The 255,001-nt window shown below is 39.7% G+C and overlaps 2 protein-coding genes and 1 long non-coding RNA gene across 29 annotated transcripts; 1 reads left to right on the top strand and 2 right to left on the bottom strand.

Annotated features, from left to right (window-relative positions):
- Positions 1-20,338: 20,338 nt before the first annotated feature.
- LOC116452454 lies at positions 20,339-34,325 on the bottom strand. 7 transcript variants are annotated; one of them, XR_004243497.1, is made up of 7 exons: positions 33,436-34,325; positions 31,030-31,201; positions 29,094-29,678; positions 26,145-27,718; positions 25,835-26,057; positions 22,221-22,482; positions 20,339-21,170 (listed from the first exon to the last, which is right to left on the bottom strand). It is a non-coding gene; the product is annotated as an uncharacterized LOC116452454 (long non-coding RNA). The 7 variants fall into 7 exon arrangements; XR_004243498.1 differs by lacking the exon at positions 33,436-34,325 and adding an exon at positions 32,083-32,498; XR_004243492.1 differs by lacking the exons at positions 29,094-29,678; positions 31,030-31,201; positions 33,436-34,325 and having other exon boundaries at positions 26,145-29,087.
- A 197-nt stretch (positions 34,326-34,522) lies between these two features.
- On the top strand, positions 34,523-97,444 carry NCOA3 (nuclear receptor coactivator 3). Of its 21 annotated transcripts, XM_032126972.1 has the most exons (27): positions 34,523-34,684; positions 34,999-35,340; positions 48,021-48,060; positions 54,294-54,465; positions 60,715-60,796; positions 67,723-67,796; positions 74,218-74,325; positions 76,080-76,252; positions 77,738-77,838; positions 78,815-78,989; positions 79,536-79,724; positions 79,935-80,036; positions 80,826-80,966; positions 81,575-81,722; positions 82,610-82,998; positions 83,252-84,129; positions 85,725-85,860; positions 86,443-86,505; positions 86,975-87,163; positions 87,653-87,892; positions 89,285-89,411; positions 90,118-90,289; positions 91,042-91,338; positions 92,857-92,961; positions 93,350-93,572; positions 93,799-93,973; positions 94,533-97,444. In XM_032126972.1, the coding sequence occupies exons 7-27, from the start codon at positions 74,228-74,230 to the stop codon at positions 94,711-94,713; spliced, it is 4,302 nt and encodes a 1,433-aa protein (XP_031982863.1). In that variant the 5' UTR covers positions 34,523-34,684; positions 34,999-35,340; positions 48,021-48,060; positions 54,294-54,465; positions 60,715-60,796; positions 67,723-67,796; positions 74,218-74,227; the 3' UTR covers positions 94,714-97,444. The 21 variants fall into 21 exon arrangements, with proteins under 21 accessions (XP_031982863.1, XP_031982873.1, XP_031982868.1 ...); XM_032126982.1 differs by lacking the exons at positions 34,999-35,340; positions 54,294-54,465 and having other exon boundaries at positions 94,533-94,674; positions 95,672-97,444; XM_032126977.1 differs by lacking the exons at positions 34,999-35,340; positions 54,294-54,465 and adding an exon at positions 71,636-71,761.
- SULF2 (sulfatase 2) lies at positions 96,843-223,212 on the bottom strand. Its single transcript, XM_032126987.1, is given in 22 exon segments — positions 96,843-101,225; positions 102,260-102,316; positions 102,614-102,644; positions 103,107-103,230; positions 103,455-103,597; positions 104,071-104,240; positions 104,673-104,732; positions 108,859-108,953; positions 109,579-109,675; positions 111,518-111,761; positions 118,276-118,483; positions 128,965-129,094; positions 129,790-129,846; positions 130,792-130,920; positions 134,857-135,032; positions 137,010-137,160; positions 139,977-140,146; positions 143,469-143,620; positions 153,353-153,541; positions 153,544-153,591; positions 159,701-159,947; positions 222,889-223,212. Coding segments are annotated over 22 exon segments (3,024 nt in total). The 5' UTR covers positions 223,204-223,212; the 3' UTR covers positions 96,843-101,194.
- Positions 223,213-255,001: the final 31,789 nt, after the last annotated feature.

The raw sequence follows: 255,001 nt of genomic DNA, 5'->3' as shown, positions 1-255,001 counted from the left end.
GCCCTGTCATTCCTCGCGGTCGCCGCCCCGCACGGCGCCCACTCCTCTTCACCGCTCTGGCCCCGCTCACGCACGGCCGTGTCCCTCGGCGCTCCGAACCGCCCTTCGCCCCTCCCCTCCGCTGACAGACCCAGCCCCGCTCGCTCCCGCTCCTTGCCCTTGCCACGCTCGGCAGCCACCGAGGCCGCCGCCCTCTCGCCTCAGCCGGCACCGGGCGGCAGCAGCGCCGCCCAGCTCAGCCCGGGGGCAGGGACAGCAGAGGGAAAAGCCGGCTCTGGGCGCTCTGCAGCTCCTGCAGCCCGAGCGTCTCGGCTCCTGGGGCCAGGCACTTGCTTCCTTCCTTCCTACAGAAAAACGCCGGCTCGTTATTCTCAAAACTTGCTGATCTCTATTCCCAGCTTCTTATATTCCTGTATGCGACAGAGTAGAGAGAGAGGGCTGGCGCATTTCAAAATGAATTTACATCTAAATCAGTAGCATTTGCCTAGAGATGTAAAAATGAAGAACTTAACAGGTTTTAGTATTCTGCACACGTCCCTCGCTGGGAGGAATGGAAAAAGTTAAAAACAAATGAAACTTAAAAAGTAGAAAGTTAGAAACAAAGTTACAACGGCAGAAATTTAGAAACAAACAAAGAGGTAAAATACAAGAAACAAACAAATTTCTATAGGTAGAAAGTTAAAAACAAACCAAGTTAGAAACCAAAAAAAAATTAGAAACAAACAAAATTAGAAAGGTAGAAATTTAGAAACAAAGTCAGAAAGGCAAGTGTTGAGCCTTTGACAGGGTACCACCCTTCCTTCTCGGACCAGGGTGAAAGAGCAGAGGAGGCTGCTGCTCTGCTAAGTTCTTTATTTCACGGTCTCACAGCTGTCTTGAAGGCAGAGTTCGAATGGGGTTACATGATAAAGCCAAGCAGCAGCAGCAGGCAAAACCAGCTTCTTCTATATGCTCCATACACTGTACTTTTTCTTACAGAAGTGTGGATTCTATTTGTTAATTGACCAGTAAGATTAACACACCATTCTAGTTTTCTTTTTCTTAACCCATCCTGGTCTAATTCTAACAGTCGTAAGCCTCACACAAGTGTCATCTGCCCTTGTTCCATAAGGAATCCCTCTACAGACAGGGAGTTGTCAGCGGCCCCGTGCTCATGGGCTGCAGGGGACACCCGCACTGAGGAGGAAATGGAAATGGGAAAGAGGGAAATGCAACCGGATGGGACGCACCTCTGGCACCACACCTCCTCTTGTTCCTGCTGTCCTGGAAAGGCCCAAGTAAATCCAGTCCCTCAGACCTTGCCTCCCTGAACGCCAGGAGAGCCGGTGTTTTACCCAGATCCCAGTGCCCTGCACGGCTGCGCTGACACGAGCGCAGGCCGATCGCTCCGCCCAGCACCATCCCTCATTTGCCTCCCACGGCTCCCCAGGCGGCCCCAAACCACCCCAGCGTGTCTGTGCCGGGGCCAGGGCCTGCCCCGAGCCCGACCAGAGGCTGTCACCCAGCCCTGCACCAGCTCCCACCCCCGGGTGAGCCGGGAATGCACTGAGAGCTCGGCTCCCCGGGCTCCCCAGCACCCAAACCGGTCCTCACACACACAGAAATGCCCAACCTGCCCCTCTGGGCACAGCCAAACACCACAATTCCATCATCCCCAAGGAACTCTGGCACTTGCCTCTTCACCTCTGCCCATTTCCAGTAGCCGGGGCTAGGACCGGCCTGTCAGAAAGAGCATTCCCTAGGCAGTTCATCCCAGCCCAGAGGAGAAGAGGAGCCTGTCCCTGACCCACACCATGGGCAGGACAAGGGGGGCCCTAGCTGGCTTTGCCTACTCCAACACCAAAGCTCTTGGTCCCAAAGATGGGGCGAGTTCAGTGGTTTTTCCTGTCCTGAAAGAGAGCAGAAAAGGGAAGTTAATCCCACTGTGGAATCCAAGACTCCTGCATTTCATAGTTCTGCTCTGATTGCTCACCGTGCAGTTTTATCCATGGGAAAAAAAAGGAGAATGACACCATATCAAATAAAAAGTTGATTAATCCACGTAGGGGCTGTGGAGAGAAGGATACAAAGGAACTTTTCCATGATTTTGGGGCTTGAAGAGGGAGTGAATTTCCCTCCAAGCTGGGAAGGGCCTGAGGATGATAAAGCAAAGGAGCAGCTTCATCTCTCCCTGGCAGAGAGCTCTGGGCTCCATTATGGATACAAATCAATCCCAGCAGGATTTCAAAGGGTTTCTTTAGGATGTCAGGTCCCTCTTTATCAGATCCCTGCTGGGATTCAGGGCCTGCCTGGTCACGGGGTGCTTTGATAAGGGCTGGATTTAAATCCCAGATCTGAGAGCAGACATGAAAGTTCCCTGGGTTTCTAAGGGTTGAAAAGCTCGAGCTGGCTTCGCTGCAGAGCTGAAAAGTCAGGATAAGAGAGAGCAAGGAGTGGCCAGCAGGCTCAGGCTCCTGATCACGCCCCTGGGACCCATGGGATCCATAGGATCCGTGGCCTCTGGCACGCTGCTCCAGCACCCTGCAGGGTGACTGACAGCCGGGCAGGGGAAGGAGCCACCAGCAGCTCTGCGATGTGCACCATCATTCACCTTGCACGTGGCCTAAACAGCCACCAAGCACCGATGGACTGACTGAGCCGAAAATATCGGAGAGATCTCAGTTTGCACTCCAAATTCCCTGCAGCCTGTTCCCTTCCTGATCCATCCCTTGAAGCAGCAAGAGTGGAATTCCTCCCGTGGTTGCTCTTTCCCTCCTGTTTTCCACGCAACAAGAAAAAGCGGCCACGTGAACAGGAGTAAAAGCCCCAAACCCACAAAAAAGCACACATTCTCAGCATCACTAATCCCTGCCAAATTGCCAGGAACCTTCCAAAACTACATCCAAGCTTGGAAACAGGGAGCCAGTTGTTTGTTTAAGCAGCTATTGATCCAGTCTCTTCCAGCTAATTAAACTATTCACTATTTAAACTCATTAAACTGCTCATCCTGCTCCTGGCAGCCAGAGGCAAAGAAGAAATCGTGTCTAGATTAAATGGTGATGGTGAATGTGCCCATGCCAGTCCTTGGAGAGGTTGGAATTGCATCCCTGTTCCTCTGCTCTCTTTTCCTTCCTTTTTCCTGCAGTGATTCCCACCCGGATTCCTCAGCTCCAGCTCTCTGAGCAGCCTCACGGGGAGCATTTCATCCCCTTGGAGCCAACTCCATTTGTTGCATCCTTCATGCCTCAACCACCCCTAAAAGCAGGGAAGTGCTGATGGGCAGTGCAGCTGCTTCCACTCGGGAATGTTTCCAGTGGAACAGGGAGGGAATTCTGAGAAGCTTCCACCCACTGCACGTTATTGCTGGATAAAAGGTGAGGCAGCAAAGGATCAACAAAGGGAGATTTCAGCAAGACAAAGTCCAGACAGAGAGGCTGCAAGTGTTGCTGGGGCTGCTAAGCTGGGAAAACTGCAAGGTCAGGCTGTGGCAACATGGATTATACTGAGGTCTGGAACCGGTGTTGGGAAGAGAGGGAGAAGGAGAAGGAGAAGGAGGAGAAGGAGAAGGAGAAGGAGAAGGAGAAGGAGAAGGAGAAGGAGAAGGAGAAGGAGGAGAAAGGGCCCAAAGTAACTGCACAGCGAATTTCCTTACCATGAGCCAGGCTCATTCCCTGAGCTGACCGATATCTCTGAGCTCCCCTTCATGGCACAGCCCTGCCAGTAAAGAACAGAAGTTCCTGCCGCTCCCACTGGAATTCTGTAGCGTGCCTGGCATTCCATACGTTCTGCTGCCTGAGAATTCCTGCAGCCGTCCTTGGGAAGAGCAGTTCACTGCCACAGGAGGAACAAGAGGAAAGCAGTTGCCACTCTCGGGTTCTGTGCTCTGTAAAAAGTAAAACCAGATCAAGATCAAAGCTCCATAAAGCTGGAACCATCTCCAACCTCGGGACAGCCCTTCTGTGGGAAAAGCGTGGATGGGCAATTAGGAAGGAGATCATCATGCACATGGGCAAGGGGGGGAATTAAATTCTGCTGCTTTCTGATTGAGGCCTGCTTCAATTTGCAGCCTTTATAATATCAGTTTAATGGGACTTTTTGTGCTTTAAAGAGGTTTTTATTAGCTGGGGGTTGTCCCTGCCTGGACTGAGGCACAGCACAATGAGTCTCCTGCCTCCTGAAGCCGTGTCGTTATCCCAGCATCTGAAATTAAAAACCAGCACTCTGGGAAACCTCTCTACTCTGAGGAGAAGTGTGTTTGGGTCTGTGGAGAGCCTGGAACAGCTCTGAGAGACACCAAACATCCTGTGGATCCCAATGAACAGCAAAACATTCCAGCAGCTCCTTCCAACACCGCCCTTGTAAGGAACTCTGTCACCCCAGTGGGTATTTGTGGGAGTAAGGAAGAAATCCCACTGATGACCTCAGTGTGATCACCTCTGGTTCGTCTGGGGATAAATCTCCTTTATCCTTCTGGGAGAATAAAGGAATCCAATGCTGCCTTAATCCCCTGCTCCTCGGAGTCTGGATTTCCAGAATCCATCTCCTGGCCCAGCATGGGAAGGGTTGTCCAGCGCTGGAACAGCTGCCCAGGGCAGTGGTGGAGTCACCAACCCTGGAAGTGCTCATAAAATACATGGATATGGCACTTGAGTGTTCATAAAATACATGGGGAAATACATGCAGAAATATAGGGATAAATACAGGGGGAAATACGTGGATAAATATATGGATAAATGTATATGGATAAACATATATGGATAATCCATGGATAAACATACGGATAAATATAGGGATAAATATGTATGGATAAATATGTATGGATAAATACAGACCTTGCCTCCCTGAACACCAGGAGAGCCGGTGTTTTACCCAGATCCCAGTGCCCTGCACGGCTGCGCTGACACGAGCGCAGGCCGATCGCTCCGCCCAGCACCATCCCTCATTTGCCTCCCACGGCTCCCCAGGCGGCCCCAAACCACCCCAGCGTGTCTGTGCCGGGGCCAGGGCCTGCCCCGAGCCCGACCAGAGGCTGTCACCCAGCCCTGCACCAGCTCCCACCCCCGGGTGAGCTGGGAATGCACTGAGAGCTCGGCTCCCCGGGCTCCCCAGCACCCAAACCGGTCCTCACACACACAGAAATGCCCAACCTGCCCCTCTGGGCACAGCCAAACACCACAATTCCATCATCCCCAAGGAACTCTGGCACTTGCCTCTTCACCTCTGCCCATTTCCAGTAGCCGGGGCTAGGACCGGCCTGTCAGAAAGAGCATTCCCTAGGCAGTTCATCCCAGCCCAGAGGAGAAGAGGAGCCTGTCCCTGACCCACACCATGGGCAGGACAAGGGGGGCCCTAGCTGGCTTTGCCTACTCCAACACCAAAGCTCTTGGTCCCAAAGATGGGGCGAGTTCAGTGGTTTTTCCTGTCCTGAAAGAGAGCAGAAAAGGGAAGTTAATCCCACTGTGGAATCCAAGACTCCTGCATTTCATAGTTCTGCTCTGATTGCTCACCGTGCAGTTTTATCCATGGGAAAAAAAAGGAGAATGACACCATATCAAATAAAAAGTTGATTAATCCACGTAGGGGCTGTGGAGAGAAGGATACAAAGGAACTTTTCCATGATTTTGGGGCTTGAAGAGGGAGTGAATTTCCCTCCAAGCTGGGAAGGGCCTGACGATGATAAAGCAAAGGAGCAGCTTCATCTCTCCCTGGCAGAGAGCTCTGGGCTCCATTATGGATACAAATCAATCCCAGCAGGATTTCAAAGGGTTTCTTTAGGATGTCAGGTCCCTCTTTATCAGATCCCTGCTGGGATTCAGGGCCTGCCTGGTCACGGGGTGCTTTGATAAGGGCTGGATTTAAATCCCAGATCTGAGAGCAGACATGAAAGTTCCCTGGGTTTCTAAGGGTTGAAAAGCTCGAGCTGGCTTCGCTGCAGAGCTGAAAAGTCAGGATAAGAGAGAGCAAGGAGTGGCCAGCAGGCTCAGGCTCCTGATCACGCCCCTGGGACCCATGGGATCCATAGGATCCGTGGCCTCTGGCACGCTGCTCCAGCACCCTGCAGGGTGACTGACAGCCGGGCAGGGGAAGGAGCCACCAGCAGCTCTGCGATGTGCACCATCATTCACCTTGCACGTGGCCTAAACAGCCACCAAGCACCGATGGACTGACTGAGCCGAAAATATCGGAGAGATCTCAGTTTGCACTCCAAATTCCCTGCAGCCTGTTCCCTTCCTGATCCATCCCTTGAAGCAGCAAGAGTGGAATTCCTCCCGTGGTTGCTCTTTCCCTCCTGTTTTCCACGCAACAAGAAAAAGCGGCCACGTGAACAGGAGTAAAAGCCCCAAACCCACAAAAAAGCACACATTCTCAGCATCACTAATCCCTGCCAAATTGCCAGGAACCTTCCAAAACTACATCCAAGCTTGGAAACAGGGAGCCAGTTGTTTGTTTAAGCAGCTATTGATCCAGTCTCTTCCAGCTAATTAAACTATTCACTATTTAAACTCATTAAACTGCTCATCCTGCTCCTGGCAGCCAGAGGCAAAGAAGAAATCGTGTCTAGATTAAATGGTGATGGTGAATGTGCCCATGCCAGTCCTTGGAGAGGCTGGAATTGCATCCCTGTTCCTCTGCTCTCTTTTCCTTCCTTTTTCCTGCAGTGATTCCCACCCGGATTCCTCAGCTCCAGCTCTCTGAGCAGCCTCACGGGGAGCATTTCATCCCCTTGGAGCCAACTCCATTTGTTGCATCCTTCATGCCTCAACCACCCCTAAAAGCAGGGAAGTGCTGATGGGCAGTGCAGCTGCTTCCACTCGGGAATGTTTCCAGTGGAACAGGGAGGGAATTCTGAGAAGCTTCCACCCACTGCACGTTATTGCTGGATAAAAGGTGAGGCAGCAAAGGATCAACAAAGGGAGATTTCAGCAAGACAAAGTCCAGACAGAGAGGCTGCAAGTGTTGCTGGGGCTGCTAAGCTGGGAAAACTGCAAGGTCAGGCTGTGGCAACATGGATTATACTGAGGTCTGGAACCGGTGTTGGGAAGAGAGGGAGAAGGAGAAGGAGAAGGAGGAGAAGGAGAAGGAGAAGGAGAAGGAGAAGGAGAAGGAGAAGGAGAAGGAGAAGGAGAAGGAGAAGGAGAAGGAGAAGGAGAAGGAGGAGAAAGGGCCCAAAGTAACTGCACAGCGAATTTCCTTACCATGAGCCAGGCTCATTCCCTGAGCTGACCGATATCTCTGAGCTCCCCTTCATGGCACAGCCCTGCCAGTAAAGAACAGAAGTTCCTGCCGCTCCCACTGGAATTCTGTAGCGTGCCTGGCATTCCATACGTTCTGCTGCCTGAGAATTCCTGCAGCCGTCCTTGGGAAGAGCAGTTCACTGCCACAGGAGGAACAAGAGGAAAGCAGTTGCCACTCTCGGGTTCTGTGCTCTGTAAAAAGTAAAACCAGATCAAGATCAAAGCTCCATAAAGCTGGAACCATCTCCAACCTCGGGACAGCCCTTCTGTGGGAAAAGCGTGGATGGGCAATTAGGAAGGAGATCATCATGCACATGGGCAAGGGGGGGAATTAAATTCTGCTGCTTTCTGATTGAGGCCTGCTTCAATTTGCAGCCTTTATAATATCAGTTTAATGGGACTTTTTGTGCTTTAAAGAGGTTTTTATTAGCTGGGGGTTGTCCCTGCCTGGACTGAGGCACAGCACAATGAGTCTCCTGCCTCCTGAAGCCGTGTCGTTATCCCAGCATCTGAAATTAAAAACCAACACTCTGGGAAACCTCTCTACTCTGAGGAGAAGTGTGAGGAGTGTTTGGGTCTGTGGAGAGCCTGGAACAGCTCTGAGAGACACCAAACATCCTGTGGATCCCAATGAACAGCAAAACATTCCAGCAGCTCCTTCCAACACCGCCCTTGTAAGGAACTCTGTCACCCCAGTGGGTATTTGTGGGAGTAAGGAAGAAATCCCACTGATGACCTCAGTGTGATCACCTCTGGTTCGTCTGGGGATAAATCTCCTTTATCCTTCTGGGAGAATAAAGGAATCCAATGCTGCCTTAATCCCCTGCTCCTCGGAGTCTGGATTTCCAGAATCCATCTCCTGGCCCAGCATGGGAAGGGTTGTCCAGCGCTGGAACAGCTGCCCAGGGCAGTGGTGGAGTCACCAACCCTGGAAGTGCTCATAAAATACATGGATATGGCACTTGAGTGTTCATAAAATACATGGGGAAATACATGCAGAAATATAGGGATAAATACAGGGGGAAATACGTGGATAAATATATGGATAAATGTATATGGATAAACATATATGGATAATCCATGGATAAACATACGGATAAATATAGGGATAAATATGTATGGATAAATATGTATGGATAAATACAGACCTTGCCTCCCTGAACGCCAGGAGAGCCGGTGTTTTACCCAGATCCCAGTGCCCTGCACGGCTGCGCTGACACGAGCGCAGGCCGATCGCTCCGCCCAGCACCATCCCTCATTTGCCTCCCACGGCTCCCCAGGCGGCCCCAAACCACCCCAGCGTGTCTGTGCCGGGGCCAGGGCCTGCCCCGAGCCCGACCAGAGGCTGTCACCCAGCCCTGCACCAGCTCCCACCCCCGGGTGAGCCGGGAATGCACTGAGAGCTCGGCTCCCCGGGCTCCCCAGCACCCAAACCGGTCCTCACACACACAGAAATGCCCAACCTGCCCCTCTGGGCACAGCCAAACACCACAATTCCATCATCCCCAAGGAACTCTGGCACTTGCCTCTTCACCTCTGCCCATTTCCAGTAGCCGGGGCTAGGACCGGCCTGTCAGAAAGAGCATTCCCTAGGCAGTTCATCCCAGCCCAGAGGAGAAGAGGAGCCTGTCCCTGACCCACACCATGGGCAGGACAAGGGGGGCCCTAGCTGGCTTTGCCTACTCCAACACCAAAGCTCTTGGTCCCAAAGATGGGGCGAGTTCAGTGGTTTTTCCTGTCCTGAAAGAGAGCAGAAAAGGGAAGTTAATCCCACTGTGGAATCCAAGACTCCTGCATTTCATAGTTCTGCTCTGATTGCTCACCGTGCAGTTTTATCCATGGGAAAAAAAAAGGAGAATGACACCATATCAAATAAAAAGTGCCCTTTTCCAGCATTTTTATTCCAGGCATTAAAAGGATGCTCATTTCTCTTCTAGCATTGTTTCCCTCATTTTAGGAGAACCGTTTTCATCCCAGACCCCACTCGTCAGTTGTTCAATCCTCTGGCACTGGATTTGGACAAAGGAAGGGACGCACCCGGATCGCAGGAAATCACTGAGAGAAAACCCTTCCAAAACCTGACAGAGAAAAAACAACAGGACATGCAGGAAGACACATCCCTCATTTGCACGTCCGGAGTGCTTTTCTAAAGACTTCTCTGCATCTGGATGCTCTTTGCTCTTGGCTTTCTTCACAAGAATGCATTTGCTGCTAAACACGTCTCAGACCCTTATTTGATCGGGATAAGGTGGGATGGAGATGAAGACTCACACAGGGAATAGCCAGGGAGATGCAGGGCCTGGGAACATCAAGGACGGAGAAGAGATGGAACAGGGATTGTTTTTCTTGTTTAGAGCCAGCAGTGCTGTGAGCTTGGAGAACACACGGCACCGCAGGGATCCAGGGCAGGAGCGGGATAACTCCGGGATAAGGGGAATCTGCTCCCACTCCAGGGCTGTGCCAGTGAAGGAGGGGAATTTTTTAGTGCCTTCATTGCACACAAAAACCAAACCCAGCACCACCGAGCTGGACTTCCATGAGCTGCAACACAAAGCGGCCCCTGGCCTTTGGGGGAACACAACCTCCCCGAGTCACGGAGCCAGGGGATGACACTTGGGAATGATCCTTGCTGCCTGCAGGCAAATCAGATGAGGGAGCCACAGGAGCTCTGGGGTTTCCTGCTCTTCCTGCAACGCCATCGGTCCAGACCAGGAGACCTTTCCTGGAACAGATCTTCCCTGTAAAGGGAGCTGCACCAAAGCTCAAGCCCTCATTTAGAGACCCTTGGAAAAGCAAAGGTGAGAGGGGATTACCTGGAGCCCCAGGGGACCGAGGTGAAGGCGATGAAGAAGCACACAGCAAAGTGCTTCCACTGCTTCTCACTCCAGCAAGGGGAACATCCCTGGAATTTCATGTCCAGCGTCGCTCCCAAGCCCCACCGGTGAACCCACACGTACTCCAAGGCTGATCTCCTTCAAACTTCCAGCAGCACAGACCCACCGGGAGGAACTGCAATCCAAGGACACACATCAGCAACCGTCTTCCCGCTTGCCGCTCTCTCCACATTTTCCCTTTCCAGTGGGATGCAGGTGCCACCCCCCAGAGGCAGGAGAACTGCCTTGCAATCCGCTACAAAACCTGCCTGGAAAGCCCAGGATGCCCGCAGCCAGCAGCCGTTTCTCCTGGAGCGCCTGCTGACAGGCATTTGAAGCCTGCTGTGCCTCACAGCTGCTTTTCTGCCAAGGGCATTCCCATCTTTTCTTTTTTAGCCCAAATAAAGCTTTGCAAAGCTGACTTTTGTGAGAAGTGCTTCATATTTGGATTATTCTTAACTTGGAGTTTCCCTCGGCACCAAAATCAGGGGGTAAACCCAACATGGCCTCAAAGGGCCATAAGATCCCAGATATGCAATCCCCAGTTCCCTCAGGATTGGTTCATTAAAGCTTTTCAGGGGTAATTTGGCAAACTTCAGGGTTTGGTGATTTCACCATCAAAGCCACATGAAACCTGTGCAAAAGGAACTTAACTAAAGCTGGCTAAAAGTGGTCCCTGCTGATGACTCATTAAAACACCCCCTTAAAAAGGAGCCAGGATTGATTCCACACTCACAAACCCCCCTTGCCACGATCGGCGCTCTCTGCCCGCCAAGGACACGGCACCGGGCAGGGACATTTCTCCCACTCCCCGGCAGAGACCTCCTCCTGCCACATCCAGGGAACCGCAGCCGCTCAGGGAACACCAACTTTGTCCTGGGCTGGGAACAGGACAGGGACAAGGAACACTTTGAAGTCATTCCCACCTCGGTGCTGTCCAGACCTGGCAGAAAGCGCTTCCCACACCTCTCCTGGAATTCTCTTCCCCGGCCCTTCCAGCTTCGGAAGGCTTCCGGGGGAGCCTCAACTTTCGGTGCAGCTCAGAAGCTGCACGCGCCTAAAGCATCCCCACGGGAACACGAAGCTTCCCTCGGGCATTTCGTTTCTTTATCCCAAATATTCTCCCCACTCAGCCACAATCTAGAAAGAACAAAAGGGAAAAGAAGGAAGACCAATTAATTCTGACGTAAGGAGTCTTGACTATCCCGACACACTGCCACGTGAAAAAACATCCCTGCCCCTCTAACAAATCCCTCTGATACTGGCTCCATTCAGGATCAATTATTTAAACGCTGTATTAAGGAGCGTAAGGACACAACGCTTGGAATTCTCAAAAACGGCTCAGCTCTCGGCTACTCCAAGCACTTTCCCACCCGGGGAGCTGAGCTGTCCCAGATTTAAACGCCACGTTTGATCCAAATCCGACAGAAATCTGATCTTGTTTGGCTACTGAGCTTTCCCAAAAGCTGTGCAGTCAAGCCTGGAAATCCTCACTGAAGCTTTGCCATGTCACATCGGGATTTACCCTTGGGAAAACCCCACTCTGAGCACTTGGGTTTCAAAAGGTTGCACCCGATGTTACAGACACAGAATTCCTGTGGGGTTTGGCATTTCCTGCACCTCCAAACACGTGAAAAGAATGAAGTGCAGAGTCCCAAGGCTCCATTATTGCCGTTCTCCTCACATCCCTCTCCTCAGCTGCACGTGGCTTTGTGCCTCCTCTGAAGGGCTGGAAAGGAATTTGGGAACCCCCCCCTCAGCTCCTTCGGTTTTCAGCCTTTTCTCTGAGGCGGCCCAAAAGGCAAACAGGAAAAAAAAACCCCAGAAGTGCACAAAATCCCAGCCCCTCCCAAGATGCAGCTCCTCACACCAAACCTTGGGAGAATCCCTGGTGCTTCCAACACCGCTGCAATCCCACCTGGAGCTGAGCCTACAGGGTGCTCTGCCTAATCCACATGCAAGCCTGGATAGCCCAAAGCCTGCAAGAAAAGAGGAGGCAAAGTGAAGGGGAGAGGGGGGGAAAAACGGAGTTTTGGGTTTTCCCCGTGTTTGCAACAGGATTGAAGGGCAGGATGGAGAGGTTTTGTGGAAAAGAAGTACCAAAGGCTGCTTCATTGCCAGCAATTAATTAGCGCTGCTCAGGTTGAATCCAAGAGGACAAATGCACCAGGATCAAACAGGAGCGGCCGACAGGATGGGTTATGACACAGATCTGTGAAGCTGGAGCCTTCTTTCTTCTCCCGGGCTCTCCCAGAAATTCTCCATGGCCGGACGTGCTCCCGCTCTCCCCGCTGGGGAGGATGGACTTGGATAGCCCGGCTGACTGGTGAGCCTGAAACAAGAAAGTGATGCAGTGATCCAAGTGTTTTTCCAAGGAAATGACATATTCTCTGGACCTGGGATAACCCATATCCCATGGCCTTCTCCAGGAAGGGTCCCAGCTGGATATGGTCTCCCAGAAAGGATTCCATAGGGGCTCACCTTTTGCCTGGAGCTCGGCTGAAGTCCTCAGCAATGCCAGGGAATGTGGCCATTGGAGGCTTTGGGCAGATTTGGCTCATTTGCCTTTTTAGGCTTTGCTTCCTTCTCTCAGCCTTCCCACTGGATTGTGGCCTCCGAGGAATACGTAAAATCCCTTTCCATTCCTATTCTTTCGGACAATTTTTTGTACCGTTCCTGTACAAAACGAGGCCCCCTGTTCGATGCTTTTCCCCACCGTTCCCCGGCAGTTTTATCTGCCACTGCATTCCCTGCGTTGCTTGGGCTCTTCCCAGGTCTCTGAGCTCCTTCACAAGGCAGGAGATCGATTTGGCCCAGGAACTAAACCCTCCCGAGGAATTGTCTGATGCCATCTCCGCATTTGACAGCTGATCCTTGTGCTCAAAGGATCCCTCTTTCTTCCCTTCAGCCAATTCCAAGGCTCGCTGCCCCCAGCTGGGATCAGTCCCCAGTCTGATCCCTGCACTCTTCCCTGCCGGGATCCTGCTCAGGAATCCATGGGCTACGAATGTAAGAATTAATTCTTCCCACCCCTGCCCAGTTCCAAAGGATTTGGTGTCTGCCTTACCCGGCTGGAGCCTGCTTCCAACTCTGTTCTTGCTGCTTCTGCTGCTTTCCATTTCCCAGGAATTCCACCGACGGAGCGACAGCGATTTCCAGCTCCGCCAGGATTCCCTCTGTTGCGTTTGGGTGCTGGAAGGATATCAAAACCAGGGTCTCTGGGGCTTTACTATCAGGAAATTACATCCCTGGATTTGCTCATTTCCAAATATTATCTCTTCCCAACAAAGCACTGGGCATCCAAGGAATACAGAAAGTGATGGGCTGACCACTGCTTACTCCTCTGCAATGTCAGAGCTTGGAAAAAAAGGGCAGTTGAGGCTTCTCCTGGTGCTGCCCGTGAGGTGTATTTTACTTAAGAGCCCCTTCCCGTGTCTTTCCCTGTATCCACCAAAAAATCCACCCGTTCATTCCCCAGCTGCTTGCTTCCTCCCTCTTTTCCTGTATCCAACAGAATTTTAACAGGTGAATATTCCCCTCTGGAAGAGCACCTTTCATTCCAAACCTAAGAACAAATGAATCACTTCCCTTTGACCGTCCTCAGTAGGATTACACTGAGAGCAGTGGATGGAAAATGATCCTCTCCTGGTCCCTGCTGGATTCCCGGAGCAGGGATTCTTTCCCTCTTTCACCCCCCCCACGGTGCCCTATTCAGGCTTTGTTCCACAGCTTTTGCCTCCAGACCTCAGATCCTTTCGTTCTACAGGAGCTCCCAGCAGCTCTACAGCCTTTCCTCTCCCATCCTGATCATTTCTCCAAGAATGGAGCTCCACATTTCAATTGCCTTCTCTTTTCTCTGACAATTCCCACCAATCCAGACCTAAAACTGACACAAGGAACACTCGGTGCCCACAAATCCAAACCCAGACCCGGCCATCCCTAAACCAGCAACTCCCGGACAATTTGCGTTCATTCCAACCTAACACTGAGGACTCACCCAATCCTTCAAAATTCCCAAGAAATATCCTGTTGCCTTCACAGCTCCCAGGGGATTCTGCTTTGTGCTCACACGGATTTGGGACTTCCCTGAAAAAACCCGTGCAGGGCACGCTGGAATCCCCGATCCCGTGAATCCGGGGAGCGTTAGAAGCTCGGTCCAGCCTGGGCCCCCAGAAATTTTTGCCAAATATCCCCCAAGTCCTCGGGATAACAGAACTCTCTGGTACTGCATTTTTGGCGTTGGAAAGCCTGGAATTACTCTATTCCTAGTGCTGGGCTCTGCATATGGCCGAGAAAATCCCGGCCTCCACACAGACCCAGATTCCAAACTTTTTGATACATTTCAGCAAACCGAGAAATTCACCTTCCCTGCTTCTTCTTAAGGGCATCCTTCTCTTCCCTTACCCGGCGGGCTCTCTCCCACTGGGGGTGGGTTTTTCCCTTCCCATGCTAATTAGTCCCTACTTCTAGGAGGTTTAGGCACCTTTCTTCCCTGGGAGGGATTTCTTAACACAGCTACCGAGGCTTTGGGAGTCTTCTTTATCTTCTACTTTCAGGAAAAACACCCTGTGATCCATAAATGCCACAATCCAGACGCCCAACTTCAACAAGACATCCTTTTTACCTAAAAACACTCACTCTCAACTCTTAGATCTTTGGAAGTTTTACCCCCGCAAAATTCCCCTATCTTTCCACCACTGAATTCCTCAGTCCTGCTTCCAAGGATTTCTTGAATACCACGGGGCTTTTCTCAACATTTACCCCCACGACCTTCCCTACGTGCCCACTGCTCATCACCTCATTTTTCCCTCAATGTCTTCGTTCTCCACCCCAGAGAGTTTGTCAAGTGTTGCCTCCAAAATGTTCCCCATCTGTCCACTACTCAGTTCCCCATTTTGCCTCCAAAATATTCCTTCTGTCCCCTCCAGATTGCATCCACTTTTACCCCCAACATTTTACTTCCTCTACAATATTGATCAAACCTTTTCCACCCCAAAAATGTGCATTCTCTCCCTTAAACAGCACCTCAGCTTTTCCCTCAAAAATGCCCCAGAGGGAAACTCAGATTCAGCCCCCAAACTCCCATTTTCCTACACAAACAGTTCTTGTGGCCCCTCTCAATTCCCCCAGGCTTTCAGCTAAAGGAAGAACTGGAAGCCTATTCCCTCATCTCCGCCCCTGTTTTGCTTTCCCGGAAAACCTTGCGATCCCACGCTTTCTCCAAGAGATCTGCTGGGAGTACTGCAAGGTTTGCTCTGTCAGAGAGCCTGGGGGGTTTACAGCACTTGTTCCTCTGCATCTTTACCCTTTCATCAGCTTTCCCCTGGAACGGTGTTGTGGGAGAAGCTTGGAATTACCAGAAATGGATCAGGTTCACATTTTTGCCCCACCAGTTTTTATCTGGTTTGAAATTCCTGGAATTACCCTCAAATGTGCCCTAGAACACTGCTGTGAAAGGATCAATCAGAAGAACAGCCTGAAAGCAGAAAACCACCTCCAGCAGCAGCCAGAATGATCCCATTTCTCTTCTTACCTGGTCCTGCCAGAGCTCCCAACTGCCATTCCCATTCCAAAACAAGAGCTGTGGAAGACATTCCTGCTGTCCGTGAGGGTGAGGTGGCAGTTCTGGATGGTCTTTGCTGTGGAACCAGACAACAAACAGAGTGTAAATGATCTTGGTGGTCCCTTCCAAGCCAAACCACCCCGTGATTCCATGCGTGGATCAGCACCTGTCCCAGCTCCATTCCAGAAACCTCCTCCCACTAACCCAGAACTTTCCTTTTGCTGCTCAACATCAGGGATTTGCTGCCGAGTGCCCCGAGCAGGGGACGCCTCAGCCTTCCCTGGGACCGCAGCATTCCCTGGGACCGCAGCATTCCCTGCGCTGCCTCAGCACTCCCCCTGCGCTGCTGTTCCACGCCGATCCCGTGGTCCAGCGCCTGTGCGGGCTGCAGTGCCGGGCTCTCCCCACAAGGCGGCAGCACCGGGAGCGAGCAGCCCCGGCCGGTCCCGCTGGCTCGGGGCAGCTGCGCCTTGAACCCGCCCTGAGCCGGCGGGGCCGTGAACACAGCGGGCACAAACCCCACCGGTGCCCTTTATTTCACCCTCAGAGGCACAGGATCGCAGCATTTCCTGGGCTGGAAGGGACCCGCAGGGAGCATCGAGTCCAAATCCTGGCCCTGCACCCCAAGAATCCCACCCTGTGCCCGAGAGCCTTGTCCAGACCCAAACTCTTCCCCCAAGATCCTGAAAACACAGAGGGGCTGGGAGAAGGATGACAATGGAGGATTTTTTATATAGATCTCCTTGTATGATCGTTATATAATATTATTAGATAGTCCAGGAACCCATCCCTGTGCCTGGACACCCATCCCTGGGCCGGGACACCCATCCCTGGGCCGGAATACCGATCCCCCGCGGCCCCCACCGTCCGCTCGGGGCTGTCCCCGTTCCCCGCTCACCTCCGAGCCCGGAGCACCCGCGCCGGTGCCCCCGGCCCGGCCGCGCTGCTCGCCGGGCTCTCCGCCATTGCCGCTCCCGGCGAAGAAGGGCGGAAGTCACCGGGACCGCACCAATGTGGCGATTGCGTCAGTGGCTATTCGACCTTCTCAAGATGGCGGCCGGAAGGACCCCGCTCCGTCTATTCGACTGCCTGAATGCTCCCGCCTGCCCCAGGCGCCGCTGACCCCACAGTCGGTGTCCGCATAGCGGGAAACGCCTCAGAAATCTGCGTGCAAGCGCTGGGCTGGCGTCGGCGTCGGCGTTGCGTTCAGGCAGCCGAATAGACGCAGCTTGGGGGGGGGGGGCCTTCCCTGCCGCCATATTGAGAAGGTCAGAAAACAACGTAAACGACCGCCATCTTTAGTGTGGCGGTGACGCGACTTCCGCCCTTCGCCGCCATCTTGGGTGCTGGCAGAAGCCACTTCCGGTCGAGCCGCCATCTTTAGTGTGGTACACTTAAGGGCCCCCGCCGCCCCTCACAAGGGCGTCTATTCGGCTGCCTGAATCCGGCCCGGACTCCGACGCCGGCCCCGCGCTTTCCGCGCGATTTTCCGCGGTGCTTCCCGGCGCGAGGACACGGCTGGTGGGGTCAGCGGCGCCGGAGGCGGGCGACTGCTCCGCGACCGGCGGCAGGCATCGGCAGGGACACCTCTCAAAGGGGGCCTAGTGCGTCCGCCATCTTGAGTGTGGCGGAAGTGTAAACCACCCTCTGCAAGGTCCTGGCAGGTTCTAATAAAAACGTCACTTAACGCCGTCCCGAGAGCGCGGAACTGCGCCTTCCTTTCCGAGCCGCCTCCTTGAGAGCGACACGCGGGCGGCTCGATTCCGACCGTGCCCGCCCGGTGCCCCCCGCCCGGGTCGCGCTGCGACCGCGCCTCTGCTGCCCGGCAAAACCGGCCCCGCCCCCCCGCGCTGTCATTCCTCGCGGTCACCGCGCCGCACGGCGCCCACTCCTTTCCATAGCTGTGGCCCCACTCATGCACGGCCGTGTCCCTCGGCGCTCCGAACCGCCCTTCGCCCCTCCCCTCCGCTGACAGACCCAGCCCCGCTCGCTCCCGCTCCTTGCCCTTGCCACGGCTCGGCAGCCACCGAGGCCGCCGCCCGCCCTCTCGGCTCAGCCGGCACCGGGCGGCAGCAGCGCCGGGGCGCCGTGTCGGGGGCGGCAGTGCCGCGCTCTCGCCACCAGGCGGCAGCAGCGCCGCCCAGCTCAGCCCGGGGGCAGGGACAGAGCAGAGGGAAAAGCCGGCTCTGGGCGCTCTGCAGCTCCTGCAGCCCGAGCGTCTCGGCTCCTGGGGCCAGGCACTTGCTTCCTTCCTTCCTACAGAAAAACGCCGGCTCGTTATTCTCAAAACTTGCTGATCTCTATTCCCAGCTTCTTATATTCCTGTATGCGACAGAGTAGAGAGAGAGGGCTGGCGCATTTCAAAATGAATTTACATCTAAATCAGTAGCATTTGCCTAGAGATGTAAAAATGAAGAACTTAACAGGTTTTAGGATTCTGCACACATCCCTCGCTGGGAGGAATGGTAAAAAGTTAAAAACAAATGAAACTTTAGAAAGTTAGAAACAAAGTTACAACGGCAGAAATTTAGAAACAAACAAAGAGGTAAAATACAAGAAACAAACAAATTTCTAAAGGTAGAAAGTTAAAAACAAACAAAGTTAGAAACAAAAAAAAAAATTAGAAACAAAATTAGAAAGGTAGAAATTTAGAAACAAAGTCAGAAAGGCAAGTGTTGAGCCTTTGACAGGGTCCCCTTCCTTCTCGGACCAGGGTGAAAGAGCAGAGGAGGCTGCTGTTCTGCTGAGTTCTTTATTTCACGGTCTCACAGCTGTCTTGAAGGCAGAGTTCGAATGGGGTTACATGATAAAGCCAAGCAGCAGCAGCAGGCAAAACCAGCTTCTTCTATATGCTCCATAGACTATATTTTTTCTTACAGAAGTGTGGATTCTATTTGTTAATTGACCAGTAAGATTAACACACCATTCTAGTTTTCTTTTTCTTAACCCAGCCTGGTCTAATTCTAACACTTGTAAGCCTCACACAAGTGTCACATCTGTATTACACAGATTTGCACATACAGTTCCTATCAGCTCTTATTGTTTATGTGAACACTCCATCTAAAACATGTGAACAGTCTAATTCGATCGAGATTTTGTCTAAAGTAAAGAATTCTGTGAAAAGGTAACACTGCTGCAGCAAGAGCTGTGTTTAAGATCTCTGCTACAGCTTTTTCATGTTTAAGGCACTTAGCATCTATTTCTACTAAAAGTTAAAAATCTGTCCAAAGGTTTGAATTCAAACCTAGTGCTTTGGCTTCCCTCTGGGCCTGAGGCCAGAGGAGCCTTCACTCTAACAAGAAGGTTAGAAACAAAGTTAGAAAGGTAAAAGTTAGAAAGTAAAAAACAAATTTAGAAAGGCACAAAGTTAGAAATGTAGAGTGTTAGAAACAAAGTTAGAAAGGTAAAAATGGGGAGAAAAACAAAGGTATAAAGTTTCAAAGTTCCACACAAACAAAGGCAGAAAGGGACAAATCTAGAAAGGTAGAAACAAACAAAGAGAAAAAGTCAGATGTAGAAAGTTAGAAACTAACAAAGGTATTAATGAACAAAGGTAAAAAGAGAGAAAACTTAGGTGGTACAAAGTCATAGAAGTAGAAACAAAAAAGGTAGAAAGGCAGAAGGTCAGAAGGGTAGAAATGAACAAATGCAGAAAGGTAGAAACATAGAAATGAACAAAGGTAGAAACGTAGAAAGTTAGAAATGAAGAAAGATGGAAAGATAGAAAGTTCGAATGGTAGAAACAAACAAACGTATCAAGTCAGAAATTGAGAAAGGTAGAAAGCAACAAAGGTAGAAAAATAGAAAGGTAGAGAGTCAGAACCAAACAAAGGTAGAAAGTTAAAAAGGTAGAAATGAACAAAGGGAGGAAGTTGGAGAGGCAGAAAGTGCAGAGGCTGGCAGCAGCCATTCCAGCCTTAACGAGAGCCCTGAGTGGGAGAGCAACTTGTTCCATTGATCTTCACTTTGCTAAGCGCCTTCTGCTCTCTTGGCAAAGATGCAGAGCAGGCAAATGGCTACAGGTAGAAGCACCAGGTGTGACTGTTCTTCCTTCACCTCCCAGAAAGCTGGGGGGTTTCATGTCTGAGTCAGTGGCCTAGAAGGGGCAGAAAGTCTGCCCTGACAAGTGTGTGGGCATGGATCTGTTTTGTCTTTCCCTGTGCCCATTGCCAAAACTCTCTTAAAACTTTCCCAAAATAGAAACACAAAGCCTGGGGCAGATCGTGCCTGAAGAAAGAGTGGTCTCTTGTTTTTTTTCAAGCTGCTACAGAAACAACCTGAGGTAGAAAGGTAAAAATGAACAAAGGAGGGAAGGTGAGAAAGATAGTTCAAAAGTCAAAGTCAGAAAGAAAAAAAGAAAGTCAAAGTCAGAGTCAGAGAGAAAGAAAGAAAGTCAGAGAGAAAGAAAGAAAAAGAAAAATAGAGAGAAAAAGGAATAGAGAAACAGAAGAAGAGGGTTTGAGAGAAAAAGAAATCGAGTTTAAAAGAGAATTAGTGTTGAAGAGAAAAAGAGAAACTGAGAAATAGAGTGACAGAGACATCCAGAAACAGTTAAACAGCAAGAAAAAGATAAAGAGTTAGAAAAAGTCAAGTGAGGAATAGACTGAAAAGTAAAGCAAAGCAGAGCAGCAAAGCAAGAAATACGACAAAAAAATTACTAAACCACACCAAAGGAAGAGAGCAACCACAAGGGGGGAGGGGGGGTATCTTTATTAGGGTTTATTCAACTTGATTGAACGAGGGTTTTTTATTTACACTTCAGCAAAGCAAGTGGAAACAACAATGTACACAAGCACAAGTACAATCCATATGCACACTGGTCAAAGTCCAACTGACATACAGAGCAATATGTGCAAGTGCAGCAGCAAACACGAACACAGAGCAACACAAGCCAACCCCCTATCAGTACAATGTAACAATTGTTCTATTTCTGGAAAATTTAGGACATTTTATTGTTCCAGGAAACCCAAAACAACAGCAGCACCTGGAGAAGAAAACACTCATCCACCACACACCTCCTTCAGCTGACACACAAACCCACCCTCGCTCTCGTCTCGAGAGCACCCCATGGGAACGCGGTTCCCGGGAGCCCCAAAATCATCCCGCCTGACAAATCCCCGGCACGGTCGGCACCCAAACCCTGGCGATGAACGGCACCTCACAGACCGGCCGGGTCCCACATAAAAAAAGTCCAGTGAGGAGGGAAAAAATCCCCAGCCAGCGCAGCTGGGTTGTTTTTACTCTAAGTTTAAAAAGTAGCTGAAAGGCAAAACTCCCACACACAAGGTCAGAACCATTCCACACCCGCACTCTTCTCGCAGGCAGACAGACACAGTCACACACACACACACAGTCACACACCCTTCAGCTTACACCCTGACTGCAGCCCTTACTCAAAACATTCCAGCCAGGAAGATGCTCCGACACAGCTTCTGGATGCCGCTCCTCGACGTCGAACGGCGCGCGCCGGGAAAATCGGCAGCGTCGGTGACCGCGGAGATCCGAAGCCGCCTCGGGGACCTGCGAGACAACGGGAGGCGGTCAACGAGACGCCGAGGGCTGGGAGCTATTCCCACACCGGGCCCGTAAGTCTTCTGCCCAAAAACCCACAGAAAAGAGGTGAACCACTAAGTTTGATAACTCTTCCACTTAACCGTGACCCTACGTGCCGGGGCAGGGCAGCTCCGACCCTAAGCGGCACACGAACAAGGTGGTGCGCCCAATATAAACAAAGATGATGCAAGGGCTTGAAATAAATCTCCGGAAGATTAATTCTCGAGCCCAACACGCTTTGAGGCAGCGGAACCTACAGAACCACCGCAGTCACGTGAGAAGAGTCTAATACTCTCCAAAGAGAAGTCCAAGGGAATGGAACGTGAAAAGAAGGTGCTTATCAAAAGCGAGAAGGAAGATGGATGAGAATATCTTGTGTACTTCTTGTGGTCTCAAAAAGCAAAAATGTAAAGATGCCAGACTAAGCCCGATCTGAGAAAGTACGCGAGCAGAGACCCCCGCTGCCGATGTGGCCCAGAACGAGGCCGATAAAGCACCGAGACATAACAAAGCCCTGTGACACACAAGACGATGGACACAAACTACATAACACAGACACAAACTAAATGACACAGAGAGAGAAGTTGAAACTTCTGGGGAAGTAAACATTTCTGAAACATCTACCAACAATCCGTCCATATATATTTCCATTCCACGGGACTCTTGGTTTGATATATGCGTGTTAACAGTAATCCCCGCTGTAGCAATCACCACTATGCATAATTCATTAATTCTTTGGAGTTGCTGAGTATCATCTTATCAGTCTTGTTTTTTTCCTTGGCTCTGGTTTCGGGCTTTTTTTTTTTCTTCTGATAGGATTTTCCAGGAATGTGAAGACCCCCCGCATCCTTCCCAAACTGACCACCCAAACTACAGACATTCTATAGCATTACATTACACAACCTAGGCAAAGTTTTTCTAACATTAAGGAACATGAAAAAAGCCAACATCACAATACATTCATAACAATTATGGAACATGCGAAAAGCCAATACCACAGTACATTTATAACAATACCTCCCTTTTCCTTTCTTTAGAGATCATTTGGCTTGACCGCCGCCTCCTCGCCCGCCACCGCTGAGTTCTGCCATGCCGGAGTCACGGAGCCAGTCCCCCGCGGCCCCACCGCCTCCTCGCCCGCCGCCACGGAGATCGGCTGCGCCACTCCCGAGCTCTGCCGCGCCATCGCCGCCCCCGCCGGGGTCCCCCGGCACCGTGCAGCCGTATCCCTCCGCCGCCCAGCAACATCCCTCCGCGCAGCGCAGCCCCGCCTCACAAGCTGCAAGAAGCGAAGGGAACGATGCAGCTCCAGTGGCAGGGGAGACAGGGAGCCGCTCTGCCGGAGCTGATCCTCCGTGCCTGAGGCGGCGCGGCCGGGCCGGTGCGGGAGCGGCGCTGCACACGGGAGCGGGCGCAGCGCGTGCGTGACTAGCGGCTCCTGGCGCCCCCTGGTGGCCGCGGTCGGTGCCCGTCAGGCGTGGGGCGGGAGCGGCCCCGGGACCTCGCGGGCCCCTCACATCCCCTGAGGGATCGCTGGGCTGGAGAAGCGCTTCGGGACCATCGAACCCAGCCTGTGCCCCATCCCCACCCTGTCCCCAGCCCAGAGCGCTGAGTGCCACGGCCAGGCCTTCCTGGGACACCTCCAGCGATGGGCACTCCAAACCTCCCTGAGCACTTCCAAGGCCTGAGCGCCCTTTCCATGGGGAAATTCCTGCTGACGTCCACCCTGAGCCTCCCCTGGCCCAGCCTGAGGCCGTTCCCTCTCCTCCTGTCCCTGTTCCCTGGGAGCAGAGCCCGACCCCCCCGGCTGCCCCCTCCTGTCAGGGACTTGTGCAGAGCCACAAGGTCCCCCCTGAGCCTCCTTTGCTCCAGCCTGAGCCCCTTTCCCAGCCCCCTCAGGAACTCTCCAGCCCCTTCCCAGATCCCTCAGGAACTCTCCAGCCCATTCCCAGCTCCCTCAGGAACTCTCCAGCCCCTTCCCAGCTCCGTTCCCTTCCCTGGACTCGCTCCAGCCCCTCCGTGTCCCTCTTGTCCCAGAGCTGCCCCCAGCACTGCAGGTGCCCCAGCAGTGCCAGCACAGGGACGGGCACTGCCCTGGCCCTGCTGTCACCCCAAGCTGGCACAGCCTAGGTGCCCTTGGCTTTGCCCACCTGGGCACACCCAGCTCGTGTCCAGCTGCTGTCCCCAGCACCCCCAGGGCCTTTCCCAGTTTTCCAGCCCCTCTTCCCCCAGCCTGGAGTGTTCCACGGTGAGCCAAGGGAAGCACCAGGCACTTGGCCTTGTTGACCCTCACACTGCTGGTCTCACCCCATGGATCCAGCCTGTCCCGATCCCTCTGCAGAGCCTCCCTGCCCTCCAGCAGATCCACATCCCACCTGACTCGATGCCATCTGTGAATTTACCGAGGGTGCCCTCAATCCCCTAATCCAGATCATCAATAAAGATATTGAACAGGACTGGGCCCAGCGCTGATCCCTGGGGGACACCAGGCTGCTCCCAACTGGGTACGGCACCATTCCCACCCCTCCCTGGGCTGGCCATCAGCCAGTTTCCAACCCTGCCCAAGTGACCCTGTCCACGGGCTGCAGCTTTTCCAGCACAGCAGCACCCTGGGAGTGCTGGACTGAGGCACGGAGGCAAAATTCCATCCCAGAGAATAGCCTGAAAAAAGGAAAAGCATCGGGAAAAGCCACAGAGGATGCTCAGAAGAAACAACGCAGCTCCTGGGCCTGGCGCAGGGACAGGGAAATGTGTAACTCCAGCCCAGAGAACACGTGCTGCTAGAAATAGCAACATCAGAACAGAAAACTGGATCCACAGAGAGAATTAACTCCCCGCACATGTGAAACAGAATATTTGGGAGAGGTAAGAAAGCTCAGGCGAATCCCTGCCGTGTCCAAATGCTCTGCTAGAGCAGGCTGCACCTCGGCAGCACGGCTGTCAGCACAGGGATCAGCAATGAGCGCTTGGATGCATCCATCCGTGCCGGGAAGAGCAGGAATCCGCTGAGCGGCAGCCAGGGCTCCCCTGCTGCAGGCACTGCTGAGTGGGACAAGGACATTTTTGTGACTGCCGAGCAGTGAACGGCAAAAATGGACAATTTCCGCTCCTGTCTCCAGGAAAAGCAGCAGGGATCAGGCCGGGGAGGAGGTTGCTGGCTCCGGGAAGGGATTTTTCCAAGCCGGGAATGAGCGCAGGCAGCAGAAGGAAGAAGCTCTGCAGGAGCTGCCCTGCACAGCTGGCCACAGCTGGCCTACGGGTGGCACAGCACCTCAGCAAAAGAGGCATTTAGTGTTTTTTAGTGAAAAAACCCCTTTTTCAGTGAGTCCCCAGGTGCTGCAGGGTTGGTTGTGTCCAATCCCACAGCCCAGAGCAGAGCAGTGGGACAGAGCTGAGGCAGGAACGCCACAGGGCTTATTTAGTCAGGATTTTTTCCTCCTGGAGGAGTTTCTGGGGGTATCAAGGGTTCCCTAAACTGCCTCCCTGCTCCATTATTTTATCCAGTTCATATGGGACCACTCAGAAAATCCTGTTCCCCTCATGTCACCTGGCACCATTTGTTATCCTTGGTTCCATCTCTAGAGCAAACAGAAACTTCTAATTTAATTTAAATGAGATTCTATAACATTCAAGCATCAATTTTTACCACCTGCTCTTCCCTTTTCCTCTTCCTCACTTTTTTCTTTCCCTTTTCCTTTTCTCTTTCTCTTTTTATTTTCATTTTTCTTTCTTCTTCTTTCTGTTTTTCTTGCTGTCTCTTTTTCTGGTTTTATATCTATTTTTGGGTTTAATTTTATTTTTATGTCTAATTTTTCCTTTCCTTTCCCTTCCCATTCCCTTTCTCTTTCCCACCTCTTTCTTTCCCTTTCCTTTCCCTTTCTCTTTCCCACCTCTTTCTTTCCCTTTCCCTTTCTCTCTCTTCTTTTTCCTTTTTCCATTTATTTTTCCTTTACTTAAGGAAATATCTCAGCACACCAATTGCCGTTTAATGCACAACTCAAAACTTTTTGGAAGCAGTAAATTCCGTGTTTAAGCTTTGATTCTTGGACAGGGAAATCAGGAACATCCAGGCTAGAAAGAAACTTAATGCACACATGCTGGAAGCCCTTCCCAGGCATGAACCACCTGGAATTCGTTCATGTCTTTGGGGAAGGTTTTGGATTCAGGTAAATTTAAGTTAATTGCTTCCTTGGGCAGTTTGTTTCTCTCACTAAGTCCAGATTATTAAAGATCTGGGATGAAATTTAAGATGCAGCTGTTGTGGACAGCTCAGGATGGGAAAACAAGGAACACAAGCAAGTTTGAAGGCTGGGAAGAGCAGGTGCCTTTTTACTGAAATATTAATTGCGATTACCAAACACACACAATGGCCAGGGCAGCCCAGAATTCTGCTCGAGAAGGGGCAGCACAGCAGAACCCCCCTGCAATGCAATAAAACACCTGGAAAAACATCTGGAGCAGTCCCAGAGGCTGCAGGGATCCTGCAGGGCTGTGTTGGGGTCTCCCCGTGCAGTAATTCTCGTGCCACCACCTATCCCCGTCACTTTAGGATTCGATCGGTAGGATGCATTCTTTAGGGGTTGAACCTTGGAATTCTTGGGGAGCAAAAGGTGCTGGGAGATGCTGCTTACCTGTGACGCATCCCCGGGCGCTGTGGGCTCTGTGCCAGAGGGCTCCAGGTGGGATTCCAGCTGGGATCATCCATGAAGCTCTTTCACAGCAGCAGGTGCCAGAATGCTGCAGCTGGACCCTGGAGAGGGTTGGAAAGCACTGGAGCACACCGGAGTGCTGGAGTCCCAATCCCTGGAAGTCTTCAAAAAACCCGTGGGTGTGGCACTTGGGGACGTAGCGGTGCTGGTTGAGGGTTGGACTTGATGACCTTTAAGTGCTTTTCCAACCTTAAAAATTCCAGGATTTTGGGATTTTTTTTTTCCTTCTTACCTGTACCTGGGTGCTGCCTGGCCAGGCATGGGCCACTCCAACATCACACCTGGATTTTCCAGAGGGAGGTTTCTCCCCTGCAGGTCCACAGGCTGTTCCACACTCTCCCAACAGCTGCTGCAGGGAAAACAGACACTTCCCATCCATACAGGGAGAATACTGGAAAATCCTTGGCTTGGTTAGTGCTGGGATTATCAAGAAATAACTCAGGTTTCTCTTCTGGGATGGAGATCATGGATCCACCATCCTCCTTTTTATGCCCTCATCATATCCCTCACCCTAAAAACATCTTATGGGGCTGGGCATCAACACATTAAAACACCAATTAAAGAATTAGTTAAAGCATTAAAGCTGCTGTCACCCAGCCCTTTGCAAAGCCCCTCCCTGCAGGCACAAATTCCCTCTCTCTGCTTCTTCTTTTTCTGGGGCTGCATTTTGGAGCAACCCAAGCTCAGGGATCAATCAGGGAATAAAGAGGATTTTTTCCCTTCACCTCTGCTTCCCCAATCTCCTGTGGCCAGGGACATTTAACAGCCCCAATTTAAAGAGCTCTGACCTGCAGACAGCAGGAAAAAGCTGCTTTTTCCTCTGCTGATCCTCAGACGTGTTTTCAGTCCCTGCTAGGCGGCTCCCTAATTCCAGCCCTGTAACAAAAGGCCCATTTTAAACCCAATATTCCTATTTCAGGCAGACCTGGGGGGATTTTTGCTGCATTTGAAGTTCCTGGAAGCCTTTGGCGCTTTCAGTGATCCTGGATCCAGCCCAGCAAGAGCTGCCCCAGATCTGGGGCAAGGTGGAAAGAAGGGAGCAGATTAAGACCCTAATCTTGATTCCATCACGGATTTTTTCATCACCAGTCCTGGTGAATCACTTTCACTTTTATTATTCTTCCAGTCCCATTCTCCATCTGGGAGATAAGATCTTCTTCCCTGGGCTTTTTTTTTAATTTAAGGTAGATTGCACTGACACCTTCTGAAGGAGGATGGATTGACAGCTGAATGGATTTTAGTAGAGGAAACAGCTTTAAAAAGCCAGAAAAAATCTGTTTATGGCCCCATGAAAAAGAAAGTTGCTTTGAGCTGAAAACCTAAGGAGGCTTTAGGCTCTGTACAGTCCTGAATTAATGAGAGTTTCTGTTCTATTCCTAATTTTTAAAGCTTTTGCTTTTAAAGACAAAGTCCGTATTAATGTTTTGTTCCAGCCATTACCTGGCCTCGAAATCTGGGACCTCAGCCGTGCTGTTCCCTAATCCCAGAGATTACCCAGCCCTTCTTTCCCTTGCATCCTAAATACCACACAAAAAAACGGCTGAAGGGCTCATTTCAATTTTATCTGCAGTGGTTTTATCTCAAAACTTCGAGTGTTTCTCCATTTCTCTTTGAATCCGGGGGCGAGGGGAGCAGCTCCTTTGGAGCTGTGATTTTCCCAGATTTCCCAGGCTTTACAGGAAGGGGAGGAACCCAAGGTCGTTTCCCTCAGTCAGGAATTTTGCTGTGGGAATTCAGCTGCTCTCCAGGCAGTTCTTCTGTCAAACCATTAATCAGCTCGGAAAAGTTGATTAATCCACGTAGGGGCTGTGGAGAGAAGGATACAAAGGAACTTTTCCATGATTTTGGGGCTTGAAGAGGGAGTGAATTTCCCTCGAAGCTGGGAAGGGCCTGAGTGGGAGCAGGTTGGGAAGCAAATGTCCAAAAGGGGAAAGATGGATTTGTTTCACATATATTGTTGGGAATAAAGTCTCAAGCTTAGTAAAAGAACAACTAGTAAATAAAGAGGCAAAGCCAGCACAACAATCTAACTCTGTATTGACCCCAGTTCAAGACATGTATATGAAACTCAAACAACAATTTCATCCCCATCTCTGGTCTACCCTGAATTTCAGTGAATATCGATATAGTTTATAAATACTCCCTTTGCCTGCTACTCAGTCTTTCCCTGTCCATCCAGGGAGCAGATTACTCCATCCTTTGCTCCCGACTGCAGCTCTCCTGCCCAAATGCTGGTTCTCACAGACACTAACTAAGCAGAAAAGTACTACAATTGTTCACTTTTAAAGTAAAATTCTTATTACATCTGGCTAAATAATCAAAATAAATACAAGTATTGATGGTCACGAGGGGAAAGCTTTTTTGGAAGAGAAAATATCCATTTTGGTAGCACAGATCCCATTTTGACAGTAATGCACTCTTTTGGGTTTGGGAATCTTGCACATCTAAGACAGCTGAAAATTGGTATTTTGGAAGCTGATACTTGAAATTGGGCCATTTTGATATTTTTGGAACTTAATATTCTGATATTTTGAAATGGAATTCTTTTGGTATTTTGGAACCTGGTATTCTGGTATTTTGAAACTAGGTTACTTTGCTATTTTGAAACTTGGTTTTCTGGTATTATAAAACTGGACTACTTTGGTAATTTGGGATTTGATATTCTACTATTTTGAAAATGAGTTACTTTGCTATTTCTGAACTTTGTATATTGAAACTAGGGTACTTTTGTGTTTTCGAACTTGGTTTTCTGGTATTTTGAAACCTGGTTTTCTGATATTTTTTAACTTGGTTTTCTATTATTTTGGAACTAGGTTATTCTGGTATCTTGGAATCTGATTTTTTTTTTTTTTGGTAGGCTGTTTTATTTGGTATTTCTGTAGGCGGGGGGAGGGTGGTATTTTGTGACATGGGCTTTCAGTTTAGTATTTTTGTAACCTGGGGGGTTGGTATTTTGTAACCCGTGCTCGGCACGAGCCTGTGGCATCCTAGTCCAGGCTCTTGGCTTCATTTGCCTTCTTCCAGTGCAATTATCCTCTCATGGGAACTGTTAAATCCCAGACTGCACAATGAGACACGCTTCTCAAAACAGAAGTAAATTCCAGCTATGCAAAACATCACTGCCACATTTAGAAGCACTTCAGCAAAGACCTCGGAAAAAGCAAAGGTGACGTGTGATTACCCGGGGCCCCAGGAAACTGAGGTAAGGGTGGGGAACAAACACATAGCAAACAGCTTCCACTGCTTCTTGCTCCAGCCACTACTGCAAGTGCAGCTTCCCTGGAATTTCACGTCCAGTATGTGTCTTCCAAGCTCAGCAGGTGAACAAACAGGTACTCCAGGATTTACTTCGTTGGTACTTCAGGCAGCACAGACCCTCCACGAGGAACTGGAATCCAAGGGCAGGTCTAAAACTGGTCCTTCCTCCCACTTGCTGCTCCACACTTTCTCCTTCTGGTAGGATGCAGGTGCCTTGCAGAGGCAAGAACACTGCTTTTCAATTCAGTAGAAAACCTGCCTGAAAAAAACAGGACACCAGGAGCCAGCAGCAATTCCTTAGTGTTTCTGTTCAGTGCTGTTCTCCTGCTGCCTTTCTTCATGGGGCCTTTTCTGCCAAGGTCATTCCTGTATGATTTTATCTTGACAAATGCTTTAGAAAGTTGAGTTTCTTGAGAATTGTTTCATCCTGACGTTTTCAGTGCTGCGCTTGCCACGATCCTTTGCATGCCCTAACTCCGCATCCAATTCAGGGAACATCAACTTAGCCCTGGGCTGGGAAATAAAAGACAACAAACATTTTTAAATCGTCCCTGCCTTGAGGGTGTTCAGGCCCGGGAGAAAGCCCTTCCCACCACCCTCTTGGACTCTTCCCAGTCCGTGTAACTCTGGAAATGTGCATCTGAACCTGAATTACACAGATCGGGGTGTGTTCTGCACACCAAAGACCACAGCCCCAAGCACCGGGAGCCTGAAGATGCTCTGGATTACAATTCACAGCCTCGGTGAACCCTGCAGAGTAAAGCCAAGCGGTTTCTCCTTCTCCTAGGGAGGAAAATGCATGACAGGGAGGGCTGTCCCAGCTGACCTGGCCCTCATGGGCAGCTGCGTCACTGAACAGGATAATCCGCTGGGTCTTGCTCTGGTGCTGTAAAATACTACGTACCCTGTGGCTCTGGGGTTCAAAAGCTACTCTTAGGTCAGCAAAAAGGTCTCTGGCTGAGACAATCCACTGAATTCAATGGCAGATCCCAAAATCTGTTTCCAAGTGCATAAAAACCTACACGTACAAAAAGGTGCCAAGCACAGTGGAGTTAAAGGTGCTTTGGGCACTGGCTCCTTGAACTGCAGGGAAATGATCTCAAGTCTGGCTTTGGGCTGCTCCCCCCTGCAGCCTGTGTTCTCCACACCAGCCATCGTGCCTGGGAAGGCCAGGGGTTTTGGAACCCCTCTGGGAACCCCCAGCCCCCCTGCCAGTGAGAAATGACACTGTCAGTGCCTGCAGCCCTCACCCCAATTTGTGTCGGTGGGTGGTTCCTGATGCGGCACTTGGGAACATGGCTAAGGGGTGGCCCTGACAGTGCTGGGGCAGCAGTCAGACCTGATGGTCTCAAAAGGCTTTTCCCGCCTCAGGGATTCTACGGGACATCCGGTGACTGACCCAGCTGCACAGACAGGCATGGGAAGCTGTTACACACAGATTATATTGCCATGAGCCAGAGCACCTCAGGGCATCCTTGAGCGAGTGCAGAGAGCAGGAAAAAAACACACTGTTGCACCATTTATCCTGCTCTGTGGTTTGCAAGTGGGGCATGAACACCATTTTGTTCTGTTATTTTCCTTGATCACTCCAAGGAAAATAACTATTGAGCTGGCAATGAAGATTCCACTTTCCTGATACTCCTGGCCCAGAACCATGGCCCAGCAGGCTTCTGTGGCAATCTGAATTATTTGTGCAGTTCAGAAGCTGCACATCCCTAAACTAATCCCTTGGGAGCATGAAGTTTCCCACAGGCATTTTGTACTTCAACGTGTACTTTCAGCACACTGGGACAATTTAAATAGGAATGAGGTCACTTTGTGATAGCACAGCATTAGATCAGAGATATCAAGAGACTCACCGGACAACATTCACTATGGACTCTCCATTCCCATTGTTCTGGCTGCAGCATCCTCATTTCTCACAGGTCTGTTTCAAGGACTCCCCTCAGAAAATGGATCGCTGGTCCCAGTAGCAAATCCCCAAGGGCATTTTTACTCCCTGCAAACCGCAGGAATGACCAAGGATAGGTTCTATCATAGGAAACGCAGAGGATTGTGATGATTACACAGCTTTCCCTGTGAGGGCTTCAGTTTCTACCTGCAGTCCCTGAGCAGCTCTGCCTTGGCTCCACCCGCCTGCTCCGAAATGCCTCCGTGGGGTTTAACTCCAGCTCTTTGGATCTGCCCATCCCCACCGACAGGCAGCACCGACAGCACAGCAAGGGAGCATCAGAACAGGTACAGCCAGGGGCACACCAAGGCCATCAGGTCCTGCAGCACAGCTTCTTGTGCTTCCTGTCTTCCAGTTTTTGGTACAGATTCACTGGAATTTAACCTTGTAAAAATCATGTGGCAACACTTAATGTTAACTCAGAAATTCCAGTGCATCCCTGCACCACTGGGATTCCGGCTACTGTACAAGCTGTGAGAGGCAGTGAACAAAGCAGGACCTTACCGGTAAATCAGGTGCCGATCTGTTCAGCCAACAGCAGCTGCAAGAAAGGTACTGAGCCAGCACCCCACCAATACTACACTAAAAGAAATGCCAACACCTTGAGAATCGCTTCAGTTTTGAATTCCTTAAGCAAAACCAAAAGTGATTTTCAGATGTTTAGCCAAAGTCCATCTCATTTTAACCAATTTCTGGGACTTGTTCCCAGCCTCCTGATGTTAATTTCCCAGTTCACACGTGGCTGCCAGCATTAGAGCTGGTTCTACACGCAGACACGCGAGGCTGCTGCGACTTGTCATTTCAGCAGTTCCTGGGAACGTGAATACAACCCACATCTCCCACCTGCTCAGCACGGAGTCCATCCGGCACTCACAGAGCTGCTACGAGCTGAAATTCTCCCTGCTCCCCCTCTCTGGGAAACCTTGCCTCAAGCTCTGCCGCCCCCCCCCCCAGCTCTCACCTCCAGGGAAAGAGGAGCTGCATCCTTGCTGTGTGCTCCCGTCTCTGCACAGCTCCTGCCCTTTGGGGGAGCAGGGGGATGGCAAAGGCAGCTTTAGTGACTGTTTGGTATTTTCTGACCATTTTGAGTTTTCATGCATTTCCCGGGGGTGGGGTGTGGCCAGGAGCCCGGTCCGGCACCGCGTGGCGTCGCGGGGTCCTCGTCACGCGCGGCGCGGCACGACCGGGACAGAGACGTCCTCGCCGCTGCCTGCCGCCGCACGCTCGGCTCCTGCCTACCCCCGAGACCCCACACCGAGAGACTCCACGGAAAATCACGCTGAAAGCGCCGGGTCGGCATCGAAATAGGGGTCGGGTTCAGGCAGCTGAAAAGACGCCTTTCGGAGAAGTGGGGAACCTTGTGGCACCATATTTGGTCCTTACCCAAAAAGCGCATGCGCACGGTGCCTCACCGGCGCACGGTGCCGCCAAAAATCGGCGTGCTGGCATGCTATCGTTGGTGTGGCATCACGTGACTTCCGCCAATCCTCGCCATCTTGGGATCTGGCAGAAGCCGCTTCCGGCGGGGCCGCCATCTTTTGTGTGGTACGGAAAAAGGGTCCCGCTCCTCAGAAAAGCTTTTTTTTCCGTCGCCTGAACCCAACCCCGACTCCGACGTCGACTCTGCTCTTGCACCATCCGCGTCCGCACACCGCAAAGCGCCGCGCAGGATCGGGCTGCAAGCGCGGGGTCGGGGTCGGGCTCAGGCAGGCGGGAGGACGCCTTTGTGAAGAGAAAGCTCCTGCCGTTGAGCAATTTTTCCCTTCCACGAAGCGCATGTGTGACCGCCCCCCATCTTGGGAAGGACGGCGTTACCCGTGCCCAAGCCGCCATCTTGAGTGTGGCACAGGCTCACCGAGCGGCTGCAGTTCGTCAGTACGTGCAGTTCTTATCACCAGGTGGCAGCAGCGATTTAAGTGCCAGCCACAATCTCAGGCTGTTAGACGGAGAGAAAAAAACTGAATACACTAAGCTATTTCTATTGCCTTCATAGGTACCATATTTTCTTCCATTTCAAGCCTTTTCTTGTTTAATTTATATATATAAAAGTTCTATTTGCATTTTTAAACCTTATATATCCATATTTAGGACTTCTTACCCTCGAAGATCCTGTATATAATACACTAGATACGGGGTTGTATTTTGAAATCCATTCTAATATAAATTATTAATTTTATATATATATAAAGGTAAGGAAAGCTACAGTTTTTAATATTTTCTGCACAAACACGCCCTCTAAACTTCCAGGCATTTTTGGGCTGTAACCTCCCTTTTTTAGAAGGACCACGCCTAAGCCCTCTCATACCCTACTCACCTTCTCCTCCAATGCATCTTCACTCTCCAAGTGACACTGGGGTGCCCGAAATGACATCATCATCCCGCGGATTCCAATTCCCTCCCTTTTTACTCGTCCCCAAAGAAGGCAAAAACGAAATCACACTAGCCCGGACAGCAGCATGTTTCTTTAATAAAGCCATTTACATTTGTGTACACCCCCCCCTCCCCGCAAAAGGAGCATCTTCCAGAAAAATAAAGGGAGGGCAGCCCCCCAAATGGTCGAAGTCCCTCCCCAGCTCCCGCCTCACAGGCTGGCGGCGGCCCCACAGCAAAGGCGCAATGTGTCCGAGGATGGTGTCTCGTCTCCCTCTCAGGCTGTTCTCTGCCTTGTTCCTCCTCTGTTCCCGCGCTCCAGGCAGTGCCAGATGTCTCATCCCTTCCCTGTGACGCTCCTGCGGGGATATCACCCTGCGCGGCTGGAGAAAACGGCTGTACGATGGTCGGAATCTGTGCTCACAGACCCGCCACGACAGCTCCAGCCCTCGCGATGGTGCCGCACGTCTCACTGGCAGGGCCAATGAAGCCCAATGTAAACTGTGAAAATTTTAAGAGTAACATGAAAATCGATTTTTTTGTTTTGTTTTGTTATCCTGCTCTCTCACGGCTGCGGCCACAGGGAGAGCAGCTCCAACATGTACAAACACACACTGCACACAAACAAAACAAGAACCAAAACTCCCTGAGAAACCCGAGTACAGGATCAAGGATACAATCAGGACCCACAGCTGGAGGTCAGCAGAAACAAGGGGGGAAATCGCACGACCCAGGGCTGGTACCGCACTCTATTTTGAACTCTAGTGCGCAGTAAAACGCTCCTTATCATACAGATACGGCATCGCGTGACCTCTAGCCGCATTGTGCAAGTGCCGCCGGAACGTGCCTGGGGTTGCGCGGCATAGGCACCTTCCCCTGGGACCGCTTCCTCCTCCCCGTTTCAGCACGCCCTACCGCGGAGAACGCCGCGATGCAGAAGCGGCACCGGAGCGCTGCCTGACGGCTCCGGCACCGGGCCTGGCGCGGACTACAAGTACCATGAGCTCCCACGGGAAGAGGGAGTGGGTCCCGTGAACGCCCGCGCGGAGCCGCACTACAGCTCCCACAATGCCTCACACCGTCTGGTGTCTCCACTCCGGTCCCGATTTAAATCCAGGCAGTGAGGAAAATGGCGGTGCGCGGCTGAGTGTGGGGGAGACGGAGATGTACCTGAGATTTGGCGCATTTCCTAGGTGAGTGGGGTTTGGAGGGAGGGAGTGAGTAATGAGTGGAGGGAGGAGAGTTCTAGTTCGCGTTCCTCTGCTTCTAGTGCTGGGGTGGGACGGGGATGGCGGAGGGAGTGCTGCCCCTTGCCAGGGAAGGGCGAAGCTTGGGGGTGGCCCTGAGGGGCGGCTCTTTTCTGTCTCTCGCCCCCCTCCTCAATATGAACGTGGTTGCCTGAGGGGAGGAGGAAGGGGAGCGTAGATGGGTTGTGTGAGGAGTATTCCTAGGGCTGGGGATGAGGGGGTTCCCCGAGCAACGTGTGGCTGCCTTTACCTCTTTCTAGCTATTGTAACTTTACTGGCGACTGAGTTTGAAGGAGCATTCCTGAGGCAGTGGCGGGGAATTGATGTGTGGAGTGAAGGCTTCTCGTATCGCTGTGTGATGCATATCTAAGTACGGTGATTTTGGGTGGAGGTTCCTCGTAGAATACAAAGAGATCTGAGATCGCTGTGGACTTGGCTTTAGAATCGTCTGACCCACGGTTTCTCAGCCTGAGCAGAAGCGGGGTGTGGGTGAAACGCCTCGGTTAGAATGGCCCCGTCTGCCATTCATTTGGGTTTATCTGGTACTGAGGCGGTTCCAAACACCTTCATAGCTGCATTCTCCTGGTCATCCTGTAGCCTCGGTAAGTTTCAGAGCTGACTTCTCTTGCCTCCTTATCTCTGGTAATAAGAGAAGGGATGAAAAATACTGCAAATGAAAGGTTCATTTCCATTCCTCTTACCTCTTTCTGCCTCGTAGCTGTAATGAAACTATGTTTTTGAGGGCTGGAGATGATGCGTTCTCCCTCCCCACCCCCCGCCCCGAGGTCGCATGCCACTTTAGTTGTTAGTGTTTCTGGGATATAAATAGGGTGATTATGAGTTAGAATGTAGCGTGAGGTTGAGATAATTCCCACAATTCTCTTTCTTTGGTTCTAAAGTTGGTTTTGTTTGTGGTTTCTGCTCCCGCTCCTAAGCACAGTCAAGTTTTCCTTTCAAAGCGAAGCTTCTGAATTTGTCAGCTCATCTTCAGACTCATTTGAATCCTCAGTATTTCCTTCCTCTTTTAGATAGAAGTTAACAGAAAACAGTATGTTGGATTCTAACTGGAATAACAAGACAAAACAAAAGGAAATCTGAAAGTGTGAGGTATGGTAATACCTAGCTATATGGTATCTGTAACACAGTTAAAATGGACTCTTACAATAAGCTTAAAATTCTGTCATTGCTGTTGTAAAAATAAATATTTTCTCATGGAACATTTTCATCTTAAAATGTGCTGCTTCACATGAAACAAAGTTGTATGTTCTGCATATAAAGTATAGCTTCATAGAAACAAATAGTATATGAGTGAAAACCAGGGAATAAAAGCTTGGGTAGAGGAAACAGACAAAACTGGGTAGTTTTGGGGGGTTTTGGGCTTTTTGTTTTGTTTCGGTTTTGTTACTTTTGTTTTTTAAACAAGATTGTGCGTTATAGCATGCAGTCATTATATTTACTCTTAATTGCTGTTACAGTGGGCTGTTCAATTGACTGTTGTAAAGAATTTCTTTCAACTCTGTTACTACTACTGTGGGGTTTTTTTTTTAACTAATACCAGTGGATTTGATGGATTCTCTGCTGTGATGTGAGGATAGAGGCTGTGGGATACGGGAAGTGATAGAATAAACCCAGCATTCAGCCTCACTTCAAGTACTTCTCCTGATTACAATGTGTTGTTTCCAGTCTGATTTTATTTGGAATATGACTTGCGTGCATTTTGGGCTTGCCTGTGGCTTTGTGTTTCTTTTAACTGTTCATTTGAAGGCCTTCTTCATCCTGGCTTTGAATTTATTAACTTGGAAGTTTTGCATTGCCTAGTTATCTTTTTTTTTTTTTTTTCTTTTTTTGCATTGTATCAGTGACGTGTACCCTAACGTATAGCTGAGACAAAATGCAGATTAGGAAGGAGAAGCAAATCTGTTTTACAATGGAACCTTATCTTTTGATCATGGTGGGTTTTTTTCCTTAATAATGGACAAGAAATCACAAAATCTTCAGGATTAATCTCTGTGGTACAGTTTCATAGCAAAGGGGGTGTGTGCTTTTAATTTTGAAAAACTGTGGGAAAGAAAAGGTGTCTCGATGATATTTGCCTGCATAATTAAAGCATTTGTAGCATGTGAAAAGGTATTGGACACTACAGTCTGACACTGGAGGTTGCTTCAGTTCCTGCATTTAAATTAGTCTCTCTCGAAAAGGTGATCTTAAATGACTGCATTTCACGTTCAAGCATTTTGAGTATTTAGAAACATCTTAGATATTCTTCTGACTTGCTTTAATTAAAAAAAAAAATGGAGGAGAGGGGGAGGGGAGGAATAGTATCCTTTATGACAAGGGTATGAAAGGGTGGTGAAGAATATCTAACCCGAATGCTGGGGCAGCCTGCCTATGTAGTTTTTTTCATTTGTTTTTCTCCCCTTCCCCTCTGGCTAGATCTATTGATGTTTCTAGATGTAGCGTATTAGGAAAGAGGCAATTACAAAAGAATTTAACTGCTACTAATTTAAATCTGCTATGGAATTGTATTTCTACTTACTCTGATTTTTGTATGCTGCGTTTAGTTGAGCGAAGGTACATCAAATTATTTTTTGCACCATATAAAAGCGAGGTATATTTCAGATGGATCCTGTTACTTTAATAATACTTAACTGGTGACTTTTAAAATTTACAGTTATCAATAAGCTGATTTTTGAAAAGTCAAACAAAATTACCTTGCCTTCAATCTCATAAAGGATTTTTAATCTTTTGTGTGCAGTGTGTCTAATAACAGCATGCCCTGCCTCACTGCAACCTCCCAAGGTGAAAGGTAATGGGACAGCGACTGGGTTTGGCGACTTCTGTTGCCGTATCTTTTAATGGAAGGGTTAAGTAAAAGACAATTTACTTGAAAAAAAAAAAATAGAAATACATGTTCTCTCCAATATTTTGGGGAAACTATTGTTCAGAACAGTCAGTCAGGAGAAGAGTTCTCTGTTGGTTTTGTGTGAGTCTGAAGAACTAAATAAATCTAAATCAAAGGTAGCATTCTTCTGGTTTTGCTTTGTGCACTCAATTTGTAATTCTAACACTTTGCAGATTGCCCTGTAGAGTATATTAACATCTCACCATTGCTGTGTTTTATCATCACATTCTCTGGAGGCTAGTAAGTCACAGAAAAAGGCAAACTGCTACTTGCTTTTTCCTGCTATGTGTGCCTGAGGAGGTAGCTAATATGGTCTATGTGGATAAACTTTTTCTAAAACCTTTTAGACAGCCATCAGGAGCATACACGTGCGTGCGTCCACACGTAGTCAATCAGTATATGGAAATGCTATATTGGCTTTTTTGAATCTTATGGAAGAAGCAGTAAAGCTTCAAAAATTATTTTATTGTATCAACAATGACAACTCTAAAACGGTTTTTCATTTTTGGCAGCTTACATCTTAAGGAGATGATTTCAAACAAAAACTTGCAGTTTCTTTGCCAGTGATAGGGATAGGCTTTTCAGGCATCTTCCCCTATAATAATTTTTCTTTCCCCATAAAGACTAGGCTAGAGAGGTTAGGTGGAAATAAGGAATTATGACTTGGTTTGCAGTTCTTTTTGTGCTTGGTCCATCTTTGCTGCTGCAATGAACTAAAGCAGACATAGCAGCATCTTTTGTTGTAGTACCCTCCTGGTTTTATATTCTATGGCAGCCTTTTTGATATTCAGAGTAGAGATTTCTGGCTCAATGGGCAGAGGTCAGTCAGCATATTGCTTAACGTTCTTAGGTAGTAATTGAAAGAATCCTCTCCTAATCAGTATTTCAAGTATTTATCTAGTCATCAATTCAAAGATAGCGCTAATGGCAACAAAAGCAAGAGTACTTTATCTGCAAACTGTTCACTTGATTAAAATAGAACAAAACCGACATAATCTGTTAACCTAGAAAGTACATTTGATCCCCCCTTTAGAAGGAAGGCAGTTTCTCTAATCAGTGCACAGAAAACTGGAAAAAGAAAACATCTTCACTGGCCGAAGTAGCTTTCAAAGACTTTTGTATTACAGCTGTAGGTCTTCTGTTGAACCTCCTAATCTTTGGTGATATATTTTCAAGGCCAGTGAATAAGATTGGTAGAGGTGAGGTGTAGAACTGGTACTAGCAAACTTGCCAGTCTTAAGAGAAACAATAAGCAGGTAGTAGGGATGATGAGTGGGATTCAGGACAATGGAAAACGAGTGCAAATTTGAGAAAGTTGAAGGAGTGCCATCACTTGATAGGAACAGAATAGCTTACGTTGTCATCCACCGTGATTTCTGTTCAAATGTACAGCTACGAGGCAGCTTTATCAAGTGCTTTGTCTTCTCTTGCCCATCTGTCTGTCTGTAGCTGAACGTCAAGTGACCTCTATCAAGATTAATACACAGTATGATAATATTTCAGATTGGCCAAGCAATGCTTTTGGTATTTGAGCAAAATTTTTTCCTTCCCTCTCATCTTAGCCCTGCTTTACAGCAATGAAACTTTAAATGAAAGAGTCTGTCTAGGCAGAAGTGGAAGGTTGTTTGAGCAGTATATTTGAGAGAGCTTTTTAAAAATCTTTAAAAGCAGTGGAAATTTCCAGGCTTCACGAAAGAAGAAAAAAAAAAAAAAAAAAGCTTTTAGGGTCTGGTTTAATAACTGCTTTGCAAGAAGAGAAATATGAAAAGGAACCGCAGACATTCTGGATGTCAGCCTGAGAAATTTTCCACTGTTTCCTTTAATAACATGCAGGCATGCTTTTATTGCTGGAATTTCAGTTAGGCATCCCTTCCTGACTGAAACTTCAAGCTATTTGGTGAGCAAGTGCTTGCTGAAAATCAGTTGTCAAGAAATAAATTCTCACATGCAAGACTGCGCATAAACTACTCTCATGGTGGGTATCAACTACTGATTACGTTAATCTTCAGTTTCTCGTTTTACAGTGTGTTAACTGTTCCTATTACTACGTGATCGCTGCTAGGTGACAATACATCTTTTCTTGCTTCCGGTAATTCTAGATTAGCATTTCCAGTAAGGCCTGTCTGCTGCTAAAATAGAAATCTTAATTATCCTATCTTTAATATACAAAGGAAGAAAGACATTAGAAAACATATCTTTTGTCAAAGAGTTAACCTTAAAGATTATTTAATGGTTATTTTAAAAATTATTGTAGTTTCAGATACAGTGGTGAAAATCAAACTGAAGGGATCTACAGGTTCAATCTCATTTGTCTACCTTAAAGCTCTTTTCTGTGTAAGTTGTTCTTGTTCACTAAAAGCTGCCTGACCTTTCTCCAAGATGTAGAGGACTCTGTACTTGGAATGTGTCTTGTCTTTCTGTCACTACAGATATTTATCGTTGACTTATGCTGTTTTAGGTTAGGGCCTAAAGAATCCTTCATCTATTGGGTTGAGGTTTGTCTTTTTTCTTAAATGCTGGGGTGGGAGCTAAGCTCTCACTTTACTGTACTGTGTAAAAAGTAAGCAACATCACAACAAACTCTTGTCTTTCTAGTATTAATTGAAAATTTAAAACCAGAACCCTTTAAATGCATGTTAATGGAATGTTGTCTTTTTAAGACAGCATAGTACACTTCCACAGCTCTCAAGCCAAGTCAGGGCTATTGTGCTTCCTTTTCTGTTACCTCTCTTTCCCTTGCTCTGGGGCTGAGTCTCTTGTCATCAGCAAACAGATTTTAACTCAAAATTGCCCATTCCCTCCTTCCTGCCAACAATAAAAGTTAAACCCCAAAACAGACTTAACCATCCAGGCAACTCCTGGCTACCGTCTTACCCCTAGTTGCCCAAACGCCAGTACAGTGCAAGGGGATGGGTGGGATGGGACTATAGTAGCCACAGTCGTGTCAAAATGTAAACTAGAAGGAGTTCCTCTAAGAGTCTGCTTCTGAAACAAATGTGATAGAGAAGAGAGACTCAAGTGGTGCCTGAGCATAGACTGAATTCAGCACCCTCTATAAACCCAGGGGCTGCAACGGGGAAGAGTTGGATGAGATACTGATTGTGTTGTTGCTGGTAGTTCTTTACCTACTGTATCTGCATTAGAAAACTAATTTCACTTAAGTCAATAAGGATTGAGTAGATATATTGAATGCTGTCCTGACAACTGATGTTGAGTGACCTGCTGCATTTAATGTGTATTTTTTACTAGTGTAGAGCATACACATATTGCTAAGCAGACTAACTGACTGAAGGGGATAAATACTAGAATAATGTTTATTTTGGAGTAGAATTAATGTCTTTAATCTGTTGAATGGACCACATCTGTAAGGGCTCGGAAGGTCACCAATCCCATGCTGTTTGGTTTAGGATTGAAGGATTTTTAACGGGACTCTAGAATTAGAATATACTAGGTTTTGTTAGGAGAAACTACTTCTTTTGCTTTTTTCCTATACTGTTGTAATCAGTGGTGCTTCATAGGTGGTAAGGGAATTCGTGGTTGCTAGGCTGAGGTTTAAGGACTGAGAATGGGACTAAGATCTTTAATAGCTGCTGGTTTGTGCGTCTAAATGAACCTGCAGAGTAGACTGACACACTTGCCAGCATTTACAGGATTTGGGCTTAATGCTCTAGTTTTCACTTCCATGAAATCAAGGTTCATATTTTTGTCCAAGGATCTTTTTATGTGGGAAAAAAACAAAAGGGGAGGGGAGAAGAATAGAGAACGTCTTTTGTGTACGGTATACCAAGAGTGCCTTTTGTGTCTAGGTCTAGATAGTTTTCAAATTAACCTGTGCAGCTAGGCTAAAGTGAACAACTACATGCAAAGCTGAAGACAAATTATTGTACTCTCATAAAAGTTTGTTTATTGTAGGAAGCTACTACTAAGTAGAAATATATTCTATGTTTATATGAACACTTGTTCAGAAAGAAGCTATCAATGCCTGTAACACAGATTTATAGGACACAGGTCAATTTCAAATATATCCACCTTACCTGCAACTTCATGGAAGTGATGAAAGTGGGAAGAGTGGCACATAAGAGTAATTGACTTTTTTTTAAGCTCACGTGACAGTGTTTCTCAACCTCCAAAAGCAGCACAGCTGAACCCTCTTACTGTAACACACAGCTGCAGAAGTTATTGTTATTATTAATTTTTTTTTTTAGGGCCCTGTTTGATGTCTGCTTAATATTGTCTGTGAGCTTTTTTCCTGTTTTCTGTCTACCTTTATGTTACACTTATGCATGCAGGAGATCCTCAGTCAGTTTTCAGGGCAGATACTTTATTGAGTTAAGTAGGGATCAGACTTTTTTAAGAGTGGAGTGTCCAAAAGTCTTATTTCAAGTGTGTGACTTGTATCTGGAATTACCTTTTAGCTGACATGCAGGTTTCACTGCTATGGAAGTTTAGCAAATGTTTCTCTAATTTATGATAACGCAAACCTATGACATGAGCTGACTTTATCAGAGGCAGAACAGTCCTAATACTTGTTTCTGATTAGAATCCACAAATGTTTTACCTGGAATAGGATCTCTTGAACATTAACAATCTATGAAGCGTCTGTGACTGGCCTTTCCTGTTGATTTGAGTTTAAGGAAAAAAATAGTGTCTTGAAAATGCAGTTTAGCTATAAAGTAAACTTTAATGTCTGAGTAATAGTTTGCTATAATTAACTAATAATCTGTTCATTAATCCTCTGTCTTTAAACAGAACTGGTTGTCCTTAATGTTTCTGTTTACTAGCACTCTTCAAGTTTACGTGTTTCATTGTTGACGTTTCAGTAATGAGTCACCTTTTTCATCCTCTTTCAGAGCTCACAAGAACTAGTAGCACACTGTATAGAGAGAAACCCTTTGGGGCAACACTATTCCTTAGTGCAAAGTTGGCTTGAAAGCTTTTTCAAAGTGATGAGGTTGCACATGTGAGACTTGGAGTATTCTGGCATGCAGCAGTAATTCATTGTGCTTGCATTTTGCATTAAGTTTGATATAGCAGGGTTCCATTAACTTTATCTGTTTTAGAGAATCTGGAAAAAGATGTCAAACTTACTTTCTAGGTTACATGCTATTGCAAGGTTTCTTCAGTAGACTCATTTCCTTGACCAAGAACTGCTATCTGGATTAACACAGTGAGTGAAGTACCTGTAACTTTCAGTAATACATTATTTAACACTATGTGGACTTGTGCATGTATAGCCTTAGCCACTTGATTTCATACCTAGTATACAGGGTCTACCACAGCACAAGTTTTTTTAAATAATTCTAAAAAAAACCCGATACAGTAGTTTCTTCCTTAAATATTGAGACACTAGTAGAGGATAGATGTATTTACGATGGATCTGTTTCACCAGAGTGGTGGTGCCAGCTGAGGATGTACCTCAGTTGTGGTGGTGTTACTATAGCAACTGCCTTCTAAGAGCAGTCTCAAGGTCACTGATCGGTTGTACCATGGAGTGCTTCTTGCTTAAGCAAAATATCTACACCAGACAATTCCAGAAATGATAATTCTGCTTTAAAAAAGCAACAACAGGGATGCAAAGTAGTATTTTATTTTTGGGTCAAGGGAAAGGAGATTGTCTTCCGTTACACTGTAGATTCATCCATTACATAGTTGAAGAGTATTATGAACATTGAGAGGCAGATTTTAATTCGAATGTGAGTCATAAATAATTTAATATCAATGACTGAAAAATGTCACATTTAAAAGCAAAACAAAACAAAAAGTAGAACCTGTAGAAGTTGAAGAATTCGAATAGAAATTGGTGACCAAGCCTGAAGTTTCTCGTACAAAAATGACTGCTTATACCAGTGAAAATTTAGACAAGATGGTGAAAACTTACACTGAACTGGGAATTCAGAGCTTCTCATACTTAAGAGCTTTTTAAATGAGACGTTCAGATGCATGCTCTTACCTAAATCCTTGTGTACGTAGTCAGAGGATGTCAAATACATTTGAGAGCATTTTTAGTCTAAGGTGCAGTGATTCACAGGTAAGGCTAAAGAAGGGGGTGGTTCGTGAAGTTGAACTTGTGTCTGAAGTTACAATAGATTCTACTATACTGCACGCATAAGATTGAATTGACTAGGCTAAAACACTCAACATGGTTTTCTGAAAGTGAATGGGTAGACTTGTGGGTCAGGCTTATGTCTGTATTTTTCATGGCATTTTGCAGTAGTTACGTCTATTTAAGAACTGTCCAAGAGTTCATGAGAGAAAGACACTGATATTCCACAGCTGTTACAGATTTATTGAGGATTCAGCTATTTGATATCTTCAAAAGCAGGTCAGCTAAGATCCTAGGCAGTAGGAATGTTTTATTCCAATATATGTACAGGCTATAGCCAAAAGTTTCAAGTTTAGGCACATTACTTGCCTTGGCAACCTCAAAAGCTTTTTTAAGTTCTTTGCAGTCCCACAGCTGATTCAGCTTTCTAATGTAGTATTTTGAACAAAAGGTTGGATACTTTCCTATAGTCAGACGCGCTGCCCTGAAAGCTTTTCTAATATGGAGCCTTGATATTTAGTAATTCTAATCTGGTCTAGGCTTTTTGTTTTTCTGGAATAATAAACTTGCAAAACTTTCAGACTTTTCTTCCTCCCCAAATACAGCTAGCAAGGAGTTTCACCACAGACTGATTCATTTAGAAAAGATTTTCATGTGCTGTTATGGTTAAAAACAAGCAAGGAAAAAAACCCCAAACAACTCAAAAAACTGTACATGAAATAGAATGTTTTTCTTCTAGAGTTACGCTGGCTCCGTAGCATCAACAGTGGAAAAAAAAAGTAACTGACAGTCCTGGACGGACTTTAGCTGTATCATTGTTTCAAATGATACAGCTAGAGCTATTGGTTAGTGTAAAACAAAACCAAAGCCACACCCACAAAAGAATACAGCTGAAAAGTGGCTTGTTCTAACTTGCCTAGTATATACTAAGACAGCATTTTTAGCATATTTGTGCTAAATTAAAGGCCCTGAGCCAACGATTTCAGAAACTGGTCTGACTTTTCTCTGTATGCTTGCATTTCAATATTATTCTAAAGAATCTGAGGAGACATGGAACAGAATTAAGCAGCTGCTTAAGGTCTAACTCGAGATTGGCCACCGTCACAGAATCACAGAATGGATAAGGTCGGAAGGGACCGTCACAGTGGGTCGTCTGGTCCAACCTCCCTGCTCAAGACATCCTAGAGCAAGCACATTGCACAAAATTGTGTCCAGACAGTTTTTGGATATCTCTTCTGTGAGGGAAATAGTCAGTTAGTTTGTAAGTGGTGTGTCATAGCTGGTGGAATTTACATTAAGATTTGTTACATAAGACAATATGGTAGACACGTTTTGCAGAACAGATGAAGCGGCTTTTATTTTACATTGAAACTTTCTTAACTCTCATGAGAGGATACAGCTTGTTAAATACAGCTTGGTCAAAACAACTAGTTTTCCAGGAAAGTTGTGTCACTTTTTTGAAGTAAGTCTGGAATAAGCCTAAGATATAGAGCTGTTCACCCACATTTCTAATCAACTTAAATTTCTTCACTGGCAGCTATCTTAGTAGTTCTTTCCTCATTCTAGGTGAAAGAGAAACTTCATGACAAAGGCTGCTAGAATTTGGCATTACCTTGAATCTGCTTTACTCCATGCAGTCCTACATTGTCTCTGTTTGTCAAAAGCTAAAGAAACAGAAGGGCAAAGCACAGATCAAGCATCAGATAAAAAAAAAAATTTAAAATGCTTTAATAGTTTTAAATAAGCAGAAGTTACAGCTTCTAGAATGAAGCTGTTTCGGTGGTTTTCCATTTGGGATTATTTGTTCACCTTGGGTTTGATGCCATATATCCAGATGTGACTGACCTGTCTCGAGGCAAAGTTTACTACAGCACTTTTCTATTGTTCAAGCTTAAAAAGCTATTACTGTCATCTTGTAAATATTAAGTTCTGTATTAGTTACAATTTACTGTGACAAGGCAGAATTTACTGATGTCAGAATTGGCAGAAATTAGTTTAATCCTCTCAGAGAAATTAAGTTATTGCTTACATGCAGTAAAATAACATGAAGATGGTCCCTAATTCACTGTTTTCCTAGCAGTCATCTGAAGCAGTTTCAGTATCTTCCATATGTATGTAAATACATCACGGTATCTGCTGCTTCTAAATCTCTACAAAAAACCAGATAGTTCATATAGCCTATAATTCTTCAAAGAGTTCTGGCCTTCAGTCAAGGCTACCTTGCAGTGTTGGGGCTCAGACATACAGGAGCACTCAAAACCAGTTTGTTACCTCTTAAAGGCTAGCAGATGCTCATGCCTCTTCCCTATTTGTTAGCCTTCTTGAAGTGCAGTTGTATCAGGACATTTTCAAAGGGATTGTCATTCAGTTCACTATTATGTCAACTCCTAGTAAGTCTGTTGTGAGTTTGGCTGGGTTGCTTTGATCTCGTGAAATGCTTTAAGAAGTATCTTGAGTAGCTCTTACAGCAGTATCCTAAATTTCACTTTTAAAAAGGCTTTCTAAAGAAATTGTTGTATTAGTGTCAAACTACATGGATGTGAGGATTGTTACTCTGTGACCTAGAGCAAAATGGGAGTCCAGATTTTTTTTTTTTTTTTTTTTTTTTTTTATTTTGGAATGAAACATGCTTATGAAGTACACCATGATAAAGAAAAAATAATAATAGCAAGCAATTAATTGCTAATTTATAAAGCCTTAATTTGGTATACTGGGACAATGGGGGATTGCATTAGTTGACTAGGTCCAAGTAATTTTTATGGAATCACTTGTTGGGCTACTTTTTTTTTTTTTTAAAGTAATTATATAAAAATTTCAACATCTGACTTTCTGACTGCTTATAATCCTTTCTCACGTATTAAGTTACTGCTAATGAGAATGTAATGACTAAGTTAAAATAGAGCATGTTGAACTTTACATGAACCTTAATATCTTTTCCAGCTTATGTAAGGATTGTATTGTGAATTGTGTATTGTTTAATTGGTTTCTCACTGATTAAAAGTACTAAAATTACTGCCACTGCTTTGTATATTTGCTTTACAAATTTGCTTTACAAATTTGATGCAAAGTTCAAGCTTGAGATGGGATTTCTAAGTCTTAGTGAGACTTTCTCTTCCTGAAGGCAAAATGTATTGCTGAAGACATAAGACAACTGAAATGTGTTTATTGTCAAAGCCTAAAACAAATTTACTTTGTTTATCTGGGCTTTGGATAAAGCTAGCGTGGCAGATGAGATATTTCACTATAGTGTTAGATGCTGAGGCCTTGCAGAAGTTTCCAGTGTTCTTTGAGCTTGGTTTTACATGTATCTTTATTCTGCTTATTGCAAACTCATTTATTGACTTAACTGGTAAGTTTGCTAAATACGTTATAGAAATAAGGTTGACCTTGACTGAAGCAATTCTGCTCTGAGCAGAAGCGTAATGCATGAAGATTTGGTCAACTTCAAGAAAAAAACTCAAATCCTTCTTGTTCTGGTAGTAGATTCTAGTGTGGCTTGGTTACCTCTGATATTTTATTCTTGTCTTCTATAAATGAGATCTGGTAACCACAAGTAATAATTGCAGTCAGAGTGGTCATTGAAGACGAAGCTGTGGTGATTTAAGAGAACTTACTTTTCAGGATGACTGACTGGATGTATCGCCAGCACTTGGGTTAGGAGACTTGTCCTTACTCCAGTGATGCCTTTGTCTTTATGCGTAGTGTTTTACTGAGGGAAGAAGAGGGCATGCTATAATCAATAAATATTTGTTCAATTTTCCTCCACTCAATAGAATAAAAAATAAATCTGAATTAATTCTTCTGTCAAAACGACAGACCAGTGCGAAGTAGTGCTCCAAGAGTTGAGTGTTGTCAGTAAAGAAAAAGGTTAGAAAATTGAAAATACTACATCATTATACAGTCATATTATGTCTTCCTCTTGAATATAAGTATTTCTGGTATATGCAGTATCAAAAAGAATATAATGGACTATGTTTCTCTGTATTTTTAATGAGAAACAGAATTTCCAGCATTTCTCTCCCTTTTTTTTTTATTTTATTTTGTTGGCCTAACAGTACAGGGCAGATCTATACAAAACCGCAAGTGTAATGGAAAAGCGACAGGATGAAAGCATTTTCTTCTTCACTCATTTCACTTACTCTCCTTATTATCAGATGGCAGGGCTAAAAATAAAAAAAAACCACTTTCAGATAGTGTAGAGCTTAACTACAGAACTGACTGCCACAGAATATCCAGCAGCTAGGAGACTTAGTCCTTTTGAACCAGGAAATTCCTGAACACTAGACTGTAAAGTTTGAGAGTACGCTAGAACACATTCATATGCTTTTTCTTTCTAGGTATTGCTACTGGCTTCTGTTGGAGAGAACACTGTGCTAGGTAAGTTTTCTGTCATAAGTACTTTGTTTTCTCTGCATCAATTCTCATAAACAATTGATATTTAGGGAGTTAAAAAAGGGAGAAACTTTCAATTCCCTTAGAAAAATAAAGGGTTTTTTTTATGTTCTGTATTAATATCAAATATAGTTTGCTGTCTTCCACCTCACTTAAACTTGAGGAAGTTCATGGTGTGACCTGGCCTTGGTATGTATCGCAGTATCTAATGCTATCAGGCTTTTTGGGGAACACTTGGACCATTAAAGCATGCTCCTCTTCAGCTGTGGGATGGAGTGCTAGCATCCTTGTGTGTATATATCTGTGTTCCGGTTTGGCCAAATTCAAAAATACATCCTCTGAGAGAAGGCAGGTCACAACCACCCCACCCCCACCAGGTTCGGGAAAAAATAAATTTTCCTCGAAGGAAAGTGAAAGAGATAAAAACTATTTGTTTAACAAACACATAGGAAAAAAAGATAATGATGCTAAATAATACAACCTCTTGATCTGCTGAGAGAAACCTGGGAAAATTTCAGAGTCCTTCTGTAGATGTCTCTCTCCCCCTCCTTGGAGCTGGGACGGGATGGTGGGCCCACCTCCAGGGCCACGGCCTCAGTAGAAACTCCTCCCAATGTATTCTGATGTTGAAACAGTCCAGCAGAGAGAAAAGGAAAAAAAAAAACGAAGTCCCAGGAAAACAAAAGTTCAGCTCTCCAAAGGAAAAGGAGCTGAGGAAAAAAAACTGCTGAAAGCCAACTGGAAAGAAAAGCAAGCCCGGGTGCTTCCCTTCCCTCTCGCTCTCCTGCCGCAGCTGAAAAAAAAAAAATTGCTATCTCTGTGTGACCTTGAACAAGCTGCAAACTGCTTTGAAAAAGTTTTGCTCAGTTTTTCCTTCCTCCTCTCAGGCTCAGTTTAAAGGCATAGAAAGGCACAAGAATTAATTTTTGGGCATAGGGCAGCGATATGGGATACACATCATAAAGTCACCCCAAGACATTCTGCCTTTGGTTTTTAATTCTCTCTATCACCAGTACTAGAGTTTTCTTCTTCCTGAAGTAACCAATAATTGTTCTGAGCAAAGTATTCACGTTATTTTGAAAGACTGGTTATGAAATAGGATTTCTTAGCTAAATCTGTTCTAGGCTCAGTGCAGATACAATGCTAATTGCTGCTGGGTATTGTTTGTTTGAGGTTTGATCATAGCTCCTAGGGTAAGCAATTTAGCCTTCAATACTCCATTAGATTAATATGTCAGCCTCTATATCTGTTGCTGGAGAGTAGTGAAACTGAAAACTTGTCTGGACATTCTGTTCAGTGGGATTTTGGTCTCAAGAAAGGAAGCACCTCCTTTGGAATAATCTCTTGTCATAAGTTCAGCCTCTATGCTCTGCAGTTTAGCAGGTGCCCTGGAATAGAATTCAGGTGAGCTGGCTTGGTTAGAATGAGGTAAGGTTAAAGCAAAATGAAGAAAATGAAAGGAGACAGTTGAAAGCAAACCTTTGGAGAATAATCTCTTCAAAGGACAGAAGAGTTTGTGGTTTTTTACAGATAGCTGTGCTCATCAAAACATTACAGTTCCTAAGCCATGTTTTGTAGACAGGTGACACACTGAGGTAAATAGTACGAGGTGGAGAGAAGTGATAAATAACATTTGCTCTTGACTGGATGCAGGCACTGGTCTGAGCATATTGTCTGTCATAAATCTACTTTCAATAAAAAAAAGTCACATCAATTTTATTCTTTAAGAGGATTAATGATACCAGACTTAAGTTTTGTATGCTCTTTTCTTGTGTTCCCTCCATGGTATGCTGTGATTATCCTGTTATTGTTTGCACAGTGTTACTTAGAGGCTTCATCTATATGAGATTCTAGCAAGCTTTCGTACTGATGAAAGCTCAGGGGTAGGTAAGGCTTTGTAGGTTTTTGAACTTTCAGTGGACTGTTGGGTACACTAAAAAATACTTACTGGACTTTGAAAAGAGAAGCTATTCTATGCCTAGAGACAATTACTAGTAACTTTTCTCCTAATAACTTTGACGGGGCCCAAGAATATAAACTTCTGACTGCAGTGTACCTAAACATAACTTCCCACGCTGTGTGGGATGTACTGTAGCAGAAGCTCATTCACTGGATGAATGCAGTGTGGCATATACTGATAAGAAAACTCACGCCATCAATCATGCTGCATAGCCGATCTTCTCCGCTTGTATGGCCTAAATGCATGATCACGTGCTACTCAGTTAGCTACTATGTTTTATTTGCTTATCAGATGCTAATATGGCAACGTTGCAGTGCAGTGATGTGGCTGAATACTTCCTTTAAAGATCAAGCAATGGCTCTCCAGCTCAGGGTTTACTGATTGTTAGATACAATTCAGTCAGTCTACGTATATGGGAACGAAAGAAAAAATGCATGTAAGAAAAAAGTAATAATAAAAAAATCTACAGCTCTGTCCTGGCATTTCCATCAGTGCACTATCTAAGAATACGTAAAATTTGCTTCCTGATGATGTGAAACTGCACAACTGCTTAGCTATTTATCTATAAACAAGGAAGGAACTGGATCTGAAGACATCATAAATGCTTTTGTTGAAGAGGAAGGATATCATCCCATCTGGTTTTGGTAGTCATTGACCTCTTGTACTAACTTCCAGAATGGCTGCTAATCTTCTTAAAATTACTTGGCATTTCTATGCTAATGGTGCTCCTGTCATTTTGGAGAGTTCTGCAGATAAGCATTAGTGTTTGAGAAGTGCCATTTGTATAAAAACTTTCATGAGTAAGACTGATTTTCTGCCTGTTTGAGGAATCTTAGGGAGCTTAATGTGAAATTTGTTGGAAAATGGCTTTTTAATGAAAGTGAAGATACCGCTTCTTTAATAGAACATTAGAAAAACTAGGAGCATAAGGTTTTTATGCAATGGAAATTTCTCGTAAAGAATAGAAAGGTTTGGACCACAAAAAAAATCCAGAGGGCACTGAGAGCCTTATTCAAAAGCATGCCGTTTTTTCTCATAAATGGGAGGGGAAAAAAGATCCTTGTGGTAGGAATGAATGTTGTGGTCAGGATTACATACTTTGTGTCCAGTAAAGATGGGACTGTTGATGTATGTATAAAAAATCTAAAGCGTACATGATATTAATAAAACATACCTCTTAACTCAGAACCAAAAAGAATGTGGTAATATATCTTAAGATTAAACAAAGTAGGATCAATTGTAATGTTACTTTCCTGTCTTAGTGGCCTATTGTTATAATGGTAGGAGTTTATCTCTGGGCTATAGTACATAATTCCCTGATGATAATGTTTTACTGAAACTCATAGCATAACTATGCTAGCATCAATTCAAATACCATGAGCAAAGTTAGTGCTGGTTGGTCAAGGTTTTTTTCCGTCAAGTATTAAAAGTCTCTCAGGACAGGGATTCTGTAGGCTGTCTGAAAGTGGTTCCTGTGTTCAATAACTATTTAAAAACTGAAATTTAACTTGTTGCAGGTAATAAAGCTTGCCTATTGCCCTTTTCTTGTAGTTCTCAGAGGAGACTCTGGGACTCTCCAGTCTCTAATACCTCTCTAGGTGGTACTTCTCTGTTTTATGTAGCACTGAACAAAGATACCAACCTTGGGACTTTTTCCTTTTTATTACTTCACTATGCTTAATTTTTAAATAATTGAGCCCTTAAATCTTAAGATTTCATTTGACCAGAGATGTACACAATACCGCTGCACCTTTGTTTTGAGCAGTAAATTGTAGTGGATGCTCTGTGTTACAAACATTGGTACACAGTGGGTAGGTAACATCTGAAATATAACAAGATAACCTGACTGTATTGTGGAAAGATTAATTAACCTGATTTGGGGGTGATTCTGTTCTGCCTTTATTTTTCAATATAACTGAAGGTACTCTACTAAGCTCTGTTCACTGTGAATGAAGCATGGTAAGGTGTATGAAAAAGAAATAGAGAAAAGGGGATCCTAATTATTGGAATTCTGAAATCTGTTGGTATAATATAGGTAGACAGCTGATCTTGCTTCAAATTTTGAATGGTAAGCATTTTTGTTGAACTAAGTGAATAACCTCTTGCAGCCAAACAAAATGTACCTGCATATACTCAAACTTAATCAGATTTTAATGACAGCATTGAGCTTGAAACATTTCCATATTTCAAGGACAAATTGGTGTTTAGAAATGTCACCTTTGTATTAAGTAGCTGTACATATTCCTTTCAATTAAATAAATCATATATAAGCACTGATGCTATGCATGGAAAACTTGAACTATTTTGATTTCCTTTCTTCAGCAGCTTACTTTGGCTTTAGTAGTTTTTGATCTCCTACTCTCAAATCTGAGAGTCTAGTTATGTCAAAAACTCATTAACAGGCCTTTAATTACTATTAGATCAGCGGATACCAAGATCTGATCTTAAAAACAGAGGATGTGTGTTTTTCAATAAATTTAAAAAATACTCTATTTTAGCAGCACGATGGAAACAGATACAAAGTAGGATTCTCAAAAGCACTCTTAAGACACCAGGCACTTAACTGCTCTTAAAGCCAGTTTGTGTGAGTCTGAGTAGACTCATGCAATTTGAAACCCTGTAATGGATAGATGCCTTCCCCCCTACCCTCTCCCCACAGCACTCAAACACTTTTTCAGAATATGAATCTACGTTTTCTAAACTGTAACGTTTCCAGTGTAAAATAATATCTTTGCTTTACATTAATTCTGTAACTTAATTCTTGTGCAAGCACATGGATAAATGTTCATAAGTACTGCATCTGCCAACTAGCAAAATGTGCCTAAGGCAAGGCAATGGGATTTATGGAGTATATTTCTTTCATGCTCATGGGCCCACACATATTGATGGGTCTAAATATATTCCAACAGTTAAATCAGTGATTAAATGCCAGTTTAAAGTCTCCTCTAAAAGGATGTTCTTAATCAGAAGTTGGGATCTGTCATAATCAAGACAGTATGTATCCATGTTGTTTACTCTTCATTAGAAAAAAACTGTGTGTCCTAATTTGAATGTCATTGGAACTCCCTAAGTACCCATGCTGGGCAAAGGCCAAGTTAAGATACAGGTCCTCGACAGACTTCAGATCTCCATTTATGAGATAATTATCTATTACTGTGTGGTAGATTGGAAGTCATTGCTGTGTAACTGCTTATGAGACTCTCTGTGGGATTGGCCCCCATCAGTTCACAGAAAAGACTACTGTAGTCTTATTCGTCTGTTGTGTCATCTGTGCAGTGCACTATTTCAGCAATCTGCTTAAAGTAAGAATGTGTGGAAAGGGTTAAAGAAGTGTTGAGAGGTGGAGCTGACAATACTTTTTGAAGTTTTTTGAATGAGCTCACATCCTTAGTATTTTCAGTGTAAGGTTCTGTATGTCTTTAAAAAGCTTATGGAAAAGAAGTATAATTTGCCATAAGGAAATTTCTACTCTGTTTGCCAGTGAGGTAGTCATCGAGCAGGATGCCACCCTGGTCACTGAACTGAGTGCGCCTTCTACAGGGGTTACTCACTGGAGGGGCAGGAAAGTGGGGTTTTAGTGCTGTTGGCTGAGACCTCCAGCTACCATTTCAAATGAAATCTTGGAGGGAAGTGTGGCCTTTGCTAAGCCCTTGATCCTGCTGCTGCCTCATGCTTTGTGGATGCTGTGTATGGGTGTGGCAGTATAACCTAGAAAAATGTCCCTGTTCATTAACTACTGTGCAGCCAGGGACTTTTAACTGCTTTGTAGCTGGCAGGTTTATAGAGAAGTTGCTCTTGGTTTTGGTAATGTAGTGATAAAGCATGTTCTGTCTTGTTATCATGGAGGAGCTGTGCAGCAACAAAGCAAACTTGGTTAGATGAAATACTTGAGGATCTTGGCAACTGGTTTAAACCAAAACTAAGCATGTTCAAGTACTTCAAATATGGCACTTACCAGCTATACAGAGATCTTCACTGGAGCAACAAGATGAAGTTCAGTTTGCTTAGACATTCGATCAGTTTCTCTTCCAAAGCTTTAACTTCTTGGCTTAAATAAAAGGTTACGCTTTGTTCAACAGAATTCTCCACTCATTTTTTAAATGTCTGAACCAAAAAGTAGTTCTGAGGCGCATGTCAGAGACAGGCATTAAAGAATTAGAACAGGCTGCTGTGATGGAAAATGTTAGGCATCCTTAACCACAGATGTAGTCGTGCCTGCACAGGCACCGATATGCTGTAGTTTATTTTTCTATTTTAGGCAAAGATGCCCACCCAAAACCAGCAAGGCTCCTTTCTTTTTGCTGCACCAATTTGTCAAAATTAACTTTCATTCAGGAGATCATCCTAATTTCAGCCTGGTATGAAACATCTGTTGCAATGATGGGTGTATCAAGGCTGTTTTATTAAAGATGAAGTATATTAAATTAAAGGTGAGTGTGTGTATGTCTGTGTGTCCCCTGATGTCCTTGTGGAAATGTCTGTTGATCTATGGTTTTAAATGTTTTTCAGTAATAGATTCCTTTCACCCTGCTGCCAATGTGGTACTCCAAATTGTAGAAAGAGCAAAAGTAATACTATTTCTGTTTGGTAGGGTCTCATTTTCATGACCTGTTGTGTTAACAGGGAAGGGAAAACTACATCTGATTGGCCTCATGCATAATGCAAATGTAGCACATTTTAAAAACAACTTACTTTAAAATACCCTTACAGGGCTAAAAATATCTTTACACATAACAGGTGAACACAGCTTATTTCTAATTGTTTTCGTGAGCTAGGTACAGTCTTCAGAAACTGGAAAAATGCATGCTGTAGACATCTGTAAAGAACTTGCATGCTTTCCCAAAATGTGTTTTTCCTAAATGACTTCAGAATAGGACACTGGATTGGGTGGAGTCTCACAGTCTCAGTAGGACTGAGACATGCTGTTAATTCAAGGGCAGTCAGTCTCTGATCAGCTTCATGAACTGCATGATAAAACATAGATAGTATTAAAAAAAAAAAAAAAAGTACATTTTTGAGTAAATTGCATACAGTTTAGTAAAGGGTCCTCAGAATTAGCCATTTTTTTGCAGGCTAGCTGGTGCATCATTGTGAATCTTGTTTGCTTGGAACAGTAATTATACAGACTCAGACTTCAGTTATTAGGTTACTTATGTAGTGATGAAGTAAAAAATTCCAAATTTTACTCAAGTTTTGTAACTGGTATATTTTTGGAGACAGTGCTAGCAATTGCCGGTATTGCCTTCCCATCCCCCAGCTTTTTGAGTCTAGTTTGCTTGCAGCTGCAGTAGTAGGCATCTTTCTTTCAGGAAGTGACCTTGGCTTGTATTAATCAAATTCAGAAAACACAGAAAAGCTTCTTGGTAACATGCTGACTTGATATAAAATTTTATAGTATCCATTTTCTTTTAAAAGGAGGCCCTCTTACAAAAAGGGAATTCATGTATGATATCTTACTTTAAAAGAATTTCTCTAAAATGACACGGTATTTAGAGAAGGCAAAACAACAAAACCAAACTGCACTTTTTACTGAGAGGAATGTACCAAGAGCTTTTTAGAAAAGTAATTAAGTCTTAAATTGGTATTGGCAAAACTGTATTTTAACCTAGCTAAGCTGTGAATATACAGCATTATTTGATAGCATTTTCTTTGGTGTCTTTCCATTTTTGAACTACAGTAGAAAAGCTTGGTAGTAGGGCATTAACTCAGTCAGCTAAGATTATGATGTCTTCAACTTTCTGACTTTATGTTTTAATCACTTCCTGCATCTTTTGTTAGCAGATCTCAAGGCACTAAACTTAACCTCATAGTATCTGCATTAAGCTGCCGCTGTGCCTATTTGCATAGATTAAGAAAGGAATCTACCTATGTCGGCTCAAGAAATCACTGTTTGACCTTGCCCACCAGGTGGAAATTGTTTTTCTTTGGCTGCTCTGAAATGGAGTGGCTGACTATTCCTGAGGCAGGTTTTAAGGAGGTTTTGCATTATTATCTTATTGCCTAAAACTATTTTGTGAAGTGAGTTGCAGAAGTATGATTTGCAAAAGAATGATTTACAAAAGTTTGATTGGCAGTGTTTTCAGCTGGCACAGATGTTTTGTAAGAGTCTTTATCCTTTTTCTGGACCTGTATAGAGGTCTGAGACCAGAGTATCTTTCACCATTGCAAAGTGCACTGAAAGCCTTTAAGGTTCTAGATAATTTACTGATTTTGAAACTGTGTCTCGATGGCAAATTAGTAATAGCTGCCAACTGAAAAACAGTGGTTTTTTCCCCCCCTTACGTTGTCACGTGCATTATCTTGAACAATCTACCTTGGCTTCAGGGTTTGGAAAACTGAGTTGTATTTTCACCGGCATCCTTACCATGAACCTTTTCTGCATGTGGATGGCATATTTACTCATTTTACCTCTTCACAGTATGTTCAGATTCTTGTCATCCTTTCTGCACTGTGTTAGAGATCAGACTACGCCAACATACATGCCTCCAAGTGTTTCCTGATTTGACTGCCTCCTGCTTTGGAATGGTTAGTTCCATGTGTCTTACTCTGCAAATGTATGCAATGACTTGCCATTCTACTTGGTATCAAATCAGAGCTGCTAAGATCTCTAAGTAAGCCTACCCCTTTCTGCTGTGTTGAATCATACTCTTAGGTTACAATGATACAGATTTTGCCTGAACTACATGCTTTATATACTTCCGTTCATGATGTATTATATTGTCCATTGCTACACTGAACTGAGAACTCTCTCCGCATCTTCACACGTCCTTTAGCCCTCTTTTCCTTGTAGTCTGCAAGACCAATAAAGGGGTGATAAATCTGTTGCTCTCCTTGCTTAAGTGTAGTTGGACATTGACTTTTTTCAAGTTCAAACGGATGCCAAAACAGAATCGTAGATGGTGCCGTTCAGATTTGCTGTCATCAACTTTTTCACCAGTCTCCCAGAGAAAAATCTGGTGGCAGCACAGATTCTGAGGTACCCCACCATGGACTGATTCACTGAGTCTGTAGTTCCTGAGGTGAAAACTGCATTGTTAGTGATGACACAGTGGACCAAGAAGCCTGTTCTGTGTTCATGCTCTAGTTCTGTAATAACATGAGTGGAGTAAAAGTGCATCTTGTCTTTTTCAGTGCTAAACCAAGCCAATCTATTATAAATCTCATGTCCAGACCATTTTTTACTTTTGTGGCTATGCATTACTTGTTTTCCTTTGCAAGACACTGAAAACCTGAGGATTTTTGTGCCAGGAGCCATGAATTCTATTTCCATCCTTCATGGAGTAGAAGATGTCCTGTTTTCTAGTCAACATCTAGAAGCAGGCTATTATTACTGGTACTCTAGGGACTGGGCAGCAGTACTTCCTGGGCTGCCCGGCCTTAAGCCACAGCACCGTGGATTCCTCCTTTTGAGGTGAAACAAAGTAAATTACTGCAGCTCTGGACTGCGCATTCAGAATCTTTTCTGAGAGTTTTGTGCTGGTGCTCTCCCTCCCCTTTCTCAAGGTCAGACTTTCTTGTTTGCCAGCACAAACAGGCAGCTCATAGCTGTAACATCTCCAGAGTTGTGATGCTTTGATAATGCCTCGTATCAGTTCTACCCCTTCGGTTACTGCCATGGTTTTCAGCTACAGCGGGGGAAAGGGGCCCTACTTGTGCAGGTCTTAACTTCTGCCTCGCTGCCATACTGCTAACGACGGCTCCCCTTTCCTTTTATTTCCATGCTGAAAGCAATGCTCGGTCCGGAGGAGGCTGCTGGGCGTTCTGCTGCTCGTTCGAAGAGAGGGGAAAGGGAGGAGAGAGGCCCTTCTCCCTCGCTGTCCGCTCCCTGGCGGGGGCGGGCCGGACCGCAAGGAGTTAAGGGCCGCTGCCGCCCGCGGTTCTGTCTGGAGCCGCCGCGCGCTCATTGGTTGCAAAAAGGTGAAATTGAAACCACGGTAAACTTTTGACCCTGTAGCAGTTCTTGTGGAACGCCTTCCCCTTGCCAAGAGCAGAGGGTTGGGTTCCCCCCCTTCCTGTATTTTTTCTCTGTGATCGTGCTGTGCTGCATGCAGCTTCTTCGAGGGAGGAGGAGGACGAGAACAAGTGCTTGTGTGCTGCTAACGGCAAAGCTGGAATATGCCTTTAACAGCTAGTACCAGCTATCTTCTAAAACTCATATCGCTAAACAAGTACGAGGCCGTTTTTCAGTTTCCGACATGTTTCTGTATGGTTGAAGAAAAAACAACCCAACAAAAAGCAACCTGCAAATTGATGCTGACGATCGGGGCTAAGTAGAAAGTGGTGAAGGGAGGATGAGTCACCCCGTACGCTGGTTTCAGCGAGCTCAGTTGCTTAATACACGTGTTGAGCTTTTTAAAAGATTGAAGTGGTGTCTTCTTACTGAAATCCAACGTAGAAATGTCTCAGTATTACTACTTAGTTCATACGTCCGTGAATTAAACACATATTTACCTAACTAACTACTTTTCTGCATCTTCCGTAAACAAGAAAACCTTAAACACCTCAGTCTGGGAGACAAGTAGTGCCAGCTGAACTTCACTGCCAGCTTGCAAAGTGTCAGGGGCCCAGAGAAGCCAATGTTACGAATTTTTATTTAGGGTGTGCGACTCTAGCAAATTCTGGACCTAATTAGTGTGTGCCATTTTCACACTATGCAGATTTTATCACAAACCTGCAATATCTGTGGCCGAGAAAATTTGTCTTCCCTGTGTAGCTTTGCCAAAGCAGTCAAATTATAGCAGCATTACATTTTCAGTGAAATACGAACACGACATTTCATTATTCCACGTTTCTTTCTCCTTAAATGTGTCTTTTCACTGACAAAAGAATAGCTAACTTGATTACTTTACTACATCAGCTTCCATTTCCTCCCTCACTAGCTCGTAGGCACAGATATCAGCCTCCTGTTCTTGCTGTAACATTAAATTTACTGAATGTTAAGTGCCACTTAATCAAGCAGTCACTCAGCACCTTACCTAGAGATACCATTCAAAACTCTTCCTCAACAAAGAAACCTGATGCCTGACTACTTCAGTCTGTGGTTTTCATATCTCTCGTGTCTTGTTCTTGCAAATAGTTTCATCAGATTTATATAGCATGTTCATTTTCCTAATTAGAGATTTAGCTGGGGAGGAACCCACAACTGCTGTGATTTGGACTTTTAAAAAATTCAGTCTGTAAACAGTTTAGTGGTTAAGACGTGTTTACAGCAGCATTAATACAGTAGGACAAAATTGTGGCTGTTAGGTGTGGGCGGTTCTTGTAGTGTTGCTGTTCTTGATGCAGCTTTTTCTGGGAATTGAGGGAGTCTCCAGAAGCATTGCCAGCAACATCGAGGGAACAATGAATATTAAATGATTAATAGCAGATCCTCTGCAGCCTCTTGTGTGCAATTCTCCTTGCAACTGCAAAAGAAACATGCACTTGTAATGATAGTTTGTGGCCTCCCTGTTTGTTCCAGCTGGTGTTCCTAAGCAGCAGCTATTATATGGTGTCTTTTTCCCTACTCCCTGTGATTCTTTGTTCTGTCCTCCCTGTGCCTGTGTACGTCCTGTCTGCTTCTCATTGTCTGTTTCGTGGCAGTTCATCTGCCTTCACAGTGGAACTGCAGTGAAGCTGCACATCGTGTTGCCTGTCACAGTAAAATGGAATAAGTGCTCTTCTAAAGGAGAGTAACAACTGTCAGAAATTAGGAATCACTTCTGAACTCTTATTTCTGAAGCATCATTTAATGTGTCTCTCTTGAACAGTTGCATGATTGCATTGTGGTAACACTGTGTGTACATGCCTTTTAGTGGCAGAAATCCATAAACTCTAAAATTGTTGCTGCACATGCCAGCAGGAGGGTGGGAAACTGGCAAAAAAATGAACACTGACACTGAAGCTACAGAAGCACAAGTTTCATTAGTTTTGTAAATCCTTTAACTTCGAAGGACCCCACTGGGGGGAGTGTTTGTAAAGACTGTTATTGAGAGCTAACTGCTGATAATGAAATGTCACTAGTGTAACCATTTCCTGTAATGAATGTGGCTGGAAAGAAGGTTATCACAGATACTGCGGAGACATTTTGTAACCAAAAAGCATTAAATGAGCACTCACAAACTGAAAATCAGTGTTGGCCTTCTATACTGTTTTATTCTGTGTGTTTATTGAGAGTAAATCTTGGTGTTGGTGTCCTCTCCCCGTATGCCACAGTGGAGTCTTGCTAGCTACTTTGTAGCTGCCATTTTAAAATTTTCTTCCCCCACCAAGGTTTCTGCACAAGTGAACAAGAACATTTACAGTGAACAAGAAATTTAAAGAGAAGTTCATGCCGTGGTGTTTTCATCTATATTTTTCTCTATCTAGAGTAAGCAGTTTTCTATCTAGAAAGCAGTTTTTTATCTGCTTTCTTCTAAGCAGAAGGATGGAAAGGTGATTTAGAGGAAATTCTAGAGCACAGCCTCTCAGTTTGGAAAACTACTGTATGTTTCAAAGCTCGTCAGGACAACTATTGCATGCTTCAAACTTCTGCTGGTTTATTAAGGCTTGGCACTTCCCCCTAGATCAGCTCCTCACTCTCATGCTGGCATAAATGATGCTGAAAAAGAGTAGACAGGTAGTAGTTGGACTCCAGATTTTTGTTTGGTTTTGAAACATTACCATTGTATCTGTCTTTTCTGCTTTTATATCTGTTTCAGTTGGTGGTGAAACTTACTGCCTGCAGTGCGATGGTTTCATCGTGGGATGCAATAAGTGGCTTTTTCTTGGCTTCTTCCTCAGGTTTGTCTCAAAACTGTCCTGTCCACATCCTTGGTGCAGCTTTTCAGTGATGAGTGAACTCTTGGTCTTCTGCAGCAATAATGGCTTGGGTTTCTGGATTTTAAATGCCTTTTTGAAGAGCATGTTTATAGCAACAACTTACTGAAAGACAGTTTAAAATAAAATCAATCTATTCATTTTTTACCTCCTCTGCTAGTATAATAATTTTGTAAGTTCTCTTGCAATACCATCAGGATGCACCATGAATAGACACAAAAAATTTTAAGCTGTAGACATGTGAATTCCTTTAAGGATATGTGTACATACACACAGTCTTGTTTTTCAGGAATCAGTATCTGAGAAATTTTTTTTCTCTTTTAATGTACAAACCAGTATGTAGAAAGAATAGTGTTCTTCTGACACAAAAGTGGTGTGATCTTGGTGAAGCAGACCTCCTGCTGCAAGTTGCATTTCACCTCCTGCACTTCCTTGAAAAACGTGATAAATACGAGGATTGGGTGCTATAGCTGAAAGGACTTTATGCATTTATAATCTCTGTAGGTTGCATTATCTGTGTAAATGTTTGTAGGTTAGGGTGGGTTGATATGCCTGGATAATCAGGTTATTTCTAGCTTCTGTTACAGGCTCAGGTTTCTTAATCTCTCAGGCCACAGGGACAGTAAACAGTGGCTTTCCTTACTGATTTCTGCTGAAGTAGAAACAAATAGCTTTGTACTAGCTTTGAATTTGTGTTGATTCTACTACTTGGTCTTTTTAGTGTGTCACTGCATTTTCCTATTAAAAAAAAATCATGTTAAAAATGAGCTTAAGCTTTGAAAGGCCTGTTTGAACTTACAGTAGAGGTATTCAAAGCCAATCAATTTTATTCTGACTAGTAGTCTTGTTGGTCTTATAAAGATCCCTAAATACTATGCCGAATTTTGAATGAATTTAGAAAGTCTACATCTGGTGAGTTATAGTAAGAATTTGATATTTTTTTGTTTTCTGCTGCCTTTATTCCAGTACTTTTATAAGGGTCTTATCTACCTTTTCTGATGTCCCGGCAATAAGGTTTTTTGCAGTCCATAGAAATGCTAGGCATTATTTGTTCCATGGATTTGCCCTTTTTTTGATTGTTTTTATAAAATGTCTCCATCATACACATCTGGTTCCTTTTTCTTCTCCTCCTGCAAAGACTCATGTTTTCTTTTCTTGTTTCTGTGTTTGAGTTTGTTTCATGACTGCTGTCTGATTCATCTAAAAATTGAATTCAGCAGAGAAATCCAGCAAGAAATAGACTAATTTAGTTATGGCACATAAGGCTTCCTAACTGCATTTTGCAAAATTATTCACATCTTCGTGTTACAAACAAAAAAGGCTTGCAAGCCATCCTCCCCCACACCCTCCATTATAGCTGTATAAGGCTCCTATTGTCTCTATTCATATTGAGATGTCACAGATGTGTACACTCTTCTGGGTTCTTCTCTCACATGAAACTGTAATGACCGGTCCTCCTTTGATTCCTTTCTCAGGCAAATTGGCATATGCTCTACAAAACGAAATTTAGGTCACAAATAATTTTTAAATTATTCTGCTTGAGTGAATGGAAGATTTAGCTGGCAGTATTTGTATATACTGGAAATCTGTGGCAAAACATGGCAGAAGATGGTTGACTTAAAAATACCACCAAAGGATTGTGCAGTTTTACTGTGAAATGTAGGTGTGCAATTGAGTTTTAAAGCTATATTTATGCTATCCTGAAGATTAAAGGCAGGTGTGTGCGCCTGTGCTGTTAAAACAACTAGGAGTATTAGAAATAACTAATTCTAAATAAATACTTTTAATTTTATGAATATAAATATGAATAGAGACATTTTTACTCTGAGATTAGCTACCCTCAATACCATATTCCCTGTCTGTCAGAAGAGTGAATTTAGATTTTAGTTCTTAGGATAGATGTAGATTTCTTTGAAGTATGTGGAGCACCGCATGTGTTTCGTCTCTTGATTCCGTACATTGAGGTGTCATGGTAGACAATTTGTATTTGCTTGTGGACCATATTATTTGCACAGATACACAAATGGTTTAGTTGAGCAAGCAGTAGCAGTGGTCTTCCATTCATTAAAAATTATTTTACTGTAAGCAAATAGATTTCTCTTTTACATGGTCTTGAGATAGGTTATTTATGTACGGAAAAAGCAAGCTTTTACAGGAACAGGAAACTATTCTGTTTCACACTACATGTCTGAACTGTCTTGTACCGACATCCTTCTATGTGTGGCTACTTTCTTCCCATCACTCAAAAGGTAAAAAAATCTGTTGATGCAGCATAGTTTCTAGTTGTTTTATAGGATGGTGAGATTAAATTAAACATTTAGCTAAATTATTTAAGGTGCTTCTCATTATTGTTTGTCATGTTGAATTCTGTTCCATCAAATACATGTGCCCTTGAAAGTATTGTGTATTTCAGCTGGGTGCAAATTCATGACTGCATGCTGCCCAGTTTCTGGCACTTTTTTTTTCAGGGGGTGATCAATGCTTCTGTCCAGTACTTGAGGCTTGGTAGCATGGAATGCTATATTTTTTAGAACTGCCTTCCAGTATTTAGGAAGAGGGACTGAAATTATTGTGAGCATGTTTTTACAGAATATAGTAGTAGGCTGTTGTTTCCTACCAGTTACGTAGTTAGAAGTCCCACTATTGTAACCCAGACATCACATCCTGTTTCTTTCTTTCTGATATTTGAGCTAGAGATTTTTCTGTTTCTATATATGTATATATTCAGTAAATTTTAAGTTGGTTTTTTTTAAAATAACTATTTACTACCTTCTTTTAGATACCAGTCTTTAATGACTTACCTATGTTAAAAATACTCTAAATGTATTCTAAAGCCGCTCAACTGAAGCCATCAGCTATAATGAAAGCCCTAATTACCTCTTCCAGCACAGTAGCTTGGAAATTAGTCAAGATTGAAGACCACCTTCAATATCTTTCTGGCCTGCTGTGTTTGAGCCTACGAATTCTCACTGCGGGGATCGTGCAAATAAGTGGCATGGCTGCATCATGCCCAACTGCCTCTTCCTTACGAAAGCTATATCCTGAGCAAACACCTCTAGACAGATAAGCTACTACCTGTTCACAGCTGGCTTCTGAGAACCGCAGCTGTTCTGAGGCTAGAATGTGGCTCACATGTCTTTGGAGCTGTGATGAGATGCAGTGACCACTTCACCACAGTGCTGTGTTTGGAAGCGGACAAGTGACAAATTCTTATAAGCGTTTGGCAGTGTGCGGTGAAGGCATAAGGGTAAAAAATAGTTCTTTTTATAAATGTGTTCACCGGGGCCCTGCTTTTCTCTTTCATACATTTTGTTTGCTGTAAACGTGGTCCTTTATGTGTTGCCCTGACTAGCAAACAGGGATGTGTAGGAAACAAATTAACAAGTAATGACATTCCAAAAATAGATCACATGCGTTATTTATCGGAGGAACGGGAGACAAGCGCCAAGCATCTTCCACCTTTGACCATACCTTAACTAAAAGTGTTCTGTCATATTAATATATGCAAAGTGAAAAAAGGCTCAAGTTAATTGTCATGTCTGAAAAATAGCCCAGGAGTGCATGGTGTTTACTGCACATAAACACTGCAGGGGAGTTGGTATTAAACCTGACAAGGTCTGAAAAATTAGTCTCCCTAAGATGGAATGTATAATATAAAACGAATGTACGTGGAGTTAAGAATAATTAACATGTTGCAACCAAGGTGTGCTTCACTGGCATTATAGATGGCACTTTTTTTTTTCAACTGAAAGTCCCTGATTCAGTGACTTCTCTGAGTCATTTATTACCTAGTAAATCACTTTTTTTGTCTGTGGGAGGAATGTGGGAGGGAGAAAGAGTAGAGAATGATCAAATGCCTATGTTTTGGGAATAGTATTTTATTAGTTACTGTACTGATGGAGGGAAGTGCTGGATTAGCACAGTGGTGTATCAATACAATTAATATAATTTCCTGTTTGCTTCATAATATAAGTATAGGTGCTTTCATCTTAAAAGGTAATGAAAGACTTCTTAGTATAAACTACTTACAGTACACAAAAACCTCTTTATTTACTCAGTGTACATGAGTATCTGTTTCAATAGTTTGTTACATTGCAGTCTCAGATTCGCAAAGCTGTAGAAAGGTTCAGTGGCATTTTTTGTCTGCTGTGTTTTGCCCCTCCCTCAGAGGTTTAAAAATACATTGGTCTTATGCACTGTAATCTTTAAAGTGTGGTTGTATTTGGGTTCTTTTTTAAAGAGGCACATTCATTATCTCTGAAACATTTAAGGAAGATTGTAAATGCTACCCTTTTTAAGTCTTCTTTTAAAAAGTAACCATTGTGTTTACCATATCTGGCACATTGTATATATATATGTATATTTTTAACCTGAACACAGTGTAGGTTTAGGTGTCTGTCATCTTGTTGTTGTCTGTGCCACAGGTAACAATATGGTTTGTCACTTAGCCACCTCATCCAGACTGTAATGTAATGGTCTTTCTTTATGCGTTTTAAAAATGGGATCAAAAAACGTACCACATGTAAACTTAGATTTGGTAGCCAGGCTGTGTTGGATGCTAAGTTTCTGTATGATGTGAATTGATTATCTTTGTAGCTCATCCAGAGGGTGAGGAAATCGGTCGAAGGTCAATATGTTGAGCTCATTGAGATCAAAACATGCTGAATATGATGTTTTTGTTTGCGCACTCTTGGGTTTTGGTTGAACAGGCTTTAGGCAGGAAATTGTATGCTCACGTGTTGAAAATTGTACTGGTGTGGTACGATCTGATAGGGAAGCTGACTGCATGGCCCCAAATGCCAAGCGTGTAGTGCATGGCTGTGCTTTGATACAAGCACCCTAATAACTTAAACTATTTCATGTGAAGCAAAACAGAGCACAATGTTAAAATATGTTTTGAAATTAAGATGTTAAGCAGTTGACTGATACCTCTGTATTTAGAAGAGGAGCATGTGGGTTTAGAGTAGGGACAATAGAGTCGAATGGTCAGCTTTGAATATCTAAGAGTTTGGACTGTCATTAGCAAAAAAAAAAAGACCAAGTATTATTGAAAAAGACGGACGTATTTCGTTTTTTCATTTAAATGTCATAGATCATAGAATCATAGAATGTGCTGAATTGAAAGGGACCCATCAAGATCATTGAGTCCTATGCCTGGCCCTGCACACCTCAAGAATCACAATGTAATGACTTTGTGGATTATAGAATTTATATATCCTGTTTTATTTGTAGTGGTAGTAACTTGAAGTCTGATTTACTGTGGACATATGACATAATTTTGCTGTAGCATATTTGGTGTAGTGTTTTCGCTCACCGGGAAGGGTTTTTTTTTCATCCCTAATTCAGGCTGTTTTAGTATCATTTGGGTCTGTAAAACAGAACCAAGAATATGTGTCTAGGTTGCCCTGCCAGTTGAGAGTTCTCTTAGAATGGTCCTCTGCAGTGTTTGGCCAGACCAAATGAGTGCAAATGCTGCTCTAGTCTCCCAGATTCAAATTATTCATAAGGTTATTTTTAAATTATTTTACTGCAATACTACTTTGTAGAGTTCATATTCTGGAGTTGTATTCCATCTTATGTTTTTCAAATTTGAGGAAAAAACCTGCACATGTGGACTGAACTGTGACTGTAATTTATGCTACATTTTGTTTTATAATTCTGTCCAGCAGAGACATCAGAAAATAGCCCTTGTTGGGTATATAAGACTACCCCAGGGAAGCTAGATATCAAGCTAACACTGAGCAGTATATGTCTTGTATAACATTTTTTACAGAAATGAAAAGCTGAAGGATTTATTTTACTTGACATACAAATGTTTCTGATACTGCATTTTAAGATTTCTTAGGTTTTTCTTCTGTGTGTGTGTGTGTGTGTGCTTTTGGCCGAGTTTTCATGATTAGCAGAGGTAGATGTAGCATAAACGTGGTGTTATTGAAGTCTTTAATTAGGAGAAAATTTACTCTTGATGCTTACTCTTATTTGACCATATTGTCAATCAACCTTCTAATTGATAATTCAAGTTTGTATAAATAAAGCTACAATCCGTATTGTCAAAGGGATGGTTAAAAAGCAGACGAAGGCATATGTAACGTGTTGGTATGAAAAGCTTCAGTTTAATTTCTTAAGAAATGAGCTACTTAAATAAAACTCCTTCACCTGCCTGCTAGTGATTACCTATTAAATAGTCTGCATGTAGGTATCAGTTTTAAACTCTTTCTTTGGGTAGGACTATGGTGTGCTTACATGTGAATGTCTCATAAATACTTCCCAAATGCAATTTATTAGCTGAGCAAGTTCTGCCTTACATAGCACTTTAAAGCAGTTTTCAAAAGATCAATTGCACAGCTGTTGTTTAAAACTTTGCCCAAGTTACTGTAATTCTCCATAGAGACCTGGAATCTCACTAGTTAGTACATTTAATCATACTTTGTATAAAATGAATGATAATATGGATTAACCATTTGTAGAATTCCACAGAAGGAGAGCGATCCAGAAACCTGAGTGTTCATAGCGCTGAAAACAATTTGTTACTCTCATGTATTAGTTATTTAGCAAGCAGTATGTACAGACCAATGTAGAGTGGCTGCACATTTAATTTTACTTGCTGGTCATATCTTCACTAAATAATTACTTTGATAGTGTGGCTTTTCATATTAAGATTTAAAAGTTACTAAGATCAAACATCTATACTAGTTTCACTGTTTCTTAAAAAAAAAAAAAAGAGAGGAACCCTACATTTAAAATAAATACTTTTAGTTGTTATGTGAAAGAAAATCTGCCTTACTGGATGGCACTTGTGATGTTAAGATTCAGAATTCTGAGCTGTTCAATGTATAGCAGAGATGACAGTTACTTGAAGTTACATATTATATATTATTTTTGTTTTTCAGGATGTGACTTAATGACTTCTTATTCTGAAGGCCCACTGAAAAATATGCAGTGCTTGAATGTTTGCTAAAGACTAGTAAGTGACTGATCTCATATTTGGACTATATATACCTGAACATTTTTAAAGCTACAGTTTAGTATATGAGAAGCATGTACTTTAAAAAAACGGGGGGGGAGGGAAGAAAGAAGGAAAAAACCCAACTCAAGCCAAAAACCTTACTGCACTACTGCCAGAAAGTGAAATTGCTGCTTATGTTCTTGTGGATTTCTATCTATGTAAGTGGAAACATCAGTTGTTTCTGTGGTCAGTCTTAGAGCAAAAGAATCTCTGCATAATACCAATAATATTTTGAATCAGAAGTTTCACTGGAAAGCTTTGATACTTTTTTAATGTGTATTTGAGGGAGATACAGGTTTGAAGTAACAAATTTCCACTAAGAATACAGAGTTGCAGAATGGAATATCCTCTAGATTTATTTATTATCAAATAAAATTTAAATACTACAATATGCATCTTGCAAAAATGTGTGACTTACATCTTGATTTTTAGGAGGGAGAATTATATTTAATATTTTAACATTGTATACAATTTTAAAAGTTCCAGGGCATCCTCATGATTCATTGAAATGAACTTGTTTGATTTAACGCTTTGTAATTGGCTTATTCTAAGTAATGCTAAGTTCTGCTTAGCCAATTTTTTCAAACAAGAAATCAGCTCAGATAGAAGAGCTCCAAGGATGCAAGATACCACAAGTACACATACTAATATAGGAAAAACTTGGTTGGTTTCATGGGACCAACAAAGTATTAAAAATGTTTTCATGCAAAAAATATTATTAAAAAAAAATGGGATATGTTTTAAATTAGTATTGTATAGTTATGCATTTGGAGGGTAGTCAACTGTTTCAGAGAAACAGATATAAAATCTAAACCGAAGCATCTAATTGTTGTATTTTTAGAGGCCCCTGCTAGGACAAAAATCTTCTCGCTTGCCATGTCCTGTTTGGTGAATAGGTCTTCCATCTACCAGCTACTGAGAATTTGGGCATAAAGGGAATGAATCATGCTTGAGCTGGAGAAGGAAACGAGTGCATTGAAAGACAAGCTAGCAGAAAGCAATCTAAGGGATATTAAGTTAGTAGCTTTCCAAATTCTGGGGGATGAGTTGAGTAAGACCAGGGAAGAAATAGTTTGCATCAAATTGAAAACTTTCTGCTTACTGTGCCTAGTAATTTTGACATCATTTTGGCTTGAATGCTCTATAGGAAATGGCCTAAGGAACTTCCCCCCATTTCAAACATACTGTATTGTTTGGCATGTGCATTGTTTTCTTGTTACTCCAGGGCAGTATGTTAGAAGACACTGGGTTTTTAACCTGTCAAAATACTGAAACCCATGGCACGTTGGAAACTGCTACTACCGTGAACGCTCATGATTTCTTTAAATTCTATGGTTTTGTTTGGAAGGCTGTACATACGCTGTTGCAATGGATGGATTAGTAATTACTGGAATTTATTTACCTGCCATGTGCAGAACCCAGTACCTTTTTAACAGTCATTTATGCTTTCACTGAGAAATGATATGGCAAAGGATGTAGGCCTTTTAAGCATTTTAGCATTAAATGCCTTTTTAGCATTTTAATAATAATGACTGGTGTTTTTTTCAGCACAGTTAATGCTGAACAAGAATATCTTCATTCGTTTTTGTTTTCTTGAATGAGAGAAGAATGTTGGAAAACTTAGGATTATACCTGAAAAGATGTTGCACATAGTCATGAAAGTTTGGAACTTTTGCTCAGAATATTGCTGCCTTTGGTTCCACTTCCACTGGTGGGGTTAGGAGCATCACGATGTAGTGGTCATTGTTGCTACAACCAAGGAATTAAGCAGTGCGTTGCTTTGAAGACTTTGAACCTTTCTTATGTCACCTTTGTTTCTCTGAAAGTATAAACTTGGAGGGCTCTGGACATCTTTATTCCTTTCAACTTTAACATTCTGTTTTTATACAAACACATACCTATCTAAATTATTTGGAAAGAGCTAGGGCTTTTTTTCTCCAAATACGCTTTAGAAATAATCACACTGGACAGAAGAATGTATGGGTTTGTGTCATCTGTTTTCAATGGCTAAATGTGCAGTGTGGCATAAAATGCATTTAATTTCTACAATGTTCAATGAAATGACAAAGTATTCCAATACAGTGGAGTAACATGGGCAGTTTAATTTAGAAATTCAAATTAGTTGCAGGTGCTGATGACATCAGACTGGCAAACATTTAAGTACTGTTCTATATGTAGAAGTTATTGTTCATTAAATACCTGGCTTTAAAATGTAGAAATCCCAAGAAATTATGAATTATATTAGTAGGAACAGATAAATTTTAGAAAAACATCATGTCTTGTCCCTGCATAGAATTTATATTCAGCATTTCTTCATCCTTACATATAATGAATTTGCTGTAGCTTCTTGCATTTTAAGCAAATACTCGCATACAAATTTCATTGAAAAGTACATAATAGTATGTATTGTAGCCCTAAGTTCATATACAGTCCCACTGCTGGTTGTCCTTCTATGCAGTAGTTTGCTGTCTATATTTGAGCGTCTGCATGCAACTTCCAAAGAAAGCAGAACAATTGTCAGATTTTTCATGGAAGTTGTTGCTGCCATGTCTGCATTTCCATTATATGAGTAAGAATCATATTTCTAGGACAGAAGATTATCATTCCTGTGTTTGGGTAATTTATACTGATCTAAAATTAACAGAATTTCTTGTATTTGCCCAGTTTTAGTGTGTTAACTTGAGCTATTTAGTCAAATTAAAGCTAGCCTTTTAGATTTATTTTAGTCATTGCAAATAATAGAAAGAATTTCACTCTGTAATTATTTTCTTTAAAAACGTGCTTCATTTAGGTAGGTAATATTGTGCGCTATAACTAGCAGAGAAGCCTTTCTAGCCAGCAGTAGTGGTTCATAAGCAGAAAATAATGTTGTCGCCTCTCGCTCAGAAAGTAAGTTTACAAAGATGCCACTGTTAATTTTTTTTTTTGCTTTTAGCAGTAAACATGCAGAGAAGTTTCAGAGCTTCAATAATTTACTTCAGGAAAACTCTTCCCAAACCCCAAAATAGCTTTCCTTTTGGAAAAGCTTTTAGCCCATTAGAAATTACAGGCCTCATCTCCAATGAATAAATATACGCCCGGTACTTTTAGAACTGGTGATTCTTTTCATTATTAACTGACCGAGAGTAGCTTCTTTTGCAAATACTTCCTGTAGCTGGGAAATTAGTTTGACCGTTAACAATTTGTACTGTAAATCCATCTGTATTGGGAAGCAGCTTCTGTAACTTCCTTAGCTAAACAGTTACAGAGTTGTTCTAGGATGACCTGCCTGTGCGGCTTGTTTGTATATTTCTTAGGAAAGAAAAAATACATGTGCAGCAGCTCTGCAGCTTCAGACCTGCATAAACTACCACCGGCTATCCTGGGTGTAAGAGTACGTAACGTCCTATGCAAATTACTGATTTTTCCTTCCTTGTCCAAACTCCTATATTAGGCACTGAAAAGTGCTTTTTTAAAATAGAAGAAGGGTTTTATTCTCTGATATTTATCATGTTTCTGAGACAAAATGTAATAATTTTTGGTTTTCTATTTAATCATGTTGTTATTTCTCAGCACAAGTAGATGTTAAATCAAAAATGACATTTCTATTCTAAATAATTTAATGCAACCATGTAACCTTCAAAATTATGTTAGAGTGAAATATCTGTCCTAGCTCAAATTTTCAACTGCTTAATGTGTTTCAAATGCTTCCTCCTCTTAAACAGAATTTACTCTTGGCTTCAGAAATACTTGCTTTGTCCACATCCTTCCTGAGCTAGCCTTACATTTTACGCTCTTCCTTTCTCTTTCCACATTAGCTCTTAAACCTGCAGTTCTGTCTATACTCAGCCTGCAAGTGTAGTTACAGGAAGGGAAGCGGCAGTCCTGGAAATGTGCGCATGTGTCACTGCCAGCATAACTGAAGGTTCAGCCTTAGCTGTGAGGTCTGTAGACATAAGACCTTGAGTCATATGTAATGCTGAGTATCAGCTTCAGATAATCAACTGCTTTTTGCATGATCATAAGCTGTTTTTATAATCTCTTTTTGGCAACTGCTTACTCTTTCAGAAGAGTAGTTTTTTATTTAGCCATTTAAATGAAGGAAATAAGATCCCTGCAGTTCTCCAGTTCTGTACTGTCATCTAGTGGCCTAGCAGTGTATTTTTCTTGAACTTTACATAACGTAGGCCGCTACATGCGTATTTGGGAGTTTTTTGCCCTGGAGGAATATATGAATGGATAAAGGTCTTCAGACTTGCTCTTCCATGTCTCTGTTGATTTTGTCTTATTCATCCTGGTTTTTTAATCAAATATTTATATGTAATACCAAGTTCTTACCTGTACAGTTCATGCCCATAATACAGAGTTAGGCATCTTTTGTAATTGTTTATTTCAAATGGAAGATTATGTTTGATTGTTGAGTTTAATTCTGTTATCATTTTAAAAACATGTTATCCTTCCTTTTGTAATTCATATCGATTGACATGAGGACTGGTTATGATACAGTTTTATGTTAAGCATTGTAACATTTTCTTAGCTGCAAAGAGAATTTGTACTTTAAAAAGATGACATTTTTATTTCTGGGCTTTTTACACATGCTAGAGTAATCCAGTCCTCTGTCTTGTTTAACTTTCAAGGTTTTGTACTGCTGTAAGAAGAATGTTCTTTTAAATTCTCCACCTGGAGAATTTCAAACCCCCATACTGCTTCATGTAAATCTGTTCTTGTGTGTCCTTTCAGTTTAGACTTTAGAAAAAACTAAAGCAGATTTTTTTTTTTTTCCCCCACAAGAAGCCAATAAACAAAAATTCAGTCAGTCAAGGTTAGTAACCTTGAAAGTTACTACTTTTGAGCAGTAAAACACACTTTTTTTTTTTTTTCCTTTTTTTTTTTTCCTCTCTCCTCAGATGTCTTGTCCTGGAAGCAGTTAGTTAGTTTATTAGGTGCCTTTTCTGAGGGGTTGGTTGTCTTTGCTGTAAGGATACACTGCTGACTTGTGTTTCACTAACTTCTTGTTCAATGGGGTGCCCATATTCTGTTCTGCAGAGCTGCTTGAGTCCGTTGGCTACCAGCCTCTGATACCTTAACATAAACTTCATTTAATTCTGTCGGTTCCTTGTCCTTGTGTTATGTGATCACTGACTCCTAGGAATTTGGTCATCCTAGGCCAGTTTCTTTTAACGAATGTCATAATGGTGGTTTTTGCTCGTGGAGATAAAGAACTTTTTCTATGAAAGATCTCTGTCACAATCTCTTAGTGCCTGGGTTATGTTATGGAAAAGTTTCTCTCTAACTGACAAGTCTAGCTCTATTAACTAAATACTTAGCACCATTTATTGCCACTGCTGTATAGGGTAAAGAACTGCAGTCTGAACTAGAATGCAGTAAAATAAATTTACACATAATTTGGAAATTTCTGTAAAAAGGATAAATTAATGCTGAAATTCTAACTGCCCAGATCTGTTTTGTTTCATTGTAGTACAAAAGACCAAAACCAATTTTTTAGATCATTTTATAGTTCTACTTATGTTCTAAAATACTCCAACTACATACATAGCATAGATCCATTAAATTTTTTTTCTTCCCTCAGCATGTTGTTGATTATAGCGTAGCAGGACCTGACACAGCTTTCTTCTCTCCTTTGTGCCTGTGCTCCTTTTTTTTTCCTGGGAGTGAGGGGAGATGAGTGTCATATATATCTAATCCGCCAGGTTTGTTTAATGTAACTAGACTTAAACAAAATTACCTGGTATCTTATTGGGTTATGGCCCAGTCTTTGCTGCAGAAGCAATAGAAACGAAAGATGCTTGAAGTCGTTGCTTGCCTTGGCCTCAAAGTTTTAGAAAACTATTCATTTTAGAAGGTTTAGCAAGAGATACAAAAATGATAGTAACCTGTGACGATGGTAATAGTAATCTGTTGGCTTTATACAGAGACAGGTGTGAAACTCTTGTAAGCCCCTTGATTTACTCCTAAGGATGAAAATTATTTGTTTCTGCAGTTGTATTTTGGTACAACATTAATTTATCACTTTCTTTTCAGGTTATTGAAATATATATTTAAATACTGAGAATTTTTTTTAAGACGAATTGAAGCTATGCAGTGGTCCCCGTACAATGGTGGAAATTTTAAATATCTCTGAAACAAATTAAATGCATTTTTAACCTTTACTTTTGCTTACAATGATACAAAGCTTTATAAACCTGTGTTTTGGCTAAATATGGGGTAGATTTTAAAGAAAGGTATCCAAACATTATTTTTTAGTAGCAAAAAAGTTTATGGATTTGCAGTAAGAAAATTCACTTGTAAATCTGATAAATTGCTTATCTGGATAAGTTCTCTGTATTTTGAATTAGTATTTTGAGCATTTTATTCACAATTATTGTTTCATTGGTTTTAGTTGCTGATGCATGGTCAAGATGAGTGGATTAGGAGAAAACTCGTTGGATAGTTTGACTAATGAGTCAAGGAAGCGCAAGCCACTGCCCTGTGATACACCAGGAGCAAGGTAGGTTTATATAGAACTTTTCTGGTTTTTAATGAGTTTTGAAAAATATTTCTCAAATTTGCATTGCAATTTAGAGTAAGTTCTAACTAAGGAATTTGTTTAGTTGAAAAATTCTCTAGGTCAGCTTCTGTTGTGAAGATAGGTAACTTTACTAATAGGTGTAGATATGCCAAAGTTGATGAACTGTGCTTTATAATTTAGACTCTTGTGGAAATTTTAATACAGTGAACATATAGAATGGATTGAGTTGGACTGGACCTTAAAGATCATCTAGTTCCTGTTCCCCTGTCATGGGCAGGGATACCTTCCACTAGATAAGGAATGACTTTTGAAGTTGTGATTGCAAGGCAAAAGAAGAAAAACCTCTTGCTTCACAGTAATTTTTAAGGTGACATCTTGTAGCTGGTAATTGATTTGACAGGCCTCATTTCAGGCAGTTACATTTAGCAAAGAATACTGCAAGAGGTTGAGCTTTTTGCTAATTTGTTTGTACTTCTTTAGACTATTTCTTTGCAAGTGCATCTTAAATTTTGGCAATCTATACTACCTGCCTGCCTGCCCCTCACCCAACTCTGTCAGGTAACTGTTGTCTGAGGGACTCAGTTTTCTGTTCCCCACAAGTTTCATTGCTCTCCATCATGTGAAGTGTTCTCTTTTATCTTCTTCTTCCTACAGAGTATTAACTTTTATTAAATTCATCTTCAGGCGTTCTGTGTGCTAATATTTGTCCCTTTTATATATATATCCCCAGTGCCCCATGCCAATTGCCTTCATCATTCAACAGATTGTGTATGAGATCCTTAAATGCTTCTACTGTATCCGAGTGTCTTTTTATGAGTGTCCTCCATTCCATTTTCTCTTTCTGCAGTGTCTGTCTGTCCATTCAGGAATTCTTTTTCAGATTGTCACCCTTCAATAGCTTTCTTTATCTTTCAAGCTCCTGCTTTGTAATGTATTTATTTTCTCCAGTGTTGGTCCATCCATAGTTTCCTAACTCTTCCGCTTGGTTTCTTCTCAAAGAATGATTATTCTCTTTCAGTTACCTTGATGTGTCCATTCTTGCCCCTGCCCTGAGTCCTTCTTTTCCTATTCTTGCCATACTGTGTATGACATTTCTCCCTGTTGATTTAGTCTGTAGACAGTATATTTACTCAACATATTAACCTGGGTAGGAAAAGGAATTTCAAAGAGACACTGTATCTAGCAACATTAGGTTGTCTGGGATTGCATGTTGAGATGGCATGTAGATCCTGGCCTAGAAATTTCTGAGGTATCACCTCTTATAGTCATCTCTTTACAAGCAAACTGAAGGGAGTTAATAGAATGTTAAAATTCAGTTTCGTCTAATAAATTTTAAGCAACTGTAAAGCAACTTTTAAGGTTAAAATATACTTTCTGTAGGAGTGCTACAATTTTATGACAAAAGCAGTTGCTCTTTTCGTGAAATCTGTCAATAAAGTAATAGAGTAAAAACAGGAGGATTTTTTTTTTATTAATAGCTTTCTTCTATCCTCTTGATATAAATTTGTATTTGAAATTCTTAAAAAAATGCAAACCAAACATAAACCCCAAACCAAACACCAGTGTAACAAAACACACATATTCGCCCTTCAGATTCATGTTCGCTGGAAGAATAACTACTGCCTAGGTTTAATGGGAGGGTGTTAAGTGAAGTACATTATAGTGCACAGAGTGAGCACAGGTTTTGTATAGGATGGTATGTAAGTATATGAAACAATGTTTTTGATTCCTAGTCTGGTCTGCAGCGGTGAGAAGCGTCGACGTGAGCAGGAAAGCAAATACATTGAAGAACTGGCTGAGCTGATATCTGCTAATCTGAGTGACATTGACAATTTCAATGTCAAACCAGACAAATGTGCTATTTTAAAAGAAACCGTGAGACAGATTCGACAAATAAAAGAGCAAGGTACAGTTCCCTGCTAAGTCAAAATGAATAGTTTAATTTCATTGTGATTCTTTTTTTGAAGCAATAGTTACCTGGGAAATTGAGTAGTGGTTTTCGCAATACCGTGTAACTGAGCAGGTCTTTGGGCTTTGTCTTGATTCAAACCTTAAATGCACCCTAAGTAATTTTCTGTTTAAAAGTAAACAGGTATTTATCAACACTTTTTATTGGGAATCAGGATTTTAAAACTTTGTATGATCTTTCTTACCAGTTTTGTACCACAGGCAAAGTCAAAAAAAGGAGATGGTACTCTACCATCAGCTTGTACAATACACCGAATACTCATCGGTGTGCAGAATACATGCTGTTGCCTTTCAGTTCTAGGAAATTCATCCTTTTCTTATGGGCAAGCCTCCAATCACAGACAGTGATTTTTAATGCTATGTCAGTGTGATTGAATGTACTCAGAATACAGCCAAGTCAACAAAGGAGAAAGAAACAATGCATCCTATCTTGGTAATTTCTGTCAGATAGGGTAAACCTAAGTGATGTAATACTTTTTTTTTAACAAACAGGTGGGTGCAAACCCCATGTTTTAAAATACAGAGTGAGAGGTATATATAATTTGTTTTTTTAAAACACCACCCCGCCCCCATCTCCTCCTCTCAATGACTAGCCTCCCAAGCTTATGTGTGTCATTTGGGCAGTAAAGCATTAGAAAACCGGAATATGCTGTGGTGTATATCTTACCTGTTGTGGTAAATTGCCACATCTTATGAAGACATGCTAGAACTATTTTTAAGAATCATCTTCTGCTTTTAGGGTTTTTTGTAGTGCCATCCAGTGTGTTCTAATGTTTAATGTTGGAGTTGAGATGATGTACTCCTCTTGTGGTCTGCTTAACCAGCCAGCAAGTACCACAAAATAAAGTTTACAATTTTTTTTTTTCTGTAATTCTGCTGCATGGCATGGATTCCCATTCCACCTTCCTGTGCAATCAATTAATTTAGGATATTTTGATTTTAAAATATAGTTTTATTATATGCATGCTCACACACACACACATGCATATATACACATACAGACACAAGACTGTCAACATGAATCAAGGCCTTTTTGTAGAACAGTGGTGATGGCATCTGAAGACTGTGACCAGTGATAATGAGATGATCAAAATAAAAGCACGACAAAGAGATATATATTATGAGTGTGTTTAATGGCTATTGAAAGACTCATCAGACGGTATCTGAAAAACAAGAAATGTTCACAAAGCAAGTTCATCTTGTCAACTTCAACTGCCAAGTCAATTTATGTGAGCGAAGAGTTTGGCATTATGCGGCCATGACATTTTTCTAGTCTTAGCAACTAACAGTATATGAGCCTTCCTCTCTCAGTTGTGCTTCTTATTGCCTTTATTCACAAGCTTCCTAGAATCTGGCTTGTTATATTAAAATGTGGTCTTCACGTGAAATGTCACTTTCAGGAAATGTATCTTTTGGCTTTCAGGAAAAGCAGTTTCTAATGATGATGATGTTCAGAAAGCTGATGTATCTTCCACGGGTCAAGGAGTTATTGACAAGGATTCATTGGGACCTCTTTTATTACAGGCAAGTACAAATTAGGCCCTAGTAAATTCCTATGGAACAAAATACTTAAGGCAGGTGAAAATTTTCCAATAAAGTATGCAATCCTGTAGTAATAAAACAGCATGCAAGAACCATGCAGAAGTATGTTTGAAAGGGTCAGGAACAAAATCTACCTTGTGTCCTTCATTTTGCTGAAATTCTCCGTAGAAGGAAATAGAATAGCCTTTGGCTTTTTCTAATATTCCTATGCTTTATTTACTCCAGCAGTCATTAGCAAAATTCTACTGAAGCAATGCTTATTCGTACAAGGAATATTTTATTTCTTATAGGGGATAGACATTAAATGGAGGAGTTTTTGTAAGGAGAGGTTTGTTATGTGTGTTTGCATTTGTGTTACTGAATTATGAAGCATTTTGAATGGATGTTGCCATCAAGCAAAGTAACCCTAGAATAATAGTAAACAAAGGTACATAGCAGATAGCCTTTCTTTATGCCTAGAAGACCAATCTGATATTTACAAGTTAATTAAAGCATTTTTGAAGCCTAATTTTGTAACATAGATATTGAATTTTTCTTTCAATTAAGAACATACAGTATTTGGCTAGATCCTACTATCTCATCACTTGCTAGTGGAAATGTATTCATATTCATGACATACTACTTGTTTCTATTGAACTTCTTGTTTCAATTTGGTAGCTATTGAATTAATGTTACAAATTCATGATCTAGTGTTCATATGGATTAAGAATGAAACAAGAAGGCTGGTTATCAGTGTGAAAGCTGAATGGAATATCAAATGAACATATTAGTTATTATTTAAATAATTCTCTACCAGACACACTTTTCCTCAAAGAAGAATTTAAAACTTCATCTCTATCCTTGAAAATAAATTAATGTATTGTGACTTGACATTTATCACCCACACAGTTTTCAAACTAAATTCTGTTCAAAATTAGTCAGTATGTCTTATATGATATGTTGTTGTGTTAATATTTAGGCATTGGACGGCTTCCTCTTTGTTGTAAATCGAGATGGGAACATAGTATTTGTATCAGAAAATGTCACACAGTATCTGCAGTATAAACAAGAAGATTTGGTTAATACAAGTGTCTATGGTATCTTGCATGAAGAGGACCGGAAGGACTTTCTTAAAAACTTACCTAAATCTTCAGGTAGTAAAGGTTGATTTACTACACTTACTAGGCTATTTGAAAGCAATCAGAGAAGAAAAAAAGACCTTGCAATGCATAACCTTTCAAAAGAGATTACTTCTATAAAGAATTTTTGTCTATTTATCTTGATAAATATTACTGTGTTTTTACAACAGCACACCATCAGAAATAAATGTGCTGGAAATTCCCACTTTACTTTAGCCTTTGCAATTTGTTTACCTGTAACTTTCAAACAGCGACGCTAAGGAACACCTTTCCTAATACCACAAGGCTAGCTGAAGGAGCTGCTTGTTTTTAAAATATATGAATGACTTTCCAGCACTTCTTCAAGTGACTGAGAGTGTCATGCAAAAGAAAGAGTGTGTTTTACTTGGTTCTCAATACTCCTATTTTATACTGACCTTATATTGATGGTATATTGAGAAGGCATCTTAAAATAGTCTTTATTATCTGTAATCTAGGAACAGGGTATCTAAATTAAGAAGAATCAGTTATTAATTGATTGTATCTGAAAATCTATATGAATTCTCACTGTGTTCTTTTAAGTTAATGGAGTTGCTTGGACTAATGAAACACCTCGACAGAAGAGCCATACATTCAATTGCCGGATGATGGTGAAAAGCTCTCATGATCTCTTGGAAGATGTAGATGGCTACCAGGATATACGTCAAAGATATGAAACTATGCAGTGCTTTGCTTTATCGCAGCCAAGAGCTATGATGGAAGAGGGGGAAGGTAGGAATTTTTGTGGAATTATCCTGCATAGAAATTTCTGGGAAAAGCTCTTTGGTGTTTTGCAATCCATTTTTAAGAACACAGCAACTTTAATCCTTACTGTCTGTACTTCCACTGTAACAACGAAAGACGCTTCAGCTATTTCATTAGATTCTTCAGTAGAGTAAAACAGGAGAAGATGAAAGAAGAAACATTCTTTTTTAAATACAGATTTGCAGTCCTGCATGATTTGTGTGGCGCGCCGTATCGCAACTGCAGAAAGGGCATTTCCAACAAATCCAGAGAGCTTTGTTACAAGACATGATCTTTCAGGTAGGAAGCATACCCAGGAGGAAGGTATGAAGGAGTCTTCTTTGTCCACGTGCTCTTGTTTTAAAGAAATGGAGTATATGTTGTGTATCTGTAGTGACTAATGGAATTCATACTGAGAATTCCCAACTGCTTTTTACAGTATACCATTGTTGGCAGTGAGGTGTAATAAAAACTGTGGGAGGCATTTTCTTCTCTATGTTACTGTTTGGTAGCTTGGTAAAAAGCATTACTTGTGTTTTAACTAGCATTTCAAATGGTTGTCATTCTGCTTTCCTTTACGCATAAGAAATATTTTAGGTCATAACTGAAGCGAATGGAAGTCCTTCAGAATGTTTGTATTTTTATACGATACATGAGCTAGTGTTTAAAATGGTTTATGCTGTTTAAATCGAAAGAGTTGTTTAATCTAAATGGGACTTTTTCAGGTGCCAGTTTGTGTTTATGATGTTCATTCTGTGTAGTTGGTCAGTATTTTTTAAAATTTTACTCTGTGCATCCCTTAGGTGCCTGTAACCAGAGACTAAAGTTACTGTTTTCTAAAGCTCTGACATTGACCTGTGGGTGATTAACTTCCTCTTACTCAATTATATAAATCCCTTTGAATAGTGATGCTTCAACAAGCAACATCATATTCTCATATGGCAGATAATTCATAAATGTAACTTCTGCATGCTCAGAATTCGGTGATTAAAAGGGTGGTGTTGGAGCCTTATGAAATGTACCATATTTATACAAAAAGAATTGTCATAGTCATAAAGAGTTTAACTTGTGAATTTTTTTTCATGTTAGGCAAACTTGTCAACATTGATACAAACTCATTACGATCTTTTATGAGACCTGGCTTTGAAGATACAATTCGTCGGTGTATCCAGAGATTCTTATGCCATAATGATGGGCAGTCGTGGTCAAATAAACGCCACTATCATGAAGGTAAAAATCACTTTACAATGTTTGGGTCATATTGCTTCTTCTAGGGGCTGCATTTTTTTCTGAAAAACAAAAATGCTAAATTCTGCCTATGTTCCTTTTTTTCATGTTTTTTGCTAATTACCGTGATTCATTTACAAACTGAAGGAGGATGATCTCTTGAGAACGAGGAATTCTGCTGGAAGTTGTTTTGTTTTTCAGTGTGTTTGTTTTGGAAATTTTCATGGAAAATGTCAGATACATGATCTGGGGACCTCAAGGAAGCTGTTTTTCCATAGATGGATACAGCAGTTACAAGAGACAGTTATATTTCTGTGGTGATATGTCATCTTTAATTATCATTAGCTTGTTATTTTTGGTTAATGTTAGTTTGACTTTGTTTTAATTCACCCTTTCCTTTGTTAAAGAACCACTCTGAAAGTGGTAACGGTTGTGTTGATGCCTTTTCCTTATTTTATTTATTCATTTATTTATTTTTAAAGTTTTATGGCTTTTTGGGGTTTTTTTAATCTTTAGCAAATGAAGGGCATTGTGTCAAAAATATCTTATGATTCATATTAATAATTCTTGGGATTTTAAATATTAACTATATTTGTATATTCCCTTTACAGCTTATACACAAGGTCATGCTGAAACCCCATTGTATCGGTTTTCTTTAGCGGATGGTACGATAGTGACAGCACAAACAAAGAGTAAACTGTTTCGAAATCCTATAACTAATGACCGCCATGGATTTGTCTCTACCCACTTCCTTCAAAGGTGAAATTAGTAGTATCTGTTTATAATTTAAGTGTTACAGTTTTTAAACATGCATCTGACCTTGAAGATAACCTGAGAAAAATAGCATAGTAAAATATTTTACCTGATTAAAACTCAGATGGGGAATAACTTGGGGAACAGAGCTGCATAGCACACAAATAGATGTGTAAACATAGCAGAGTCCCCTTTAACTATGTGGCAGAAGGACAATCACAGTCAAAAGAGATTTTTTTTTCTCAGTACCTGCACAAAGCCTGTGCTATGTTTTTATTAGTCTTTTGTGGTAACATTGATGAAACACTGAAAATAGAAATGCTCAGTCACATGCTTTTGCAGACCGATTAAAAATACAGCAAAACCCTCTCAGATACATAATCCATGACTGAAATGTACCTTAAGTAGCATTTCCTATGACCTGTTCTTGTTCTTTGCAAGAATAATTGAAATGTCACTTTGGAGGGAATCTGTCTCCCTCTGGCATTAGAGTGCCTCCAGATGCTGAAAAATTAGTAACTTGAGATTTTTCAGGGTTACATATCATTAATGTGCACAGTAGAATGGTGTCAGACATTAACTCAGGAAGGTGGTAAAAAAAGGAGGATCTTTAAATTGGTAAATCTGATTAATAATCTGACCATTGATTAAAGCCTTTTGAGGCAGTGATCCAGTATGTGCTTCTGACTCAAAGCCCCCAAAGGATCAAGCATTTCTGTAATGAATAAATGAGTGTCATGGCTTAGTTCTGCTTTTGTGGAAGCTTGATTCTCACTGCTCTTTTTTGCAAAAAATATTTGGGCAATTATTTAATAATGTATTTGTAGCACATGATTCCAAATAAGGTTTTAATTTATTTTCTTGCATTTATGGGGATGATGTTGAATTTGCAGGGAACAAAGCGGATATCAGCCAAATCCTAATTCTGTTGGGCAAAACATCAGAACACCTGTGACTGGAAACACAAATTCTGTTGGTGGTCTTCTGAACATGTCACCTGGTCAAGCCATGCCAATGCAGAACAGGAGCTATGGGATGGGAGATGCGAATGCAGTGGGTCAGCTCACCAGCACACGATATGGAGGCCCTGGGAATATGGGGCCAGTGAACTCTGGACCTGGAGTGCAGTCCTCTGCTTATCAGAATAACAGTTATGGGTTAAATATAAATAGCCCACCACATGGTAGTTCTGGCTTAACTTCCAACCAACAGAATATAATGGTATCTCCTAGGAATCGAGGGAGTCCAAAAATAAGTTCACACCAGTATTCTCCAGTTACAGGTATTTAATTTTTGCTATAAACTCTTTTTTTTTTTCCAAGCTATCTTTTCTCACTTTTACCTGAATCCCATCTTTCATCCATTTTAACCGTTCTATATGACTCTATATGTGTTACTTGAATGTAGTATGACTTCATGGTAAATATGTATTTTAAAATTATTAACTCAGTGTGGCAGTCATACATAATCCAAAGGAAGAGTAGATACAGGCAGTACTGTAATCTAATAAGTTTGATCTCTGTCGCATGATACAGGTATGCACTCGCCAATGGGATCTGCCAGCAACACTAGCAACAACACTTTCTCTAGCAGTTCTCTTAGTGCTCTGCAAGCCATTAGTGAGGGTGTTGGAAATTCCCTTTTATCAACACTTTCTTCACCGGGTCCAAAACTGGATAATTCCCCAAACATTAGCATAACTCAGCAAAGTAAAACAAGTACCCAGGACTCCAAAAGCCCTTCTGGTTTGTATTGTGAACAAAACCAAGTGGAAAGTTCCATCTGCCAGTCAAACAGCAGGGATCTCCTTAGTGAAAAAGATAGTAAAGAGGGTAATCTGGAAGCATCTGAAAGTCAGAGAGGACCATCTGAGAGCAAAGGGCATAAAAAACTCCTTCAGCTACTCACATGCTCCTCAGATGAAAGAGGACATTCTACACCATCAAACTCACCTTTAGACACAAATAGTAAAGAATCTTCTGCCAGCGTTACCAGTCCTTCAGGAGTTTCCTCATCAACATCTGGAGGGGTATCTTCCTCCTCAAACATGCATGGGTCGCTCCTGCAAGAGAAGCACAGGATTTTACATAAATTGTTGCAGAATGGTAATTCTCCAGCAGAGGTGGCCAAGATCACAGCTGAAGCTACTGGTAAAGACACGTATCATGATGCTAGTAACACAGGATGTGGAGAAGGCACTGTCAAACAGGAACAACTGAGCCCAAAGAAGAAAGAAAACAATGCTTTGCTCAGATATCTGCTAGATAAAGATGATGTTAAGGATCCGCTTTCCAAAGAGTTGAAGCCTAAAGTAGAAGGTGTGGATAATAAGATGGGACAATGCACGAGTTCTACAATTCCTACTTCAAGTCAAGAAAAAGAGATGAAAATAAAAATGGAGCCAGCAGAGGAGGTACGTGTAATGTAAAATGATGGCAGTGAGCAAACCAATCTTTTATTATTACATGAATGTAAATATATACATATCATGTATATATTACATGAATGACTAAATATAGAACACTCTACAGTATGCATGTGTAAACATTTCTTTAAAAGTTTTGTGCAAATGATGTCAAACAAAAAACGCAGGTTTAATTGTGAATGAAAAGGCACAAACAAAAAGAATTACAGGATATGTATATAACCAAGTCTGAAGTCCTGAAGTCCTGGACTAATGTTTTTAAGTTATGGTACAATTAAAGTACTATTTACAAATTATTCCTTAAAATCAGATCTTAGCACATGTTTGGTTTTATGGCTTACTAGGAAATGGGGCTGTAACTGCCTCTGTAACTAGTTGGCAATACAAGAGCAAAACGTAGAACATGATTTCGTTTTGAAAATATAAACAGTACACAAAAATGTGTAATACTTGAAATAGCCATAATTTGGTTTAGTTCATTCATTGGTTTTAGTGGTCTTTTTCTTTCCTTAAATGGGGGAATATGTTCTTCCAAATACTTATATTTGTATTCAGCATTCAAATAAGTACCTATTAAAATGTATAAATGTATACATAATTTGAATAAATAAATACAAATAAATAAGTTCTAGAGCTGGAATTCCAAGAAATGTCATGATACAGAAAACTAGCACCATGGAACAACTATTCTGAAACCAGTAGTACACTATTTAGGAACAGCTGTTCTTAAAATTATAATCTATATATAACATTTTTGTATTTAAGTCCTAAGATTTGGAGCTTCGAAGTAAACAGTACTGGTCAGTATGACAGAGTTTACTGAAGATATGTCAATTTCTTAGACCTTGAATTTCCCAAATCAGTAATAACTGTGTATATAAAAAAAATTATGCACAATTTTTTTATATTAGCTAAGGGGTGACTATAAATGAAACACCTTATAACATTGTTAGAATACCACTTACCGGAAAAGTCACTAACAACTCTGTAATAGTACACAACATGTAGTTTCAATACTTGCTCCTGAGATGTAATTAAGGTATTCAGAGAAGCACTTTTTTGTGAAGATAGGGATCCACTATATATGAATTATTTTTCTATTGAAACTGTATCTGATTTGAAAACAAGCTTTTACAGAAAGCTAGGGCTCCAGCTGACCAGAAAAACCTTGTGGGTAATTTTCATGTCTTACAGTGTTCACTAGTAGCTTTTTGTGTATGATAGATACATTGTTTATCACTTAAGGGTACACATTCTTGATGTCGTTCACTATCATATGTGTATATGTCTTTGTAATTTGGGATTATTTAAATGTTTATATTCAGAAATACTTTTCATTTTAGTTATGTGTACCTCCAGTTTCTGCTAATTCTCAGAACTACCCAAGCAAAATACTCTAAAAAAATGTATCTAAATGATACTTGAAGTTCTTTGGAAGTTAAAAGATAGCTCAAGATAGTGTCAGTGAATTAAATCATTTGTCTCCCAGTTATATATTTTAAAATTAGCAAGGAGCTAAGTAAAAAGTGAAGTATAGCCATATGAGAGTAAATAACCTTGGTATTTTACTGCATCATTTTCAGAAGAATGGAGACTTGGAGAATTTGGATGCAATTCTAGGTGATCTTACTAGTTCAGAGTTTTACAATAATGCTATGTCTGCAAATGGAAATAACCTTGGAACAAAGCAAGCATTATTTCAAGGAAATGCCCTACTGGGTAAGGAATTAAATCTACCACTTGGGTTTTAAAGTTAGGGTTTTCTTCTTACCCGATGTTAACATAATGCATTCTCAAACCCTTAGAGAATACTTTCTTCATCTCCTATTTCTTCAAGGGCAAATGTAATGCAAAATGGCTAATTATATATGGCTTTCATAGGCTATTATATACACTATTGGCTGTCTTGAGAGCACTCACCTTCTAGATACACGAGTAACATTCAGTTCCTTGTTTTGTGGTTTATTCTGGGTTCATCTTATATGGGTTCGTAGATTTCTCAGAGACAAGTCATCGGGAAAGATGTTTGGTGAATTGTAAATTAAAACTGAGAATTTTTATCCTTTACTGATGACTAAGGATGTAATGTGGAATTGGTGACAAGCTTTTAATTTCTTTCTTATTCTATGTGAAAACATCCTGTGGCCAGTAAATTCTAATCGTTACTCCTCCTTGACATCAGAAGGAATTCCCTTCCTTAGCAGGAAGCTGAGTAGGAGGGGAGGATAACCTAGCTAATAGACCAGCATCATGGCAGTTGTTGCTTCCCTTCATGACACTGGTCATCTCTTGATTATATAGGGCAATGGATTGCTGAGATAACCGAAGGAGGTGAAACATGGATAATGAAAAATATAAAACCAGGTACAAGAACACGTAAGGCCACTGACACTATTGGCTGTGAAGCACAGTGATTTGTGGGTTAATTGTCCATGTAGGACACTGTGCTCAGAACACCATGTCTGGATTCCAGCTGTTCCAAACAGAACCGTTTGTTTCTACCTCCATGTGAGAGTTAACCAAAGTCTGGACAGTCCACTTAGATATATCAAGAAGTCTGTTTTACTAAGTTCATTACAGAACTGAAATTAAAATGAACTGGTTTTTTGTCTAGGGCCAAAGGGAACGGCCTTTGACTTTTTCTGCAAAAGGTCTTAACTATGTGTTCAAAATGGGAATTTTTGTAGTGAGAACATAAGCAACATAACTATTCCTGGCTTGCTTAAGATCAAGTATATGAGCTCATAAATAGATGAGACTAATTTATTTAAGTCATTAATAGCATATTTTATTTAAAATGTACAGTTGCATGCATCTTTTAATTCTTTAACAGGTGTGAAGAATCCCCAGTCTGTGCAGACTACTCGCCCACCTTTTAACAGAGCCTTGTCTTTAGACAGCCCTGTGGGCTCAGGTGCTTCAGTGAGGAATGTCAATGCGTTCTCCATGTTACAAAAACAAAACCTGATGGGTGGAAGTCCAAGAATGATTGAAAACCAAGAAAATTTTGGAGCAAATCTGGGTTTGTTGGTTGTGTACAAACAGCTCTCATTGTAAAGGAAAAAGCTTTTATGTACAAAAAATTGCAAGATTAAAATACAAATTTCTGTTAGAAGAAATTTTAACATTAATGACTTATAATTTTACCATCATTAACACTTGTGAATTATTATCTTAGCTAAAATTATAAGAACATAGCTGTTTACTATCTGTGTGTCATTACCAGTACTTAACTTTAAGTAGTTAAATTATTTTTTACTATTTTGATACATAGAAGCAAGAACAGTTCACAGTGGCAGCCGGTCATTATGAACTTTACATACATTTAGACTCATATAGTTTTTGTATGATTTAGAACTTGGCATGGTGAGCTCTAGTTGCTTTTGTAGGACTTCAGTGAATTGCTCTGACATTAGCAGGTGCACTTGGTGAAATAGCAAAAAATTCTAAAAGCAAAACATATCATGTACTCCAGGTAATGAATTGTTGTGTTTTCTGCTCTTCATTACAGCAAGCACTCCCAACAGAAATGTGATGAATCAGCATCAGTCAGGAGACTGGGGTTTGCCAAACTCCAAGGTGAACAGATTGGAATCTGCAAGTTCTGCTTCCATGTTGAGACCAGGACCTGAATTTAGTACAGCCCTTCCCAGGCCCCCAGAGGGTGGCTCTATGTCTGGGTTGCCTGTTCGCTCTAACAGCATACCTGGTACTAGGCCAATGCTGCAACAGCAAATGATTCACCACATGAGTAAGTTCTTAACTTCTTATTGTCCTACATAGCACTATCTCATTGGTTTCTTGGTAAGCATCCATCATAAGAATCTTTGCAGTTTTGGTAAAATGCTAGATTTTCGTTGAAGGGCTTTTTGAGGTAGAGACTCTCGTATTGTTCCCTGACTATGACATTTTATGACTTTTTGGTGGTGTCCTTGTTTTCTTCTGGTGCTGTATGTCTCATATGCAGATAATTAGTTCTGGATCCCGAGATTTGGGGGGAGTAATTTCTGTGTATTTATTTAGTGCAGTACTTCTTTGCTAAATTCCAGGAGCTAAATAGCATCTATGATTCCATATGTGAAGATACTAGTATTGTGATTAATTTAATTCATCCTACTTGATATAGATGCCTTTTTTTTTTTTTTTCTGTTAACTTCTTGGTAATCAGTGTCTTTTGAAATTTTTCTCTCAAGCATTTCAAAATTCTTTTCACATGGAATAGCCAAATTTCATATAAAACCACGTTGCAAATACTGTTTCTCTTCAAAGTATTCATGTGTGCATGAGAGAAAATAAGCTGTATGCCTAAAATATGAACAGTCTTAAAGCCTGTGGGGTTTTCCTGTTCTATATCTTTAACAAAGGTTTAGTCTAGAGCTGAAATTGTCCAGTCTACTATGCCAGTACCAGTATGCCCCAAACCAGCTTAATTAGACAGCATTCCTTTCTTATCATGGAAAGCTACCAGGACTGTTACCAGTTCTCTTAAACAGACTTACTATTTCAATGCAACAAATGGGTATAAGTTTAAATGTGGAAGAAATTTGTGCAGTCCTGACTGAGTCAGAATTTTTCAGCTTAGCTTCCTAGAAATTATTGTTGCTAGGTGATTCACACAGATACTGGGAAATAATGGGATGACATAAACTCTCCTTTGTATTGCTGTATGTCCCTGGACAGGTAGAGGGAAGAAAGTACTCCCAAAGACCAAAATGTTATGTAGTGTGTGTTTCTTTTGATTTCCACTCTGTATTGGAATTTAAAATGACAAATTTTGATGTCACTATGACAGTGTATATTTGCTGGTACCCAGATATCATTGTCCAGAATTTTTGTTGAGTTTTTTTTTCATGTAAAGTGCTATGTCTATCGTGCTCCTATTTAGAGGCTAAAGGAATAGAAATAGCAATTCTGCTGTAACAGCGTAGCAGGTCTAGATCACGGTCTGCCATATTTAAATCTGTTGTCTGTTATACTTGTGAAATTATCTTAATTGTGAGTTTTTGTGTATACACTGTAAAACATGATAATGGAAAGCTCAAGAAGCTGCTTGACAATTTGTGTGGTCATCCTAATGTGAACACTAGGAGAGCAAGCGGAGACCTTCAGTTTTTAAAAAATACACAAATGTTTTACCTTGCAGGGCCAAATGAGATAAACATTGACATGGGAGGGAATCCATATGGACAGCCTGGACCTTCTAACCAACCTGGATTGTGGCCTGACAATATGATGTCCATGGAGCAAGCATCACGGGGTTCACAAAGCAGGTAGAATTGGGGAAGGTTTTAAGGTAATTCTAAATACAACTGTTTGCTGTCTGTCAGAAGAATTTAAGACCTGGAAATAAAACTGTGTAGCATACACAGTGGGGATAACAAATTGGAGTCAGAATTCCATTTCTGGAATGTTTCAGAAATGTTTCCATTTCTGCTGCTGATCCAACACTGGATATCTTTTAACCCAGCTCCATAAAAGGCATTGTTAACAAAATCTATCAATCCTTGAGTTGGAAGGCACAGAAAAAAGAGATGGGAAACTCTGAAATCGTATCTCTGTGGCACATGGCAGAAGCTAGGAGAAAACAGAATTTATGTATGTTCACGGGTGCATGGAAGGTGACTGGACATTTTAGGACATAAATTTGGGACTTAAGTTGTTAAGTCTTACTTCAGTCATCGGGGTGGTGATAGTACTTAATCATACCCAGCTCAATATACTATATAAAAACTGTGTTTTTTATTGTAATGGTTGTAATGAATTTCTTCACTGAAAGAGTGGTCAGGCATTGGAATGGGCTGCCCAGGGAGGTGGTGGAGACACCATTCCTAAAGTGTTCAAGAAACGACTATATGTTGCACTTAGTGCTATAGTGTAGTTGGCAAGGTGGTATTCGGTCAAAGGCTGGTCTCAGTGTTCTTGGAGGTCTTTTCTAACCTTATAGATTCTATGATTTTAATCTTTTTTTATTTATAGACAATTAGTTAGAAGCTCTTTGGATGACCTCTTATGTTCGGCACCAAATATGGAAGGTCAGAATGATGAAAGGGCGCTTCTGGATCAGCTGCACACACTACTGAGTAATACAGATGTCACAGGTCTGGAAGAAATTGACAGAGCATTAGGAATTCCTGATCTTGTAAACCAAGTAAGTAAACAGATATTTTGGCCATTTATTTTCCAAAGACCAATATTGTTTTGTTACTTGAAAAGAAAGTGAAGAGGGCCTCCTCATTTACTTCATCTCCTCACATCCTCATCTTCATTTTCATACATTTGCTTTTGGAAACCTCTACATTGACTAGTGATTTTCAATGGAGAAGCTCAGTATGGATTAAATTTCTTGTGCATTACAAGAAATATAAAATGGCATATTCTTACGGAAGTTTATTATATCATGCCTTGGTATATAAAGGTGGGGTTTTGGGTGTAATTCATTATAAATCTATAAGCTGAGAATTGTGTTGGGTTTCTTTAGTAGCCTGTTGTCAGCTGAGCTTAGGTTGTGAATTATTTGACTGGCAGTGATGTGTATCTCCTTCGGTTGCAGCTTGAATTTGCATGGCTAGCAAATATGAAAAAGAATTTCTGTGAGTAATTTGGAACTTGCTAAGAACCACAAAATGACACTATCATTTGTACAAATAGCATCATAAAGTGCAGAGGGGCTTGAATAGTGACACTGGTCTGCCTGTGTATGCAGTGTGCAGCAAAATTGATTTTAAAAAGAATTAATGACTTTTACTATTTCATTAGTCTGGAGACAGAACTAACAGCAGCTGTCCATGTTATGTTCTATCCAAAAAATTGCTGACTGGTGTATTATGCTGTGTTAATTTTATTGCTTCTTTAGGAGTTCTATATATACTGCTAATGAAAGCACTTTTGTATCTGTTGAAGGGACAAACTTTGGAACCCAAACAAGATTCATTTCAAGGTCAGGAATCTTCAGTTATGATTGACCAGAAGCCTTTGTTATATGGTCAACCCTACCAAGGGCAAGGGGCAGCAATGCCAGGAAGTTTCAGTAATGTCCAGGGACAGCAGCCGTCTTTTAATTCAGTGATGAATCAGATGAGCCAACCGAGCAATTTTCCTATGCAAAGTATGCATCCCCGAGCAAATGTGATGAGACCTCGAACCAACACACCAAAGCAGCTACGCATGCAGCTCCAGCAGAGGCTCCAGGGACAGCAGGTAATTTTTTGCTCCTACATTTACATTTCCTCCATGTTTCAGAATTGAATCACTTGCACACGGAATTGTGTTGCTTCACATATATAACAATGGAGATCACAACAGGTGATTGAGAGGGTGGATCTTTCATTTCGACAGTGCTTCTCATTGAATGCCTGATGGCTGTAGGAGTGGAAGAACATTTATTAAGACAAGTGTTTCTCCTTTATCAGCTACAGGTAGATTGGTTCCTGCAGCACACAAAACGATTGCTAGTTAAAACAGTGCTTTTGTACAATGTAACTCTTTATCCATTTTAAGATTAGTATGTTCTCGGAACCTCACAGATAGCATTAAATGAGAGCTGTATTTCTTCTGTAAATCAGGTGTTACTTCTTTCTTGCTGTATTTTCTAACTAATCATTTGGGTTTATCGATATATGGGTTTGCTTTCCATTTCATGATTTGATGTGACTTTAGGTACTTTCTTTGGATGAAAGGTGAGAGAACAGATACAGCCACATTGATCTTAACACTAGAGATGTGTTAAGAAGCTGCTTAAAAAATTGGTGCATGATTTCAGCATTGAGTTCCTCACGTGAAAATGCAGGCTTGGTATTAAATACAGCGTACAAATAAAACTTGGAAAACTGAACTACTGCTGTATGACATGGTGTGTGAACAGAATACATGCAGGTAACACCAAGACAACAACAACACACAGCTGAAGTGCAAAGAGTAGGTTTATTCCATCATCTTGGATTCCAAAAACACAGATACACATAAACTGCTAAGCTCATTTTAGCAGGGGCAAAAAGCACCCAGGCTTGAGCCCTGCATTACATATCAAAAGGGCCTGGAGCATGCACAGTCCTTTGCCAGGCTATAGTTTTACATCTCCAAACCCTCTTATCTCCCTTCCGCCACCTTTACAAAGAGGCCCAAGTCTATGGGAAAGGCTTTTAAAAGTCTTTACAACGTCCTGCTATCTTTTGTGAGAAAATTCCATTTCTTTTCCTTAGACAGACAACATCTCAGAGTAAACATAAGCGTGAATTTTCTCAGCCAGAGTATTTTCTAACATCCCCCAAGTGCATCATTGGTCTTTGAGAGAAAATGATTCTAAAAACAGCTTTTCTCTCTCCTCGACAATCTTCCATTTTTCAACCCTTTCCTCTCCACACGTGGAATGGCAATGTTAGGAAATACTGTGTTCTCTCTCGGTTTTCTGTGACACAACTGTTTGAAACAGATAGTCTGCTCTTTATTCTTGAAGAATGCTAATTTCAAGGGAAATAAAAAACCAAGGCCAGTTAATGCTGCACTGTTTGAAGGAGGGGGGGTGGGGTGGGGTTTGTGTGTGTTTGAGCTGCTTAAACAAATAGTTTGGTTCTTCAGGTACATTAGACAAGGCAAAAATTAGCCATTGCACTTTATGGGTTCAAGAGGTCTGTAAAGAGTGGTTTTGCAGGAGTTGCCATTACTTGGTTCAGATGCTGTTATTTTCAAGCTAATAGTACTAAAATGTCTTTTTCCAAGTTTATGAATCAGACCCGTCAAACGCTTGAAATAAAAATGGAAAATCCAGTAAGTGGTACTAACTCAGTGATGAGACCAGTTATGCAGCCACAGGTGGGATCCCAGGTAAATAATTATTACAGTAGCCATTATTTAGAATTCCAACCTTCTTTCATCGTTTTATAGCATTCCTCTTTGGTTTTGTTCCTCTGCATAATTTAAAAAAAGGGGTTTTTTTTACCTCCCTTATTCCTGAGATTGCAGGGGGATTTGTTCATTAGGTTATACTGTCAATTCAGTATGCCAATAGTTTTTCCATGTAAAATATCATTATCATTTGTTTAGCATTAATGACAATTTAATGAAAACTTTTGTCTTAATATTTTGATGATTTCTTTTGTACTGGCTGGGGTTTTTCCTTAACTTGCTGGGTCTTAGAAATGAGTTTGACTGTGACATGATTTTATTTGTAAAAACATCTTCTAATATGATTTTTCTTCTCTTTGGGGGATAGCAAGGTTTTCTTAATGCTCAAATGGTGGCTCAGCGTAACAGGGAGCTAATAAGTCACCATTTTAGACAACAGAGGATGGCAATGATGATGCAGCAGCAACAGCAACCTCAGGCCTTCAGTCCACCACCAAATGTGACTGCCTCAGGAAGCATGGATAGTGCTTTGACAGGCCCTCCAATGGCTCAAGTTCCTTCACAGCAATTCCCCTATCCACCTAATTATGGTACTAGTACTAACATGGTTGGTTTCTTTTTTATTTGTCTGGTTTTCTTTTCCATTTTTTAATTAATCCAAACTACCTAAATACCAGTCATTCTGAGAAATTGAAAATACTGCTGCAAAAAAGGATGACTTTTCCCCTTCCAATCACTGCAAGAAGATAAACTAGAAGTACTAGGTGATGCTAACTGAAGTATGTTGTATCTGTCTCCTTTTTGTTTTATTTTAAGGAATAAGCCAACAACCTGATCCTGCATTTAGTAGAGTATCAAGCCCTCCCAATCCAATGATATCATCAAGAATTGGACCCTCCCAGAACCCTATGTTGCAGCATCCTCAGTCAGCAACAATGTACCAGTCCTCAGAGATGAAGGGCTGGCCCTCAGGAAGCATGCCCAGAAACAGGTGAACTTCACAATTACAACCTGTTTCTCAAAAAGTCTTTCATTTCGCTGGAAGTAGAAACTATGTTCAATAGCATGTAGTAGGAAAAGGATTTACAAGAGGAAAAAATAACCACCTCTCTAGTGTCTGTATTGTCCTTCATCCTGCTCTGGTTTGGGAAATAGAGTGATTAAGTGTATTTTATGCTTAGCTCCAATGATTCATACTGGACCTCTACAATCTTTGTAGCCAGATGGAACATTCAGTCTTTAAATATTGAAAAAATAACTTGGAGGAGGGGGTGGGGAAATACAAAAGTTCACATAGTATTACAGTGGATGATACAGCCCTAATACTAGCCTCAAAAAGGTTACATTAGGCATACACATGCAACTGTGCATTTCTAAAGACTCAAATTCCTTTTGGGAGGGAAGTTTCCATGTTAAACAGATACTAGGTAAAAACAGGTAAATGTAAAAATAGTTTTATCTTTCATGTGTTGACAGCTGGTGCAGGGAAGGCAATACATCAGTGTGTAAACTTCTTGGAAGGTAATTTTATTTGTCCTTTTGTACTTCAGTTCTTTTCCCCAGCAGCAGTTCAGCCATCAAGGTAATCCAGCAGCGTACAGTATGATGCACATGAATGGCAGCAGTGGCCACATTGGACAGATGAGTATTAATACCATGCCTATGTCAGGAATGCCTATGGGTCCAGACCAGGTAAGTTGTACATCAAGACTGATGAAAAAGATTTGCTGACTCTTTTTCCATTGAGTACAGTCTGATTACATCCATTCCTCTGGCACAATCCTGCTCTCAGTTATCCTGTTTATATTTGCATCTGTGGGCCTATTAATTTTATGTCCAAAGAGATACTTTATTTTTGAGGATATGTAACCAAATTCACAATGAACCCAAGCTGTATGGCGTGATTAGCTGTTGACTTTGAAGTATCATGGGTAGGATCAAGCCTTAAACTGCACAAAGGATTGAAATACTTCTGAACCTGGAGAAACCCCAGGAAAAAACCCCATGGGCATTGAGAAATGCATCTTCAGCAGATCTTGAAAATTATACATAACAGCTCTTACAAGTCAGGCTAAGAATCCTGATAGTGTGGTATCCTGGCAGATGCAGATGATACTTGCCCTTACAATACCTTAGAATAACTTGTGTATGCATAGCCAGAAACTATGGAAAATTTAGACCCCTCATTTAAGGTGAAAGTGTGCTTATAACAGGCACTGAAAAGAAAGCTGAAATATAAAATACACTTTTGCTACAATTTTTCCACAAAATACCTAGGCATGAGCAACATAATACTGACATAAGCTAAGTCTATTCAAGTAAAAAGTATCTCATGAAATTTTGTCCAGCATACCTGAGGAAGCAGTCAGAATAATCTGAGGACTTCTGGGCGTTAGTAAAGTTTTGGAGGACTCTGATACAACAAATGCCTTTTATAAAGAGGAGAATATAAAGGTGAAATGTCAGATTTTCCAAATCTACATGACATAAAGATACCCAAATAGTATGTTTATGAAATCCAAGGACAGCATTTGTTTTCTAGAAATTAGTTACAAAGTGGAGCACTAAAAAGCTATTCTTCTGCTTCTAGGCATTGACTGTCAGTAGTTTCCTCTTCCAAATGCAGTACATGGACCACTTTTTTTCAGCAAACATGTCTTCTCTGATGAAAGTATCTTTTCTTTAACAGAAATACTGCTGACATCTAGAACCACATCTTCAAACAAGAATGGCTAAATGCACTAGTGTTAGAAAGGAAAGTGACACATTCTTCATGGCAACTCATACTGGGCTTACAGAAACCAGTGATAAATTTTCTCATCCAGAGGAAAACAAACCAAAAAACCCTACCGAACAAAAATACACTTTAGAAGAAGCAGTCTCTGTATTACTGTATAATGTGGGGCACAAAAAAAGCTTAGTATTTTTGGTGCTCTTCCTCTAGATATGTGAATTTGGTAATGGCATTTTAATAGAGTTGATGGGTAGACTCCTGGTATACCTTACCTGTTTACTGTAGCTATCCAAAGCCCTTTAACTACAGGCAGACAAAAGTGCCTGGAGAAGTCACAGTGGTAAGAATTTCCTGATTTCTCTAATAACAATATCTGACAGAGAATGTAGTTCTTAGCCTTGACTCTTTTATATGAATTCCTGAATATAAATGCTGCTTTTAGTCTCTTACCCCAAGAGTCAGGGATTTCCCAAGCAAAGTAGCACTGCAAAATTAATTGGCACATGCTAGTCCAAAATCCTGTCCATTGAAGCCAAGGGTTAAAAAGAGAGGATAAACGATTTAAATTATTTAAACACAATTGTGACTAATATTTACATATTGCTGTGCAGCTGAGTGCACTTTATAGAAGACTGTATAATGGATTAATGCAATATCTTTGATAAGGACTTAATATGAAGGTGGGGTGTACTCATGTTCCTTCTCAAACACAATCTCAAGAATTATTTGAAAAGACTGCATAATGTAATGCTTTCTGTGTATGGAAATCAGAGCAATAATCTTTCACCTTTTTTTTAAAAATAACTTAAGAAAACTCAAGGCAAGACACTGCAGTCAGAATCAGAATTTTGCAGTCTTTTTTGTGAATAAATTTTGTAAATATGATCTTTAAAATAATGTATTATATATATGACTTTTGTAGGTCACTAACTCATTTTTGCAGAGTTTGTGAAGCTAAATATTTAACAAAATTGATTTCTGGAAACTCGCTGTAGTTGAGGTCCAAACAGAATTTTTAATTAAATTTAAGGACTTTGAATCTGGGTGATTTTACCCACATATTTCTCTTCTTTGGTCTTCAACACTTCATTTATTTTTACATCTTTAACGTACAGCTTTTTATAAAATAAAAGACCGGTTGTTAAATACTTTCTCCACCTGTGAGCACTTCTGTTACATTTCTTTTTACTTAAGGCAATATGACACAAAGGCTCTGCATTGTAGGATCTTACAACTTGTCAGAATGCTCATGTCTGTCTATAATAGGTTGCCTTTTCAGTTGATGAAGCTGGATTGTGTCTTCTTGGTCAATTTTAATGAACTCTTAATGTTCTTCAAAAATGTTTGTCTGTTGAAAAATAGTTGTTGTTATGTCACATCCAGAAATCTTTAAGGATATTAAGCCACACTTTAACCAAATGTCTACACCTCATTGGATTGTTCTAATAGTAACGAATGTATTTTCTAAGCAGATTTCTCTCATATCAGTATTTAAGTCTGGTTACATATTATTTGCTGATAGCATGGGGGTTTTTTTCCCCCTCCATTTTGGGTGCTTGAAATGAAGATCCCTTTGCACTTTTTGCAGTTACAAGGACTTAAACCGTGAAACCTTCATAAGGGATGATCCAGAAATGTTTAAGATGTGTGGTGCTTCTGTTCTGTTGTTCATTGTGTAATGGAAAACTGATTTCTCCCAAGTGAGTAAAAGATACCAAAAAAACCTGATCTGTGTTCTTTTTTGCTTATTCTTGGTACTGTTAGCAAGAGGGGTTTTGTTGTTCAAAATATTCAGTGATCTTCCATTTTAATACAAGTAAGTTTCAATAGAAATAGTCTCAAAAAATTAATCCTTAGCACCTGCCCACCTGTGTTTCAAAGGGAATGTAGAGTCAATTGATCTACTTCATGCAACCCTGTCTCCTCCCTTAGTTCTGAGTATATAGATTATCACAGCATTTATTTGAAATTTTCAGTCCCATTAATGTGTGTTTATAAATGCAAAGCTTTTAAAAGCCTAAGGAACTTTTATCTTTTCATTTCTTGGAACATATCTATTTGTTAAGTGCTGCTTTTACTGAAGGTGAAAGGCAACAATCCCTTGCTTTTTATATCAAATCAGAGTAGAACAATATTTATATTTTGTAGTTCATTATATTGATGGAAACTACAAACACTGATTGCTTTCATTAGGTGAGCTCTAGACTATACACTGCTATATACATCTTGCAGTGCAATTTTTTAAAAAGTTAGTAATTCTGTTTATACATCTCTGTATAATTGGTACCTACCTGACGCTATAAAGGCTCATCCTTTTCTCATCTGTTTAGAATGCTGGAGCTTTCCAGTACCTACTTTTTTTTCTGAATTAAAAGATTTTTAGTTTAAACTTGATGAAGGGGCAGGGGGCACTTTTAAAATGCATTTTAAAATGGCATCTTTCATGGCAGCACTAAATAGTACATCTAGTTTGAAATCTGTTGACATTTAGTTACCACCATCAATTTTGCTTTGGTCCTATAGCAGTAGATTTTTCTGAATTTTTTAAAAATAAAACCCATGTAACATTTTTCAACAGTAAGAGATGAATTAACTAGTACAGCAACTTCTGATCACTGCTGCATAAACGAGTTTTGTTTTGCTACGGCTCTGTTACTTTTTTGATCACAGACACCATGCATTTAATAAACCCGTAGGTAGTTGTACTTTTTCTATTGGCCTAAAATACTGCTTTCAAAGTGAGAAATTCAGACCACGTTTCTGTCACAAGACAAAACTTATTTAAATGTTGCACCAATTAGCACACCTTTTATTTTAGAATTTATGTGCAGACTACCAGATGACAGAATGACACAGCAAGTGTGAAATCATGTAATTCTGAGAGCAATATTTCAAAAAATTCTCAGGAGAAGGCATACAGTATTGAGAATTGCATATAAGTTTAGTTTACATTATAAGTATTGCTTGAAATATCTGTATCTTTATTTTGCAAAACAGAAAAATCATGAGGACTGATTTATAAAAGTTGGTTGTAAGGTATTACTGCCCTTCTGGTTTTTGTTTTGGATGTTAATAATAATGTAAATAAAGATTTCTATTTAAAAATCAGAACTTGGTGACACTGTATGAGCTAATACTTTAAGGCTGATTATTCTGTAAAGGTCAGAGAAAATTCCCTGCTATCACTGATGAAAACTGTGTGGAAAGAATGATTTACATTTTTTTGAAGTTGGCTGTAAAAGCTGAGGGAATAACAACTGAGACCTTTCACTTACGAGACACACATTTAGCACTGACACTGACTAGAATTCACATCTTTTTCAACTTAAATAGCAGGCTCTAGAAGAGCTGAAAGGATGAGAGGTGGTGTCTTTCCCCAAACTTGGCACAACATACCTTTCATTATATACCAGCTGCTTCTTGTGTCACATACAAGTCTCACAGCTCAGTATTTTCTGTAAAGGGACAAGATAACTTTTCAAGCTTTTGACTGAAAAGTAACAGGTGCAGTAACACTGGTCCTGCAGGATTTTGACAGTCACCACCTCACCTTGCCAGAGACTATAGGCTAAACATACAAGTGCATGCAAATTTTTTAAAAATCTAACCTCATACTCTTTCTGCATGCACACGGGGAATGGCAGATACCTAAAACTCTTCTCTGGAAAGCACCAAAAATGTGGGATTTCTTGGGAACTTAAGTATTTTTTAACTTACTTGTATGTGTCTGGGACCTCACCATCTAGTAGATTTTTCTGATAATCCATGAAATTTGTAACAAGTTATAAAGAAAATACATGGCTAGATTAAGACAGACATTCAGATTTTACTTCCATAATCAAAAAAAGCTTGCAAGAAAGCTTTGGGTAGTGTATTTGACTTACCACATATGATACAAATACTCAAGCCCTATCTTACCATATACAGACTGCACTTCTGCTTTCTGAGCAAGGATTTTTTCTCACTTCCTAAATTGAAGTACATTTTTTTGAGTATGGGGTTGTGATACCAGGGATCTATATGCCTGGATATAATTCCACTTGATTTTCCTAATTGGAAAACCAGGAAGGGCTTCAAAATAATTTCCATGCTGTATTTTTACACTGCATTTCTACAAGGGCAAGTTTGCATTTTGAAAAAAATACGTCTTTGTTAGGAGTGAAGGCCACAGGTGGTTGAGTCTGTCCCATGAGCGCCCTCAGGCATTTGCCTTTAAACACAGGTAGCAACGTAACATGAAACAAATTAAAAATGCAAATCTCACTACTAGTGCCTGTACTACAACGTATTTAATAATGTCCTTATGAAACTACTCAAATAATTCTGTACACTGTGCTTAGTAAAATTATAGGGTTTTTTCCCCTGTGAAAACCTTTGAACAGTAACTGTCATTCAGAACATTTATTTTTTTGCAGACTAAAGCAGAACTAGATTATTCTTTATTGACTACAAGTATTGAACTCTCAGAGCTGCCTTTTTTAAAAAATAAATGTAAAAGTTACACTGCTAAGCAAACACTGCTTTCTCAAAGGAACTGTTTTGGTTTTGAACATACAGTATAATATTACCACATAAAAAAAGTCATACAAATCAGATTTTGTTAAAATTTAAGAAGTATGTTTACTGAGATTTTTCAGTACCTTTAAAAATGAGTAAATTCTGACGTACTATGCAACAGTAAGTAGCATTTTGAGAAATGGTGGGTGGGTGTTATACTCTTTTTTATTAACAAATTTCTTCACAACCTGAAGGAATTTATTTTCAAACAGTATACTGATCAATATTTACACAACCCCTCCAAAAATGTGGCATCCTGTTAGACAAGATTTTCTCTAATATTCATAGAGGTGACAATACGATGAACAAGTAGATGTGGAACTAAAATGTATCCTCAGAGGAAATTGAAGAAATTCCATGGTATTGAGAACACTCAGTGCTGCTGACTTCAGTTCCTGAATCTTTTCAAAGTTCTTTTCGACCATTACCTTTACCCCAGTGATAAGAAAAAGCTTGTTTTCTAAATCTTGCTTTAGAGTTGTACTTGGCTTTGAAGTTTTTCTCATGACAACTAAAGATACAAGTGAACTGGAAATTGTTTTAAGGTCCCTTCAACTGTCTGTGTAAACACTGCCGCTGCAGTGGCAGTCCTCTTTGGGATGTGGCTAGGTTTCCTCCTGTATCAATTCCTGAATCAGCGTCAGTTGTGTCTTGAAGTAAAATGCCTTGTGAAGCTGATGAGGTATAATCCAAAGCAAAAAAGCCAGTACAACAGTGGATTTCAGAGACCTGTATTTCTGACAGCATTTCCCATAATTTCACTGCTTCTATTCAACTCACTCACCAGTGCAAACATTCTATCTATTTCAGCCTCAAAGTTTATCCAGTTCTTCAGGCAAATGTTACAATTCTTTGAGTCTGTACATGGATTCAAGTCCTGGCCAGGTTGTATCCTCATGGAGGTGCAGCACATGGGGGAGATTAGCCCTCCCAGCCTTCCCACAGTTGTCCTCTTTAAAATAAAACAAATGCAGTTTAGTGTATAGCATTCTTGTAGAAAGTAGTTAGAAAGGTATTTTTAATAGTTCCATGCGGTAAAAAACAATGGAAACACCATGAACCACCTATAAAAGCATAGCAGTTGAATGACAGAAATAATCCAACTGTGTTTGAAACTTCAGCCTGTACACAGCTTGTTAATTCAGCCTTCATTTTGGTTCTAAAGCCAGTCTTAGATCTCTTCAATTGGAAATAAAAACACTGCATTATAGGAGCAACTCCTCTTGGGCAAGAAGACCAGACTGTGCCTAGAAAGGGACTTGTACCTGGTTTTCCCACTGTACAGTTTGAGAACACTTTATGATTTTTAATGAAGTCTCTGCCTTCTTTTTAAGGGGAGATTCAGAGACAGTAACAGGCAACAGTAACTTTTTAATATACATAAATTTGTACCTCACCTTGGAGCTCTGGCAGTTTGAGAAACTGCCAGATCATCATCAAGTTTTAAATGCCAGCTGAGTAAGAAAAAAGCAGTTTTAGATACAAATCTGTCTTGTAGTCTACTTTCTGTTTTAAATTCCTTTTTCTGCTCACAGCACAAGGCTGTAGTTGGATAAAGAGCAAGAAAATACATGATGCTGCCTCACAACTCATGAGAAATCAGTCGGTTTTGTTCTTTCTGGACTGTGTGAAAAACCACTAGGTAGCTGCTACTAGTTTAAATCCAGACAAAACCAATATATTGGACTTTAATTTTTACTGGCAGTTGACCATAACTGGTTTCTTCAACTGAGCATCTAACTTGTTTGAAATTGCCTTGACCTTAATGCTCCTAGATTCCCAAAAAAAATGTACCAAGAGGTTTTGTGCAGCAATAGTAGTCAGTAAAGATATGGCAGTATCGTATTTCTTGCATAATTTAGAGGACTTTCCTCCTAAGCATTCCATGAGAATAGATGATAATGGTAAAAAAGGTGGTGCATGCAAAAAGAGAAGGGAAAAAGCTAAGTAAAAGCTAATGCTTTTGGTGAATTGCTCCCAACTCACAGTGACTTGGCAGATGATGGTCTCTTCACATCTGGCCATTTTCGACGCTGAAATTGCCTAATTTTCAAGCAGCAAAAGGAGAAAAAAAGTTAACCATCACCAAGAAAGCAACCAGCACCACACAGTGTGAAAGAGGAGGAAGAAGAATTCAGCCAGAATTTTGACTACTAGGATCAGAACATACTGTAACATTGAAACAAATAGCTCCAGTGTTTCAAAGCAACTGGGGTGGAAAGGTCTTTCAAATGCTCTTTTAGGCCAGGGCTTTCCACGTGGTTCCCAATCCCACACTTGCTCTTTCAGCATGAAGGTAGTACTTAAGAATAATAACATAACTTTTTTTTTTAAATGTACCTGTACTGCTCGTAGCTTCCATCTTTAAGTCCTATATGAAGAAAATTAACAATGTTACTAACAATTGCCTGTATGAGGTAAATCACAAGTTAAAACAAATACTCAAGAATTTAACAAATTTCCTGATGCCTTGAGTAAGCTGGTATGCCCTCATACCTGACCCTGCACTGAGCAGAAGTTTGGAGCAGAACTCCAGAAGTCCCTTCCAACTTGAACTGACCTGTGACCACCTAACAGTGGCTATTACGGTATTCTCTCCCTCTTTCACCAGTACTGTTCCTTCCTCATCTTCTCCTGCATCTCAGCAATATTTATCACTATGCTAAGGGTCATTCTTCATCTTAAAAACATGACATAACACAAACTGAACACGTACAAAAATCTGAGAACGCAGTCAGCCTCAGCAGGACATTACTAGTATAAGTAAATCATAAGTTTCATAATAGTAAGGGTCTTTTGGGGAGTTTGTGAGTGCAATAGGAGAGGCACTTACCTAGATCCATGTTCCTAGTTCTTGGATTGCATTGCTTATACCCTCTGCAACTTCTGAGTTCCATGAGCTGGACATGCAACTGATTAAGAACATCTCTGTCGAGCGTATTCACTGCATTAATTAGCTGCAATAAACAGGTGGTTCTTGTTAGTAACTATTGCTCTGTAATTTGGTAACTTTTGGAATATAGGTTGTTTATTTGTAACAGGAAAGAGCCACATTATACTAGTTTAAATGATACAGGCCTTAACTACATCCTGCAGCAATACTGCACAATTTCAATTTATTGTTGATAAGTAACAATGATGTGTTTCTTGAGCTGTGATCTCAAGGTCTATGATCAGATACCTGATATGGATCGGTATTGAGATCAAAATACTCCAAAAATCCAGTAGCAAATTCACAGAACAGGAAGTTGTGGGTCTCGTTGATTGTCCTCAAACACCAGTACGTGTTGTTGTTGGCACTGGTACAGGCACAGAAAGGGCCCACTGCAAATTGAAGAGTTATAAAGACATAAGCTGTCTTTAGCCCTGTTAATTACTTTCTGTTTATGGTATTACTTTATTCACAGACAGTTACTCTCACTCCTGAGCTCTAAAGCAAAGAATGCCTTCCAGCATCAGCTTCTTGTTCTGTGCATACCTAACCCACATAACATGACTAAAGTAACCTCTTGTCTAGTTGCTTTCTCTGGCTGGAAAACATTCCAGATGGTGAGATACCATGCAGGTCATTGTACAGTATTCAGTATCTGTTGGTTATTTGCAGTTGGTTTTACATCCTTGCCTTTTGTGCAAGAATAACTACAACACTGAAACAGAGATTATTTACTATGGAGAAGACTGCATGGCTTTGGTTACAGAGTAGCTGTAAACCAAAACCAGTAGCTGCCAGCAACCCAACATCCTGGCCCAGTCTAGCCAAAATTTGCCCCCCATTCCTTAGTTTACAGTATTCTTACGTGTCCACAGGGGAGCAGTTTGCCAGTGCTGGTTGTCATGGGTGAAGCAGGTCAGACCAGGCATGCTGCATGTGTCATTATTTTTAATTCTCTTAAGCAATTTACGCAGTTTCTTCTTCCGTCTCTGCTCTCGCAGCAGCCACAGCCTGTCTTTCTCCTGTAGGGCTTTCCTGCACACATGAAACATTAGGGTCATGCAAACTCTGTTAAACTTGAACACACCTAAAAAAACCTGAACCAGCTAATAAAATAAGCTGCTCAGAGGGAAAGAATCTGCATTTTTTAATTAAATGGTGTTCCATACAAATGGAGATGACTCTGCAATTCAATAGCACTGGGAAAAAAAAAAAAAGCAGCCAAAGGGGCTTGTAGGCCTGAGGTTTGCAATGTGGTATTTTCCAAAGCAGAGACTTTATCTTAGAATTTACAAGCATTTTGATATGGGCTTAGTTCCTTGCCCAGGTGTCCCTGTATTTATGCTTTTTAATACAGGATAAATTAAATACTACTACTTTTGCCTAGTGTGTAACTGGTGTGTACAGACCAAATGTTAATATTAACATTTTGAACATCATCTTTCAAAGGAACAGGCCTTCACTTACTTGAAAGGATGAAGACTGGATCCTTTGTGTCTCAGTTTGCTCTTGTGTTTTGAATGATAACTGGAAAATAAAAACAACATTGCTGGTGAACAACAGCAAGACAACTGCCCCTGCTCTTACCACATTATCTGACTGGATTTGAAACAGATTTAATCCAGTGTCACTTCTCTCTTCAATTTATTAGTGTATGTGATGAATAAAGGCAATCTCGCTCGACTGGATCAGGCACTTCCCAGCCTCACTGTGCCTCTTTCCTCCGCTCCTTTGTCCACAGTGACGGCCGGTGTGCGAACACTGCACTGCAGTGTACAGCCATGTCCAGCTACAATTGACTCTTATTTTAAACTGGTTGTTTCCCTACACGAGGCACATAGAATAAATAGATTTGTAATTAAATTACATTTCTGCAACTGAATATTCCCTAAATTCCCTAATGACAAGTTTATACAACGTTCCTGTTATTTTCCTTCTGAATACAAGCATTTCAACACCAGCTGTACTTTGTAGGGTTGGGAGGCAGGGGATGTGGGTGTCCTCCATTATTACTAGCTGGAAGTTCCAGGAAAACTTTAACAAGATGGATTGAACTGTCCCAGCAAGAGCAGTGTCTAATATAGTCAGAGATAGACAGAGTGTAAGCAGACATATATTCTTGCTGAGTTACTACTGCTTTGCCTCCGTCTCCAGGAACTCCTAACAATTTTTCAGAAATTTCCTTTTCTGTGGCACTACCAAAGTTAAAAAAAAGAACAGCCTCAGTCAATGGCAATATTTTCTCATTGATAAAGTTACTACCTACGCAAATCAGCAAACTCAAACTTGGTTTAATAAATGTTTTCTAAACAGTATATCTGAATTCAGTTAGTTGTCGTATTAAAATTCCCTTCAAAACAAATCTTTTAAGTTCTTAATGCTGTTGGGAGCTTTCTTAAGTTTAATCTGCATAACAAATTAATAAAGTAAGTTTATTAAAGAACTATCTTCTTCAGTCAATTTTTTTATCTTGCACAGATGCTGGGCATTTCATCAACTAATTATAAATGCTAAATCAATGCAATTGAAATGCAAACACTTGACCATATATAACTCAGATGATTAACTTCATTGATTTCAGTGGGATTAGTTATCTTAATAATGCCATGCACGAATATAAGTGTACTCTATATCAGTCTGAAAAATAAAATTATTTTACATTTTCTAGAAAACACTCACCAAAAATAAATTCATCTTTACAGTACATATTAAATAAGCTCAGTTTATATAAACTCAGTTAATCAGTTTTGAAAGCAGTGGATTATAAACCAAGATAAACTTTCTGTCTATTTACCATCTAGAGTGATACATCTTAAGCAGTTTTTGACATGGGCTCCCATAACCCAAGAAATGGATGTTTTCCATATTTTAGTGATCTGGTGCTGAAACGACGTTGCCCACATGGGCCACATCCACAATAATTATATACCTCGTATCTGTAGAGTATGTTGCACCTCCAAGGTTTTAAGCATTAAGTTCAAAAAGGCATTCTGTGACACCAGTGAGAAAGAGAAGTTTTATCCACACCCTCTCACAGAGCCTACTTGGTAAGAGGTGCTTTAGCCACAGCTAACAGCACAGCTGCCTTGCGGTTTTGATTCCATTCAGATACAGCTTTTTTTTTGTGTGTGTTCATCATAACCATTCTGCCACTGTGGCTACAGTACACCCAGTGATACCTGGCTCTCAGCAGCCTCAGAGCTGGCTCTGTGATCACCATGAGCAGGAGAAGGTGCTCCTGGTCTCTTTCTGAACAGCTTTTCTCAGGGGCAAATTCTGTTCAATTTTGGAAGATTTTCTGTTGTGCTTATTTTCAGAGCAAGAGCTCGATTGCCCCTGGGTTTCAGGTGTGCTTGAATCTGGATCAGGATCAGGTTTGAGATCACCTAAGGAACCGGAATGTGCACAAGTCCATGGGACCTGATAAGATTTTTCCATGGGTCCCGAGGGATCTTGCATGGAAAGTTGCTAAGCCACTATCCACCATTTTTGAAAAATTGTGGCAGTCAAGTCCCTGATGACTAGAAAAAGGGAAATATAATGCCCATTTTTAAAAAGGGGAAAGCAGAAGATCCAGGACACCACAGATCAGTCAGTCTCGTTTCTATGCCCGGCAAGATCATGGATCAGATTCTTCTGGAAGCTATGCTAAGGGCACATGGAAATTGAAGAGGTGATGGGTAACAGCCAACATGGCTTTACAAAGGGGAAATTGCGCCTGACAAATTTGGTAGCCTTTTGTGACTGGGCTACAGTGTTGGTGGAGGAAGCAGAGCAACTGACACTGTCTACCTGAACTTATGTAAAGCATTTGACACTGTCCTGCATGCTATCCTTGTCTTTTAAATTGTAGAGACATGGATTTGATGGATAGATCACTCAGTGGAGGAAGAACTGGCTGGATGGTCGCACGCAAAGAATTGCGTTCAAGGGCCCATTGTCCATGTGGAGACCTGTGATGAGTGAGGTCCCTCGGGGGTCGATACTGGGGCTGATAATGCTCAAATGTTTTTGTTGTCAACACACAGTGGGATCAAGGGCACACTCAGCAAGTTTGTGGATCACACCAAGCTATGTGGTGCAGTCACACACTCTAGAGAGAAGAGATGCCATACAGAGGGACCTTGACAGGCTTGAGAGATGGGGCCAATGCAAACCTCATGAAGTTCAACAAAGGGAAGTGCAAGGTCCTGCACCTGGATTATGGCAATCTCTGACAAACCTACAGTTTGGGTAGAGAAGTTATTGTGAGCAGCTCTGTGGAGAGAAATGTGGGGGTGATGGTTGATGAAGCACCCAAGCCCACAGTGAGCGCATGCAGCCCAGAAGGCCACATGTATCCTGGGCTTCACCCAAAGGAGTGTGGCCAGCAGGTCCAGGAAGGGGATTCTACCCCTCTAGTCTGCTCTTGTGAGACCCCAACTGTGTACAGTCCCCAACATAAGAATGACATGGAACTGCTGGAGCAAGTCCAGAGGAGGCCACAAAGTTGATAAGAGGACTGGAGCACATACCCTGCAAAGACAGGCTGAGAAAGTTGGGGCTCTTCAGCCTGGAGAAGAGAAGGTTGTGTGGAGACCTCATAGCAGCCATGCAGTATCTGAAAGGGCCTACAGGGAAGCTGTAGAGAGACTCTGTCTGGAACTGTAGTGATAGGACAAGGGGCAATAGGTACAAATTGTAAAGGGGAAAATTAGGTTAGGTATTAGAAACCAATTTTTTACTGTGAGGGTGGTGAGACACTGGTACAGGTTGCCCAGGGAGGCTGTAGATTCCTCAACCCTTGCAGTGTTCAAAGCCAGGCTGTATAAGGCCATGAGCAACCTGGTCTAGTGGGAGGTGTTCCTGCCCATGGCAGTGGGGTTGCAACTGGATGATCTTTAAGTCCCTTCTGAACCTTAACATTCTATGATTCTATGGACCTTCTTTCCACATAATCAATGGGCTAATTGTATGGCCGTTCTGCAAATATTTGGCTGTGTAAGAACCAACTATGCAGAGACCTTAACGCATAATCACTATTCAAGTGCCTACTGCACTTCATTCACAAATAATTTGTAGTATGAAAAAAAGAGATCTGGTGCACTGAGTCAGTAGTAGTTACAAATACAGGTACTCTCCACCAGCTGTTAAATTCCTGCCTCTCCCACCTGCTAAATAGTGCAGTGATTTCATCCTAGGAGATAATACCTCCAGCCTTGAAAAAAAAACTGGATGGGAAAAAATTCTCTCATCTCCCCATTCATATACATCATGTACTGTTATTTGTAAAACAGATTTGTGTATCACTCCACCATAATAACGATTTGCCCTTGTGAAAGTTTTCAGAAAAAAACGTGCAGCTTAAAATAATAATCTCCAATATCTAATAGCAGCATCTTCAGTACAAGAGCATAACTAACTGGTTTACAAGCCATGCCACATGACCTGTTACATCATCACCACTTGATGCGGTGCAGAGGCAATTAAACTCCTGCCTGGCAGACAGTGGGCCTTGTACTTGTGCAGCAGCTCAGCTTCCCCTGAATGTGTACACAGGAGTACAGTAAGCAGGCAACCACTGAAAAAAACAGATCCTGATCTCTCCTGTGAGGACATAAATCAGTTACAGTTGCACACTAAAAATAATTTTTCTGAAGTACACAAAAAATACCTTAGCTTGTTACAATCACACTCTTCAGGTCGCTTCTTCTTTAGATGACCTCTCACCTCCCTCAGGTTTTTTATTTTATTTTGCAAAGTTTCAATCTTTAAAAAAAAAAAACAACAAAAAGGCACAAAGACAGAGGTTGAAAAAAACCAGCATGATTTAGTCTTATTCTAACCTTCTCAAACCCATCCTACTGTCACCAAGAGCTTCCTCTTCACTATCTTCCATGGCTCCCACTCTCACCACTAACAAGCATGTTCAAATTATCTAGCACTAACAAGTGAAAGAAATTAATTCTAGAAGCACCAAAACTAATGAACTAAACTAAACTCACTTTTCCTTGGGCTTATATATTTGATACTGAAGGACTGTGTTTTCAGAGGTACACTGGGGAACACAGCTACTAAGATGTTAAAAAGATCCAGATTAATTTTTTCCCAGGATGGGGACAGCTTTAAGTCTTGTTTGTCTCATAAGCCATATGACATTTCTCAGCTGTACCTTCAGTTGCAATTCTCTCCTCCACTCGGCATCTTGTCTTCACAAACTTGTAATAATTTAATTATTTCTGAAATGTCCATTCTGAAATCAGCCAGCAAGTTCAAAAGGTTCCAGGGAGGGACAAAGACACCCAGAGGCAAACAGACACACAGACAGACAGGTTGATCCTATCAGCCCACAGAAAGCAACACTAAATAAACACACACTGAAAACATCACTGACCTCATGGTCAATATGTAGTTTATGGTCCTTCCAAGCTTGCAGTGACCTGTACAGATCTGTGTCACACTGAACGGTATCATTCTCCAGGATATAGCACCTTGGCATGGAAAAGCAAACAGTGTTTATTACAGTGGCTACACATACACACTCAGAGCAATGCAAACAGCTGCTCTTAATAACACAGCTCCAGGACAAATGAGACCATGGATTGGAAATGACATGCAGAATTCAAAAACCAACGTTCATTCAAGAAAATACAAGCGTGTTCTGAGCCAGGAAAGAAGTCTGGGTTTGAGTTGCCATGGAAATTTTTAAGTAGAAAAATTCAACGAGAATATTTCTATCAAGCAGAACCTGTTGACTGCTTCATTTCTATACGTAAATGGTGCTGCACAGAATTCTTGTTTTTTCATTAGACTTCCTACATAAATAATCATTACTAACTAGCAAGAATTGAAAGCATTACTCAGAGGCAATTTCCCAATGCATAATTAAGTGATGCAGGAGTAGGAGCAAGGATAAAGTACTTCCTTATAAGATGTATACCATCTTATACACCATACATCTTGTACACCATAAAGAAAAGAGAGGAAACCCAAAACCAGAAACCAGAAGCAAAGAAATTTTGATGTTTTCTACAAAAGTGATTAAAATTTTTCAAGGGTATCTCCCTGACTTTGAAAGCAAAACACCCTCTGACAATATAAAATCCTGATGTTTCACTAACTTCTAGTGAAATCCATTTTTTAAAATTAATAAAGAAGAAAGCAAAAATCACCACTTGACAGATTTACCTGGAAAGTTTATTAGGGGTTGAATACCATGCAGTCATTTCTGAATGCTTGTTTAAATCAAAACTGAATATTTGCAATACTGCTTTATTTTCTTTAAACCACCTCATGTATTTTGTCCCATAGCCTTCTTTTCTGCTAAGGACAGCTCATGAATAATGCACAACCTTCCTGACAGTTCATTGTACGAATCTTGGATTCACCCAGTAAGGCAGCAAAAGTCAATTCAATTTGTTCCAGAAGGAAAAAACAAACAGTGATTCATGGGTCCTAAACATTCATGAGAGCTGGGGTAAGAGGGCACAATTCTCTGATGCCTACATTTCCTCATATTGGTGAGTTTCTAATTCACTTCTGCGAACAGAAGTCAAATGGAAAACACAGATATCAACAGCAGCTACCTGGCTCCTGCATGTTTACATGAGCTAGTCATGAAACAATTTAATGCATGTAATCAATGATGATTGGTGGATTTTCTGATAATTCACAGGTGGAAATGGGGACTAAATGAATTAAAGTACAGCTGAAGAGACATCATCAGTCCCTAGATTCAACATTGAGGAAATTATTTTAGCTTATTACTAGTCCAAGTGATCAGACAATTGCCTTCCTTCTCTCTCAATATGTTTCATTTCCCAATGCTCCTGGCCCATCCAACTTCAGTCACAGTATAGATTTTCCTCTCCTAGCACTGGTTACAGAAAACTCTGTACAAAGCAACCAGTGACACAAAACCAGTTCGTGCTCCAGTCAAGGCCTTTGGTCTCCAGCTAGGCCAGGTTATCCACTACACACTGATTTCCAGGTGTAAGGCCTCTTTTGGTTTCACACAGGTTTAACACCACTGTTGCAAACAGTTTTACTTGTCCTCACTAGAAACATATACACTGATGAGTGGTTACTGTCTCTACCCAATGCAGAAGACACAAATGCACTGCTGCAACTCTTCAGGAGCTTCATGCCCCTCTGCAATGACGAAACTAAAATAAAACTGAACACTATTGTACACATGGGAATAAGAATTTTAGTGAAGCTAGACTGGGTATCCGAGAGGGACACGACATGCTCAGCACATTTCAACCCACCCATTTATGTAAAGCAGTCACTTAAGGAGCAAAAGCTTTTCAAAATCTACCATGTGCACTTACCTGTGGGTTACTTTGATCAGGTTAGGGGCTGTGTACTCGGCAATGCTACCAGTGCCACTGTATTCCCCCATGTCTCTATCTTCCTCCTCCTGGAAAACAGCCCTCTGCACCTTGTGCCGCTTGGTGATGTTCCTTGGTAAGATGGGCTGGTAACCATCCTCTAAACCCAGGTTATAGTCAGCTCCATCCAGCTCAACAGATACAGAACGGGCAGAGCGATTCCGGACATAGCTTGGTTTGAATTCTGCATGGAAAAAGTGCAAGCGGGGCAGAAACAGCATGTTACAATTTGCTCCTCTTTGTGGTTCTTGGAAGGAAAAAACCCAGCCCATACTGTGCTGTTTGGAATTAACTGGATGACAGTGTTTGTTGCAGTTGTTCTGTGAGCTGCTGCTTCCCCAACTTTGGCATGGATGGGTGGATGGATGGATACTTCAGGGCATGAGAGGGGAGGTACAATGCAAATACAAAAGAATGGCAAAGGGGAAAGAAAAGGCTCTAGTCCAGCACCAGTGAGAACAAATAGCTCATTCAAATGGATGCTTGCTCTTCCCCCACGATCACCAGATGGCAGTCACACCTTAAGCACTAACTACGACAGTTGTCACAGCTGTTACGGGGTCACCCTCAGGGACCAGTTCTCTGTGCTTTTCTGCTATCCACCATACAATCCTTCACCGCTAGGATTCCTGCAACACTTTCTGGAAGTTGTCCCAGTATTCCTAGTGCTCAGCCTGAGCCTTTTCCCAGTCCTACGTTCATTCTTCAAGGCTAGATCCTTGATTTTTTTGGAAGGGATTAATATCCGAATCTTTACTTTTATCCACATGCAATTCTTTTCTTTGCAATTGTCTTCCTGATGTGCAGTCCAGACAGTCAGTTTCTCCATGAAGCACCACCCTCCAGTGCTCTGTACTCCCTCAAACTTTGCTTCTGCGTTTGCAGCTCAAAAGCAAAATGAAACATTTGTTATGAATTGCCAGTGTGCAATATGAGATTCTCATGGATCTTTGCCCAAATCCCCCGAACTCCTCTCTTCTGTTTGGTCTGGAATGGCACAAGGAGAATGTAGTTATGAAATCTAAATCTATATCTAAACTTCCCTGCTGTGTGATGGAGTCCATCTCTGACTGTATTTCCTGCTCACCACCAGCAACTGCTGAGAGTCACTCATTAGGCACAATCATATCATTCCTTGAGAAAAAAGTACAACCTAGGTACCACAGACTCTCTTGTGCTCCCTGCCCTAGGGGAGTGTATTGGTTTGGCATGGCCTGGTTTTAGGTAGCAGGAGGGCCACAAAGATGGCTCCTGTGAGGAAGCTGCTAGAAGCTTCCACCATGTCTGACAGGGCCAATGGTTGATAGCTCTGAAGATGGACATGCTGCTGGCCAAAACTGGGCCAGTTAGAGAGGTTGGTAATGCCTCTGCAATGACATATTTAAGAAGAAAATCAAAAAGTCACAAGATTTTGGATTCTAGTCAGAGAAAAGGAGGAGGTGAGAACACGTGAGGGAAAACAACATGGCAACACCAAGGTCAGTGAAGAAGGAGGGGGAGGAGGTGCTCCAGGCGCTGGAGCCGCGATGCCTCTGCAGGCCGTGGTGAGACCATGGTGAATCAGGTTGTCCCCCTGCAGCCCCTGGGAATCCACAGGGGATGCAAAGATCCACCCACGGCCCGTGGGAGAGGTGCCCACGCCGGAGTGGGTGGATGCCTGGAGGAGGCTGTGATCCAGAGGAGACCCAGTGGAGAGAGAGGGCCCTGCTTCCAGGCTGGAGCAGCCTGGCCTTGGAGGACTGCAGCCCGTGGAAAGAGACACCCATGGCGCAGCAGTTCTGGGAGGAGTACTTGCCAGTGGGAGGACTCACACTGCAGCAGGTGCAGTGTGGCTGCTGCTCGTGAGAGTGGACCCACGCTGGGGAAGTTCACGGAGAACTGTCTCCCGTGGGAGGGACCCCACGGCCTCACAGGGGAACAAGTCCTCTCCTGGACCAGCGGAAGGAAATCTCAGTGATGAACTGACCAAACCCCCATGCCCTGTCTCCCTGTGCTGTCGGTGGGAAGGAGGGAGGGGCTGGGGGGTGGAAGGTGTTCTAAGGGCTTATTTTACTTCTCATTAGCCTCCTCTGATTCTGTTAGTAATAAATTCACTTTGCAACTTAGGTTGAGCCTGTTTTGCCCTTGAAGTGTTTTATGGTCCTTATCTCACTCATGAAGCATTCGTTAATTTTTTTTTCTTTCCTTTTCCCTCCTCTGCCCAGCTGTGGCAGGGAAGGGTGAGCGAGTGGCTCTCGAGGGTGCCTGGTGTTGGACCAGTGTCAAACCACAAGAGAGAGCCTGAGGCTTTGCTCAGTATATGAGGCTTGGAGTTACCACAGACATTACTAGAAACAACTAAGTCCCTTGGGTCCTTTGGTCACCTCTCATTTAAAGAGACTGAAACACACAGCACACCTCATGAGATGGGACTTCCTTCTGCAATCTGATAAAGGGAAAATTCAACCAATGTGCCAAATGAGAAGATCGATCCTTGCAATCCCAAGCTCCACAGAAAGACCATCTTCCTCAATGGGATAATCTCCCCAGCAAAATAAGCGGAGGGAAAAGAAAATATGGAACAACCAAAACTGACAGAAAAGTACCTTCCTTAACTGTCATGCTCTGCCATTAATGCGGAGTGACTTTTTTCAATAAGCCTTACATTCATTTCAGATAGATTGCACAGTCTCAAAAGCCGTTTTGCAGACTGTGGCAAGCGGAATAAACATCTCCTCCCACCTGAAACTGGGCCAAGCATGATATTTTTGTCAGTGCCACACATAGAAAGTAGAATACCAGCTGGATTGTCTGGCTTTGCACATTTTCACCTGTGGTTCCAAGTTTATTGCTGATATTAACCCAGGTGAGTTACTGCTGAAGGGATAAAAAAAGCCACAAAAGACCTATTTCAGGCACCCAGTCAGGAAATGTTTGAATAAATGAGAAGGAAACTCCCATCTTTTCCAAAGTAGGAGGAAGTTCCAAAAAGCTACACCCTACCAATTGGATTCAAAGTATAAACTCACATTTATTTAATCATTCCTTCATTTTATCTTGTTCAGCTCAGCCAACTAACAATTAATCTTCCGTCCAAGTCTAATACACCAATCAAGCATGCTGGACCTCAGCAGATAGTCCCAGGGAACCATCAAGTACATGTGTCCCTGAACAACTAGGAGCCAGGTTACTCCTCCCTTTGCAGCCAAATTAACGCAGCCTTAGAGCTAACTAATTGGTATGGAGTGAGGCAGCTCATAAAGGACTGCTTGTATTGCTTTATCCTAACGTGCTAGCCACAGTGCTGACTCAGTGCTGTGATTAGTATCAAACTCTGAAGTGGTTAAAATATTTAATAAGATCAATATTCATTTGTGCTGTGTGCTCCCATCTGCAAAGTGCACTGCAGGCATAAATACTAATGTTTAATTACTTATTAGTCAATACTCCCCCAGGTTTTATTCTCCAATCAATTTACCTCTGTACACAGCCTACAAACAGTTGATCCAGGGCTGTTAAGTATTTGCCCAAAGACATCTATGCTCCCTTCTTCAGATTACCAAAGCTTGGCTTTGGTAAGCTCTCTGAATCCCAATGCCTCTCTTCCTCAACTACTACAGAGACCAGCTGTCTTACTGCTAAGAAGGTACTGCTAAGAAGTTACAACCTCAAAATTGAGTCGCAAAATGGAGTCCAGAAGAATTTAGGCCAAGAAAGCCAACTGCTTTCAGAGACCCACTCATCCACCTGGTCTTGCACCACTTGACCAGCATGTTTGTCTTCATTGGAACCTGAAAGGAACAAAGTTTTCTCCTAATGTCTATACATTTTGCACTTGGTAGACAGAAGAGCATTTTTTTTTTGATAACACAAAGTAAAACTGGGCACTTTAAAGACATTCTTTTAAAAAATCTCTAGTGTCTAGAAATATGGATAAAGTTTAGAGGTACTATCTTGTATCCCATTTTTCACAACTGCCATTAAAAATCATACTTCTAATGCATTATCTGTAAAGTAATGGATTTTTTTTTTCCCCCCAGTAACAATGAATGTTACTAAAACTGTCATTTTGATCCAGCACTGAGACTACCTCAAAAGAAAATTGAATGTCAGGAAAATTTCAATAAAAATGCAGTAGCCCCTTTGTACACACCTTCTGTTTCTTTACTAGTCAGTGTGGCCTATCATCATTTCTCTACATGCAGCTTAAGAATTCCTTTAATCACGCACACTCGTTCATCACAGGAAGAAGAGATCAAATCCACAGCAAGAAAAACATAATAGGCCACAAGACAGCCAAAGATTTTAAGAGCTCACTATTTAAATTTCTACCTACTGCAAAGCTCTGTTTGATCTTTCTTATAAAAGTAAGAGCATACTAAAGAAATAAAGAGGACAAAAATGAAAACATTCTGGACACCTAAATCCAGGCATACCAAATATTAATGTTTATAGGTTTCTGGCACTTAAGAGCTTTGCAGTCAAGTTATGTATTCTTACATTGTCCAAATGGCACATATATGACATGACCCTGTTTTAAAACTGACCTTACTCTTTTTAGAAAATACCGTTCCCTGCTAAATGCACTGGTGCACCTGAAAATGAGTTCTAGACCATGCCCACACTAGAAAATAATTATTTTATCAAAACATCTCGTGCTCCAGCCCCTCTACCAGAAATTTAGTCTGGTCTTTTAGACCATAGGTTCTCACAATATGTAACTGGTTTCAATCTTTCTGAAAGACCCATCCTTATACACTACTAGGGTTTACAACATGCTTGATGCACCCTAGATGCAGGGCATCCATCCCAGTTTTATGCAAATGACTGAAGATTGGAATCCAACAAAATGACCTTTTGCAAATCTATCTCTGTTGTGCGCAACAGAAAGGAGAGATCAGGGCATTTCCTTCGAAACTCCACTACTGCTTGGAACTACTGCATTAATGTGAACATGACCCTTAGTTCAGTTAGAAACCTCTATTTTCTATTTAGCAATGATTCAAACTAATGAATATTATTTAATGGCATTCAAGTAGGGCTGCAATGTAATCTCATGCACTCATCAAATTGTGTGTAGCAGACCCCAAAGGTGCCCTAAGATTTATGCAACCCAGCGCAGACCACACTTTATCCCAAATAAAGTGGAACAGGTCATAAAAACCCAAATACACATCATGAGTATCCAGGTCACCCTCTTAACTATCCACAGTCCAGTGAGACAGCTTTCCACAAAATTTGTTTAGAAAAACCTTGGTATGTTACCTTGACTTGTACTGCTTTGTGCTCATTTGCATTTGGTGTGTGATTTATTAGATAAGTGCATGTAAAAGAACAGCCAACACCAAATGAAAAGGTCTCTGTAAATAGGTCCAAGCTAACCTCTTCCCTGTATAGCACATCCCAGATGTGGGCAGAGGGAAAAACAAAGCATCTGTGGAGCCAAATACTTTACTTAAGACACAAACAATGGCAATGTGATTGTCAAGATCCTATTTTATGTTGCTGAAGTTTGTGCCTTAAGGTTCACTAAGGCTAATGAGCTGAAGGGTATAGTGTAAACTGTCTCTTCTGAGCTGAACACAGGGAGAAAACACCATTCTGATCCCTCTGTGAGAGGAAGCAACTTTCACTTTTTTTACCTCAATTTCCTACATACATAAATTAAAGGTAATTATACACATAACCACCTCCTTAGGATGTTGTGAAAATTAGTTAATGTTTAGAAAGCAACAATGAAAAGTACTTAAGTGTTAAGTATTATCAGATAGCATTATATTGCCCTCACTTAAATTGTTTTCCTGTCCTCATTAAGTGCCTTCCAACTACTGCTGTTCACTCCCCATGACTTGACTTCCTTCTCTGTGACTTAAAAAAAAGTAGCTCTTTAAAGATTATCTGCTGTGCCACATATTTGAACATCAAGTATAGTTGATGGAACCAGTAATTTTTTTTCAACTAAAAATTAGCTTAGTAACTATTAATCAGCTTGCAAGACAAATATAGTGGGAGAAAATAAATTAAAACTCTGTGTTTCAAGTTTGTGCCAGGTCATTATATAAAAAGACTAATCTGCTAAATAATTAAGGCTCTGTATTTGTGAAGTGAGATGAAAGAAACATTACAAGTAACTAATAATTCTGTGTTGCCTCTAATCTATAACTAGGCTATATACTTCAAATATAGATGTTAGTCTGACTAAGGTTTAACAGAGTCAGTAAAATCGGTTTTCTGAAAAAGCACTAATCTGTGTCAAGGAAACAAGAAACAGTCATCCCCTTTGGTCATTATCTCTGATTAAAAGTCAGCCTTGTCTCTGCTGACTGAGCAGAAGGAAAAGGATGTTAGAAGCAAGCAGCTTCTGTAACAAAGTACACACATCCCTATTAAAAACGAATTACTGAAGTAACAGCTCCAAGCATTGCAGTAGCTATTGAAAACTGAAATATTTGCTGTAGAACACTGTTCATGTTCCATGGCCTATGTAACCATGTGCAATCTGCCTCTTCAGCATGGCCACTGCATGTTCCAGAACCAAACATTCTTCCTACAGATATTTTCAAATCTGATTGTCCAATATGAGACACGCTGTTTCATAGTTAAGATACACAGGAAATATGCTAACACAATTCAATGCTTACAAAACTCAAGATGATTATGTAAGTTAGCAAACAACGGCTTTCTAAGGCAGAGACAGAAGATGCAGTGGGTTTGCTTACTTCTCTTGGAGAAGAGTTTCTTTCTCTGTCCGATGTGGCTCAGCTTGTATTCATTCTCTTCACAATTGCAATCTTCACTATTCCTGTTGTAATACTTGGGCAAAATATTGGAGGCGCCTCTGCCATTGCCTGCAGCTGCCAAGTTTCCCATTCCCTTGCACTTGTGCAGCTTGAGCTTTCCAGTGGCATCTTCCACACACTGCCATTTCTGGAAGAAAAATTTGGTCATTAAAAATGTGTCCCAACTGTGCTCTGTCTAATGGCCAACTCCAGCAATTTATCAGATACTCCTTGTAGTAAAACAGGGCTCATCTATCACCTATTATCAAACCAGATTTTTGTAATCTTCCATTTTCACACAAAACAGCAACTCTTTGGAACACCCTTGCATTTGTTTCTGATTTTGCTTCTTGGAGGCAGAACAATTGAAATTTCTTTAAAAAAATCAATACTGCAGCTAAAAACATGGAGGTGGCAAGTGACAGCTTTCAGAAATATAACTGTGGCATAAACCAAGGACATTCAAGCCGTATCCTAATCCTGATAGTCTTACTATATTTATAACCCTCAGAGCAGTGGGACCAAAACCTTCCAGTTTTATGGAAGCTCTCCAGGTAGAATCATATATTGGTTTGGGTTGGAAGGGACCTTAAAGACCATCTCGTTCCAACCACCCTGCCATACGCAGGGACACCTTTCACTAGATCAGGTTCTTCAGAGCGCCATCCAACCTGTCCTTGAACACCTCCAGGATTGCTCTGCAAAAGCACCTGTTTCTCTTCAATGACCTTTAAAAGGGTCAGATCAGCTGTGGAATTCCTTAGCTGCACGAATTTATCTCCATCTTGAGTGGTTCTCATAATAGCTTTTTCCATTCAACACCCTTGGGCTTTGACTTGTAATGGCGAGCTGCACTGGATGTCTCTGAAGTGAGAAACCCCTCTCTCTTGCACTCAAACTAGAGAAAATACTGTCCCTGATCACCAATTCACTCTGTTACTCAAAACCTGAAGTAACTCGCTCACAGTGCCCTTTGTGCTGCTGTCAGAGCTGTACCAAGGGCAAGGGAGTTTAGCTGCCTTCAAACTGGCACAGAAGTTCCACCCACTTCCCAGGTACCTCACAAAATTATTTCACCTACTCCTTAATTTATCAACACTTTACTAGCTACAGAGACTTTAAGACACATAAAAAACCCCTTAGAGTAGCAGTTGCTACCGCTTTATTTAAAGTTTCTCAGAAACACTCAGCTTCTTGTTGAGTCTTGAGAAGAGTTCCTCTTCTTCTCTATTACAAAATCCTATAAGCTTGTGCCTCCAGGAATCACTGGAATATTGAGAATTTTCCAAATAAAAGGACGTAAGTAAAAACAGCAGCATCTTCCAAGATGATATTTTACAGCAGCCTGCAGCTCTACGAGGGAGACTCAGCCACTTCAGTTTCCACAGCAAGGTGTGCAAAGGCTGGGACAAAAAAGCCTACATTTTCCATTGAAATTCACTCCATTGTTTGCAGGACAGAAAAGTAAGAAAACAAGATCACTGTGCTTTTATTATCATACTTTAAAAGGAGTCAAAAGTGAATTGGCCAGCTACAGTACATTTACCTATCTCTGTGGCACCACCTCTCATGTAAAATAATCAGTTTTATGGTGTGCCCACTGATTTCTTTGGACACCTGGATGCCAAGTCTCCTGAGAGGTATCTATGTTCAACCTCCTGTACAGCCCAAGCCTTGCTCTGATGCAGACAAACCCAGCTTAACTTTCAGCACAACAAATCACAGAAAATCAAGGAGAGATATGACAATAAGACCTTTGCATGACTATCTTCATCTGTAAAGCAGTACTCATTTATCTAGATGTGGTAAAGAATTAACATCTGAAGAATAAATTGCTCTCTTACTTTTCTAAATGCCTAACACTGATTGCTGTACAGACTGAGGTTTGAACTAAAAGTTATTTTACTAGAATAACCAATGCTTTCTTTCACAACTAAAAGAGATGTAAAAATGGTTTTTGCTGTTTCCCATTTCCTCTGAACATTATTTTTGAAAATATATAAACAAACTGCATTTTCTGCTCAGTAGAGCTCTATGCTCTAGGTACATTTTAATACATGAAAAATGAAGTTTCAACAGAGGGCCAGTTCAATGCCATGATGAGAATTACTGCAAGTACTCTGATGTGTGGCCAAAAATATTTTTTCTCTCTTTCATCTCTTGTCAAGAGAGTGATGCTCATTTTTCCCCTCCAGGTGAACTGGAAAAAATCCTTTAATTTTTGGTGCAGCTGTATGCTACAGTGAAAACATCTCAAAGACTTCGCTGAAGGGCACATTGTATGAATTAACAGGCCCTACTGCTGAGTGACTGCAGTGCAGAGCTACATAAATTACATTAGAAGCAAACATTGAACACATGGGGGGGGCAGGGAGCAGGGGGAAGGAAAGTCTCAAGTTTCTTCTTTTTTTTCCACAAAACAGATATGGGCATGTGTGTGAATATGTCTGGGATTCAACAGCTTACTCTTGGTCTGCTTGTAGGTCCAAATGCAAATTCTCTAGGTTGATATCATGCCTCTATCAGCTGCAGTCATTTCCACAGGATGCCTTCAAACTTAGGGGAAAAGGGCAGGAATTGCAAGAAAAATGAAAACCTCTGCTTAACAGTTAAGAAGCTTTAAACACTGTTAATTCTGGCATTTTAAATTGCTTTCTAGTGTGCAGCATACCATCTGCTCTGTGGAGAAGGACTGGGGGGTCCTGGTGGACAATAAGTTGTCCATTATGTCTTGGGGGCCAAGAGTGCCAACAGTGTCCTGGACTGCATTGTCAGCAGGTCAGGGAGCTGATCCTGCCCCTCTACTCAGCCCTAGTGAGGCACATCTGGAGTGCTGTGTCCAGTTCTGGGCTACTCAGAGCAAGAGAAACATGAAGCTCCTGAAGTGGTCCATCAGAGGCTGTGGAGATGAAGGGACTGGAGCACCTCCCTGCCGAGGAAAGGCTGAGGGAGCTGGGCCTGTTCAGGCTGGAGAAGAGGGGACCTCACCCATGTCTGTCTGTGTATGCAGGGAGGTGTCAGAGGATGGACCAGGCTCTGGTCAGTGCTGCCAGTAGGATGAGAGGCAATGGGTAGAAACTGATGCACAGGAAGTTCCACTTGAATATGAGGACGAACTTCTTTACAATGCAGATGACTGAACACTGGAACATGCTGGCCAGAGAGGGTGTAGAGAATATCCCTGGAGATATTCCAGAAACATCTGGACACAGTCCTGTGCCATGTGCTCTAAGATGACCCTGCCTAAGCAGGGAGGTTGGAAGAGATGACCCATGTGGTCCTTTCCAATCTTTCCCATTATGCAATTCTATGATCATGCATATACCTGTGGAAAACCCTGGAAGCAATTAAAATATTTTTTAAGAGATAATCACTTAAATAAATAAATCTCTATATGAAGAACTTCAGAGTGTCCCAGAGATACTTTGATTCATAGGTAGACGCGATAACCATCCAGCAGCAAACATAATTATTTATAAACAGTGGATTAATTCGACTGTCAAGAAAACTAAAAGCCCTTAGTTCACCAAAATTTTCAGATATTTTCTTCATTAGGGCAAATGATACGTTCCTAAATCAAGACCTATAGCTTGTTACACCTCAAAAGCAGAAAGTCCTGAAAGAGGGGGGAGTTTAACAGCAACCAAAACTCAGTGGAAAACCCAGACTGCTCCACAATCTTCATCCCAGCTCATATCAAAATTCCCAAGGAAGAACCTTCCTTTCCTCCTGCAAAGCCTGGCAGAACAGCTACTCAAGCCACCACATAAATGGCTTTTGCAATATAGCCTGAAGTCCATCAAGCTCACATTGTGCAAAACTTTCCAGACACCTCCTTTTAACATTAAAGCTGTTCCAGCTGGAGATTTCCCACCACCCTCAGGCCAAGTTAGCTGCTGTGCTCATGCTTTCTGTCACCAGTTGTGCTAAGCTTGTTCTGATGCTTCTACTTCATCCCCTATCCCACTTCCCATTGCACAACTCATGCTACCCAGCTATTTGCTTGCAAAGCAGAAAAGTCTAGGCTTTATTAGTTTAATAGTAATTACTGGCAGTGAACAGAAATCTTGTTCAAATGTACACTGCAAAGGGAAGAAAAAAAACCAAACCACAGTTTGTTAACACGTTCTCTTGAGCCCAAACTATCTGATATATGTATCCAAGACTAAATTAGGACTTCAATATCTATGAAACATGAATCTTAATGGCAGCAATTGTAGACTGAACCTTGTTCCCTTCCAGTAACACTATTTACCTTGAACATGCAAGTGACCCAGTACCAGAAAGACATATTGCATTTTTCTGTGTGTTAAAAACCTATTATTTCCTTCACAGCCCTTATCACCATGAAGTGGGTTTTGCACTGTTGTGCATCAATGTCTTCTTACCATTACAGCAATCACAGATGTTAATTCAAAGTCATTATTTAAGGCCCCAATCAGAAATAAATAGCCATGAATTTCCCTGTAGGATTTTTTTCTACAATTCATTCAACTCATTTCCCTCAGTGAGTGTCTCTCAACTGACACTGCTTTCTTTGGGGGAAAACAGCCAATCATATAAGCCTTGCTAAGAAAATATTCCGTTGAAACACACGTCTTTCAGAGCTCAGCCCTAATTCATCATTCTGTGTCTCAGCAACTGTTTGTTTGGGTTTTTTTATTAAGCCAAAGAGATTCCATCCTTTTTACAGAAAAGTAAAAAGTGAAACAGTTTGATCCCTGACCAGCCAGCGGCTCCCTAACAGCTCTAGGAATCCAAGTTTCTACAGGATAATAAAGTCCTCTGTCTTTGCCAACAATCTGAGAAAAACACATCAGTAATATATGTTGTCTTTAATTTACGCAGATGCGTTCTGAACCCAATGTTGCTGCCACATTAGATGGTGAGCTATAAACAAACTGCTTTAATAGCTAGAAATATTCTAACTTCCAGTCTAATTGATTCATGAGTAGTCAGGATACATTTTTTTTTCCTTTTATGAAACAGTACAGTTACAGTTTAGTTAGCTCTTCTCTGCTGTGGTTTGCTCCTTGTGTTATTTTCCATTGGGCTAATGAGGACAAACCGACAAAATCCAGAGAGACACACACAGGACCCTACTCTACAAGAGATCGTTCTTCTGATTTTGCTGGCAGCTTATCCTACTGCTCAGATGGTACGAGGTTCAGGGAACAGACAACTTGAATTTGCCATTGTTTGTCTCATACACATTACTACTTCTCTCTTCTAGATGACTTAAAATAATCAATTCATGTCTTCTTCACAACATCTCTAAGATTCAGGCAGTCAGACCTCTCTCTTCTCAGCTATTTTTTTAACTGATTGTGCCCAGTTCCTTAGTTCTTCCCATCAGGTATCACTTCCTTAACATTTTAACATTTTTGTTGGGTTCACCCCTTCTCCTGGTACCTTCTTCCCACTCATCTACTTGCAAAAGATAAAGTCTGGTTTCCTCTACTTCATGTTATCAGTATATAAATGAAGAATACTGTCTGGTTTTCATTCCAGGGCAACATAATTTCATTACACTGACTCATGATTTTTGGAGATTCAGACCTCTGAACTCTCAGCTCAATTTCAGTTGTCACACACTACATACCACTCAAATCTTGAAATGATAAGATAGATGGCAGAATATTTTGAGGGCTCTTTAATGCCACAAATTGTAGTTGACATGAGACAGGTGGGACCATCACAACTAGCACAAAAAAATGAAGAATCAGGTATTCAGCTAATTTTAAGATTACAATTATATAATTCATTTATTATTAATATAATAATTGGATTGTGGTATCAAATGGTCCCAGCTGCTGCGCTAGGCATTGCACAAGCTAAGGACTGAGTGCAGTCTTAGCAGAAATTACATTAGCTGTGAAGGAAAAAACCAGCAGCACCAAAAGGGGAATTGATTTGTCTGAGGTGCCACACTGAGCCTGTAACAGCACTTAGACTGAAGCCAGTTTCCTGACCTCCAGTAGTCTTTTAGCTAAAGTACACCACTACTCATATCAGGATATTTTTAAAAGCTGTGGTATTATTAAATGTTGGTGTCGATTTTAGCAAGCTACTTACAATAGCCAATACTGTAATGACAGTGAGTTAAAAAATCTCTTATCCAGAAATGCAAATTTCTTCGAGTTTGTGAAGCAACAAGCAAAAAGATCCCATAAGTAAAACAGCCTCTGAAAATTATTATAGGCTATTTCTAGCTTAAGAAGGAAAAGTCTTGTTAATTAGAGTTCCTCATAAGGAATACAATCCTCAGATTCCATCTGATTTATCCTTTAAATCCTCAGATTTATTCAGCCTTAATAAACCATCATGATTTTAATTTTCATGGTTTGTTGCCTGCTAATTTTATCAGTTCCAGGGCTGATAAAACTTTTAATGTATGAAGTTATCAGCAAGTCATTTCTTGCTGCAATTACAGATTATGAATTCAATCCTGAAAGCTGATCATGTGCAACTTGTTCTGAAATTCAGGAACTCCAAAGATCTGGCAAAAGGGCTGTTGAAGTTATCTGGACTCTAGCTGGCTTAATATACGTCACTTATCAACAGAACTTAAATCCTTTCATAACCTCAGTATATCTCTGCCAGCTACAAAAGTACCAATAAACCATAAAAGATAGACAGATCCAAAGCTTTCTTCCCAATTAAAAAAAAATTCCTTCCAAAACATGACACTGTTTCCTAGGTCCGGTTGATACAACCTCAAGCTACAGTGGCGTCAGACAAAGGAGAAAATATAAGCAATTTTTTTTCTATTGCTCCTCCCTTGGCACTAAACAATGGCTAATAATGATTGTGGTGAAATCAGCAATATGATGTAGAGGTGCCATTTATGAACTGCTAAGGAAGGCACACACTGATCAGAATAGTTTTCATCACTGGTATGCCATGTTATATGAGGGAACTGGGGGCACCAAGCAAGTAAGCAACGTGCTTTTACTTATGGTATCTTCAGGCCAGTTACAAAAGAGAATATCCCTTCATGATCAAAGGGATATTGAGCAATACAAAGCAATTGGAGGGAAGACTATGTCAAACCTTTCATTTGTAGAACACCTGGAAGAAACAATGTGCTAACGTTGGCATTTTGAATGTTCTCCTGTGAAAACTGCCATATAAAATGATACTTTGAATGCTATTTAAAGGCAATTTCTACTGTATCAGATTTGCATGTAAATAAAGCTCTGAAAATAAAATGTATTTGAAAAGGAAATAATGTGAAATCAGGCAATTATTTCTCTTCATGATTTAGCAGTATTATTGTATTATGCTTCTAAAGAAAAAATTAGGTCCTGCTAAAGAAAAAAATTACTATCTTTTAATCTGTGGAGTTTTCACATGTACAGCATAGATTCCCTCTAGCAATCAGCACTGCTGCAGGTATTGCATGTTTATCAAATGTGCGCAAAATTGGCAACTTACTTAGACGGAGATTTTGTGCAGCTGATGTTATGATACTGTGGGGTAGGAATACTCTACAGAGCAATGCTGGTATCATAATTGGCTTCCACAAAAGCACATTAATGCAGGCTACCAGATAAAAGTGGGTCAGCTTCCACTCACCAGGCAGTTTCGAATGAAAGGCCAAACTATACTGAAAAGAAAAAATGCGTGTGGAAGCCATTAGGTACTAGGATAAATGTTTTTATATTTCATGTGCGAAGAGCTCATCTCTTTTAAATCCTTGAATATGAATGCTGAACTGCTCTTTCATCTGATTCTACAGTCACCCTTTGTTGGACGCAAATAACTAACACAGACCAAACCCTAATAACTGAAAAAGAAAACATGGCAACACACAGATTCCCACTGCTCTCAGAAGAATTTACATATATCAGTGGTGCCAAAAAAATTCCACATGATGGACTGTGAAACAAGGTTTTAGACACCATGAATAGCCTCATCTCCATGATCTTGGTATTCTCTTATCAAAACAATTATAGGTTAAGGAGGGTGACAGATTTTCAAAGATCATTTTGTGGCAATAGACCTGTATTCACAAACTTGCATGCTCACAAAGCAGAATTTCAAATTCTCCATCATACATTCAAAGCTTTATTTACTTCTCCTTTCTTTACCTCTTCTTTAAGTTCTGTCCTTGTCTCTTGTCCTTCACTCCCTTCTGAGTCTTTGTCCTCCATTTGTGCTTCCTGTCTCCTGCTCACACTTCAGATTCCCTTGGACTGCTCAGATTTCTCTGTGCATGGAATAGCGGGTCCCCAAAACTTGTTTAAGTCAAAAGAAAGAGTCCCAATGACTTCAGCAAGCTTTCAACTAATTCTGACCTGGATGTGTCTCTATCTTTGCATTGGGATATGAAAACGCACTTTTTGCACTGAATACTCCAGGTACTGTTAAATAGAGTGTCCTGCAGCATCAGAAGACATCTGCTAAATAACCATTGCATCTGCATAACATCAACTCCCCAAGGCAGTGGTATGTTATTAATTTGGGCTCATTCTACTTACTATGTAGAGCTGTGAACAGCACCAGCAAACAGACAACACCCATTTGTCATTTGAGAAGTTAGTCTTGCTTCACTCTGAAGAGATTTTTGGGGGCACCCATATTTAGACACAATTTATCCTCAAATAAGCAAGTTTATCTCCCACTAGTCCTATTGTCTAGACAGACTACTAAGACATATTTTCTAGAGTAGAGGTTAGATGGATTGAGACTCCTTTGAGAGCCCTTCACAGACTTTAATTGACTTGACTGTTTGGCAATTTTTCCTGATGTCCAGCGTAAATTCCTTTTTTTGCTCAATTTCATCCTATCACTTCCAATTATGCCTGACCAAACTGCTCAAAACAATTCTCCTCTCTGTCTCCTGACAATAAGGATGCAGCACAAGCATCTCTTATTAGCACATCTATCCTTCAGAATTTATTGGCAGTTTTGACTATGGAGTTGACATTTCATACCTGCTTCTTAAAGAGGTCAAAGATATTTTATCATCCGTGGAAGGAAACATAAGCCTGTGAATGTGTGTAGACATTACACGACCTTCCCCCTTTCTTCCACAATTGAAACGTGGTAGTTAGAGTAAGAAAGCCTGAATGTAGCTAAGTTACCTTATGCAAAGACAAAGACTCAGTGACAACATGGACTTGGAAAGTCTCTCTTCCCTCTGTTCTTACAGTAATGTTCAAAATAATTGGGTGGACAAAGACAGAAAGTTGAAACATCTCTTGAAGAGAAAATAGTGATGGAAAAGAAAAGCTGTATTTCCCCATACTACTTACTGGATGATGTAGTAGTAGAAACAGTGACTTTTCCTCCAGTTCCTCAAATAACATTGCAAATTCATAAAACAACAGATTTCTCCCATTCAGCTAAAATTTCAGCTCAAGACTTCTGGTGACAATAAGCTACTGCATATAGTATTCCTTTAAGTTTAGTATTTTTACGAAGAACAGGATGTTAAAATCACTCTGTATACTAAGTCTGACATAGAAGCCACAGGAAGAAAAGAACATCTGGAAAATTCTTATACATATAAACTGGATCCAAACACCTAAGGAACAATGGATTTATTTCACAGGTGCACTGAACTACATGATCAGTAGAGCCAGAAGTATGGAGTCTGGCCTTTGACAGTAAAAAATGAACTACTGCAGCCTAAGGAACCCCTTACTGACTATAGCCTTGGTAAGTCATATCCTGTCTGCAAGAATAGCTCTATTCCACAGACTAACTTCCCTTGACAGCCCTCTGGGCTGCCGGGATATGAGGTAATGCCAGTGTAATAACAGACACATTAGCATGTGGACCCAGTTACCCTCACCCCTTTGTCCACAGAATGTGTTACAGTCCTTGGAAAGGAGTTCTCTGACCCATACCTGGATGAGAGAGCAATAACACAGAGTCAATTTTGCCAAGAGTGGTGAATTCTCTGGAGATAGCTATGCTATGCCTTTGCACTGCTCTGGTAAATTTGCAAGATCCTCTCCTGTGCGTGTCAAGATCATGTATTGATACTACCCTATTTTTTTTTTCCCCCCATTAATTTCTTCTATGTAACTTGTATCTAAATTGTCATATCTGCCCAGAACAGTTATGCAACAAGGGAAATGACATACAATCAATTAGCTTTATGCCCATATACACACAGACTGCCTCCAGTCATAATTGCACGTGTGGTTTCCAAGTGTGTTTTTGTTAAGAGGAGGTATATATATTGAGTTAACAGAATGTTAGTTTCCCATTACTATATGTAATTCTAAATAACAACAACAAAATGAATTAAAAAGAGAATTCAAAGCAAAGCAAGCTGTATGTATTTGAAGAAGGCCAGTCTGTTAGGTACAGTGTAGCTTCTCATTGCTAATGAATCCCAAATCACATTCTCTTTGGGGAATAAAACATTAAAACAGCCTAGGTGGTTTTCTTAACAGTAGTCAGGAATCAATGCAGAACACTTGAATCAGCAATTTCCTGACTGGCAGTCAATCTCGTAAATGCTGTAACAAAGCTTTGAGCAAAGGCCACAGAATGAGCCATTTGATTTATATGCTGGCATTGATGATGAGGTGAAGGACATTGACACAGTGAAGGTGTTGAGCTTAGCCCAATTATAACTGCTTACTTGCAGTCAGTGGTAACAATGCCTACCTGGCCAAGCTGTTCACAAGCTGTTTGATACTCAGCTCGCTGACAGAGATCTTTCACGCGCTGGTATTTGGGCAGAAAGTTTTCTTCTTGGGCATCTACCTTCTCATTCTCCCTTTTATGCAGCAGTTTACTGGAAAAGAAAAAAAAATATTTTTACATTAATATTAACTCCAAGATAAAAATACAGTTTGCTGAAAAGACTCAGAGGAGTAGTTATTTTTCCAAGTCCATACCATCTCTAGTAGCCAAAACTTAGCAGTCCAGTAGAAACTAGCATTTAGCCTGTCCAATAACACACAAGTTACTCATGTCATGCTCTCAGGGAGCATACAAAAACACATAAAATCAAGACAGTGTGTTACATGCCTGAGTGACAGGCAGTGACAACAGTCAATATAGAGAGACCACATCTCATTCTACAGGGCTGCACTTTGCAAACCCCTCACGCTCCCATTTATGTATTAAGGCAGAGGTGCAGAGGGAATGGCCAGCAGATGAAGATGCAGAGAGGAAAGGTTGTTCATAATCCCATGATACAAGCAGGAGGGTGGGGGGCAGCAGCTGAAAGCAAATTGGGATGCCTTCCCATCTCTCAATCTAAGTAAACTCCCCTTCCCCCACCACAGCAGCGTGTTCATGCAGGTTGTAGGCAAAGGCCATGCATTCCGTCCAATCACACAATCACTGCCACTAGGCATACTGCAGCCATGTCCCTGCTGACACAGCTAAATGGCTTTACACTGTGGTGGAGTGTTGCTTTGGCTTTAGCTATTCAATATCCTTCTATTTAAAAAGATTGGGCTTTGTGATTAACACTTTCCTTACCCTCTTTCCACTAGGAATGAGTCTCTCCACACCTTCATCTTTTTCTTTAAATGAAACCTAGGAGGAAACAAGGAGAGGAAGAAGCAATTCCCACAAAACCAGTAACCAAGTTATGCCCCAGTTTTCTCTCCCACCCCTAATTCCAACAAGAAACGTGCCACATAACTGCACAAGAGGACATTCAGCTCTATGAAGCAGGGACATACGTCTCTCCACTGAAAACAATAGGATATATTTTTCTCACAGGGACAAAATCCACAACAGGTTTATGCAGTACAACTTCTTCAACATAAGCATGTTTAAGGCATGAGGCATTAACTGAATTGTCCTTGTTCACAAAGGATCACAAATTAAATCGGTCTTCCTGACTCAAATTTGGGCTCTTAACCTGCATCTACCCACAAAGTATCCTATTCTAAAGCAGCTGCTCCTTTCCCGCTTTCCCTCCACCCAACTACTTGTAAAGCAAATAGTTCTCCTTCCCTGATTTTCTCTTGCAAGCATTCTCTAGCCAGTCTAATTCTCTTCCTCAGTCTTTTTCCAATGAAAGTATGGATGGAAAGTCTTAAATAATAATTGCAGTTTTTACTGCGAGTCTGTCTTTATATTATAGTCTGACACACAATCAACGCCGCCAATTATTTTACTATTTATTCCATATGAAATGCTTTGCTACAAATGATGCCACAGAGATATTTAAAATCTGTAACTCACATAGTTGAAGACTTTAATGTGTAGCCCTCTTACTTCTACACAGACTACATTTAGTATATACAGATGCCACATATGCCATACATCTAGAATATGAATGTGCCAAAATGAAAATAAATGACTGAAGTGAGTTGTATATGCCAAATAGTCTTCAGACTTTCCAGTGAATGTTGTACTCAGACAGATGGTGGTTTTCTTATATTTTCCTTTAAATTTTCTGCATGCTGCTGAACACCTGTTCAGTCTTGCAAAAACACATGCATGTTTCCATGCAACATTTCCATTTCTTACCTATTGACTGGTCTCTCAGAATCCAGCAGCTTTAGAATGGATTTACCATCCATATCAGATGGAATATCCAATCCAGCAATATCTAGAATTGTGGGTGCAAGATCAATATTCAACACAATGTGAGGATTCCTGAAAAAAACATAGGAGAACACAGTTTAAAGTCTATACAATAATACCAAGCAACTCCAGCTTCCACAGAGTCCAAGGATCTGAAAAGTCTTATTTTGTGACACCTGCAAATAAAAGAAGACACAATCTGATTCCTTTCCATGATGGAAATTAACATATAATACATAGATAAGTTGCATAACCTCAAGGGGACTAATACAAATATTTTAAACTTTAGCATAGAGCATTTTTGAGAAAGAAAAGTAGTTCATAAGGCAAAGTTAGTTAATTTTTGCAAAAGACAGTTTAAAAAGCATTGGAAAAACTGTTTGGGTGTCTTACAGAATCAAAATGACTGCCAAATATATTAATGACTTTCTTAAAAAGTAGATTTGGCAGATAGCACATGCTTTACCTGTTTCGAAATCTGGTATAGAAATGAGTACCTCAGTTCCTATCACAGTAGGCATGTTCTGAAGAGAACATGAGAAATGTATTGCTAGGCACTAGTGAAAACTAAAAGTGACTGCTAATTTACAGTGTGAGACAGAAAAAGGAAAGGGATGAAAAAAAAAGCAGCACGGAGGAAACAGTTATGAAGAAAAAAAGAGAAAAAAATAACAGCTTTAATTAAAATGATCTTTCAAAGGGCACACATTTGCACATTCTGCAAAAATTTATGAACAGCCACCCTCCGGTACTTTGCAGAGTGCGGCACATGCTCCTCAGCCACCGCAGTTAACAGTACGTCTGAATTCAAACTGACTTCAGATTTGGTTAAAACACTAGCATTAACTCCCAAGTAGTATGTTAGCTTCTATCCCCAAACCCACTGAACTGTCACAGCTAAATATGAGTTAATATATCAGAGCATCTGGCTCTGACAGATGAACTCATATCCATCCAGCCCAGAATTCAGTAGCTAAATGAATACCCAAAATTTTTAATCATGTGATTTGGTTTTACTGTACGTCTGCTTTTGCAGAAGTGTTTTCTGTTTATGTTCACAGAGTATCCTGAGCTGGAAAGGACCTGCAAGGATCTCTGAGTCCAACTTGTGGCCCTGCACAGGACAGCCACAAGAATCCCAACACGTGCCTGAAAGCATTGTCCAAAATGCTTCTTCAGCTCCGGCAGGTTCAGTGCCAAGACTGCTTCCCCCAGCAGCCTGTCCCAGTGCCTGAACATCCTCTGCAAGAAGAGCATTTTCCCAATATCCAACCTAAACCTCCCCTGCCAGAACTTCATGCTGTTCCCTTGAGTCCTGTCACTAGTCACCAGAGAGAAGGTGTTGGTGCCTATCCCTTTGTTTCTCCTTATGAGGAAGTTGTATACTCCTATGGGGTCTCCCCTCCCCTCAGTCTCCTCCAGTCTGAAAAAGCCAAGTGACCTCAGCTGCACCTCACAAGGCTCCAGGCCTATCACCATCTTCATAGCCTCCTTTGGATGCTCTCTAAATAGCTTTATATCCTTCTAATATTGTAGTGCCCCAAACTGCCCCCAGAACTCAAGCTGAGGCTGCCCCAGCGCAGAGCAGAGCAGGACAATCCCCTCCCTTGCCAGGCCAGCAATGCTGGGCCTGGTGCTCCCCAGGACACGGTTGGCCCTCCTGGCTTCCAGGGCAGTGCTGACTCTCATTCGACTTTCTGTCGACCAGGATCCCCCAGTCCCTTTCCAAAGCTGGTCTCCAGCCTCTCTCTCCCCAGAGTCTGTCTGTATCTCCAGGGTTGCCCTATTGCAGGTGAAGATTCCAAAACTTGCCCTTGTTAAACTTCAGAGAGCTGATGATTGCCCACCTCTCTAATTTGTCAGTGTGTCTCTGCAGGGCCTCTCTGCCTTTGCGAGGGTCGACAGCTCTTCCCAATTTAGTATCATCAGCAAATTTACTTCATATTCCTTCATGTCCTGCACCCCAGTTGTTCATTACATTGAATCTTAAAAACTCATTTCAACCATGTCTATGATAGTGTTGAAGTTGAGTGCGCAATTACTCACAATATTACATATATAAATACTGTTTATCAGCCGTGTGCTATTGCTTTTCCTTACTTCTTTGGAAAACAAGGATTAAAAAATCACAACAGACCCTCCATTTCTTGAAAGTGGGGAAAAATAATAACATGAGCATACTGCTACACAAACAGTGTTCTACAGCACTGAGCATAAAGAATCACCATGTTATGACCAGCAGGCACAAAGGAAGGATGGGACCAAATGGACTGCAATACATGTCAGTGCAGAATTCCAGCTCAGAATACAGGACAGAAGAAAGCTGCTAAATTCACACTATTTAATGAGATACTATTTTAAAATTACTACATCTTTCAGTGAGCAAGCAAACAGGCACTGACAAGAGCATAGGTGATGAATTAAATTGATGTATGCGATTTGATTTTAATTACTGATAATTATGATGTAGCATATTTAGTAACAGAAATGAGAGGTTAGTAATCAATCACTTGCTACAGTGATTGATATTAAAATTTCCCTGGTATCCAAAGGGAGTCATGACAATTATTCTGCAGGAAAAACATAAGGTTCACACAAAACACAGATGACAGAAGTTCTACCATTAAAGAAAATCAGGCTGAGAGGGAAGATCAATTAATTATCTGATGTATTCCCTCTCCAAGGTGTTTTACCCTGTTCTTCCTATTTGCTCTACTGTGACAAGCTCTGTTCTGTTAAGACTCTGTCAGGCTGACTATTCCAATTCTAACAGAAAGATGTTTTCATCTTTGGAAGTCTGAAAAATAAAATTCAGTGGGAAGGCTTCAGAGCTTTTGTGGATATCTGTGTGTAAGGATCCTTGAACTACCACAGACACAATGTGGCTGGTCTCTAGCACTATGTTGCAGAAGCACTAGCTCAGTCACTTGGGCCATGTTAGCACTGACTCTCCAGGAAGGCCAAGAACTGCAGACAAAGGGAAAGAGAGCAGGTTTGTAGAAGGCTATTCCAGCTCATTTGAAATTCTGGGCTGCTGCAGACAAAACTCTTTCAGTGCCAAGGTAGTATGTTTAATCCCAACTGAGGAATCTCTCCCTGCTCTTTAAAGAATATTATTTTTTTCACATGCACAACTGCTGAAAATAAATTAGAAACACAGTGTAATAGCTACAGAATTTAACATTTTTCTGCCTGCAGATAACGTGAATCAGTGAATTTAACCAGCATACAGAATGAGATTTTTTTTATAACTATTTGTTATCATATTACACATTAGATGCATTCCTCTGCAGTAAAGAAAAAATTGTGTGTGGAAGACTGTGTGTGTTAATTATGCTAAAACATGCACACTGATACAACTATTAGGCAGCAATTTATGGCACTCTGTCCAACATCATTACTTAAGTGCAAATATTTGCTATCCAAAATAATTGCTTAGAAAGTGTATTTGCTTAATTTTTTAGCTGATCAAAGCTACCATTTCAATTAACAGTCATACTCTGCATGCTTGTGTGCATCTGACAAACAGGCCTAACCACATAGTCCCAAAGAACGAGCCAGAAAGAATACTTTGTGGATGATAGTATATGAACTGATCATTATAAATTGAAACAAGTGACTCCAATGTTCACCAATAATTATCTACTATGGCATTATACAGTATATTTTTTAACTTTAAAATGACAGTTACGTGTATAATTTGCACTCCTTAAAAGAATGCAAGTAAGTGTTTCCTAGACTGGACATCATTCAAAGTGATTTTTCCACTAGATCCACTAAAGTGCAGTGGCTTGTGCTGCACACCCACGCAAGCAAAAAGGCAATGGCCTTGAGTTTGTTACACCAGCCTGTGCAATCAGTTCTGGTTTTTGAGTAGACATATTTTTCTGCCAAAGATAACCAGGATGGGCAATACTTTGTGCCTCCATTTGGCTGCCAGGTCAATACAACTAGAGATGTGAACATGAAATTTTCAGGTCACAACACACACAATAGCAAAGAACTTACAAAGACCCAGCCTCCACATTTGGTCCTCGGACATAGAATGGAACTCTGATATCAAACTCATATGGCATAGACTTCCCTTTCACCAGCCCAAACTGCCCAATATGATAACCATGGTCGGCCATGTATATTATATACGTATTTTCCAGTTCTCCTGTTTCAGCCAACATATTGTAAATCTGAAAAAGAGCAAAACAAAATATGAAATTAATTCCACTGAGTAGCTCTACATGTGGAACACTGGATATCGCTTTCTGCCTATGTGCAACATACAAATAACAACAGCTAAGGATGGCACTGAGTTATCACAATGAACCACTCTGAATAATACATAATCACATCTTAATTTTACTAACTGAATATTGTGGCTATTACAAGGCAAAACTCTGTTTCAAGGTAAAACACAGCATGCCATTTCAAAAATGTTTGGGTTCAGTATTTTGCGTGAGAGCTGTCAAGATAGTACTAAATACATACAGTAACACAAGGTGTCATTTCAAAATTTTCTCTCCAGTTTTATCTTTTTCTTGCAGCAAGCAATATTAATAAAATGACAGCCTTTTGAATCTCACATATATTCAGGCAGCACTCAACAACTTCAGCTTCAAACAAATAAGTCTCCATTATGCAGAATATTTGCAAAATATCTTCCAGATAAATATCGCTCCATCATAGTACTCTCACTATGGAGAACTACGAGGAGATTTAAATGTGGATGCTTCTACAGATTTACATAAGAAACTATGCGAAATGTGCCAACTTTAGCATCAAGGATTGATTTTCATGTGACATTTTGGCTTGAGAAAGGTAAGAAGGTGGTGGAATACCACCAAAGTGGTGCCTCACACAGGTGCAAAACACATCAGCACAGGACAAAACTCTGTTGTGTTGGTTTGGGAGTTTATTTTTGGTTCTTTTTCAGGTTGTTTTGTTTGTGGGTTTGGCTTTTTTTGGCTTTTGTTTTGGTTTTGGAGGGGTTGTGCAGGGTTTTTGTTTTTTTGGCGGTTTTTTGTTTTGGTTTGTTTGTTTGTTTTGGGTTTTGGGTTTTTTTTGAGTGTGTGAGGTTTTTTGTTGTTTTTTCTTTTTAATTTTGAAAGACTATTAACACATATAAATCAGTAGAAAAAGATCAGCCTAACTTTGTAATTAGAACTAAAAAAGAACCTAACTGACTTGCCTGCAGTAAATCACCTGGAGTGAAAACGTTTTACTAAACAGAAAATCCTAATAGTGTAGTAAAATCACCAATTTCCCCTAATGCTGGTATCTGATCCATCTAAACAGCTTCATTAACAGGAAGCAGAGGTCATATTTGCCTGAATCAGTAATTATAAGATATTAGTAATTATATTAGTAACAAGCTTACGCAATGCCATCCAGATAATCTCCTTTTTGCCTTAGAGGACTCCTCTAAGTCTAATTTAGACTCCTCTAATCCTCTAATTTATGTTCTAGCTTCTTTTGACTAAGAATGCCAAGAGATAAGCAGTAATTGCAACACTTTTAAATCTGCATAACCATTCTTTTTCAGTATAGCTTTTAGTGAATCCAGATCTTTCTGTGGGAGACATATAGTTTGTATTAAGAAATCTCATTGTTAGATGATGCAGATAATTTTAAAATACCAATCTATGTATTTATTTACTTCCAATATTTAACCTCCTGGGCTGGGTTTACTGTGGGATCATTCCAGTTAGGACTCCTGTATCATCACTTTTTGCTGCTGTTGTTTTCTTCTCTCACAAACTCAGTGTCACAAGATTAAAATAGACACACATTTAGGTAGTTATTTCCAACAGGCTATATGATGACTTTCTTTATCAAAGGTACATTTTTAGGCTTTATGATGCATAGATTTTCAGGCAATCCCTTTCTCCTCCCCTTTATCAGCAGTAGTTCTGTGGCATCAAGTCAGCTTGTTCACACCACCCAACTCAGGGTACCTGTCTTTAGGAGATGAGGAACCTTACACATTGAATAAAGAGACAAAACGATCAGAGGTGAGAGGATTACACACTATTAAAAAACTGATGCGGTCCTTCTCCACCTTCTTTCTCCCTTATCTTCATATGCAGGACTATGTGGAGCTTAACTCAAGAAACAAGCACCTGTTTAGCCAAAAAACAAAACAAAACAAAAGCGACTATTAATCTTACCATCTCCATAGAGTCATCCACAGACATGAGTGTTTGAAGGCGCTTTCTCTGTAGCATGTTAGTGAACTCCATATGTATGGGTTTCATGGGACCGGTATACCTCATTATCCAGTGCTTGTCTGGGTTTGGAGCATAGTTATAACTGGGAGTACTAAGGAAATGAGAGAAAACCACAATGTTTTAGCCAAGTAGAAAAAAGTGACAGTAATGAATATTAATTTCTATTTGATCAACACTATAGGAAGTACTATCTGAGGTGCACAAGAAAATATTAAGATTATTTTCGAAATGTCTTCTAGTTTCATGTTATGAAACACGGGAAAATGAAAACAACTTGGGGGGGGAAATAAAATCTATGAAAACATTAAACATACCTTATCTTTCGAGTGATTTCAGACTAACAAGTGTACATTTCAAGGCCAAGGGACTTGGCCTCAGAAGTCTTAACTCCACAAGTATGATCAGGATGAAGCACGTATTACAGAGCTCCTACTCATGTAATTGCTTTGCTTTCACTCCACTCACATTAGCACCAAATACTACATCTTGTGCAAGCTGTTTAAAAATAACTATACAACTTGCTGTAGAGGTTCTACTATGTTCTTTAACAGCTTTTTGGAATTCAGCATGACTGGCTACTTGAATACTTTCACACTTATGCAACAGAGGAGCACAGGCACTCTGTCTACTGGTATCCAATTGCATGTGAGCAGCAGAAGTGGATACACAGCCGGATTTTAAAGACCTGCAAAGAAAAGTGGGATGAGGAAGATAGGGCTGTATTTTGAAGACTCATTCCAGCCACCAACTCCTTTACTTGAAGTCCCTGCAAAATCCCAATAACTGGGTTCAACATCCACCTGGAATCTCACTGTCCCTCAAAGTTCTCACGATCCTGGGACGTCATTAAAGCGATGAGGAAAAATATTGTCCACAGTTTCACATGGTTGGGAGTCCCAGCAATCACTTTTCTATGCATAATTATATTACTTCAGGTTAGCTGAACCTAAATAAAAGATTTATATTACCACCATGATGTCAACTCTCCACATCACCAACTCATTAAAAGATATTATTATAGCTTACATTTGCAAGAAATACTATTCTTACATACTATATTTATTCCTTATTACTTATGGTTGAAGACCGCCTTTTACAATTTCTTCACATCATGGCTCAAAGACATCATGCACAGAGTCTAAAGTGTTAAAAATTACTTTTCCTAGGTAATTTGGTTAGACTTCCTTTTTTCATTCAAAGCAGTAAACTTGGTCTGTGCCAATCTGCAAGCCAAGAGAGTAACACAGTAACACAGGAAAAAATAGCAAATACTCATTTACTTTCCTCTTACCAACACAGAATTTCCTGATAAGCTCCTATTTGGGAAATTTCTACTGTTGGTTTTGTGTAGGCAAGAGAGCAGCAAGGTAAGTTATTAAGCTAAAAAATAACATCAGCTGAAACTTCTCATCAAAATACTGCGTATCTAATGTATCTCTGAATATGACCGTCAGAAGACATTTAATATAAATATTAAACTAATAATCTGACAGTGAAATGTTTTATGCTGAAAGCCTCTGTTAGATGCTATCTGAAAAACTTTTTTAGGTGGCAAGTGGAGGCTTCTTCATACAGGGAGGAAAGTGCTGCTGTCTATTCTCTCTGTATTGTTAATAGTCTCTTGAATTTCAGAATGTTATTGTGGTTGAAATAATGACATTGCTTCTCTGAAAATGCTGACCATTACGGAAACTGTTGCTATGTGATGCTCAGAATGAATCAAAAATGCTTCGCTAACTCCTTTTCAGCTTACTTTGTAATTTCCTGGCTGATTTGAAACCTCCCACTAGTTAGACCAACTAAAGCCCACGATTTTCTTTGATTACTACAAATGTAACTCTCTAATCCTTAACAGATTTGTCTGTCTTATGGGAAAAATACAAAAAAGTAACATTCCTAGAAGCTAGCTGAAACAACTTCTTCGAATGTATCCAGAAGGGAAGCCCCAGACAGACTGAATTTGACCTTGAAAAAGATGGATGGTAAAATGTACCCTCTATTGAAGTGAATTCTGATCACCGCTAAAACTGCCCAGCTGCCACATTCTCTACAGCTCACAATACAGGCAGCAATAAAGGAAAACCATGCAGCTGAGGGATTTTCTCTGTGAATAATTTTCAAACAAGACAAGACTGAAGATGCTCACAGAGAGGAGCTCTACAGAATGAGATGGAGAGAGTCTGCAGTATAGGGCAGAATGGTCATACCAGCCAGAATATGGTAGAGAATCAAGAGAACAGCAGCAGAAATTAGCCACAGAAGTACATACCAGAGCTCCAAGGCAAAGCAGCACCCTGACTAAAACCCATACCACTGGCTTTTAGCTATTACTAGCAACGCCACATGATGTAGTGTGTACATCAACCAATGTCAAGCACTACCATCCCACTTTCACTTGGCTTTTCTTTTCCACAGAATCCACTTACAGTCTTCGCCACTGCTGCCACAAGGAAAGGTGTGGAGTCATACCACACAGTGTACTGCCTTCTGGTTTGGGGACTAGGCAAAGACTTTGTTCAGGGTATCGCTTATTGCTTTAGGGCAATTTGTAAGTGTTCCACTTGCATTCTGATCCTTCCTTACAATATCCACATGACAACCAAACAGTAAGAACTGCCTGCAACCCTTTATCATTGAGAGATTTATCTGTCACTGAGATTCCCTGGAATTTGGGAACAAGGGGAAAAATGGAAAGTAGAGAACTAATTTGTATCATTCCTTCACTGTATGTACACATTCTGCATTTTTACATTTACTCTTAAACCTAGGCCACTGAAAACTCCTCTTAAATATTTGTGACAAGTTATGCCAAGAGTACTATAAAGAAAACATTGTTCACCCAGAGGTACCCAGAACTTCCATACTCCAGAACCTGAAAATCAATCAAAGGTTTTGTTTTTTCCTTACATGTGTTGTGAGGCATTAGGAAAGAGCTGTGAGTACTGAGGGGCTGAATCTTCAGGGCCATGAGGAGCAGCATGGCTTATAACCATCAGTACTGGCCTGTGAGGATACATCTTCTTTGATATTCTAAAGAAGGTAATACTGTCATTGGTAATCAGATCAGTCAGATAATCCTGCAAGTAGAAGCAAACGTATAATGAGACACTTGAAAAGGAATTTCAAACTGGGAGGTAATAGGAAGGAGAGGTCTGAGGTACCATAAGAAATAGGAAAAAAAAAGCTACTTCACTAAGAAAGGTAGGAGGAAGAAGTAAGTTACAGATGTTAAAATCTCAAAAAACTAAAATCAAGTAATTCTTTCTTCAGTGCCTAGAAAAACAAAAACCAACAGCTTCTAGCTTTTTCTCAGAAATGAATGACACTAAAGAAGATCAAATAGTACTCTTTCTTCCTAAAGTGGGTAACTACATTATGAAAAACACAATGCTAAATACAATGACCAGGTATGAATGAAAAAAAATTATCAGTGTCGGTATCTTCTAAGGTGTATAGTCCAACCTTACATCACAAAAATACTTTGAAAAACCAAATGGCTCAATATTCTTTTTTCTTAACCTTCTTCTGAACCAGAAGTCACTAACATGAGAAGATTGTGGGCTAATTGAACGAAAGACTTCATTCAAAAATACAGTGACAATCTGATAGAGATCTAGCTCTATTGCACATATTGTTGAGAATTTAGAAATCTTCCTGTAGAAGAGTTGGACTATCTCTATACTTTCTAAGAAGTGTCATTATCATTCTTATGATATCTGCAAGAGCTATAGGGATTGAAGACAGGATTTTTAATGACAAGCCATGCTCTCCCTTAGGTGCTTCACAGGAACACTACAAGTATAAATATCCATCAAACATTAGTAGGATATGAAACTACACCTTAAAAAAACCCAAAATAACTGTCATGTCACAGCAGAATGTAAAATCAGATGTAACATATGGTCAAGCCAACAAGTACAAGGTGTGGTATAGACTGGATTGCATCTCCTTTTGAGTACAGCTTTCTGCCCATGGTTAAGACACTTGCTCCTCTTCACCTCTGTCAGCATCCTTGGTCTGAAAGTCAGCTTGTCATTCAAAGGAAGCCTTTTCCACAGACTATATTTACTTCCCCCAAGTTGTTTCTTGTCTATCCCAGAACAAGGCTGGCAAAGTCTCCATTTATAATTTTACACACTGGTCCCAACACAAGGCATGACTGTTACTAAACTGCCATAATTATGACTGTTCCTGGGATGGTATTTTCACTCTAAATAGGCATTAAATGAAGGACTTCCACTCATAAAAGTAGGCAGGGGAAGGCAAAATGTACCAAAGCAAAACTGACTTCTGAACATGCTTTCAATGCCTGAGATGATATTCATAGCTGAGAGAGAATACTGAAGTGCTCTCAAAAATGCACTGCTGTTTATCTTCATTGTGCTGCTTCTTTAAGCCGGTCAATCACTTTAAGCCTGTAACTCCTCTTTGATTTAGCCATTAGAAGAGCAGAGTTTTCCAATTTCATTTTAAAGAGACAGGTTTCCACATGGTCAAAAGTGAAAATCACTACAAACCCAGCATCTACCAGGCCAAAAGACCAAACAGAAACATTTCACTGAACTGATTTCTTTTGGTTTTTTTTTAAAGGTCCACATTATAGAGGTTGTAGTTGTACGAAATTAAAATTCATCTAAAAGATGTCGGCAGAAACTGAAAAAGAAAAATCAAAGTAGAATGTATTTTGTAAGAAAATCTGAAAGAATTTAATTTTCAGAGAAGCTTAGCAGTTACTTTAGAGGACAAAATGAACTGTTGTTTTGGTTTTTTTTCCTAGTTTTCCACTGGCACATAATTAACATCAGCTGGTTAAACAGATAGGACTAAAAAATAGTTTGATTATATTGCTCATTGCTGGAAAATCACATTTTCAGCAACAAGAATGGCAGGAAAGAAAGAGAAACAGTCTTCCAATTCGGCTTCTGTTTGCTCATTTGAACTCCAGTGTTAACATCAACCAGTGCTGTTGCTCTGCACGCTATCATCTGTTTATTACTGTAGCTGTTTATTATGCAAGAATATGAAGATTATAAAAAGTCTGTCTTTTCATCAGCCTTATTTTTTGATTTATTTATTACCAAAATCAGTAAGAAAAACTAAAACAAGTGAAAACCTTAACATTTTCAAGTCTGGCATACACAAACAGTTGAATATATTGGAACATAAAGCTCCCTGTTGGCTCCTTGGTACAATGGAGATGGAGAACAGTGCCTATGAAATCACTTGACTGACACTGTTCCACAGAAGATATATTTCCATCACAACATTTTAGTACATGGCTGTAAAGATTAGCTCTGTCATTCTTCATAGATCAGAAGGAAAACAGAAGACAAATAATTCTGTACACTAGTTTGCACCTTCCCTTTAGCAGCTGATGATGGAAAAGGCAGCCCTAGAAGACTGTGAAGTTTTATCTCTCAGCACAAAGTACATTCAATTATAAAAGGCAAATAGGGCAAAGGAAAATGGAAATCACAGAGAGGAAACCACAGACACCAACCTTTTAAAGGAAAAACTGGCTGTGAACACTATGCTAATCAAACACAAATAGGAAGGCAGGATTTGCCATCAATAAGAGAAAGCGAACAAAACATCTGTTAAACAAATATACATTACAAATCACTTCAGAATGAGTCAACTTCCTTAGTGATACACTAAAACTAGAGCAGTTTATGGATAGATTTAGTTACCATCCTACTTCAGAGTCACTTCTGCCCACTTTAGGACTTCACTGAAGCTGGTTCCTTTGGAAAGGAACACTTTTAGCTGAAATAAACACATGCCTGACTGCAAGCAGGTATTGAGCTGTAACATGTTAGATGAGGAAAAAAATAATACTGTGTTTGACAATGACTATCAAGTATTTTTGTAAGTTTGGTCAGGATATAACATCCTTGAAAGGATATTAAGAAACATACGCATCTGTATGCACAGAAATACAAACATAATATTTAAATTCTCCATTCATTCAGAATTATCATAAATTGTACCAAGATTCTGTGAACACTCCATAATATTGTGGCTGTGAAACAAGTTGCTTATACTAAAAGGATTGGTCTAGCTGGAGGGAAACGGATTCTTATCTCATTAATGCTTGTGTAACTCCGCTGACACAATAATTACATACAAAGCACAGAAATAGCTAACACACAGCATCTTCAGCTTGTAGTATCTAATACAGTCTCAGAATATTTTACTTGTTTCCACTGCTGGTAGTAATGTTTTCAGTAACGTGACACTCCCAGAATGGAAGGTAACCATGCCCAAACACTACTGTTACCAGTTGTAGATAATGTTACACGCACTGGCTTTCAAGTATAAAAAGAGACTGAAACCATAAAGTACAGCTTTCTTATGGTCATGTCTAAATGTAAATAGAAATAAATCAACAGGACCTACCCTGGAGTAGTCATATCCATGCTTCTCCTTCACTCCGTTTCTACAGAGTGTGTAGTTGTAAAATCGAGAATTTTTAAGTAATCCAACCCATTCTTTCCAACCAGGAGGCACATAGGAGCCATTGTATTCATTAAGGTACTTTCCAAAGAAAGCTAGGGGTAGAAAACAGAAGTGTAGTAAGAAGGCATAACAGAAACACCATAGTTAAAGAGATTCTTTCCTTTCTATTTTTTCTTAAAATAATTTTGTCCTCTCCATTACAATAGATTTAAGGTAAGTTCTGAGTTTTAAGCTTGCATCTATTTTTTTAATTTGTATCTCTATAATGTAGATATTTTGATTTACAACCTATGTATATGAGAAACTGGACCACGATTACCATTATATTTTCTTTTTCAGTGCCTGATATACTTGGAATCAGACCACACGTTCTTCCTCCTAGACTCTTCATATCCTTCACGCTGCTGAGCTGCATCCATCCACCTATTAGTGCCCCATGAAATTGAACTTCCCACTAAGAGTGTGAAATTAAAACTCATGTTTTAAGATATTAACACTCTACATTTAAACATGAATGCTGTGCATAAAGTACTTAAAAAATTTATTTAGAACATTGTTTTTCTGAGCTATTTCAACAGACAATTTTCCAGATATTAACTTGGGTTTTGAGCATGAGTATTAATTACTCCTAAAGATTTGTTTATCTCTTTAAAATCTTTTACTTCTGTATCTGGTATCAGTTTTCCCCAGCTCAAAGTTGAACAATGAGCTACAATTGCCCAATCCCTTAGTATAGGGATGGAGTGGGGGGAGCGAGGGAACACTTCTGTCCTTTTTTCTGAGGTATATCTAGCAAAAATTACTTTCAGTATTTTTGTCCCGAGAGACAATCAGAGGAAAGCAGATGAGAAAGTACTCTTGGCATTGCATGGAACAACCAGTTAGCCCAAAGGTCAACTACATTTTGCCTTCACATCATGGCCAAATATACTCTTAGACTGACAATATACAGTGGAATAAACCTCGTGAAATTAATGGGTTTACTGCAGAAATAAGGGAGTTCCAAGATAAAATCCTGTAATTCAGTATTAAATTTGGTTCCATGGGTAAGATGTTTTCAAGAGATACCGGTTCTTTTTAGGTATCAAAATAACTGACCAAGCTTTCCAAAAATCAGTAACTCCTAAGTGCTGAAGCCACCTTCAAAATAGTCAACAAAATGGTCCCAGTCAGCAACTTTCGTGACAACTGAAAATATGACACTACTGTAAGGGTTAGAAGATGTGGCATTAGTATTATTACCTTAGTAACTGCAGGAAATCTAATGAGTTGCATAAAACATACAGTGAGTCCCTCAATCTTAGAGTATTTTCAAGGATGCAAAGAGGGGCTTAAGACTACATTTTGTTATCAGATCCCTTTAGTAACATCAGTTTCAAGATGCTAAGGAAGACTGGGTTCTGAGTACCTTTTACTGTTTCTTGTCTCTTGTATGTCTGCAACAGTCCTTGAAATGATGAATCCATTGAAGTACTTCACCAGGTAGATTAAGAGGAGAAACACAGGTGTGTATTCACACACACATTTTAGTCTACTGTGCACTGATGGCCAATTTTTCTCTACCTTGCAGCACACTGATAGTGCAGTGTGCTATCACATGCTCCATCCACTATCTCGCAGGGGACTAGTCTGATATCTAGCAGGACAAAGGCAAAGCACAGTAATCTTTGTGGCACCTTTGTTCTTCTTCCTGAATTTGCATTGCACATTCCTCAGTGGTTGCAAAGGATCAGTGCCAAGATCTATTTACAGGGGAATTGGTGGGAGGGGAGCAGATGAAGCCAAATAAAACAAAAGTACTCAAACTAAATACCTTGAAATGGTCAACAAGGAATCAAACCAAAGAATGCTGATGGTGAGCCAAGTGTTGCTTGTCCTTCTCAGATAAGCAAATTTCCAATGGAATTGGGACCAAAGGTCCTTTTCACTGATGCCTAGGACAGCTTACAAAAGTTTAAACCCAACTAGAACCGTAAGGCACAAATATCTTTCTGAACATCCCTCTCGGGCACCCTTTGAAAGTTAAAAGGAAAAAAAATGTAGAAATGGTAATCTTTATGTCACCAATCTTTATTACAATTCAGGACATGATGCCTTGGTGTATCATAACAGCATGATTTCCTACACCGGGCAGCAGAAGGGGCAGTGGGAGTGCTTGCTGGTGCCGCGGCTGAGAACGCTCCTTTACGACACACCTCACTAGCACTCCTCAGTCTGCTCATACACCTTGGCAGCCAATCCTGACAATTCAGATTTTCCATAAAACGTTTCCTAATGTCAAAACCACAATAGCGAGACATTTTAATAAAAATTTACCATGGGCATCACGCCCCCCCTTTTATACACCATGAGCACAGAAGAATCTTAACATTTAGATTTATCCTCCTCTTTCCACATGCAAGATTTCTTCCTCTTCCACATGTAAAACTCAAAAACCTCCTCAATAGTAGATTGTCAGACTTTTTAAAATAACTTTTAAAATGCTTTTTTACTCTAAGCAAAAGTTTACCCAGCTTAATGCTGAATCTTTACTAAAATACCAAAGTCTGCATTATGCTGTTTGGGCAACCCCTGAAAGAATTTCATTATAGCCATTTTGTTCATAGGATCTGAAGAAAACCTGGTTGCCAAGTTTCAGGGAGCTATTAGGATATTCCGCACAAGAATAATTATTTGCTGTATTTTAACAAAGTTGGGTGTTTTCCCATCTACCAATAAACCAGGAAGAAACCTACTAAAAGCATTAGTTCATGAATAAAAATAATAAAGTCTTACTGAATCCAATTAGGTGAAAAGTCCAACCACAGTTCAGTATAATCACAGACTTCCTTTCAACAAGATATACACTGAATAAAAAGTCATCTAGATTTTGCAGTCGTTTATTGTCTGTACATTTACCTTTTACTTTTGACAAAAAAATATATTTGACACTTTTTTTGTAATCAACCAATAACCTCTTACAGTTCTGAAATGCCTCCATCTCAAAAATGTACCTAGTCCTCCCACACATAACACACAGGCAGAGATGCAAAGTGCTATTGTCTCTAACTTGGAAGACAAGACAAAGGTCTCAGGGCACTACTTTTGCTACCAAAACATACAAAAAGACACAAGCTTGCTTAAATTCAAAGAAATAGAAATTCAACTTTCAGAAACTGGAATTAGAATCTATCTGCAAATTTTATGCTGTAGGCACTGGCAAGTCTCTGGAAACATTACTGTTCTCCTATGCACTTCATTAAGGCATACAGCTTATTTGAACTCCCATATCACTAAATTCTTCCAGTGCCAACTCCATTGTGTATCACTGCTGTGGAGGACAGGTATAGAACCATGTGGGCGATACAGAACACTCACACCTTAAACATACAGGAAAAACAACTTAGGAAAAATTGTCCTGAGTACATTACACTAGTAAAATAAGCTTGATGATTTTGAAAGACCATCTTACTAACTCACCACCATGAACCAAGCCTATCAGAAGAAGTAGTAAGATGGACTGAGTCAGTAGATCTGGGCTATACATGAGGACTCATCGTAGATCCTTGGTTTCCTTTTGCAATAACAGCTATCATGATATAGACACTCTGCAGAATCTTTCTTTCACATCAATTTCAAGCCCGATAGTCTCAAACTATCTAATGGACGACAGGCCTTGCTAAGACAGTAACATTTCTATACAGAGAGCAGAGGACCTATGGAAACTAATTTACCTTCTAGATAAATAATTTAGAAACCTGCTACCCAGTTTTGTAAGTTACCAAAATGTCCTGGAGGTATCCAACACTTCAGTTCCTAGTCGAGCAAATCACTTCTAAAAATTAAGTCTGACTTTTAAATCACTTGGTTATTATTTTTAACAACGGCCTGCAGTCCTTCATCAACTGCAAAAGCCATCTGTTCTGCAAATAGGTTGTTACTCTGATCTGGATAATCTGTTTTCATTATATGCAGATAACATGACAGAGTGCAGTATGGCATAGTGGCTAGGGCACTGGAGGGTGGATGAAAACTTGCATCTCTTCTTTGTGTTGGTTTTCATCTGCATGGGACCTTGTAGAAAGCACTTCACAATTCTGTTTCTACTTCTGTCTATGCTTTGAGTTTTTAGGTCACTCGTTATTCCTCATCAAGCTATTATACACAAAGATCAACTTAAGTTTTTAAGTATTTCTGTAAGAAAAAATAGCAAGCAGCAACTATTGCATAGAGCAAATTCTACAGCAAGGAACAGTTAATCTAAGAGTCTTATTCCTGACCTGTATCTAGATATTAAAAACTGGTCACATGTTTATTAAAGGAGGAATGAACCTCAAAGGCTATTCACCAATAGCCTTTCTTCTCCTTCTTACAATTTCATGTTAAAATCACTTTAAAATAGCAAAAGCTCAGACAGTGAAGTACAAAATAATTACTTGAATGGAGTCAGCCACTGTATCTTCTTACTCTAATATTAATGGAAGGAAATGGAAAGCTGTCACTGAATTTTAATTAATTCATTAGTTGATTATTGTAAAGCCCCATGAAAACGCTAAGAATGATTATTACTTTTATTCCAAATAAATATTTCATAATGGCAGAGTTGGACCTCCCAAACCCACTTTTCTCTAGGTTCAAAATACACGATTGGTTCAAAATGGCATTTTATTAATTCTTTGTATAATTCAAGTACAGACTTACCACCACAAAGAGATACCCACACATCACCATAGAAGCAGCAGCTTTTGCCTTTGTTAATACGTTCATTTAACTGAAAAGGGGTAGCTGTACTATAGGGTACTGCTCAACAGGAACAAGGAAGGTAAGTTAGTCAAAATGTGTACTGCATTTGGTGCATACTGAGCCACATTCAGCCCTAACATAAATTAACACAACTCTCTCAGAAGAATCACTGAAGCAAAAGTGTCCTTCTGCCAGGCTGCAATTGACCTACCATCCCTAGTTCTTTTGAATTTCTTAAGATAAAACATGTCTTTTCATTTCCTGACTGCAGAGAAGGCTGACAAAATACCTTAGAATCAGTCATCAATTTAAGACCTCATCATTCAGCCAGCTGGACAAGCGGAAAAGAGAAGCTTTTCTCATTCAGTAATGTCAAAAAAAAGTTTAAACCTGTATTTCAATATAACATCTTGGTATTTGTTGCTGCAGGACCCAAGTATACAACAATGCATTGTGCATTTTAAAACCCTTCTCAGAGAAAGAGATGCATATGTTCATAGAAAACAGATCCTTTTTTCTATAAAAATTTACCAGGAACACTTGGCAGAGAACTGCCATTCAGAAATGCTTGTCACAGGATCTCTTTGTTTCTTTTCCATTCTAGTAATGTCCTACTCTAAGCTGAAGTACCAGCATCCACTATTTTAAGTTAGTCATGATTCAGATGTAGCTTAGTGACTTTCTAAAGATTGATTCATCAACTGAATTGGTTTACTTACATAAACTGTCCTCCTTGCCCAATTTCCCACTTTATGCTATAGGAGAATATACGGAGATTGGGAACTCATGTTGTGGGAAGGTGTAGTGGCTACATAACAAGAACACGTGTTGCTATTCAGGACACTGGCAGTTTTTAAACTGTGAGACAGGTTAATGCAGAACACAACATACTTGTAATGCCTATTGCCTCAATGGCTTCCCTTGTAGAAGGAAAACCCACCCTCTGTATTCCCATGTGTCATAGGTTAGCAAGCATAGTCCCGGAAGGGATGTCCTTGCTAAGGGGTGCTTACAGTTTCCTCTGGGAACCGATAGAACCTATCAGCTGGCCAGTTTGAATATGGACAATTCTCTAAGCCACTTAAAGTTGTGATCACCTCTGTGATCCACATTTAAGAATAGGCAAACTCCCCCTCCAAGCTCTCTCTCGTTTCCGGTGCTGGGACAGGTGGCTGCGGGCCCCGTGTGGGGGCCAGCGGGCCCGGCCAGGCCCTGCTTGGGCCAGGCCGGGCCGGGCCACGGCCATCCTGAAGCCATGGACCTGTTCCAGCCGTGGAACCCCCCCCACTGCCTTGCCGTGGGCAGCCGGAGCAGCTCGGCTCTCCCCCCTCTCCACTGCGATAAGAAAAATTCAACATTCCAGCTGCAAAGCTGCAAGGCCGAGGTGAGAGTAACCCTTTTACTGCTGTGAAGAGCTGAAAACCTGAGGGAAGAGAGAGAGGAGATGCTTAAAGCTGAAATTCTGTTGTGAAGCTATGATATATCAGAGTATCCCGTTGTAATTCCATGAAGATCTGGGGGGTGGAGTGTTCAACTCGTGAGCAAAAGCACCTGCGCTGAGATAGGCAGATGCTGACGCCGCTGTAATTTCATGAGAAGTTTGGACAGGGAGAGATGGACCAGATGAGGACTTTTGCTCCAAATGGGAAAGGAGAAACCTCAGTCCCTAGAGATGAACCAGATGAGGACTTTTGCTCCAAATGGGAAAGGAGGAAACCTCAGTTCCTAGAGATGAACCAGATGAGGACTTTTGCTCCAAATGGGAAAGGAGGAAACCTCAGTTCCTAGAGATGAACCAGATGAGGACTTTTGCTCCAAATGGGAAAGGAGGAAACCTCAGTCCCTAGAGATGAACCAGATGAGGACTTTTGCTCCAAACGGGAAAGGAGAAAACCTCAGTTCCTAGAGATGCTCCCAGAGATAGTCCTAACAATGAAGATGAGGAAGACCCTTTGCTCCCAGGGAAGGAGAAGGGCCTCTGTTTTTGTTTCTGAACGGCTCAACCTTAAAATGGTACCCCAAAACACTTCAAGAGTGGACCCTCGAACGCGGGAAAACCAATTGCTATCTGTGTGTGACCTTGAACAAGCTGCAAGTCGGGGGAAAGGACTCACACGCAGGCAGAGAGACTCCTCTTCCTAAATGGACTGAACAATATTTGGAAGTGGGCGGCTGTCTCGTTGTGATGATGTTTTCATAGCATGAGCAAGAAGAGACTTCTCTTTCTAAATGGACTGAACAAGGTTATTATGGCAGTGGTAAACAGACTGAACATCTCAAGGGTTGTCTTTTTACATTATCAGTGGGAGAAGGGAGGAAGGTGGGGGGAGGAGAAGAGTTCTGAAGGTGGTATAATTTTTTTTTTTCCCTTCTTTTAGGTCTGTTAACAAACTTCTTTATATTCTTTCAAGTTTGATGCCTGCTTTGCATTTCTCCTAATTCTTATCTCACAGAAGATAAACAGTAATGAGTATTTTAGACCAAACCACTACACCATGATATTTAATTGATGGACATAAAGTGACAGCAAGCCTATGCATGACAGTCAAAATCCTGGCTGTTACAGCCAAAGACTGAACTTCCCTTGAGCTCAGCCCCTCTATTCTTTCAAGTACAGTGCCTAACAAAGTTGGTCAAGGTTTTTAACGTGCCAAAGTTAAAAAACGTAAAACTGACACCCAAGGCTGAAACCGAAGAAACAGCTGGGGGAAAGACATACCTTTTCCATCTATTTTTCACTTGCAACTTGTGCCAGAAAAACCTGCACCACACTGCTCTCTCCTGCCTGCATGCGACTAGCACATTCCCAAAGGTGTCAGCAGCTGCACAAGACTCTATAGATCCCAGCCACAAATGCCACTACCCCAGAGAACACACTACAGTGCAGAAAGACTGATCCCCAGAAGAATCATCTTTTGCAACAAAACACAGGGAAATCACAATGGATAGAGAAGAGGCAAAGGAGATGTGAAACCAGCAGCAGGAAAGAAAAACAGATGGAAGCTATGAAGTGGAGTAGGAGAGTACAATTTCTGCCTTCAAGATAACACAAAAGAGAAAAGAGAAGAGAAAAAACACAGGGAGAAGGCCTGGGTTATGAATCAATTAAAAAGCTTTCTCATTCCAAGGTTGTCAACTGAAATACAAAAGCAAGCCTCAAAAAGCTTTACTCCTCATTGCCTCTTTTTCTACTCCTTAAAAAATCCAAAACCGACCTAACAAAAAAACCCCAAAACCAACAAACAAACAAACCACACCAAAACCAAGGAATTAAGAAGCTAAACTGTATGTTTGCAGAGCAAACCAGTACTACAAAGGACTTCAAAAATAAAAAATAAAACCCAACAAATTAATTCCTGTGCTTTCCACATCTTCCTTTGTTCACTGTAGTCATGTTCAAGGAGGTCTCTCCATTTCAGAGAAACTTTATTCATAATCTTCAAAGTATTCTTCTTAGCAAGTTTCTTTTGAAACTTGAGAAACTGAGTAGACAAGGTTCTCAAATACAATCTCCTGCTGTTTCTGAAGCAGGTAACGCTAACATCTTTGCGGGGCGGGGGGGGGAAGATAAAAAATACCTTATTACTGCTGACATCCTTCATAGTGGATAACTCCAGCCTTTAACTGGAGAACAGAAATGAATGCCAGCCTCCAATTACAGCAAATTCCATTTAAATTTGTATAACAACATGTCACATTTAACTACATGAATGAGGATCTCATTTTCACCTTACGATCACTTTGTACTTCTAAAAGCCCTATTTCTATGTGTTCCAATAAATTTAGTTTCCACATTAAGAGAGGTAGACCGAATATGTAATATAGATTCACTAAGATCTTGGGTCTAAATTTAAACATTAAGTTAATGTAAAAAAAAAAAAAGACATATGAACACCTTGCAATAGCTACTCAAGTTGGTAAAAATTGCCGGTTCTTGAAATACAACCACTAAATATAAAAATTATTACAACAGACAAAGCTCAGTAAACACAAACCAAATAATCTATGAAGAATAAAACATTAACCTTGGTTTGTACTCATATGCTCATTGGTATTGGTGCCAGGAATGATAAACGGAGGGACACAGTAAGCAATTAATAAGATATGTGCACTTCCCCTAGTTTAGTTCTTTCCAAATTAATTCAGATCTTCATTTTAGAAAAACAAAACAAGGAAATCACTTACTTAAGACTGAAACTTAGAAGAAATAACACATAAAACTCACTTGAATAGTCAGAAAGAAAATAATGATCTTCTTACAATTACTATTCAAGGCTTATATTAGTTTCTGGAAGCATCAAATAACTATGAATTCAAGGAAAAAAACACTATTACTAATGAGTATATAACAATACTGCAGTACATATACACTATAAATATCACAAAAAGAACCAGGTTTATGCTCATTTCTCATCATGACAAAAGGCAAGAAATGTAACAAAACCACTGTCACAGGCAAGGACCTGAATCTGATGTCGGGGGAAGCAAGAAGAAATTAGGTGTGAAACATATGCTATATGTTTTCTGAAATCCTTTCTACAGGATATTTGTTCCTGAGGAGCACTGCATGAAAGAGGCTAATTTGTTTCTCAGGAGTGCATTTCATCTCGCCAATTATTCCTCAGTCATTATTTATCCTAACACCTTTCTGGGAATTGATTGTCTAGAGAAATCACACCAGCTGACTGTCCCAAAGCACAAAAGGAGCAGTCCCTTCCCTTTCATTCTTAATTTGCTTAATATATCAGTTTTATGAAAAAAGTCAGAACACTAATTCCTTTTCATAGCATTTTTCTTGGTTGTTCTGCACACTTCAGGTAATTGTAGGCCATATTCTACGTTTGCTAGGCCTTCAGTTCAAGCATGAACAGTATTTTATTCCCACCTTCTGAAAAACGAAAGTCTTGGTTTTTTTGTTGACTGTTCATTTGTAAATAAAAATTTCCTCAAGTAGAAGTGCAAGGAAGCTAAACCAACATGGAAGACTTAAGCTCTGGCATTACGCACTGCTGCAGTAAAGAAGAAATTAGAATTAAAATATTATATACGATAGTCTCTGTACTAGTAAGTCTAAGGAAGCTTTCAGATGGACCCAGCCTTACCTGTCCTGTACCCTGTATTGTTGAGGTACACTGCAAACGTGCGTATTTCATGCTGAGCCTGCCAGGATGGAGAAGAACAGTTCTCATTGTTAGTGTAAGTGTTGTGGTTGTGGACATACTTCCCCGTAAGAATAGAGGAGCGAGATGGGCAGCACATGGGCGTTGTCACAAAGGCATTGATGAAATGAGCCCTCCATGTTCCATGATACGTCTTGTTTTATTCATCACTTGCATAGAACCTGTAAGAGGAAAAACATTTCAGAATTATTTTCTTGTTTCAGTCACAAGAGCTATGTAAGAGCTCGGACGTTACATTAGAAACCAGAAGGAAGCACAAGTAGCAAGGGCATTGTTATCTCTGACTGAACCCAAATCCAGAGAGGTTACTCCTGCCTCAGTGAAGTTCTCCCACTGTTTCAGTAAGGACTAAATACTGAAGTCCCAAGTAAAGATTTGACTCAACCATGTTAACATAGATCATAATGCTTCTTTCATTTCTCTCTCTCTAAATTCAAGATTTACAACTGTAACTATCTGCACCACCTCCACAGCCTTTCTGGAGCTGCTAATACTGTTCACCCTAGTACTGAGGGTGAAAAGCACTTTATGCAGAAACCCTGACCAAAGCTTGCATGCTCTTTAAGTGTTATCTAATCTTTGGTTTCACAAGAAACCTGATACACTACCTTTTGTGCCAGCCTTATGCAAAAGGCTGAGGGCTGTAACCACAGAATCATTTCGTTTGGAAGACTATTTAGTCCAAACTACTGCTCAAGAAGGGTCTGCTAGAGTCGTTCTCTAGATAAATTATTCTATTCCCTAATGTGAGGTATTAGGAGGTATTGATTTCTGTAATTGTCACTGAACCAAAGACAACAAAAAGCTCCCATAATAATTTCCATAACGAGTTCAGTGAGTTCTAGCTATCTGCTTTATCCATTCTGGTAACAGACTTACTATCTACATCTTCTTAGGCTTGATTCTGCAGATCAGATTTTAGATGACTACTCAGGGCAGGTAACACTATGTATTACATAACTATTGTCTAAAAACAAATAAGCAAGGGACTTGAATAAATTGGGGCAACATGAATAAAAGTCTTTGACAACAATTACTGAATGCCACAGTGCTGCCAAATGGTTTTTCTGTTTATTTAAGACAAGGTTTGGTCAAGACTGGATCCTTACCATAGACATCCACCTAGCTAAATCTGGATCCATATTAAACCCAGAAACACCAAGAATCAGAGAAACAAGAAATTTAATTTCCCTGTTCTATCAGTGCCTAATAGTTAAAACTGCATCAGAGCAAGTTAGGTAAAATTTTCTTGATCTAGGAAGAATTCCAATTTTGTAAAGAATTCGTCATGGTACCTGTCAACAGCATGACCTTGCAAAGGAGATTAAACCTGTTCATCACCAACCCTTCCTTCTTGTTAGGAGCAGAGAAAGCCAACTGACAACACGTAGATGAAGGTATGGGCTCATGCTAGAATAGGGTTGGGGCTAACTTACCCAAGGCTGAGTTGGATTAACCGTTCAGCTTTAATCAATGCATCCTGCAACCATCTGGCACAAACTGTGTTGCTTCTGTCAATAATGCATTTAGGCTTCTTCTAAGCTCTTTATGCAGGGATTTCATTATGAAATTGCAACAGTAAGTTGATTGATACAGAGCACACTGATATAACCAGGAATCAAAACCTAGAGGGAAAATGGTCTCAAGCCACGTACAAAATCTGACTCTCTGGCACCATGAAGGAAGGTTAATTGCTACTGTAGGTCATTTCACCTAAAAACTGCCATGGTATTAGTTTGAGACCACTTGTTTGGAATGAGTATTAAAAAAAAAAAAAAAGAAAAATTACAAATCCGTTTGTGCATTTCTCGGGTCGGAGGACGACGCATCACTTTGTGACATGAACCAAGGCAGGTTATTGCACCGTCCCCTTAGAACTTGCTAAACTTCACCTATCAAAAAGGAGTTTCTGAAAAAAGCAAGATTTACTCTTTTGTTTCTATAATAGCTGTGTATTAAGTGTTAATGCCTAAAGGTACTAATAACGCAGTTACAATTAACAGCTAATTATACACGATGTGAAGCCTGAAAACTGTGCATGTTCCTCTGTGTTGTCCCTATGAGCTAGCCCAAGCATAAACAGGCAGTCTGAAAGAATGTTTTGTCATCCCAATATTGAAATACAATTTAACAACCCCTTTAAATGACAGAGGCATTTGTGCATTAATAACAGTACATGTTAAGACTCCCCTTGGGGACAATAAGCTTCTTTAATAAAACTGCTGTAATGACAAGGCCCTATATATCAACAGTCTTTAACACAAAAACATATGATCTAATCTGCTTCTCCAGTTTGAGAACTAATAGAGAGTGACAGGGCAGTGGAAGGTAAAAATCCAGCATACTCTTCTGTATAATCTTAAATAGGGCAGCTTTAAATATTTTAAACAGCATTAAAATAGCCAACCAAAACTTATTTTCTTCAGTTTGCCTCCAATACACACACATCCATTCTCTGGCAAGATTACTTATGTGTTTATCAGCAGCTGGAACCTCACTGCATCACCTTTTGAGCTAGAAAACCTTCTGAGGTTTTCACTAGTGGATGTACTAGTGGCAGTCATGCTTTGAAGTGTCAATACTTAATTCAGAAAATGTTCTGTTACTCATCTAAAACCACTGATAATAAACAAAAATCTAGCAGTTAAAAGTGAAATTTCTAAGCCATTTTAAGAAAATATCCATTGGACTACTGTGAAAATACGGAAGTTTAACTAATTTGATGTATTAAAGTTACTCAGTGAACAACGCTAAGCAAAATCTATGTTGAAATTTCACTTGAAATGTGTGCTTTCCATAACTTTGCTTCACATATCTTCACTGTTCACCTCAGGGATAAAAGCTGATATTTTGACTAATATTAATGGAGAAAAAATACCAATTATTTATGAAATAATACTGACTTCCTATTAGTTGTGTTTTGTTGTCAGAGGGAATAATTTACACGTTTTAGGGAGCTCCAACTGTTGAAGAACCTGTATTAAGTACCAAGTGACTTGTCTACTCCGAAGCACAACTTCAGAAGTGTTTTCCAGTAAACTGAACCCCAGAATTTTAATTAACTGTCCCCTAAAGACTTCTCTTTTAATTGTATTTGAAACTCCTTAGACACCCTTTTCACATCTTCATTTCCTTTTCTTCCTCTCACATTTAACAAAGCTCTAAAGCCTAATCTCCACATATGGTAAGAAAAATCATCTTCCATGCTATTTTTGTAGCTTTTCAGAGGAAGGTCTCGAAACATACAAACCACTTCCCACTCAGATTTCTCTAACATGGTTGAAATACCCCCTAAATAATCAGATCTTTCTCCAACTAGATTATGAAATGAACTGGTTTGTTAAAACCATAGCAAATCCAACTAAACTGGAGATGCTGAGTCCGCCACACAGGAGACATTCAGCATTATACTAACTTGGATTTAAATGGCTCTAATGGGGAAAAAAAAAAATCTTTGTTCCTAATTAATTATTCCTTGTCAGTATATTCCTTTTCTTCATATTATGCCTGTCAATACAACTCTTTTGATTAGACAGTCTATCAAATACGTATGTGTCAGTAGTTCTTGGCGTTCTCATTTGTCTTTTCCCATTTGTATCCACTACAGTTTACACTCATTCTCCTTTGATGTTCTCCAGACAGTGTGCACTTGATCCATCAGCCCTTCATCCGTATTTTCCTTCTTTCAATACAAGGCTGAGGTTTGGTTCCCCAAATAAAACTCATGATTAACAGCAATGCGAATTCATAAAAAAAAAAAAAAAAAAAAAAAAGAGCTGTACTCCTTTCAGGAAAGGATAACATTGTCTTTCTGGTAAACTCCACCTGCTACTGGCCCATTGCTAAATCTATCTTTAAATAAATAAAGGAAAGTGTCTTGGGGTGGCTTTATGATGTTGCATCCCACATCACTGTTCTACGCCCAGAAATTAATTTTGTGCCTTTCTATGACTTTCAATTGAGCTTGAGAGGGGGGGAGAGAAAGCCGAGGGAACTTTCAAAGCAGTTTACAGTTTGTTTTCAATGACACAGATAAAACCCTCTCTGCGTTCAGCAGCGCCAGGAGCGGGAGGAAGCACCATGCTTGCTTGCTTTTCAGCCAGCTTTCGGCTTTCTTTTTCTCCGGCAGCAGACAGAGAGTTGAACTTTTGTTTTCCTGGGACTTCGTTATTTTCCCTTCTTCTTTTTTGGACTGTTTCAACATCAGAACACATCAGGACTTTTTCCACCAAGGTGGAGGCCCTGGAGGAGGGGGCCCCACCCCGTCCCAACTCTGAGGAGGAGGAGAGAGGCTACCTAGCAAAGGACTCCAAAATTTTCCCAGGTTTTCTCTCTACAGCAAGAGGTTTCATTATTTAGCATTATTATCCTCTTCCAGTGTGTTTGTCAAATAAATAGTTTTTATCTCTTTCACTTTCCTTCGAGAAAAAAAAATTCTTTTTTATCCTGAACCTGGTGGGGCAGGGGTGGTTGTAACCTGCCATCTCTCAGAGGATATATTTCCAAATTTGCCCAAACCGGCAAAGAAAGGCTGTTAAAGGCACTTGAGATTATGTTGTATTCCCTTTCACCTCCAAAGTAGCTACAAAAGAACAATGAAATCTACAACACCCATCAGTTACAGAATATTCTTAGGAACAGATGAAATCTTACCCACAGCTTTCTTCCCTACGCTTTCATAGCTTCCAACTTTTCCTTAGCTTTTATTTGTAATTCATGTCCTGTTTTGATCTTTCTTAAATGCACTAGCCACAATCACCACAAATGGCAATTTTGATTAACTTGGACAGCTCACCAGACAACAGACAAGAATAAAAATTAATTCAAACAAATATTGGATCTCCCAAAGCCATTAGTGGCAAATGATGAGTATCAAATCTCAGCTTCATCAAATGGATTTTCCTCAGTTAGATCCTAATTTGCGTGGACACGTGCCCATTATCCTTGAAACTGGAAAGCATCAAGTTACCAGAGAAGCGAAATATACTCCCCAAAGGACTTAGACAATTGCATCAGAAACACAAAGGGTGGCATAAAATAGAAGATGATACATTTTTCAAGACCTTCCAACCCTGCAAGGTAAAGTACTTAGGTTCTTTGGGATATGCATTATTGAAATTGCTTCACTTGTGATCCAAATAACCATTTAAAAAAAGGTGATGACAACAACAACAACAAAAATCTTCTGATCCTGCTAATTTGAACTGGATTTAATTTGATGACATTACTTCCATAGCAGGCTTTCTTACCACCTCAGAGAAGAATGTGACATCTATGATACTGGGGACGCACAGTAACATTGATACAAAGGAAGCATCTGTAAAAAGACTACCACATTGCTGTGATTAACTTCTCAACAAGATGAGTAAGTGTATGAGAAGTACAAGTTGATTAATTTTGTGTTCTATTTCTTCTGTGAGATCCGTTTTCCAAATTTTTCTATCCATGCTAGAAATCCAATGCAGAAAAATTTGGTGGCAAAACTCCCCCCGCCAGACTACACATACACAAGTTCTCATTTTTCAGATGACCCAGGCTTTATATACACTTAAGAGCATAATTCTAATGCAAAATTATTAATGTTAACTGGTTTGTGCTAATCACTTCTCATAACTAAAGACAGCATTTGGTAAATACAAGCTTGTTCAGGTAACACAACAAAAGCCAAAGTCTGTCAGTTAATCCATTATTCCAAATCATTAGGCAAAGCATGTGTTTAATCTTCATCTCCTTTCTTCAAAAATTAACATAGCGTTGATAACTCAGCAGAACCTTCTCACTCTGCGTCATTTTGGTCAGTAATGAACTACACATCTAAATGGACAATTACAAGAATAGTATGACTGTGTTAGGTAACATTTTAGTAAATAAAATGAAAATTGTGTATGTAATGAATGCCTGCAATTACACAAAAGAATTTGGGTAGTTACATGGTGCAATTATGAATTTAAACCTACTGTTTTGGCACGTAGCTTCCCAGGTTATACTTGCAATTGCCAGAAGCAAAGTTTAGGTGTTTAGATGAAGACAGACAGGCATGAATTGTGTATTTCCACAGGAACAGGAAAGTTAACATTTTGGGACTAACTTCTGCTGTCCCTGAATTGCAGGCAGATGGAAAGGATGTTCTACATAAAGGCAGGTTAAAACTTGTTCTTCCTATCATTTTTCACACCGAAAAAATTTCTTATTTTGAATGCCAGAATCTAGCTTCAAGAAAAAGCAGTGTCATACCCATTGGCTAAAATTCTCTTTATATTAGGCTCTTACCAAGTTCTACATCCTGATCATCAGTAAGAACAAGGATGATGTTTGGGCGGATGTTTCTACGGTCTCTTTGAAATCTTCCCTTCAGACGTTGATTTAACAGGAAAGCTGAACTTCCATCCAACAGTGACAAAACAGTCATCATGAATAATCCAAGGACAATACTATGCTGTGCCATGTTGTGCTGATTTAATGTTCTCTCTGAACAAGGTAGCTTAATGGCTTCTATTTCTTTTTCTTTGCAGGTCTCCTATAAGGGAGAGGGAAACAAGTATTTATCTATATTTTTACCCCTCTGCACCCATCAAGGAACAGCCAGCTGCTCTCCAAAGAAGTAAAAAGCAATATACTTGAAATAATCTTAACTCCTAAGAAAAAAAACTAACCAAACTCCCAAACAACAACAAAGCAAACACTTATTTTTCTAGTGCCAGCTAGAAGCAGAAAACCTGAAAAATTATATTCATAAGCTGTTATCAATGTAGACAACGAAATTTCACTCAAAGCTCAGATTTGGCAGCAAGTTCAAGGATTTAGCAGCGTATCAAATTCTTTTGCTTTCATACATATAAATAGCAATCATCTTCCTTCTTCTTCCTTAGTGATCCAAGATGTTTTCAGATCACATTTTTGTTAACATCAAAAATGCAGATGTTGAAGAGAAAAACCCCATATCTATCATTATTTTTAAACAGGACTGTAGCAAAATTTACTGAGCTAACAACATATTTGCAAAGTCATAGAACACTCAAACAGAAGATTTGTTATACACTGATTTATCTTACAAAGCCATTAGAGAGCAAACCTGCCCTGATCTTGGAACTATGGTATGATACTGTTTGAAGTCTACTACAGTTTTGATGTAAGTGCGATATCCTTGAGCATTTCTGTTGGCTTCCAAGATTATATATATTTTTAAAAATATCATTATTAATAATGAACACATTTGAAGGCCCATTACTTCAAATGTTTGGGAATGGATGCATCAAAGTGACTTGCACTGCCTATGACTTAATTGCAAAACAGAGTATATGCCCCAAAATAGACTAGATTGCAAAACAGACCACATCTAACTGGTGCTACTCCTATTAGTGAGTATAAAAATAAAAAATTCTTAGCAATTCCTACAAGGAGATTACAAGAAATGAATTAGTATGCTGAAGAACCTTTGAAATCACAGTTTTGCTCAGTCATCTTCTGATATAAAGGGATCTTCTCTTGCTTTCAGAAGTCAAAATAACAATATGAAAATGTACTGAAAATATCAAGTACTAATTATTTCATCAGATACATCAATCAGTGAGTCAGTTTTTTATTAATTCCCTGCTTGCTCCCTGTCTTTTCCTGGACTGGTGCCAATGATCTCTTGTAAGAGAAGAAAAATCAATTTAAAATGACGCAAGAGAGATTATCTGTTTTTTGTAAAGACCAAAAATGCCTGAGCTGAAAGAACATAGCGCAACGTGTTTTACTCTAAGAAACCCTAAGAAGCCCCTTGGGAAAACGGTTTTTACTCCAGCAGATTTTTTCCTAGCCACATTTTTACTTCATCTCTGACAGCAACTGCTCTTTGAGATAAACTTTCTTGATCAAACTTTTCATGCAGTAGCAAAACTACTGGTCTGAAAAATTATAGTCAGTTTCTATGCTCATATTAGAAATGTATATTGAATTTTCACGTAAGTCAACAGACACATTGCTATACTATGACAGAATATTTATTAAGGCTACTTTCCAAATTTGCACACTAATAGGGTTTTGAGGAAATGAAAAATCCTCCTTGCTTACTAGTCCAGTGAGTTTCACAGGCAGGTGAAGTTAACTTTTTCCCTAGAAACTAAAACTTGATTTAAATATCCTCACACTTGCTCCAATGGGCAGGGAAAGAGCTTTCAAATTTTACAGATGCAGCTTTAGTATCTGCTGCTGCTGCTCAGAAATCTGCCAGGCTATAGCAAAAGAAACACTGACAAGTCCAATGAATTTTCATTCCTTGTACTCAGAATTCCATCTGCAGCAGTACAACTGGGAAGAATCATGTCAATGTGTTGCTACTGTCCAGAGTAGTCAAAAGCAGCTTGAGAAAGGAACCTGGATCTGTTTCAACAGGGAATATAAAAAGAAAGTTTGCTTAGCAGGCACGTATTCTTAGACACGAGCTTTTTGAGGGGGGAGGTAAAGAAATGCCTTCTGCTCTTCAGAAATTATTACGCATGTACTTTTGCTTAAAAAAATAAACTGACAGTATAGATGTTTTCATTACACACAAACGTTTTTCTGAAAGGTCTGAAAGTTGATGTGGGTTTTTTTTGAGAAGCCAACAGCTTCTCAAAATAATAGCACTTACTGACTTTTCTTGCAGCATTTGGAAGGCTGTCCGTTCTTGCTATATCTGGTCGTAACTACCTTCCCTACAGTATTGTGCATTTAACAGTCTTTCTCACAATTTTCTCTTCTTTAAAACAAATGCATGTTTTAACCTCATGACCTCATTGCCTCTCTCCCCTCAGCCTGTCTTTTCCTCACAGTTTATTGCCCCTCACACACTCCACTTGTAACTAAAAATAGAAGCTGTCCCCAGCTCAGAGAGCTGCTTAAATATCTATGAAATAATTAAGACATTTGGGGACGCACATAAACTGCTCTCCCACAGCTATTCTATCCACACTTGTATATTAATGGTTAAAAGAATTAGTGATCTCTGAAAGGATACTGCAAGTGGAAGAGGGAATTTCATGTCAAGTACAACAGGCATCTTCCACCAAACCTGTTATTCTCACCCCCCATCCTCAATGAGTATTTTTCAGCTATTTTGATGTGTTATGTTCCTACTGTTATCAGGATAAGTACTCCCAGGAATCAACTCAAAGTATGTAATTATGTGCAAAAGTCATACCAATAACTAGATAAGAAAATTAAAACAATTTTAGAAAATAACCTATTTCTTAAAGTATGTTTTCACAAGACATACATGCCACAACTAACAGCATATAAGCAGTACAATTCAGAAGCTAGCTTTAAGTAGTTATCAGAATAGCAACACAAGAGTGTCTCTCATGGATTGCCAAATACAGATTGGGTTTTTTAACCCCTAGTCTTTGGTGAACTTCCAGGAAGAAACATAACAAAGTTTCTATTACCAGTTCTTTTCCCATTTCTGTCAACAAGGTTAATCTGCAACTCACAGATAAAGCCAGAACAGTTCCACAGCAGTGCCCCAATCTGCCTTCACTTTTAGCACCCTCTCCAATGATGCATTTTGATCTGAGTGGTACAGGTAGTCCACTGCTCTCTGTGCCTCTGCAGGCCATCCTCCAGTATTAAAGATGCTTAATCTGTAGTGGTTCTCATGAGAATTCGGTACACCTCTTATTTTCTTCGAGATTACACACATGAACTTGACAAGTCTGGTCGCTCATGTTTTATACTTACGAAAGTGCTATCAGAAATTTATGAAATCTTCAGATGGGTCATCAGCTGAGCTTTACTAAGCCTATGAAACCTCTTAGAAGGCTGCTTTTGAGAAAGCCTGGTCCTCTTCCTTTCTCCTTTGTGGCAACACAGAATGTTACACTAACTCACATTACAAATGTTGAAGAGATAAAGCCACACATTTATTCCATTTATAAAAGAACTCAGCGGAGGGCTGTTTCCAAGTAGCCTTTACACCAAGGAAAGATTTGTTCTTTGTAACACTGCAACACTGCCCGCAGTAATTAATGTCAGTTCTGCAGCAGTATAGGCAGAATGCACGGGGATGACTGATGTCAGTTCCACCTCAGATGGTATTTTTAACACGCTATTGATTAGTATTGCTTGGCACAGATATAAGAGGCCCCGTGTATGCAAAATTAGTAACTGACAGAAGCTTACATAGACTGGTGTTCCCAACCTCACTAATCCAAGTCCCAGCACAACTGTCCCATGCGTAAACTCAGTGCCACTTCACTGAAGTCAGGTAATTCAATTATTACAACATAACCAAGAGTAGCATTTGACTCTCCTGTAACTCTGTATCAAAAATTTAAGCCCCACTTCAAGTCTACTTCTAGAAAGCTGCTCCTAGTAATGTTTACATTATTCAGCTTGGGGTTTAGTTTGTTTTGGTTTGTTTTTCCCTTAAATAAGTATACTGCAAAACACTAAATACAGAATTGGTATGACAAGTTCAACTTGCCCAGCAGCCACCACAGAACAGGGTAACTGCATGTGAGCCACACAGTGGAACTACACAGTAAGGGAAAACTGGCTAGAGAAGCAACACACACCTGCTCTCAATATGGCTAGAGCCAATACCAGGTGTATTATTTAAGCAGATCTAGGTATGTCATTTGCCAACGTTTAAATTCATTGAAATACATGGTGCTAGAGCCATTCCCTAGCAACCAACCCAATTAAATCCACTCTGCCAGTTAAAAGGATTCAGCTGTGCTGCTGTTCTTTTAACTGGTGTCACTCCTTTGCTTTGGTTATGCTAGGTCTTTTTTCAATAAAGCTGTCAACCATCACTTCAAAACATTATATTGTGTTTGTAAGAGATAAACACATTTTTATATGTGGATTGGGAAGAATCTTATTTGCAATCAAACAGGGGTCCCAGGGGAAGACTAGTATCAACATTACTGCTGTAATGTAACAACATGCTGTGTTTGCTTATAGTTTTCTACTTTCTGGTTTTTTTTTTCCCCAGGCAGTCAAAAATTTATGAGAACGTACAAAAATCAAATCCCCAGTGCTAAATGTGACTCTTGAAGATTACAGTTGTGCTGATTTACAGGAATCACAACAGGAACAGAGCTTCCAGACTACTAGAGCACTGAATTACTATTCAGGCACATTCTTCTGACTTGCTTGCCTTATGCTGGTGAACTCTGTACAAAAATAAATATTTTTCAGAGAAGCTTGGTCACATTACAAAATCTCATTCATATTTTGTAACTTTATTTTAAATAAAACAGAACTATAAATTAGTTATAAATTTCCCTGGGACCTGATATTTTAAGAAATGTTTTAAGCAGCTCAATCTACTTTCTTTCTGTCAACTGCTTGCAAATTACTGTTTCCCAGTGACACACAGAGAATTAATTAGTCCTCTGATAGGTTAAATTGCTGTTTGGATCCCCCAAATCCACAATAACAAACACGTTTTTCTGCACCATATGCAAGAACCAACAACAACTTGAAAGAAACAAAGAATTATTTTGCTATTTTACCTATTATCATCACATAATTACATATAATAGATGCAGTCTTTGACTTTAAAGATAATTATATTAGCTTGTATTAAGTACAGTAATAACCACAAACTTTTACTTCTGAAAATACCATAAGGAAATGAATGCAAGTGCTTTAAGATAGAAAAAGTAGGCAAAACCAGTTACTATTACACAAATACGTTCTACCAAGTAAACGCATTTTTTTGTAGCCGTATACAGAGGAGGAAAAAAATAAAAGTCTCACTGTGTTTATACAGCTGCAAACACACACAGGCGTTCCGATACACGCATTACCCGGATCCGTCCGGTGATGTGCCAAACGTGAAGCTGAGCGCTACGGCATCAATTGTCTTTTGGGAACTGTTTTCCGCATAGCCCCGGCCCGGCGCGGCTCCCTCAGCCCGCACCCGCCGCGGCCGGGCCTCACGAGGGGGCGGCGCGACCCCTCCGCCCGGCTCGCAGCCCCCGGCGGCAGCGCCCGCCCGCCGGGCCGGCAGGGCCGCAGCAGGGCGGGGGAGCTCAGGGGAGCTCCCAGCAGGGCTGGCCGCGGCTGGCGACACCACATCGCCCCCGGGCCCCCTCGCTCAACTTCCAGCCCCACCCGCTCCCTATACAGCTCCCTTAGACCCTCCACCCAGGTTCCCCGCGATGGCAGCCTGGCCCTGTGGCCAGCAGCTCCACCAGAGGCACGGCAGCCCCGCCGTCCCCAGCTCGTGAGGGGGGGCGGGGGCTGCAGACCTCCCCTCCAGCGCTCCCCACTTACCCGCGGAGCCGGCGCTCAGCCGTGCCAGGCCAGGGCCGGTGCAACCACCGCCCGCCCGCGGAGCCCGGGGCCCGGTGGCGCGGGAAAGCGCATCCTCGGGCCGCGGTGCTGGGCAGCAGCCGAATCCCGTTTCCCGAAGACGCGTTTAGAGGAAGCGCTCGGGCTGGTGCTGCCCCCGCCTCTTCTTCCTCCTCTCCCTTCTTCTCCTTTTCCCGATTAAAAAGTTCATTTACCTCGAGGATCCTCCCCCCGGGATTGACGCAATGCCCAGCGGCGAGCAGGGAGGAAACCTGTTCTACCAGCCCCGGGCTCGTTCAAAATCCAGCGGCAGCACCGCGGCAAAGACGATGGCGCAGCCCGGCGCGCACGGGGGAACCGGGGAGGCCCCAGAGCCAGCCCCGCTCCAAAGAAAAGGGGCCGACGCTGAGCGCCCGTTGGGTGCACAGAGCCTTTAAAAGCAAAGGGGATAGTTCATGGGGGGCGGGGGAAGGGGAATGTGATTGCCCCTCATAGTCTGTGCTCGTCTTGTCTCCTGTCGCTAGGTGTTTGCCGAGTGCTGCCAGCCCCACGCAGCAGCTGCCCCCCATCCCCAGCTCTGTGAGGCGGAGGACGGAGGCGGCATCCTCCAAAGGGGCTGAAGGCCTGCGTCTGCCCCGGAGCCTGGACCGAGACACCTGTGAGGAGGGCCTGAAGGCTTCTAAAAGGTCATGCTAACACAGACCCCGTTCCACTGGTGCAGTTGAAATTAAAGGGCTCAATATTCATGAGTAATTAAGAAAAGCCTAACAAAGCTCTTCGAGGTAGGGACTGCGTTCACAGCAGGTGCAGTCTACACGACTGGCAACCAGTTAACACTTTACTCCTGGAACTTGTTTGAGTAACTATCTAAATCGTTAAGTTCTTCAGTGGATTCTTTAAAGACCTCTTAAATAAGTATCTTTCAAAGATACTAGTAGATTACCATGTTAAAAAACCTGTAAGAATGAAGCATTTTCTTCTAGCATTCCCATACTGATAAGTGTCAGACATGCAGCACAGGTTACCCCAGAACTTCCCAACCCTTCTTATTACATCTAATATTCTGTTCAATCTATGATGTATTAGGACTTTTGCTTTAGAAGAAGCATTGCCTCCAATGGTCTCCTCTGGACTTTGCTGGAAAAGGCTAACAGTCTTGAACAGTTTTTCATTGTCGGCTCTGTTCTTGGCTATGCATAGACAGATCCTAAATTAGCAAACAATGTAATAGCACACTCCCTCCAAACACAACGATCTCACTGCTAAGGTACCAAGTGTGCTCCTGTATGTACAGGAATGAGCAATATAAGTGAAACACTGTATGTCAGTAAAACACTGTTCACACTAGGGGCTGCAACAACACAACTGTATCGGGATAAATACGCCACTCCCTAACAGGGAGTTAAACTAATCATAGACCCATATGATGTGCATAAAACAGGAGCTACATCTCGCTAACATTTTGATAACATTCTTTTATTGCTTTCTGAGATAACATTCAACCTTTGCCTAGCAACTTTCAACTCACAATGAAACAATTTACAGACAATTACTTTTACAACACACCCGTGAGCCAGAATGTTCTGATTCTGCAGATTTTAGACTTGAATTAGTGTCTAAAGGCAGCTGAGTCACCCAGAGTCAAACAGCCTTTCAGGCCAGGCACAGAACGAGGAACCCGACATTCCTCTGTCCTAAACACAGGCCAACGGTTTGCCACCGGCAATATGCAACCTCTACAAACTAAAAAAATCCCTCTAAAGGGACTGCAAGCAGTAACTACCAAGCCAAAGAAAATACTAAGTTTGCTATGGTCCACATTTCACATTGGAGAAGAAAACTGATTATCTACCTTTATTTCTAGAGGACTGTAAATGGGATTTTCCATTTTAAGAAACACATGACCTAATACTAAGCTACAATGTCATTAATATGAACTACAAGCATCAAAAGATACTAAGACTAGGATTAGTGACATCAGTATAGGAATCTAAATTTGATTTAACATCACTGGAAAATGTCACAATAGATTGCTCATTTCAACAGAAGAGTATGTTCACCTCACAGGGAGCGCATGTAATTTCCATTAATGTTAATGGGAGTTATGCAAGTGCATTAAGAGGATAATACACCCCCTGGTCTGAGACAACCCTGCAAAGTGAAAGGTGCTTCCTCTTCAAGAGAATGGCATTTCCATCTCATGCATTTCAAAAGAACTTGTTCTGGCACAGTTACAAAATAGGATGGGTAACAACTATTATGCATCCAAACTTGAAGCAGTTTAGTGATTTCAGCTATTTTCCTATTGCCAAAAACTCAAGGGATAAAGATGTATTTAAAACACTATGGTTTATTTGAAGTCTAAGGCAATAAAATCATGTGAAATTACTGGTAAAACGAGAAGGTCTGAAAACTTACTCGTGAAATGATGAAGAAATCTTTTAGGTATCTCGTTTTAAAACAAAGTCATTTTATTAACTACCTGGAAAAGGATTCCATTGATGTATACGGATCATCATGGCTGAGTTCAAAAGACAAAACAAAAAAGCAAGATCATTTGCTTCCACTGCCAGACCCGAGATTTTACACCAAATGAACTTCAGATTTCTCCTGCAGCATGGCATTGAACAGCTTGAATTTATTTTACTGCACCTCAAATAACAAATGTTGCCTATTATCTAAATAATTTGTCTAAAATTATCCTAGGATTTTCTAAAACATAGGATATAACTATCAAAGTTAGGAGAAAACAGAAGTGCAGTCATTTCTTTAAAAATCGCACATCCATCTACATTGTTAGCTGGAAAAATTCCTTTAAACATTTAATCTGCAGATTCTCTGTCCGCCTTACTCTCAAGGTGCACAGCACAGGAATACATATGGAACAACGCATGTGGGACTATCAAGTGAACTATGGAGCTGCATGTAAAGGGGAACCACTTTGATCCACCTGGCAGATAGTGGGGGTCCACAGCATTATCTTTTAATTAGTCCTGAGACAACAGCTAAAACTTCAGGGTGTAACAAGCAGTCAGGGGAACTGTCATGAGGAAAGGGCAGCATGTCAATGATACAGAGAAGCAACTTCTGGGAAACAAGAAGATGGTCAGAAGGAGTCCAGAAGTAATTTTTAAAAATCCCAAAAATAGAAGCTAAGCAACATGCTGTGTGAAGCATGTCTTTTTCATTGTTGCCAAATATATTGTGCTTTCAGAGCTTGAATATTGTCCTCATGTTATAAGAAACAGGAAAAAAGGGCTAGCTTTCACACTTCTACATACTTAACCATGCCTTCTAACTCCTCTTCAGACTTGCTAATATTTAGCTTTATAGTAACCCATCACACGTAAACCTCTCACACCATTAGTCATTTAGATTTCTCCTCTCTGCTTTCACATTTCTTAATGTCTATCAAAGTAAAGATGGCTTTGAGCCATCTTTTTGCTTTTCCTCAGTATAAGTTATTACAGTAATCAGTCCACAGTTATAGTAATTACACTGGTCAGAGCTCTTATGGCAGAGTTTATAGAGTTTAATTTTTTACTACTTTAAACAACCGCATTTCAGTTGCTTAAAGTGTGTAAATACTACTTCAACAACAAATCAAAAAGCTATTAGGAAGGCACAAACAGCACAATATATTCCACTCCTTGATCCTTCACATGACATGTGTTTTATATGACAGACTCCAGCTCAACATGATTTTATAGGCAATTGCTTGACACCTGTCTTTTAAAGTCAAGTTGCACTTTCAATAAATGTTCAGTCACATTATGGGGGAAATGGTTTATACATTTTCAGGTACTACAAAAAGTGAAAAAGGGGAACACTGACAGGAAAAGCAAAGGAGAAAGAAAAAAAATGAAGTTTGATTGATCCAAATGCTAAGTATTACATTCTTCTGTGTGAAAATAAAGATTAAATATATTACACTGTATGAACTTAGTTACAACTACGAGTTTGCAACACTTAATATAATTCTAGTTTAATACTAATCAAATTAATTTTTATCATAATTCACAACAGTGAATGCAAGCTATTCAGCAAAATATTGAAGCAACAAAGATGATGAGGAGGATGTAACAACAATGAAAGTAACACCCTAGTGCACTGACAGAAGTGATAACTTATCTTTCTGGACAACAAACTGAAAACAAATCCTTCCTGCAATGTCAAAGAGAAATTCCTAAGAAAACACTAGCAGAATCCCAAAGCTCACACATAAAATTAGTATGTGTGTCCTGAGTATTAATATTATTAATAATGCCCAAGGACGCATCTGAAAGATGAAGAACGTCAACTCAAAGAACTATTGTTGGTCACACAGCCCATAAAAGGAAAAAGAACAGTAGCCTTTTTTTACCCCATTTATAAATGACCCTTAAAATAACTGCCTGTAAGTCAGCAATAATTCAATAATCTATTTTAATAAAGAATTTTTCTTTTTATAAGGAATTCATATTTTTCTTTTATACATCCTGATCTTGTTTTCCTTTGTAGGCTTTCAGCAGGCTGTACTACAGTGCTCAGACTCCCTCCTGTTCCAGTTCCCGATGTTTTATGCAAATGGAGCAACAGACCAATCATCAAACACACACATTGTTTAATTGATGATTAGCTGCAATCTCAGCACAATTTGGTATGTAATGCAAAATGCGAACGACTCCTGTATTCTTTTTTTTTACTGAAAATTCTCCTACAGAAGACAACAGCCACTCCCTTATCTAAATAACATTTCCTAACAAAAGAGTAAAGTATGTAATGATAAAATACTATCTAAAAACAACTATGCTCTGATTTGAAAGTATTAAAGCAGAAAAAGGTATAATCAACTGATAGAGAGGATGGATAGAACAGCAGGCCTCAACGCGACATTCACTCTTTTCTGTGGTTCCCTGTGCGTTTAACTTTAGTCAAGGGTCTCTTTGTGTGACCACCCTATCTCCATCTATCTCCAGTAGACCAGTCCTAGCACCCTGAATGGTCACCTTCATGTCCTGCCTCTGAACATTTCACAAACTGGCACAGGCATACAATCTATGTTACACACTTTTTGCCATATGAAGGTTTTGTTTGCAGTCTTTAGGTTCAGCTGAATTTGATGCACCTACAGCAGAAGTACTTTCACTTACAAAGACCTATCCTGTAGGCACGAAGTCCAAAGGGATGCACCTGGACTTCACCTCCATTAGGAAAGCTGTGTTTACTCACTCTGCTTTTCATTGTCTTCTAATTACTACCGTTCAGCAGTTCTCCCCATCTACCTCAAATACTTTAAATAGTATTATAGATACCTTAATCTGACTGTATATTTATATATTCTAAGCTGGGCTTCAAATGGACAATTGCAAGAAATACTAGGAGAGAAAATTACACAACTGCCTGCATTTCGCACATGCAGGAAGTAATTTTCCTGTTCTCTTGCCTCTATAGCACAAGTGAGGCGAAGCTTATGGTGGGATGTGATACCTGTTATTAGATCAACTGCTACAGATGGGAATGAACAGACACAGCCTCAGGCATATCAAGCACTTCTTCAGATCTGAAACAGAAGCAGCTATCTTCAAAGCTAAGCTGCTCTGAATTTAACTAATGTTTTAACCAAGCCATGTGAAAAAAAAGTAGCTCCTATCTCTGATATAGGAAGGCTTGCTAACAAAGAAAAAGGAGACAGTTTGGATCATTAAAATAAGGTAGTAACTCATCTGCTGAAAAACACAGACTTGTTACTGAGCTGGGAGAAACCAGGAGAGAGGTTAAGAAAATTACAATACCTTTAAAACTGGTATGTCTAGTAAGTCTATAATTTTTACCTTTTATCAGAGTCATGAATTTTAATATTAAGGCTTATCTTTTGAAGGTGCTTTGTGGATTTCCCTTGAGGGTCAGGACTGATTCATCAGACATAGAGTAGTCACTTTATGAGAAATGTTCACCTACCAGTCACAGGCATCTCTCTTACTGATCATCTCCAAGGACCTTGGGGATTTTTTGATTCCCTTTGTGTAAGGTCATTTGGGGCATTTGGGTAGGCAGGTTACTTTCCTCTAGAGACTACAGAGATGTATCAGCAAGTAGATATACAGTTTTGATAGTGTTATGGTAGCTTCATTACTCTCAGTACTGATAATGTGCTGTTTTTTGAAAGATATAATGCATACCTTTTGCATTCTTAAAATACCAACTATTACATTTTTGAAGAAGTTGCTTTTTAATAACAAAACCGTTTCATTTTTTTCTACCACGTATCAAGGGTAGAGATTATTTATATAATGTTTAAAGGACACTAAAGCCATTCAAATTCTTTCTACTTCATTCAAGACAAAAAAGACACTGAAACAGACACAAGTGCTGCCCCTGGCTAAAGAATGCTTTACTTTCATTTCCAAAAAGTTAAAAATAAAGTTGAATCTACATGTAAGCTTTAGCATCACTCCCCTACCTTTAGAGTTTACAATCTTCCATAAGGTTGAGACAAGATTCCTGCATATGAAAAAACCTAGATCATGACTACAATACTATACCATTAATGGCAACTGACTCAGTGATGCCTCAAATCATAGAATTGTTTGGGTTGGAAGGGACTTAAGGATCATTCCTTCCAACCTCCTGCCATGGGCAGGGACACTTTCCACTAGACCAGGTTGCTCAAAGCCCTGTCCAACCTGGACTTGAACACTTCCAGGGATGGGGCAGCCACATCTTCTCTGGGCAACCCATGCCAGTGTTGCAGGTGCTACCCTCAGACAGAAGAATTAAACATTATGGTTGCCCTTCTGGCTCAGAATACGTTACTATTTCTGATCCTTAATTCAGAGAGAAATGTATTAATAACTAGAAGCACAGTTTATTTTTCTATCACTGCGAAGCTCTGATATTATCAGTAAGCAACAAATGACAGGTATCTTACTTACAGTAAGTCTCATTTACACCCCTAAAATACAGAGGACTGATTTTTCAGAAGTAGTAAGCAGCCACGCAAAACAGTTCTGAAAACTTACGTAGTTTTTCTTAGGTCCTGAAACTGTAGTTGAACACTCTTCATGTCTGGCAATGAAACCTCTTTTATTTGTACTTCAGTTCACCTTATGTTATTTGTATGCCTCATCACTCTCATGATTGACTACAGTGGCAATTCTTGAGAATTCTTTGAGAGCCCCAAAGTACATGCACTACTTCCCCTGCCAAACAGGAGTGTCTGACATGAGAATATCTGAGTATATTTCCACAGGACTTTGAAAGATTATTTTTCAAGACAAGACTGGATGCTCCCAGTTAGAAAAATTTTTTACCATACACTGAAAAGTTGGTATGTAAACTGTAGACACAGAGCAATAAATTCAAACATTTAATTTTGCATTTGGCTCCCTTTTTTACCCGAATAAAACTATGTAGTATCAACAAAAAGCTTCTGGAGGTACCTATCAAGTCATCACACAGATTTTTACTGACAAAAGTGGTAAACCCATGAAAACTAAATCGTCTTTCAAGCATGAATGATATTAAGTGCCAGTTAGTATTTATAGCTCAGCATTAAAATGTTTTAAGTTTTGTTTACTAGCAAAGAAAGAGGTCAGGACAACCATTAGGCTTAATAATTTCCAGCTGAATAGATTTTAAAAAAGGCCAAAATCTTTTGTGAAGTAAAGTGGAATGTTTTATCTGAATGAGCTCTATGGCAGTATGCAATTCCAAAGCAGATTTCCTATCCCCAGTACATTTTTGGCTTTGGTATTTCTAAATGCACACAAGATCACACACCAAATTTTGTTCTTCGATCAGTTAATACACAGTAACTGAAATAGCAAAGTATACTTTTCCAAGAAGAAAGTATTTAAAATGAACAAAAAATATTGCACCAAAAGCTCTGTGATACCCCTGCTAAATGAGAACCTATTAATCAGTCCCAGTTTTACGATTAAAACCTGTAAAATTCCCAGAACAATTTTAATTTTTTTTTTCAAACTATCTTGGGGATAAAGTTCTTGCAAAACCCAAGATAAGGAATATCTTATCATAAATAAGATTTTTGGCCAACACTGCAGAACAGTAAGATGACATCTGCAGCAGGACTCTACATTAGCAATGGCAGGGTAGTTCAGATCTGAGGTCATTATGCAGATAAATTAAACTTTACTATCCTTGGCTTTTCTTAGATGAAAATATAAAAGTTATAATTCAGTTACTTTTTTAGCTTAACTTTTACGTATCTCTAACAGTAAGTTTACTTCTTACCTATTGCTTTTCATAATTAAATCTCGAAGAGGTTTACAAATTCGGTATGGAACATTTGTAATATCCACTGAGAAACTGAGCTGTAGAAAGGTAAAATTACTTACTCAAGGTCAATTCAATGGGTCAGCGACCCATCTAGGAACAGATATTCCGGGCTCCAAAACACCGTTGTATTTACCAGGCCAACAGCTTCCAACTTGAAGTCCAAGGATCTCTGGGGCTCCACAGGTTAAATTTATAGGCTACAATATATGTTATCATTTGCTTTGCTTCCCATAGTTTCTATACGTGCATCAGAACATACCAACTAACCTGTGATGACAGCTCTCCTTGATACTCAGGTAATTATGCTCTGAACTGTCACCCATTTAGATAACTACAGCAATAGCACAGGGCTAAAGGCAGATGCAAATACACACAAATAAGGCTACTGAGGAGCAAGCATGAGACCTGCCCTGCTCTCTGGGCACACAAAGAACCTACATGTGTGCACATGCACCTACTGAATGTCATCTAAGGTATGCTCCAGCTCTTACTGCTGTGGGCAATATGCACATGCTTCTGGGGAAGCAGGATGAGCCAGAGGAAGGGGGAGAGGAGAAAGGACAAGGCCACTGGTGGGGCACAACGATCAAGGAGATAAGAACCTTCCCACACAACGCACATACCCCTACACCAACTGGTATTAAAATTAAAACAGAAACACTCCTGCTTAGTAAAGCACCTTTTACTTCCCTTATATGGTATTCTGGGCTGTCTGAAAACTCAGGTCGACATATCCCTATTGATGGCACAATGCTCAAGTGCTCATGAATCATGAAGTAAACAGTTACAATAGGAAGTTTCAAAGAATGAGTAACTATTTAGGATTCTGATATAATCACATAACTTCAGGTACTTACAACTTATCCAGGCCCTGTCCATTTTGTGAGGAAAAAAATTTGAGTAGGGAAATACCAAGGAATTTATGTTGGAAAGTCATGATTCAGGATCTTGCTACAACAGCCAACAAGCAGTCCATTTACTCTGATCCCCTAAGGATCTGTACTGGCTCTGGCTGGGACAGAATTAATTTGCTTCATAGCAGCCAATATGGTGCTATGCTTTAGATTGTGATGAAAACAAGTGTTGACAACACACTGATGCTTTACTTATTGCTGAACAGTGCTTACAGAGTACCAAGGCCTTTTCTGCTTCTCACACTGTCCCAACAGCAAGGACACTGGGGGTGTATAATAAGCCAGAGAGGGGGAGAAACAGATGGGACAGATGATTCCAACTGACCAAAGGGATATTCCATACCATATGACATTGAGCTCAGCAATAAAAAGTTGGGGGAAGAAGAAGGAAGGGAGGACAGTTGGAACTATGGTGTCCAAAATTGCACACAAATGCCCAAGCTCCAGAAGAAAATATCACATTTCAACTGAGTCCCTTTCATCAGTGCTTAACTGGTGCCTCTGCTGTAAGAGATCTTAAAAGACTAAAATGTTGATTAAAATTCAAGCGTAACGCAGATTTATCTGTTGCAGTTGATAACAGGCAAGGTGATAGCTCAAAAAATTTGCATAGCTGTACTAGTTTGTATCTAATTACAAACTGCCCCCAGGATGCTGACATATATGTGTCATGCACACCCCTTTCAAATCATTGAGACACTCCACAGCTGTTAACAGCATCTCAAGTTAGAAAGCACTGCTCATCAGTTTTTACCCTGTGATCAAATCTGAACACCAGAGAAACCTCAAGGGCTTGTTCTGACTTTTGAAAACACTCCTTTCTTAGACTAGATATTTTTTCTTCAAGTAGTACATCTTTTCTTTCCTTCCCTTCTCTACAGTTTCTGTAAGTTCTAATTTTCCCTACACCTTCTCAGTTGTGAGCATGTGGCTGATAAAACTAGAGGTAGAAATCATACTACTGAGTGTGAGAATACTCTATGCTGCTGAAAGCATGATTTTAAAAAATTCTACTGAATTTTAGGATGGCCTTACAAGAGCAAACAAAAAACAAAAGGGCTAACTTTAAGCTGTTCTGCTAGTTCAAACATGTTCAAAAATGTCACTGGGGTAACTTCATCCCCAGAGACTTTGTGCTACATCAGGTATAACTTCTCCTCCCATAGTTCAACAGAATAAATCATCCAATTGGTTCAATCCAGCAGAAAGACAGACCTGTATTTAGTTTACACCTCCAGATAACCCAGTAGTGCACAGATTTAATCTTAAGTATTACAAATGTCATTCTTCTTGCTTTAAAACAAAGCTGGGGATTGGGAGTGTTAATATTTGCTTATCAGACCTAAATATAAGGTGAAGACACTGGAACTATTTAGCAGACTGTGTCACAAAGCAGGAGCTTCTTAGACCTTTTACAAGAGTAACCTCATAATAAACTTTCTCAAAAAGTTACCAGTGCCTTTTTCTTCATTCAGTTTGCAATGTGCTGATCTCCTTATCCTCTCATTGTTAAGCCTGACAAAAATGAACGCAGGAAAAAGCTCATTACACCTGCCTCAGTGACAAGAACAGCGATGAACTATGTTAAGTTAGAAGCTTAAGTTTTAGTACCTTGGATCAGCTTAGTGGAAAGGAATAGCGAAATAATGTGGCAGATGATTATAAAACAGCTACAGATACTACTAATTGCAGGTGGACTTTTAAAGCTTATGTTGCGTAACTGTTTCTGACTTTACTTAAGATACACGCCAGTCCCCACTTGTCCCCTTTTCTGTGTCAGCTTTGTAACATAAATAATCTGTTATCTCCATGCTTTTTCCCACACTACTTTAAACTGAAACAGACAACATGGTATAAATGGTCTAAGTGCACTGGCCTGAGGCAGTGTACAGAAAATTGCAGGTTATGCTTAGCAACACTATTATGTAAGATTAGAATAACCAACCTCTTATTTTTACAACCCAAAGCATATGACATTTAAAAACAGTGTAACAGGTCTTTCTATATGTGTGATGATGACTCTTTCTGAAGTTTAGGCCTTGAAACATTTTGTACACCATCTGACATACTATCATAGTCCAAGAATTACAGTAAGGATGGCTATTCCTAGGGACATAATATCAGCTGCATACAAGACTGATGCTGGTAGCTACAATGAAGCATAATATCACCATCCCTGCTATAATAAGAGCATTACATGTTCTCTCGCTGACCTGCAGCTCTAAAAATACATGCTGAGTGACCTGAATCACTTTGTAGCAGTTCCAAAGTTAAAAAGATTGAACTACAACAGACAAATGAAATACGGCATTGTGAATTCTTCGAGTGTGTAATATGAAGCTTTCATTTTTGCATACTTTCATACCAATACTCAAAATAATGCTGCAATTCAACATTAAATGCAGATAAGCTACATGACAAACAGGTAATACTCAGGCATTATATTATCCTGATCTCAGTGAAGAAATGCTCTTCAAAAATTTGGACAAGGCTCCCATGCATTTAGAAACTATTAAACTTTAGTAACTCCATAAATCAACAGTGATGCATCCTCAAAAACTTGTAAATACTCTCCAGCTCCTTTGATATTTACAATTTTATTAATACTTCTTTTTACCTTTTCTGACTTAGTAATGCATATGGGAAGTCTTACTACAACTTACCACAAAGGTCAAGCATATTATCAAATAATTCTGGGAAACCTGGATGAAGTCTGAGTGGGTGCCTCAGTGAGCATCTTCGAGCAGAAAGTTTGTTCATTATGATTTTACATTATTGCTTCAGGAAAATCAGGCCAGAAAAAGAAACAAAGGAGTCAACTAGATTCAGATAAGTAAATATTCAAGGAAGAAGAGACAACGAGATCTAGATAAGTAGGTAGAGGAAATAGCTAGCAGCCTGAGTTTCCTCTCTCCAGTTAACCATTAAAGATTTTCTGTGAAAGGAAGAGGTTAGGAAAACATACAGTGTCAAATACACACACAGTGGTTTTAGGCTACATAGAATGTACTTAAGAATGGAATACGGAAGTGTCATCTTAGTTCACATGTTCCTATACTGCTGCTACTATTTCTCCATAAACTTCATGTGCTGCAGAAAACACTCATAAAATCTCTGCCCCCTGATGTGACCTTGCCAGTACAACGGTACTGCATAGTGGCATTTAAATCGACTACGTTCTTCTGGCTTTAAAAAAAGCACTGCTATATATTAGAAGTTCATAAAAGATTCAGTGTCTTTATCAAAAGTTTCAGAGGCAAACAGGAAAAAAGTAATGAGGCACGAATTCAGAATTCCATAATTTTAAAGCTCTGGTCCCCAATAAACCAGTTTAAGCATATAAAGAAACAGATGCAGTAGAGATCAGCCTAAGGCTTTCAATTCGCAGAACTTACATGGTTCTGCTAATTTACCAGGTAGCTAAGCACCCTCATTTATCAATCCTTGTATTGTTCTGGCTGACCACTCTTACCCTTATTTTTTCAAAAGAAGCCAGCAGAAGAAGGTGGTTATCTGCTCAAAATCACAGCATGATCCATTAGAAAGCAACAAGTACCTGACCACTACTTTGAGTGGCTAAGCAAAAGGGTGCAAAATATTTGCATTTAATGCTATTCACCTCATTTCACATACATAGCAACATAAACAACGATATACATGCAGAGCAACAGAGAATGAGGTTCAAGAATTCCTGATTACTCTAGTTCTTCTGACAAAACCTTTCTACTGCGAGAAAAATTTACACCTAACTTCCATTAAAAACTGAGTGCATGTCAAGTTCTGTTTTATAATAAAATTTTATGCAATGTATCCTTAAATAAATAAATCTACTGAAACCAAGGATTGCATTGCACATCCACTTCTCTACCTAAACAGAGTATGAGTAAGAGAAGCAATCTAAAGGACAACTACTTATGTGACAAAATACTGAAAGATGCCAAGACATTATGCTGATCCGAGCAGTGTAAGAATCAAGCAGGAACAGAATGGCTTCAACATTACAAAAAAACCAATCTAAAATCTCAGGCAGTTAAAGTCAGAAAACCTGATGGCTACCAGGCTTGCTGTATTCAGTGATATGACAAATTATTTATCTTTCCAAAACACTTGCTCCAGAATCCTAGACAAGTAATACATTTACAGTATACCCAAAAATCGGTGCACTGTCTGTTTCCAACACAAAGCTCATACTAACTTTAACCTCCCTGATGTTCTCTCATCTTTATCTGTCAAAGCAATTCCTTGGCATCAGATATGAGAATGCCCTGACAAGCTTTTATCCATATTTGGTCTGGTATTTTCACATTTCCCCCCCTCTATTCTTATTGTTTCGTTCTGTCCTTCTTTTATTGTCCTCCAGCATGTTTGGTACGCTCAGAATATGCTAAATCCATGAACTTTCACCTTAAAAAAAGATGAAGGAAAAAAGTATTCTACACAGAACCCATACTCTGTAAGCTCCTCTTGTTCCAGCCAGACCTTAAGTCAAACTACATACAACTTTTTAGGAAACACTGTTTTACAATTTTCTGAATAGATGGTTGTCTAATAGGAAAAACTGTCTGCCATCCTGAGCACCTTTGCCCTTTAGGAAAACACATTCCTTTTGAATGATGCATTAATGTAAAACACTTACATGAACTACATACCTAATTCCTAGAATAAAAGATTTCCTTCTCACTCATTCCATTATACTTCAAAACTAAGCAACTTTCAAGCCTTTGATACTGCTTGCCCTATTGCTCAAAAAAAAAAAAAAAAAAAAAGGCCCAAACTCTTAATTTCCAAACTAAGGAGCACCTGAAAAGTAAAAAAATGTAACAGAAGGTACTTTCAACACATGACAAAACTCAAGCAGTAAGGCTGTAATTAGTATTTTATTCTGAGAGCTTTACACGCCAAGTCTGATGGCATGCAGGAACCTGCTCACCCAAATATTTGCAGAGGTGTTAAAATGAAAGTTGTATTAACACCTAGAGCAGCAGCATGTATTCATCATACCAATGCACTCTCCCTAGCATGACTTCAGAAAGACCAAGTAATGGTTATTGACAATTCTGAGAAAAACTATGAAGTTCTATTTCTGTTTATACATTTTCCACTTCTGCACTAAATACAACAGGGTTTACGCACGCCAGCTTCTTGCACAAACCTAACTGAACAGTGGGACCAAGCAGATAGGGTTATACTATTATTTTAAATGGTATGGAAAACAACTAGGTTGTATTTGGTAAGCAGCACGCTACTGTGTCCCTACATTAATGATTCTCAACAGGATCAAATGCCAGCCATGTGGTTTTCTGCTGTACCACTATGAAGCATGTCCACTACACACCTGGAGCATTTTTTTTTGTTTCAGTTACGACTGATGTTCATCTAGGTCATAAGGTACAACAGTGTGTTTCTAGAGTCCAGGGTTATTTCCTTGGTAGGTGGTTAGTATAGGTTGCAAATGTGCTTTCTACATTAGAAGCTGTTTAATATGAGTATATATGGGGGTGGGGATGTCTCTGAACTGATATAAAATTGGGAATTAAAGAATCTTCTTGAAAACCTGTACATTTAGTGAAATTTAAAAAAATAATAAAGTGAATCATAGTTTGCCCTGTGAACCTCTCCAGGAACAAATATGATCACATACTGTAATGGCTGAGGAAAATAAGGCATCTACAAGACTACTTTGAGCTTTCAAAGAAAATATTCACTGAGAAGCTCAATAAATGAGCCAAAGTGTATATGCAAGATATTCTGTAAAACACTGGCTTGGAAAATTCCACCACAGAAGAAATGAATCCCTTAGCAAAACTGCCTATTTCCAAAGCAAATAAATAGAATAGAACAAAACCAAAAGGAACAAATGGCAGAATAGCCAGGTTAATGTTTTTAAGAAACCATAATTAACCACTAAAAAGAAGTTTTAGGGGTCATCTTTTTATTAAACAGCTTAAGCAGGAAAGCTTCCCATTTCAAAGAAGCACAGAGTAAATTCCAATGTTTCTTTAAATAAATAAGCCTTATATTACATATTTATCAGGCATTCTAGGGATTTGTAGGTGAATACATGCCAGATATTTTATAGAAAAGAAATGAATCTGTTTAAACTCCTATAAGCAGGCATAACAGCAGATGTATTATTACACATACTGGCCTTATGGGGCAGCTGTTGTTCATACTCTTAGACAGCAAATTGATATTATATATATTTCCTTATTTTCTGGAACACGTATAATCAGGAGTATTGTTAGCTTAAAAGAAAATAGAAAACACAGCAAAAGTCTTGCTAGGAGGCTGGTTTAGGGCAGAAAGCCACATATTGTTTGTCCTCCAGCCTCACACTTATTTGTAATCAAGTAAGGTGAGAGCAGAGGCTGCATCTTTTTATGCATTTCTGTGGGACTTAGCATCCTGAAGTCTTGAATAAAATACAGTCTTTTGAGGCTCTTCTAATATAGAAATTCATCATTCAGAAGATAAAATACTATGAAAAAATGCTAGCAGATGTGAGGTGTAATGCACCTGCAAAGAAAGGAAACCATTTCAAAAGCCCTTTGAAACGTACCGATGGGTTGGAGTGAAGTCTGATATGTCTGATTGCATTTTTGCACATATCTGTCACTTCCAACAACATTCATTGTTACCCTAACTGAATCAACTCCTTCATTCCTCACCAATGCACACTTTTGTCTGTGAAGTGTCACACTGTTTTCATGATTTATTTATTTCAAGTCGTTTGGTAGGAGCTAGAAAGTCAATAGGTGAATGCTAAAATGATTTTTCGTAATTATTTAAGGCTTCAGAAGAATAAAAAGCCTTAACATGAATTAGCATTCAGTAGATAATGCTTGAAGAAGAAAAACCTCTACAGTCTCCTCACAAATAAATAAGGGACCTGACAAGTTAACTTTGAGAATAACCACCAGAATAACTAAGATTCCTAGGAACATTTTAGCTCTCCTGATACAAGTTTCTAGTGTTGCATATTGAGTAAAAATCATTGATACTGGTGCACCAACACTGACAGACAAGCAACAATGAAGATGTATGGCCATCCTCTGTTAGCCTTTGGCATTGAAATAATGTCCCCTGGGTGATAAATGGACGCTGCATTTGTGAAAAGGTGCTGTCATCATTATGGATTTCTGAAACAGCATCTGTTCCGACATGTTTTTAATGCAGCCGAGGTCAGCACTGAAATATGTCACCAGAACAGCAGGAACTCCTGAAGCAGCTCCTGAGAGACAAAAGTCATGGAGATGCAGTTGACATCCAGCAGCAAAAGGCATCTAACTTGGAACTGTAACTCTTGTCCTGTCTTTGAAGGTTTGTGTAAATCAGCAAAACAATGTAAGAAACTGAAATGAAGTTGGCTCATGAGGAGTACATCGAGTGAGTCTCTTCTAGTAAGATGAGGCAAAAAAAAATTGTTATTGAGTTAATATGTTACTGCCTAAGAGGACAGAACAGCATAAACCAACAAATGCTCATTCTGCTCTACAGAGAGGTGTATTAGTACAAACCCTTGTCATTCAGAAGTTCTACAAGTTTTATTCCAGATGAGCTGATAAACAGTGTTTATGGAATGAGAAATCTCTTATCTAACTTATTCTAAATTTTTTTGAATTTTCTCTTGAGTATAGCAATAGCTTTAATGTTAAACAGGGGTTTAGACTGTTTACAACAATGTCAGAATTGATCCACTGGCAACTTCCCACACAAATAATGCCAGCACAATCAGACTGTAATATACTTTCCAAATCATCCGCTGTGTCTCATGTTTTTTTCCAGGAATGTCAGTAGGGGACTTCAGGGAAGAAAATTTATCTCATATTCTGTCAGAAATTTCCAGAATGTCCTCTTTGCCCGCTACTGAGTTATTTTAGTATCTTGCTTGCAGGGCTTTTGAGACCATGAGTTGCTTTGAGAGGAGCAGCATGAACAGGATATGATTGGCATGGTTACCATGCTGTTTGAGATTTCATGAAACCAAGCCTTTCAAACAAGCAGTAAGGGTTCTAACATGATGTAGAAACTAATTCCTAGTATGCACAAAAAACTTGCCCTGAGGAGAGAGGGAAAGTTGCTATCAAGCAACTTTTTCTGCAGTCAAAAGACATAATACATTTTACGTGCACAGGGGAAGGAATCAAACTCAATTTTCATGGGTAATGATAATGATAAGTTTGCTGTAGCTAATCTGTATTATGTCAGTTGACTTATCAACACCTGAGAAAATCATAAATGTGCTTACCCAAGGAACACAAGGAGAATTTATATCCCGTGTTTCTAAGATGCTTAATTGCAGATCTGCTATTATTCATGACAGAGAATGTTAGCAGAACCTAAGTGTTACTGCTAATATTTACCACAGCTGCTAGGTGTCAAGACTGGCCTCACTTTAAAATGGTGCTTTCATCACAATGCTCCTCACAGACAAGCAACAAAGGATGCTACTCTTTGACAGTGAAGACTGAGTTATCCCTGCATTTTTAGCCAATACTTCCTTGAACTTCCCTGTGCCCCTCTGAATTTAGATGCATAAAAGGTGGTAAAAGGAGCCTCAGGAGAAGGGTGAAAAAGGTCAGGAGACCTCCCAGTGCATTATAACAGACACATGCTCCCATAACATGGAGCTGCTGGCAGAGATGAGCATAATGTCCTCCATGGATTATCACAGGCTCTCTCCAGCTCCCTACACCTGACATTTAGATTCAAAGGGTTAAAGACAAGCTGTGATGCTTGTCCAGCATCACAGAGTAGGAGAGGGAGTTAACAGGATGGAAGTCCTGTAATCTAATCTCTTCCTCTCTGTCTCAAATCTATAAACTGGTAACTGTTACTCAGTGTCAGTGTGAGAAAGGACAGTTTTCACAAAATCAGCATATGACCTCAGGAAAAATAAATCCATATTTTTTCTGTTTTTCAAACTTTGAAAAATGAAAATATAATTGGGCGGGTGTTAATGAAACTATTTCTAAACTATAAACTTCCATTTTAGCTATTGCTAGATCCTCAAAGAGAGTTTGAATAACAAATCTTTCATAATGCTTGAGGGAGAAGGTTCTGCATTTTAAGGAGTTTCTCTCAAGCACTGACTGCCTTTCTGCATAGAACTGGGCAGGGGTGTACATCCTCATGGAAGTGTGCAGGATTCTCCCTGGCTAGTTTCAGACAGGAGGTCGTATGCTATTCACCTAAGCCCAGAGCCACGTTGAAACAAAAAAAATGTTTTCCTGTTTATATATCTAATCCCCTGATTCATCTGCATAGGGAATGAAGAGCTCATATGCCTTTGATCTGGTCACAGATTGCCTAAAGCACTCTTTATACTTTAATACAGAGTAAGCCCATTGAGAGGAAAGACAGACACATTCCTTTTGCCTGGTCAGACTTAAACACCCAAAGCGAGGGCCTGTGGAGTGCAGCTCTAATTGTTCTCTCTAACTGTTAGATCCCAACACCGGGTTTCGCAAGTGGTCCGAGCATTTTTGAAAAGTGAGATTTGTGGCAGAGCCCAGTGCAGAACACTTTAAGAGCTGCTCTGAGAGGAAAATCCACAAAAACTTTCCTCACAACAGGAAGACAGAATCTGCTGTCCAATATTGATGTCACTTACTTGGCAGCATTGGTCTGTCCTTGTAAGGCCAATATCACAAGACCTACCTTTGCTTTAGGGAAATCTTTCTGTAAGAATTTTCACTGACAGGTTGAGCCTCACAGACTAGAACTGCAGCTCTTAGGACACTTGAAAAATTCCATATGCCCAACTTAGAAGTCCATATTTAAGTGCCCAGAGACTCCAGCTTAGCTCCATGCTTTGTCATCTTCTCTGCTGATGAAGTGAGGCAGAGATGATGAACCAAATGGAATGGCAAGCAAGAGTTCTCTAGTCCCTTTTTACCTGAGAAGAAAAATGGTGGGAGCTTATACAAGAAGTCAGTACTCACTAAAATGAAAAAAGGTTTGAAGACAAAATGACTGAGAAAAGTTCAGTGAGCAATATATTCCATTATTGTAAGCAGAAAATTTGATGGCCTGAGCTGCAGCCTAGGTCACAGTCCCAAAATCTTACATCAAGAGTATCGCTGGTGTTAGTTCACTGATTGAGAAAAGGTCAATCCATGAATTTGTCTCCCAGAGTATATTTGTTCGGGCTACATTCGAAACTGGCAGAAATACAAGAATAATTAAGATGGATCAAATGAATATAAACTGTCTGTCTAGACAGTAAATAATAATAAATCCATGTGTATAGATTCCTTCCCTTTAAACAGCTCCACAAGGCAGTAAAAGCCAGGAGAGAAGAGAGAAGCAGGCACAGAATGAAAGCCAACAACAAACAATGGACTGCATGCAATAAAGCTTAATACAGTGCAGTTCCCATTCAAATGGGCCTTGGAGTGTAATGATACAACCCAACTGATCATATCAAACATGAATGAACTGCCCAGGAACACAAATATCACCCTACTACTCAGCAGAATTGGCAACTAAGTCAATCACAGCCTTTGTCTGTGCCATCTTCCTTCTCTTTACTGGTAGAATACTCCTTTTGAAAGTGCTTCTTCAAGCTCTTTCAGAAAGCTTTTTATTTCTTGCACCATAGTTCAGTCAAGAATGTTAAAGAAGAAAGGGTGGATTAGTCACTTGAAGTAATTGGAAAATACCTCAGGATACCATTTCTGTTCTTTCAAGGAAAAACGGTTAAAATTAAAATAGCTGATTTTAAAATTAAAATAGCTGATTTTAATGTGATTGAAAGATCAGTACCAGACCCCACGGCAAACTAACTGTATGTGCAATAAATGAAAAGAGGTTGCTGCAAGAATGCTGAGATGTCACTCGGCAATGAATCTAGGCATCCAAGATGGCTGCAGCTTCCTGACCTCACTGTGAAAGTGAATTAAGTATCAGAATCACTAGATGAAAGTTTCACAGAGAAGATACACATCCTCCAGAACAGATTTGTGTAAGAAAAGTGGACTCCATATATTTAGGAAAGACATACATATGTATAAGGTAAGTAGATTCCATTTAAGTACTGGGGATAAGGAGAATACAAGAGAAGAACAGATCAGAGTAGGGATTTCTCTGAAGAGCTAATGGGTTACGTGAAACATAATGCACAAAGAGATCTCAAAGTAAAAGGATTTTATTTTTATACGGAAGAAGCAAGGAAGCACACAAGAGACATGATGGTGAGAATAAAACCCAGAACAGTGATGACACATCCATTAAAAGCCACAGGATGAATTTACGCATCTAGAACGTAACTGTGCAAGAAGTTGGTACTGAAAACTAGAGATAATGATGTGTTCTTGAACTCAGAATACTTGAAGTTACCCAAGACTTCTCATGCTGAAGACAGAACAAGTCCTAACACCAAGCTTTAGTTTATTCAAAGATAGAAAGAAAAAAAACAAAGACTTCGCTGTTCTATTTTTCCTACTGAACGAAGAGCTTTTACAAGCCTTTGGTTTGCCAAAAAAGATTTCATTACAAATGAAGCTGTAGCACCACATCCATGGAAATGTTGCTCTGTGCTGTAACACACAGTCCTTCAGGACTCCCTGCTATTATATCTGCCCCAGGAAGACATTTCTATGCTTCTCTGAGCTTGCTCCCATGCACACACCTTTAGAAATGCAGACATATTTTGCTGTGCAGGAATGGCTTTGAGATACCTTAGATATTACTCTTTTCCGGGATGCAAATTTAGAACTCTTAAAATACAGAATTTCAACTGAAATCCACAGCACTGCTTCCTGCAGAAGCTGGACTGTCCTGGAAGGTTTTCTTCTGACACTGACAACTTAACTCTGAGAGGCTACAGCTACAAACAGCTAACAAAACTTTTCCAGTTATGTAATAATGACCCCTCTCCATTTCTGTATATTTTCATCTTTGGTAAGCAAGGTAAGGAAAATGGTCCTGTCCCTAGTTAGTCTTCTGTGCTGTCAATAACCAAACACTAGGCACTGTTGATCATGTATCATTAAATTTTTTTCCATTATCCCATAAGAGCTCTAGCTTTTATATTCTTACTTGCCTTAGGTCCTTGGCAAGTTTCTCTTTTCACTCCTTTAGCAACATTGCTTCATCCCCTGTTTTAGTAAGTGTAACTACCATCTTATAAAACCACATGAACACTGGTATCTTTGTACACACATTCATAGTAATCGATACTGGCTATTTTTATTTCTCTGCCAACAGTAATGACAACTTTAAACTCTACAAGAAGCAACCAATTTTAACTACAAAGTTTACATACCTGTTTCTTTATGCAGCATGTATTTTATACTCAGAATAACTGGGCCACAGCAGATAATGATGAAGAAGCAAGATTTTTTTTCACTGCATTTTAAAATGGCTGCAGCAGATGCCTTTTGTAGTCCTTGGAAGATTGATGATTCCATTATTTATAGTACTCAGCAATAAATCTCTGAATTTAGGCTAAAGTGAGCACTTTTCCCTACTTTGCGTCTTCCATTATACTGTTATTAATCATGTTTAATCATTCATTTACCTCTCACTGCTACTGCACTTTGGGAGGACTGGCACATTATTGATTTTTGACTTTTACCCTTTAGAAGCTGGCTAAAGGGCTTTGCAGCTGCTTAATCAAAAGTGACATGACCAAGGCAGGGGCACTGTAGACCTCAGGAAAACAGCAGCTAAACAACATGCCAAGTTATGATAAAATGAAATTAAGAGTCAACAAAGAAAGCAAAATATAATAAATGAAAATTACAGCAGATAACCTCAGGAGATCACAGAGTACAAAGCACTCCTCTGCCTTGCAAAACACATTGCTAGGAAAGAGGAAGCAAAGATTAAGAAATTAAAACTACAAATTCCCACAAAAAGAAAAATGCAAAGCCATGTAGTTTGTCAGCCAATGTAATTTGGCTCAAGCAGATTTCTCAGTTGCTTATAAAGCTTTTCCCACAGAGGAAGCATCACTTCAAACACTCCACTAGCAACTGTAACAAGAATAACACAATGTAATATTTTGATAGCTGGCTTCTTCTCCGCTTACCAAAAACCTGATATTTTAAGAAAGTCAAAGAACTCCATTCATATCTTTTAAAAAGTGCATATAAACCCTTAATTTCATCTACAATACTAGCAAATTATGCAATAAAACAATAGATCTAAGTGCAGTTATCAACTCTATATGAACAGCAGTAATGTTGGCTTCATATTGTAGAAGAGAGGCAAAAAAGAAACCAAAAAAGGCATAAGAGATGGTTAAAATTGTCCAGGTCCTTGTACAATCCAGTTAGAGAGGAACAACTAAAAGTGGGAGGATTTGTGGACTTACAAATAAAGAGTTCAAGCTCCCTATTGCTCTTTCCTGGAATTCTCAGTGTATTTTTTTCTGATCCTTGACATCACGTTTTGCCCTGTTTAAGTTATGCCACCTCAATTCCACTAACCTCAGTGCAGAATACAAGAACCAGAGGAAATCAAATGAAATCATCAAGCAATACATTCCATTAATGTGCTTACTTTTCCTGCATATCACATTATTAAAATGTGTAGCACGCTGGTGAAAGATACTTGTCAAGACCAAACTACAGGGACAGTAAAACTCTCATTGAAAGTTGTTATGTACCTGCATCTCCAGCCCTTAGCTGTCAGTAACTGTTTAACACTACAGCTACTATGCAGTAGTAGTTCAGGTCACATGCCAGTTACCGCTCTTAGTATCTCCTGCTCGTGATTAAAGTCATATATTTTGCCAATGGCGACTGCAAACATTCCAGTGTAACTTATTTTATTGAAGTGAAATGGGAAGATGCATCCACACCATGACTTTAATCTGGCACAAAGAATGCAGGTAAAGTAGTTCTGATATGAAAGGTGGCACTGCTGCATGGGAGTGCTGTTCCCTGGCTACGTTTAACTGAATGAAGATCACTGATAAACTGTTTTATGAAAGTGAAATGGACCTCTTAGAATGTGATAAATGACACAAGAAGCTCAAGAAAGGAAAACCAGTAATGAATGCATCTTTAAACATAGTACACATAAGCCTATATATGTGCAAACAGCACAGGGTTAACTCCCCATGCCAGATTTTCATGTCTCGCAAAGGATACTGTCAAGAAGAGAGGGGTCCTTTGGAAGAAATTTGACATTGAGTATTTCAAGACAGTACCATATACACAAATTACTAGTAAATTTTCAAAGCCTTATCCTGTTATACCTACAAGTTCTCTGAATTCCAGTTTCTCACAGTCTGCTACATTTTCATGTAACTGTAACACAGGAAAATAAAATTACAATGTTGTTAATCAAACATCAATAAGATTGTCAAGCTCTTGCATCAAAAAGGAAAGTAAAAATATAAAGTGAAAGGGAAAGCATTAAAATTAGGAAATGCTACTGTCTACACTGTAATTCATGTATAGCCCACTCACTTTTATTGTACAGTTAAAAAATACTTTCACAATGCTTCAGCATAAAGAATGCAATAACTAAATACAAGGATTGTACTTCTGGGGGTGTTCAGTGTCTGCGCAGATCGGAAGAACATTGGTGGAAAGGCCTTCTGAACTCTGTTGGGTTCACCTCTAAGGACAGCATATGCAAAAACTAACTTGTCAAAAAGCAAAAAGAAGAGAAAGCGAAGGTACAAAAATATGGGGTTGTTTTGTTGGTCTGGCTTTTTTTCCCCCTCGGAAAGCTGCTAGGCATGTAAATGGAAACATGGATCATATAACCAATACTCTTTTTAGCTTTTGTGCTGAGTAGGATTGTTAAATCAGAAAGGACCAAGTCCCCACAACATCCTCAAGCCAAGCTGAATCCCTGCTCCACATGAGAACACTTCTTAGCACACACAACACACAAAAAAGAAATGACAATTTTTTCTTAAAGGTTTTTTTCCCTTTTCCTAGGGAACAACTGTATAGTCTTTTCTCAAAATTCAACAATGTCAGACTGTCAGAAAAAGCTCAAAGAGACATTAACACATTCCAAGTTCTTACAAGATAAAGGAGAGCAAGCAACATAATTACAGAGATAATCCGTTTCTTCTGTTACAAGAACATGTGCTCTATTTCCTGTGGTCTGTTGTCAAGAGAACTGTAGACAGTATCCTATAACTGTTATCATTAAATTGTGGTTTCAAATAACATTAAATGAAACTTATCTTTTTTTTAGTACGAAGACCTTATTTGATACCTCTTTCTTCCTTAGTATTGTCATTATTACAGCAATTCTGAGTAGTAGGGCCTCCTATTTACTCAAATGGAAATATCATGCCTCGTATCTGCAATACCCAACCACTCTTGACAGGCATCACAAGAGTTTAGCATCACCTTTCAACCTTACTTCAATCATTTCATGAGGTCTTTTAGTTTTGTCTGGATAGTCAGACAAGCTTGTAGTAATGCTGCGACCAACAATGCAGGAGTTTTGAGGAAATGGCAGGGAAGTAACAACTGGCTCCCCAGCTATAAGCAACCTGATGAAAAGGTTACTGCTCACCAAATACTGACCGAAAGAGACAAATTTCTCTATAATTTTTGCCTTATTTCTGTCCCCACCCTAGTTAAAAAAGAATATCAATAATACCAATGTTCTCTCTAATCACTGTAGCACACTTGCAACCTTTATATATTTCATTTTTAAAATAAAAGTGTCTTCATCTTAATTAATCCTATCAATTCATGTTATGCATGATTTTCAGTTCCCCACTAGTAGAAAAAACCAGCCCCACAAGCAGACAACAACTACTTTTCTGATACTATGTGGCAAAGTAGTGCCAAAGTCGAATGCTGTGGACTATAACTACCACTTGTAACAACAATCCCATTATCTCCCTGCTATATTTCATAATTTGAGTAAATTAAAGCAAAATGCGCAGTGCTCACACCAATGAGCAGCAGTAAATTCCAGTAAAACCCGTTTAATTTGGACTACTATTTTGTATAAAATACGTTAGTGTTTAAGTAATGAAAGCATTGGTTGATTGGGTTTTGTGCAGTTGATTTTATTTTATGTTGCATTGCAGGAAATCTGAGCCAAAGGAGCAGGGTAGAACATAGCCGAGATTGTGGGCACATATTTCCCTTTTTGACATCAAACACTGTTTGAAAATATGAGCCAAACTTATTTGCCTGTATGACTTAAAATGAATATTCACCATTCTGGTTCAGTTCTGATGATTGTCATGATTACACCTCCAGGCAATGAGTTGGTCACACAGCCTAACAGCCTGAAAAGAGCAGCAGCAATATTAATGGAAGACAGGAATGGAATAGTGGAAATTTGTTAGTTACTTAGACCCCAAAGACTTTGAATTCCACAATTTCTAGTTGGTATCATGCACTAAATCACAGAAACATCCCGAGAGACCAAAACCAATAAAAAAGTACACTGCATCATAAGATGCCCACTCTGACTACCAAACAGTTAGTTTAAACCAATGCAGTTTTGAGGATGTAACAGCAAAGTATCTAAATCTAAAATAATAAAGTGCTGGATATAATAAAGCCATTTCAGAGTGATAGCGCTAAATCATTAAACTTGGAACAAGCAAACCCTTCTACTACACCAAACACAGCGATAAAGCTGGCCATGCCTTGCTGTCTCTGAGGTTACATGACAGATTTTAACCACTGCTCAATGGCTAAATAGACAAGTCATGGCATATCTGGTTCTTGGTACCCAGAAGGATACTAACTGGTCAAAAATATTCATTTAGGCAAAAAGGTACCTGTCTAACAGGCAAACGGGGAGCCCCCCTTAACTTGCTGTTGGAGCAAATAATGCATGGGGGGCTTAGAGAAGATGTAGCTGTACATTTGTATTGCTCTTTCAGTGGCTATACATACATGCTTTCCTCGAGTCCAGTTGCATGCTGATGCAGACTCTGGCATAGAAACTGGAAATAGAAGCAAGAAAGCTCATTTTGGCAACAGGCCTTCCTGAAAGCATAGTAACTGAACTCTTGACATTACTCAGATTCTCTGAATCAACAGAGGCCATTCAATTCGACATCTGTTCAGCAAAGCTAATCACATTCAGTGTTTAAACTTTAGAGTAGACAGTGAGAAGAATTAGAAATCTGGATTCCTAGCAAGTAGAATAGGAAACCATTGGCAAGTTTTTAAAAGCCAAAAATTCCCAAGGTTCCCTTAGATGAGGAAAATTTGAGATGTTTGCTTTGGAGTTTTAACTCTCCACCCAGTCCCATTAGTCCAAATACACTGTCCCATTAGTTGTCAAAGTAAGTAAATTACTGTCCTAATGCCTCCAGTATTTGAAGCCTACTTTGCTTTGCAAATCAATTATTAAAACTGCTCTTTCATGAAAGACAGATCCTTTCCCCATTTTTAGCACTATAAGTGAACTATTTTACAAAACAAGCATTATTTCCTATAAAGAAAATTAGCTGAGGTAAGTATATCACTGAAACTCACGGACAAGACGTTTTATGAATAATTAAGTAGCTGATATACAGCAACATTATCACAAGCCTCTTACTCACACTGCTGTCTTTCTCAGCATGACACAGGCAAGACTTTGCTTCTGAGGTATAAAGAGACTTAATTAAATCTTCATTCTTCAGTGTACCAGGATTTCTTCTTCTTTATATGAGCTCAGATTATTATATGTAATGCTGAAAAATGTTAATTTTCTGCTTAAATTCACCAAATTACAGATGGGATTTCCTTACAATTCTTTATTGCTTCCAACGTCTTTAAGATACAATGCTACACATTCTTAAGTAGAAATTAATTGCACTACTATTTCAGTCTCCAGAGTAGGCATCTGAACATCATCATTCCTAAAAAATTTCCATTTTAACATATTGTTAGTATGTTTGAGTGATCTTAATCCACAGTCATAAAATTCCACGTAATTGCCTGTGTCTTAATGACCTTAGGCTTTGAATACAATCACTGGTCTTTGCACACTGCCTGTCACTTTTAGTGCTTGAGTATTGACATTGTATCTCTTTTAGGTTCTTTTCAGTCCTTTAATGACTATGCCAATTAATAATGCATCATTCTCTCGCCTTTAGCTAATTTTAATTGCTGTAATTTATGTCCCTAGACAATTTCTGCACTACAGATGGAATCTATACTACTGTAGCTGAGTTAGAAGATCACACTCTCAAGGTCCTTAGCAGCTAAACAACACAATTTCAGGTTTATAGTTTATCTATAATTGACACCAATTACTGTTCAAGGAAACAAGTCATGACATTACAGGTAACATACAGATCATTTTTATGTTCTGGAGCAGTGTGGACTTCACCAGTAGGGCTTTGACAATTAATTATAGCTTCATAGTGCTTTCTGAAGACACTCAGATGCCTTGAAAGGGAAAAATCCACCTAAAATTAGCTAATATAGAGGTTACACACTTCTTTAACAAGGCCTATACTTTTACACTGATATTCTCAGAAGTACATGAACGTCCCCTCTGAGGTAGTATTAGAAGGCAGCAAAAGCTTAAAGCCTGAAACAGTGCCTAAGATCTACTTCAGCTTTTTATTAAAACATGTTTGCAAAGCTCATGGGCACAAAGAAAATAAAGCAGAAAGAAAAACTGTTTATCACTAATCTCTATTCAGCTCTCTAGACAGCCCAAAATGAAGGGTGTAACCATGAACTGTGTTTGTCCCATATTAGATTATCATTCACTTCATCCCCTTGCCAGCATTAGGGATATTTCGCAAATCATATTCCAGTGTTTCACTTAGTACAGCTTACATTGATCCATAGCCCTGTAAAGTTCAGTCCCTCTGTTTTTATTGTCATCTCTTCTTACCTTCAATCCACTTTTTCAAAACCATAAAACTCCTTGTGCCAGTTGCTTCTGCTTCCCTTCCAAAGCCAAGCATCTTTCTGGCCTAGAACATTACATCCTAGTCTCCCTAATAATTTTTCTCAGGCACACTGGCCCTGTTCATCTCTGTCCAGTGGACAGCGAAACATTAAGACAGCCTACAGCCTGTGTGTGCTTCTAACTACACACAGTATAATCCACTCAATTTACCCAGAAGAACCTCACACTGTGCTAGAACACTTTCTCTTCTCAACTGGGTCAAAATCCATTAAAGATGTATTACAAATGTCAGTTTTGGACCAAACCATATTTCCCCTTTCATGGGGATGAAAGGTCAGATGAATGGTTCAACATCAACAAGGTTAGAAACTCATGAAAAAAGATGTCAAAGGATAACTTGCCTGCTACCTCAGTAGACAAATATATACACTGGATTTAACTTACACTTACTTGGAGTTCACCATAACACTATTGCAGATTACTTTAAAACTAGTCACCCCTTCCTGGGTTCAGTGTTGTACTGAATGAGACTAAAGATCCTGGACATAATTAGCTATTTCTGTTATTGATATAAGTACTGTATTTCAAAGGGGACAAAACCATTAAAACAATTGCCCTCAAGCACAGTAATAACCATAATTCTTGCATGAAAAATGTGCACCCAGTTAAACAATCAAATAAATTTACCTGTACAAGTGTCACAGACTGCAATTTGTTCCAGTCATCTTTAATTGATACGTTCTCTTTACACACAATGTTGTTTTTCAATATACGAGACGACTAAATGAAAGATAAACTGAAAAGCAAAACTTACTGTGGCTTGCAATGCATATATCATCATTCAATTTCCAAGCACCCATTGAAGAATTTTTGAAACAGTACACATTTTTAACTAGTCTGTAGTGAACTCTATTCTTGTATACTATCCTCAGAACTCATCTAAAACCCTCCATAAATTTACTGGCACAGGTAAACAGAGTGAACACGTCACAGGTCTTCAACCTGTTTTCTTTCTTCTATTAGAGGCAAGGAACTCATTTGCTGTTAACTATTTCTAATAGCCAGGAAGGTGAAAGGCTAATAAAAACAGACAAGTAGGTAGAACAGATTCAGGGTCCTTTTAGCTACATCTGCATATCTGCCTCTGGAACTTGAAAAGTAAATCTAGAATCCCTCAGCTGCTGAAGCCCTCTTTCTGTTGGCATAGAACTATTTAGGTTTCTGGCAAGGCCACATAGCTCGCTCACATGCAGAGGATAACAAAAGTTACTACAGCACTAACTACACTCATTAAGTAGAACACGATAGTATGAATGTGAAGGTTCCCACTGCTCTTACAGACTGGCCTGCAGCAGTCTTCCATGTGACAGCAAAAGCAAACAAAACTAACCCAAAAAATTCCAAGCAAGAACAAAATAACCCTTCACCAGAAAAAGCATGCTCAATGGTGAGCAATTACACTAACATTTAACTATTAATAACTTCTGCTGCATGACCAAGAAATTAGTTAGAGCAAGGCTTTTTTCCCACAGCTGATACCTATTGCTATGGTCACCATCTCCTGGGTGTTAACTGAGTAACTCAGAAGCACTGTATGTGCTACACTGCAAATGAAGCCAAAGAAATGTTTATAACAATTATGCTGTAAAATGCTCCAAAAATGCAAAGTCATCTAGATAAATCAGTCCCCCATATTCCTAAAATAATCACAAAGTTTTAATCTAAATTGTGCCACACCTATCTCCACTTTGTCTGGAACAGTGCAGTAATGACACCGATTTTCAAACCCTGTAAGAATCACAAAGTACTTAGATACGTTGACAGTCACTGTAAGTTATCCGAAACAGCATTCAGGTTCACTGTTGTACAGCGTCTGATACGCCAGGCAACAGGACAGTGAGAAAGTGCTGCAGTTATCTGGTGCAGTAAGCTCCACCTGTCCTGCCTACTGGACCCTGGAACACAGAAACCACACGTTTATGACATGGACACATATAATGATAATATACTTGTGCAAGGGACCAAACAAAAAGACCACTTGAGTGCTCAACTTTACAAGCATAAAATTAAACTTAAAAGGGGTGGGTCAATGTTTAGTATTTAACAGCAGCATACCCCTAGCTGTTAAAACAGTTGCAATCCTCATTCACTAGCAGCTCAGGTTCAAAATTGCAGTTCTCACACAGACATTAATCAATCCCTCTTCAGTGACAATCAGTTTTCACTTTGAAATCCCCCTGAACTTAATTTTCCAGTGAGCAGACAAATTTGCAGTTTTTGAGGACCATACACTGTGCTGTGACACAGTCAAGGAGCATACACGAGTATACGGAATTGAATCTGGGCACGCAAGAGAGACGCATTTCTTCATGAGGAGCTCTTTACTACTAACATTGTCTGCAGAAAAGAATGGGAGCCAAACACACCACAGCTTTCCATTAAAATTCCCTGTTAAACGGGGAGACAAAGCCACATTACTAGAAGAGTGGAAGAAATAAACAAAATAAAGATGTGATTCTACTGAAAGGTTACACAACAGCAAAGTCAGCAGAATGGTTTCTCTGTATGATTTAGAATTAATCTTATGAGAGGTTTCTTTAGTAGCTCATATGAACGGCTAAGAAATTTTTTCTTCCTCTTGCTTTATCATACTAGGAACAGTAGTAACTATGTCAACCAACGAAAATGCCTAACATTGTTTTATATAAGAAAAAAAATCCAACATCTAAAAATCCCCTTAAATCTACTTTAAGTTAAGAAGGTTTGAGCATAGCCTGTACATGACTGCCAAAAACCTGAACTACTGTAGCTAAGCTAAATCCAACATGCTCCAAATTCCTAAGATTGGAGGAACTATAAAGAAGTATGCAACCACTACAACTAGCAGCTGCTTGTGCTTTAAACCATTTAGATATTATTATATTTATTCATTTTATATTTATATTAAAAATTATAGCATTATTTCTTAATAGAACTTTTGCAGTGTTTCTCATTATCCCTCATTATTATTTGCGCTTACATACAATCAGTCTCAAAGGTTGCTCAATAACTTCCTTGGTCTATAATATAACAATTCAAGCTATGCAAAATACTCACAGAGAAACCTAAAAGTTTTGAAAGGTAAAGTTTGCTCATCTTTATTCTATTTCTTGAAACGCAGAAATTATTTTTTCTTTTATAATAGTAACATAAGAGTTGTTCAATTTTTTTATTTGTTGATTTGATCAAATTTTCTCACCAGAGTAACGGGTACAGGACGAGAGAACAAGAATTTTGTTTTTCTAGTAGAACACTTGACCATTTTTATCAGGAATTCTCTGGTGAGTAAGCAAATGGCTAATAATTTGAGGTTACAAAACATCTTTTAGAGAAGACTTGACTGAAATTAAAGTAATTAAATGCATACTTCCCTTTATATCTTAAGCTTGTATGGAGATAAGATAGTGATGTGATAAACACTTGTCATTCATGTGGCCATAAACGAAAAATATTTTCATATTTGAAATTAATTCTAAACCACTGTCTGGACCTACTTATCTCAAGATTAAATCTTACCATATACATAAGATACTAAACAACGAAGAACAGACTTACAGGACATTCAGACAAAAGGAAAAATAACACATCTAATCAGAATAAAACCACTCAATTACTCCAAGAACAGGAATTCAGTAGTTTTTAGCATGCGCTATAGTTAAACATTGAGCCAAGAGAACAGACTCAGCACTTCCTTAATAAAGTTCTTCCAGAGATGCAGGTGTGTTATACCACCAGTGCACCACAGAATTCAGCCTCAAAAGCCAGAGCTATCTCTCCGCACATTTTAGAATGTTTGCTCTGTAAATCTACTAGAGACTTAAACAAAGAACAATTGTTTACATGCACACAACCTAATACTCTCCATTGCTCCATACAGCCTGAATTTATTTTTTATTGCATATTAAAACGAACAATCACTATTCATTTATACAAGGAAATACTGCTCCAAACAAAACTATTCACTTCATTCTATTCAGAAAAGCTCACATCAGGCCTTCGTGTAGACAATCCTTAACACTCGTGCTATACTTTGATTTCAAAAATACTTTTCTTTAGAAACAATACAGCTACTAATTATTTTTCAATTGTTAAAAAGAGTAGATTTTTTTCTATACTCCTTTTATTGAAAATACTTTGACGTGAAATCTACATTAACTGAAACGTCCATGCAGGACTGGGGAGTTTTTTGTGTCATTGCAACACTAGGAAAGTGATTTATATCCATTGTATTTTGGCTATTTCAAGAGATTTAGTTCAGCCATACTACTAAAAAAATTGTTCCTGCTGCAACAAATACTACTCATATCTGAGGACAGCTGCATTTTCTTAAAAATTAACACCCCAATATTAGAATATTTTCAGAAATGAAGCAATATTTAATTGGTGTTATTTATCTTTCTGCACAGTGGTTTAATTCCACTTCCTTGTCCTTTCTGTATGTATCATGTGCCACAGTTAAAATTTTTATATTGTCTTTGTCCCCTGCATCATCACCTACAATCATGCAAGAAACTATGTACAAAAATAATAAGAAAAAGACTTCACAAATGAAATGTCATCCAGTTCTTGTGTCCCAAGAAAGCTGGCATTCAGAGGCATGTCCGATGCACAAGTTTCTGATAGTGACTGATGGTGTCTCTCACATACTACCTACAGCCAAAGGAAAACATAAACTTTCATTCACTCTGATGAAGTGCAATTGTATATATTACCAGTGTAGATAGCACAGATCTGCAAGGAATATAATATTTGCCATAAATCCTTGAGTTACAAGCCAAAAATACCAATTTATTCTGGCCTAAAGGGTTCCTCTCTGTTTTGAAACACTTGTATTTTTCAAGCATCCAATGTACACATGGGGCAGAGATGCAGAGAAAATAAAACAGAAAAAGGAGAAAAAAAAGACAAGTATCAAAAGAGACCAAAATACCCCAAAATAGCAGGGACCAACAGAATGTTTACTCAAGCAGAACAATGAAGAATACATTTCCTGCATATCAGAACAATCTTGCTAGACCAATTTTAGTGACTGGGTGTATGAAGCTGTCAAAAATTACAAGCCAAGCCTAACTTTTGTATGTCATATATATATACACACACACACACATACAAACACACAGAGATTTCCTAGCTTAAGTGGGCTAAAACCAGAGGAGTATATATTTCTAATGTCAATCATTTTAAACATTGTATATGAAGTTCCAGTATCCATAAGAAACACATATTAGTAGAGATCAATGTATTACACTTGCAGAAAGGCGAAGTTAAACACATCTAAAGAATAAAATCCCTGAAACTCCCGTTTTTAATCTGTTACTGTAGTAAGTAAATCTATTAAAAATATATAAACTGTACACACAAGCATGCAAAATGGGTATCTAATATTAGAGATACATACCCATTCTAGATTCTCAATACCATTTGCCTCTATCAATAATTGTCAGCACAAAATTCCCATTCCTGGAAGTGTTCAAGGTCAGGTTGACAGGGCTCTGAGCAAGCTGGTCTAATGGAAGGCATCCTTGCCCATGGCAGTGGAGTTGGAACAAGATGATCTGTAAGGTCCTTTCCAACCCGAATTATACAGTGATTCTATGATTCTGGGAAAATATAAAACCCTAATTTTAAGAACTTAGGTTGTAAGGTTATGGCAAAAGTTCATGAGTAAAAGAACATTAATGTTCTGGCATTCAGTTAGTTCTGGTTACAATACACTCAAAGGATAACTGTTCAGAAATCTCAGTATCCTTCCATAATGCAAGAGTACAGAAATAGTCTGGTTTCAAAATGGATTTTTCCAGAATATGATCTGGATTATTTGTGTTAAATTAATTGATATACAAAGCAATTGTAGGTGTGAGAAAAGTAGACACTTAAGAAGATACTTTTGCCAGTCACAGAATCTCAGAATATTCTGAGTTGGAAATAAGCCACAAAGATCATGAACTCCAAATCTGAAGTGAAAGGTCTATAAGGGATCGAACCACGGTGTTATTAGTACCATGCTCTAACCAACTGAGCTAATCAGATTAGGTCAATAATATAATTAAGGAACACTAAGATTACTAAATGCAATTTTATACAAGTAGTAACTACAGACATCTATCAATAGCATTACTTGAATCACATTCTACAAGTATGCCAATAAAACCTACTCTTATCCATAGGGACAAGCATCACCAACTTGAAATGCAACCAGCTTCTGGATAGGCACTTAAAAAAGCATTACCTCAATGGGAACACCATCATCTAATCCTGCTCTTGTCCTACTCCCTCCAAGTGCCAAGATGAGATATTTCAAAAAAGGTGAAACCCTCTGTCACCCTGATAATACATGTTCAGCCAAAGCATGACAATTTACATACAGGTGACATCCATCATTCTTCTTCATTTCTAGAAATTATCAATTTACACCTGCAGATGAGGTTTGCATCTAATGACTTCAGCATTACTGTCAAACTCATTTTGAATTATATTTTTGTGCCATACATCTGACAAACTTCCTACTGTTGTGAACTGCCATAGCAAGTGAGTCAGTTAAGAGGTATATACTTTATACTTGTATCTTATTTAGCACTGCAGTTATTTCTTTTTAATGTCATGGACTGTATCTTATTCTCAAAATGGGGGAAAGCTCAGCTTCATATTCATATCTGCTCACAGTTCTGACAACTCCCTCTAGTTTTCCCTCTCAGGCATCAAATGTGCACAGATGTACCATCTCTCACATCTTTCAGAAGAAATATCCTATTCCAATCTCTGCTACCTTCATTTAACCTCACACAGCCACCTCCCCTTCTCCACTTTTCAGTCTCTAATCACAAATGCATGGCTGATAGCCATCTTTCCTTCAAAACTGTATCTGGGGATAGCCAACATGTCAGACCCACAAAATGAACTCATGCTTTTTTCTTTCTGAGAAACTGAATGTTTCTTTCTGAGAAACAAACCTCCCCTTCTCTCAAGCTGACAAATTAGGATCTTTTCGTCACATGGCTACCGTCTCTGCAAACTGCTAATGTCTCAATGAGAGCTCAACTAAATAAATCATTCAAAATGAAAGAGCTGCTTAAGCTGTGACCTGAAACAGCTGCTGAATTTTTAAATGTTCACATCCTCCCCTCAAAGCAATGAAACATTCTGTATAAACAAACACCAGCTCTCCAAACCTGCTGGGCTATCAGAAAACAGGTTAAGAATGAAGCATGGGAACTGAATTAGCAGGGACAATTAATTTTTCTTGAAGGATCGCAACACTGCCATTAATTGCCTCAAAGTGTAGAGAGTATAGGAACAGCGTCAATAATAACTGATGTTCAAATACCAACTGTACTCATCTTTTAACCACATACCTTGCATATTGATTTTGACACAAATGTGTATCACAGAGTATGATATTTTTATTGTGAAAATCCTTTAGGACAAAAGGTATACTTGTGAGAAAATGTCAGCGTTATTCTGTGTACATTAACAAATACCTACTGTACTTTCCAGTAGTTGACACAACTGTTGTTCCCACTTGAACAGACATTTTTCTCCCAAAATAGAAAACCAGTTACAGATATTTCTCTACAGGAAGCATCTGCTATTTTTCATTAACTTGTTACTCTGAAGTTTTGCAGACTTCAAGACAGTTGGATGGGGGGGAAAAGAAAAATCCAAATTATTCTACATATATTTAAAGGCTGAAACTATGTACTAATTCAACAATATTCAACACAGCATGCTTTATTCTTTCTAGAAACATTCTCAAAAAGGCTTTAGCCTTGCATTTTAGGAAAACACTGTAATATGAGGTAGGTTTCTTTTTTCAGTATTGAGCATCTGCAGTACCTGGAGAGATCACAATGTCTTGTTAAATTCTGCCTGGAAGAAAAGTGGATTGACAGAAGGTACTTGAAGTCTGCACTCTGTGTTGAAAACTACTTGGCAGATTAATTGTTGTCCTGCTCACAACTATTAGGGAGCACCAAGAGGAGAAAAGAGGAAAAGAGGCAGATGATAATTAAAAGCTTGGTATTTTGTTTCAGAGTTTTTAGATATATTGTTTAAAAAGAAAACTGTAACAGGATAGATTTCAATACACTAAATATGTATTGAGATCTTGGGTACAGTAATGGAATCAGTACCCATAAACAGCCAGCACTAATTTCCTGTAGTCCATACCCCTAGAGCTGTATGGCAATATACATTTTAATGTTTAAGAAGAAGGTTTTTGAAATTCTATCCATCAGGCTAAACAAGTAGATTCACGAATGCCATTAATAGTCATGTTTAAAATATCAAAACCCAACTCTGTTTTTTACATATTTGCCTTTTAAATACAAATCTATTCTCAAAATAACATACTGTTTTTTCCATTAGTGTTTACACTTCAAACAGAACTACTTTCAGGCACAAATACAGGAGACAAGCTTCTTCATACCATACCCATATTATAGAATATTTATGCAAAGTATTTTCAGACCTTTGAGACAAAGAGTGGTAGTATCTAAAGTGTCCTCAAGTGCCCAGAATGTAAGCAGTGGCTGTTAACCTTCCTGCATGTGTCAAAGTTGCATTGAAGAAAGAAATCAAACACAAGAGCAGAGTCTCTGAAAAGTTCGGTTAAGTAATTGAAATTAAGAACCGTTAGGGAGGTAATTTCTTTTCTATGAATAGAAGTATTTCAGAGATATTATTTATTATGATATTCATCAAGTACTATATGAAATCTTTGGCGATAATTCAAAATATTTTTTAAAATCTTTTCCCTTTTTGTAAATGCACGTGCAATGAGAGTCATATTCAGTGAAGAGAATTTCTGAAATTTCTTTCTGAAATACTATTTCAGAAATATTTCAAACTTTTTCCACTGTCTGTTGTCATGCTTCCCTACCTTCACCTTAAAAAGTTAATCACATAAAAGCCCATTGCATTGTGAGGTACTCAGAAATTATTTGTGATAAATGAATGCATGATGCCAGATTGCCCCATCAACAAGAGGGCAAATTAGTTTTACTCACAAAACTTAATCTGAACACATACCACATGAAAATATTATCCAGAACACAGTATAATCAACTCAGTATATTCTTACCTGGTCTTGAAGGAATTCAGGTTCAGCCTTCAATTTGAAAAAGTTCTTCCTGGCTTAATAGCAGCAACTGAAAATTTGTACAAATTAATAGAAACTTTAGCTATATCTATACAGGAATAACTTATCTCATTAATTTCTTTTTAAACACAAGAGATATTGCTGAGTTTAGGATTTGAACTATCTGAAAAGCATATACCCACCCTTTCAAAAGCTTGCAATCTGGTGCTTCTCAACCACTAACCAAGAGAAGCAATTCCCCTGTAAATTTATGAATAAGGGAATTACACTGTGTGTAATTCCAATCTTCTCAGTCACAGTTGGTTTCTGCCTCTAGCAGTAGGAATACTCAGAGTTGAAATAGGGAAAGGACCCATGGAGACCACCACCAAGTCTGAAATCCTGTTAAACAGCTAACAATACCAAAACTAACAGACCCTGACAGAATAAGCTCATAAAAAGAAAAGAGCAGGGACTAAGCTGTGGGGCACTTCAGCTCCCTTTATACATAGAATTCCCTGTACTCTCAGATGACTGACAGAAAAAGTTCTCATTTTCAAGATGCTCCAGTCAGTAGAGAGAGAGGGATTTAATATCTCACAACTTAAAATTCCCATTGTTTCAACTTAATTTTCAAGAAAACTAGAACAAGACAGAGGCTGTATTCTACTTCTTCTGCTGCCGTAAGAAAAAGAAACCAAAACAAAAATCCCAGGAAAACACAGGACACATTTTTATCATTTAAATTTAGGCACAAAGCCACATTGTAACAACATAACAAACCACAACTTCAGTATTATTTCTACAGAATCACTTTTTCTTCCTCACCCTTAAAAAAAGAAGGGCTGCAGTGCCCAGTAGGATACAATGTGGCAGATCCTTTACATACAGGCTCTTGGAATAGAGGAAAAAATCGGTTTAACCACCAGGTAGAATATATGCAAAGTCCCGCTTGGGTGGCAGTGGTTTCACAGCAAGCAATAAAGCTTCCTGCCACAGGAATGTTTTTATTGTGTTCAATGTATTTTAGAGGTAACAAGGAAATGAGGACAGACAACAGCATATGCCAGTTCTTCCCAGTTGGTGGAGGCAGCTGATCTCTAGCAAAATTGCAGAACATACCCAAGGCATACACCGAGCAAAGACACTGCTTATTTGGTGTGGTGCTCTAAGCCACCTGATTGAACAGACCAAGTTCCCAAGAATCTGTTAATGGAAATTTCACCTGTCCCTCTTGATATTGCATATTTGTAACGTATAATCATCCAGAAACAACTCCTATGTCATAAGAAGTCCCAAACAAAAACAAGTGTCTGAATCAGTGTCCTATAACAGCCCAAAATTCCACACTCCCCCACCAAACCCATCTGTCTGCATGGCCAACACAGGACTCAGGATTGCTGTAGAAGTGTTTCTGTCTGCTTTTTGCAGAGCACTCAGTAAGTTGTTTCTAGATGCTCTTGCTGCCACAGGCAAAACAAAAAATAAGTACAGATTTTATCTCCAAAGGAAATCTGTGGTAAAAACTTCAAGGAACAGACAGCGCAGAAAGGATTGCTCTAGAGCAGCTCAAGGCCTCACCCCTGTAAACACTCGATGTTCTAATTGTCAGAAAATGCTCAGGTTGTTTTGGATTATGCATTACTTAATAGATCTGTGACACAGACAGTATGAACTGCTACTACAAATTGGTGTGAATAATCATTCCACCTTTTTCAACTGACTGTTGTATAATTTCACTTTCTTAAAAAGAATATATACTTCATGCATCAGCCCACCCAGGTGCCAGAGAATCTCATTTGCATCAGAAAAGCGGTATTCAGATCTGCCCTTAAGACAAGATCTTCGTTATTATTTTGTGGTTATATTCAGACTTATTTGCATAACACAGCCATGCAATAATAGAATTGCATCAGTTACAAACTTCCCTACCAACATCTGTACTGGTTCTAGTTTAATTTAAAGCATGAAAAAGAGGGGAAGTCCTGGAAGCTGCCAGCAGTAATGTCCTCCTGCACTTTAAGCAAATAGCTTGTTTCCTCCACAGGAGACAGATCAATACTCAGAAACAAAACAAAAAATCAAGAAAAGCTAAAAGCTTAGTCATGTAAATCAGGGTGGAGGAAAATGAAAGAGAGCTCCTCATTGGCATTCTACAACTTCTGCAGACCCCCATGGCCCATTAAGCTAATTTCTGTTAAAACACAGAGCTCTGGAATAATAAATGCCAGTGGCACATTTCTAAAGGTTTGTGGTAACTGAAATAAACATGTCCCTGTTCCAGGACACCAAGAGACAGAAAATTAACCAGAGGTTAACTGGGTCATTAGCTAGAGCACAATATAGGTCACTGCAGATTTAATTTAGTTTGTATTCGGCTAAAGAATCAAATACAGCGACCAGTTCTCACAGCAGGAAAGTAAGTAACTTATCAGCATGCTGATGTATCTTAGATACCAAGGCACCATGTCTGTCATGATTCATACCACTTTTAACTAATTTCACATTATTTTGATGAAACAAAGTACACTGTATACACACACATGCATACAGCTTAAATGGTTCTGAATCTAAGTATTCAAATACATGCACAAATACTGAATATTTAACATTGTATACAGTCTGGGGTTTTGTCTCCCCCCTTTTTTTTTTACTACACTGGAAAATATTTAAGTAAGCTTTTCCTCCAAAACAGGGTTTGCAAGAAAGTAGTCAAAACACAAGTCTAAAAAAAATGTTATGTGGGTTAAGAAAAAAACCCAAACCATTATGTTTTAATGAGTCTGATCAACACCTAAATAACATATGCAAGTATTTTGTCTCAATACAGTCTCTGACGAACAAAATACCTCAGCAGCTCTAACATAAGAGGTCCAATAGCCCAAACATTGCAAGAATTGGCAATACTAAATAAACATTTAGAACCTGTTTGTAGCCAACAGATTTGCATCAGTCTGCACTAAAGAAGAGGGTTTGGAAAGACTGCATGAATTATCGAGAATCCTGTAGTCATATCAGGTGAAATTGAGAGACTACCAACCAGGTCTAGGTTAGAGAGAACTAAAAAGATCTTAATTTCCATGGCTGCTATCATGTTTATAGCTAGTCCCTTGTTCTTAACATTTTCCTCTCTTCTGCTGCTGTGCAAGGGAAAAAACCAAAAAGATCAGAAGTGGCAGCAGACAAGGTGCACTAGTAAATAATTACATATAGAAAACAAACTAGAGTAGTTGAATGGTGTGGGTGTGCAGACCAAAATTTTAGGTGGAACATGTGGCACTAAAATTTTGACTTAAAGATAAACTGAACATTTTCCTTCTAAGATGCCATTTTAATCTGAAATACTCCATTTTCAGTAAAAGTAACCAACAGGTAATAAGGATCCAGAGTCAACAAACTCCTATTCCATACAAAACCCAAAGTTAAAGTGAAAAATAAGTAAAAGTCCAATCTGTGCTAGACTTGAGAATAAGTTTTGCAACAAGGGTGACCCCTGCACCCAGGAATTTATATAACTAAACCAGCAAATTACTAGGCAAGTATTTCTTTACCAAAAAATGAATTTGAAAATAAAATAATTCCATTTGAATATTGTAGCTTCATCTAAATTGTATTTTTCACACCACATATAATTAATCAATACCTAAATAATGCATTTTTGTACATAAACACAGTATCTTCTCTTGCTCAGATGGCAACAATTGAAGGGAGGGGTGGGGTGAGGGGAAGAAAACCCTCTCTTACCCCTAATATCAAGGTTGCAAACATTTACTGCTCAGCAGCCAAAGGAATGATTTCTGCACACCCCAGTCAAGCATTAGAACAAAACTATGTGGTGGTACAAGCCTATCCCCTTGCAGCTCTCTGAACAGCCATTTCCATTTACAGCAGCTACATTTTCTGCTTAAACTGAGGTCACTGTCCCAGCTCCGCTTCAGCTGAATATCCCAGGTAGCATGTTTTCTGTCCCACACCAAGATTCCTGCACCTCCCACTCCTCCCTGACCTGGAAACCTCCCAATGGCCCCCCCCCACCTATAAGAATCCCCACACACGCACCCACCTCAAACACTTAACTCACATAAAACATATTGATCTCTGAACATATTGATCTCTAATGTTACAAGCCCTTGAGGTCAAACTACAGGATTTGCAGTAGGTAGGCACTGCCAGTCAGAATCGAAGTCCCAGAATGGGATCAGGATAGCAATGGTGAAGAGGATAAATGGCAGAAAAGCCCAAAAGCTTCAAACTTTTTCTTTATGTCCTTTCACCTGTTTTCTCCCCTTAACTTCATATAAAGGTGACTTTAAAACACCTCATCTTATCTCCCAAAAGTTATTCTGCTTTGCAATAGCATGTGTTTAACCATCTTAAAATTGTCACTCCAATAGTTTGATTGTAGCAACTACACCATAGGGCTCTGTATCTTCTCTATTCCATATTCACTGTATGAGTATTACCATACTCTAGCATTTGCATTCTAAAGTGATCCAGTTCTATTTGATGATTTGTATTTATTTTCACCAAATTCCTAAATTATCATTAATAATTTCACTGAATTATCAGTCTGCAGAAACAAACATTTATCTGAAAATCAACAGGTCATCTCAACATTTGTACTAAAATTAGTTGCAACAACTGAGAGAAGGAACTTAACACCATACAAAATTTGGCAGAATTTTGAATCCGACCTTATTTTCTTTTTATAGAGTCCCTACTGTCCATAAATGGGACTTTTTAGGCCATATAATAGCTTTTTTTAAAAAAGAAAAAAAAGTCTACCTTTACAAACATTGGGGAAAGGAAGAAATTGAAAAAAAGACTGAATCAGAATCAAGCTGAGCCTAGAATCCAGCTTACAAAAGTCCAAGTGGCCACACTTAATAACTGTCTTAGATGAGTAAACTAAACTAAAGATTAGAGTAAGAACACATCTGGACAATTTCTTGAAAGTTTTGTAGACACTTTGTAGATTTCAGCATTTTGGTTTCCTGCATCTTTGCTCACAACACGAGCACACGAAATTCACGGGACATGATTAAAGTTCAGTACACCACAAGAGGTTTTACTGAAGCTTCCCAAAATTCAGTCTTTCCTCCTTCTACAGTTAGTATTGCTTACAATACATCCACAGAAACAAAACAAGTACTTTATGATGTGAGTACTTGAGCTTCAACTCATGGCAGGTAGTTCTTACTGGTAGAACAATGTTAAACCAAGCAACTGTGTATCCCATCATCCTCCATAAATATGGTTTTCCCACCTGTTCCCCAGTTTATAAGCTTTTGTAAGTATGAACGGAGCAATTTTATTTTGCTCTAAAACACTCATAAGAAAAAGAAGTGAAATTTATGATTTTGGTATCTTTTTTCCAATCTTGGCAATATTAGAAGAGGTTAAGATGCATGTTTTCTGTGACAATACTTGAATCCTTAGATTAAAGATTAATAATATATCACACATGCTGATGAATGCATGATTCAGGAAAGACACAAACAGCAAGTTCTATTTAAAGCTTTGCAAGGCATGAATAGAACACTAAGATGTACACAGTGGAAGGTAAAAAGCCAAAGGTACAATTTTCAAGAGAAAAAACCCTGCCCTCATAGAGGTATAAGATCACAGTTTTCACAACAAAATGGATGTATAGCTAATATAGTAACAAACCACAGCTCAAAAAAACAAAGGTGGCAAGGAACAGCCCAATATCAGCAGCCATACTTAAGAGAGGTTTGCATATCATTACAAACTCTTCTGCTGTTAGGTGATTTTCTGAAAGCTCCACCTGCTAGAAATTAAATTATCTCATGAATCACTTAATTATCTTGCACAACTGTAGGAAAGCTTTAAAATCCCAGTCTAAACAGCTCAAAGAAAAAAGCAAAATAACACTCTTTGGTTTTGCTCTTAAGTATAATGGATTTCAAACCAGTGGCGTGATCACTTTTTTTTAAGTAGGTTGATCTTAAGGCCTTGAAACAGGATTAGACAGAATATAAAAATAAATAGATCTAAAGCAGTAACTTCAAGACTTTTAATTCTCTGCAGCAAAGTATTTATTACATGTAGCTTTCCTAAAATTCAGAAACATATAGCACCTGCATTAGTAACTTATAAACCTATCACTTTTCTTCACTTCATGCAAGCTACAGAAATGTGTTCTCTTGAGAACTCTCATGAGTTCTCTTTCCAAAACTTGCATCAAGATCAGAATTGAAAATAAAAAAATAAAACCAGTGTTTAACAAAACTCCATTCTGTAGTACTATTCAGTCTAACTTCATCATCATGTGAATGTACCATTTCTGCAGCACAGGGTTTCTAGAGCAGATGATGTAAAACATAATAGCGTTTAGACATCAGAAGAACCCCCAAACAAATCATCCCCCAACACAATATGGTTTCCACACCATATGCTTTAGTGTCATTGTTTGGAATTTGTTTTCACCCCAACCTCCAACAGATGACACACAATGTTCAGTAAAATCTAAAATTTATAGGCAGCTAAATGTTACTACACTCCTGAGACTTTTTTTTACAACACAGTAAATCAACCCATAAAAGGCTTTCTGGGAAAATAGTTTATTAAGTGCCTCAGCTCTATGCCTACTAAGAGTCAAAGAAATCCTTACGATATTCCAACGCGAACACAATAACCTTCACAATATACCAGACACATTCATAGGTCATCAGATAAGCAATTCTAATTGCTGCTGCTTCTGAATACAAAGTTTACATGGGACTTAGAATACAGTTTTAAATTAACAAGTACTGTTCTCCTAAATCACAGAGAATCATTAAGTGTTTTCTTTCATTGGAAATGTTATGTTTCAACCTGACATTTTTCTAACAATTTCCCTCTCTTTTTCAGCTGTCTTTTTTTATTAAACAATCCTATTCTAATCATAGTCACACATATATCCTCAAGTTAGTTCCCTTCTCTTCATACCACCTTATTGATCCATACTCAACACAGAGCTCAAAATTGTGAACTACCACCCAGAAGAAAGCTTCAAAATCTTTGTGAAAAGCGCAATCCAAACATAAATTGTCAAGAATTGTTAAAAACAGTAGTACAGGCTCAATTTAGTGAAAACATACATTTATAGGCAAAAAAAATCCATTCAAGATTACCAATTGTGACACGTAAACCCAGTAGAACTTGTAGAACTTGCAGAGCCATAGGGACTTCTCAGTATCATACCTCTTTATGTCTGTATTCTTATTACACACTAGAGTGCCTATTATCAGCTGCAACAAGAGCTAAAACACTTGAGCTTGACAGGTCTCTGTAAACTGCCTTGGTGTAAGAATAAGAGTACTGGATTAGGCCAGGATGTTACTTAGCTGCAGTGGTCCAGTACCTATCTTTACATTTGAGATTCTTTAAACAGGTAATTTTTAATTAGATCAATTAAAATACAAGCCAAGTTATTTTCCAACTTCTGCTGATATAAACTGAGGGTACTGCATTTTTCAAAATGTTTTCACCACCTTCATTATATGCATGATAAACCACTTATAAACCCACCCAAAATAAGTCTTGAAACAGATACACAACATCCTTGGCCTATTTAGTAAGGCAGAAATGGATAACGTTGCGCCCCCCACGACGTAAATATGAATATAGCTAGGAAAGTGGCTACTGCTGCATGCTCCCTCTCCTTCTTTTCTGTCATGTAAGAGACTAACCACTTCGAAATTGTCACACAAGTTTTTCTAAAGAAGGAAAGACAAATCAAGTTACTCAAGTAGAAGTCTACACATTGACAAATCAGAAGAATTTGCAGCAAAATTTGTACTGGAAGTGCTTGTATTGGAAGTGATTTTTAGCTCAGCCTTGTATTTTCTGCAACTTAGGCACCACGAATAGGATTACTGTAATACAATGATTAAATCCTACTTCAGAAATAAAATGACAAGTTCCTATCTGCAGTAAATAATTTCAGCTTGGAACTCCATTTAAGGCTTCTACCACAAAGAAACAGTTGACCAGCTTCTGCAAGAGGCTTCCACTTGAAGTACAATAACTTCTCTGTTAGTGGTTTCTAACAGAATACATGCTTGCAAAGGAAAGAAGATAATACAGAACAACATTTTTTCTTTAATGACAGATAATATAATAGCAACAAGTAAACTTGGACTATTTCCTTCAGAACACAATGCAATACTAGAAATACACTTTAACCAAGTGGAATCAGACACTTACTCTTCCTAAGGCTACTGTAAAAGCAGGAACAGAATCTGGGATCAAATGTTGAAAGGAAGCTCTTCCCCAGCTGATGATCTTTCCTTCTGTGTCGGCCAAGTACAGAAAATGAATACAGCAAACAATTTGAATACTGGTTTGCAGTATCAAGGTCTATTCTAGGTTATAACGTTCTAGAGGTAGCCAGAGTTCACTCAAAGGTAAACTGATTATAGAGGACATTATTTTTGCCTTTTTTTCCCGCCCCTTGATCTCCCCACAGATGATTGATTCATTTCTTCTGATGATTCCTCTACTGGAAACATTTCTTCAGCTTCTCAGAATAGTGACATGCAGGATTACACAATACAATTTTCTGGGAAGCCGACATATGCTCAAACATTTCATTTGCATTGACTTGGACTTAAGCTTAGTTTGTGTTGTGTTAAAATAAATCAAAACTAGACAGTTCATTTCTCACAGCATATATGGAAGGGAGAGGAAATAGCAAAAATGAAGAGTATAAAACTGACATATTGTAGTTCAGTGTTTTAAAATCCTAATCTGCTAATTTAACTGAGACTATCTCACCAGAAAATAAAAATTAGAAGTGTGATCGAGAGTCAAATTAACTGAGTCACTGAGATAAATCCAGAGCAGATTTTTTTAAAACAGAGACCAAGATGTTCAAAAGACATTTTAACTGTCCTTACCTATGACACTTTCAAATTTTATTTCAGGTTTGGTTTGGGGATTTTTTTTTTAAATTCAAAAGCACAACTGAAAAATTTCATTTAATACTACACCACGTAACTACACTGCATTCCTTAGGAGGTGACATATGTGCTAACACACGAGTGTCCAACGAGGTATTTAAATTTATATTGCTACAAACACATGTCTATAAGGATAATCAACACACTGGAAAATTCTGGACCTCGGTTTAGGTTTGTTTTAAATCAACACCACTCTTGCAACAGCTGTTTCCAATGGATGTTAGGTGCTCAGCACCAACCATCTTGCCCTAAGAGGCTGCCTAAGTGTGTTTATTTAGTAATGCAGAATAGCATCTAACTACACATTAGCTGATGAAGATGAAGCAGCTTAGCATACACTAACATTTTAAATCAAGACCTCAAATTTAGTGTAATGACTTCTCTGCTTCTGATAAAAAATTTCCTTACCACATAGTCCCTTTTTCTTCATACATGCAATTAAAGCAAGGGACTAACTTAGCTTTATTCACCACAATAGTCACAGAAACATCAGAAACCTTCAAAGCTTTAGCTTTGCCCTCCTTTTTGACTCTGGGTTCACTAAATAACTTTAAATTTGTAACACATACACACAGGCAGCATGCCCCCACACATACCACCTTCCAGAAATTAGTATTATGAATAGCCACGTAAATCCTGTTTTCCCTTTCTAGCGGCAATACCTTCAGTTATTAACAAACATTCTTTCTGCTTTAAGATGTCATTCATCAGAATAGTTGCTTTTCAGCTTGGCTTGACTGCTCACTAATAGTTCCAAAAATTCCTGTAGTGTGAAGCCCGTGTCAACAACTGCAACATGGCATTAAATACCAAGAAATGGTTTTCTGTTATGTTACAGTGGCAGAAAAGACCTATTTTATCATTAGTTATCTGAAGAAAAATCTGAAAATAAATCAGTTTCAAGTTAGCAGCCTCACTATGCTTTGGTTTTTTTCGGAACACTATGTATATTATAGTTTTAACTTGGTTATCTTCCGAAGTCTTCACAAACATTTAAGATTTTCCTAGGTCAGTCAGCTGGAGAGAAGAAAATAAAAAAGATTCCAATTTGAAGACATCTTAATTCTGAAATTTCATTTGGACATCCAATTTGTATAACTCTCTGCTTCAGTGAAATCAATACACTTCTGAGATGAAATTTCAACTCCCCCTCAAAAATTAAACTGAGATATCCAAATGTATTATGAAGCATATAAAAATACATTATCCTGGTCTACAAGAGCTAATTCCAAGAGTGCAGAGACTCTGCAAAATCCAGAGTACCTGTGCCACAGAGCATAGCTCCATTTTAAAAATACCCAAACTAGCTCAAAGTAATTTAAGCACATTAGAACAAAAACCAACCAAACCAGATTCATGCAGAGCTCTGATCAGGTCACTAACACAGGTAACACTGCTTCCAGTACTCAAGGAATCCCATTTGGAGCTAGCTTAGTTATACTGCATTATACAGAGTACCTGTACCTCTGGTGATCCACAGGCAAGGTGGCTAAGTGCATCAGAGGCTAGATTTCCAACAGCATCCGAGGCTAGATTTCCAGGAGTATCCAACTAACAGTGGGGACAGAGAGGAGCATGCAACAAATAGCAAGGGAACATATTACAATTGAAAATGGTGCTGATACCTTCCTTGCATCAGCTGTACTTGTTAGCAGACAGCATCACCTAAATCCACAGTATTTTTGCCCCTTCCGCAAGATACTCCATTCCATCTGTGACAAGTCAGGAAACAGGATTTGAGGCAGTAGATCCAACATGGGGACGTTACAGTAGATCTATTCTGGAGTTTTTTTCCATTCAAGGGAAATCTTTCATTTCTTACCTAAAAGCAAAATAGGAATGGCACAGGACCAGACGTAGCCATGCATTTGGCCTATAGGAAATTATTTTAGAAGTATTTGAATAATAGCAAATCCAAGAATTAGACATCTGTAACTTTTAATTCAGGTAAGTTCTACTGCTGGCTCTCAACCTACCCTAACAAATCCAAGTATCAGCATCAATGACAGGAAAAAGAGGAAAATGCCTTGCTCCTTGCTGTTCAGCATGAAGCTTTCAAACAGTCAGTGCTCAAAAATCACTGCTTTACAGCATAGTAGAAGTTAAGACTGTAGGCAAGAAGGACCTACTCTAGAAGCTTTGAGTCCAATTCCAAATTGAAAATTGATGGGCAGAGGTCATCCTGTCTGCAAATCAGACAGCTGACTCTCCAAACATAAATATTATCTCCTGCTCAGGAGGAAAACTGCCATTATGCTGGGTTCTTGCAAAGGAATACACTTCACCAAGTACAATCTGGAGTTATTTCCGTTTCTTTGCCTTTGGTAGTGTTGGCTTCACCTCTGGCAAGGGCTTTTTTGGAAGTGGGCATTACTAAACTACCTGGTATTTGACTGAAAACAGAATTAAATATCCCTTTGCAAAGAGGGTTATGCTTATTGTTCATGCTTATCATGCAGGTGTCCATGTATTTAAGCTCCATTTCATCCTGTGTAAATTCGTACCATATGTTGCAAGATTTGTGCCCAGCTGAACCAGAATATTTTTTGGCAGATACAGACAACTTCTACTGGGTTTTAAGACAGCCCTATGAGGCAGACATTAGGTTTTTAAGCATCAGTAGCTCCCAATAAGCATCTTGAATGCTCCAATTACTGTCTCATCATTGAAGATGCAGAGAATGCACATGTGGAAGACTACTGAAAGTTATTAACATGATAATGTTGGTAGCTGAGCCTTTGCCCTGAGATCAAAGAGAACAGCAAAATTCAGCATGCAGATGATGAAAAACACTTACAGTCCTCGTATGAGTATTGAGCATTAAAACTTTACTGTCTGGAAAGCCGGTTTAATGTTGATTCAGGTAAGAATAAAAATACATTCAAGTGCAATTGATAGTAGAACGTTTTCCACTTACATATTTTATATACATGCATGGAAAAAGTCAATTTGAAGTAAGTATTGCAAAGAGTTTATTTTTTATCTTAGAAAGGAAATCTGCCTTTTAACTGTTCTCTTCCTCCTCTCTTGCAGCAGATTTCCCTTCCTATTCTCTTGTAGCAGGTTTCCCCTACACACATACACATTTCTCATTCCTTAATATCATACCAGTGAAAACTAGAGGAAGAAAACTTAAAATCCTGCATAAAGACGAGCACTTATGTATTCTGAAAAGTACGAAAGGTACTAATGCCTCTTCAAATCTGACACAACCAGACAACGGCTCACTTCTAAGTGCTTCCTCCTCCTATCACTATGCTGATTTGGCCCCAGCTAGTTTTGTATCTACTTTCCTTGATACTATTAGCAGCCTGAAAATAAGCAAGTGCTCTTAACCCAAGAAGTTGAATGTAATTTCAGATGGTTCCGTCACACCTATCTCTGCCACCATGGCTGCCTTGTCTTCATTCTAGACCAGGAACATGGAATCAGACACAGTGAAACATAACCCACAGCATAAATACATTCATCCTGCTAGTGATACTCCAAGACTGAGAAACCAGGGCTATCTGAATTTGGTGAGGCACACAAATCTAAATAGATGTTCCATAATTGAAGGAGTTCTGTTAACACATATAACAGAATTTTTTTTTTTAAATACTCAAAATAATGCTTATTAAGAGAATTCTGTACACAAATTTTATTAAGCAGATATATGATATATGGGAAAAAACTCTTGGAATTAAGCTCTCTTCAAACTTAACGTGCACTACAACCCTGCTAAACAGAGGGGGTTCTAACAAGTAACTATGCTTTTTAAATAAGAACGTGGGAAGCATTATATATTTACACCTTAGCAATATGCAGTCAAGTCCAACCTGATCACAGAGGGCTGATTCAAAAATAAAAGGATCACTGGAGTTCAGCCAGCTTATGCCTTTGCACCATAGGAGAAAGGAGGTATATAGAGATCTTATGACTGCCTAACCTGTTAAACTTCTCAAAAGGTTTCACAACTTTACTGGGTACTCAATTCCAGTTCTTGGAAATGCAATGTGAAATGCAGAAGACCACATTAGCATCACAAATACATAGTGCACGTTCATAGTGTAAGCTATAAAATATTGCCAGTTTATTTTGAGGACCCTCTGCCCAAGACCACTAGAAACAAGTCACACAGCAGAGTATCTTTTAAGAGCACAGCAGAGAAATCACAGGCTTTCTCAAAGTCTTAGAAAGATGGAATTCTGTTTGGCTTCTCACCTAATTCCAGGACACTCGGTCTTCTCTTACTGGGGTAATAATTATTTTAGATCATAGATAATTTTGCTCCTTTTCTCTAGATCCCTCCTAGGGAGTTGATGTTTCCAGGATAGTTCCTTAAGAGGAGAAAATGCTGATATGTGACAGCTCCTAACAATATGAGACAAAAACCAATTCCTCAACCTCTACAAATATAGCCAAAGACTTAAATGAGGGAAGTACTTCATTTGAGGTTCAGCTTTTACATGCTACTAGTGCCAAGGTACTCCTCCTATCTCCTGGAACCAAAATATGAGGCATATATGCTGCCTCGCTATGTGAAACTTGCCAAATTCAGGCTCTATTACCATGCCTCTTCTCCCTTTACAGAGCTCAGCAAGTGTTTCTTTAAAAATCTAAGTCTTCATTTCTTTGACGATTCTGCCTTGCTGAAGAACATTTTGGTGCATGAAACACTTGTTTCTGGATCAGACTTGCCAAGTTTGGTGTATGGTGGTATAGCTTAAATGCATTCAAATGACCATGAAAATATCAGATTGTGCTATTAGTTATCTTAGCATACATCATTAACTTTGGATTCACATCCTAGAAAAACTTGCAAAAAAATACACATTCAAGAACAGAGGTATCAGACATTCTATTCAATGGAATTGATCTGTTCATTTTTGAAAAATAAATGAGCTCTGCTCTTGCATTGTGTTTAGGTTTTTGGTTTGTTTTGTTGTTTTGGTTTGTTGGAGTTTTTTTTAACAGGTCTTTAATAAACCTACAGGATTGCTATTTGCAAATCTAGTTTCCAGAGGAAGGGAAGAGAGATATTTTTGCTAGTTAAAAGTTAAATCTTTCAGTAATTCTTATTTTTAAAAAATTTAATTTAACTGTTCTTTTAATTGCTTGTAACATCTCCATTCTTGCAAAGACTGACAAAAATTTTTGAAGTATTTGAAAATTATTTTTGTGATTTTGAAAATGACTAACTATCAAGGCTGTCTGGTTCTTTCCAAACTGCATATTACAAGATAAAAGCAGGATGAACTCACAATTTAGTTTTATTGTTTGATAGCACAGTAACTTCAGCTGTACTTTTAATGAGATAAATGGCAGTGGCTGAAATACAGTACTCAGTCACACTTCAGAACATTGGTGCAGGAGCTATAAAATATAATTATAAATTGTACTAGATAATAAGCTACTCTAAATGCATCATATTGTTGAAGCTTTTATGTTCTGTAGGTAGTGATGTTAGTACTCCAGTGTGACACTACAAATCCTTGCTCTGCTAGAGACAGGAAGAGTAAATGTCACAAGGATTATCTGAAACTAGATTAAACCTTTCCCTAAAGCCATGGTTAATGCATTCATCAATTAAACATGTAAGTTAGTATTACATATAGCCATCTGATGGAAAAGGACTTAACAAGTGAACTAAAACGTAAGACAGTCTCAAAATTTTCCCGAAGATTACAAGAGGAGCTAATTGAGACTACAACACTTTCCTACAGTGAAGTGCTGGACTACTTGCCTCACAAAACCAGGACAAATTCCAATTCAACAGCAGTGCCTGAAAGAAAGAAAGACACCAACACACATGTCAAGTATGTAAAATAAGCTTTTTTATGGAGGTGAGAAGAGATAATAAATCCTTCATTGCTTAAAGGGGAACATTTTTGTCTTGCCATAGAACAGCTTCCCAAAGAATATTTACATTTTTCTACAACCTGTAATTTTCTCATTTATCATTTGTCAGGGCCCAAAGATCTTTTGCTGCACACAGGATGTTTGCACATGTTTAACGATCATTTTACCAAAGAAATGTCACAGTCTGAATAAAATAAATCAATTAATACCGTTGATGTTGCTAATTTAACACCATTAATATCACAGCGAGCAGCTACAGAACCGACAAGGTCTTGTATCATATCTAAGCTCTGCTGGTTGGAAGTCTGTTCTCCAGCAGACAGCACTGAGAAGACAGTCCATGAAAATATCACTGGCAAGGTAATTCAATAGAATTTTTAATGATTGCTTTGATCTTACAGTTAAGACTATCAGACAAGTGTGACTAAAGACAGATCATTAGATAGAGATTTAGATGTACTAGTTAGAACTCATTTATCTACATTCTTACAGATGCCTCCACTTTCATCAGTGTGCTAGGATCTGGAGCAGTCAGAAGACCCTAACCAGACCACAGAATCCACTGCATCATGATATTGCTAGATGTCCATCATGAGCTAAAGATTTATCCAGTGAATTAGAAGGCAGAAGACACATTGCAGTGCTGTCTTCAATGGCAACTAAACTGCCTCACCCTTCCGTAGGCACAACTAAGTTACATTTTGTAAAGTAATTTGTCTCTGCACATACTATCTATGGAAAAAGCCTTCTAACAGCAGAAACATATTTTTCTCTAAGCCGCTCAAGTCTTCTATACTGACTACTTCTCCCTCTGACAAAAAAAGAATGACAAAGGAGTCCAGTTATTTAGGAAGTCCTTCAAAGGATGCTGTACTGTAATACAAAGGAAAATAATAAATTAATTACTAGTCTTCTTATCATGCACCTACCAAGTATTTGTTGCTGGAGAAGTATTGAAACTTTAGTTCTTAGGATTTTGGTACCTTAACTTTCCTTAGAAGCAAGCTGTGATTTCCCAGACTGCATATTTCAGTCACAGAAGTAAAATGTATGAATTTAGGATTCTAATATTAAAGTTATAAAAACAGAGCAACTAAAACCCCACCCTAAAACACCCTCCTGGCCCGTTTTGACTTGTGTTCTTTCTGTCCACTAAAAGGCAGAAACTCTGGGGTAACATGCAAAAAAAGATGCACCAAGACCTTCATATTGTTAGCACTTCAACCATAAAGACACAATTCAGAAGAAAAATATTAAATATATAAGCAGACCTAAGAAAATCTATATAACAGGTCAATCAATCAGGACTTCCAGATACCAAAAACCCGTAAGATACTTTCCTTATTCAGTTTCCAGATTGAAAATAACATCAGCTTCTGACACAACTCAGCACCTTTTAGATGCACAATCTTCCTTTCCCAAATATTACTCAAAAATCGCAAGTTCTTATATACAGTGATTTAATCTATTAAGATGGAGATTCATAGTCAATGATTCAGTCATGGAGATTATCAGAACTGTCAGATCATAGTAGAACCACACTTTACAGTGCTTCCTACCTCAGGGAACAAAAATTTCAGTGTTTCACAATACCTGCTGCCTAAAATCTTCAAATAAGACAGGCAATTCAATTGCTTTCCTTTCAGGAACTAGGAAATAAGGTGCTGCCCATTTCTAAATGGAATATGTCTTTCAGGAGCAATGAAACTTCATCTAATATTTATGTCATTTCTTGAGAGGTGTTGATACTTACAGTTGTTTACCCATCACCACAAAATTGCAACCTTCATTTCAGAATACTACATACAGGTTAGTGACAACTAATAGCCCGATAGACTAATTTTATTTTGACACTCTATCCCAATAATCCATTAAATATGGCTAATCAGTACTAGTGATTACTCATCAGAACTTTTATTTCAGTTCCACAAACTGCTTAAACTCACTGAACTTAGAGATGCTATTCTGATTTTACTGCGAAAGGTGAACTAATGCTGGAAAACACACAGAGATATAAAATAATAAAGAAAAACCAGAATAACATTTTTACGGAATTCAGAAATATTACACAACATTTTTCTTCCTACAGAGGTCAGCCACTAATTAGCTTAAATCCTCCCTTACTGAACTTCTACTATCATTTCAGAATTTATTCCCACACACCATTTAAGTGAAGGGTGAGGAAGGGTGGTGGCGACAGGTAGTGGAGAAGCAGTTAACCAGCAACAAACTACATGGAGAAATTCAGACAATTTCCAAAGTTAAACAAAAATCCAAGCGTGTAAGAAACTCATTTAAATGGGAAGTAGGGGGGAACAGGAAAAAAAAAAAAACACAACAAACCACAAACAAATAAACAACCACACAAACAAAATACCCAACCAAACAAAAAAGACAAAGTAAACCCCACTCATTAAGGTTTTCAGGTTTCAAATTAAATCATGGTTTGTACTAGAATAAACCCAACATATTCTCAAAAACATGAGCATACTGGAACATCCATTTTATCCGTAAGCATATATGCCATTCTCTATTATGCCCACTCCAGCCTGAGAAATTGACCCAACATATTGATAAAAAAATGAGAACGTGTTCTGTCAAGAATACTGCAAGAGACAATTGAAAAGGCAGGTTTTATCTACTCTTCATGAAAATTGGCAAAGGTATGGAGTATTCTTCACAGAAGTATGATCTCACTGAAATCTTCAACCAAGATTCTCTGATGGGTTTGTAGAAGTTCTTGATCTTACTTTCACTCAATTCTAAATTTCACAGTAAGACAACATCTTCAGGTGGCTAAGAGAAAAAAAGTGAAAAAAATACTGTGCTTCACTGAGGAGTTACAACTATTTGAAAAATATTTTAATCATTTTATGCTATCTACACCGAAGTAAGTTAGAGATATCTGGCATTCAAATTAATTCTAAAGCAATTTTGAAGGGAAGGTAAAATATAAATTTGCACCAAGTTGTAGAGTTTTTTGATATTAGGTATTAAAACTAGCATCTCAAAAATACATATTTCTACTACACCACAGAAGTGTTTGCTTTATTCAATCACCTTCTCTCTCACAACACAGAAAGCTCTTACTCATTTATAAACGCAAATCAGTTATACTTGCAAATTTGATATCGCCAAGTCTGTTTGAATTATTCTTTGTAGATAAGCAACCATAACTCTTCCAACCTGAGATCCTCATAACAGAAATGCTCAAAAGGAAGTTACAATAGTGAAATACACAGACTTTCTTAAAAACAAAACATCATCTATTTCAACTTAACATCTTGTTTAATTAAATAACATCAGCTACTTAGGTAAAAAAAACTAAAGACATTTTCCTATGCATTTAGAAGAAATTATGGAGAAGCTGGTACTGAAAGGGCAAACTAAGCAAATGAGTTTATGCAGTAAGGACAAACTCTTTCAGCTAGAAATTACCCAAAATAAGACTCCTTGCAAGGAATCTAATGAAGAAAAAAAAAAACCAAATACAAAGCACAAAAAAACCCCACCAAATATTATATAGCCAAAACACAAGCACAATAAAAAGTTTCTTTTTTTTTTTTTTTCCAAATATCCAAGTCCAGGGGAAAATAAAACCATTAAAGGATTTGAGAAAAACACTCTGTTTTCTGAATGAGACTAAAACAAACACATACAAACCCCTCCACATTCAAATGATAAAACATCCACGGTAGGGAAACCCTGTGATACCGGAGACCTGGCCTTGAATTCCATGATTTGTGTTGAAGAGTGTACAGAGTTCACCTAACACTCTAATATAGATTAAAATAAAGCTGTCCTACTTACACTAATATTTTGAGCATTTTACTAAACTTCTCTCATATTCAATTTCCCTACCCCCCCAAAAAACTAAGAAGAGCAGCTAAGCTAAACTGAGACGGTAGCAGGGACAGTTTAGATTTTGAACAGCACACTTTAAGTTTCACTGCTGTAGGACATTTTATGAAATGCAAGGATTAATCAAAGTCTGTGAAGAGGATTGACTCTGACTACTCTAATAACACTTTTAATCTAAAAAATATCCTTATAGGTGTCCATTTTACTTTCACATAATGAGAAATTCAAAAGAAACACTGAACATTAGCAGGGGTAAACTACAGAATGTCTTCGTGCAAACTCATTGAAATTATTTTTGGAGAGGAGAGAGGGAAGGAAAGACAATTGCTATGTATATAGCTATCACCAAAGCAATCACTCCAGTTGCATCCTTTGGAGAACTCAGCCACCTTCTATTCTAGTCCTAAGTTCTTAAATCATGGCCCGCCATGCTTTATATCTCACATGCACTGAGAATAAAAGCTATTGCACTGCAGATTAATTTTGGAACGCAGCTGCCATTTAACCAATTAAAGGGCTTTTCACAACAACTCTCTGACAGCATAAGAAGACATTCACTGTTAATGGGGGGGGGGGGAAATCCACAAAAAACCAACAACTTATTGCCATGGTAAAAGTTTAGGAAAAAACATGGTATTTTTACCATTAATTTCCTACTGAATTTAGCATTAGCCACAGAAAAGCATGATCACATATGCATTCATTCACATGTCTGAAGGCAGGAGAAAACACGGGAGACGACACAGATGCTGCACCTCTGCATGCTTTAACGTCCATAGAAAATTTTAAAACAAAACAACAGCAACAACAAAAAGTAGCTAATTAGAGTCCTACTTACAGCTCAGACAGATTTATGCCTGGTGTCTTGCAGGGCTGTTGAACAGCCCAGCACAGGGCTAGAGATCAGAAGTTTTTAGTACAGCACATATTATTTGCCACTGCCTCACGGAGTGACCTTGGGCAAGTCACTTCCCCCACATCCCAGCTCCCCACCTCACAGTCTGTCCCCGTCCCCCCCTCCGCACTGAGCGCCGAGGACCAAAACCCGGTAATTACTCGCTACAAGTGGCTCTGCATCGATGAAGCTGGAATAAAGGGAAAGGGGGAGCGGGAATAGGGAGCGGGGGTGTCCCCTCACCTACCGAAAAGTCTCCCCAGCATGGATTCCGTCTTCCGCTCAGGAGAGAATCCCCCCACCCCTTCCCCGCTTCCCTAGTGCACCGGCTAGGCCAGAGAAGGCGGCAGCTCCGGCTCGCCCGCCCCAAGCCCGGGCAGCAGCCGCAGGAACCGCGCCCTGCGGGCCTCGCGCCCTGCGGGCCTCCCGCCCCCGCCGCCGGAGCAGTCCCGGCAGCCCCGGCCGGCTGCGCGCGGGTACGGCGCCACTCGCAGCCCCGCCGGGCGGGCACTCACAGGTGACTGCAGCCGTGAGAGACGGCCGACGTTCCGGAGCGGAGGTGGTCTCGGCAGCCTCGCTGGAGGCGAGGGAGCTGGGATGTGGGCGCTGCGCTCCCGCCGCGGAGCCGCCACTGCAGCCCGCCCTTCCTCCGCCCGGGCCGCGCCGCTGGCCAATGCGGGCCGCGCTAGGAGCCGGGAGCCGGCTTGAACCATCTGTTGCGAGGCGCCTCCTCCAGCCCTTAGCCGGGGGCTCCCACCCAAGCGCAGCCGAGGAGGGGGAAGCCTGCAGGGAGCCTGCGGTCCCTCCAAGGCGCTCTTCACCCTGCGCATCTCGGGGACTGCGGCTGTGCCCCGCCTCCTTCCCCCCGCCAGGAATCTCCCCGTCTCAGGGCCGCCGCTTCTCCCTCAGCGCTCAGCTCCCCTCACAGCGCCCTCAGCGCCCGCCCGGACAGCCGCCTCAGGAGTGCCAGGTGGGGCAGCGAGAGGGACGGGGATGTCAGGGAGCAAGAGCTGCAGGTGGAACTGATCCTCCTCAGGTGTGCAGGCGATAAAGTCCCGACCTGATAAAATTTTTGTACTTCCCACCTAACAAGTGGGATTCTCGACATGGAATGTTGCACGGAGAAATGTGTCTCATCCTGCTTCAGTGTCAGAAACCGGGCTAAAATCTGTGTTTAGACTTAGACATCTCTTGTGAGCAAGCTCTCCCAAAAGAGTCAAGTCTCTTTCACTATTTAACGGGTTTGAGTTTTAGCCTTTCACGTTCCCAACTGGAGGGTTTTCCCAAAAACAGGAGGACAACCTATGTGCCCAGGCCCTTATTTTGGGTCTCCACCGCACGTAACAGTAGTTGAGATACTTGCAGTGCAGGTGTAAACTTTCACGAAAGCAGAGTGATAGTTCCTGTTTTACTTCTCTTTTTGTATTAATAATTTCCTTGTTACAGGCCTCTCTGATCATGCTTTTTAACTAGGTGCCTATCTTTTCTGTTGATTCTGCAGGGAAATAAAATCCAGGGAATAAGACAATAGCTTTATTCCAACAGGTTCTAGAGTAATATTTTTAGGAAGTCATGTCAAGAAAAATATGCAAATTTATGTCAACTTTCAACAACTTAAAGTTAAGTAAATAATCTTGAGATTCATGCTGTGTAAAGTAGAAAAGGTACTTTTTAAAATGGGTTAATACAAGTTCTAATTTTGTCTTTTTTTTTTTTTTTTGAAACCATCAGATTCTTATTTCTCACCAGAGCAGTGTCAAATTACGTATTTAAAACCAGAACATGGACTAGACACTATTTGCAGGGCTTGAGGATTTGATGTATAGTATTATGTAAATTTTGTGGTGGGGTGAATGTCAAAGGGTCAAAATAAGCTGGGTAATCTTATAATTAAATTGATCATAGCTCCTTTTATTATAAAAAAATATGATTTCTGGAAGTAAAGCCAACCAGCTGTATTTTATACCAATGCTGTTATGACCTGGCTTTTAATTGGTTCAACATGTTACTCCAAATAAACACTTTCAAAGATGGGATCTCTTTCTTGCCCACCAAGAAAGTTTTATCTTTGTATTAAAGGTGCTCAACAGCTTTATCTTATTATTACAAAAAAGTCTCAAAAGTACACAAAATTAAATGATTGCAGTCTTTCTTAGGAGACTCCAAATGGATAAAATTTTGTCTTCAATATGCATGTGTAATGCCTCTAAATCTGAAGGGACGAATTGTCACTACAAGATATTTTTAAGGAACAATTTCTATATAGTTATAATTACCAGAATGATAAATTGGTTAGTGAATCTTCCATTAATCTTACAAAGCTATTCTCAAGCCTAAGTTAATTCCATATATATTCTAATCAAGACTGATCATAATAATTTTGTGAGATATGGTGTCTAACATTAATGCATGATTTAGTCTTACTACTTTAAGAATGTTATTATTGATTTTATTAATATATAGAAATTCTTCTAACAGCTTAAACAAATTGACCTAGGTGCCAAATACATGCATGAAAAATTGCTCTTCACTTGACGGAAGAGCATGCTGTCATCATATATGAAAGACAAAGGATGGTTGGAAATAAAACTACCTATAAGCACACAACTGACCTCTGAAGCAGTGAAAATACAAATGACCAAAGATGGAGAATGAACAGGTTTCCACTAAGTTCATGATGAGAAACACTGTATCCCTGAAAAATGTTGTTTTTTTCATGAAAAATTATTGCAGTGCCTAGTTATGGGAGTTCAGTGACATGAGGATCTGGTACCACCAAGAGAACTATTCAAAAACTATTTTGGTGTGTTTTCCATGTGCAGCAGGTGTTCATTAATGTAATAAGCTCAGGAAACACCATCTCTTGCCATTCCCACACTATGTTTGCATTAAGAATTTTCGTTTTATGGTCGTGTCCATGTTGCATATAGTTCTGCTGTAATTTTCTTTCCCCATCTTTTCTTTATGCAAAGCAGAGAAAAATGTGATCTGTTACGGTGATGCTTTCAGCAGAGTTAAAAATATTGAAATAAGCTAGCTGTAGTAATAAATTTTTTTAATCCCTAATGTCTTTGAAGATCTATTAACGTTTAATCAATCCAACAAATCTGATTGTTCTTGCCAACTTCCCCTGTCCAAATAAAGATATATCAAGTTACATTAATAGCATCAGTAATTAAATACTAGTGTGAATGTAAAAGCAAACCCAAAGATCCAAATAGTGCAAACTTGGGCCATGGATTTAGTTTCAGATCTTGAAGCAGGCTGTTCTTTGAAGTGAACCAGCCAAAACCATATGAGTGGAACTCACTATGTGAGTGCAAAACCAAAGTTTGAATTTTAACCTACCCCCTCCTTTTCCTTTTTTTCTGTATGTTAAGTTCCCAGTGGAAAAAAAAAAAAATCAGGACTGAAGAAACTAATCAGAAACATACCTTGGAGCCTTAGTCATAAAGAAGTTGCTTTGTTATAAAGACAAAGCAGATCTGTGGGAATGTTGCCACTCTTTATAAACTGCGAAAAGCTAGAATTTTTCTTTTTTTTGGTTATGTGCCAGTGATGACTCAGGAACCGTTATGAAAATGAATGTACTACTTCAAATGTGGCAAGACCTAGCCTAGATTTAGACAGTGTAGCATCTTTACCTAAACAAACAAATTCATCTTGGAAGCTGCAGAACTGAAACTAGCTGAAATGTCATTTAGCTGCTGACACTAGTGAGCAAGCAAAAACATGGATGGACAGTGCTAATCACTGAAAATGCCAGCAGATGGTAAGTGAAAAGTTAAGTTCCTACCCCACAGGGCCATATCTTCTGCTGGCAAGCAACTGTATCTGTAAGGGGAAGGGGAAAAACAGAAAAGCAACAATAGCAACAAGAGGCACAAGAGGTACATAAGGAAATAGCTGTCTAAACTTCAGCAGGTAATATAGTTAGAATAGAATCAAATAGATTCCAAGATGAGTCTCTCTAGGTAAACACCAAAACTGTGAGTTTCTGCATGTTCTTTGGTAACTGTGGTAACTGCAATCTCATGTTTCCTATCCCCTTCCTCAGAACACATTAAGGGATTTGTAACTCCAGTGCTAACAGGGAAGTGTTCAGCAATAACAATTTGTAGCTTTTAGAGCACTTTTCTGTTTCAAGAGGCTTTGCAACCACTGATTAATTAATCAGTTCTGTGTTCAGTTCTGGGGAGGCACACAATCCTTCCTCTAAACAGGTGGGCTTTGTTACTGCTCTTAAAGATTGAACTGTGCTGTGAGTTGAGTGAGTGGGCATGTGCAGAGAGGCAGTACTGGAGTGATAGCTGCTGAAAGCATCCTCTTTGGATAGCTACAAAGAACATGCTTAACAGTAGCTGTAAATCTTTTCCTTTCTTGAGGTGTGAGATGATACACAGAGGTAAAAAAAGCCTCATTATCTCCTTCCACAAGTTAGATTTCTCCTTTGATGTGTTAGTATAAAGGCAGGTTGCTGTGCTAACAGAAGGATCAGAGTTATCAAGTTCCTTCTGCTACCCACACATGCTCACAAATTACTTTTCTTTTCTGGTTTTCTATGTCTTCAAAAGCAACACTTACTGTATTGGTTTCTACATTTAACCTAAAATGGATTTAATTTTAGACACAATCCCTCTATAACATGGAGTTTGCCTTTTCAGTCCAATTCATCAATATGACTCCACCTGTCTGGATGCATTCACTTACACCAACTGCCTTTGCTTTCAGTAAGAATGGGACTCCTTGACTTTGTACCTTCTACAGCTTCTGTCTTAGAACACTGATCTTGCCTTTTTCAGCTGGTAGCCTAAATGATCTGAATTATATGTATCCAAAAGTTACCGTTTTAAGAGCCTATTTACAACATCAGTTGTTGGTAACTAAACAAAATTTCTTAATTTGAAGTGCATAGTACAGTCACGTACTTCAAGTGCACATAGTTATAATGGAACCCTGCCAGTGAGGCTGTCTGAGCAATTGCATATATTGCATGTCAGTTTTGATACAGTACTGAATCTGGCAGATTGTTACAGAGCATATTTTTTCAGGATTTGGCTAGAAGACAGCACCTGAGACATTTTATTAAGAACTAGTCTAATATTTTTTTGTATCTCCAGTATGTTGAGGAAAAGCATCTTGAGGAGGAATACGTGAATTCTTTACAGTGGGGAAAAAGAGACAGAGGGAGAAAGTACTTAATATAGCTTAGAATTCTTTGCCAAGTTAGTTGCTGTAGAAGCTTCTGCAAGAACTTTGTGAGCAAAGATTCCTTGGACTCTAGCAGGGGACTGAATATTTTTGTAAAGATGTACAGCTTTACACTGCAGGACAAAGTTCACATTATTTACTGCAAAACAGCTGGCTGCCTGCCAAACTGAAAAAAACACTCCCTTGCTAGCATTTCAGTTGAAGAAAAAAAGGTAAAATAAATACTTCAATATTGCTCTATTACAGTGTTTAGACTCTACCCTTCCGACAGAAAAAAAAAGAAATTTATTACATCAATAAATGCCTCCCTAAAGATCTGAAAAGTGCCAGGGCTCTCTGTCTCCTCATTTCTAATGAAGCTTTGCAATTTCACCAAAGTCAGAAAGTTGTGATTGTACCAATATATCATGCCTGTACATACGAATGCGATGTGTATGGAGAAGTGACATGCTTTAATTGTATTTGTCATGGGAAAGATCAAATAATCCCATAAAACATGGTACAGATCTCATGATTGATGATTTCATTTTGAACAAGGCAAGTTAAAAATGAGACTAAGCAGAGGGATCTCTGAAGTTACTCACTCTTGCATATACAGATTGTGCACAGATCTAGTACAGTTCATATGGGTTGAATGTGCATATGGCATATTTCTGGTTACAAGTCCATGGATTTTTCCTATTTGTGTATTTCTAAAGTAATGTCAACTGACAAAAATGCAATTTCTTCATTCTTAAATGCCTGAGGAATTTAACACAGTTATCCCTGGGAAATGTTTCTTTTGGTATTTGGAGGTTGTATTTCAATTATACAATGGTACTACAGGTACACTGGTATATTAACCAGTGGATCTGTAATTTGCAGATGAACAGTAAGATATGTGCTCCTTAAGGCTTTAAGTCAGCTCCAAGTTTCACTCTTCACCAGCAACGAACACTCATTGGTTTACTGCTGTCTTCAGTCACACGTTAGGTTACACTCTGTATTTAAACATTTTCTTCATGCTTCCTTGTTCTAGATCCAAAATATAATAGCTATAGGCTAGGCTACACAAATATGTAATATCTACACATTCGTAGATATTAAGGGAAGCAGGAACCATTGTGACAGATTAACTTGATCTGGCATCTTGCTTTTCTGGTTATAATGCAAATCTTTCAAGCTTCACTGGTTACCAATGTCTCTACTACGGCAACTGTTCAATACCACAGATATTGTTAGGCAGTATTTTACTTGCATATGCCATGTGTGTTTCTATGTATTGAGCCTTAAAATCAAACACTCCCTGACCTTTTTGGGACAAGCAGTTTGAACCACAGTCACACCTGTGGTTCAAATTTAGCTGCTAGCCCTTACTACTTAAAAATCTCTACCAGAATTGCCATTTTCCTTTATTGACTTAGTATCTGGACTCAAACCAGACCTGCACCACTGAGATACATGTCAGTATGTATGAAGACAGATTTTGAATCTCCAAGGTCTCAAAGATAGTTGATTTGAAAGTATTTGCTTATGCTAGGCAACAGAGAATATATATGCAAAAGCGAAATTTCTTTTGGATTTTATTCTTCTCAAGTATAGGCACTGAATATATTCTTATATATACAGTCTTTATGTTGTAAAGAGTTTTTCTGAATAACATGCATCTGTATAAACATGTCTTTTATTGAAGGATGGACAAGTGTTGGGCTGAAGTCAAAGAGCTTTCAATATAAATTGGATTGTGAAGCATAAAATAGGTATTAGTCACAAATGATACATCACAGTAAGACATCCTTCTTTGCGCATAACCTTTCCTTATGCAGAAAGCAAGTGTACAGTCCCATGCTGTGCTCTTCTTGCAGTTTGGCATGTTGCTATAAAGCACAGAAATAAGAAACAATTTCAACCGTTCTCTTGTTACATAAAGAAATTCTGATTAAAGAAATATCTGCTCCCATGACAGTGACATCACATGCTACAACCCCTAATTTTATGAATCCTCACGGTTTGCCTTTTAGTTTTGTATTGACAGAGTAGAGAAATCTGAATGTGTGCATGAGGGGGGAAGGGACTGAGCTGTGCAGCTTCTAGGAAGCAGGAGCAGCAAACGAGGATCCCACACAGAGGTTTTCATTATATGGTTCTTACGAGAGAAACTACATTGTGGAATAAATACCCAGGCCATTGTTTGATTTTTAACCCATTCATCACTAAGATGAAATCCTGCCAAACTAGGCTGACATTTCCCAGAATGTAAAAATGAGTTCTGGTTTTTGCAAAAGGATCAAAATTTTGTCTGGAAAAATCCATTGAAGAGGGACTCTTTTTTTATTAAGCAGATTTTACCAGATAGTGTCCTTTTTCAATATATGGTGTCATACAAATTATCCCCCAAAAGTTATGTAGCAAAAGTTAATTTAACACGCCTGGAACAGCAGCTGTAAGGATCATGATCTTTACAGGCAGAATGTAAACTTAAATATTCATAAGTATTTGTAATGTTTATTTCTATGCTGTGATGGTATAACAAAGAATAACTGCAGAATATATAAAATTGTCGTGTGTTGTTTGCAACCTGAAAATGTATGGGAACAGAGCCCTCCCAAGACAAGAGCTTTGACATCCACACATTCAGGTTTGGCCCTAAAATACATGAATCATGGTGTTTTGGCTACTGAATTATAGAAGATAACAAACAAAGGCAGTGCAAAGGGATTGCAGAGTAACATTATCTGAAGCAGTAATGATTTAGAAAGAAAATTCAAATTATTTCCTGCCATTTGGTGGGTGGATTAATTTCTGGGTTTGATTTATCTGAGCTGTTACATGTTTGTGAGGTTTTCTAGATTTTTTTTTTTTTTTAGCATTAACAATAAATCATAATACTTCCTAAATTCATTTTATTCCTGCTGAGAGCTAGTTATCATTTGAACTTTCACCCCATTGCCTGACCACACTGATTTTCTGTTCATTTAACCTATTTCTTAGCACAATGCATGAGAGAACTAAATATGAAGGAGAATTTCTTATAAATTGTAGTACATTCTTTTTATTTGCAGCTGTTGTGTTTCTTGCTTTGTGATTATGACAGGCAAATATTAGTGTGGACAAAAAAGAGTAGGCACATATATATAAATCACCTATTCTATATTTAGTTCTGTTTGATTGTAAAAATCAAAAGTCAGCTCTCAGTTTTTATCAGCAGCTGTTAAAGTAAGGCTGTAGTGGGAATTTCTAAGAAGTGTGGTCATATAACCTAATAGTAAACCCGGAAAATATGGATTATGACTGGCTGCACATGCATTTTTATTTTACCTTCTTTTATTATTTGAAGAATTAATCTAAAAGTCAGCCCTTCTTTTTGTTTAGCACATGGTATGCCTTTTAATGTTGGGTAATACAGAGTAACACACATGAAGCATAATTTAAAAGCGTTTACAGATGACATTTCCTGATTTCTGGGAAAGAGCAGCACAGATAGCTGTACTGACTGTTGGTTTTAAGTCCACTTCACCCTAGAGTTCTTATGTCTGGTCTTCCAGTTACTCTGTTATTTGCAACTGCATGAGTTATGCATGTATCTGGACGCAGTCTTTTGAGAATAACAAAAGGCTCAGTATGACTAACTGCCAAAAATCTCCTTGGGGTTTTTCCTCAATATTGTCATGGCATGCAAGACTTGGGCAATCCAAGGCAAGCTCTATTTGTTTAATTTACATATTGTTTATTCCTTATAATAAATTTATGTTCTTTCATTCTCAGATATCATTAAAGAAAACACCCCAGTTGTACTAAATACAACTTCTGTTGGAGAACTTGTGCATGTTCTTCTATGTTACGAGAATAAAATTTTGTGTAGGATTTTCATTTCTTTCTCCCACCTCCCCAAGTTTTTGTTTTTCCCCCATATGCAACAGGATCCTTTTATTGCTTAGAAACTTAGGCTGCTTAATAAGCACATAGACTAGCCTCATAATGAGTTTTATTTGTTACCTATAAAAATCATCAGAGTCCTTTAGGTGTTCACTGGAGGCAACATTTTTAGATACTTTAAAAGGGTTTAGGCACATTTTCTTCTGGAATATGGATGATGTCATTTGCAATGGACTTACTTACACATTGCATGTTCCATTTCACCCATTCATTCTAACCTTAATATGCACCTATTAATTTGAAAGACAGTGAAAAGCATAGAATTCAAAAATCCGTATGGAAAAATGGCATGGAGGACAAAAGAAAGGTAAAATATGAATAAAGGGACAAAAAAAAAAAGTTCGCTAAAAGAAATAGAATCCTTGAATTTGCTTATTCTTTTCCTACTATTAACTAGATTTATGCAAGGTCACTGCAAACTGTGCATGAAGAGCTAAATGATATCATTTCTGCTTACACTGTATTGGTGGTGGAAAATTAACCTCCAGGTAAATTGCTTAATATGGGACTCAGTCTTTTACCAGTCTTTTTTGTTTTGTTTTGTTTTGTTTCAGTAAGTGTCTTACAGCCAAAAAACCTACTTTAGTGGGGAAAAAAGTATTAGTCCATGTCCTGGACTGTGTGCTGGCTCCTTTCCACTAAAAGGATCTATAAAGCTTTCCACAGTCGGCACCTGAGATTTCTTCTGCAAGAGGGAATCCCTGGCTGAGGTAGAGCTGGCTTACAGCCACCTTGGCTTCCATCTGTGCCAAATGGTTTTAAGAAAGAGATTTGGAATATTGTCCTTCAAAACTGAACTTCCCATAGAAACACAGAGACTTGCACTATGTGGTTTTTTAATTGTGGATGTATATTCATGGCTTATCTTCTTCCTGTGTGTAAGTCCTAAGCAGGTATTTATATGCTGTGTATATAAAAGGACTCTTTCAGCAGAAAATTTGTGATTTTGCAGCATTTAATAAGTGAAATTTCTTTCGAGTACATATCTTTTCTTTTTGTAAATAGTTGTTTCTCCCTTTATGTAGATGTTTCACTATTACCAAGAAACTGGGTACATTTCCTTTGGGAAACTTATGCTGATTGCAGTTCCTTTTCTAAGACCTTAATATTTAATGCATAACATTAAATATCTTAACATCTAAAAATCTTAATATTTAATGCGTAACATCTGTAGCCTGTTACAAAATGTTGACTGAGACACAATGAAGAGTAAGTAGGTCTAGTTTGCAGTTTTTATTAAAGTAGGGATTGAATGACAAATTCAAAACCAATTATTTTGAAAACAAAATATGATATCTAAGCCCACAAAGAGAAAATAATAATATTAACATCTTTAGGTTAGGTATAGGATCCAGAAGCACATAAAACTGACCAAAAAACCCAGCAAACTTTGCTTGAAAAATATACATACCAAAGCTTTCACTTGTATTATTAATATCTTATGTAAGGAGGAGAGAGTATGTTGGAGTTCATGAGTTTACTATGATATATGTAAAGGGAGTCATCATTACAACAGATAATGCATAAAGGATTGCAACAAGTACTTACATAATAGGATGTAATTTATCCTTTACAATTGCTTCCTGTTTTGACATGAAGAACATAATTGTTTGTTATCTTGCAATACATATGGTTTTGTTTTAAAGCTTCTTTGAAATTTTGAATCTGACAAACATGAAGCACTTCTATTTTATTAGTGGCAACCAACCTGAGTATATGCAGGCAAACTGTTACATGACTGTGAAGTTACTGCAGGCAACAAGTTTTCTGTGTGTTTGTCATTGAGATACAGAATACATTTTGGAGGTTGCATTTTCAAAAAACAGATGTTGTGAAAGATGTCTCCTTTCTAAGTGTAAACCTATGTGTCTCCAGCAGGGAGAAAATTCACAACTTTAGATCACCCCCAAAGAAGAGCTCTCTAAGCCAATTTTCTGAACTATGCTTATTTACTAGACTAATACATTCCTAAAAAAACCACAAAAACCCCAAACCCATTTAAAATAGTCTAAAGGTTTCACTCCCCATCCTGGAGTCATATCAAGAGCCCCTTCACCTCCACTGGACTGTTTGGTGGGGACTCTTTATCAGTGTATTAGAACCACACTACGAATTTTCCTGGCAGTACAGCATTGGCACTTCAGTAGCCATAGACAAGCACTCTTAGCCTAGCTTGTAGGTTAGTGGTTTACCACTAATCTTTTACTATCCCCAGCTGAGCCATTTAATTACACTCCTTGCTCCCTGATGGCCAGTCTGGCCAGACTACTGACAATGGACTTGTATTAGTGTCTTATGTTCTATAAATGTCTTATGATGTTATTACATTATAATGTGGATAAACTAATTTGTTCTGTGTAGATGTATTTACTGTGAAGGGTAGAAAGGTTGTGGCATATTATACCAGGAGACGTTTGGGCCAGATTTGTAGCTTTTAAATGTTGACATAGCTCCACTTATACAACATACCTTGTCATAACCTATGTTGTATTTTTTTTCTATTCCACCTTAAATTTAGAAACCAGTAATCTTATCATTAACTATTTAGTTATTGATCTATTCCGGGAAGAGAGGTGACAAATTTTTTCACTTCTTACCAATCCCTGAGGCATTTTATCCTTAATGACATGTTATGTGAAACCCAAAGTGCCAAGGACCTAATCTGGGAAGATAAAAATCTTTGAAATACCAGTCTATAATAATTTTGTAGCAGAGTGGTAGGGCAGGGAAAAGGAGTGCTCCTGTATAGAAATATTCTTTTTAAAAGGCAAGAAATTTGGACTAAGAAGGACAGTGGTAAGTTATTTTCTTTATACTGCCTTCTGTCATTCACATAAAGACATGACCTACTCTCTAATATGTCCTGCCAATCTTTTGAAGTAAATGTCTTTTTAGTTTTAAGGTGATTTGAAATGTTCCAATCCATTAAAACATGTATCATTAACATTCCAGCTAAATAGTCCTTGTTGTGATTAAAATAGTTTAAATATTCTCTAATAGACCCAGAAGGGTAACTTCACTCTGCATTTCATCTTTGTCAAGTTTTTATATTCCATGTATTATTCTTCACAATTACACAGCCAGAAGCCTGTTATATTCCCTTTGCAGAGCTGTTTGATTGAGAAGAAATAAAAATGAAAGGGAGAGATTGAAGTTTTTGGGTTAGTACTAGCTACAGATGATATGTATTGGATTGAAAAAATAATCCCAAGGTGTGGGTCAAGAGGTTGGGAAACAGATATGGAATTTTTAATATGAGGCTATAGAAACAAATCAGTTTGACCCAAGTTCATTGTGTCTGATGATTGTTACTATTTGGCAATCTTTGGGAAACAAGCTAGAGGGGAAATGACTGCATAATAAAAAGAGCTGAACCAAGCTATCCCTGCACTTCTTATGTTCTGTTTCAAAGAGTAAACAAGTATGTCAGGGATGTAACTAGAGCTTACTGAACTCCAGTGTTCACAGTGGACAAAATGTTGCTGAACAGACAACAGACATGCTAATTGGATTTTGTATATGGAATATGAACCTGTTTCCTAAAAAGTATATGTTGAACTAGAATAATAAATTCAGTTTTAAAAACCTGTAATGAAAGTATGCATTTGGTATGTTTGACACAGAGGAATGCAGGAATATTTATTTGTTGATCAAATACCAGTTTTTATTGTGCAAATATTGTGTAAATACATATTTACATTTGTAATTAATTTGATATGTTTGTCCCAGATAGGTCCTAGATAGATTTTCCGTTTCTCAAAATATTTAGATTTATAGAATTTGTTTGAAAATTATCCACCAACTTTATATTAGGAATGATACAAAGTGTGAGTGAAATCTTTTGTGTACACCATGGGTTATACCCTTTTGTCAAAAATTCTCTGTAAGGTAAAAAAGGAGTTAATGCAGTGTGAGAGCTACAAGAGAAATGGATGATATCATTGTGCTGGAAAAGATTTTGAGAAATGAGACTTTATACTTCTGCGTGAGAACATCAAAGGACAGAGAAGATGAATGCTGAACAGGTTTCAGGTTTATTTAATTATATTTGTGACTTTTTTGAATTCCTTTAAAAATCTGCTGAGTTTTGCTGTTTTGCTAGCAGTTCAAGATCAAATAATCATGGTCTAATTGTAAACTTTGTTGTTGCCATTCTACTGACTTAGTGCTGGGGCATTTGTCAATCTTAAGTTTTGAAATTAACTTCAAAATGAAAAAAAGACAGTTTAGCTCAGGGAAAAAAAGCCTGTAAGCTATTTTCTAACATAAAAGGAATGTAAGGATCTGAATCATATTGGAAAAATGGTTAAATGTCTAGGAAAAAATTGCCAGATACAATGTTACGCAGCTTTAAACTCCTCTGAAATTTACTTCAAAGGATCCATTTTCTGTAGCATTACAGTTTTGAGAGGTTTTTTTATGTCAGCTCGTTTACTTCAATGAATAACATTAAATTACAATTTAACACCTTAGTAACATGAGTAGAAATATTATCACTAAAAATAGTTTATAACATTAGAAGTTTAAGCAGTATTGCAAAGAAACATGAATTATTCTTAATCTGTTGTTTACTCCTCATTCTTTTCACTAGCCTTTAAATCAAATCCCTCAGATCTAACCTCTTTATCTCCCATCCCCCCAAACCATGACAATGTTTCAGCAATGATTCCAGATGTGTGCATTGCTCAGAAATTAAACTGTAATATTTGGGATCATTGCCATAAAAGAATGTCACACTTTAGGATGATGATTCTTTATATTTTTGAAAATAAAGCAAACCTGAGAACTTCATGGTTGCTTCTTCCAGTTTGGCCCTAACAGCTGAGTAAGTTACCACATATTCAAACCCTGTTATTATTTCTGTACTTGATTGTTATCTTCCTGGGCCAAGAGTCTTGTGTTGTTCTATGCCTGTATAATAATCAGCTTAATACTAGCTGCATACCATTCTGCTCAGATAATGTGATGAATTCTATTTTTTATCTGTTCATCATTTTCTGTGTAAAAAATGGAAACATGGATCATAACATGAATCTACCAACAAAACAACCCCCTAAACCCTCAACTGAATTATCTGGTGTATAACTTTACATGGTCCAGAGCACAAAAGTAAAATTGTGGTGGTACAATTTAGGGCAAGAAGAAACTGGATCTTGGCTGATTATAACAAAAGACCTGTCATGCTAAGTTTTAGTCTTGCTAAAAATCCATGTGATACATCTCTACACACATGCAGACAAGCACACACACTGTAATTTTGCTGATGTTTCTTCTGCCTTGCAAAAAAATCTGTGAGTGACTGCAAGGTGCTACCTATGTAGAATGCATTCTCAGTAGGATACTAGTGCTCTCCCAGTTGCAGCTTCTCCTTTAATATTTTAATTGTTTATTTCAAAGGAAGTGAAACTTCCACCTGTTTACCCACATTCAGAATTTTCTTGCTCATGTATTGCCACAAAGTCCATGTTTTCTACTGACAGGCATCCCCCAAAAGTCCATGTTCCTTCTAAGTTATTGATGTCATTCACCTCTTGGAATGATCCCTGTGAGTACTGAGATTTGTCCTATTGTATTGTGTGCTGTTAAATCATATTGAAACCTGTAGCAAAAATAAATAATAATGAAAATGGACATCCGCCTCTGCAGCTGAGATTTTTGTGTCTTTAACATTCACATTTATTGTGAAATTTATAGACAATGCTGTGCATGTATGTCATATATTGGACAGATTAATTCCCTAAATCAATAAGCAAATTGACAAACTCAGGGTAATACTATAAAGCTATTCTTCATATTACAGCTTTTTTTGTTATGATGTATGATCAGCTTTTGCTGTTGTTAACTGCTAAGTATCAGCCAATGCAGTTGACTATTTTCTCCCACTCAGAATCAATTTTTGTCCCTTTTTGATTTGATGACCGAGATGTAGCTCTCTCACCTGAATTCCTTATCTTTGCTTTCTGCTAAAAAGTTGGAAAAGAACAAACATTCTTTCCCTCCTACATTATCTTCTGTTACAAGTTTGCGTAGTTTAATAAATAATAGTAAGCATTTTCTTACTATTTTAAGGTATTTTCATTGTATCAGTGACACATTACATTATGTTCAATGATTTGAAAATGTAAGGCATCTGAAAGTCTTGCACAAGTTTATTTTCCTTTTTTGAGTAGAGCTTCAGCTGGTACAGTCAGCAAGACTGTCAAAAGGGCTGTGTTGCTTTTTGGTTTGTTCTCAGCGATTTTTACTTTTGTTTTATAGTCTTACTGGCTTTCAAAATGTGTTCTGAAGTAGCAGGCTCTTTTATGGCCTCATTCTTAAGCTGTTCTACAGTAGATTTGCTCTATAGGCTTATACAGTAAACTCTGACACAATACTGTTACACGTAGCTCAAACTCTGAAGAAATATATGTTGCTGCTAAAATACAATTAATTTTACATTTTGCATGCATCATTGGCTGTATCAATGCAATAAAGTGACTTAAATCACCTATGTGATATACTATACTCTCCTTGCTCAGTCCTTGGATTTTTCACTTGATGTGTCTGGGAAGAGTTAACATGTCAGAGACTGATGTCATATTTGGCCGATATTGGATTAATCAGATATTTTCCCAGCTTGCACTATTACATCTATCCCAAGTACTCTTTACACTGTGAAGTAAATGAGTAAGCAGTGTCTATTTGCTCCATCAGTCTGTGTGTTTTTACCAAGGGAGCTAATGCACTCTTTTCTCTTCCCTATGGGATTCCAGTGATCTCTGTTTCACGTAAGTATGCTCCAGGAAATATTGCTGTTTAAACCACAGGCTCAGTTTCTTGCTTGGAAAAGTGACAAGGGTATGTACAGGAGCTCTGGTTTTGATTCCCAAAGGGTATGGTTGTCATCATTAGAGCTACTGATTCTATGCCATTTTCTTTCAGAATTCTGCTCATAACCATACCATTCACTCTCCATTTGTCTGAACTTTTCGTGTTTGAGAGGAACACAGAAATTGTAGAAAGTCATGCCATTACTGTGTGCCAAAAGCCAGTTTCAGATATGCAGTTTAATTTTAAAATGCATTGTGTCATTGAGCAAATTATTTGCTAAGTGAGCTAGGTCCTTAAGTAAAGTTGAGCAAATCCCTCTCTTAGTGCCAAGGACTTGCTTCAGCTGGGGCTTTAGTTGTGCTATACAGAAAGATACCCTATGTACTCAGGGTGGTGCTTCAGTCTGTGTTTGGGAGAGTACGAGATGGTGATTGCTATGCTAACTTTGGAGGATTTGCATTTATAACTAACACCCTGTGTTCTACAGGTGATCTACAAGTGATCAGATATACTTGCTATATCCCACTGAGGCTGTAAGGTCTGCCTAATAGCAGTAAGAAAATTGAAAAAAAATTAAACCAGCAGGACATCAAAGTGACTGGGAGATATAGTAGTCACAGTGCATAAAAGCACAGAATCACGGAATATTCTGAGTTGGAAGAGACACACAAGGATCATCAGGGTCCAACCCCTGGCCCTGCACAGACACCCCAACAACCCCACCCTGTGCATCCCTGAGAGTGTTGTCCAAACACTCTTGGAGCTCTGGCAGCCTTGGGGCTGTGCCCATTCCCTGGGGAGCCTGGGCAGTGCCCCACCACCCTCTGAGGGAAAAGTCTTTTTCTAATATCCAACTTCAACCTACCTTATATAATTTCCTGCCATTCCTTCAATTATTGCTAATTGATCATTGCTAATCGAAACTCTTAACACATAGAGTAATAGTATGTAGTATGCAGAATGCTACAGCTCTGTTGTGCTAGACTCTGTGTGGACAGCTGGTTAGGAAAGATCCTACCCACATGAATTTGGTATCTCAGTAAGTGAGACCCAAAAAAAATTATGGTAAATGAAATAATAATTTAAGATAACGTCATGTGATTCAAGCAAGTTGGCCAGGAACAGATAGAATCTCTCTTTATAAGAGATGGGAATTGAACATTGCCTATATTCATCCATATTTTACTTTCTAAAGATTCAACATACCACATATTAACAGGAGAAGCAAAGATCACATCTTCTTATGGGGATTTTTTGTTTTGTTTCAGTATAAATGAAACACAAAATGAAAGAACTATGACCAGGGACATTAAAAGTAAATGGTGCAGATCTTGATAGTCGCACAATGTATTTGGTCTCAGGTTCATGAGTCCGGGTTTACTTAGGGAGGTGATTGTCACAAGTATTTAGAATTACCTCCAGAGATGTGGGACTGCTTAGTTATGAGAAGTCAAGTGAGTAAGTTTGAAAGATGGGGATATAATTTAAAAATAATGTTAGTATTCAATGCTGCAAATTTTTGGGTTTGTTGCTGTTGTTATTCTCCTAGTGTCCTTTTCAAGCGGTATAAAGGATTCACACATACTTAGTCCTTGTTAGCTCTAGTTTGTTAGGGATCTCCTATTGCCAGGCAATGAAAAGTGATTTGTCCAAAGGCAACAATACTCATAGAGTGAGATGGGGAGGATGCTGAGCGACCACTGAGATGGGTACCATTAGATATTTAAGACTGGAAATTTAGGTTAATTCTTACTTTGATCTGCAACTATCATTCCAATTATGCAAAAAGTTGGTGTTTTTTGCACAGAAGGATCGTACACTGCTTGGTGCCATTTCTTGTGATGATGATTCATGACAATAACTTTAAATCAGATTTCATGGGTTTTTTTCAGAGTAGATCACTAGTCCCTTTGACTCTTTCTTTAGCATACCAGCTGCAAAATTAAGGCAGAAATATTTAATTCTTGCAGGTTTACTGTGAACTGATTTAGAATTACAGTTTTCAGGTAAGACAGCTACACTTCAACTGGAAAGTTTTAGTTCAGGATGTGTGAATGTATGCAATATTTGTCTGTATGTGTGTGTTCAAATATGAATCCTTTGATATTGATGTAATTTACAAAATTACAGTAAGCATTTGGAGTAGTAACATTTGAAGCAGTTGCAGCTGTGACTCCTGATGGCTTTGCTTTTAGTAAGTTAGTTGATCTTTTTGTGAAACACTGTTACATAGAGCTATATGCCTGGGACTGATGGGGGTTGAGCAGTGGATTATAGCAAAGTCTGATTTGACGAATGTAGATGTCTTTGTATCATCATATTTCAGTGTGTTTGCCATTTGGCAGAAATTAACTACCATCCATATTCTAACTTCTATATTATATTTACATATAAAGACAGTGAATAAGTCAAACTCCATAAAATGGTCTGGGTGACTACATACAGGCAGCTTAGTACATAATGAAGAATTATTCCAGCTGTATGTCTGATTATGAACATTATGCAGTATACAGTGTTAGGGAAAAGATCTGGTCTTCAAAAACACTGCAAAATAATTACATTAACTCATTCACTGTATGCTTATTGTGACTGCATTGGATGACAGTGAGCATAGGATTTACCCAACATATCATGTAATGTCACTAAAATGATGTGTCTTTACCTTCTTTGATTCCTGTTCTTTAAAGACTTCAGTGATGCACACAGCACTTTTGATACAGATAGTCAATCTGAGGAGGTTACATAAAGGATATTACCACTGCCAGGAACACGATAGCTTAATGTTAACGTTTTACCCCTTGAGGAATAATTTACTGCTGGGAAAGGAATGAGGACTGATGACCTGTATAGCCCCGAGATCATCAAGAAGTCACTTAGGAGTCTTCTGTTGACTTACTTCGATTTTGTATTAACTTCTTCTCTGTGCCTTAGTTAATCCAACAGTAAAATAGATGGGAACCTGGGGACTTGATGGCACCCTTGAGCCATCCCCATCTGCAAATCTGAGGAGCTGCCCACCCCCAACTACGGTGTTGTGGCCCCAAAAGCACCAGCACTAACCTGAGCCCAGAAGAAAGCACTGTTATCAGGACAGAGCCGCAGGAGCCATCGGGGGAAGCAAGGATGGACCTGCCATCTTTCCAGTCTGCCATGGGAAGCAGGAGAAGACGCAGGGGAACAGTATTTTACCAAGGCCACCCAGCAAGTCCAGGGCTCTTGCAGCCAGCACTGGTGTGGCAGCGGGGATTAGACCCAGTGCAGGGATGCAGTGGAGATGGGCACTGTGGAGGGTTACTCACGCAAGTGATTCCATCACCCTTCTGTTTCCAGTGGGTGGTTTTCCCATCCCTATCTCCTGTTTGCTTTTGCAGACAACTGCCTTGAAATCCAGTCTGCAATGCCCTCTGAACTTCTATGCAAACAGGTGAGAAGAGAAACTGACATAGACAGTACTTCCCTTCTCTCTCCTATTTCCTAAAGGTCTGTAAACTGTGCTTGGAATATTTCTTACACATTTGCTTCTTCTTAAAAGACCAAGGATCCATATCATAACACAAGGTGTTAGTGGCTGTGACAGAGATAATGATGCACATTGGTATTTAAAAAAACAGGAGAAATAAATTTATGTTCATTTCATTCATAACATCAACACCATTCACCAGTTCCAAATGGAAGCAAAATTAAACTGAATGCCCTGCATTATACAATGCATGGCAAACTTTGCAGTGTTTCAGACAGCTGCTATAGGCAGCTAAACGACTTCTTCACAGCAGTATTGTAGTAACACATTATCTCTCTCAGAAAAATAGACTCAACTACTCTTCTGTTGAGGTATTTCTGCCTATTAAACCTTCTCTTTCAGGAACAAATTATCAGGGCTACATATTCAATTAATCTGAAAGCAAGGCTTTATTATTTAGTACATTTTACCTTCAAAACATGTAAGAGATTTTGGTGCTCATTACCTATTAGCATTGAGGAGAGACAATAACCCAGTTTATAAATCACCATAGTACTTTATGTTTAGATCTCTTTTTTAATCATGGCAGATTCCCACTATTCCAACACTATTTTCTTGTTTAATCCAAATGTCCCTTTGGTTACTGTATTTTTTGCAAGACTCACTAAATGACAGAACTTTTATTTAGATGAAGGGTAAGATGCCTTTATAAATACCCAAGTTAATTCTTAAGCAACTGCTTTTACTGGCAGCAAGATTAATGTATTGTGAATGATGTGAATGTGTAACAAGATCTCTGGGGTCACTCAGCCAATGCAGATGCTTCTGGCTCTAGATAGATTATTTCCTGTAATTATTTTTCTAATTTATTTGTGTGGGAGTTGAAGTGTCAGGGTGATGGTTTCTGGGGGGACAAGACTGTGCAACCAGTGTTGAAGCCCACGCTGTGCCTCTCGAGATGTGCAATAGATACTGACAGAGGACTTCATTCCTTTGCTGATTTATGTTAACTGAAGGAGAAGTTACAGATGCCATTGCCCCCACCCCAACTCTGGTCCTCAGACACAGCTTCCCATCTTCGAAACACTTTGCAAACATCAGCCTGCTGCTGATGTTAACCTTGGTCATTCCTTAAGAGGAGATGACACTCCATGAAACTAGTTCTTTTTTTATCATGGGTGTACCACTCAATCATTGTCTTGCTGTACTTTTTGAATTCTTGTTATTACCCTCCTGTCTGCTACAGACATTCTGTTGTGTGTTACATTAAGAGATACTGCATATAAACAGATGTTCTGCTGTAGCCTGAAAGTCAAAATAGCTGGTGTTGTCGTTTTAATGCAATTTTGCCACCCAAAGCTCTTTGACTATTAATCATATGTCAGGCTGCTTTTTCTAAATTTGTTCTATCTTGTATCCATCACATTAAAAAGTCTGGGTTTTTTCCTTCCACGACCTTTTTCCTTCCCTTAATATTTTGTCCCCCTCTTTTTTAATGACAAAACAAATTCTGGTTGTGATCTGATTCATGTTCAGAGAAGGGTGAATTCTAGTATTTATACAGAACAGTTTTAAAGTAGGCGGTTGGATAAATCAGTTGTCTTGGGTTTTAACTTTTATTTTTTAATTTTTTAACTTTAGGATATTGTCATGTGTTGCTCCCAATTTTCTGGGTATTTTGTGTCTCTTATCTTTCCTGCTTAATCATTAACTGCCAATTCTGTACATGGTAATGTGTTTAGTGTTAAAAATACTTAGCACCAGTATACCACCTCCCAGGAATTTGAAAGAGATTTACAACTGGTACTCAATGGAGATTGTAAAAAATGCTGTGATTCTCTTTAAACTGAAACTAAGGCATAGAAGGGGGAAATGAACTAACTGAAGTCCCTCAACCCTCTTTGCAACATTGAGAACAAAATTTTGGATTCCAAGGCTTGCACGCAAACTTACTTTGGGAGCCCATTCCCTGTAGTTCCTGAGCCCAGTGAAGGAACTCATGTAGCTTCACAGGGCTGTAGATCACAGCCTGGGAGGGGGCCATTCCACAGTGGTACAGCACGGGCTGCTGAACTCTAAACCTTAATGCTTTACACGTCTGTTAATTTGTCAAAGTCTTTCCTACTGGTCTCGCCTTGTAAATCTCTCAGGTTTCTGTCAATCTAATTCCATTATCAGCTTTATAATTAATATTTCTGTTGCTGGTATGAGTGCATTGAGGTAGTATACAATGTGGCTATATGTCTTGGTTTCTGAGTTTTATAGCTGATTTGGCTGTAAAGAATTGATGCCATGATGATTTTTTGCCTTTTTTTATATTTATCTTTTATATACCCTTTTATATAGCTTTTATGTATCCCCAGTGCTTTTAGCATGCATACTTGTAATTCCTTAAGTCTGATAAATTAGCTTAGACCCAATATTCTGTTAAGCCAGGAGACCAAACATCCTGGAGGCCTCACAGTTAGAGGCCAGACAGCCCTATGCTATCCTGAGAAACCAAGGTCTTCCCTGGAACATCCTGTAAACTAAGATAGGCCCATCCAGGGGGAATTTCTCAGGATGGGGGCATTTATTCAAGCCTCTCATTGGGGAATCTTTGATAGATATGCTTATTTGCAAGGCCTATAAATTGTATACGCGATCTATCGTGGGCGTGCATTTCGGTGTGCATTTCGGCACATTCCACCTGGACAAAGTGGCGCACCTTAAGGATCCTTAAATAAATACTGAGGCAAAAACCCCTTTTCACTTAATTTAAGTTTGGTTCTTAATTTTAAGACCAGGGAAAGGCAACAGAATGATGGGTAAGGTTTGGATGAATTGGTGCTGCATTATGTGCCACATCTAAAATGAAACTAAAGTTTCTGCTGAAATACTGCATTGTGGGCCCAGGATATTTCTATTCATCTCATACTACGAAAAAGGAAAAGAAGGAAAAAAGGACAAGGCAAGAGTATACTGAAGTTACATGCATTTTAGGGATGTCACACTGTGGGGTTTTTTGTGTGCTGAAATCATACAGGTGCTATCATCTTGTACAGAATCCATACAGTTTTAATCACCAATCTCCCATTATTGATGAGCAGAAATTGCAGTACCAATTTGGGCCTTTGTATTCAATTCCAGTATTATTTAGAGCCTTGGACAAACACCATTATTCTGCTCTACCTGCCTAGTTGTAGGAGATGAGGGAATTACCTGGAACTGAGGGAATTCTCTTTGTTGTGATGGTAAAGCAAGAGATGTGCTCATTCATATCTTCTAAATCTAAAGAGCTGGTTCTTGCATACATTTCACCTGCCTGTGCCCTCTGCTACTGCTCTCATTTGGGCTTTATATCTGGCTCTCTGTGTAGGGAATTTGTGTGCTGGGATTTGTCTTACTCTTGGATACATAGTTTCTTAAGGCCTTTGTCCCACAGACTGCTTTCTTGTGAGTAACTGCCTGGGAACCCCATTCTATGTGAGCTTACCGAATGTTTCCTTGGTGCATGTAGGAAACATTTGCAGGTGTTTCCTGGTTTTTCAGGGTTTTTTATGTGCAAAAAGTAAATAGCAAGCACATCATGCTGCAATTTCCCTGTCCTGGTTCTTTTGCAAAAGAAAGGAGAGAAAGATTATGTGAGAAATTTACAAATCTGTTACAAATCTATTTTAAAACACATCTGAGTACATTTACACCATGGATTTGCAAACCAGAAATTAATTAACTGCTTTGTATTCTGCTAGGATGGGCAAAGTTTTTTTCTTTTCTTTTTGATTAAAAAAAAAGGAAGGAAGAAAGAAGACCTCTGTTCTTGACCTTGTTCATTGTTAGCATCAGCAAAATATACAGTATACAAACTAGATCGTACATGGAGCTGTGTCTTAGCATTGTGTTTGTGTGCATTGTTACTAAACACGTCCTTGTATTTAAGTTAAAATAAAACAACAACAAAAAGATAAAAAATAACCAGCTTAAAGGTTGTGTGAACTCTGATGTTCTGAGTGCAACAAGAGCCAAATGCTGTTTGCAGAAAACCAATGAAGCACAAAATATGGCAGCATGTGTCCCTCCCTGTGTGCATTATTATCTCTCACACATTATCTGAGGCACCCCATCTTGCTGAATAACCCCCTGCTGCTGAGAGGATCCATGCCTGCTGTTCATTTTTGAAAAGTAATTTTGTACAATTATCCTGCTAAATATTGATAGCTTTCACCACTCCAGCCACGGCTAATTAAAAGACACACTGTGTAAAATTTTAATTAGGATTCACGTCAGGATGAATAATGATAAAAAGAAGAAAAAAAAAAGAGAAAAAAAAAAAGAAAAGAAAGAAAAACCAAACCAGTTGGCATCTGTGGGATTTGTGGGAGGATTTTATTTATGACCTGCTGGTTTGCTGTTGAAGCTCTTTGTATCTTCAGATTTATTTCCCCTCCCAGGTTGTTCTCAACTCCTGATCTGAGGGTATGGAAGAAAAGAGCTCCTCAGTGTGAGCCTGTACTCTATACATTCCCATTAGAAGGCTATATGTTTTCTACTGTGTTGGTTGCTATCCTTTCAATTATACAATAATGATTGCAGGAACCAGGCATTTCCTGGGGATTGATGGCCACTGAGCTGGAACTTTGGCCCCAAGGAAGAGAAGACAGTCGTTAACTTCAACTGGGCTTAATTCATATTCTATACATTGTTTTTGGTTGCACATAAGTCAAAATAATCATAAAAGGGTAATATGTGTGAGAGAGTAAATGAACCCTTATTTTAACTTACATGTCCCACATTATTCCATTTGCTTGAAAGTGGAAAAAATGATGTAAAATCTACAGGCAGATACTTCTCATGAAGCAATGTGTAAAATTCTAGGCATTTGATTATTATGTGTCCACTGCATGGAAGCTTTGGGAAGTATTTTCAAGCTTCTCTGATAATGTTAAAATTTAATGCATGCAAGTTTTAATTTAAAAATTAATAGAAAAGGAGTGAACAGGTATCCATCAAAAGTAATTTAAATGCAAAAAAGCCACCTACATTGTGTAGTTGAAATTTATTTCTATTTGGGGGCTGACTTTGTCTCCTTCACCCTCTCCAATATTGGAGGAGTTTGCATGTTCGGTGTTAGACATTACAAGTGTGTCCCTCATACAGTAATTTTCTCCCGTGCACTGAAATAACATTACTTAGTGTTAACTTTCTAAGACTGCCACTTACTAAAGGCACTGCTAATTTTTTTTTTTGCATCTATTGACTAACAGACTACATTATGGGCTTCTTCAGAGAGAAAGGTTAAAACCTAGGAGGACTTGTGTTCACGACAAAACTTTGGGATCTTAGAACGTTAGTGAAAGCACAGTTTGGCTATAGCTGAGCCTTTCGGTAGCCACGTGTCTTTTATCATCATACTTACAGAAGGGGTCAAAGTTGGACAAAATATTTTAAAGGATCTTTGTTACCTTGTGCCAATTTGTATTTGTCTCTACTCTCCTCAAACTGTGAGGGAAGAATGTAGGTTTTAAGTATTGCTGGCTGGAGTATATGAGTGATACAGATTATGTAATGTGAATCCAATGAAGAGAAATCATCATTGTTTAGAGATAAAATTAACTGAGGTATGTAGAAAAAGGCGATTTGCATTCATAAAACACTGAAGTTATTATCTTATTAATATTGGAAGAAGGGTGTATAGGAAGGAAAGCTCCAATGTTTAAATATTTGCCAATTTAAGCCTTTATTTGTCAGTATGTAATTTCAGTTGTGGGTAATTAATTTTTTATTGCTGATTTTAGGGGTTTCATTCTCTGTATTCTCAGCTTGCTGAATTCAGCAACTCCTAAAGCTGGTGGCTTCTTTGAGCTGAGAGTCCAGCCCTGGCCCATTTGATCTGTGTTTTGCCATAACTGTTATGGAATGTGATCACAATATATCTTTCAGCTCTTTTTTATTTTTTAGGTCAACATATAACCCAGTAGAAAAAAAAAAATTACCTCATGTTATGTGAAAGCTATGCGTGCACCAATTGATGTATTTATAAATAGTGATTGCAGACTAAATTTTAGCTTAATTTCATATTCTAGTTGTAGTTTGGATTTTTTCTTTAGACAATATAAATATGACGACAGTTTTCTAAGTAACTGATTACAGCTCTTCTGGAACAAACTAATATTAATATTCATAAATGTTTGCAACATTTAAACAGATGTAGAAGCCTGACATGACAGATATGTATACTAATTTGGGAAATCTAAGAAAGCAAAATGCTGCCGTGACTCTGTCTTCCAGCATGAAGAATCTGCTTTTGAAGTGCTGTCCTCCCTGGCAAAACAACAACCTCTGCTAACGAGCATGTTGTGTCTCTGCAGTACATCTGGTAATTTGCTCTTAACCATGTTGTTATGGAGCAGTAGGGGCCCGAAGCATTCAAACTTGTAATCAGTATGCTGCAGTTCATTTTACCCCATCTAAGTTGGAGGTAATTTTCGTGTTACCCACCTTCTGTCCACCAGTCCATTCAGTGGGAGTTGAACAAATACTGGGTATTATTAATGCAAAATAAGAAGAGATCAATAGCCTCGGGAGCCTTTGCATCAGTCTGTAACAGAATATAACATGGTTTGGCACTTAGATCTGTACAGATGTTAACGTCTTACCTGCTGGAAAACAGGATCCCCCGCAGATATGGAAAAATTTGGATTGTTTGGCTGCCACAGAATATGTAGGCGTGCCATGCCATGGAATACCTCTAAGCCTTTGGGGCTAAGCTCTGTGATGAATTGTTGGGTTTCCACAAGTTCCAGATCCTGCAAAGGTATTCAGCTCAGGCACAGCATGAGGCTGAGTTGTCTACATTCATGCTATGCTGTGCTGAGTTAAGAAGCAGAACTGCCAGAACTCCAAGGCAGGAGGATATTAAACTACCCTCTTAGCAATCAGCACTGCATATACTGCATATACTGCCATATACTGCATATACTGCACACTGCAAACATGATACTTCCCTATGCCTGTTGCCCTTAATTGTAACTCTTGAATTCCTACAGCTGTGAATGATGTTAGATGGCTTGTCCCTGGGAACAATATTGCATGGATTATTATCAAGGCAATTGAGTTTCTGCCAAAACCAGATAGACAAGGAGCTATCTTTATTGGAAGAATCAAAGACAGAAGCTTTCCTACTCCCACTACAATTTGTCTGAAACAGAATATACAGCAGGCATTGCAGCAAGACCATAGGGGATAGCTGTAAAAAGTCATTCTTTAGAATCCATTTTTCCTTGGTGCTGGTTTACATATTCTTTATTGTATGTATGGCATGCATAATCTCACAGTAAACTCAGGGTAAACCTGTCGGTTACCATAATTTCATTAGCATATATGTCACAGCAAGATTATATTAACTTCATTATTCACTTAATCTTACACCAATATGGTACCATTAAAATAATTATTTCTTCACAACATTTTGTCTATTACAAACTCTGCAGCAGTATCACTTAGCACCACAGACTACTCCCTGCCCACATACAAATAGCCTGGCATGCGCAATACTTTGCCTTTTATTGTTTGGGTCCCATTTAAAACAGCAGGGAATTAATGGTAGCATTGCTGCTATTTCCAGTCCTGTTAGGCAACAAGCATGCATTGTCTGCTTATCCTTATAAATATAGGGCCCAGACTGTTCCAAAAGGCAGTGCAGGGAAATTAGCCATTTACTACTGGAAACATGCACTGAATGCCATGTGAGGCCTCTCATCAGATGACAAAACTTTACCTGCTACATGTAGATTTGCATTTGAAAGAAAATATTCCTTATTCCCCTGTGTTTGTGTTCTGTTGCCATATCTGAGCTGAACACTGTGATGTTGTTTCTTGGCACTTCAGGTTTGATGTATTTGGGATCCAAATATATCCCTGGCACCATTTCAGTGGCACTGAAGTTTTAGCCAGGACCAAGTCAGTTCTTGCTATGTAAAAACCAAGCTAATAGAAAAATCCCTATGTCTCCTCCCCATCCCAAAATCAAATGCAGAAGAAAACACTTTAGCAGAGTTAAGATCACTTCTTGTGTAAGTAATGGTGGGTATTACAGATGTTTTACCTCTGAACTGAAATACACATTAGAGAGGCTGGATCTAATTTTCAAATGAATGTACGAAAAATTCCTGCATTTTTGAGGCTTTGCTTCTGTTTAGGTCTGTGCATCACTATATCCTAAAAATTCTTTTTCCCTAGCAGTTTGGTTTATCTAAGTCAGTATATTTTGTATTAACACAGGTTTTTCCTCCATCTTGAAAAGCTGGGATTTAAAAGCATTTTCCTCCCATTGGTCATTTGAGAGATCTCTAATGCAATTGCCCTATACCCTCCGGTTACTCGTTTCTCACCTGTTCCCACAGCTCCTCATTGAAGAGAACATGTCTAGGCAGAGGGGCAGAAACAGATACTTACATAGACTGGAGAGTTTTGCCATCTGTGGACTGTGTAGGCAAGAAATGTTCAAATTCAAGCATGGAAACGAAAATGAATACATGTTGAAAGGGCATAAAACTTAGACTCAAAAGTGATTCAGAAGGAGGTCAAACAAGGGAGGGGAGGTGATGAAGTATGATGAGGGAAACTGAATAAAGAGATTCAGCTTGAAACAAAGTATAAGACAAGATGATAGTGTTCTTGTTTGTCAGAAATGAACCAGAAAAACATAGTCCTGAAAATGTTTGAACTGGACCCCACGTGAACCCTTCTGGAAGAAAATACTGCAGCACATCTGCACAGAATAATTCATAATATGATAATAATATATTCATAATCAATAATGAATTTTTGAGTATGAGCATCTTTCAGATTAGTATATATTCACTTTAATCCAGGTTGTAAAGTCATATATTCTTAAGAATATCACTGTCGAACTCTGAATTCCTATTTGAACATCCCTGTCAGTTTGTTTGCTTTGTTTTTGTTTTTTTTTAAAGACTGATATTTTATTTAGTACTGTGTAAAATAGGTATGCATGCATGATAGCCCCAACATATTCTTGCTAGGATCTGTCACCCTTGCCTAAAAATTCTGTGCCAAATGAAAACTGCTTTTGATTTTAATTTTTTTTTTAGAGGTGGAGTTAGATAATTCACTGCACTTGAGTTCAAACAAGAATTACAGAAAATGTTACAACTAATCTATACACACTGACTAGTACTGGTTTAAACAGTGTAACTATTTTTGTAGTGACTCTTATTTCAGATTTCTTTGATTAATATCCTTACTTTAAATATGTTTTTAACTAACTTTGAATGGTCACAGTAAGATGTGGACAGCTTTGAGCTCTGTTCACATTCTAAACTGGTTTGCTGATTGTGCAGATTAGTGAGGGACTGTTCTCAAACTAGCAAATCAGGTGGTTTTAAAGCACCAGGGCTAAGTTGAATCTTAAATTAAGCTTTTATAATATTGTCTGTGAACAAATTCTGTTCTGCTTTTGGTCAATCTGGACCTATTCTGCCTGTGCCTACATAATGAAATGATTCTGCATTTAGAATAGCACTCCAGACCTCACCTGAGTAGAATGTGCTTGATTGTAGTAACTTAAATTGTACAAAAAAATATCTGAGTGATGTTGGCGTCCATCAATTTACTGTCTTATGTCTATTTGCTGTTCTTTAAACTCCTATCTCCCTATTAACTGAAAATTTGTTTGATAAGTCTATTGAGCTTGAAGGAAAGGTTCTTAAAAAGATTACATGATGGAATAAAAAATACTGAAGCTTGCTTCAGAGAAAAAAAGTTGAGAGTGTTCTGCTGAGTTCATCTTTTACTGTGAGAAGAATGTTAAAGGAGCTCACAGGCTTGTGCAACGAATTTGTAAGAAATAAGGTGTTCAGAGTATTTTTGCCTCTGCATTTTCTCTCATGGATGCTTTTCATGCAAGATTAAGCCATTAAATTGACAGAAGTGTTCTATTTAGTTAGGCTTTACCTATTAAATGGGAGGATTCACTGTATTGGTTGTTTCTGCTCCACGCTAGGACACAAGCACCATCAGGTTTATGCTGTTAAATGTGCAGTACCTGTGCATGCCATTGAGTTGAAATTTAGACATACTTTTCTATTTTAGTGAAATTCTTGCTACTGATTTGCTTTTAGTCCTTTGGTAGAAGTTCTTGCTACTAAATTATCTATTTAGTGAAACTAGTAGCAAGTAATCCAGAGAGGTGGTACCTATGTTTGAAGTAACAGTGAATTCATAAGAATGAGGACACCTTGCCTGTTGCATATTTGAGTGTTTTCCTTCTCTAGCATCTGTAATTTTATGGAAAAGACTAATTGTTTCAGCAACTGTCTCTACATTTGAGTTTCCATGTTTGCATGTGAATAAACTGAATAAATCATAACTAAACTTGTTATTACAATAGTCTACATCAGGAGTTACTCCCATGTTTATTCTTGAATTTTAGCTAAGGCAGAGCATGAGTTTTAACTAAAAAGGATTATGTATAAAAGTATGTGTATGTTGCTGTTTAAGAGAGAAAGAGTAGGCAACAGGATGGTTCATTTTTTTAAAAGTAGATTTCTGAGTAGATTTCCAGAAATCAAACATTAATGTGAAATGGAAGTTACTGTGCTGTGCTGGCTGCACTCCATCCTCTCCATACACAGTCACATACTTCACCTGAACCTGCAAGAGCCATCATCTTTGAGAAGCCAGTGACTATAATTCAGAGTTTTTGTTATTACTAGAGAGGCAGGCATTTTTTGCTAAACAGTACTGAGTGATGTGTGGTGATTTTATGATCTTATCTGGGGATTAGGGAGTTGCAGCTAAACTCATTTACCTTAAGAGTCACATATTGGCCTCAAACCACAGTTCATGGACCATGCTGATAAAAAGCAAATTATTTTATTCAGTTCACATTAAATTCAAACTTCAGGCCCTGGAGACCTGCAGAAAGAATGTATTAACACTTATCTTACAGAGCTGAATCTTCTAGGAATAGCAATCCTTCAGCAACAGAGCAGAGAGAATGCCAAGGCTTTCAGGAGTATGGCATTTTGTCCTGAAGGAAGCACTGTGCTATGAACTAAATTTTGAATTTGGGGAGTGCAGTTTTCAGGGGATGTGTGTGCTGCTCCCAAAGGGTCACAGGAATAATATTTGCACACTAAAGTTAATTTAAATCTTAATTATTGCTGAAGATAAAACTGAAAGAGTGAAGTCCGTTTTTGTTACCTGAGAGAATCCCTTCGTATTTGAGTAGGTTATTTTCCCAGTGGACAGAATGAGAAGGGGTGGGTGGGAAAAGGGCCTCAAACAGAGGTTTTGACTGATTCTTAATAACTACACCCCACACCTCCACATCCCCTTATAGTACACGTAGTAGCAGGTTAATATATTGTTGGTGATGTGTTGATTTAGAGCAAAGAAGCATTTGCCTGTCAAGTAGATCATATTTTTGTTGTACCATCGTTCAGTGACAATAGTGCACTAGAAGACATTGGAAAATTAAAACCAAATGATGACACACACAACGTGGAAATGGGTGAATGTATCACAGGGAGAAAGGAAGATACAGGAACTTTTTTCTAATGCCGAATCATTGTGGAGGAGTATATTCTGGATACCAGCAATGAAAGAGAGCACATTTTTCTCTGGAGTTATATGCTCATAAATATCTCCAATATTTCTTTGTACAATGTTTGAGTATTGTAAATTCACAGAAAGAAAAATAATGCACTTGTAGTGGAACAACAATAACCTAATTTTCTGCTACCCAAAAATCGGCATCAGCATGTACAAATCACTTTTCTCCCCACGTCTGTGCTAACCAGAAAGAGCTTTGATTTCACAGCTGGTCACCACTACAAACTGAGACCTTTCAGTGACTTATTCTACTCTGTTTCTCCTCATTAGGTAAATGAGTGCTATTCCCTGAAATGATCAAAGCAGGAATGGAATGAAATTAAAAGACAGCTTAGTGCCTAACACCAGGTAATGGAACTGGTTGCCTGTGGAAATAGACTGGTTTGTCTATGGTTTCAAAAAAAGATTAAACCAACCAACTGATGATAGCATAACCAGCCAGAATACTGGCACTTATAACCTTATATAACCTTACAGAATTTTAAGTGGTATCTCTGTGTTTAAGAAGCCTGCTGGCACAACAGTGAGTGTACATAGCTAAGCCTTGCATTCTTTGTTGATTTAGTTAAAAGAATTAGATGGAACCTACTGTATCTGTATGTTTCCTTCATAATTAGGCAAAGACTTAACAAGGGACCAAAGCCCTTGTATTAGCGTTCTCTACTGCAGCAGGAACTCTTCCTGTAACGGGAATTGTAACCCTCCGCCCAATGCCCACAGAACATTCATTGCTTGTTTGCCTTTCCTGTTTAAAAGTCAACATAAAAAGTTAGAGGCTGATGTCACTCAGACTGAAGAAATGTTAACCACAGCAATGAGGGCAAAGCCATTCTCTAAATCACAACAAGGAAAGAACATGTCAGAAAATGTTGGATAATGCTAACCTTGGAATCATCACAAATACACAGTCACATTCTTCTTGATTACTAGCACTTTAGGGGTACCTCATTCTCTTCTATTAAACTGCCTCCCCTCTGAAAATATTGCAGTATGTACTGAAAAGGCTTTACAAAGTGTAGGAGTTGTTCCTTCTTTATGGACAGTTTTATTTTTATACTTTTAATGAGGGAAAATATTGACTGCCTTTTCCTGAAGTTCAATTAGTTTTTGCATTGAGTTAAAGTTAGTAACCTTTTAGATGCATGGCTAATTTTTGCTCTGTTGGTCTGGATAAAGATCTCCTGATTTTCTGTCCTTATATTGGATTAATTTCTACTGTGAAACATCTTTTTCAGGGGCACCTTTTACATAACTCTTGACACTCTGTGTAACAGGACATTCTAGACTGTCCCATATTTAGTTTCTCTGCCAGTTGTGTCCATGTCCCTTGCTGTTACTACACTTCTAGAATCTCTCTGATTCTTCTACTTTTTTACTATTTGGTTCCCCAACCTGGAAACACTATCCTCATTTCTCACATGAAGTGCAATAGATTGCATCTGTATCTTACATATGACTCCTGTAGCAAGGCCTCCCAGAATGAGATCAGTCTTTTGTGTTTGAGCATCATGTTATTAATTCACCATAAGCTTTAAATGCTTTTATGCTGAAATCCTGCCTTACCAGATGGTCGCCATTTTGCTTTTATGCATTTCATTTGTCTTTCCTAAGTGTAG

This window comes from Corvus moneduloides, chromosome 17 (assembly GCF_009650955.1).
Source record: "Corvus moneduloides isolate bCorMon1 chromosome 17, bCorMon1.pri, whole genome shotgun sequence".
In the NCBI taxonomy this organism is placed as follows: Eukaryota; Metazoa; Chordata; class Aves; order Passeriformes; family Corvidae; genus Corvus; species Corvus moneduloides.
This window is presented reverse-complemented; position numbering and strand designations above follow the sequence as displayed.

What these genes read in the sequence shown, in the direction of transcription:
- NCOA3 (XM_032126980.1), top strand. Translation starts at nt 74,228, where the DNA reads ATGGTCAAGATGAGTGGATTAGGAGAAAACTCGTTGGATAGTTTGACT. An exon ending in TATGATGGAAGAGGGGGAAG is followed by an intron (nt 79,725 to 79,934) that starts GTAGGAATTTTT and finishes TTTTAAATACAG; the next exon opens with ATTTGCAGTCCTGCATGATT. An exon ending in TCTACCCACTTCCTTCAAAG is followed by an intron (nt 81,723 to 82,609) that starts GTGAAATTAGTA and finishes TTGAATTTGCAG; the next exon opens with GGAACAAAGCGGATATCAGC.